General features: G+C 41.0%; 4 protein-coding genes across 6 annotated transcripts; 2 read left to right on the forward strand and 2 right to left on the reverse strand.

Annotated features, from left to right (window-relative positions):
* The first annotated feature begins 576 nt into the window (after window positions 1-576).
* UNKL (unk like zinc finger) lies at window positions 577-120,781 on the forward strand. The gene is given in 17 exon segments (XM_021006800.1): window positions 577-638; window positions 640-672; window positions 1,820-2,029; window positions 35,073-35,249; window positions 35,784-35,917; window positions 43,346-43,481; window positions 54,122-54,239; window positions 57,959-58,043; window positions 60,461-60,618; window positions 65,429-65,617; window positions 70,225-70,287; window positions 76,452-76,629; window positions 103,883-103,927; window positions 113,289-113,519; window positions 114,756-114,958; window positions 115,200-115,457; window positions 116,482-120,781. Coding segments are annotated over 17 exon segments (2,421 nt in total). The 5' UTR covers window positions 577-591; the 3' UTR covers window positions 116,638-120,781.
* A 120-nt stretch (window positions 120,782-120,901) lies between these two features.
* GNPTG (N-acetylglucosamine-1-phosphate transferase subunit gamma) lies at window positions 120,902-130,816 on the reverse strand. 2 transcript variants are annotated; one of them, XM_021006509.2, is made up of 11 exons: window positions 130,675-130,815; window positions 130,513-130,564; window positions 128,624-128,691; window positions 125,407-125,461; window positions 125,235-125,318; window positions 123,918-124,011; window positions 122,926-123,040; window positions 122,639-122,721; window positions 122,334-122,465; window positions 121,699-121,780; window positions 120,902-121,487 (listed from the first exon to the last, which is right to left on the reverse strand). In XM_021006509.2, exons 2-11 carry the CDS (start codon window positions 130,542-130,544, stop codon window positions 121,330-121,332), a joined length of 903 nt encoding a protein of 300 aa, XP_020862168.2. In that variant the 5' UTR covers window positions 130,545-130,564; window positions 130,675-130,815; the 3' UTR covers window positions 120,902-121,329. The 2 variants fall into 2 exon arrangements, with proteins under 2 accessions (XP_020862168.2, XP_078008716.1); XM_078152590.1 differs by lacking the exon at window positions 130,513-130,564 and having other exon boundaries at window positions 130,675-130,816.
* Window positions 130,817-130,869: 53 nt separating this feature from the next.
* Window positions 130,870-134,754, forward strand: TSR3 (TSR3 ribosome maturation factor). The gene is made up of 6 exons (XM_021006801.2): window positions 130,870-131,078; window positions 132,344-132,560; window positions 132,898-133,091; window positions 133,244-133,417; window positions 134,104-134,167; window positions 134,326-134,754. The coding sequence occupies exons 1-6, from the start codon at window positions 130,943-130,945 to the stop codon at window positions 134,510-134,512; spliced, it is 972 nt and encodes a 323-aa protein (XP_020862460.1). The 5' UTR covers window positions 130,870-130,942; the 3' UTR covers window positions 134,513-134,754.
* On the reverse strand, window positions 134,510-217,210 carry BAIAP3 (BAI1 associated protein 3). Of its 2 annotated transcripts, none has more exons than XM_021006799.2 (34): window positions 216,919-217,210; window positions 169,710-169,881; window positions 163,446-163,533; window positions 162,614-162,700; window positions 162,246-162,353; window positions 156,647-156,706; window positions 155,723-155,789; window positions 154,790-155,003; window positions 153,925-153,969; window positions 153,763-153,840; window positions 153,262-153,364; window positions 148,911-149,018; window positions 148,038-148,130; window positions 147,055-147,158; window positions 146,554-146,677; window positions 146,081-146,205; window positions 145,380-145,470; window positions 144,589-144,645; window positions 144,292-144,389; window positions 143,374-143,425; window positions 142,444-142,574; window positions 141,657-141,780; window positions 140,983-141,126; window positions 140,698-140,790; window positions 140,316-140,507; window positions 140,106-140,174; window positions 139,379-139,458; window positions 138,529-138,637; window positions 137,779-137,850; window positions 137,424-137,504; window positions 137,184-137,328; window positions 136,964-137,087; window positions 136,451-136,656; window positions 134,510-136,291 (listed from the first exon to the last, which is right to left on the reverse strand). In XM_021006799.2, the coding sequence occupies exons 2-34, from the start codon at window positions 169,862-169,864 to the stop codon at window positions 136,191-136,193; spliced, it is 3,528 nt and encodes a 1,175-aa protein (XP_020862458.1). In that variant the 5' UTR covers window positions 169,865-169,881; window positions 216,919-217,210; the 3' UTR covers window positions 134,510-136,190. The 2 variants fall into 2 exon arrangements, with proteins under 2 accessions (XP_020862458.1, XP_020862457.1); XM_021006798.2 differs by lacking the exon at window positions 216,919-217,210 and adding an exon at window positions 214,818-215,221.
* Between the last annotated feature and the right edge of the window lie 17,579 nt (window positions 217,211-234,789).

A 234,789-nucleotide genomic window follows, 5' to 3' on the forward strand; every position in this document is an offset into this window, starting at 1 on the left:
CGGGCCTTTTGCTTCTTTCTCACTGATGGGTCTGTCTGCTTAGCTTGCTAGCGTTCTCACGCTCTCCTTGGTGGGGGGGATTTGATGGCCGCGAGCTGGGGGTCCCCTGAGGCTGTGGCGCGCGACGCCCTGGCACCAGCGCAGAGGGCCAGCCCGGCACCGGCAAAGACGGTCACTCAAGAGGGGGCTCCGGCCCTCGGGCGCGGGTCCAGATATGGGCCGACCCGAGGGCGTGGCCTCCGATCTCAGCCTCCAGGCCTTTGGGCGGTGTCATTCATGGTGGGGGTGTGGTCTCTGCGGGCTGTTGGGCTGGGAGACGTGGGGGGCCTCAAGGTAGTGGGTGTGGCCACTGGGTGTGGCCGTTCCAGGCGGGGGCGTGGCCTCCGGGGCGGGAGGGGGCCTACGGGCCTTCCAGGACGGGGGCGGGGTCCAGCCTCCGAGTGGGCTGGCGGGCGCGTGGGTGGGCGGGAGGGGGTGGGGGGCCCGGTGGGCTTGGCGAAGACTGTAGGGGTAGGGGAGGTGGGGGGGAGATCCGGAGGGGGCGGGGGCGGGTCCGACCGGCGCATGCGCGCTGCATTGTTTTGACTGAAAATGCCGTCGGTTTCGAAAGCAGCGGCGGCGGCGTCGGCGCTGAGCGGATCCCCCCCAGACAGAGAAACCGACTCATTACAGGTCAGTGTCCCGTGCCGCCCCCTACCGCCCGGGGCTGTCGCCGTCGTAGCCGCAGCTGCCTCCGCCACGGCGGGCGGGAAGCGGCCTCGCGCGCCCCCGCCCCCGCCGCCGAGCGCTTCGGCCCGCGCTCCCGCGTTCCCCGCCCTCCTTCCCCCAGCTCCCGGTCCTCCTCGCGTCTCGGCCTCGCGGGCTCCGGGGCTTCCCCGCTCTGAGCCGGAGGCGGTGGCGCGGCGCGGGGCGGGGCGGCTGGAGCGCTCCTGCGGCCTGCGAGCAGCCGCCGCCGCCGCCTCCGTCCTCCCCTCCCTCCCCTCCCTCCCCTCCCCCCGCCCGCGGAGCCGCCTCCCAGCCTGCCCCTCCCCCAGGCCTCTCCGCCTGCTGGACGCCTGGGCTCCGGGCCGGGCCGGGCCGCCCCACTCCTCACCGGATACCCTGAACTTCCTGCCTAGTGTCCCTTACACGGCCTCCCGGGCTTCCCCCAGCCCACCTGGGCCCGTGGCGTCCAGCCCTTCTCCTTCCCGCGTCCCGGGTCTCCGGGGTCTCCCCTTATACTCCGCCTGCCCGCTCTCCCTTCTCGTGGCTGCCACCCTGCTATTTCCCTGTCCCCTTCCTCTGCGGGGGCCCCAGATGCCAGGCCTAAAGTGCCAACCTTTGCCTTCACCCACACCCCTCACACACCCCCTCTTTCCTTCTTCATTTAAAAAGTGCTGAAGCTACATTGGTGTTAAGCAAAATTTTGCAAAATCTGCCTTCGGGACAGTTTAGGAGCTGGTTTCATAGTTGAATTCTGTATATTCTGAAGGAATCGGGTGTGGATGGATGGGAGGGGTGTGCTCCCCCCCCCCCGCTGCATTTAATGCAGACCTATGCCTGGGGGGATTCTCTTTTCCCCTCCATCCTGCGCGGTGTAATTGAAGATAGATGGCACTTAGGTATTTTACGTAGGGATTCCCTTTCTAAGTTTGGCGGTGGTCATTAAAAAACCATTAAGCAATTAACGTTAAGTTGCTGGGTCCTAATAAAGTTACATTGTTTTACACGCAGTTTAGCCTGACAATGAGAACTCTTTAAGTTATCAAGTAAACACTGCATCAAATGTATAGTACTTCCCTCCAGCTGAAACGACTTGTAATACCATTTATCTTTTTAGGTATCTAAAGGAATTTAGGACAGAACAGTGCCCTCTGTTTTTGCAGCACAAGTGTACACAACACAGACCATTTACCTGTTTTCATTGGCATTTCCTAAATCAGCGTCGCCGTAGACCCATCCGAAGGCGTGATGGAACTTTTAATTATAGTCCTGATGTGTATTGTACAAAATATGATGAGACTACAGGAATTTGTCCGGATGGTGATGAGTAAGTGTATAACTTTCTTTTTGTACTTTTAGTACGTTATGGTGATTATCAAAGTGATTTTAATAATAGTTTGCATCTTACCTGGACAAAGTCATCACATTGTACGTGAAGAAAGAAGCTTTAAAGATTTTAAGTAAAATTAATGACTTACCAGAAAGTATTTATCTAGTGTATGAAACTCTGCATTTTTAAGGTTTTAAAAGTACAGCAAGAATTCCCTCTTGTCACTCTGTTATTACTCATATTGCTTATACAGTTGATAATAGGTCAGCATGTGTTGGTGGTGCACTTTAAAACTTTTAGCAATTTAAAAGAATTGGGTTTCTTCTCCATATCTGTAGTAATGAAATTAAAATTGTCATCTCAAAAATGTCATAAAGTGATTTCTTTTGTAATTAGTAAAGTACAAATTAACATGAATTTAAAAATAGAAAACAAAACTGAAAACTGCTCACCCACAAAAAGTTTGCTGCGTTAGAGTAACTGAGTTGGAGTGGAAGTGACTGTTAGTGTCACTGACTTTCAGAGTGAATTGAAAAGTAATGATTTTATGGAAAAACAAACAACTTTGTATTGAACCAAGTCACAGTTCTTCTGTATTGTTTTGACACTTAATAAGTACCTTTGGTATGCTTTTCAAAATGTGCAACCTGTGAAAGGGAGTTACGTAAACTCTTGCTTTCTGCTGGGAAGGTCTTTTTCAGGGACCAATTACTAAAAAAAATCTTGAGCTATGGTTGTTAGTCTGGTAAGGATAAACTTTATATATTATTATTTTAAAAAATTTTAATCATTTTTTTGTGGACCTTTAATGAATATAATAATATCATTGTAGTCTGTAAGAGATGCGTTTGGCATTTCTGTTTTTCTGCATTTGTTCTTGAAATTTTTATGCCCTCATATGTAGTTAGTTTTTGTAGAAGTGGCATGCACAGCTGAGAAATCCTTTCTATTTCCATTCAGTAATATCTGGAGGTCTGTCATATCTAACTTTTCTAAAACCCTGTTCTGGTCCTTCATTTTTTTTTGTTTATTTTTTGGTTAAATTTATCTATATCTGAGAGAGTTAATAAAGTATTCCATTATTACAGCTTTCCTGTCTTTTTCCCTGTAACTCATTTAACTTTTCCCTTAAGTATTTAAATACTATTCCATTTGGTGCTTATGTTTAGTACTGATATTCATTGTCTATGGTACTTTTCAGCAAAATGTAGTTTCCCTTTTATTTTTTAAAATTAGGTCTTTTTTAAAAAAACTGTTGCTTTTTCTGAGATCATGGTTATAATCCCTACTTTTTTTTAATGGTAGCTGAAGCATAATCTTTTTTGCTTCAGCCTCTTATTTTAACTCTTGTGTTCATTTTTCTGTTTTAAGTATGTTTCATGTAAACAATACATTGGATTCTTCTTTCTAATCTGTTTTTTATCTTTTATGGGTGAGTTCATCCCATTCACAGTTATGATGTTTGATTTTATATTTCACTTCATTCTGTTCTCTTATACTTTTCCTTCTCTTTGGTTCCTGTTCCCTTTTTATGAAGAAGAGAGCGATGAGAGACAAGGAGTAAGCTCAGAACCAGTGCTCTAGTTTTGGTGTAATGTGCTTCTGTTTTTCTTCCCCTCTTCTGTTTCCCTTACCTATAACCTAATAACAGGTTCTTGTCTTTTTTTTCTTTCTTTTAAGCCCCTTTTTGAAATCCACCCTTCTAAGTAAAAGTTTGTTTTGCTTATGACTAAACCCTCCCTTTATTTTCTCTCTTATTTTCCCTTTCTTTTCTCCACCTTTCTTCCTTTTTTCCTCTTGAGTGAAATCTTTTTCTGTACTCAGTTTTCTTCTTTGACCAATTCAGATGAGACTGAGGTTCAAGTGTCTGCTGTTCCCCTTCACCCTCCCTAATTGTTTGTATAAACTTCTACTTGCACACCTCAATTATGTGAGGTAATTTTCCCTATTTTTCCTACCTTTTTCTTCCCCTGCACCAATATATTCCTCTTCCCTAGCCTTCCCATGCTTTTAAGATCATCAGAATATAACAGAACCATTCCTAGGCTCTCTAATCAGATGCTCTCTATGACCTCTGATGATGATAGGATTTGGAGGGGACAAGAATCTTATCTCCCTATAGTAGGATACAAACAGTTTATTCTTACTTACTCATGTTTATCTTTTTTTCTTTGTCTTGACTCTTGTGTTTTCATTTCAAAGTTTTTATGTAGCTCAGATCTTTTAGGAATGTTTAAAAGTTCATTCTTTCATTGAAGGTCTATTTTTTTCCTTTAGAATTATGCTCAGTTTTTCTGGATAAGTTATTGGTTGTAAGCCTATGTATCTTTTCTCTTCTGCAATATCATATTTCAAGTTCTCTACTCTTTTATACTGGTGGCTATGGAGTTTACCTGACTATGGCTCTTTGGTACTTTAATTCTTTCTTTCTTGCTGTTTGTAGTATTTTTTCTTTGATTTGGAACCTCTGGATTTTAGCTGTAATTTTCCTAGGAGTTTTTATTTTGTGTTTTCTTTTAGGTGACTAGTAGATGCTTTCACTTTCTGTTGTGCCCTCTGACTGAGTTATCTGAATAGTTTTCTTTTAAGATTTCTTGAAATGTTATGGTGGGATTCTTTTTTTGGTCAAAGCTTTCAGGTAGTCCAGTGATGCAATGAGTTGCCTTACATTTTCTTCTAATTGTTTTCATTCTTTTGAATTTGAATGTTTCTTGACTCATTGAAACTTCTCTTGTCTTATGGAGACATTAGCTTCTATTTTGGTGTATATTCTAATTTTCAGCTAGTTTTTTTCCCCCTTGAGTAAGATTTTATATCCCTTGTTCCAAGCTGTTAATTATATTTCCAAATATTTGTTCCAGGGCAGCTAAGTTGCAAGTGGATAGAACGCTGGCCCTGGGGTCAGGAGGACCTGAGTTCAAATGTGGCCTCAGGCACTTAACACTTAGTAGCTGTGTGACTTAACCCCATTGCCTAGCCAAAAAAAAAATTGATGCCATAACACCAATTTCTTTTCCCAGTTTTTTCCTCTGTTGCTCTCATTTGGTTTTCAAAAAATATTTTGTAGCTTTTTTTTTTTTAAAGTCTTGCTTCATCTTCTTCAGGAATTATAGTTGAATTTGTTCCCAAGCTATGTTTTACTTTTGAAGTTAGTTTTCTTCTTTTAGGTTTGTGACTTGAGTGTCCTTGTCATCATAATAGTCTATATGGTGGGATTCTTTTTTTGTTTTGTTTTGTTGATGTTAGGACTAGACTATGGGTACTTCTGGGAGGGTAATGTCTGGGCTGAACTTTTGTCCTCTTGGGTCCCGTCACTGGTTTCTTGAGGTTTTATTGAGTGTTAGGTTAGAGTTCTTAAGGACAGCTCAGACTGGGGACCTGCAGGGTTTTAGTGCTCCCAAAGTGATCTGGTCCTGGGCAAAGTCTGATCATTGCCTTTCTGTTCTGAGCTCTGTTAAGTTCCTCACTTGGGTGTGGGTCTGCATAATACTCCTATTGGCTTGCCCCTGATTGGAAGTTCTAGGAGACATCTACTGGACTAAGTGTTGATCAGCCAGCTGGAAAGCTCTGCTGCTTTGGAGTGACGGAACTATAGGTTCTTCCTTGGTCTAGGATTCTTTCCCTGGCCATTACACTGGGGACTTTAGCATAGGCTGGAGGCTGGAACTGAGACCTTACTCTTTTCCTGGGGTCTGAGGCACACAGCTGTTGTTTACTTCTGAACTTGTTCCTTGCTCAGTGCATAGCATAAGAGTTGGTAATAGCTTCTCAACTTTGGAAGCTCATCCTGGGTGCAGATCCCCACTTCACTGTACCCTGGATCTGTGACCCAGAACTGGGTAATGAATGACAGAGCTTCCCAGTTGACACCTGTTCCTGCATCCTACATAAGATCGGGGTTCTCTATGTATGTTTGGGACCTCTTCTTGCCTTGGTGCATAGTTTAGATCCTAATTTCTGTACACCATGGCATCCCTGGCCAGACTGCTTCCTCTCTGTCAACAATATCTACAGACCTCTCTATCTCTCTTGCTGACCTTGGCTTGGAAATATAGGTCACTGTGATTTTTTTTTCCCCGTGGGTTTCCCAGTCAGGGGCAAGAAAATGAGCATTTATATAGCACCTACTATATACCAGGCACTGTTAAACACTTGACAGATATCTCATTTGATCCTAGTGACTTGCCCAGAGTTACAGCTAGTCAGTGTCTGAAGACAGATTTGAGAGAGAAAATAATCCCTACCTATAAGGAGTTTTACATTTTTACGGGGGGCATAAAGCATGTAGATAGATAAATAGAGTAGAAGGTAATTTGAAGAAAGACAACGGTAACAATTGATGGCTTACATAAAGCTTTATGGAAGAGGTGGCAGGAAGCAGAGCGGTAAGAAGGGAGAGCATCCCAGGCATGGGGAACAGCCAGTGGAAAGGCATGGGATTGGGAGTTGGGGTGTCTTTTTATGAGGAACAGTAAGAAGGGAAATTGTTCCTAAGTTGTAAGTAGAGGGGAGTAATTTCTAAGACCTAGGTTTAAATCTTGCCACTGATTTATATTGGGTGTGTGACCTTGGGCAAGTTACTTAACCTCAGTGCTCTAGGTAACTCTCAGAAACTATTCATAGAAAAAAAAAGTACTGTCATGAATTGGTAGCGGGAGTTTCCTCATCTAGGTGTTCCCCATACTAATGAAATCACAAGTTCATTCATTGTTTTCAAATCATTGATTTGATAGTCATCCACTTAAACCTTTTTGGACCTAAGGAAGCAAATGAGGTCAAAAGGATGAAATTAGAGGAAGAAGAGGTCCTGGGACAGAGCCAGGGGGAGCACTAATACTAAGGAGGTGGGAGATGGATAATGAGCTATTGAGGTCTGATTCTGATTGTAGGCATTGGGGATGGACTTAGTAATTAAAGAGAGGTTGAAGATGTGTGAGAGGGAATAATAAATAATAATAATAATTCTATTTGGAGGGAATAGAGGGCACAAGTGAAGGTTTGATCTTGGCAAGAAGGGCCACTTCTTTCTCAGAAATCAGGATAAAGGAGGACAGTTTAGATGAAGATATTGAATGATTTTGAGGTGTGGAATAAGGAGATGAGGGAGATCATGACAGACGACTTTGATAAAAATACCATAGTTGGTAAAGGACATTAGAGAGATGAAGAGGTGAGTTGACCGCTTGAGTACCCTAGAATACCTGCTAAAGGGAGTGAAAGAGAGCCAGTCTGGGAAGAATAAAAGGATTGCTATGCAACATTGAGAACCCAGTTGAGATTAGATGAATTGCATTTATAATGGCCCCAGTCTGTATAGTGGTGTGAAGGAGGATGGGGGAGGGAATGGTCTGGGGTTGAGGATTTGACAGGGCATGAATGAAGGCCAGGAGGCAAGAGAGTGGAAGGTGGAGATCAGTGTTGTAGTTGAATTGGTTAATCATAAATAGGGTCAAGATTAAAGGGTGGGAGTGAGACCAGATTAAGCACTGGACTGGGAGAATAGGGAGAGAAGGAGAAACTGGAGATTAGTGAAGAAAAAGTTAGGGAGGAATGAATAGATGGCAGACCCAATAATTATTAGAGAAGTGAATTTCAGCCATCATGAAAGTGGCACTCTTATGAGTGATGGTGAGATTTTAGGCTGTGGTAGCTCAGGTGATTTAAAATGTAGGTCGTGGGAATTGAGGTTGATGAACTGACTGTTATTTGAAAACATGGGTTTGTATGGAGAAGAAGAGCCAAGTATTGAATTCTTTGAGAAAGAATGAAGAGTCCTAGCAGTAAGGATCTGGATGGGGTAATATAGGCAGATAGAAAGGTATTGTGATACAGTGGAAAGAGTATTGGCTTTGGAGTGAAAGGAACTCTTTTCAAATCCTGCTACTTGTGTGACTTAGACAAGTCTCTGAACCTCACTGAGTTTCAGTTTTTTACCTGTAAAATTAAAGGAGTTGGACTAGATAGCTTTTAAAGTTATTCTTTGCTTTTAATTTTTGATTATTTCATTCTCAAGGGAGAAGTTGAGTGGTGGCAGAAGGATGATCTAGAAGTGGCATTGAGGAGCATGAAGTTTGCTACCTTATGCTGGGCTGCTGTGTCAGGGCATCAGAGAGAAGGTGCAACCAGAACTGGAGAGGGTGACGAGGGATGCAGTTTCTTTTGGAGAAAACCAGGTTTCTACAAATGTCAGAAAAGAAAATGTTTTGGAGGAAGGGAAATAGGTTAATAATAAGTGAACAGGAGTTCTGGGTGGGGTAGTACTCAGTTGGCTTTTGAACCAACAGTTTTGAAGATGTGAGGAAGTTATCTAAATTCAAAAGTAGCTTCTCAGCTACAGCTCAGAAATAGTGGTGTTTGGGGCAGCTAAGTGACGCAGTGGATAGAGCACCGGCCCTGGATTCAGGAGGGCCTGAATTCAAATTCGCCTCAGACACATAACACTTAACTAGCTATGTGCCCCTGGGCAAGTCACTTAACCCACTGCCTAGCCAAAACAAAACAAAACAAAGAAATAGTGATGTTTAAGAATTTCTTCATCTAAGATATGATATAGACTATTTGAGTTCTCTTTAATGCAGTTTCAGTTACTTTTTGTGCTTTTTATATTTTGATATTGCTTGAACTGTTTTGAAGTTAATAAGTAAAGCACTCATTCTTGCCAGATATATATGTATATAGCTTTTTACAGTTTTAAGTAATTGGGTTTTTAAATTTATTTTGACAAATTTTCTAGTACTAAAATAAACAGGTGTATTTCTAAATGCATATCATCAGTACACACAAAAATTAGTAATTGTAAGTAGATGTAATGCATGGAAATTCACAGTGTAAGATTTCCTTTTCAAAGTGAATCTTTGAGTATATTGGAAGAAGTAGAATTTTCCATTCTTACACAAAGAATTGGGTGCTATTATTTTTTTATTTTAGGCAGTTGGGGTTAAGTGACTTGCCAGGGTCACACAGCTAGTACTTGTCAAGTGTTTGGTCTGAGGCTGCATTTGAACTCAGGTCATCCTGACTTCAGGGTCAGTGCTCTATCCACTGCGCCACCTAGCTGCCCCAAGGTGCTATGATTTTAAAGAACAGTACTGTGGGGGAAAATAATTCTGTAGAGAACAGTTACAAATTGCTTTATTAATGATTTGTTAAGGATGGAGTTTACATTGGATGGGATCTCATTAGATCAGAACATACATGAAAGTGAGTTTATATATTTACCTTTGTTGATAACAGTAGTAGCCTTCATTTGTTAGAGATGTTCTAGTTAAAGGATAAAATTTTGCTTAGTGACAATCTTATAGTAAATTCTAAAGATATGTATATTTGAAATATTTTCAGTGGTTTCTGGAAAATTGGATCGTTTTTAGTTAAGGTGTTTGTAGCAAGAATATGGTGCTTGAACTTTGGTGGAGACACTAACATTTTCATAAACTTGAAAGTAACCTTTTGCAAAAAAAGAAAAAGGTAACATTGCTTTGAAAATTGGTTTTAAAAATGTTATTCCATTGGTTATTAGTCTAGTGTTTTGCCCCAAAGTTTTTGAATACAGGGTAAAGGTGTTTAATTGAAACCTCTGTTTTAGAATTTGTTTTGCAATTTCTTTTGTGTCCTTGGTCAAGTCATTCAGTGCTTTTGTTTCAGTTTTTATCAGATGAGGCCAACAATGTTTATTTAGCAGAAATGACATAGTTCACCTTCCTGTAATGCTTTTTAAGATTTACAGAGTATTTTCCCTACAGCAGCTTTCATAGTGGTGGCTTTGAGGCAGTAAAAGCATTATTGCCCCCATTTTACAGATGAGGAAACTGAGGCTCCTATGGATTGACATAGGGTTCTGACCATCATTCTTTCCATTAAACCAGGCTGATTGGGTCTAATGGAATGAGTTTACAGTCATTTTTTATATTTTACAAATACATGTTATTAGCATAATATGTATTAGTATAATTAGTATAATAGGGTAAATTAGTATTGATTGTAAAGAAAATAGCTTTGTTTAATGTTAACCATTCTTTTCCATGATAAATATTGTCAAGTGAATTTGGTCCTTTGGAAGATATCATAAGCTTATGAATTTGTTTCATAAAAATATCTTGATAACAAAACTATATTTTAAATACTGCATAATTTAAGGAACTCAGTAATTGGTGGGTTTGCTCTCATTTCCTTTTCTTCTGTTGATTCAATGTGTATAAATCTACACTTAGTAAGAACCCAAGCTGACATTCTGGTTTTTACCAAAGAATTTACATGTTTGTAATTTTTAATTAGAGTATGAAGTTCCTTGTTTTGATAGTTTATAGTGGTGTTTTAAATTTCTTTGCTGTCTTTCACCCAGGGATTTCAAAGTACTTCGTAATTAGTGCTTATTCCACTGAGAGAGGAAATTCCCTTCATCCCTCCCCCCCACCTACATTCTAAAAAAGACTGGAGAGTTGCATAGTTTTTCAAGCCTACCCTCTAGTTAGTGGCAAAAGGTAAAATTATAATTCTAAATTCTAGATATCTTCTTGGACCAGATTTCTGAACTGTAAAGACCTGACCCTTATTTAGCTATACTATTTCTTAAAATGATTTAAAAAAATTAACAGATAAGAATAGATTTTTAATTATAGATTTATTATTCTAGTAGATATTATATCTACTAATATGCATTGTTTGGCATCTCAGAATATAGTTTAATTTGAACTGCTCTGCTTTAGTGATGTCTAGAGTAATTATGAAGGTGCAGAACTTTGGAAGTTGAATGATAATAGAATCATACAGTTTTAGAGTTGGAAGTGACTGAGTCCAACTTATTTTATAGAAACTCAGTTCCAAATTGATAAAGTAATAATTTTTTAAAGTTTACATTTATAACTTGCTTTAAGATTTTCAAAGCTCTTTGTGTATTTCCTCAGTTGTTTAATGTTACACACCTTATACAGTGGCAGAGCAGGGATTAAAATCCAGGTTTTCTAACTCCTCTTTGTCCAGTGTTCTTTCCACTGTGCCATGCTTTTATGAAACTTGATTGTGACTTTTGTGAAGCTTGCTTGTGTTAGGTAATGGGAATAGATACAGGTTAATTCCATGAACAAACTTATGCATGTAATGAAGAAAAACAGAGACACTGACCTATTTACATAAATATTTCCCTACAGTAATAAATGTGTTCATCTCTGTTCCATTTGTGCACTATATTACAGTGGTAACATAAAGGGAAAGTGGTGAGAAACTATGGATCAAACCTGAAGATGGTGGATATATTGAAGAAAGGTGGTTAGAAATGTAGTTGGATCAAGTAAAGCTCTCTCGAACTATTTCCTAATCTTTTTTTGTCTGTGAACTTGCCAGGGTATACCTGGGAGGTGGTCCTTTTGTTTAAATAAATCTATTCAGTCAGGACACATGATGTTTTGTGTTTGTATGTATATGTATGTATATGTATATACACATCAGCCATTATCCTTTCTTTCATGGTTACAACTACCTTTACTCTATTGAGTAAAAGGGAAGTGTGGACACCTGTATCTCAATACATAGATACATATGTTATTGTTCAGTCATTTCACTCATGTCTGACTCATCATGACCCTATTTGGGGTTTTCTTGGCAAAGATACTCTTTGCTATTTCCTTCTGCAGATATTTAATAGATGAGGAAACTGAGGCAAACTGGATTAAGTGACTTGCCCAGGGTCACACAGCTAGCAAGTATGTGAGGCCAGATTTGAACTCAGGAAGATGAGTCTTCCTGGCTCTAGGCCTGGCACTCTATCCACTGAGCCACCTAGCTGCCCCACATACACATGTACATATACATATATGTGTGTATATGTGTATGTGTGTGTACGTGTATACACACACACACACACACACACACACATATATTAGAGTTTATCTCTACAGTGAACCTGAATATACTGATAAAAGTAGTTGGCAGTAATCTGTATAATGTATAGATTTGATAATACCACTCTTCTTAGAAATCTTCAATTGCTCTTACTGCCTGTAAGATTAAATACAAACTCCCTAACTTGACATTTAAAGCCCTTCAAATTTGGCCCCAACTTAGCTTCCCAATAATCTAGTAGATCTGTGACTTCATCTGTATAGGTATTGCCTCTAACAATGCAGATCAGAAGCCTTCCATGTCTTTCCATCTTGTGCAACTCTTACTCGTGTCCTCCTATAAATTTGCCAGAGAGAGACCACACAATGTGCTAGGGGCTTTCTTTTTTTATTGTTGTTGACATTTTGGAACACTGGTAGAACAGTTAGGCTGTCTTTCACTTTATCAACCTTTTACTCAATAAGTGACTCATCCTCTTTTCCACTTTTGTTTTTCTGATAGCATTCTTTATAATGTTTCTCAGACACAATTCCTCATCTCTAATGCCTTGCATTCATTCATTCAGCAGCCAGGCCTCTCTTGAATGCTTTTTAGTCCACCCTCAGCTTCAGTTCTTCAGAGACTTTAGTTTTCTATGATTTGTAGTCATAAGATATGACCCAAAGAAAATTGATGTAAAAAAGATGAGTCTTTGTTTCAGTGAGAACCTTAGGATTATTTTTTAGTTTCCCAAAGGCTATCCAGCCTGCACTTTCACCTCTTTGCTTCTTGTCCCAACTTAGCTCTTCTGCATATGTCTTTGTTTTTTAGATATGTTTCTTGTAAGCAGAAGAGTTTGTGTTCTTATGCAGTCTGTTATTCATTTTATTGTTTAATTCATTCATATTTAAGTTACGATAACTAGATTAGAATTTTAGAAATTTATGTCTCTGATACTATTTTTTTTTCTGAATGAGGGTTTTTTAAAAATTCCTTTTCTTTTAAGATAGTACTTTGTCACTACAGTTATTTTTGCTTAATCTACTTTAAGGCAACCCTATTTCCCACACACTTTTTCCCCTCAATCTCAATGCCCCTCCCACGCTTGTTTGTCAACCCTTTCCTTAGTTTAGAAGTTTTCCTTAACTTATTGATTCCTTTCTCATTCTTTCCTTTGATTATCTTAATTCTTTTCCTCTTCCCTCCTTTTTCCCCATCTGTTAAGTAGTTAAAAATCCTCCCCCTTTTTTTCCCTTTTCAATTTCTTTTGTTTATTAGAGGTCTCCCCCCATTTTCTCTGTCTTTTTCTTTAACAAAAAAAAGGATATTTTTACTTTATTTTTTTCATTAACTTTATTCTAAACTTTTGTTCACTTCATGGTCTTTACTTTTTTATTCTTTTTTCTAAAATCTCTTTGTGCTCTCTATGAAATTAAAGTTTCTAAAGTATCAAGTTTGAGTTCTTCTAAACAATTTCTATATTTTGCCTTGTTTTTATTGTCCTTTTCTTTCTTTTCGCTCTTGTTCCTCATTCTTAGAAGTGTCAGTTTCTGCAGGAGGTAGGTACCATATTCTCTCTTATCTGAATTCTCCCCTGCCTCAGTGTTGTCCACCTCAGGTTTTCCTTAGAGCCACTTTATCTGTCTATCTCTTTTGCCCCAAACAATTTGTACCTTGTATTGTGCTTATATATGCCTTCTCCCCACTTTCCCACCCCCTAAACAATGATCTTCTTGAGGTAGGGACTATGACAATTTTTTTAAACTTTGTATCCCTAATACTTATCAGAGTGTCTTGCACATAGTAAAATATAAAAGATCACTTGTGTATCTTCCATGGAGTCATGCTTGGTTATTATTTATCCCATTGGTGTTTCTATTTCCTTTCCCCATCCTCATATCCCGCTGCGTTCGTGCTACTGCCCCCCTCCCCTTCCCGTTTCGAGATAACATTCTGAAAGCAAATGCTATATGTGATTTTTGGCTTATTGTCACTTTTGCTACCTTCCAGTGGAAATGTTTGTATACATTTTAAAAGCCTTACCCCCCAAGATAAATACTGTGTTTACTCCCCCCCCCGCTCATTTTACTGTGTCTCTAAATGTACTAAATAAGTGATCTTATAAGAAATGAACATAACTGGGACATCATTTTCTTTGCATATGATAGTGTTATAGTAGAAAGAACACGAAACTTGGAATTGGGGGACTTGCAAAGTCCTGGTTCAGTGGTACTGCTTTTGTGAGTTTTTTAACATCTCTGAGCCTGGATTTTTGCATCTTAAAAATGACAGTACTCTCTTTCCCAGGGTTCTTAGTAAGGATTAAGTAAGATTCTATCTATAAAGCATTTTGTAATCTGTAAAGCACTGTATAGATACTGTTGGTGTTAGATGTAATATTTTGTATTAAGTATTTTATCCATTTTAAGAAATATTAATATAACTAAATACTTAAAGGATTTGCACCTTTGTTACTGAGCATTCCCCCTACCAATATAGATAGTAACCCCTTTATAACTTAGTAAATGGTTTTCTAGAATTACTATGGCCAAATAATTCATTACCCCATAGCCAACCTGATGATAAGCCTCTCTAAACTTTACTAGGCTGGTCCTCAGACATATATAGTTCGTTATGGGGCCCGTCTGTGTTTTACACCTTTCTGGTTTGGTAGGATCTGCCAGACATTGCTCTCTGGTAGTACATGCTCAAGGTTAGCTCCTTGCCATGAAGATGCATCAGAGGACAACTTAAATAATCATATTATCATTTTCTTGGAGAGGAGAAGTCCTGGGCCTGTGATTCCATCATATAAGGAGCTTCTGATGTGAAAGTCCTTCTGCTGTTGCAGATCAGTAACCCAACTGTAGCTTATTAGCATATAGTTTGCAGTCCAGAGCAGGGATTCTTTTTTTTTTTGGTGAGGTATTTGGGGTTAAGTGACTTGCCCAGAGTCACACAGCTAGTGAGTATTATGTGTCTGAGGCCAGATTCGAACTCAGGTCCTTCTGACTCTGGGGCTGGTGCTCTATCTTGTGTGCCACCTAGCTGCCCCCAGAGCAGGGATTCTTTACTTGGGATCTATGAACTTTAAAAATATATTTTTTTAATGATTGTATTTCAAAGTCATTGGTTTCTTTTTTAATTCTGTGAATTTTATTCATTTAAAATATTATTCTGAAAAGGGGTCCATGGCCTTCCTTAGACTGCCAAAGATATTCTTTTTTTTTTTTCTTGGTTAGGCAATGGGGGTTAAGTGACTTGCCCAGGGTCACACAGCTAGTAAGTGTTCTGTGTCTGAGGCCGGATTTGAACTCAGGTCCTCCAGAATCCAGGGCTGGTGCTCTGTCCACTGCCCCACCTAGCTGCCCCCCTGCCAAAGATATTCTTGACACAAAAAAAAAGTTTACAGACCCTGATCTGGAGAGTTGCGCCTTGGTATCGCTGAGAGGTTAAGTGCCTTGCCCATGGTTTTGCAGCTAGGCTTCAGTGCTCTTTCCCTCTAGCATGTTTTATTGCTTTCAAGTTGGTGGTGGTGGTGGTGGTGGTGGTGGCGGCGGCGGCGGCGGTCGGCAGGGGCGGTGGTGGGTGGGTGAGTGTTGGGGGGCATTTATGAGGGAGTCTAGTTTTTTTGTTGTTTTTGTTCTCATTACATCTCAAAGTTCTCCTTTCAGCAATCTTTCCTTGATCTTTCAGCCTTCTGGTCGATTACCAATTTCTCTAGTTGTCAATGACCACACTTCCACTTAAAGTATTTATTTGAGTGTCTCTTTCATCATGTTTCTGTTTCATCTCTGCCATTACATTGGAAACTCCTTGAGACCAAAGATTGACCATGTCTATAATGTGTAAATATCATTGTTCTCTGTCAGAATTCCATGATTTTTTTTCCGAGATTGGGAAATTTGGAGGTACGAGTTCCCTTTGCAACTCCAAGATCGTTTTATTAGATATGTCTAGCCTAGGGAGATTTTAGATTTGAAAAAGAATTTCTTTTAAGTCTGTTGGCAAGGTTCTGTTCATTGATTTTATTCTTAACTTTGAATAGCAGACCAAATTTAAGTGTAGAACTTTGAAGGAACATACTACAGTGGAAAAAAGTGGTACAGACATTTCAGGATTTAGAGGCATTGATATAATCCTAAATGATAAGGCAATTCTAAGTTAGTTTCTAGGACTTATTCATTTGGATGAATAAGTTATTGGTGTTATGTAATTTTAAAAATACTTATGTGTTCTGTGTAAACCTCTCTTCCTTTGAAAGTGACTAACAAGATTTTAAAGGGAGAAGAATTTTTTTGGCTTTTTTTCTGTTTTAAAAGAAAAATCTCCTTTATCCCTACTTGCCTTTTTCCCAAGATTGGAATACCACTTTTAAGATAGTCTCAAGTTTGGAAGTTTGCGTTTACTTTTCATGAAGTCTGTGCCTTACGTGATTGTCATTGTCTCTGGAATGGGTATTGGGGTGATTGTTTTCATTAGTTTAATATTCTGCCTAATTGAGTTTCCAAATATGAATTACTGGCATTTAAGTAATTAGACACAAGTAATAGGACACAATTAAAACTGACTAGATCGAACATAAATGTTAAATTAAGAAGACCCTTTAGTATCAATGACTGTTATTCTATGAGTGTTAAGTGCTAGTTAATTGTATGTTCTAGATAGTAGAACACCAGAGTTTAGTATTAGATTATTAAGATGTAAATTAAAGCTATTGGAATTTATGAAGTGCTTATTTTGTGCCAGGCTGTGTGTAAGCATTGAGGGATACAAAGAAAGGCAAAAAATAACTGCTGTCAGGGAGCTCACTGTTCTAGTGGAGGAAACCACTTGCAGGCAACTATGTACATACAAGATATATACAGTATAAATGAAAAGTAACATTGTGCTGGTAAGTGTTTAACAATTGACTGGAAAGAAAAATCCAAACATAACACATTTACAAGTGTAATCTCTATTATTAACATTTTATCTATCATTTTCTAAAGTTTAGACAGTCAACAAAACATAGCCCTGATTTGTAGTGCTTGCCAGGTTTTTTAAATTTTATTTTATTTTTGGTTAGGCAGTGGGGTTAAGTGACTTGCCCAGGGTCACACATCTAGTAAGTGTTATATGTCTGAGGCCAGATTTGAACTCAGGTCCTCCTGAATCCAGAGCTGGTGCCCTGTCCACTTTGATACCTAGCTGCCCCCAGATTCACTTTAACAAGGGTGGGGGTGGGGGTGGGATGGGGCTCTGAATCTTTTTTTTGTTTGTTTATTTTTATTTAAAAAAATTTTTTTTTCCATATGCTTTTGAGTTGAAAATTTTTTCTCCCTTTTTCTCCCCCCCACCCTCCCCAAGACGGCACACAATCTGACATAGGCTTTACATTTACATACCCATTACACATATTTTCACATTAGTGAAGTTGTAAATAAAAATTAAAACCAATAGGAGGAACCATCAGAAAGATGGAACGAAATTCAACTTAAGGTAAAATTAAGTGAGAGCGATTCGACTTCCATAGTTCTTTCTTTGGATGTGGACAGCATTTTCCATCCCGAGGCCTCTGGAGATGTCTTAGATCCTTGTAATGCTGAGAAGGGTTCAGTTTAACATTCTTAGTCATTGCATAATGTGGCTGCTGTTGTATACAAAGTCCTCTGGGTTCTGCTCACTTCACTCAGCATCAGACCATATAAGTCTTTCCAGGTTTTTCTGAAGACAGCCTGTTCATCAGTTCTTATAGCACAATAGTATTCCATTACATTCATATACCACAACTTGCTCAGCCATTCCCCAATTGATGGGCATCCTCTCAATTTCCAATTCTTTGTGGGGCTCTGAATCTTGAGAGGGGGGAATTCAGAAAGGTCTCTTGCACTTTTGAACTGATTTTAATTTTGAACTGAGCCTTGAAGGTGACCCAGGAAACCAAGAGACAGTGGTGAAGGAGAGTAGTGTAGGTATGTGAACAGTCAGTGAAAAGGCATGGAGTCAAAAGCTGGATTCAGGAAAAGAAAGAAGACAAATGTTGCTGAATTATAAAGAAGACTGCACAAAGACTGGAAAGATAGAAAGGTTTTGAGGGTTTTAAAAGCCAGACAGGATTTTATATTTGATCCTAGGGGTAGTAATAGGGAGCCATTGGAGTTTGTGTAGAGGATGACATGGCCAGATAGGCTTTAGGAAAAATGCTTTGGCAGTCTGTTGAGTAGAGGATGAACTCCAGTAGGGAGAGATTTGAGCCAGGGAGACCAACTAGCAGGATGATGAAATATGAGGGAGGTGAGGAAAACCTGCATCAGGGCAGTGGCTGTGTGAGTGGAGAAAAGGACCTAAGAGACATATTCTAAAGGTAGAGACAAGATTTAGCAACAGATTGTATACGGGGAGTAAATGTGAATTTACTTTTATTTTTAACTTTTTAAGGATGATTGAGGATGATGCTGAGGTTGCCAGCCTAGGGCACTAAAATAAATCTGGTATGGTGGGAAGGGCAGATATAAGCACCTAGTTAAACTTCTTAATCTGTTGATTGTCTTTCCAAAATTAGGGCAAAGTGCCTTGATTTTATTTGAGTTAGTTTATTGTTTGAAAATACCTTTTGGATGTGTATAATCATTAGTCTTCTGCTTATTTAAAATAGCTATGAGTTTTGGATCCCTCAGCAAATTATAGTCATAGAATGATCCTGTAGTTGAACTGCTTTGTATATACATAGTATATTTGTGCTAGTGCACAGGAATTAGTAAATAGCATGACTTCTACTGTTGACTGCTGCTCTGCAGCAACAGGAATACCTCCTTTAGCCATGCTGGGTTTGCACAGTATGCTCATTGATGCTAGCTCTTAAATAGAAAGTTTCCTTTTAAGAATTTCTGTTTCCTTTCTAAGATAGTAAATCTTACTGTAGAAATGAAATCTCTGGACACTTTATTGGCTGTTTTTCACCCATTTAAAATGTCCTTTGTTCTGAAAAGGCACACACCCCTTTTCTCAGCCAGGGCAGTGATTGGTTCTTATTGGTCACATGCATTTGTGACTGCTTTGGACTACTACTGTTAGCCAGCTAGCTAGCTGCCTGAGGAGTTTTGACTGTTGCCTCTTTTGTGATTAGAATTTTAGTTGCTTTTTATGAGAATGTTGATAACCTTTTTTATTTTGAATGACCTTTTAAAAAATGTGCATGTGTTTCTTTTGTTTGCAAAATTAAGCAAATTAGAAAAATATTGGCTTAAAAAAACAGCCATTAGGATAAGGTTGAGCCCTATTACTTTGGGGGGAAATAAAATACAAAGCTTTATATGTTGAATCATTTTTTTCTTGTCTCCTTTTCCCTTTCCTTATTAATACCAAATTTTTTTAAACATTTGATTTCTAGGGCTTAGATTTTTATCTTATCTCCCCCCACTGAGAAAGGGTTATATCAGTATGTAGTGTGTTAATGTAGATAATTATTATTTGAACTTTTAAAAAAAATAAACTTTATTCAAAATATTTTGGGGGGGGTTAGGCAGTGGGATTAAGTGACTTGCCTGGGTGTCTGAGGCCAGATTTGAACTCAGGTTGTCCTGAATCCAGGGCCAGTGCTCTATCCACTGTGCCACCTAGCTGCCCCAATTCATAATATTATGTGTGGGGGTTTTTTTAGGCAGTTGGGGTTAAGTGACTTGCCCAGGGTCACACAGCTAGTAAGTGTCAAGTGTTTGGTCTGAGGCCAAATTTGAACTGGGGTCCTCCTCACTTCAGGGCCAGTGCTCTATCCACTGCCCAACCTAGCTGCCCATAATTCATAATATTATGGAACAGGGAAAAAACCCTTCATAATAATGGTTCTAATTCTAAGTAACTTTTAGAATACTTGACAAACCTTCCCCCATTATAATTCTGTTGTTACATTAGTTAAACAAGATTCATTGGAATGTATCTTGTTCAAGATATTTTTCATGGCTCTGTGGAGGATACTGAGATTAGGTGCCATAGAGATAAAGATAACAAAATTTGTTGTAGGTTTTCTGTGTTTCGTAATAATGCTTTACATTTATAGGCTGTATTATAATTTACATTATGCTTTCACATGTTATCTCATTCTGTCTTTACCATATTCTTCTAAAGTAGGTAGGACTTTTGAGGAAGTAAATTTCCATAGACCACTTAAGTTATAAGATAAAGAGCTGATATTAGAATCCAGGTCTTTGGTATTCTTTTTGCTATATCATGCTGTTTATAAGAAAAATGTACTCTGTAGCATCCCAAGTTTGAAACATGACTTTATCCATAGTATAGGCAGTTTGTAGAATGGGGAAATTATTTTGTAATAGACTTTTATTATATTTATTATAGTAGTCATCGCCTTGGATACTTTTGATGCTAATTCAGGAGAAATAATAGGTTACTGGTAGAGAAAATGAAATCTATCATGAGTCTTCTTTACCATCTTCATTTGCTAATTGTCTCTGTTTAGCAAATTTTTGTTTCCATTGATTGAATGAAGTTCTTGTGCTTTGTTGATTTGCTTCATAAACATTCTTCTTTTTTTTTTTTGGCTAGGCAGTGGGGTTAAGTGACTTGCCCAGGATCACACAGCTAGTAAGTGTTATGTGTCTGAGGCCCTATTTGAACTTGGGGCCTCCTGAATCCAGGGCCCGGTGCTCTATCCACTGCTCCACCTAGCTGCCCCGCTCCAAAAACATTCTTGAGATTGGATTTTTGAAATTAGGAAAGGACATTCTAAAAATGGCCCCTAACAGCATGGGGAGAGGAAAACCTAATGTATTGAGTCTAACATGAGTTTCATTGAAGTCTAAAGAGAGGTATGATGTAATCTTTGCATGTGTACTAGGTAGGATGGGTTCAGTGTTTGTTTGGGGCTAGTTGTCTTTATAATGTATTACTTATGAAGTGCTACTTTGAAACTTTTCCATGCTTCATTGTCAAGCTTTCTGTAGTCAGGCATTTGAAATCATTTCTTATTCTGTATGTTCCTCAGTGAGAGTAGATGTATTTACAGTATCTCAGAACAAATCAATCAATATTTACAGAGGCTATTATTATTGTTCATTTTTTTCCTTTATAGCCTTAGTGCCTGGCACATAGTAGGTGTTTTAATAAATGCTTGTTGATTGATACAGTTTACAAATAGCTAGCTGGCTTGATTATTTTGTATAGATTAGAAGGAGAATGTTTATGGGAGTTTGTTGATACACAAGATAAAATGTCCACCTGGAGTCCTGTTCTAAATACTAAAAGATAAGATAACATCTTGAGTCTGGTTTTTGTTGTTGTTATTGTTGAAAGATTTGCTTGAAATATACTTTGATATTTTAATACTGCAGTTGCTCTCTGACTTCAGTGGTGTGGATCAGTCACTAGTTAATAAACATTTATTAAGCTCCTACTATATGCCAGGCATTGTGCTAAAGCCTTTGGAATATAAAAGCAAAAGACATGTGTAATGAGATATGTGTAAAACACTTTGGAAAATCTTAAAGCCCATTTTAAATGCTAGCTATTATCAAAACAGATTTTATTTCAATGTAAGAACTATGTATAACTGCAATCCTGTTTACCAAGGGGGATTTGGAGAAGTCAAGTTGGGCAGCATAAAGTAATTGTGTTTAAAAATCAAACTAAATGATAGTGGATGGAGTGGGCATTCCAACATCTTCGCCAACGAAGATCATCTTTGACTTCTTCAGAAACAAACAGCTCCATGGTATGCTGGGTTTAGGCCAGTGTATTTTGCTCTCTGGTTTAGATAAGAACTTTTATTCTTTGAGCTTTTTGGGTACTTATCACTACTACATTGTAACTTAATTATGCTGAGGAGAATGCTAAAATTTATCTACTTACTTTTTAGTCATTATTTTCCTAGTCTGCCATTCTGACCTCTTTTTCTCATTTGTAGGCTGTTTTGTAGGGGTCAAGTATGGTACTAAATCTAACTTGTGGAACAACTTTGATATATACAGGTGAGACTTTTCTGGGATAGTTCATAAGCATCTTAGGGAAATTAAGGAAATTAATTAGTTAACTTACTTTGTAATGAGTTTTTTCTTCTGGTCCTTCTGTTTAAGTCCACCAGACTTCAAAAGGAAAGAAAACCAAAAGAATTGATCAGTAGACTAGAGATTCTAGAAATGGATTTAAGTAGTATATAAACTTGTGTGAATGTATGACAAAACATGAGTAACTCAATAGTTAAGAACCATTTTTAAAATGACAGAGGGATAGTCTAAAAAGTTGATAGAGGATCAGATCCTGTTTTTTTTTTACTGTCTAAACTAAGAATGGATTGTAGTTTGCTGACACCTGGACTAGATGATCTGAGGTCCCTTTCATGTCAACATTATATTAGTTTGTGAAGGGCCATTGGACTTGGCAAAAAGGAGCTCATTGTGAAGCTGTTTGAGAGCAAAGACAATGGAAAAAGCTAAAATGTAGTGGGTTGACAAGGAAATCATTACTAAGGAAATAGAGACAGCCTATGTACTTCTTAGGCTGATGTGAAATTCTTTAGAGTAGAAACACAGTATTTCCTAGAGCTTCTCTTGATAGGAATTTTTTAGGCATTTAAGGACTTAGTATTATCAACTGCTGCTTTAAGGGCTTTTCTAAAAGGTGTTTCCATGCAGCATTCATGTCTCTCACATAATTAGTATGGAGATAACTTTGTTCAGTGATCTCATGAGTATTTTCATCAAATGAAGTTTAAAAATGAGATACATGCTTACCTAAAGCAGAATTTTCCAAACTCTGAGGGACATCCAATTGGGATGTGAAACACTAATACCCTCTGGTATAATTACTGCAGAAATACACCTACTTTTTCCAATAAAAACAAAGTCTAAGTCAGAGTTAAAAAAAAAAACAACATACAAATACCCAGAATATGGTGTAATCAGTTCTGTTTTCAGGTGAATGAAGCATATAGTCATTTAATATGGTATGCATAAGTGAGATTAAATTTCTCTTGGTGCATTGCCTTTAGTCTGCATGGGCCCATGACACAGATGGGTTGCTACTTACTGCATTTGAAATACGTAAACTTGAAGTTAACCAGTCTTTTTATGGAAGTCACAATATTGTATGTCAAACTTTTCACAGAGTTTGTTCTAAGAAAGAGGCAAATGATTTAGGTTGTGTGTCTACATTCAGTTTCTCTCATAAGCTGGTGACATGCATTGCATGGAAGTTACAGTCCAGAACTGGTTCTATTTGGGAGGCGGGTTGCCCAGTTTATATACCTTTTCAACAGGGGCTGATATCACCCCACCTCGCAACTGAGGAAATACCTCTTCTATCAGATTCCCTCCCCCACCCCGAACCATACCAGACCACTCCCAACCTTGGGCTATCTAGGCAGAAGAATCTGTCTCTACCCAAGCCAGGGCAGCTTCCAATACAACCTCATTATCAGTAATGTTCTTCTGAAGAACTTTGAAGAAGGGGGCTGGGGTGGGGTGGAGCTCTGAGTCCTCAAGATTTTTTTTACACATATTCTTTATGTTTCCTAATACCATTATGTTGGCAGGTTAAATTAATAAGCTGGTTTCCACACCACTCTATAACTTAAAAAAAATTGAAATAACTGAGTTATCAATATTAATTTGAAATTTTAAGCAGTTTTAGTTGTCTTACTTTTTTTATCCACTAATTTTAAAATAAGTAAAATAATATTCTTTCATGATGGATAAGTGCATAGTTTGAAGAAAAAAACCCACCAAAGCAGCTGCAGCTAGTATAAGCAAAGGCAATGGAAATAATTTAAGAAATGGAAATACAGAAAAGTAACAAATCCAAATACAAAAAAACCACTATCCATTGTATTATTCAGATATTCACAAACATAGTTATTGAAACAATGGAAAGACTTTTTGTTTTTTGTTTCCTTGTATGAATGCCTTAATTGCAGTTAGCAAGAAATCTAATAAATTGAAATATCTTAAAAGTCTATATATACAATATGTTGACAGAACTAAAGAATTTTTCCAGAGAAAATTAGATGTTTTAATAAGCAGAAAAACCCCTTTTTCAATAGCTGTTTCTTTCATATCAAAAGGTTTGTATAAAGTTGCTTACAGAATTAAGTATTAAAATTCTCATTTGATCCCCTCAGTAGTATCCTATGTATCTTTTCCTGTTTTAACTATACCTATGAAACACTGTCTACATTCACTGCCTTCATTTCTTCTCCTCTTACTCCTCAAACCCTATTATTTTGTATTAATCAATCAAGCATTTAGCAAGTGCAGGTTAGTGCCAGGCACTATGCTAGGTGCTGGAGATATATAAGTACAAAGAGTGAAACAATCCCTACTCCTAAGGAGTTTTACATTCCAATGGAGGAGAGACAGTTTATATATATGAAGTGAGTAAACACAAGTGTACAAAGTAATTAAAAAGAAGGTAGTTTGAGTGAGAGGGCTCTGAGTCTGGCAGGGTGAGGTTCAAAAAAGATTTCATGTAGAAGATGGGGCTGGAGCCATAGAGTATTTGAAGTCACTTTTTTTTTTTTTGTAATTGAGGTTAAGTGACTTGCCCAGGTCACACAGCTGGTATCAGGTGTTTGGTCTGAGGTCGGATTTGAACTCAGGTCCTCCTGACTTCAGGGTCAGTACTCTATCCACTGCACCACCTAGCTGCCCCTTGAAGTCGCTCTTAAAGAGTGGTAGTCTGTGGGGCAGAGGTAAGCAGGAAATAGGAATTAAGTGTAAAAAGCCTCATTTGTTTGCTTTAAAATTTCATCCTATGCATGATATTTCTCCTTTTTTAACCATATTCCTAGAAAAAGTTATCTCCATTTACTCCCTTCACTAAGTAAGGAGTACATTCTAGGTATGTGGGATGGTCAGTGCAAAGGTGGGGAGACAGGAGAGGGACTATTGTGTGTCATGTAAAGAGAAAGCCAGCTGGCCTGGTTTGAAGAGTAAAGGAGGAGGAATAATGAATGATGAAGCTGGAAGATAGGTTGGGGACTGGTTGTGACTTTTAAAACTAAGAGACATTGGGCATTTTATTATAGAGGTGATAGAGTTGATTGAATTGGAGAGTCAACCACTTGGTCAGATATGCACTCAAGATCACACTCTGCTTCCAACCAAAATGAAAAAAGAAGAAAACCAAAATCATTTAATAAATATTCACAGTCAAAGCAAATTCTCCAAACTGACCATATTCCAAAATTTATTTCTCATTTGAATCTTCAGTCTATCATTTCTGGGGTCAGTGGGAGGTTTTTAATTCAATCTTAGGTTTTAAATCTTGGTGTCATCCTGGATTTGTCACTGTCCCTTTGACTTATGCCTTATTTCCATGTAGTTGCCAAGTCTTGTTGATACTTCCCCTACAATCTCTCCCATCCATCTCCTTCCATCTACTCACATGTCCACTACTCCAGTTCAGTCTCATCTGAACTCTCATCTGAACTGCTGCATTAACCATTGCCTCTAGCTTCCCCTCTGCAGTCTATCCTCTCCACAGTTTTCAGATCCATATTGCTAAAGCACAGCTCTGACCCTGTCACTCTCCTGCTTAAAAAGCTTCAGTGCTGGCTTCTTGGCCTCAAGACAAGATGCATAGTCTCTCTTTTTCTTTGGTCTTTTAAAGCCCATCAGTCTGTCTCTAGCTTACTTTACAGGGGCTCTACATTCCATTAAGTTAAACTGTCCTCCTTGCGGTTCTCCATACATGACATTTCATTTCCCCCCTCTGTGTCCTTGCCTGGGCATTCCTGAATGCCTGTGATGTACTACTCCTTACTTCTGCTTCATAGCATACATAGCTTCTTCAAAACTCATCTCAAGTGCCACCTCATACAGAAGCCATTCCCCCTGCTGCTAATACCCTCCCTGTGGAATTACTTTGTATCAGTTTTGTATTTGATTTCCTGAGTAGATGTTGTTTTCTTTTAATAGAACTCAAATGCAATCTTTCTGCTGACCTCCAAACTTGCTTCTCCAGCTGCTTTTCAAATATTTCCTACTGGATGTCCAGTAGACCTCTTAACTCAATATGACCATAACAGGACTCATTATCTCTCTTCCTAAACTCTGCCCCCTCTAACTTTCCCTATTACTGTAGAAGAGTACCATCATCCTGGCTTGTAGGTATTATGTGTCTGAGGCCGGATTTGAACTCTGGTCCTCCTGAATCCAAGGCCAGCGCTCTATCTACTGTGCCAGGTAGCTGCCCCTCATCTCTCATATCTAAGCTGTCGCCAAGGCTTGTCAATTTCACCTTTTTTTTCCTTCTTTTTTTTTTTAAGTGAGGCAATTGGGATTAAGTGACTTGCCCAGAGTCAGACAGCTAGGCTGTATTATGTGTCTGAGGCTGGATTTGAACTCAGATCCTCCTGACTCCAGGGCCAGTGTTCTATCCACTGCGCCACCTCGCTGCCCCCAATTTCACCTTTGCAGAATCTCTCAAAAATGCCCCACTCTTTCCTCTGACACTGCCACTGGTCTAGTACAAGTTCTCATCACCTCATAGCTTGGTTACCGCAGTAGCCTGCTGGTGGGTCTGCTTGCTTCAAGTCTTTCCCCATTCCAGTCCATTCTCCATTCAGCCACTGATCATGTCACCTGCCCACCCCACCCCCCACTCAGTAAATTCCAGTGGCTGCCTATTACCTCCAGGAGCAGATACAAAATTCTGTGTTTGGCATTCATCGCACTTAGTAACCTAGCCTCCTCCTACCTTTCCTGTTTTCTTATACCTTACTCCTCAACAAATACTCTTCAGTCCAATCACACTGGCTTCCTGGCTGTTCCCAAACAAGACACTCTTTCTTTCCCCACTGCCTGGAACTCTCCTTCATAAATTCTGCCTGCTGACTACCCTGGCTTCCTTTAAGTCACAACTAAAAATCCCACCTTCTACAGGAAGTCGTCTTCAGCCTCCCTTAATTCTGGTGCCTTTCCTCTGTTAATTTTTTCCTCTTTATCCTAGGAGTACATAGCCTACTTTGTATATATTTGTTTGCATTAGATTTGAGGCTCTTTGAGGGCAGGGACTGTCTTTTGCCTCTTTTTGTATCTCCAGTACTTAGCACAGTGTCTGGCACATTGTTGTTGTTGAGTAGTTTCAGTGATCTCTTCAGTTGTGACTCTTCGTGACCCCATTTGGGGTTTTCTTGGCAAAGACACGGGAGTGATTTCCTTCTCCGGCTCAACTGAGGCAAATAAGGTTAAATGACTTGCTCAGGGTCACACTACTAGTAAGTGTTGGAGGCTGGATTTGAACTCGGGTCCTCCTGACTCCAGGCCCAGTGCTCTATGCACTGTGCCACCTAGCTGCCCCGAGTAGGTACTTTCATAACTACTTGTTGAGTAAATATTATGTTTTCTATATATTTCTTTACATCACCTTTTTTTAAACCTATAGATCATTATTGGTTGTATGTCAGTGGGTATATTCTGACTTTTTGGTGAAATGAACAATATACTTTGAATTTAACTGAGTTAAGAAATCTGTCCTTTCCCACATTTTTGTATTAATTAAGTAGTCCTGGGTCAAATGATTTTTAAAGATTGATTCTTTGCCTCAGTTCAGACAGTTGTAGGACTTAGAGGTTTTCAGAAAGGCCTAAAATAATTCAAATTAGTGTACCTTTTTTTAGAAAAGAGTTTTTAAGGGGCAGCTAGGTGGCACGGTGGATAGAGCACCGGCCCTGGATTCAGGAGGACCTGAGTTCAAATGCGGCCTCAGACACATAACACTTACTAGCTGTGTGACCCTGGGCAAGTCACTTAACCCCATTGCCTAGCAAAAAAAAACAAACAAAAACCCAAAAAACCAAAAACAAGAAAAGAGTTTTTATTCATATCTTCTTACATCAACATAGCTATCGCAAGTATCCTTCCCCCTTCCCTTCCCAGAGAACCATACCATATAACCATCAGTATTTTTTAGAGAAGAAAAAAGAAAATCAGCACAACTGATCAACACATTGGAAAAGCCCCAAAATATGTGCAATGTGTTGCACCTGTGGACCTCCCACCTCCCCAAAGGGATGGGTTGGGAGTGCCCTGTCATATCTCTCATTTGAATCCTGTCTGATCTTTGTAATTTTGTTACATTTACTTTTGCTTTTTTGATATGTTATTCTTTACATTTACATTATTGTAGTTACTGTGTATATTGTATTTTTGGCGCTGCTTACTTCACTTAGCATCAGTTCATATAGATCTTTACATACTTCTCTGTATTGATCACACACATAATTTCTTACAGCACAGTAATATTTAGTTTCATTCATGTACCTCAGTTTGTTTAGCCATTCCCCACTTTATGTGCATCTACTTTGTTTCCAATTCTTAGCTGTCACAAAAAGTGTTGCTATAAATATTTTGGAGTATATAGGGAATTTTTTTTTAAATCAGTGACTTCCTTGAAGTATAAACCCAGTAATGAACTCTCTGGTTCAAAGGGTCTGGACTTTTTAGTGTCTTTATTTGCATGATTCCAAATTGCTTTTCACAGTGGTTGTAATGTGTCACCGATCCACCACTATTATGTATTAGTGTGCCTGTCTTTCCACAATCCCTCTTACCATTTAATTTTTTTTGTTTTGCCAATTTACAGCATATAAGATGAAATCTCACGGTCGTTTTGGTTTTCTTTTCTCTTAGTGATAGAAGCATTTTTTCATGTGATTGTGAATACTTTGCAATTCTTCTTTTGAGAACTGTTAGTTTATATCCTTTGACCATTTATACATTGCGGAATGGCTACTGGTCATATATTTATTATTTCTGTATCTTAGATGCCAAACCCTTATCAGAGAAATTTGATGGAAAAGTCCTGGTTTCTGCTTAGACAAATCAGACCAGCTCCTCATCTTTAATGTCAATCAAGGATACGCTAAGGACTGACCAGCAAATCACACAGGGAAAGCAAATAGAGAGCAGAAAAGTTTCCAGAAAAGTTTAGAAGAGAAGCAGAGAGGAAAGGCAAATGATGCAACTGAACCTTTTGGGTCTCTAGAGGTTCCAAACAATTCAGAGAGGCCTTTTGTACTGTAACACTACTTGAACAAGATAAGTTTCACATAATTGCATTTTAAATAAACTGTCACATGTGGAGTAATTGAGAATTTACAACACGTGAAGTTTCTTGTTGAGTCCCTTCTCTCCTTTCTGCCCCAATAGACTAAGCAGATACAACTATAAGTTTTGATGCTTCTATGTAGTTTTTTAATTTTCTTAGGATTGTAGTAATATTTTCTTAGCTATATGGTATGTTGTTGATTCCAGCTGAGAAAGGACAAATAGAGAGCTAGACAGACAACCTGAGGTTTTAGTAAACTGAAATTCTTTGACTCATAATTAAGTTGGCAAATTTTTTTTGAGCATGATTTGAAATTCTTGGTTGAATTTTCATTTTAATACACACCTGTATGTGTGCATATTGTTTTAATATCTTGTATGTTTCCCAATATTTCCCTCTTTTATATCCCAAAGAATGGCTTCCTAAAATAATTTTTAAAAAGAGAGGAAAATAGATACCCAGTTCAGCAAAACTAACACTCATAGCACTTAACTTTGCATAGTCCTTTACTTCTGCAAAGAAGCTTCTTTGAGGCTAAGCTTAGTTATTATAATTTTGCAGTGTTCTCTTTAAATTGTTTTTTCTTCTTTGTTACATTTATGTTGTTGTCATTTGTATGTTGTTTTCCTGGTTCTGTTTATTTCCTTTTATATCAATTCATATGTCTTCCTGTGTATTCACGTTCACTGTTTCTTGAAGCACCGTAATTTTCCATACATTCGTGTGCTACAACTTGTTTAGCCATTTTCGCGAATGATCAGCATCTACTAAGTTTTCAGTTTTTTGCTACTGCAAAAAATGTTGCTATAAATATTTTGGTATACATGTGCCTTTCTTTTTGTCCTTGACTTCCTTAGTGTATAATTAGCATTGAAATTTCATCATCAGAAGGTAAGGCCATTTCATTATCTTTCTTTAGCTTAGTTCCCATTGTTTCCAAAAAGGGCTCTACTAAGAATGCATTAGTGTTTCTATCTTTCCAGAACCCTTGCAATATTAATTATTCCCATCTTTTGTTGCCTTTGTCAATTTGCTGGGTGTTAGGTGCAATCTAACTTATTTTGATTTTATGATTATTAGTGATTTGTAGCATTCCTTCATAGTTTGCAGTTCTTCTTTTGAGAGCTGTTTGTTAGTATTTGACCTACTGGGGAATGGCTTTTATCTATATTTCTTTTAGTTGTCTATATATCTGTGACATCAGAACCTCATCAGAGACATTTGATACAAAGATTTTGCCCTCGATTTCTTCCATTCTTTTTCTAATTGTACTAATTCATTCAAAAGCTTTTCAGTTTCATTAGATCCATTTTATCTTTTGTATTCATGTACACTTAATTGACTTGATTAACATGTGACTTGCACTGGGTCACTTTATAAGTAAATAATAACTTGAAGCTGCATTATATTTTTCTGAAGTAATTTTTTATGAATAAAAGTTAATAGATCTAGATGCATTATTGGGGAAAATCATGTAACCAGGTATCATTTAGCTAATCAGCTAACTAAAACTTTATAATTTTGCGTGTAACTAAGAGTCAGAGTAGATGGGGGTAGACTTAACTTTGATGGTAAAAGAAAAGCCACAGGGCTTGTTACTCGTAAGATGGAATGTTGAAAAAGACCTGAATCCAGTATTGGACATTTATAAATGCCTCAATTTTCTCATATTTAAAATCTGGGAGTTAGATTTAATTTCAGTTTCATTTCTGTGCTCCTACTTTGAGGTTTTGCTACAAATAAGGTCACCAAATTTATACCCTAGTGTCTGAATGGTATAGAAAGTGTTGGTGAAGGACAAGACTTGATCTACCCTTCACGGCCTATCTGCTATATAAGCCTAGTGCATCTGCTGCAATTTATATCATGCTTTGACTTTCCTCTTGGGTTTAATTATGTAGATTTTCTGATAAAGGGAGGAGGAACTTCTTTGTACAGGAAGAAAACCTAGGTGTTGTTGAGGCCAGGATCACAAATTTTATTCCTTGTCCAGACTAGTTAGCTGCATAGACATAGAGCTCCCGCTCTACTGTCATAGACTGCCCCGATCCAATCATCTCATAGCTGTATCCTATGGGTGCTGAGTCAAAAGATACCTCTGGTGCCCTGTACTCGGTCAGAGTATATAGTAAAGTTATTCAAAGCTGCTGTTTTAATGGTTGTTTATTAGCAGCATTGAATGAGCTTACAAAGAAGGAAATTAAATTAGATCGAGCTCCTTGAGACCATAAACTGTTTTTTGTCTTTCTTTGTGTGCCCAGTACATAGCCCAGTACCTGGCACATGGTAGGCACTTAATAAATGCTTGTTGAATTGATTTCTTGTTAATAATAGCTGACATTTACTTTGTACTTAAGTTATAAAATTTTTACGTACATTTATCTCATGATCTTCACAAGTCTAAGAGATGGGTAGTATGGGTTTTGTTATCCCTGTCTTACAAATGATAAAATTGGGGCCCAGTTGCCTCAATGAAATGACTGTCCCATGGTGACATGACTAGTAAATGCCAGAGTTAGAATTCAAACCCAGGTCTTCTGGACTCTTAACTCTAGCACTCTATCCACTAATCCCACTTGCCTCTCTTTTTTCAAAGGTTTGATATTGGAGATGCTAACATGATGGTCAAATGGGACCAAGAAATGTTGTTAGGCTCGTATTGTCAGAGTGACAAAGTCCAAAAAATAGTAGAGGGAATTTGAACTGCTGCATCCATCAGAGCACTGACATTAAATATATCTTGTCTCTTTTTGGTTGCTATACAGTCCCTCTTTCCTTCGCCCTCATACTCACATAGTTTCTCTTTTGCTGTTTACTCTCCTGTCTCAGCTTCTTCTGGTAAATCATACCCTGCTTCTTAATTCAAAATGAAATGAATAGAAGAAGAACAGAGGAGCAAAGGCTTTATTTAAATAACTGGGCATTAAGCCTCTGAGGTGTTTTGGAATAGAAGTTCCTTAAAGCCATGTATTCTGTGTTTTTATTTTATTTTGGGGGTTTTATATACAACACGTAATACTTAATGTAAATAATAACAGCTAAGAATCTCTGATAATAATCTGGGATTGAGAAGAGGAATTGAATACTGTTATAAAAAGATTTAATGCAGAATACCTTTTAAATAACAAACATTTCTGCTGTATTTAAAATGTTCATTTTACATAGCTTTTACTTGTATGGAGTACAAGAATAGCTCTCTGAACCAAAGCAAAGTATATTTTTACCTGTCAGGTTATAAGTTGTCTAGTCCAACCCCTCATTTTTGAGATGAGGAAACTAAGGGCAAGGTAGGTGAAGTAAGTCGCCCAGGACCATACAGCTAGTTAAATTACTAAGGCACGATTTGAGCCCAACTTATCCATACTTCAAGTCTGGTATTCTTTCTATCACAGAGAAAAAAAAATAGTATAGAAAAGTTCAGAATATATCAGTTCACTCATTACTGAGCTAGGACTTTGTGGTCATTCCAAATAAATAGGTAGTGGCAGCAGCACCAGTAACTTTAGGAAATAACATTGGATAGAAATTACAGTCAGAGAACAGCCACCTTTGTATTAAACAATAGCTCTGAGACTTTTTATTGTTGTTGTTTTTTTAAATGGGGCAGTGGGGTTAAGTGACTTGCCCAGGGCCACACAGCTAGTGAGTGTTATGTGTCTGAGGTTGAATTTGAACTCAGGTCCTCCTGACTCCAAGTCTGGAGCTCTATCCACTGTGCCACCTAGCTGCCCTCCTCCTTTTTTTAAAAGGCAGTTGGGGTTAAGTGACTTACCCAGGGTCACAGAGCTAGTAAGTGTCAAGTGTTTGGTAGGAGGCCGGATTTGAACTCAGGTTTTCCTGACTTCAGGGCTGGTGCTCTATCCACTGCGCCACCTACCTGCTCTCTGAGACTTTTTAGAAGGAACTGAGTGTCCTGTTTTGTCAGAGTGTGGTCACTATTCTGCCTGCTCTTTTTTATGGAGTTTAAAACTTATTGTTGATGCAAAAAGTTTTCTTAGCCATTTTTAGTAAAGTGTACTTCTGTGAAGAAGATTAACTATGTGAGGTACTTTTTAAAATCAGTCACTAGGCTGTGTTTATTTGGGCCAAATAATTTCTAAATAGAGCCTTGCTCTGTTGGCATGAGCTTGTCTGCTCTGAATTTTTTTTTAACTAGCAAATTGTTGTAACTTCACATTTGCTCAACTTCTGAAGGTTTAATGAGATAATCAGTTCTTTGGAAGTAAAAAGATAGAATGGTATAAACATAAGTACAGTTAAATTCTTTGAAAGATTTTGTTTTGTCATTGAAGTCATATTTTCAGGATCAAATTGGAGTTCTAACATCTCTTTCCTCATTGTGCACTCATTTTCTTCCCTGTTCTGATTCCCAAGTCTCTGTTGTTATTTTCCTTCCCATCTCTGTGTTTCTTAAATCTGGTTCTCTTTGTCCATAAGTTACTTATTTTTTATTCTCCCTCCCAATCCAGCAATACCATATATCATGGATTCAGTTCTTTTCTATATGTATGGCTCCCAAATTTATATATGTATCCCTAATTTCTTTCTTGAAATCTAGTCTCATTCACACTTTCTGCCTGTATGCTGGACATACCCTCCTGCAGCACGTACAAAATGGAAACTCATTTCCATGAAAAACCTCCCCTCTTCTAAATGGCCCAGTTGCCAATGATAAAGGTACCATCTTTCTACCAGTTTCTCAATGTCAGGATTGTCCTCGACATTCTCTGTCCCTTAACCTCCGTATCTAATCACTTACCAGATTGTCTTGATTGTGTCTCCACATCCATCCCCTTCACTGTATTCACATAGCTTCTCCCCAAGTTTAGGCCCTTATCACTTTTCACCTGCACTGTTATAATACTTTTCTAATTTGCCTCTTCCTTTCCACCATCCCCCATCTTTATTGAGTTAACATTGCTGCAAGGAAAAAATATAAAATCCTCAGTGTGGCATTTAATACCCTCCATTATTTGTATCGTCCTTAGCTTTCCAGTGTTATTTCATATTACTTTTCTTGAGATGCTCTCCATTCTAGTCACATTGGCCTGCTAGCCTTTTCTAGCTCATTATATTCCATCTTCATCCTCTCATGCTTCTGTACAAGTACCCCTGCGCTCCATCCATTCTCACTTCAGCCTTGTGGGATCCCTAGCTTTGTTGAAAATACAGATTGAGTCTATGAATCAGCCAATTAATTAATAGCAAGTCCTCACTCCTTCTTTAAATGACTTTGTACACTTTGCCTTTTGTTTTTACTAACCTGTAAGTGTGTCACCCTGGTAGAATGTAAGCTGCTTAAGAGCAAATTCTTTTTGTCTTTGTATCTCTGGTTCCTAGCATTAATACCTTGAATATGGTAGGAGCTTAGAAAATGTCTATTGAATTAAATCATAAATTTTAGTATATTTTATAACATGTGAAGTTTATTTTAAAAATATAATGTAGCCTTTTCATTTAAAATTACCTTATATGCCCCCTATTTTAAACCTAAAGTACCTGAGATCCTCATATTTTTAATTTAAGAGATGCTTTATTTGAGGGAAAGGACTGGTTTGAAATCTTTCAGGGCAGGTGCCCAATTAGTACTTGTTCAGGTTGTAGATATTCCATTTTGCCTGTTTTAAAGATGCTCTTGAGGCATTTTTTGATCTCATTGAAGTTAATCACTCTATCCAGTGTTAGTCTAGGTGAGAGATTTTTCCCCTTGGCCAGAGAAGACAAATTGTGCTATTCCATACAAATTGACATAGTAGTAATATAAAAAAGATGGTTACCCTACTGTGTTTTCATTAACTTTTATTCTTTGAATGCTAATAAATGTAAACCTCTTAAATGTTCTTAAATGTAATGTAAAAAGTGATTTAGTTTGACTAGCTTTCAGATGGATAAGAAGTATTATAGAAATTATTTAATATGAAAGTAACTGATTTCTGTTTTAATATTATCTAACTTTTATCAGTGATATGTTTGTAATGTGTGTTAGATAATTTTACACTGAGCTAAGTGATTAAGTAACTGCTTTAATTATCAGAAGTACCCATAGGTGGAAGAATTCCTTTTCAGCTTCCATAGTGAAGAAAATTAGAGTTGACTAAGGACCAAATATGTGAATGAAGCTAAATTAGAACTGATACTTTGTAAGATTCTTAAGAACTGGATATAATTTTGTTTTCCTATTTTGCAGATGTCCTTATTTACATCGGACCACTGGGGACACTGAAAGAAAGTATCATCTCAGATATTACAAGACTGGTACATGTATACATGAAACAGATGCTCGTGGCCATTGTGTGAAGAATGGACTCCATTGTGCCTTTGCTCATGGCCCTCTTGATCTTAGACCACCAGTATATGATATAAGGTGAATTAATCTTTTTTCAACCAAGTGTTGTAACCAAGCTCCTCATTTGTATAACTGTTCTATAGTGGTTTCTACAGTACAGCCAGCTTAGGTACCACCTTTTTTGATGATCATTTGCCTAAACAGTCAAACTTTTGGGCAGTTATTTTATTTTTTATAGGAATATTATGTTTTACTAATTGTGTTGTACTAATACTGCTGGCCTATTAAGTATACAAGGTTATGAGATAACATCCCTAAAAGAAGCTAATAATTCAAAATGCATTCTGACACTTATTTAGAAAATAAAGTCCTTAATAAAACCTCTGGGAGTCAGGTCATATCTGGGATCCCAGGAGTGGTGGGGGGGTGTCCTTGGTTTCCTGCTACTGACATCACTATTCAGGATCCACTAGATAGCAGCTGTCTTTTGTGGATCTTAGGGCTCCAAAGAGTGACATCATAAAATGAATTTAAACATTTTATTTAAAGACTTTTAAAGGAAAAGAGTCTGAAGATTTAATATCTGTAAACTGACTTGTTGCTTGATTTTAGGGAACTTCAGGCACAAGAAGCCTTACAAAATGGCCAGCTTGGCAGTGGCGACAGCATTCCTGATTTACAACCTGGAGTCTTAGCTAGCCAGGCAATGATAGAAAAAATCCTTGGGGAAGATCCCAGGTGGCAAGGTAACATTCTATCATTCAGCCTCCTTACCTCTTGCTACATATGTCCTGGTGTTGGTTTTACTTCATCATAAAGGTGAATTGAAATACACTGTACTATCCCCAAAATAAACTCTTCCTGTGTTTTGGACGTATATGTTTGCACTAATTCAATATTATCTTTTTAGACCATTTTGAGGAGTTTTTAGAATTAAAGGGACATTTTTATACCCTTAATATTGTTAATAATCTTTGTTTTCATCTGTGTGGTACTCCTTCCACTTTACTGCATCCTACATTGTCTCATTTGATCTTCACGACAACCTTATAAAGTAGGTGCTTTTTTTATCCCCATTTTACAGATGAGGAAACAGGCTGAGAGTTAAGTGACTTGCCCACAGGGTCACACAAGTAATGATTGAGTTAGGATTTGAATTCGGGTCTTCCTGAATCCTTTATCTAATTCTACTTTCTTTCTCAACTCCAACACCCTATCTACTATACCATCCAGCTGCCTAACGCATCAAAAATGTTTCAGTTGAATTAACATGAGTTCCTCATATTTAAATAAGCTTGAATACCAAATCCTCCACCAGAAGTCTTTATCATGGTTTGGGAATTACTCTGGATTTTTGAAGACCAATTCTGATAGAATATAAGCTCTGGCAATTACTGTCAAGTTAGAAAGACTTTGAGTACATTCCCTCTTAGCAGATTTAATGTCTTTCATCTGTTGGCTAGCCTTGCTAAATGTGGAGAGGGTTAGGGTTGTCAGGAGTAATTTGGCTGTCAGGTGATGCAGTTTCTTAGCAATGGTAGCTTATGAAGGCAGTCTCCTGAGGTACAGAGGAGTTGTCATCTTCTTTGGTAGAGGTTCTAATACCCATCCTGATGGAATCATGGCATAAGCTAAATACCGTATAATTTAGAAAAACTGAATAAAACCTTACACATTTTCATTTCATTTCACTCCAGTTTTCATTATTTGTCTTATGAAGTAGTGTGCTGTAGCAAAAAGAATGTTGGGTTTGGAATAGGATCTGCATTCTGATTTTGGCTATGCCGTTAATTAGCTGAATTATCTTGGGCAGGTCACTTGACCTCATTGAACCTTGATTTTCTTAGAAAAGGTTTGCATTACTTCTCTACCCTCATCTTTTTATTAGAGCAGTTGTCATTGTACTACTCTTTCTTGTTGTGAGGAGATGGGATAAAAATACTTTGTGGCTGTAAAGCAGTATGTAAATGTTATCTCTTTTTAAAATGATAATTATTTTTAGCAAAACAGATGTTAAAAAAAAACCACCTTAAAACCCTTAAACAAAATAGCACAGAAAATTCATTGAGATTGATTATGCATGAATCCATATGCTTCTCATGTCTTTTTGTCTAGACCTGTGGTTTCATTGGTGTAGTGAAGTACCTGTGAGGATTCTCTCTCCACTGATCAAATCAGTTATTTTGCAACTTACTGTCTTAGGGAATTATTTGTTTTTATTCTCCTTTATTCTTCTCTATATTCTCTCTTATTTACCATTTGTTAAAATTAATGTTATCTTTACCATTTGTTAAAATGAATGTTATCTTTTTAGTTCATTAATGTTGATTGGATTTAACCTTAGTGTCTTTGCTGTTAAGTGCTGTCTTCAGTTATGTAGTTGAAGTCAGTGTGTTTATACTTCTTTTGGTTCTCCTCATTTCTTTTTTCCATGTTTTTTTAAATTCCTACCACTCTTTCTTGTGGCACGATCCCTATTTCATTACATTCTTTTTTTTTTTCCTTTTTCTCTGGACCCATGATTTAATTGATTTGAGGGAACTCTAATGTAAGAAGCCTCCTCCCTACCCCCAGTTGATACAGATAGACATTTCCAGCTCATCTGTAGTATAGACTTGCCTTTGGCCACCAGGAGGTTTACCATCCTGCTCATGGTCTCATACTAGCATGGGTTACAGGCAGGTCTTGAATATATGGAGAGTCCACACTGCCTCTGGTTCTTGCTTCTCCAGTCCATCTGGCCATGTCACTCTCCTTTCAAAAAGTCCATTGGGTCGGTATTATCTCTGAGATGAAAAATATTTAGTATTTCAGGAAAGAATCAAAGAATTTGAGATGTGGAAGGAAACTCAGGTCATTTAGTCCGACCCAAAGGAAAACTATGCCACTGCATTCCTGGCAAGTGGTTGTTTAGCCTCTGTTTTGATTCTTCAAGAAGAAACCTGCTACCTCTCCATGCAGCTCATTCTACTTCTGCACAGCTCTCATTGTCTCTATGTAGCTTCTACTCATTGCTTCTGGTTTGACTCTCTGAGACCAAACAGAACAAATTTAATTTCTCCAGAGGAGATACTTGAAGACAGCTGTCATGAACTTCTTCTAAAAGTACCTAATTCTTTTAACCAGTTCTTACATAACATGGACTCAGTCCCTTTACCATTCTTTTTGTCCTTTTCTGAATGCTCTCTAGCTTGTCAGTATCCTTCTTATACTGTTGCCAAGATCTAAACACACTATGTCACACAAGAGCAGGGTCCGGGGAGGGCATTAACTCTCTCTTTTTGGAAGGTGTGCCCCCTTTAATGCAGCCCAACATGTTTTGTGTTTTTTTGCATGTTTGGGTTGGGGTTTTTGGGGGGGTTTTTTGGCTGCCACATTACATGCTGGCTCATATTGACCGAGCATTCCACTAAAACTCTCAGATCTTTTTTAGAACTGCTGTCTAACCATGACTTCTCCATCTTATAGAGTTAATTTTTTATCATAACCAAGTACAAGATTTTACATATATCCATGTTAATTTCATCTTCGTAGACACAACCCAGTGTTTTATCCTGTTAAGATTCTTTTGGATAGTGCTTGATCCAATGTGTTAGCTATCCCTGCTAGCTTTCTGTCATTTGCAAAGTTGTTGAGTAAACTATCTGTTTCTTTTTCTAAGGCAGTTGATAAAAATGTTAAATAGCACAGGGGCAAGTATAGATCCCTGGAGTATGCTGCACCATAATAGCTACAAATTGACAAATCCAACTAGTTCAAATTTGTCTAATTATATTGTCTAATCTGCACCTTCTCTTTAAGTGTAGTTTTGAAAGCTTTGTTAAAATCTAGGTAAACTATATGCATAGCATTGCTATTTTCTACTAGTTTAGTAATCTTTTTTTTTAAATATAAATTTATTTATTTTTAGTTTTCAGTATTCACTTCCACAAGTTTTTGAGTTCCAAATTTCTCACCCCTTCCCCCACCCCAAGATGGCATGCATTCTGAATACCCCTTCCCCTGGTCTGCCTTCTCTTCTATCTCTCCCCCCTCCCTTCTCTTATCCCCTTCCCCTTCTAGAGCAGGATAGACTTCTGTACCCCATTTCCTGTATTTCTTATTTCCCAGTTGCATGTGAAAACATTTTTTTAAAAACATGTGTTTTTAAAACTTTGAGTTCCAAATTTTCTCCCTTCCTCCCTCCCCACCCACCCTCATTGAAAAGGCAAGTGACTCAATATAGGTTGTACATGTGCAGTTATGCAAAACACTTCCTTAGTAGACATGTTGTGAAAAACTAACTCTATTTCCCTTAATCCTATCCTGCCCTCCCACTTATTCTGTTCTTTCTTTTGACCCTGTCCCTCCTCAGAAGTATTTACTTCTGATTACCCTCTTTCCCATTCTGCCTTCCTCTCTATCACCCCCCTGCTCTCTTGTCCCCTTCTCCCCCTATTTTCCTGTAGGGTAAGACAGATTTCCATACCCAATTGAATGTGTATGTTATTCTCTCCTTAAGCCAAATCCTATGAGAATAAGATTCCCTCATTCCCTCTCACCTTCCCCTGTTTCCCCTCCACTGTGAGAGACTTTTCTGTTTTTTTTTGAGATAATTTACCGCATTCTACCTCTCCCTTTCTTCTCCGAGTATCATCCTCGATCTCATCCCTTAATTTTATTCTCCAGATATGACCCCTTCATTTTCAATTCACCCTGTGCCCTCTATCTATATATACATCTAGTTTAGTAATCTTATAAAAAATGTAAGTGAAGTTAAAGTGGCTTGACCTATTCTTCAGTTAATCCATACTGGTTCTTTGTAAATCATTTCTCTTCTAGATCTAGTTCACTAACCATCTCTTTAATATCCAATCTAGAATTTTCCCAGGAATTGTCTGGGAAGTAGTCTGGGAAGTCAGACTCACTAGCCTATAATTTTTAGGCTATTCTATACCCTTAAAAAATGGTACAGCAGGGACAGCTAGGTGGCGCAGTGGATAGAGCACCGGCCCTGATGTCAGGAGGATCTGAGTTCAAATCCGGTCTCAGACTAAACACTTGACACTTACTAGCTGTGTGACCTTGGGCAAGTCACTTAACCCCAATTGCCTAAAAAGCAAAAAAAAAAAAAGGTACAACATTTGATCTTCTCCCACATCTTGCGGTACTTAATAATTCTATTTTCCACGTTCTTTTGGTACCCAAGGATGTGGTTCATCTGGGCCAGGTGACTTATACTCTCTTACTATCTCCTGATATTCAGTGTCAACCCCCTATTAGCCATTTTTGTTTTTTCATTTCCAAGATAAAAGTCATTATCTTTGGCAGGGAATACAGAAACAAAATTAGAACTGAACTGCTCAGCCAGTTGTAATTATCCCCATAACCTCAAGCAAAGATTCTGCCCCTTCTTTTTCCCCCAGTAGAGCTAAAAATCTTTTTTTGTTCTTAGGTTCCATCTTCAACCCAAGTTAGTTTTAAGTTTTAGCATTTCTGACACTATTTTTATGACATTGCCATGCTTTTATATTAGTTCTCTATTACCTGAGCTTGCTTGTTTCAGTTTTTTCAACATTTCTTTTAAAAGTCCAGTCTGTCTGATGAGTTCCCTCTGTAGATGTCAATACCAATCTCTTCAGACAGATACTTTTTTTCCTTCTCACTGGTATTTCTCTCTGTGTGTCTTCAGAATTTTATTCTTGAACATCTCTTCTCCCTTCTGGGCTGACTTCCTCTGAAGCATTTTAGCCCATGGGATCCCACCTCTCTCTTTCCTCTGAACTCTTTGAAACCTGCTTTCTCAAATATGCCTAAACTTTCTCTCCTCTATCACAAACTCTAGGAGGGAGTAGTTAGTTCCCTTTAGGGTTACCAATTATTTCCTCTCCAGCATCACTTCTTTCCTGTTAGTGAGAGTAAAATCCAGCATAGAATTTCCCCTTGCCGGTTTGTAGCTTTAAGGTTTCTTGTAGACAATTCCTGTCTCGCATTTAAGCAATATTTATTAAATCTGTACATTTCACAGTATCTCAGGTTTAGCAATCACAAAAATATTTGTTAAATGAATGTTTTGTTTTTTAGATTTTTTCGCTTTTAAGTCTTTTTTAGTCACAGAGCCATTCTTCTCCATGCCCTGTTATGTGGTTACTGGACATGTTTTTCTTAATAAAATTGAATTTGTCCTTGGTAGAGAATTTTATGTACTTGAATTTCAACTAAGAAGACATTTAAAGTGCTTGAAAGTAGTCATTGCTTTATTTCCCACTGAGGTTTATTATGTACTACTCACAGCTGCAAATCATGACAGGTTACCTTCTTTTCCTTTTTCCCAATATCCTTCTTCTATGAAAAAGCTATCCAGCCTCATCAAACATATTATGGCATCTTTTAAAAAAATTCAACAATATTTATAAAACATTGGATATTCCTTCAATCCTGAGACAGTGGTACCTTTTTGTTTTGGCTAGGCAGTGGGGTTAAGTGACTTGCCCAGGGTCACACAGCTAGTAAGTGTTATATGTCTGAGGTCAGATTTGAACTCAGGTCCGCTTGGCTCCAGGGCCAGTGCTCCATTCACTGTGCCACCTAGCTGCCCCCCGACAGTGGTACTTTCTTTTTTTAAAAAAATATATAAATTTATTTATTTTTCGTTTTCAACATTCACTTCTACAAGTTTTTGAGTTCCAAATTTTCACCTCATCTCCCCTCTCCCCCCACCCCAAGATGTCATGCATTCTGAATATCCCTTCCCCTACTCTGTCCTCTCTTCTGTCTCTCTCCCCTTCTCTTATCCCCTTCCCCTTCTATTTTCCTGTAGGGCAGGATAGACTTCTGTACCCCATTTCCTATATTTATTTCCCAGTAGCATGTGAAAACATTTTTTTAAACATATATTTTTAAAACTTTAGGTTTCAAATTTTCTCTCTTCCTCCCTCCCCACCCACCCTCATTGAAAAGGCAAGCAACTCAATATAAGTTGTACATGTGCAGTTATGCAAAACACGTTCATAGTAGACATGTTGTGAAAAACTGTTTCCCTTAATCCTATCCTGCCCTCCCATTTATTCTGTTCTTTCTTTTGACCCTGTCCCTCCTCAGAAGTATTTACTTCTGATTACCCCCTTTCCCAATCTGCCCTCCTCTCTATCATCCCCTGCTCTCTTGTCCCCTTCTCCCCCTATTTTCCTGTAGGGTAAGACAGATTTCCATACCCAATTGAATGTGTATGTTATTCCTTTGTTAAGCCAAATCCTATGAGAATAAGATTCACTCATTCCCTCTCACCTTCCCCCGTTTCCCTTCCACTGTAAGAGACTTTTCTTTTCTGTTTTTTTTGTGAGATAATTTACCCCATTCTACCTCTCCCTTTCTTCTTCTCCGAGTATAATCCTCTCTTATACCTTAATTTTATTCTCCAGATATGACCCCTTAATCTTCAGCTCACCCTATGCCCTCTGATACTGACAAAGGTCTCATGAGTTATAAATATCATCTTTCCATGCAGGAATGTAAACAGTTCAATCTTAGTAAGTCTCTTATGATTTCTCTTTCCTGTTTACCTCTTCATGTTCCACTTGAGTCCTGTATTTGAAAGTCAAATTTTCTATTCAGCTCTGGTCTTTTCATCAAGAATGCTTGAAAGTCCTCTATTTCACTGAATGACCATTTTTTCCCCTGAAGAATTATACTCAGTTTTGCTGGGTAGGTGATTCTTGGTTGTAATCCTATCTCCTTTGCCCTCCGGAATATTATGTTCCATGCCCCGCAGTCCTTTAACGTAGAAGCTGCTAAATCTTGTGTTATCCTGATTGTGTTCCCACAGTACTTGAACTATTTCCTTCTGGCAGCTTGTAATATTTTCTCCTTGACCTGGGAACTCTGGAATTTGGTACTTTCTAATTAGGTAGTAGAATGGAAGCTTCGTGATCATAGGGTTTGCCTTTTTCTATTTGTATCCATAGTCCTGGGCGAATAAGATTGTAGATTTAGAACTGGAGGGGACTTTAGCGGCCAGCTAATCCAATCCCCTTATTTTAGAGGTGAGAAAATTGGAGCCCAGAGGGGTTAAGTAATTTGTTCAAGGTCATATAGTAGTAGTAAGTGACAGGAGCTTTATAAATGCATTTGAATTTGATTAAGTGAATATTAATTAATTGGTTGCTGTTTGCAAATGAAGCATTTATTTTTTTCAGATACCAATTTTGTCTTAGGTGGCTACAAGACTGAACAGTGTCCAAAGCCACCTCGTCTCTGTCGTCAGGGCTACGCTTGTCCGCATTATCACAATAGTAGAGATCGAAGACGAAATCCCAGGAAATTTAAGTACAGGTGAGCTATTTTATACAGTAGTATAACAAAATAACTTGGCATTTATCGGTATCCTTTCCTTCTAAAGAGCTTGGAGCAAATTCAAATAAATTCATTTTTCTTCAGAGATATTTTTATACACAGTTCTTGCTTTATGTAAATTCTCATCATGCAAATTCAACTGTATTTAAAGAATTCTGAAAGAAATATGCATTCCAAAAAACCTATGTTAACTATAGTGCACGTTAATATGCTCTCTCTCTCTGTTCTTGCCCCTTGGCTCAGCACTCTGTGACCTCTCAGGGTGGTGCTCCCCCCCAAAAAAAACCCAAAACCAAACCAAAACAAAACCTCAACTCTCCAAGTGAAAGTAGAAGAGTAGATGGTAGGAGAGACCCTGCCAACATTGGATAGGGGGGCTTTGCTTGAGACCTGCAATGCATAGAAAGGAGAACTTTGCCCTGCTCTGCCAGCCCATCTGTGTGTCTGACCCCAAAGTGTTTGTGTTCCATCTGTCTGTTCTCCAGTACTGTGTGTCTGGCCCTGACACCATGTACCACACTGTACATCACTCATCTTTTCCTGCCTGCATCTGTGTCCAGCCCCCACATTTCTGCTCCCCACATGTTCTTCCTCTTGGTTCTGGCCAGGCCCCCATGTGGCTGGCCTTGGCCCCTTCATGTTCCTCCTCCTGCTCTTGCTTCTCTGTCCCCAGTTTCCATGTGTCCTTGAACTGTGTGCCAGCCCCCTTCCTCTATGAGCATGGGGCTCCCTTCTTTCCTCCCTTTCTCCCTTCCCCATGTCTGCTGGCAAATTTGCATTATGTAAAAGTCATTTTAAGTAGAAATCTGTGGAACAGTCCACTTACATAAAGCGAGAACTGTCTGTATTATAAGAAAGTCTATAGCAGCATGTATTTGTTTTTAATTAGCTGTGCCCATCTTCTGTGTCTCTATGCTTCAACTTATGTAATTTCCTTCTAGGATTATCTTATTGCTCTCCTTAATAATTTTATAAATTGTCCTTTCATACCTGGTATGTTGTTTTGCTCATAGTTGACCCTCAAGAAATATTTGTTGATAGTTTTAATATATATATTTTTTAGGCATTTGGGGTTAAGTGACTTACCCAGGGTCACATAGCTACTAAGTGTCAAGTGTTTGGTCTAAGGTCAGATTTGAACTCAGGTCCTCCTGACTACAGGGCTGGTACTCTAGCTACCCCCAGTATTTCTTTTTAAACATTCTTTATTGTAACTTGACTCATAGTTCCTTAATTTTTCATGTCATGGTCATAGAACCACTGGATCTGTGATTTCCTTGGTTTAAGAGGAAGCCTTATGAAGAAACTCGCTGGACATCTGCTTTACAACTTGTGGTCTTAGAGAATTGCTTGGGGCCCTGAGACATTAAGTGACTCACTCAAAGTCATACATCCAGTATGTGCCAAAGGCAGGGTTCTTCCTGATTCCAAGGTTATGATAGAATTTAAACTGGTCTCCCTGTCTCTAGTTCCATTTTTTTCCAATCCCTCCTTCACATTTCTGTGAAAATAATTTTCTTAATTCATATTATTTACTTGTCCTGATTGCAAAGGACTTTCACTGCTAAACCAAGAATTTTTCATTTTCTTCTGGAGGCAGTAGAGAGTGACATGCTAAGACCTAGTCTTAAGGAATATTAGTGTGGCAGCTGTGTAAAGAATGGATTGGAGAGGAGAGAGATTGGATAGCAGGGAAACCAATTAGGAGGCTGTTATAACAGTCTAGGTGAGAGAGTTCGAAAGATCTGCATCATCTAGTACAGTGGGAGGATATGCATGTGTCCCGAATGAAGAATATTCAAATAATTTAAGAATTTGATTCATGGAGAAAAACATCCTCAAAGCCCAATTTCTCTTCCACTATAATTTGCAATAAATCCACCAAATGAATAATAATAAAAGATCATGCTGGATTCCTTGGATGGACAGAGTTTCTTATCTTGATTTATGAGTTTAGTTTTCCCTACAGTGCAACAAATTTTGGTAATGAGGAATCTTTTTCTTCTCTCTTTTTTTTCCTACTTGCCTAACTGGTCAGGCTGGAGAACATGGGGGGAAAAATCTGTTAAATTCTGACTCTGGTCATAAACAGCTCATTTTAGAAGTTTCTTGCTCCCTTATCTTTTTTTTTTTCTGACTCCATTTTTAGCAGTGATTAATTCTCTTTTTCACTGACATGTACTGACAGACAAGAAAATTAAACTTAGAGTTATGTGTTGATATACTCATAGAATCAAAGGGAAGAAAAATTAGAATGTTATGAGCTGACTTTATCAAGTTCATACCTTAGCTTATAATTTCCTTTGCTTCTTTTTCCATTCTCCAGAAGTTAAATGATGGGGAAAGGTTTGGGTGACAGGTAGCTCTGATCTTGGAATTAATTTATTACTCTGTTTTATTTTATTAAATTTTCACCACAAACTTGATGGTTGTCTGTTCTGTCACTGAAATGGTGGCATTGTAGAAAGAGCACAGTAGTTGAAGTCAGGAAGACCTGAGATCAAATCTTTCTACAGATACTCACTAGCTATGTGATCCTGGGCAAGTCACTTAACCTCTCTGTGCATCAGTGTGTAATCTGTAAAATGGGGATAATAATAGTACCTACTTCACAGAGTTGTTTTGAAGATCAAATGAAACAACATTATGTAAAGCACTTTGCAAACCTTAAAATGCTATATAAATGCTGTTGTTGTGGGGCAGCTAGGTGGTGCAGTGGATAGAGCACTAGCTTTGGATTCAGGAGGACCTGAGTTCAAATGCAGCCTCAGACACATAACATTTGCTAGTTGTGTGACCTTGGGCAAGTCACTTAACCCCATTGCCTAGACAAAAAACAAAAACAATAAATGCTGTTGGTGTTAAGCAGCATCTTCATTATCCTCTCCCTCTGCCCGTAGTACACACTCTTGTTTTTCCCAGACTCGAAGTCTGAGTATGGTAATTTTTTTTCTTCTCAGCTTTTGCTAAAACTGCTTGCATATTTTCTTAGCAAGTTGAGTGAGAGCTCCCAGTTCATTAGAAGAGCAGGTGTAGGGCTTGGGTGGGGAAAGTACCACAGTTCCATAATGAAGTGGTTAGTAACAATTTAAATGAATTATAGGGGTCAGTGCTGTCCTGCCCAGGCATGATCAGTGCTTTTTTTCTCTTTCTTAACTTCTTTTTCTATCCATTACTGGATAGCCTTAGGAGTTGAAGGGCACTCATAATTCCGCCGCACTGTTGCATTCTCTAGACTGTGCCCCCATGCCTTCAGTAGCAGGCCAGATTGGCATTCTTTCCTCTAATTTATTTCTGTTCTTTCTTTGCAAGCCTTTAAATAGTGTCACAGTAGATAGACAGAAAGTTCCACTTGTAATACTAGTTGTCTTGGTCTTGGGTTGAATGTATTTCCTGTCATCTGGATTTCTCTTTTGCTGCCTTTTCATATTCTGCCTTACATATATCATATTGTACTTATATGTGTACATGTTATGTGCCCTCTTAGTGGATTGGGAGTTCCTTGAAAGAGCAATCATTTTTTCATCTTTGTGTCCCAGCAACTAATAATATCTTTATAAGTATATGTTTAATACATGTTTGTTGAGTTATTAAGGGATCTGTCTAAAATCATATTGACAGTGGAGAAGCAATAATTAAAAGTCTCCTCATTTTACATATGATAATTATTTTCTGGATGCTTTGCTCATATCTTTAAGTGACTTCCTAACTATCTCTCAAGTAGTCCCTTTTAATTGGGCATATGTTGGCACGTTAATTTTATTCAGAGAAATTTGAATGGTACATTTAGCTGACTATAATTTGATACCCTGGCAACTTAGTAACACTTACTAGAAATTTATATTTAGAAAGGATCCAGCCACCTTCAAAAGACTATATTTTCTTCCTGCTATGGAAAAATTCCTTTCCTATTCTTCCATGAACCCTCTAAAGATTTAGTTCAGTATCAATTTAGTTCAATAGTTGGTTTTCCGTTATGACAGTTTTCCTTAAAGGTTCATACATTACAAATAGGGGCAACAAACATGTTGTACCAAGAAAATTATTGGAGGAGTAAGCTTAACACTTAATTTTCAGTAGTGGGAGAGATCAAGAGATCATATGTTAGTGACAATATCCAGTGCCTCCGAATTTTAATCCACATTGAACAGCCCCTAGAGGAGTACTACTGTTATTTAGGCATGGTTAGAGAAATTAAATGGCAACTTTTAAATAGATGTAATGTTCAGAAAAACCTGGAAAGACTCATATGAACTGATCATGAGTGAAATGAGCAGAACCAGGAGAACATTGTACACAATAACAGCCACATTGTGTGATGACTGACTTTGATAGACTTGGCTTTTCACAGCAATGCAAGAATCTAAGACACCTCCAAAAGGCTCACACGATAGAAAATGCTATCCACATCTAGAGGAAGAACTTAGGAGTCTGAATGTAAATGGAAGCATACTATTTGCTCGCCTTTGCTTTTGTTGTTTTGTTTTGTTTTGTTTCTTCTTTCTTGTGGTTCCTCTTTACATCATGACTAGTGTGAAAATATGTTTAATATGAAATGTGGAATTAGAGCCTATATCAGATTGTAGGCCGTCTTGGGGAGGGGGGAGAAAAGGGAGGGAAAGAAAATTTAAAACTCAATCTTCTGGAAGTGAATGTTGAAAACTAAAAATAAATTAATTTTTTAAAAAAATAAATGAATAGATGTAATGATCATGTAATTTTTACTATATTTAAGGCTACATATAAGAACTGAATTAGTTCAGATTTCCTTTCTTTTTAAAATAATAAGTTTTCATTGATATCTTTTGTTTTTATATTGCCTAAATTTTCCCCTATATCTCTTCCCTTCTCTCCTCCCCAAAAGCTTTCCCTTGTGAGACAAATATTTTTAAAAAATAAAAAGGAAAAAAGAGGAAACTAAAGAAGAAAAAAATAAAACTGATCAATATGTTTGGGAAAACCTGATATAATATGCAATGTTCTACCCTTTCCTCCTTCTCCTCAAAGCTTTTGTTTGGGGCCAGACTTGTTCTTTATAGTTTTACAGTGCTGATTTTTAAAAAACTGTTTTGTGGATGTTATTTTTTCTGTGAACATTGTCATGATATTGTGTATATTGTTTTCCTGACTGTGTAATTTTTAGTGTAATTTTTTCCATACTTTTCTTAATTCCTCATGTTTAGCATTTCTTCAGCATAGTAATATTTCATTATATTCTTGTAGCACAATTTGTTTAGCCATTCCCTAGTTGATCAGCATCTTCTTTGTTCCCTGTTCTTTGCTATCATAAAGAATGCGGCTATAAATACTTTGGTGTTTGAACCCTTTCTTTTTGTCATTGACTTTTTGAGGTATATGGCTAGCAGTAGAATCTCTTCATCAGATGATAAGGATGGGCATTCATGCCATTTTATTGTTGTTCAGTCTTTGTAGTCAAATCGGACTCTTCATGAACCCATTTGGGTTTTGTTTTGTTTTTTTTTAAGGCATTTGGGGTTAAGTGACTTGCCCAGAGTCACACAGCTAGTAAGTGTCATGTGTCTGGTCTGAGGTCAGATTTGAACTCGGGTCCTCCTGACTCCAAGGCCAGAGCTCTATCCACTGTGCCACCTAGCTGCCCCCCATTTGGGGTTTTTTTGGCAAAGAAATTGGAGTGATTTGCTGTTTCCTTCCCCAGCTCATTTTACGGATGAGGAAACTGAGGCAAACAGGGTTAGGTGACTTGCCCAGGGGTCACACAACTAGTAAGTGTCTGAGGCCAGATTGGAACTCAGAAAGATGAATCTCCTAACTGGTGATCTATCCACTGTGCTGCCTAACTCCCTTCAGCTTTATTTGCATAATTCCAAGTTTCTTTCCAGAATGGTTGGACTTATTTTACAGCTCCTTCAACAGTAATTAGTATGCCTGTCTTCCACAGCCCTTTCATCACTGATTCTCTTTTGTTAGTTTACTGGTTATGATGTGAAACCTCAATATTGTTTAAATTTACATTCTCTCATTTGGAGCACTTTTTCTTGTGGTTATCGGTAGTTTCAGGTTTTTCATTTGAGAACAATCTATTCGTTTAAGTAACAGCAGAGAAAGTCACCACTACTAGATTGTAGGGTATGTGAAGGGGAGTAAAGGGTAAGAAGACTGGAAAGGTAAGAAAGGGCCAGATTGGTAAGGTCACCAGGTTTACCAGGTTGGTAAATGCCAAACTGAGGATGTTACATTTGATACTGGAGGTAACAAGGAGCCACTGGAGTTTATTAAATGGGGATGGTGTGAGGGATGGGTTGATATGGTCAGACTTTAACTTTATAGGAAGCTTACTTTGACAAATGAGTGGAAAAAGGACTGGAATGAACAGACATTTGAAACTGGGAGACTCAGCATGAGGCCCTTACAATCATTCGGATGTTAAGTGATGAGTGCCTGCACCAGGATGGCAGTGTCAGAGGAGAGAAGTGGATGAATGTGAGATGTTATGAAAGGAAAATTGATAGGGCTTGACTATAAATTGGATATGGAAGGATAGGGTGAGAGAAAGTAAGGATTTGGAGATGATATATAGATCTTGAGCTTGGTTACCTAGGAATATGGTAGTGTTAATCTTCTTATACTTTTTTTACTCCTCTCCACATACCCCACAATTCTTGATAGTAATAAGGGCAGTTAAATGGTGTGGTGGATAAAGCAAGGGCCTGGAGTCAGAAAGACTCCTCTTCCTAAGTTCATAACTGGCCTCAGACTAGCCGTGTGACCCTAGGCAATCACTTAACCCTGTTTGCTTCAGTTTCCTCATCTGTAAATGAGCTGGAGAAGGAAATGGCAAACCATTGTGGTATCTCTGCCAAGAAGACCCCAAATGGGATCACAAAGAGTTGGATGGGGCTGAAATGACTGAACAACAACAACAATTTGATATTAATACAGAAATTAGGAATAAGGGAAGGTTTGGGGAGAAAGAGAAGGAATTCAGTTTGGATTATGTTGATTTAGGGTATCTATGAGACATCCAGTTCAAGATGTTTAATAGGCAGTTTTAGATGTAGGTCTAGAGATCAAGAAAGATCTTGGGGTAAAATCTGAGATCTGATATTAATCAGCACAGAGGTGATTATTGAATCCATAGGAGCTGATATGATAATCAAGTAAGATAGTATAGAGGAGGAAGAGAAAAGGGTCCACCCTAGAGCCCTGGGGGATACTCATCATTAGTGGGTAGAGATCTAGGAAAAGAGACTGAGAAGGAGAGGTCCAACAGGTCAGAGGAGCACCAAGAGAGCAGTGTCATGAAAGCTTATATAAGAGTTTATCAAGGAGAAGAGAGTGATCAGTAGTGTCAAAGGCTACAGAAAGATGAGGTTCAGAAAAGACCATCAGATTTTGCAATTAAAAGATCATTGGTAACATTGGAGAGTACAATGTCAGGTGAATGATGAGGTCAGAAGCCAGACTGCAGAGAGTTTAGAAGAGAATGAGGGGAAAGGAGGTGGAGGTACTGGTTAAGAATTTATCTCTTGCCCACACCCATAAAAAGTATATGATCTGCTTCTCTTCTAATTTTTTACAGCGTGATCTTTAATATTCATACTGTGTATCCATTTTGAATTGTGGTATATGCAGTAAAATGTTGGTCCAAATTATCTTTCTAAAAGTTTTTTTTAATGAACCTAATACATGAAAAATATACAATAACCATATCATTATTACTTTATAAAAAACTACAGACTTTTTTCTTTATTTTATAATTATTTCAATATCTTCATGCTTCAAGATTGAACATTTTCTTATAGCAAAGAAAAATAATTAAGCAAAAACATTCCATACAGTGATAATTTTTTTTGTTGTTTGTTTTTGGTTTTTTAGGTAATTGGGGTTAAGTGACTTGCCCAGGGTCACACAGCTAGTGTCTGAGTTCAAATTTGAGCTCAGGTCCTCCTGACTCTAGGACTGGTGCTGTATCCACTGTGCCACCTAGCTGCCCCTACAGTGATCATTTTTGACAGTGTATATAATACTATGTTCTCATAGTCCTCTGCCTCTTTATTGTGAGTAGTGAGGTGTGTTAGTCATTGTGTATATTATTTTGATTTTGTTATTTCTTCCTGTATCATACAGATACTTCCATATTTCTCTGAATTTCTCATTTCTCATTTCTTATACTTCTGTACAATAATATTCCATTACATTCACACACCATAGTGTTTCCATCCAGTTCTTAGCTATTGGGAACCCACATTGTTTATAGTTCTTTACTACCACCAAGAATATAGCCAGGAATATCTTGGTGTATATTATACAGGTCCACCTATGTTACCTCCTACAGTACACTCCAGTGACTCCCTTTCATGTCCAGGATCAAACAGAAAATCATTTGACATTTAAAGCCCTTTATAACCTATCTCCTACTTTTCTACTCTTCTTGCACCTTATTCCCTGTTATTTACTCTTCAAACCAATGACACTGGCTTTATTGCTGTTTCACAAACAACACGCTCCATTTCTTGGCTCCAGGCATTTTCTCTGGCTGTCTTCCATTCTTGGAATGCTCTCCCTCCTCAACTCCTTGGCTTCCTTTAAGTCCCAGCTAAAATCCCATATTTTACCTTTCCCTTTCCCATTCTCTTTGCATCACCCCCTTTTAATTATGGTGCTTTCCTTCTTTTATTATTTCCTATTTATCTTGTATAAAACTTGCTTTTTTAAATATTTGTTTGCATGGTGTCTCGCCAATTCAACTATAAGCTCCTTGAATGCAGGAGCTGTCTTTTGTCTCTTTTTGTATCCCTAGAGCTTTGCCCAGTGCTTAGCACATAATAGGCACTTAATAAATGTTTATTGACTGACTGTGTTGGACCTTTGTTTCTATTTTTGTTTTCCTTGGCGTTATCCCCAGTAATGGGATCCCTGGGTCAAAGGGGGTATGGAGAATTTGTCTCTCCTCTTGTATAATTCTAAATTGAAATCTAGAACATTGAGTCACTATCTTCCCCAGCATTAATTTTTCCTATATTTTGTCATTTTGTAGTTTGCCTAGTATGAGATCAAATTCCAGAGTTGCTTAAACTTGCGTTTCTCTTATTCTCAGTGATTTGGAGCATGTTTTCTTGTGGCAGTTCATCTTTTGAGAACCTTTCCTTATTATTTCCTTATTTACATATTGGGAATGTCTTTACATATTTATATTAATTCCCTATTTATTTTAGACATCAGCTTTGTCATTCTACTTTTATGAGCTTCCTTCTTGTTCTTTCGATTCACCTTTTAAACATCACCACCACTATCCCCCTCCTCATTCTTTGTTATAGTTTTTGTCCAAATGATCCTCATCTTGAATACCCCTGGAAATGAATTGTTTTACAAGATTGAAGTATTTCTTTTTTAATCTTTTTCTTTCCCACTAGTTCCAAAATATCCTTTCCTCTTCATTAGTTGAAATACTCTTTCTCTTTACCCTGGCTTTTTCTTTTTATTATTTGTCTTCTTTTAAGATCTACAATGTTTATTGATTGTGTCAGCCACTCAGCTGGCCTCTTTAGGACATGCCTTCCTTTAGATTTTTCTTAAACATAGCAGCAGCTTTATTCTGCTTAAGTACTTCATTCTTCCCTCTTTGCTCCTGGAGTTGTTGCCTAGTAATAAAAGACAATTGGCTTCTCCTTCCGAGCTCTAGATAGGAATAAAGTGTAGCCTTTTTCATTAGTTGTAGTTTATTTCCCTGCTACTCTGTCTTATATGTTGGAGGGGGAAACCCCTTTATGTTACAGCGCTATAGACATACAAAATATATTTATTTCTTCTTTTTTTTATTTATAGGACCTGAAGTGATATGCTTGAATTAGTACAGACCAGATAGGCTCAAATTAGCAATTCAGAAATTTTAGACATTAGAGAATATCTTGAGACAAACTGACTTTGTTGAATCAAAGGAAAGAAATTTGATTTTTTGTATAGAAAACTGTTGGAAAGAACTTAATTTTGTTTCCCAAAGGTGGTAATTTTTAAGAAATCCAGATAAATAATATTAAAGTTGCCAGGAAGGCCAAGAAAGAAATATACTTTTTTTTCCTTTCTAGAAACTTTAGTTTTACTAAAAAAAAAATTCAGATTGTAGGCTTGAAAGCTTCAAATTTAAGCTTTAAAAATCTTTTGAATTTCAGAATTGAAGAAGTACCCAATCCCTCACTAGTAACAAGTCTAGAGAGATAGTATAGACATTTCTTCCAACTCCAGGCTCCTAAAGATGTTTTTAACCAACCCTAGAAAACGTTTCCTATTTGATTGCTCAGCAAAGACACAGATTAGAATATACTGAGTTTATGAGAAATTTGTGTTTTGTTAGACTGGCATTTGACCATTTAATTTTATTTTTCGTCTCAATGAGAGAAATGGTATTTTAAAAGAACTTGTAATGAAAAGTTCTAAGAATCCTTAAAGCTAACTCTTCTTTGCTTATTCCACTGATTTGATGGTATCCCATTAGTCTAGCGTTAATCTACTGATAACATGGGTGGGTCATGCCCCCAAATGTTTGTATCTGTGTATTTATAGACTTTAATACAGCAAATTATATGAATGAGTGACGTTTTCCTTTCTTGTTTTTCAGTAATTTTTTTTCCTCCTTCCAGGTCCACTCCATGCCCTAGTGTAAAACATGGAGATGAATGGGGAGAACCTTCAAAATGTGAAAGTGGGGATAACTGTCAGTATTGTCATTCTCGTACTGAACAACAATTTCACCCCGAGGTAAGAGTTGTGCTATTTCAATCTGATGTTAAAAAATTGGAGAAGTAATGTGATGTACTATCTCCCAGTTTTTCTTCAAAAACTCTTAAAGTTGTTTTTTTTTTGAGGCAATTGGGGTTAAGTGACTTGCCTAGGGTAGGGTCACACAGCTAATGTCAAGTGTCTGAGGTCGGATTTGAATTCAGGACCTCCTGACTCCAGGGCCGGTGCTCTAACCACTGTGCCACCTAGCTACCTCAAACTCATTAATGTTTTGAGGAAAAATGAATTTGCCTCTGCTACTTTTGCTGTTTTATGAGCCAGTAATGCTCATAATCTTCTGCCATGTTACTTTGTAAGTTTTTTGCAAATGATTTTATATTCTAATTTAGTATTGATCTTTGTTTTCATTTATATCTGGCAAAAAGTTGTTGAATTTCTAGGTAAATTTTTAGGGTTTTTTTACTTCCTTGATGTCATAATTGCTTTACATCTGAAGTCATAGGAATATTCCATATTGATGTCTGCACATTTATTCATTTCCCTTTTTTCCCCCATGTCAGTAGCTTCTTTAATTAGGTCAGGATGGTGGCACATGTTTGAACTCTTTGCTCAGGGGAGACTTTAGCTGTCAGATCTCTTGAGCTCTGAGTTCTGAGTTGTAGTAGGCTAAAGCCAATCAGGTGCCTATACTAAGTTTGGTATTAACTCCCTAGAGTAGGGGGTTCTTGTATGGATCAGAGTGTGACCATGCCTGTAAGTGGCCACTTCATTTCCAGTGTGGATAAGTTAGGGAGACCCAGTCTTAGAAATAATTAACTAAAAATAGGTCAGATTGGGACTACTTTAATTGCATGGCATATTTTCTCATCTTTGCCCTTTTTTCTAATTTGGTGTAGATTTTGATGTTGGCTCAAACAAATAAATGGTCTGAGTATACATAAATAGGTGAATTGGAAATGACTTCTACATAGGAAACTAGTTGTTTCTTATCTGTTAAGATATAGTAATTTTTTTTTTGTAATAGTATTTCATATTCTCCTTGACTAGTGCCTTCCTACTGTCCTCTTGAAGAAAGTAGGCCTGATGTATAGGTGTGAAACTTCTGTGTATTCTATATCCCTTTGCCCTCTTTTGTTCCTTAATCTTAAATTTTTTGACTGCCTTTCTAATGCCTACCCTTGCATTGATGTCACCAAGGTTAAAAAATATATGTAGATTTAGTTTGGAAAGGCTTATTAAGTTCTTTGTAGAATTTTTTTACTCTTTTGTAAAAATGAGAAGAAATTTAGCATGGTGGCTTGAAGAGATAGTAGGATCAGATGAAGGAAGGCAGCAGGGAGGATGTTAGAGGATGAGCAAGAGAAGGGATGATTAAAGGCACAAGCTGCTAGAGGAAAGATAGGAAGAGATTGGATTAAAGGAACAAGTAGTTGGGTTGACCCTAGCAAGGAAGAAGGAAGGCCTTTTCTGCCTTGGAGACTGATGCAAAGAAGAAGAAAATAAGGGACAACAATGTTGAACCATGGTATAGGGAAGAAGGAGTTTATGGCACTTGGCCTTGATTTTCTCAATAAAGTAGAAGATAAGTCCTTTGTGTAAAGAGAGACAGCATTAGACACTTGAAGAAGAGAATGTTTAGAAGGTTTATTGTAAGGAAGGTGGTTGTCAGGGAAGAATAAAAAGATTTCCATTTAACAGTCAGATTAGGTAAAACAAATTTGTAGTGGATCCAGTTGGCGTGGTTGTCTGACTCTTTAATATTCTTAAGATGAGAATTGGAACAGAAAAGCCAAGTGATGATTTTAACCTAGGTTTGGAATCTGTCGAGGCATGAGGAGCCATAGAACATAATGACAAGAGTGAAAGACCACATATTGGTTGCACTGGTTAGTTATGGCCTCCAGCGTCCCTTCCAGCCCAGACTTTTGATCCTGTGACTATGAAGAAGGGAAGGTGAAGCCAGAGCAAACTTCCAAAGACTATTCAGCAAGATATTGAAAACCATACCTGTTTCACCATAAACAAAAATAATTGTATTTCAGCATTGCTTAATAATGACTCAGTGCTAGTTGTCTGTACTTGGGGATAGAGATGAAACAATTATGCTGATAGATGAGGAATTCCTTGCTATCATGTTGCATATGGCAGAAGACAACAGGCAGGCCAGGACCGGAAGCCTAATGAAGGAAGATAGGTTTTATAGAAGCCACACCTCCAATCAGAAAAGGGGTTAAGTCCAGTATTTCAGTTAGTAAGGAGAGAAAAAAGTGAGCATTATAAATTTTGGAGAATAGAATGTAAGATCTAGTTGGTCAGCAAAAACAAGAAGGAGTAAGTTAATCAGTGAATGGTGCTAACAGAATTATGACTTCTGGTCCTATAGTACAGGCTGTTTGCTCTCTACTTTGATTTTATGTTTTTTGCTAGGGATAAATATTTTGAGGAGATGGAGGGTGAGGATTTCTTTGTATCCCTACTACCATGTTTAACATGTAGTAAGTGATAAGTAAAGGATTGTTCATTGATTGATTGACTCTGGTCCGTGAATGTTGATTATGGGCAGAAAACAACCTTGCAAGTGAATCTTACTGTGTATGACGGAACCAGAAGAGTTAGACTTATTGTGCAAGTACTTGAGAAGTTGGAAAAGTACAATGAGAAGCGTAATGGATTTGGAATTATGGCCTGGAATTATGACATTTCACCTTTTCCCTTGCTATATGGGTGACTTTGGCAATCCACTTGACAACTCCAAGACTCAGCTTCCTCTTGGTAGAGGGAGGAAGAGTTGGAATAGATGAACTAAAGATCCCTTGCAGCTTTAAAGATGTAAGTTTTTGAGACCATACTACAGAGAGTATTTAAAGGTGGAATGGATGTTAAAATCTGACCAGGTATTGAGAAACTTGGCTTGTCAAGTTTGCTGCATAACCTGTAGCAGCATTCATTTGGCAGTGAGAAAGGCTACATATTGTTATAATTTAATATTTATCATGAGAGAATTTATGGTTGAAATCTTTTTACCAAATGAGAGTTTTACCATTATATCATATATTGCTATAAAAAAGCCCAAGGATTATAGCTTAAATAAAAGCTATGGATCATTCACTGGACTTCACAACACAGTAGATTGTTGAGCCAAAAATAATACTGCTATTAGAATTGTGGTTACCTTTTCCTTTGACTTATCTATATTTCAGATATGTTAATAAGCAATTTTCATCTTAAAGGTCATTAATCTGACAAAAATATTTAAGTGAATATTTATTCTTGCTAAGCAGAATAGTTTGATATAGATCTTGAGTTGCAAATATATGGAAGACATTTGACTAAGCAGATGATATTTGCATATGTTGTTGGGGAGAAACTGAAGGCAGCAAAATTAAAATTATTTTTTAAAAAAGAAAATAAAACTGTGGTACTATGAAGAAGAGAATTTCAGAAGCATAGTAATAACATAATATAGACCAGGGGTGGGGAACCTGCAGCCTCAAGGCCACATGTGGCCTTCTAGGTCTTTGTGTGCATCCTTTTGACTGAGTCCAAGTTGGATTCAGTTAAAGGGCTGCACTTGAGAACCAAGAGGGCCACTTGTGGCCTTGAGGCTACAGGTTCCCCACCCCTGATGTAGACTATATTGCATTTAAAGATTGTTTTTCATAAAATTATTTCTAAGAAATGTTATTCTGTACTTTATTTAGTGAACTGATCAAATGTATTCAATTTTTTTCCCCTAGATTTATAAATCTACAAAGTGCAATGATATGCGACAAACTGGGTACTGCCCTCGGGGTCCATTTTGTGCTTTTGCACATGTTGAAAGTAAGTAAGCAAAAACTAGAATTTTTAATCTTAATCAAGATTATGCAATTTTTGCCCAGTGGTTTCAAATATAGCAGGAATAATACCTCTCAAATTTTAGTGGAAAAATTAATGTTAACTTCCCCTTGACTTTAAAAGATGTTTTATCTCTTTGTTAGTTGAAGAGCAGCCTGGCAAAGCTGATAACTGGCTTGGCATAAAGAAGACATAGGTTAGAGGCCAATAGCTGACCCATACTGGCTGTGTGACCTCAGGCAGCTCACTTAATCTCTCAGTGCCGAATACAGCTCTCTGTCAGACTGTGTAGAACGCAGTGCCTTATCTGTATTGGTGGAAGAAATTTTCTCATCAGGGAGTTCCCTATACTTATAAAATCATAAGCCAGTATTTTAAAATTAACTATATATAACTTTTATTTTCTTAGTTCCAAACTATTTTGAGAAAGTTCTCTTTGCCATTTATTTTTTATAAAGTACATCCCATGAGAGCCATAGCAAAGAAGGTTGTTGAAAATGCATCTCTAGTCATTCTGAGGAAATACAATAAGATTGTTAAGATTCAGTCAGATAACTTGGTTCATTCCGAAAGGCATATGCTGGTCTTAGGAGAGTGAAGCTGTGGCCCGACTTTGTCACATATATGTGATTTGAGTTGGTTACCACCCCTATATTCTACACTCAAAAATGGATCAGTTCTAGGATAATCTTTAGAGTTAAGTGTAGTTCCCACAGCAGTATGAGAATGAACTCCCTGACACACACAGCTACTTGGAAATCCTCCAGATCACTCCCAGGGCTCGTCTGAGCCTCTTTGGTTTGGGTGGGCCCCTTTCATCCATCATCTATCTACCCTCATTCCTACTGTGCTATCTCCTACTCCCTTGGATATAGGGCTAGGTTTCTGGATAACCTTCACTTTGTCTCTTTTGTGTGGTGACCATTGTGTGCTGCCTGGATGATTTACTCTATAACCATCTTTTTGCCCTTTGCAGATAATAAAATAAAAAGGACTCCTTAAGCCGATAAAGAGATTGCTTAAAACCCCAGGTTGACTTACTGAGCTAGAGAGTGAAGACAATTTTTGATTCACCTTTTTATGGGGAGGACTTAATGGCAATCTAATAAACATTTGCATTCTCAGAAAACTTTTCAGTAATGTTGTCACATTTGATACCAGAGTCCACAAAAATCTATAAATAACAAAAAAGCTACTGAATTTAAGTTTGAGGGATTTTTTCATTTGGGAGTAAAGAATTTCTTATTCCTTATGGTTCTAATATTTCAGTAACAGTATAAGATCAGTAAAAGATCAATATAACTGTAGGCTAGAGCTTGCCAAATAATAAAAGTTGTAACTTAGAACGTCTCATTTTGTTTGCTGCAGCTGCTAAATTATGATGGTGTTATCATCATGAAACCATAGTAAGCCAGAATGCTTTTGTTTGTTTGTTTTTTTTAAATTATTATTATTGTTGGGGTTTTTTTTTTTTGAGGTTGAGTCTCCTTATCTCACTCAGGCTGGAAGTGCAGCAACCACTTATGGGCACTATCCCAGTACTAATCAGCATGGCACTTGGGCTAGTTCACCCTTGGCTTAGGCAGATTGGTGGCTCTTTACTACTGTGGATTCAGTATATTGGTGCTGAACTTAGTGCAGATACTTGGTTGGCATTAACCCTGCTGCAGCATGGAACTCTCCATCTCAAGATAACCTGCCTCAGAAGAGGGACTGCAGGCATGTGTGCACTACTACCATGTGCTGCCAGCATGCTTTTAGCAAATGTTATAATTAGCTTCCTCTTAGCTTAATTATGTAAGACTTTAAATCATCCTAATTACCCAAATAAGTAGAAAAAAAAATAATTGTATGTTATTTTAATATGTGATACACACACATTGATGCTAGCACTTGGCCATCTGCATTGTATAGAAATAATGAATAGACTTTTTTTCCCCTCAGATGTTGCTGTTGAAAACAGATGAGTTTATTAGACTGTTGCTAGCATTGAAAACAGATTAGTTCTATAGACCAATGCTAGCATGAAGGTTAGCATGGCCATTATGGTGGTAGGAATTTTCTTTTCTTTTTAGTCCTAGTTTTGGAGGAGCTGTAATTTTGAAATTTCAGAATCAGACCCAACATTGTCCTGTTTTCATCTTAGCAGAAAGTATGCTTATATTTTTAGATATACTGTATGTTGTAATTAAAGACCGTGAATCTACAGAAATCATGGATTCTGGTTCTTAAATATTTTTGTTACCTTTTTTAATAGGAAAAAGATAAAAATATTCTTGAAGAGGTTGTTTATCTGTGCTAGATATTTTTGTTCCCTGTCTGTGGCATTGTTTAGAAAAATGTTGTTTAAATGGTGAGACATACTATCTTACTACTTGATTTATTGGAATTTCCTTCAACAGAGGATACCATGAATGTGGTTATGATACAGAACAGTGGTCAGTCAAAGCCTGGTGCTCACATGTTCACAGCAGAGAGTATAGGAATCACAAATGACTGGAACTGCCATGATCCAAATGCCACGAACAACATTACAAGTAATAATGGGCAGCCTGGAAATGTAAGTACTTCTGGATGTGTTTTCTGCAACTAGTAGAATTTCAACTGACTTGATCTTTTGTTTTAATATGTGAAAAATAGAGAAGAACATATATTTATGTGTTTGTCTATACATATACATGACACGGGTGTGCTTGCATACATACAAACATACATGTACGTATATGCTATGTGCATGGCTTGGTATGATCCTAGGAAAATATCTTCCTGGTACAAACCATTCTTCTTTAGTCTCATCCCAGTTTATATACATGTATTTGGCCTTGGACCTAGCAGTTGGGCAGCCTCAAAAAACAGATGCTTAGAAGTCTCCTTGTACTTCCCTCTTAAGTGGTCATAAGGAACCAGGGAGTGGAAGAATTGTTGCAACTGGATTGTCTCTAACCTGCATCCTACCCTCTCACAACTCTGGTCCTGGTTACCAGAAGAGGGAAGAAGTCTTAGACAGAACTAGTTGTTGGTACATGATAAAGGAACAGTTTTTTCAGCTTCCAATATCCTACCCAACCTACTGAGCCTACTCAATCTTAATTGTTCTATTTTCTAATTATCATTATTAGCCAGACTTAGTCTGCTCACCTCTCTCTCTCTCTCTCTCTTTCATGCACACTTTCCAGGCTCTGCTTTGTAAATCAGCTCGCGCCCAATTCATGTATGATCATTACATACTCCTTATAGGAAAGATATATGTATATATACTGATTGTCAGAGGTAACTATTTTGTTTTTTTATGCATACACATAGCTGAGAGGGCTAAGTTTGGTTAACAAATGAAATGAGGTGATAGAAATACATATGTATGTAGATAGATACATACATATATAATATGTATGAACAGAACAATCTATCAATTGTTTCAGCTATTGAGTAGAGGATGATGATGGTCACATCCTATCCTTAGTGACTAAAAATTCAGAGCACCTATTTTCATTTCATGCAGGCACAATTGAAACAGCAGGTATCTTGTTCTTCAGGTATTCTCAGGTGTTTCTATGTACCTTAACTAGGTCCTAAATGTTTTCAAAGATGATGGATAATATTTGCTGTCTGTATTTGGTGGGAAGGAGTGAGAGGAGAGTATAAGAAAAATTTGTGCATGGTGCTTTTCTGTATTATTTAATTTTGATTTTACTTATTTATGTCTAGTTTCACTCACAGATTTCATTTGTGAAAATCAATTTTAATAATGAATTAAATTGTTTGTATGTTGGAGGTTGACTTTAAAATGTGGGCAAAAATCCATACCCCAAACAAAATAGTTATCCTCTTTCAATGTGTCATTCTTTTAAAGTAGCTGTAATAATCATCTACGAAGTGAACATCAGCTGATATATAGTAAAGGAGAGTCTGCAGTAATATGTAGATCATTTGGGTTTGGGAGGGATCTGGATAGATTGAAATCTTTTAGGTTTCTCTTTTAGCTTTTGCCTTCACTTCTACTTTGGCTGAAAGTTCTAGGACTTCTTTCCCTCACTCTCCTAATTCAGAGCTCATCATGTCAGCATGTATCTTATGCATGCCATCTTTGCCTCTGTGTCAGTTCTGTTACCCATCTATTGGCTTTCCTTCCAGTCTTCAGAATAATTCCAGTCATTTTGAGATCCTTATGTGGCAGGGTTCAGATATGCAAAATTCCACAATATTTCAGCAAGAAAAGGTTGTTGGCCAGTTAATTCATGAATCAGCTCAATAAATTAAATTCAAAAAATACTTATTAAGTGCTTGATATATGCCAAGGTAGTAGGATCAACATTGAATCCCTTTCATCATAACTTAAATTTTCTGAGGGGAAAGTAACTTAAAATTGCAATGGATTTTCTTAACACTAACTGAAAGTAATTTGAAGAACTAATCATAGTTATGCCACTTGCTGATATAAATACTAATTTCTTTTCAACTTAAAATTAGTCTCTTTCAAAATTAATAAAAAAAATTGATTAAAAACACACCCCTTGCTTTTTATCATCTTCAGTTCAGCTGTATGGTGGGTAACACTTGAAATGGATTTGATAGTCTGTCTTTATAAGAAAAGAAATAGGGTATTAGCAACTGTCTTTACCAGCATAATTAAACTTGACTATGCTACATGAGAAGTCCAAAAAGATATTAAACTTCAAAAGTTAATACTATTTTATAGTTGCTATATAAAAGAAGATCTAAACAGTCCTGGTTTATTTTCCCTCATTTTTGACTTTTTAAATGCTTTTTTCTTAAGTGAGGGTGAAGTTGTTTTAAGATAAATAAAATCTATCATTAATTTTTTTGATTAGCTGAAGTTCAGTTAGTCAGAACCTCCAATTAATTTATTTCCTGTCATTTGTGAAAAGCAAAAGTGCCATGTGATGGTTTTTTAATCTTAAAAATCAACATCTAATCTGTAGTTAATGCAGTTATTTCTAACCTGGTCTAACCTCCTATATATGCAGTGTTACAGTGGATATTGAGAGTTGTAATTATAATATTTCATTTTTGTTACTAATTTATTTTTACAAATTATTTGTAAACATCAGAAGCAAGACCAATCTAATGTCTTCAGAATTGTTTAACTTTTTAAAAAGAATTGCAGTAGACAAAAATATTTATAACAACTTTCCAATTGCTTCTTCTCTTCCCCCTTCTAGTTTGTTTGTCCATTCACTTTTATATTTGTTTATATATTTTTCTTTTTACATTGTTATAATGAATATATTATTTTAGTTATTCTTTGCTGAACATTTTCACCATTTTCTTTATTTCTACATGTTCTGTATATTCACAATTTTCTAGCTCACCTGAAATTTTAACTTACTGTCTTAAAGATTCAGTGCCTATCACAGCATTATGATGCACAGCAAACCCTTAACAAATGCTTGTTAAATTTATTAAGTCAGTTGGAAATTCAGTACACTAAATTTGTATATCATTTTTGTGCTTTCTCATTTCCAGTCCTTAGACATTGTAAGGTCATTTGCCATCAAAGGAAGATTCAGTTGGATTTAGTATACTGTGGCAATAACTAAGGCAGTAAGATACACTATTAGGACTGAAAAATCTTTTTAAAATGCCTGAATTGAAACAAAAAGTGTCCTCTGCTTGACTCTTTTAGCCAGAAAATTCAGTAAACTAGAATCCATTTCTCTTTGTATCCTCATGAATCAATATTATATCCACATTTATTTTACTGCTTTAATTTTAGGTCTACTATTGGAAACATAGACTCTTATAGTTAGAAAAAAGACTGAAGGAATCTATTCTAATTTTCCTTCTACCTAGTACAAGAATCACTTCAGTAACATTCCTGTCTTAATTACTATTAGCATAGTAATACATAACTGTACTTATGTAATTGATTTTTTTGGAACCTGATTTTAGAACTTTACCACTTGCCCCTTCAAGAATTTCATGTTACTGTTTTTAGCCCATCTTTTCAACCTACTGCACTAATTATTAATCTTGATTCTGTCACCTATCCTATTAGTTGTCCGTCTCAGCTTTGTTTCACTGGCATACCCTTTGTGTCTTCATGCATATAGTTAATAAAAATGTTGAATAGGACAGGCTTGAGTATAGAGTCCTCACAAGTTGACAAGGATCTGTTAACTAGATCTAGTTTTTCCACTTCTTATAAATTAATGTAACCATATTCTCAGCCAGCCCATGAGAGCTCATGAGAGATTTCAGTTTTCAGTAAGGCACGCCGCAGATATACTATACCTTTGGCATTCTCATAATCTATTATTCTAGTAACTACCAAAAAATACTATGTGATTAGTTGCTGTGATTTCTTATTGAAAAGATCTTATAATTTTTATATGAGGCAGATCTTGTAGGGCCTGAAAGGGTAATGAAAACTTAGTTTTGAAGTCTTAAGTTGCAGAAAAATAATCTTTATGCTTAGAATGCTAAATTTCTATTTGATTTAGAGTTGTGTTACTGTTCTGATGATGCTAGAGTGTAATAACCCTACATTTATGGTATTTAAGAGTTTTAAGTTTTATTTTATCCTTTAAATATCCCATTTTAAAAATTGCATTGAAAATGTAAATGTAGCCTGTTCATTTTCTCTCTCTCCTATTTTTTTCTTATCTCCCAGCTAGCCGAACTGAGACTTCTTACAACTCAAGACAATTTTAAAAACAGAAGTTATCCATTCAGTATTAAGTGTTTTGAATAGTCCTCTAAAATGTCTAAGTAATTACAGTTTCTTTTTTAAAAAAGGGAATATGTATGGCCCATGATTATTAGAAATAATTAACTTCCACACTTTTTAAACGTGCGCTCTTCAGTTGGGATTACAGTCCTTCAGGCATACACTTTTGAGAAATATTTTTATAGAGAACGTGATCTTTTGGAATAGCAGTTATGTTCCTTGTTCTGCCGTGTTACAAATAAAGCACAAGGTATTACATTATTCTGAGGAGGGTTAAGGGAAGAGCAGTAAGTAGAGTTTTGAGATGAAAATGTGAATGGTTTAACTTTTTTCTTGAAACAAGTCTTAAGTGATGAAAATATTGACAGAAACCCCCCGAAAAGGAATTAATTTGTGCTATTATTCTCATCTATATAACCAGACAGAAAAACTCTGAATAGATATTAATTGCATAAGAAAATTAAATTATATAATAGAAAACAATTTGGCCACATTTGTAAGGCACTTTTCCTGTATGTTGTGAGAACCTTGCCTCTTGAGTTCATGTCTTGTACATATAAAACCTAACCTATGCATGACATTTTTTTTTTAAATTTACAGTGAGCGCCATGTTTTACAGAACTTTAGTTGAGTGGGGAAGGCCTGGGCAGATACATTATGTGTTTTTTGTATTCTTCCTTAGATCTCCTGTTCCAATAGTCCAACAGTAACATCAAGCTCTGGTAGCAGTAGTTCCTTGTCTCCTATTGGACCCCTTTGTAGGCAAAGATCATTAGCAAATGGTGGTTTATGTTCAGAATCTACCACATCAGGCGTTTCTTCACCAACTTCTAACTATCCAAAAGCACCAGGTTTTGAACGAGAGGATCAGGTATGTCAATAAAAAGAACGCTGACAATAAGTGCAGAAGACATGTTTGCTACTTTTTATTTTTTACTTATAATAATGGCTTCCATTGATAACTTTCAAAGTAATCAAACTTGATTTCAGTCTGTTGGTGTTCAAGTAAGTCTTGGTGGTGGTGATAAAAAAGTTTAGCCTTGGGACCCTACACAGCTTTTCAAAATAAAAATTGAAATTTGCTTTTAGAAACAGTTTCATATATAAGTACTGAAATGTCCCTTAAATTAATACAATAAACTCATTTATATCAGTGATAAACTTGAAAAGATAATGGTATAGATGAGCATTTGACCTCAGGTCAGATAACCTGTCTTTGTATAGTTTTGAGTTGTGGTCCTCTATAATTGGGTCCCTGAGAGACACTAGGATTGCGTGCTGTTCTTCATAGAAGTTACTCTGCTTATTTCCAAGGTCTATTTTATGTTACTGAGCAAGGGATTTATTATAGTATCCTGAGGTTCTTAATTTTTTATATTATGGACTCCTTTGGCAGTCTGATGAGGCCTCTAAACCCCCTCTCAGAATAATGTTCTCAAGTGTATAAAATAAAATGCAGAGGGTTACAAAGAAAACCAGTTAAATTAAAATACAGTTATCAAAATATTTTTTAAGAAAGAAAGAAAAAGTTTATGGACTTCAAGTCAAGAACCCCCATACTAAGACTCTTGGTTTTATTGCACATTTACATCCTTGTATTGTCTCTATACAATAGCTATTTACTCTCAACCCATCTGTTAACAGTCTTTTCTTCCAGTCCTCAGAATGGTCTCAGTCATTTAGAGATCTATCTAAGTAACAGGGTCCAGATGTTCAAGATTCTACTCTATATCTGCATTCTCCTGCAAAATGTATAATTAGTATTTTCCTATAGTACTACTATTAAGGAAAAAATGTACAAAGTCTTGAAAAATAGTTAAGGCTGCACATATAATAAAAACAAAATTTTACTCATGTTACCACAGTACATGTATGATTTAGCTTTGGAAAATATTGCTTGTGACATGAGTCATACAAGCAGCTGAAAGTTAGTAAATTTTAGTTGACCTTTTTTTTTTTTGGAAGAGGGGAGAGGAGATATTCTGTTATATGAAAAGTTTCATACCTGAATTCCTATTTTTTTCCTATTTAAAAGGAGAGAAATAGATATAATATCTGCTGCGTAATGGTTTTTGAGATACCTGCATGTCACAGTGTATGCAGTGGTGATGCTTGTTAGAAACAGTGTAAGACTATTCTCATAGAACTAATGTTAATTAAACATGTACAATTGTCTCACCTAAACAGTAACACAACTGTAAACTTTAATTATAAATCCTATTCAGAGCTGCTTCACTGAGCACTTAAGAGTGTGAGTATTTTTATAGCTTATTTCAGATTAGTTTATTTACTATTTGTGATTTAGGGCAAATGTTAATGATCTTTTTCAATCATAGAAGACAGAACTACCATTTAAATGACTGAAAAAGATTACTAAGTGTACCCAACTAAAAGTCCATTGAAGATTTTAAAGTATTACTTTTTATGATTGGAAGTAACTTGGAAATTCTATCCTAGCCCATTTGTTCAGCAAGGTTAAATGTATTTTCCTACTTTCTCAATTCTCCAAAGTCAGAGAGATTTGGTGAGGAAATAGGTATAGTACTAATTAGTTACTATTGCTAGCTAGTTACTATTGCTAGCTAGTTAGCCTTACCTTAGGTAGAGTTAAGAAATTTAAATCTAGTGTGCTGATAATAAAAGATATGGCCAATAGTCATGATATTAAAAGCCGTGAAAATAAGAATAAGGGTCTTTTTAGGTAGTGCCTGAAGAAATATTTTGGTTTAATGTAGCTAAAACATCATTTTGGTGATAAAATTTTATATCATTTTTGAGGTCATTTTTAGAGGATAGTAGAAGTAAATTTATAATAGCTACTTACTATAAGAATAATGTTGTAGGGGCAGCTAGGTGGTACAGTGGATAGAGCACTGGCCCTGGATTCAGGAGGACCTGAGTTTAAATCCGGCCTCAAACACATAACACTTACTAGCTGTGTGACCCCTGGGTGAGTGATTTAACCCCATTGCCTAACCAAAAAAAAACAAAAACAAAAAAAAACAAAGAATGATGTTCTAAGTGACATCCAGTCCCAGTCATTTTGAGATGAGTTCTACCTGCCATCTTGGAAAAAAATTGTAGCTAAAATTGTTTTTCTTACATTCTTGAAAACCTTTGCTACTCAAGAATACTCCGATGAAAACTGGAGTTTCAGAATTTCCATAAAAATTAATTCAGTTTTTAAAGAACCAACAGTTACAGTTTTGCCATGTAATGATAAGATTTAAGGGAATAGAACCTCATGATGACCCCTCACTGTCCCTTGTTTTGTTTCTGTTCAATTAATGTCAACTTTTCCCACAGAAGAGAAATTAAAACATATAGTTTGCTATCAGTTACAAAGATGAGCTCTGCTTTTTCTTTAGCTAGGAGATTTTAGGAACATGTGTGGAAAGAGTATAATTTAGAATACTCTTAGCTATTCTTAGTCACTTAGATAATCATTATTAAAAAAAAGAATAATCATTAATTAGTTCATAATTTGGCATATGATGGGAGAATCAGATTAATAGATTTGAGAAAGAATTTTCAGCTGTTCGAATTGGTCACCATCTTTATTTAAACCTGAATAGTAGGAGTCAGTGGCACTATTGGACTTTATTTCTGACTATTGCACAAGTACAACTGCACAAATTCCTGAATCTTTGGAAACCCCATCCTCTCTACCAACACATTGTTTTTTCCCCTGACTATATGTCCTACATGAACGTGTGTGTGCATGTATCTATCTGTGTGTCCATGTGTGTCCATGAGTGTCTGTGTCCTTCAATGTTTAGTGTGGTGCTTTCAAATCAGTTCAGTCAATATTTATTTACTATGTATAAGTTACAATGCTAGGTATTGGGGGTACAAAGATAAATATTTCACAGACTCTGCCATATATATTTGACATTTATATAGATAGATACTAAAGGTGTTATCTCCATTTTATAGATGATGGAACAGAGGCCTAGAGACATTTTATGACATTCCAAGCATTACACAGCTATTAAATATTAGCAGTGGGATTCAAAGAATTATTGATCTGGAGCTGGAAGGGACTTGAGAGGTCATCTAGGTCAACTTCCTCATTTTACATATGAGGAAACTTAGACCCTAGAAGTAAAGTAGCTTGCTCAGGTCACATAAGGTAGCTAGTGTCAGGGCAGGAATCCATACTCAGATCCCATGACTCCAACTGCACTATGTAGTCCCTTCCAGTACTGAGGCCTGACTCATTCCAAGTCCAGCACTTAGTTACTCCTCTCTGCCACCTCTCATGTACTGCCTTATAGATTGTAAGCATTTTATAATGAATGAATAAATACAAGAAGCTTAAGTAGAATGACTTCATTGCTCTATACACAGTACTCATGAGAGGTTGATGCAGAAATAGATTTTAAAAAAAATCAACCCAGGATATTTTCTCCATGTTGATGAAGGGAATGAATGATAATGTTAACAAAATTGTTAGTACGGCTATTGAATCATCTTCCAATGAATACACTATTGTGTGCTTATAGAGGATGTAGAGCTTGTTTAGTAATAAAAACTAGCATGATCTGAATCTGCTTCTTATTTTTTTTCAAGTCAGTTTATAAATCCAACTGTACAGAAAGACCAAAGGTCTCACCAAGCCCAATCCACTTTTCCACCTACTCCACCACTATCCTGAGTGGATGGAGGTAGACGAGGAACATACACCTTTGCATACATCCATTTTACAAAACTAGGAAAGGAAGAAGCAAATGGGGAGGGGGGTGGAATGCACAAAAATAACATTAGTTAACAGGGAGAGACACTAGAAGCAAACCAAAACACAGCACAAAATTTAATGATATGGCTGCTCATCAGTTACTATTCATGCTTTTTTCTTGGGTTTGAGGAGGAAGGAGAATACAGGTCTGCTCTTCAGGCATACCAGACCAGATAAAAGATAAAAAATAGGATGGCAGAATTCTCTGTAAAGTACTGTTCCACTTAAATGTTCATTTTTATGGCAAAACACTTGGTTCTAGGCATATAATTTTATGCATGAGTACTATATTTTTATAGACTCTATAGTTTCAATATTGATATTTTCCTTCATAAAATGAGCAAGATGGTGGCTAGATCTCTACTTGGAGTAACTGCTAACTAGTATGTCTTTTAGAACACCTCTCTTACTATCTTGCCAAATTTTAATTCTTTTGAAATTGTTTTTACAGAACTTCACAGATATAGGTTGTTCATTCTCTCTTTCCTAGCTATCTCTCTAACTTAACCATCCAGCATCGTTCTGTGGGGGTTAAATTATGGTATATATCCATGTGATAGTGAAGTGGAAATATTTGAATTTAAGAAGACTGATGCATAGGCCTAAGTAATTTTCCTGTTTTAGGTGTTTATTATTATTTTATACATTCAAAACTCAACTTGGGTCAAGAGTTATTATAAATATGCTTGAAGTCAATATCCTTAATTCTCTTTTACAACTTAAATATTTCTGTGTTTTAGGCGAAACAGAGAAATTTGCCTACTGAAAATAACCAGAAAATAAGTGAACAAGACAATAAACAGGTACAGTCAATGAGACCAGTATTTTGAATTTGTTATCTTTGTGAGTAAAGTAAGCTACTTTTATTTTCCTAAAAGTATTGAAGATGCTATAGATTTTCCTTCATTATTCATCCTGCAACTTTGTAAACACTATCAGTTTGTCGTGTAGTGCTTTTGTTGTTGTAGTCTTCCTACAAGAGACTTTTTGGTGTTGAGTAGGGTTTTCATGTTTCGATAAGGTTTATACTTTGGAAGTAGTAAAAACAGACTTTAAACACAAAGAAAAACATCTCCTGTGAAATGAAGCATTCTATAGAAATCTGTCAACTTTCCTAGCCAATCTCAAATGGTTGCACATTGTATTTCTTTATCTCTGACTACTTCAGCAGTGTGCAGGCTCTCATAACTTATTTCCCTCTGTCAAGTCAATGGGACAAAATATAAATCACAAGTGGATTTTTTTCAGAATTATTCTAAATTCCATAAATACCCTTTGTCATACTTTTCCTTAGTATTCTAGTGTCTTAGTGAGCCTCTTTTTCTTAGTAACTATAAAGAAACATGTGTATACTTTAGGATTTCTGTGGTAGGTTCTTGTAGAACTGATACCTGTCAGAGACATTGGCATTTAGACACAATGTATTTTCTGCCTCTTGGCTATGGAGGTCAGTGAATGATTTTATTATTCTTTGTTAATGGAAAAAGCCAACAGAAAACCACCTCAACCAGCCAGCTCTGGAGACCCAGATGTAGCTTGTTGTAGATGCCTCAGGTTCTTCTTTCCCGACCTTGCTCCTCATTCTTCCTGTCATCAAACCTATGAGGATAGCCACTTAGGACTTTTCCTTTAAACAGGTGTCTGGAAATTTTTTCTGTTCAGGGACGTTGACTCAGAAAAAATTAGCAAAGGGGATGTAAGAGAAGAAAACTAAACTACAAATCAGGTTAGTTATATAGGAGTGGGCTTTTTTTAAAGAGACATATAAAATATTAAAATCCAGTTTTTAAAATTAAGAGCAAGGAACAGTGGCTTAAATACAACATAGGTAATAATGTTTGTCAGGTCTACATATTGATAGAGGAAGGAGAAAGGGGGGAGAGTGAAAAAATGTGTAAAAGGAGGAGATTTACAGAAGTAGAGAGAAGTTCTAAAGTATTTAAATTAGTTTTGTCACATCTTGCTTTTCACTTGGGTTGATGATTATGAGAATTATTGCCTAGTTATTGTGTTTTGGAATGTCAGTTAGAGGATTAGCTTAATCCCTCTTTACAACTCTGTAGCTGGTATTTATCCTTAGAGGTTTAGGAGCACTGTTTTGAATGGGCTAGTCATAGTAGGACCTGAGGAAATTTATTTCCTGGCACAGTTGTAGTGGCCCAGGTAAAAGCACACCCCTGGACTGGATGAAACTGAACTGAAGACTGGATCTAGCCTGTGAATCAGAGGTTCTCCATTCCTCTCCTAAGGGAAGAAGCACAGGGAACATTAAAGAACACTAAATTTCTGGATGGCAGAGACAGAAAGACTTGCTGAATGGTTTTTGATGGTTTGATTGGCCTTATTTTAGTCCAGCTATTGGAGACTTTCAGCTCATTTTTTTCTATCATCTTTTTCCTGCCCTGAAAATAAGTGATAATGGATTCTCATATAGGCCTCTATCTGAGATCCTGGGTATTATCAAGGGCATATTGGTTCACTTTAAAATTTCTGCTTTCTGGAAGCCTCAGCCAGATGGCTTTGTTTTAGAGGAGCCTTAAGAGAACTTCTCTTCAGACCCTTCTACTTCTGAGATCATTAGGTAGTTTGTTTACCTGTTACGAAAAGAAAGATTGAGGCTTCTTGGAAGAAATAGCCGTTCTTTTATAGCTGATCCTTTAGTAGGTAGTAATTGCTCCATTTTATTGTTGTTATGTTGTAGGCTAGGATTTTCTGAATGGCTTCCTCCAGAGTGGCTTTTGTTTTCATTCTAGGGCAAGTTAGTTTCAGTTACATTTGTTAAAGCTGGGACTGCAGAAGACAGGGCTCTGAATGATCAAATGATAATAAACAGTAATTCTGTTAGTAATTAATGTGGTGGTTCCTCTGTACTTCTCCATAGTTGAAGTTTGGTTGTGTGACTGCATTGGGACAAAAAGATAGATATTCACTGCAATGTGGCCCAAATCTGAGATTCCTTTTCATTCATCCCTGTATTTTCACCTTTGAACTTGTAATGAGCATTCGATACCTTTTAAAATTGGTGAGCTTGTTTAAGTGAAAAAAGAAGTAAGGTATTGTTTGGGGCTGCTTTCAGTTTAGTTCTTAACTCTTTTCTTCTTTATAGCTGAAAGGAGGCTTCTTTCTAGTGTGAGGCAATACTAGGTGGAATACATAAATTCTTCAATGAGAGAAGTATTTTTAGCACACTCAGGCTGTGCGACTGAATTATTGCTGTGATCACCTTTGACAAGAAATTACTTAGAACATTTATTCTAATAAGTTTTTGTACCTTTGTTGAATTATCACAAATTTTTCTAGGATTCCCACCATATTCTTAGAATGAAGTCAATCTCCCCTCTTATTAGTTGTGAAGAAACCAATCAGTTAAGAATTGAACAGTTTTTCTATGAAACAAAACAGACACAAACATAAATCTCCTGATAATACAAAAAAGAAGTTTAGTCACATGTCTTAGGGTATTAGGCCTGTGTTTCCTTTGCAGGTTAGCATCTATAACTTGTCATATGCTGAGATTGTCCAGATTTTGTAGAAGTGAATAGGGAGACCCCATATTTAATTAAATTAGTAGCGATATAGTAAAATGTATCTTCAGTAACAAAGGCCTGCACTGAATACTATTGTTTACTTGTAAGGTAAGGTACCACTTTAGTGCCTTGGAGAGGGGCATCTCTTTTGCCCAGTAATACTTGTATGCTTGAAGGTGAACTCTCTGGCACTATACCATGCAATCAGAGTCTTTCCACATTTCTATATAGATGTAACAACAGTATTAGATAGAAGTAGATGATTTATAATTGGAGAGGAGGCATCATTGTTTGCTGTTGAAGGCATAAGGAGCAATATGTTAGAAGGATTTGAAGGACTATAGCTTGGGCAAGAAAACACACTTGAATTCTACCATATCAAATACTCTTTATTAATGGGACTAGACCAGGTAATGGTTGGCTTAGTGAGTCTAAGTTGGCTCAATTTACTAACTTACTTGGGGTTTTGTCTTTTTTTTTCCTCACTGGGAGGGATTCCACAATTTCTCTATAGACCATTCTTTGGAGGGGAGATTTGGTATCATTATGTTAATTAAATGAGGATGAGGTAAACTTGAGGAAGTCATTAAGAAATGAGATGGGTAGTTGAGCTCTTACTGAGAATAAGAAATATTAGTTGACCAGGAAAATGTACCTTTTGAAACTTAGAGCGGTAAAATGTGGAGTTTAAGACATTTGTTGATAGTCTCCTTTGAAGGAAAGTTAATGAATTGTATCTAATTGGGCAACCTGCCCATTGGTCAATTTCCTGAAAGGTCATATCCTACTCTAACTTACATAGTCTTTCTAAGCCAGTAATGATTCATTGTAATTCATAGGTATTCGTACCACTTCTCTACAATTTGTTCACTTTAATTCTTGGTTAAGCTTGCCTCCCTCATTTTCAGTTGGGGTATGCCCCCTCCTCTACTCCTGCCTTAGTATGCTTATTCAGTAAACTTTTATTGAACACCTGCAGTGTGCAAAGCCCTCTGCTAGGCACTAAGTACTTGGTTATTTTTTATTATTTAGTATTATGTGCAGGTTCTAACTTACAGAAATCTCTCTGACACAAGAGCAAACATGGGAAGTGACTGCAGGTACTTCCTACTTATACCTTAAGTCTGCTTTATATAGTGACCCTGAACTTCCAGCTCTCCAGACCTTTGGACCAGCCTTAGTCAAAATCTAACCACTTTGAGTAATCAGGAGTCAGCCTAGAATCAGGGAACACTGTGACTCGGGTCAAAAGCACATCTTCTCCTTTAGAAAGACAAATAGTATGCATGCGTAAAATGAGAGAGTGGAACTAGATAACCTCAAAGACCTCTTACAAATCTGGCATTCTAGGATTCTTTGAGCATTGAGAAGATATTCTGCCTAGTTGTAAAGCCCATAATTAAAGATAATGTTTTTAAGGCAAGAAAGTTGTTTCCTAAATTATTAGCAATTAGAAAATGGTTATACACCTCCAGCAATCTCATGTTTTTGGCCTTGTGAGGAAGTCTTCACAATGGTGGTGCTTTCATTTTATATAGCCTCTCTCTGCTTTAAAGTGGAAGCCTTCACTTAGCCATCTTCTTGGAACAGAATGATAAATAATCAGGAAACAACTGTTGAGCATTAGCCATTTAACTGAGTAGTAGTTGTAAGTTCTGGGTAGTGAGATATGTAAATAAAGCTCTCCCAGTTTTTTGCATTTCTTTCTAGAGTTTAAGATTTTGGGAAGATAACTTAGTCATAGTATTAGAGCGGTTCTTAATATTCTAAGAAGAGTCATACACTTTCTGATTTGTTAAGCATTTACATAATGTCTGTTGTAGGTACTTCACATTATGACATGGAATTACTTATCCTGCACTTGCGTGAACGTGCACACACACATACACACAAACATATACATATACACAAAAATACCTTTGTCACAGTTCAGAGTTAACAAGTTAAAGAGTTGATATGTAAGCTGTAGTGTCAGTATTAGAATGTCTTCTGTCTTTTTAGTCCATGCCATGGATTTTCATGGGACTTGGGTATTGGAGGCAGGGAGAAGAGTGATGAAACATCTCTCCCCTGCGCCCCACCTGAGTCCTATGTATCTCATGGTCTGAAAGGAAAGACAGGAAAGGGATAAGTATTGAGTTTTAGAAAATGTTACTAATTTACCTAGCTGGAATCTTTTCATTTCACCCTTCCCATCCATGTTTGGTATGACTTTTTTTTAGCTTCAGCTAATTATTTTAGATTTGACAGATATTTAGTTTATTTAAAATTAGTGTTTGTTTTTTCCTTTCATAGACTGTTAGTGATATCAACAACAAAATTATTACCTTAGAGAACTATTTTGATCAAGTGAATAAATTGAAAGTGACACAGGGAAAGTAATTTTTATTTAAATATTTACTGATAGAGAGCCATATGGTAATAGACATGTTGTTTTAGAGACAGAAACTGTATTCTTTGCTTTACAGAGAACTATTTTTGATTTAATAAAAATCTAGTTCTTTTATAGGCATACATTTTCTATTACTACTTTCCAGAGTAGTACTTTTTTAGTTTTCAAAGTTTCCTTCTCTTTTCAGCTATGTGTGGAGAAGCTCCATTTTTTAATCCCCATGTTCTTTTAATTGAAATTGTGCCGGTACATACCCATTATTAGGTAGTATGGTTTGCCTTGGCCCTTTCGCACTCGTTAATGATAATTGAACTTGTCCCGATTTTCACTTTCCTCAGGTAGTTGAAGAATGAACTTTTCTTAATTCCCTTTGGGAAAAAGAGGAAAATAATATAATAATTCTCAGAAGTTATAGATGTTTTACTATACACTCATATATACACACAACAGAAGTAGCCATCCAAATACAAATTTCCAAGAGGTTGGATAGAACTTTGGATCTTTTTTCCTTTTTTTTTTTGGTCAGGAAGGGATGAAGCTATGATGGGGAGCATTATCTTTTGTGTCTTAAGATATATGTAGACAGGCATACAGGAAAATACTTGAAAGCGTGTTCAGTCTTCCCAACCTGGCTGCCACATCTTTCTTCACCAGCTAAATCCACTGTGTTTGTTTATGCTGGTATGTTCCTGTTTCTTAAAAGGAATTTTTTATGGAAAATCAGATTGTGTCTGTCAAATCTGGAAGGTCACACTTTCTAGATGTATTTGGTAATGCATTTTAGCAATAAGTAGCTTCTGATTTTGGTTGTCATATTTGTCATAATTGAATTGGACTTTTTAAAATATAATTTGGAACAATTGGAAAAGTTAACTTTCCTTGGTCCTTTGGTTTGGAACAGAATACACACAAACACATGAAATCCATAATACATCCAACATTTGCTTAATTATCCCACATCCTCTCCCAATTAATTGTATTTAATGTCACTTTAATATTTTTCTGTCAAAAATACATTTGCTTATTTTATTTATATATTTTTAAACAGAACCACCTCAGTGTGTTTGCAGTGGTTAACCCACTTGCTTCAAGTATAACCTCCAGTATAACTTCTAGTCTGGCTTCCAGTATTGGATCAGGTAGTTCATCCCCTACAACTCTATCAGCTATCAATGCCAAAGCTCTCCCGTTCTACCCTCCGAGTAATACAGTTGAATCAGTAATAGGTAAGTCTAAGTGTTTCCTCTTTTTTTTCTTTTTGCATTTATGTTACAGCTTTTCAGGATTATTCTCTTTTGATAAATATTCTGGAAATGCTCACTGAAAAATAATTTGCATTTTTTTTTCACATCTGTCGATTTTGATCACATGAAGTTAAAAGCAGTACCTGGCTTAACCTCACCATAAGGTTAAAAAATGTATTTCTACCACCATTTAGTCCTTTTTAAATCTTCCCTCTAATATAATCCCCTCCTAACTATAAGGGCCATATTAGACAATAAATGAGAAAACTCATAACTGCTAAATGTATATGATTTCAGTGTAGTTCATTTGTGATCATCAGTCTCAAACTGACCTGTATAAGATCAGCTGAAGGTGATCTCTTTTGGCCTTTTGGAGAGGGATTCAGTGTATAGTAAGGAGTATTTTGTCATTTCTAGCACTGGCGAGTTCTCTGGTCCCACATTTTCACTGGGGTAGGGAAAGATGGTAGTAGGATAGGAAAAGAAGTGAGAGTGGCTAAACATCAGATTAAATTCCCGGAGTTAACCTAACGGAGACTGGTCTTGACGCTCCCTTGGCAGCACAGACACAGCTCGTCTGTGCTGAAAACAATGTTTAGCTTGTCTTATTCCTCTTTAACTTGTCCTGAATATTTTCTTGTCTAAGATTTGAAAAATAGAATTACCACCCTGCATCTCTATGAACAGGTCTAGCAGTAGAACTGAGCCTGGTGGCAGGTAGGTTTTTGTTTTTGTTTTTTTACAAGGAAGAAACTGTAATTTAGACATTTACTGTCCACAGGTATAGAATGAAAAGTGGAACCTTTTCACACCTTGGAGATGTAGAAACTGAACAGTTCTATCTAGTAGTAGTATGCCCTGTTATTTGTATACCACTTTACAATTTAAAGAGCCCTTCGGCTCATGCAGTCCTAACAACAGTCTGATATTACCTTGAATTTTACAAAGGAGGAAACTGAACATCAGAGAGATTAGGTGATATGCCCACTAAGTGGCAGAGCCAGAGCTAGGACCAAATTCTCTTTGGTCCCAGCTTAGTTCTTTGTACTGTAAAATTACATTTCCCTGCTTAAACCAGTCTTATCTAGATTAGAAGATATCTTGGTGAACCATTAATTCAGCTAACACATTTTTAGGTACCTACTCAGTGCAAAGCATTGTTCTGGTTGCTAGAAGTATAAGGAGAATTAAGACAAAATAGTTATACTGTTTTCTAGAGTATTCTGATTGGTTTAAAATGGCCTTGAAAATTATAGAATAATTACCAGCTCACAGAAATTATCATAAACTTTTCCCTTCTGAAGTATGCAGATAATAGACTATTTTAAAATAGCTCTTTCATTGAATATATTTTTCACACTGTGGATTGGTGACATTTTGAAAGACTGGTTGAATAGAATGTCAGAAATGTGTCTACAGTATTTAGTTTTTTCATCATTGCTTACTCTTAGATGGGAGAGGACATTCACATTCTAATAACATGCTTTCTTCTAATGTAGTCAGTTTGTCTAGAACATATTTTTATGTTTGTTTTGTAAGTTCTTTATGAAGTACTTCACCACGCGTTACTCTTGAGTTTTTGATGAAATGTTTGGGCATAATTAGTCTAAAATAAGTATTTTTCTTGACTTATTCTGGTTTTATTTTTAAAATATGTATTATCGAGAAATACAAGTTTTATTTGGGGAGGGATCATGGAGAGATGTCTTTAAATATTTGTCTCTGTTTCCATGGTCACCTGACTCTTTGCTAGTTAAGTCTTTGTATGGAAAATTGTACTCAAACTATTCCTATTTCCTTTTGGCCTTCCATTGTTAAGGGAAATCTAAGATGTAACTACTTGTGAAAATTCCTCTGAGAAGAATATAATAGCACATTGAATTTCTCTTTTAAGACTTAGAACCTTCTTACATATACTATTCACATTCTCATAGGAAAGTTGAAAATTCCATGTTTTTCAATAAGAATTGTTGCTTAAAGCCAAAATTTTAAGCAAATGAAGGACAGTTTATCTTTGTCATTTGTACTTGAAATTTAGAAGGAGAGGACAGTACTTATTAAAGAACCTTATTGGCCTCTTTATATGAAGATTCACTCTTTACAGAAGATGGGAATCTTAAATGGGGGACTGTCATGTGAAAATCTTTGATCTTAATAATTCTGTCCCATCTTGAGGACTCTTTGTAGGACAGAGCATTTGCATAGAGTACATCTAAAAAGAAGCAGATCACTGCCCTGGGAAAACTTGCATTTGTGGCTTGGAATTGTTGACTTTGTTCTCTAGAAGTCAGGACAAAACCGTGTCTGGGAATGTATTAACACTTGTGTTTTCAATAGTCCATATTTCATTTACATAAACATCTTGCATAGAGTTTCCTTTGACAGCTAATTTAATTGCAAAATAGAACTAGAGTTGTACAAGTTTTACAGCTTATGTGAAGTAAAAATTCATTTCATACTTCATAATATAACTGGTTTGTTATTTGAAATTGTCTACATTTTCCCTTTTTCAATAAGGTTTTCATTCAAAAGTACAAGAATGATTCACCACCCCTCATACATATGCATACACACAAACTAATCCTGTACATTGACTAGTTGAGTTCATAGGATTTTAAATATGTGATTATAGGTTTAGAGCTGGAAGGGGCCATCAAGTCCAACCTCCTCAGTTTATAGATTTCAGTTAGTGAGGCTCCAAGGGGTTATATGACTTGTCCATGGCAGTTCTCATCCTTCCTCTTATAATCCTTCAAGGCTCGGCTGAAACTTCCTCTGTGAAACTGTTGAGGTTTAGAGAGTTAGGGGTACTGGGACCCCAAAATCACAATAAATTCAACCCAAGCCTTCTTTCAGCCAAAGACAAGGTTTATTGAAAATTAGCCATATTGGCCAGACTCTTCAGTCATCTAAAGATGACTCTCGTAAAGACAAGTGGGCATGAGGAAGTCTCAGCCCCTAAATGGCAGCCAGGTTGGATCTTATATACAGAAAGACTGTGGGAGAGATCTAGGAGTGGCCAAGTAGTTTGGGGTGACTGGAGGAGGGGTCTGGGAGAAGGGGTATCTTGATGGGAGTGGCTAGTAAACTGGAGTGACTGGAAGAATGGTCTAGGGAGGATCTTGATGGGAGTGACTGGGAAGTTGAATAGGATCTAGATAGGATGTAGGATGGGAAGTGACTGGGGGCCTGGCAGATGAGACAATAGAGGGCTAGGCTCAATTAGGGTAACAGAGAATTGGGAGATTGGGTATTGGCTATAAGGAAAGGCCAATTGATAGGACTATAGCTTCAGGCAACCACTGGAGTGTTCGAGGAAAGTTCAAGGAGGGATTTTTGGGGCCCATCTTGGGCCGTACCCCATCATTCCCCCCTCAAACAAATCGGACCCAAATTCTTTTGGGGTAAGGGGTACAGGTCTCAATTTAGGCCTGTACCCTGTCAAAACCTTCCTTTATCCCTTCTGAAAGTTCATTCTCCTTTGAACTCCTATAGCACTACATCCCCTTGATGATGAGGATCATATCTTTTATTTTGTATATCCTCAACATCCAGTGCACCTTTGTACATAGCGGCAGCTGAAAAATTGGAATTGGCTCCACTTTATCTTTTTCTTTGCTAATCATTACTTGGTTTTAAAGCCAATTCTAGCTCAAACAATTTTACTCGATCACTTTGAGTTTTATCTTTTAATAGGCTTAGCTAAATAGACATTCTTATAAAAACTTATAGGTAAATTTTGCTTAGGAACTAGTGTTGTCTTAGAAAAATAACCTTTTTCCTCCTTCGTCTTCCCAAGAATGGTAAATTTAGCAATTCTATATAGTCTGTGTTTTTGTTAGAATATTTCCATTTAAGTTCAAACAATGCTTCTATGTAGTTGTATCCAGAAAAGACTAATGGCAGTTTATGAAGAGCTAACAAGTGTATAGCTAATAAACTTTTCCTCATATTTTATGTACCACAAAAATATAGTCTAGAAAGTATAGAATAGAGGCATTTCTAGAATTAGTCTGCATTTCTTTGGATAGATACTTTTTTTTTAAGGCAGTTGGGGTTAAGTGACTTGCTCAGGGTCACACAGCTAATAAGTGTCAAGTGTTTGGTCTGAGGCCAGATTTGAACTTGGGTACTTTTGACTTCAGGGCCAGTGCTCTATCCACCGCGCCACCTAGCTGCCCCCTGGATAGATGAAATTGAGGATCACTTGATAAATTTATTTTCTTGTGCTATATATTTCAAACAAATCACTGAATAAAATAGCAGTATAATAATATGCAAAGTTCATTAACAAGGAAGAAAACTAGAACCCTGAAGCTTTCAGTCTATTTCTAACCTGTAGTTACTGTTTAAAAGTGCCAAACTAATGTACAAAATGTATTGGTAAAGGAATCGGATTTTGAGGTGGCATGAAAAGTACCATAAATGATTCACCAGAGGCCTGATCTGTGATGAATGTGGAGTTGGGAAGAGGAGAGAGCCAATGGAAAGGATGATGGTAGAGACAGCCCCATTAATAATAACATCTGCATTGATCATTCATTGGCAGTTAGTAGAATGGGATAGAGTTCAAATTGTTGCTTAGAAAATAGATATGAGGGGCAGCTAGGTGACGCAGTATATAGAGCTCTGGCCCTGAAGTCAGGAGGACCTGAGTTCAAATTCGGCCTCAGACCAAACACTTTGACACTTACTAGCTGTGTGACCCTGGGCAAGTCACTTAACCCCAATTGCCTTTAAAAAAAAAAGGTATGGGGGCAGCTAGGTGGCACAGTGGATAGAGCTCTGGCCTTGCAGTCAGGAGGATCTGAGTTTAAATCAGGCCTCAGACACTTGACTGACACTTACTAGCTGTGTGACCCTGGGCAAGTCACTTAACCCCAACTGCCTCACCAAAAAGCAAAAGGAGAGAGAAAAGAAAATAAGTGTAGAGGAATATACATTGTTGACAAGGGACCCGAAGTTGGGCTTGGAGAAAGATTTGTGAGGTAATTCTTCATATGGAAAAAAAACAAGACAGCAACACTGACTTATGGTTGGTAGTAAGATTCTCCAAAGGAAAAAGTACTTGGGAAACCAGCTTGAGACTATTCTCCCTGAAAGAGATGAAGTTTTTGTAAGACTTGCTAAGGAAGATGTTGAACAAAGGGAAAAGGTAAGTTTAAAAGCAGGCAAGGCTAGGTGGCACAATGCATAGAGTGCTGGTCCTGGAGTCAGGAAGACCAAGTTCACATCTAGCCTCAGACACTTACTAGCTGTGTGACCCTAGGCAAGTCACTAACCCCTGTTAGCCTTAGTTTCCTCACCTGTGAAATGAGCTGGAGAAGGAAATGACAAACCACTCCAGAATCTCTGCCAATAAAACCCCAAATGGAGTCACAAAGAGTCAGACAAAGCCGAAATGCCAGTTTTGGGTGAGACCCCACCCAATTAGGAGACCTAATTTCACTTTAGAATATTAACAAAATCCAGTTTGGGGGAGCCCTTACTCTAAGGGGAGGAACCTTCATTAGAGTTTAGAGTGACCCAGCTTATGAAGGAGAAAACTAACCAGATTGCTGAAGGCTGCTGAGGCTCATGATGAGCTGGAGGAGCTGAAGACTTAGGCCACTTCCTCATTAAATGTCCCCCAATCAAGGTGGAGTTTCACTTGTCAGGGGAATTCCCTTTCAGAAGGTATTTAAGGCATCTCGGGGTCTCCCTTGATTGCTGGTTAGCCTCATTAATAAATTGATTATTAATTACCCAGAAACTCTGTGTCTAGGAGTTTTTCCTTCGTCCCAATGGTTGAACCTTTAGATTAATTGGCAGAATAGTCATTTATTACATATGCAAGGCACTGTGGATATAAAGGCAAAAATGGAATTGTCCCTGCCTTTTAAGAGCTTGCTTCTATTTTGCTTGGGGCTGTGAGTGGCATACAGCTTAAATACAGATAAGTAAGTGGGTAATTTGAGGAGGGAAAGGGCAATTAACAATTAGGTAAGTTAGGAAAAGCTTCATAGAGGAGATTGACACCTAAGTGAAAACATGGAACACTTCATGAATTTGTTTTTCTTTTTTTTCCCCTTAGATAACAAACTTCTCTTTATTTTAACCTTTTACTTCTTTTTTTAAAATTAATTTATTTTGATTTACCAACAATCACTTCCATATGCTTTTCAGTTTAAAATTTTTCTCCCCCTTCTTTCTTCCCCACCACCCTCCCTAAGACGGTGCACAATCTGATATAGGCTATACATATACATTCCTATTAAACATATTTTCATATCAGTGATGTTGTGAGTAAGAATTAGAACCAATAGGAGGAACCACCAGAAAGAGGAAACAAAACTCAGAAGAAAAGAAAAATAGAAAATGGTATGCTTCAATCTGCAATGAATTTGATTTTCATTGAAAACAGTAGTGGCATCTAGGAATTCAGGCCACAATCTCAGGTGTAGAGGAAGAAGCTTACTTGCTCCCTGGAATGATTGTATTCATGTTTGGGTAACCCTTTGGGTAATTGCAAGAGTCCTAAACTGAGGAAGTGAAATATTGTTCTAGCTCTTATGAAAGTGAGACTGGCAAAAATTCCCAAATTTTGAAAAGACTGAAGTTCAGTTCCCTTTGTGACCCTTATAAGCTGTATGATCAGGTAAAGTCACCTCACCTTTCTGAGCCTCCGTTTTCTCATATGTAAAATAGGGATAATAGTACTCTTACTATCTACCTCACAGAGATGTTGTAGGGCTTAATGCATGTAAAGTGCTTCACAGACTTTAAAAAGTGTTATATAAATATGCACATGAAACAACTAGAGGGTAATGTAAGGTAACAGAATATATGCTAACTAATGTGCTAGTACAATAGAAATTCAAAGAAAAATATCGGTGTGGCCTTGAATGGTTTGGAAAGACTACTTTTAAGATTTGGGACTTGACCTAGGTTTTTAAAGTAATATAGAATTTGAATTGGTAGAGGGGAGGATTTGGATTGGCAGATAAGGTCCAGTAGATGGGGCCAATTGCTGGTGGCACTTAACCAGGTTGAGGAATGTAGAGTTGATAGGGGACTTTTATAAATTTATGAGGAAGAGATGATATAAGATAAGTTTTAGGAAGAGCAGTGGTACATAAGGTATATCCTTCTTTTCTTCCTTTTGTTATATTATTTTCTGTCTCATCATATTTATTCCCTTTGAGAGGTCATCCATTTCATGACCATCAACCACTTCTTCTGTGTTAATGACTTTTACATCCAGAGGTTTAATGGTGCGTAAATCACTTCCCTTCTCTCGGCCTCAGTTGTCTGACCTATAAAATAAGGGCTTTGGACTATGATGTCTAGGACTCTTTATAGCACTAACATTTGGTTTTCATTGTATTAGTGACAGAGACATCCAAGTAGAAAAGTCCTTTAGGCAATTGAAAATATGGAATTGGAACTTAGTTGATAAGTTGGAGATAGCAGTTATTTAAAATATCAGTTCAGAGGATGTGGTTGAAGTTACAATGGTGGGTGAGCAGCACTTCAGTAACAGAAGGCCACATAGTTGGAAGGAAAAGCCAGAGAAGGTGCTATCAGAGGAATAGAAGATCTCAGGAAAGTAAAATCTCATAAAAACCAAAGGAACACAGTCTGGAGAAGCCTCCGCAGTTGTCACCAGTGTCATAGGCAGTAGTGGCAATCAAACGTAAGGATTTAAATGAGAATTTTTAGTTTTGTCTAGAAAAGAGTTACTCATCTTGGAGAGAACACTGTCAATGGAGTGGAAGAGTTAGGAATCAAAACCATAAGGAATCTAGGAGAGAATAAATAGTTAGGAATTGCAAAGAAGATATATAAACCATTTGAAGAATGGGAAAAAGGAATAGGGGTAGTAGGTGACATACGTAAAGGGAAGGGCAGAAGGTATCAGTTGAAGAATTTTTTAGGGTTCTAGAGACTCAAGATTACCTGAAGACTGAACAGAAGGAGTCAGTGGAGTAGAGATTTTTGTTCTTCTGGATAATCTTCAGTTTAGAGTAGCTCATGGTTTTCTTATGAAAATGTGGCTTGCACATATTTGATAAGCATTTGAATTGAATGCTGTAATACTGCTTTAGTACTTGAAGGATTTATAATTTTATAAATGTGGATATGCTGTCTCTTGACACATTGTGACCCCTCCACAATTCAGTAGCTGAAAACTTTAATGATTGCCTAGTGCTTCCTATAAACTATGTCTCTTGAGCCTCACAAAAGCTCTATGAGGTAAATGCTATTATTATAACCATTTTATAGATCAGAAAACAGGCTGAGAGAGGGTGAGGGACCAGAGTCACAAAGCCAATAAGTATCTGAGGTAGAATTCAAACCTGGTTCTTATAGAATCTGAGTTTAACATTTTTTCTAGACCTTTTGTACTTGTTGACTGACTATTCCAAGAGTTACTGTGGCCAGGGATTCATCACCCTTATGCCAGCATGGTGATGAACCTCTCTGAACTTGCTAGCTTTGGACAATTGGCACAGTCTCTCACTGGGCCTTTTCTTGAAGATTTTCCAGCTCAGTAGAATCTGCCTGAGTCTGCACTCTTCTGGCATAGCCTTCTAGAACTTGGGGTATTAAAAGATGACTTTAGTGGAAAGTATTAATACTACCAGAAATAAAATGGTAGCTGATTATTTTCAAAATCACAAGAATCGACATTTGCAATTGAGTCTATTAAAATATCTCCCAAAGCTGTTATTCACTTTTGCATGTATTTGTCTGCCTAACATAAGTCATGTAGTTTTGTTTGAATATTGGTCTTATTGCTTTGTATTATGTTGTTATGTCTCAGAGTTAATATGGTAGATTCTCTCAGCATGAGCCATGTATAAAAGTTCCATGATGCAACCAGTGTATTTGAATTCATTGGCAGAGGGCTGTGCCTCCAGTCATGTGATCGGGGGTTGCTGTGATTAGCTGGTACGTTTGCAGGATTCTATGTTTAAATTGGTGTGTAGAGGAGGAGGAGAGGCTGCAGACAGTGAGTCAGCAGTTAGGGCTGGTAAGCTTTCTTAATTTCTTTTAACAAACTAATTCAAAGATTTTATCAAGTAAATGTTTTTTAATGTAATTTGCCCTTCAGTAATCTGCTGTGTTGATTTCTAATATGCTATAGAATATCACATTGATTTTAAAATATACTTAGAAGGTGGATTTTTTTTCTATGTTCAGAGCTTTTTTTAAAAAAAAATTTGTAATTGAAACCTTGTGAAAGATCTGACTTGGTGATTTTAATTGTGATTTAAATGTATAAAGAAGGCAAACCTTAACTGGATATGCTCCATTGCAGTCTATGGATTGGAGCATTGCTATGATGTTAGCAAACAATTATACTCAAGCTGTACATCTCAGTATTAGCTTAATAAGATGGTTAAGTCTGAAGATAACATTTTAGATACCAGAGTAACAAAGCAATGTTTAAATAGCTTTGGGTCTGTATGAAACCTTTTTCAATTTTATTTAGAGGCAAAAGTCACACTGTATGAAAACACTTATTTTAAAAATAAACTATTAATTTGTCCCTAATAGGAAGTTGCCTGATTTCTGTGGTGCCATGAACAGAATTGCTGTAGACTAGGCAGCTATAAGGTTTTGTTCCTTTCTGCTGCCATGACAGCATTTACATTAACTGACAAAGGTCTTACTCCTTGCTTGTCAGAATTATGTTGTCAGTTGTTTAGAGCAGTACTTAGCCTGGGTGTATTAGTGCTGTGGAGACAAAGGGCTGCATGTATACTGTTTAAGGTCAGTAAATTTCTGGGGCATAAGACACTGTACTTACTTACAGGGTTTGGGGACTAGATATAGCACAGTTCCAGACTGACCATTGATATGCACGGTTTTGTTCATAGGCTAAAAAAAAAATCTCATAGTTAATATATTTTAAATAGGTAAATGCTTCTTCCTCCCCATAAGGTATTAGAGATTGGAGCTCTTCTCCCTCTTGTGTTGATTCAGAAGTTACTTTTTTTTTTTTAAGTGTCTGTTTCAGGCGATTATGAACTCTTATACAATTTAAACAAGTTTGAATAGCCAAGTTGTTAACCTTTGACAACTCTGATGACCTATGTTTAGCATTAAGGCTTGAAGTTTGTATCCATGTTATATAATGATATGAAAGGTCTCCATGAGGCTGACTTAGATATGAAGTGCTTGGAACACGACTTGATAAATTGCAACTTCATTTTCATTTATAAGCTTATTTATCTAAAGAGAGTAGATTACTGTTTGTGTTCTTTATGCGTAAAATACTTGCTCATCAGTACCAGTCTTTTCCCCCTTCAAATATTGTCAGCTTCACCTGTTTGTATTGAGTGTGTGTTCTCCAGAGTGCCCCCCATGGATTACAGTGGGATTTAAGGTTGTTGAAGAGCCAGCCATGCGCCTCCAGGCAACAGTGTGTGCCAGCTGTATTACTCAGCACTTCCTGGCTGGTTTTCATTCATGTTGAAAAGGGTTTCTTGGTTGTTTTTTAAGATTTTTATAGTTTTAATGTCATTTTGACTCCTGAGACTTTCTCTTCGGCATGGTTTCACCTGTTCTGAAAGATTGCGTTTTTAAAATTGAGCGGACCTACCATTTACATTTAATAAAATATTTGAAACAATTTGGGTTCTGGCCATAAAAAAAAATGAAGCCTAATAAAAATTCAGTTCAATTCAACAGCAATTTATTAACTGTCTACAGTGTACTAGGAAGTATTCAGGGCACTAGGAACATACATACAAAAATGGAAACAGCCCCTGTTCTCAAGAAGCTTGCATTCTACTGGTAGAGAAGTAACATGAACAAAGAAATGTAAATTTAAAGTGTGCATGTAAAGTAATTTGGGGGAGAAATGTTCCCCTAACAATTAGCCATGTCTAAGAAGACCTGGAAGGTCCTTTTTTAGGATGTGACACTTGAGCTGAGCCTTGGCAGGAGCTAGGGATTCTAAGAGGTGGAAGGAAGGGAAGGAGGGAGGGAAATAGGGAAGGATTAAAAACTAAATAATATGAATGAGGAGAATGACACTTTCTAGGATAAGCAGTAAATTAAACATTTCCGGATTAGCATTCATTATGCTTAGTTAGGCATGGTACAATATTTCTTCCATGGCAGTGGGCCAGTAGTGCCTCAGCAGTCCTGTGGTTTATCTAAGAAAGTATGTGCATTTCCTGAAGTGATAACTCTAGAATGAGTAGGCTTAGTTTACTCATAGTGAGATGCTTTCTTCTGCTATAGCAATTCAGTTTCCTCTGGAGGTAAAATGTAAAAATTGGTCATTTGGGTGTGGGAGTCCTAATTTAATGTGCTTCTGAAAGCCTCTCCCCTGTTCAGGTTGACCTCCGGATAACCCAGTGAACTTCAGAGGGAAAACTGGTTGATCTGTCTAGCTTAGGTTGAATGAAAAGATTCAGAGATTGCTACCCCAAGTAATTTTAAGATAAAAGTGTTTATTCAGTTTGTCTACTGAAAGATAATTGGAAACATAAAATTTTCATCACCTATATTTATTAAATGGCCAACATTTTTGGAAAAGTGTTATACCTAGAAGAAACAGCCAAGGCCTTAGATCTTTTTAAGTTTTCTTGATGCTTTTTTCTTTCCTACGCCACTGCCATTTCCCAGTGACTCCTCTGCCCTTCACCAATACAACCCTACCTTCTAACAAAGAAGTACAGCTAAGTAAAACAAACTGAAATATTGAGCTTTCTATTTTAAAAGATTTGTGCACATTCTTTCTGCTGTCAGTTCTGGATTTTTGTGTATTGATTTAATGAATGTCATAGATAAAGCAAACAATTATAAAGCATTTAACTACTAGCAATGAATAAAGTGTATATGATTAGCCTTTCCCTAGCCAGAAGCCTGGTGAGTTGAAACAAATTCAAGGCACTAACACGTGCCTCATTGCCAGGTTTTACTTCCTGTTCCAATTCCTTTTATAACTCCAGAGTTTTCATTAAATTCCTCATTCAGCTTGACACATAGACCAACCATCAAATAAGATTCACTATTACAATGGAGTCTAAATAGAAATTGGAATGATAAGCAATCCAAACTGGAGGCTGCACAATGCAGAGTAAATGTCTCACCTTGGGAAGTTGGACAAATAGTATCTGCTTGTACACAAGAAAACACGAATTTGTGTGTGTCTATTTCAGAAGCTAGTGTTGCTATGTTGTTCAGTCGCAGCTAAAAACCCAAATGGGAGACCTTAAATTTCTTACTTCATTGTCATCTGTTAGAAGCACTTCTTCCTGATTCGCCGCTGTGACCCTGCCTCGGGTGGGTAGATGAGGTCAATAGACCTGGTTCCAGTATGGCTTTCTTGTGTTGTTGAAATGTTTAGCCAGAACTCAGCCAGCTTGTTGCAGCATGCCAGCATTTCCTCTTCCTGCCTGCCAGACCTCAATGACTGTGTTATATATACAAAATTAGTCTTTTACTTTTTCCCTGAAGGCATTGTTCTGTCTACTTTGATTATGATTTCTGTGTCCTCTTTCTGTTTTAAGCTAATCATGTAGCAATTACATTGGTAATCTTTTGATTTTCTACCCTCAAATGAACAGCCCTGTGAAATGGTGGGCATGGCTTCAATCTTGATTACTGTATTTCATTGCTACTCAACCTAGCTTGCCTTTTGGTGTCAAGTTAAGTGTACAAGTCTCTCTAAAGCTGTTGATTAAGAAGGTGAAAGTGATTATTTGACACTCTTGACCTATTTTACATGCTGGACTATAGCATTGTGTTTTAAGGGCATCTTTAGAAGTATGAAGTATTTAGGCAAAAGTCAAAGCACATAGTCACATTTAGTATTAGCTTATCTTTTTTTTCCTCACGCAATTGGGGTTAAGTGACTTGCCTATGGTCACACAGCTAGTAAGTATCAAATGTTTGGTCTGAGGTTGAATTTGAACTCAGGTCCTCCTGACTTCAGGACCAGTGCTCTATCCACTGTGCCACCTAGCCTGCCCCCTAGCTTATCTTTATTATCCAGTCTATATGTAACCATTCAGTTATGAATTGTTTAAGTAGAACAAAGTCTTAATTTTTCCTTATTCGCTAAAGTACTTGAAAATGTCTAAACAGCCTTCTAATTGTTGAATCACCAAATATGAAATATGTCAAAGTTCCCTACTTCAAAAAAAGAAACAAAAACAAAACCCATACATTCAAAGAAATTTATCTTGATGAGTCAGTGGAAACTAGGAGGTTGAAAAGTCGATTGTAATCTAGAATTATCAGGAAATAAGTTTGAAAAATATATTCTTAGAAAACTGAAAAATTTTTATATTTTCTCCTCTGAAAAGATGAACTGTGTATGACTCATCATTTTAACACAGCATTTGAAAAGCATGTAAATAGATCGTTGTAACAGACCACAACATATTCTAGGATACCTGAAAAACAAGACAAAAATAGAAGTGTTACCTACCCTCTTGGAATTCAGTCAATCAACAGATACTTACTGAGTATCCATTCAGTTTGTAAATCTAGTCTGTCTGTCCCTCTCATTGTCTTATCTTTCCCTCTCTTTTCTCTCTCATTCTGTCTTCTCCCTCTCATTCTCTTTTTTCTCCTCATTCTGTCATAGATCTGGTAAATCTAGACTGGATTAATAAAGATAAGCTAATATTAAATATGGCTGTGTTGCTTTGACTTTTGCCTAAATACTTCACACTTCTAAAGATTCAGTTTGTGACATTGTTTTAGGTGGTATGGGAAATAAAGATGAAAGGTTCCTCATCTGGAAATGGAAGGGTTAGACGAATTGGCCTCTGGAGTCCTTTCCAACACTTAATCTGTGGTCCTATGTATATGGTCTTTATCCTCAAAGGGCTTACACAGTCTGTTTGGGAAAATAAAACTCATGCATAGGAAATAAGATGAATAACTAGAAGACATCATATAAGTTTATTAAATAGTACAAATTATCATTGCTGTACGAGTTCAGAGGAACTGAATAAATGCTTGTTGATTGAAGGGAAGATAAATAACTACTGAAATAGTTAAGGAAGACTTCTGAAAGAGATGGAACTTGAAGAACTAGCAGAATTTAGCCACAGAATATTCCAGGTGATGGGAACATCATCAGCAACTTCTCATGGGACAGAGAGAATACTGGCCTTTCTGTAATAGAGTACTCTGCAGGATATTGAGAGGAAAATAAAAACCAAAGTGAAACTGATTCGTGGAGATCATTACACACCAGGTAGAGGAATGTAAGACTCAATGTGCTAAGTAGTGAGGGGTTACTATAGTTTCTTAAGTAGGAGAGTTACGCAGTGAAAACTGTGTTTAAGGAAGATTTGTCTAGTGTTGGCATACAGGATGGATTGGAAAAAGGAAGAGGCTGCTATGGGGTGGCATCCTTAGAAGTTGTATTATTAATCCATGTACAAAGTTATGAGAACCTGAACAGGAGTGACAGCAATAGGAATGGAGAGAAAGGAACATGCAGGAAATAATATGAAAGAAAAATTGCTAGAACTCTAACATTGGTATTAGAGAAAGGTCAAGAGGGCTGAGTCAGGGATGATATATAGTTACCTAGCTGATGCGATTGGGACAATGGTAGTGCCAGTAACAGAGATGGGTTATTGAGAACTAATTTGGCAGGAAGATAACTTCAGAGTGTACGATTTTGTTTTGTTTTGTTTTAGGTAGTTGGGGTTAAGTGACTTGCCCAGGGTCACACAGCTAGTAAGTGTCAAGTGTTTGGTCTGAGGCCAGATTTGAACTCAGATCCTCCTGACGTCAGGGCCGGTGCTCTATCCGCTGCGCCACCTAGATGCCCCTTAAAGTGTACAGTTTCAATTGACAATGGAACATTCAGGTATCCATATCCAATATATCATTGTAAATATAAGACTGGAATTTGGATTCATGAGTGCTTGCTATGTGTAGCTTGCTACATTAGGCACTATGGATAAAGACAAAAATGAAATAGTCTCTTCCCTCAGGCAACTTGTGGTGAGATGATAAAACATCTATACAGATAAATTAATATAAATTAATGAAGGGAAGAAAGGAGGGAGAGGGAGAGAGAGAGAATAAGAGGGGGGAGATGACATAAAAAGACAGAATGAGGAGAAAAAAGAGAATAAGAGAAAGAATGTGGTAGAGGGAGAAGACAGAATGAGAGAGAAAGGAGAGGGAAAGATAAGACCGAATGAGAGGGAGAGAGAGACCGTTTGCTTCTTGTCAGTCTAGTGAAATAGCTTTTTCACAAAATTCTTCTGTTGATGATTGTGTAAGATAATAACACTGCATTCTAATGGACTCTATTTTAAAAGTATTCTATTTAGGAAATACTAAGTACGGTTCTCTCTGTTATAAGCAGGTAATGATTAGCTATATGCTGAATATTTTTTAGTATCACGTAGGTGGAGTCTTTGGTTGATATCTAGTCATTTTCTCCCCTGCAATAGTCTTCTGACATTGGTGGTTACCTACTGTCCTTTATTTTTGTTTCCCTCTACAAGTCATGATGTAATGATTCATCATGCCATGGAAGTGACCCTGGGTTTTCAAAGGCAAACACAACCTCTGGAAGGCATTAGAAAGATGGAAAGACTTTTGAGTATAGCCTGCTAACAGATTGTATTGTCCAAAAAGCAGCTAGCTAAGTATGAAGAAGATCGTCATCATCAGAGTGTTGGCCACCAGGATGTTGAATGATTTTTGGTTAGTGGCCCGTGAAATAAAAGAACCCTTCGTTCTGTCTTGCATCTGCATTGATGGTGACAAAGTGGCAGAAAAAACACACAAGGATATTGAGTGACCATTTTAGACTGTCTAAAAACCACTTAATTTTGGTATGCTTGCTATTCATTTATTCAGCAATCATTTATTGAAAAATAATTGTGTTTCAGCCATTGTGCTAGGTATGGTTGATTGAAAAAATTTTTTTTTTAAAAATGTCCCCGCCCTTGAGGAACTTAGATTGTTTTATGCTTTTTGAATTGCTGTCTCTCATTTTTACATCACCTCCATCTCTCAGTATGTTTATACTCTACCTAGAGACCCATCCCTTTTGACAAAGAATAGAAAGACAAAAACAAAGTTCAGTGAAACTAACCCCACAACCGGTCTCACTGTGGTCCTCACCTACAGAGCCCATCCTCTACAAAGATATGAGGAAATGTCTTTGTCTTCTTTCTTTCTTCCTTCCTTTCTTTCAGTTGGGATTAAATGACTTGCCCAGGGTCACACAGCTAGGAAGTGTTTGAGGCTGGGTTTGAATTCAGGTCCTTCTGACTCTAGGACTGGCACTCTATCCAGTGTGCCACCCAACTGCCTCTATATATCTTCTTTCATACCAGGCGTGTCATTATAATTACATAGCATTCAGTTTTGATTTTTGAATTGTTTTTGTCCATTTATATTGTAGTCCTTATGTACATTGTTTTCCTGGTTCTATTTCATTTGGGATGACTTCATATAAATTTTTTTCCTCATTTGTCCGTATTCTTCATATTCATTGTTTCTTCCAGTGCAGTAAACCATTATTCATGTATCACTATTTTTTAACCATTCCCCAACTACTGGGCATCTACTTCTAGTTTTTTGGCCACTACTAAAAATACTACTATAAATATTTTGGTATATGTGAGAACTTTCTCTCTTTGACCTCCTTGGGATATATACCTAGCAATTGAATATCTGAGTAAAAGGGTATACATTTTAGTCACTTTTTTTTTTTCCTGGTGAGGCAGTTGGGGTTAAGTGACTTACTTAGCATCACACAGCTAGTGTCAGATGTCTGAGACTGGATTTGAACTCAGGTCCTCCTGACTAAAGGGCCGGTGCTCTATCCACTGCGCCATCTGGCTGCCTCTTTAGTCACTTTCTTAGCATAGTTTCCAGTTGCTTTCCATAATAGTAGGAGCAATTTGGCAGCTCCACCAACAATGTATTAGACCTTCTCTCTTTCCTAAGCCCTTGTAACATAAACTGTTTTCATCTCATGTCATTTTTGTTAATTTGCTCTATGTAAGGTAAAATATGAATTCTTTTTATTTTTATTTCCCTCATTTGAAACAAAGGAATATACTCCATATTAAATATGAGGGTTTTAGAGGATTTCAAACTTAATGTACAACATTAGTGTGTTATGGCAGCCCAAAAAAACCCAATCTTGTCTTCAGTAGCTTTAAATTGAACAGTTCCTAGAGGAGGACAGCTAGGGTGGCAAAGGACCTTACATCCATGGTGTATGAGGATTTGCCTAAATTTAGACTGGAGAAGTAATGTCCATCTTTAGATATTTGAATGGTTGTCAGGTGGAAAAAGAATTAAATTTGATCTTTCTCTGCCTAGTTCTGTACTCTGGGAACAATGGATGGTAGTTGTGAGGAGGCAGGTAGATATAGGCTTGAGGTCAGGAAAAACTTCCTAACAATTAGAGCTATCCATAAATGGACTAGGCTACCTCAAGAAATGAGTTCTCTCATTGCAAGCCTTTAAGCATAGGCTGAGTGACTGCTTCAGAGGCATGTTGTAAGAATTCATTTTGGTTTGTGGATTAGGCCAGCTGACTGCCAAGATCTTTTCTAACTCTAAAATTCAGTGATTGTGTGAAAGTTTCTGGAATATACTTGGGAAGATGGATTTCTCAGTTTGTGCCCCCATAAACGTGTCCCTTTGTGTTCCTAGAGAAGTTTTTTTGTGGCTTAAGTCTTCTTGTTCATAACATTCATAGGTTTCCCAACCATAAGCTTTCCCTCCAGCATGGATCTCTGGCCTTTATCATATTACTTATGCATTTGAGATTACTTTAAAAATTTTTTCTATTAATTTATTTTGTTTTTCAACAGTCACTTCCATAAGCTTTTGAGTTTAAAATTTTTCTCTCCTTCCCTTCCCCCACCTCCCTCCCCAATCTGATATAGCCTATACATATACATTCCTGTTAAACATATTTTCCCATTAGTCATGTTGTAAGGGAGAATTAGAACCAATAGGAGGAACCACAAGAAAGAAAAAACAAAACAGAAGGGAAAAAAAAGCAAATAGTAGCTTCAATCTACATTCAAACTCCATAGTTCTTTCTTTGGATGTGGATAGCATTTTCCATCATGAGACTTCTGGAGATGTCTTAGATCCTTGCATTGCTGAGAAGGACTAAGTCTATCAAAGTTAGTCATCGTACAACATAGCTGTTACTGTGTACAATGTTGTCCTGGTTCTGCTCACTTCACTCAGCATCAGTCCCTACAAGTCTTTCCAGGTTTTTCTGAAGTCTGCCTGGAAGTGCTATTGCTGGATCAAAGGGTATGCACATTTTTATAGCCCTTTGGGCATAGTTGGGGATTACCTTTAACTATGAATTCTCTGCTGTTCAGAGTTAAAGTTTTTGTTCTAGTCAGAGGCCTTCCCTGCAATCATTGCATTTATGGGATTTCTCATCTACATAAATTTTGTGATGGAAAGCTAAGGATTACCTTCTATTGAAGACTTTCCCTCATACATTACTTTCATCTAGTTCTTCTCCAGTATGAATGACCTGATATTTCGTAAATTATAAACTTTGTCAAAAGCCTTACAACACATACATTACATTCATAGACTATATACTTTTCAGTATGGATGATCTGATACTAATTAAGTCATATTTTCAGTTCAAAGACCTTTCCGTTTTCAAAATTTCTTTTCTAAAATTTCTTTCCAGTATAAATTGTATGTTGAAAAAGTTCCCATGTCTAGGGAAAGGTAAAATTTCTCACATTTACCTTCATGAGGCATCTGGTTTGAATTCTCAAGTGTACCAAGTTTGCTGGTTGAAGAGCTTTGCACATTGATTATTGTAATGTGATCTTTGCCCAAATACCAGCCATTAAATATAGCCCTGGAAGAATTAAGCTACATGTGTCTTGACATTCTTACTGTAAATGAAACTAGAAGACATAAAGCAGTTGTAACTAAAATGAAGTGATGACTCATGGTCTCTCCTCAGAGAGATGAATTAAGGAGTTGCGTTTCTTATGTGCCCAAAGTTAGCAAAGACATTTCATAGGGCATTTGGTTAGCTCTCCTTGTAGTGCTTGTGATAAGCAAAAGCAAACAGACCACCATTAAGGTAATTGCAGCTTATGTCCCAACATTCGTCAACAATGAACAAAACAGTAGGGGAAGGTCTGTGAGGAACTTGATAAGATTCTCCCATCTGAGTCAACATATATCTTGATAATGATTTCAGTATAAATATGGGCACAGGAGAAGTCAGGAAAAGTTACATTGGAAAATATGATTTGGGATGAAGAAATAAAAGGGGCTTGTTGACCATTCAGAAGCTACATTTTTGTACATCAAGAAGGCTTTCCTGGAGAAGAGGTTGAAGAGACTGAATATGACAGGAACCAAATTACATAATTTAAAAAAATTAAATTGACTATAACTTGACACCCTGAAAATATGCCTGACTAGTTACAGATATAATAGTCATTTCAGAACTGGTCATATACAGTTAATTCAGCTGGTTAGAGTGGAAGATGAATTTGTTCCCAAATTAGAAGAGAAGATAAAATGGGAGCACATTGTGTGAGATTGATTATAGAGCTCTGATTCTAGTTGTTTAAATAAACTGTGGACTCTGAGAAAGTAGAAATGGACAAAAATAGACATTGATTATTAATAAATGTTAGAGAAATATTATTATTTTTTTTTCTGTGTGAGGCAATCGGGGTTAAGTGAATTGCCCAGGGTCACACACAGCTAGTGAGTGTCATGTGTCTGATGTCAGATTTGAACTCAGATCCTCCTGGGCCTGTGCTGTATCCACTGTGCCATCCAACTGCCCTGGAGAAATGTTATTGATGCAAATCGTTACCATAGTGGAAAGGCCAGTAGAACTCTGTAATTGCCTCAGCCATAAAACACTTACTCTCCGCTAGGGAAGCATGAAAAGTCTTAGTACAGTTTTAAGCGTTAATTTCAGAAGTATAAAAACTACAAACTTACAAAAAAGAGCATATTAAAATTTTTTTAAGTACTGATTTTTGAAATTAAAATTTGGCATAGCCATCGTCTTGTGTTCTATATTGCTGTAGTCATTTTTGAACTATTCATAAAACTTTCGTCGACTGCTGCTCTGAGTTAAAGGAATTCCTTTGTTAGCCTTAAGATCATCCAGAGAATGAGGTTTTTAGTTCATCCATAACAGTTTTGATGTGATCCCACAAGGAAAAGTTTGATGGAGACTGATCAGGTGACCAAGATGGCCAAGCAAGAGGACCTCCTCTCCCATCCGCTGGTCTGAGAAAGTGGCATCTGGAACCATGCACTTATTGGACTCCCCCTTTGTGATGACAGAGTGCCTCTGCTTGTCAAAATTTAAAATGTATTATTCAAATTTCACAAAACTAAATAAGTTTAAAAGAAATTCAAATAGTTAAACTTTCAAATTATATTTCTGAAGTTATTAAAAATTTAAATATACACTAAGACTTTTGGGACATCCTGTTCAAGCTCATTTGTAAAATGTATAGAAGTGGATGGCAAAAGTATATGAATAGTCTACTTGAAGTGTCTGTGATTTTTGTCAGAGTGAGTGATCCAACTCGCCTAAATCACCAACCCACTCTGCTTTTTTTTTTTTTTTGGTTAAGGCAGTTGGGGTTAAGTGGCTTGCCCAGGGTCACACAGCTAGTAAGTGGCATGTGTTTGGTTTGAGGCCGGATCCACTCTGCTTCTTAAAAGACGTTTTTCATGAATAGCCAAAAAGTCATCACTCTGTGGCCATATTGGTGTTAAGCCTCAAAAAATAATAGTTGGGAAAAAAAATACATGCAGAGAGAACATATTGACAGAGAGCTTCATGTGAGTTGTTCAAGCAGACCACTCTGAGAGAATCTGTAGATGAAACTGAAGGGAAGACTGTAGCTACAAAATGGAGTGGGCTTGCTAGTATTTTTTTAAATGATCTATTTTCATCAGTTTTCAGTCATCACAATTGGCTTCTGTCACTTCAGTACCCAGTGTACTTGGCTGCCCTGTTGTATAATGGAAAGAGCAGATTCAGGTTACCTTAAAATCCTGGCTTTAGAACTTAGCTATATAAACATGGTTAGTTCACTTAACTTCTCTCAGTGGTTGTTTTTATCTGCAAAGGAGAATAATAATATTTATATTACCTATTTCATAGGATTGTGAACATTAAAACTCATATAATTTTAAGTGGTGGTTATTATTGCCATTAATATCAATAATACTCACATGTTTAAATGGATCCATGATTTCAGCATTATGAATATTCCCTCTAGTGAGGGAATTGTAATTCATACTTGCCTGCCCATCTTTTGCCATTTTTGTCCATGTCTTCCCGTGATTTTACCACAGGGAGAATCCACCCAGTGTTCTGGGAGATTTCCTTTAACATCATTCAGAGCACATGTCCATCCACCACTCATCCTTCACTCTTGTTATATGATTAGCTGATCTGCTTGTTTGCCCTCGCACCTTGATGATAACCTTTTACTCCTTTACTGTGTAGTTCCTTGTTTGTAATGTGTTGCTGCCTACTCACTCCCACTGTGCACCTTTCTCTTGCTGTCTGGGTGATACACATTTTTCATTCTTCAGAGAGTAGTATTTTACTAGTAGCCATAAAGAGCCCATTCTGGAAGAATGTTAATATTAAAACGAGTGGCCTTTGCTTCAGGATGAAGTTTGATGTCATTAAAAGAACTTTTTAGCTTTTCTGAAGTTCAACCCACTCAAATATTCCATTGAACTGATGGGCTTGACTTATCCATTTACTGTGTCTGTCCATTCTGTCTATATCTTTACATGTACATATATAAACACATGTACACAGGCATATCCTGATAAATGGGCCCTTTCTTTGGGTTGTTTATCAAACTTCATCTCATGGTCTAGGCAGTAGGCATTCTTTATTCAGTTTGTTTTTTCTTTGTGAATAATTAGGACAGATTCTTTTGAGTGATTCTATATATCATTCAGAAGGCTCTACAGCAGGCCTCCACAACCTGTAGCCCACTGGTAGCTTGCCCACCAGTGGCTTTCCTGCAGCCCTCAAAAAATGTAGAGGAAAACATCCTTTGGCATCCTGCAAGTGGCCTGTAGACCATAAGTGGCCCAAGGGCCACAGATTGTGCAGGCCTGCTTTACAGTGTTTTAAAGCTTAATGAAATCAACACAATATCATCTCCAAACACCATTTTGAGGATTTCATATTATTGCTAATATATCAGGAAGTTGCCAGGGAGATTTAACAAGATGAAGGCCTGACAAAATATATGTGGAAGAAATATGTGATGAAGACAATACCATTTTAAAGACATTGAAGGACTGATTGTCAAAATGTTTGAGAGGAAGACATATCAAAATTATGTAGACAGTGAAAAATGTGACTATATATAACTTTGACATCAAATTAGGTATAAAAAGAAGAGAAACTTAAATTGTTCTCCAGTGACATGGAAGATGTCCTGAGTAAAGTCAAGTCAAAGGGAGGGTCACCTATTAGTGTTGAGGTTATCCACAGGCTTCTGTTCACAGACTATATGGTGCCCCAAAACACTACGAAGTTTCTTCAGTAAAATTCATAGCAGTAAATTTTTAAAAAGGAAGTGGATGAAAAATGCATATCGATGACAAGTCCAGAAATGAGTTAGATGAGATCAGAATAGAAGGCATTTAATAAGTTTCAGAGTGCTTGCTTATGATTCCAGGAAGCTCCCTTTTCACAAAACTGGTATATGATAGCAGATGATTGAACATCAAAATTGTAAGTAACCTGAAAGGTACATGGTAGGCAAAAGTTAGTTTTAATGTATTATCAATTATAACTTACATATGAGGAATGGCATAAATGACTTGATTGAGGTTATATGTGAAAAGGGAATTAAACTACTAATATACTTTTGGTGAGTGTCTGAATTGGACCAGCCATTCTAGACAGTACTTGCAGCTATACCCAAAAGTCACAAAACTGTGTATAGCTTTTGAATACATGTTCACATTGATAAAACAAACCCACTAAATATTTTTGTTCCAGTTTTGATAAGTGGAAGTTGTATTTAAAAATCATACCATTATGGTCTGCTAATCTGAATCCTATCCAGTCTTTGAAATTCAGTTTAAGACTTGCCTTCTATGTGAAAAATCTCATCTCTCCTATTCTTAATATAAATATATTCTTTTGTTTGTTTGTTTTGGTTTTTTGCTAGGCAGTGGGGTTAAGTGACATGCCCAGAGTCACACAGCTAGAAAGTGTTATGTGTCTAGGGTTGGATTTGAACTCATCTTCCTGACTCCAAGGCCAGTGCTCTATCCGCTGCGCCACCTAGCTGCCCCTAAATAAATTCTTAGTATAAAATAAGGCAATATAAATTCTGTCTTTTGTTGTGTTATTTTATATAATTTTCATATAGTATTTTAAGATTTAAAATTAATTTATAATAATATTAATAACTAACATATAGGCCTTGAAGATTGCAAGATACTTTATGTATTTTTTCATTTGAGTCTCACCACAGTCCTGTGAAGTAAGTGCTATAGCTGTTATCCTCATTTCTTTTTTTTAAATTTTGGAAGTAATGGGGGTTAGGGGACTTGCCCAGGGTCACACAGCTAGCTAAGTAAGTGTCTCAGGCTGAATTTGAACTCAGGTCCTCCTGACTCTAGGGCCAGTGCTCTCTCCACTGCGCCACCTAGGTGCCTCCCTGTTATTCTCAATTTGCAGATGAGGACTTTGAGGCTGAGATTGGCCAGTAGTCACATAGCTGATAAATTTCAAAGACAGGATTCTATAGCTCAGGTCCTCTGAATTCTACATTTTATATTCTCTCCACAATACCAGATAGCCTCTTATATACATTATCTCAGGAAGCATTGTCTCACATACTTCTTTTATATTTTTCTTTAGTAATGCTAGATACATTATAAGTGTTCAATGCTTATCATTTTTAAAAAATAATTGACTAGAAAAAAACAATTTGTGGACACTAAAGAAAAAATAAAATTAGTCCTTAATGTTAAAACCTGGATGGAAAGCCTTGCTCTGTAATTGAATACTTTCGCAGAAGCTGTGTCATGTCCTTCCTATAAGAAAACCTTACTTAGACTTGATTATAGAATAGAGTGAGATAATTTCCTACCGAGAGACTTCTGGATATGCTATTTGAAGTCAGTCTTAACATGGAGGCGTGCCCCTCCCCCCCTTTTCCTTGTTTTGACCTTGTTCTCCCCATTCTTTATTCTCATTTTGTTTTAGTAATTTTCTCCAACATACAAGATCTTAAAGGGTTGAAAAAAGTGGATAACAGTATATGTATCATGGTAAATCCACACTATATTTGCAGAAAAGATATGTCTCTGTTTTAATCTTCTGGATTTCTGTCAAACTAATAAACATTCTCATAAGCCATTCCAAACTAATTGTCAAAAAAAAAAAGGTCTAGTAAAATAATTAGCCTCTGTCTTTGAGGAAAAGTTGGAGCAGGAGATTAGAAATTATCAAGAGTGAGTTGACTCAGGGATGCGATGTGCTATAAATAATGACAATTGTGGAGGCATCTTCTCTGGAGATGATTAGAAAAGGAGGAGGAAAGGGGACATCACTTGTTCTGGTTTGGTTTGAATACCATCTTATAGAAAAAATGCTCTATGCTTTCTCAGGGTCTGTTCTAGCCATGTGATTTTAATAGATAATTTGAAAGTACTTTATTTCCAGATATTATCTCTAGACCAGGAGTTCTTAAACTGGAATCCATGTACTTGTCTTTTAAACATTTTGCAAACTGTATTTCATTATAGTTGGTTTCCTTTATAATCTTATGCATTTTATTTTATAGATTTTAAAGCATTATTTTGTAAAGAGCTACATAAGGTTCACAGTGCCAGAGAAGGCCCATCATGCAAAAGAAGGTTAAAAACCCCTGCTCTAGAGGGAACAATCCATTCCTTAGGTTAGGAATATTGTTATCTTCCTCTGTTTTTATTTCCTAGCCCAGGAAAAATAGATGTCATTGTCACTTTACAGGGTGGGTGTTCTAAGGTAAATAAAAGTAGGAAATCTGTAATTCTGTTCTGTAAAGTCTCATTCACGTATATGGTGAAATAAAATCAGAGATGTTTTCCACAGAAAATAAAACATCTTCTAGTAGACTGGGTTGGACATTTTTGGTCAGGAGAGGGTAACCAGCCAAAGCAATGCTAAAAGTTGGCGTAATGTGTGCTTTTGTAGCACTTTGAGTATTTCCCTGCTCCCTTTCTCTCCTCATATACTGGACTAACCCTTTAATTCTATACCCACGGATTCTAGGATTTTACTTTTCTCTTTTGGGGAATTTACAACATCTAAAAGACCAGGCTACAGTGTTCCACTTTGTGCCAGTATCTGCGGTCTGAATTATTTTATGTCCTTGGCTACACCAAACAATATTGGTTCTAGCTTGGTCAATTTTTAAGTAGAAAATTTTGTAAAACAAGTTTTTAAAAAATTGATTTTTAAAAAAACATTGTCTTTTGTTTCAGAATCTCTCTCTCACCTATCCCTTATCCAGCAAGTCATTACATAGGCTGTTAACATAGCCATTACACATTGAACAAGCTATAACAAGGAATTTTTTTTAAAAGTTCAGAAAAACTAAGCCACCATATCAGCTGAATCTGACAGTATAAAAGCAAGTTTGTTTTAAATGGAGAATGCTCCAACTCGAGGCTGCTGCTAATTACAGGCTTCCTGGCTGGCTAGCCCTGGGATAGATATCAGTACTCCAAGTGATATAAGAGAATTCTTGGTTCCTAATTGCAGGAACCTTATGGTTTTATTGGGAAAACCCAACAGAACTGAATGAGAAACCTAAAGAGTAGTTTAAGGCTATGTGTGATTATGTTACATTGTGTAGTATAAACTGCCATTGCTCTAAGAATTCATAGATAAGCAAAGGTCACAGTGATCTTAGAGTAGTCAGAAAAGACTACTTCATGGAAGGAGGGGGAATGAATCTTGGAGAATGGGAGACCATGAAGTAAGCATAAGATTTGGATTGGTGGAAAAGAAGGGATTCTGGGTTAAGGATAAAAGGATGAACAAAAGCACAAAAGTAGGAATGAGCACGATTTTTGTGGTGAACAGTATAGAGACCATTCTGATTAGAGGGGAAGGTTCATGGTGAAGAGCATAAGGAAATAACACCAGGTAGAGAGACTGAAATTGATGTGGTAGGCAATGGGGGGACTATTTTCGGTTGGAGGACAATAATGTGGTAACAGATTTTAGAAAGAATAATCTTAGTCTGTGCAGAATGAATTTAAGTGGAGAGAAGCTGCAGGAGCTAACTATGCTTACTATAATGCAAACTTTGTTGATGGGAGCCCAGAAGACATTGGTAACCCTGAGAATGGAAAAGGAAGGTAAGAATTCCAAAGAAGACATTTTGCAGGAAGAGTTAGTAACAAGATAGCTGTATTTCTTTTTAATATGAAACAATGTTTGATTTCATTTTTAGGCACTTTCAGGAATTTTTAAGTTAATGGTTAACAAGGTAGCAATGTTTTAACTTTTTTTTTGCATGAGTAACGCTACTACTTATGTTTTATGCAGATGTGATGGAAAATGTATTAGATTGAAATCACGTACTAGAAATAACATTCAATTTTGGAACACATTAAATGGTCAGCATTTCAGCAAATGATGAGAAATGTGAAATGTTAGGTGGATCATATCCTCAGTGAGATGAATATATTGACAGATCTGTCACGATAAGTGCTTGGCTTCACTGTCTTTCTTGGTTGGGGAGAGGAAAATGCTGAATTTCTAATGGAACTGAAAGCTGATTAAAGAAAAATTATGGGCCCGTTTTTACATTGCCTAAGTTCAGTTGTTCAGATATATTAGATAAGCTGGGTTTTGGTAAGATTTTCTCAAGATCAGTTTGAGAGAGATGGTTTTAAATCAATTATCAAGTAACAGAGTTTTGTTTTTTTCTTCGAGTTTTCCCCATATTCTCTAATTCCATAATTTTTAGACTAATGGCTTTTCACCATCTTAAAAACCTTAAAAACAAACTTCTATCTGGGACACAAGGAGTTTATTTTTGTGTGACATTTGATTGCTACAGAGTAATCTTCCTATAAATCCTTTGAAGAATAGAGTAAACACAGCCTTTTAATAAATGGCTTAGATGTGTTGTAGGTAATGTGATATTTTGTTTAACAGGTTCTGCTTTAGATCTACATTTTAGTGATATAAATGTTGCATCCCTAGATAAAGAACTAGAAGATCAAGAAACCAGTGACCTTGGATTAACAAGTAAGAATTGTTGTTTTTAAGAATTGTTCTTATCATATGATTGTATCCTATCATATGATAGGTTTTTCAATGTTGTCTTTTTTTTTCCTCTGGATGGAGCGCTCATATTTTTTCCCAACATTGATGGGTTATGTATGTTTGTTGTGCATGGAAAATCAGATTCTTCCTATCCCTCCCCCCCTTTTTTTCCTTTCAGTTATCACTTTTTTTTTTTACCTTCTGCCTCCTCTACTCCCTTATTTTTCTCAACATCTTGGCGTCTTCTGTACTCTTGCTTCCTCCAGACTTTCTACCCTTCCCTTTTGTTGCATTGTTTCTAACCAAATACGTATCATTTTCCTCACTCAATTCTGTAGTCACTTGTTGCCACCCTTTCCATTAAAGGAATAAGGCTGCTTGGGATGCCAAGCCATACTTACAAAGGGCCAAAATTCTAGCTTTTACTAGCACCAGCTGTAAAGGTATACTCCTTCTATTTCAACGTTAGTATGATAGGGCAGCTAGCTGGTGTGACGGATAGAGTGCAGGGCCTGGAGTCAGGAAGACCTGAGTTTAAATGTGGCCTTAGTCACTTAGTAGCTGTGTAACACTGGGCAAGTCACTTAACCTTTTGCTTCAGTTCCTCATCTGTAAAATGAGCAGGAGAAGGAAATGTTAAACCACTCCATCATTTTTGCCAGGAAAACTCCAAACAGGGATCACAGAAAGTAAGACATGACTGAAATGACTGAACAGCAAAAACAAAAAACATTGAGGCACATGGAGTTTATAATTTCCCAGCAGCTTTTTTCAGGGTATGTGGGATGGTAAAGCTGGGGGCAAACAGGAATCATGAGAAATGAAAGCCCATAAAAATTATAGTTTTCGGACCAAATAGAAATAGCGGAAAGTAGACTTTGTTTTATATCCTGTTACAGTCAGCTCTGGTCTCCATTCGGTTAATCAAGAAGCACAGCAAGGAAAGTCACAGAGCTGTAGCCAGAGAGATCTTCATTTTTCTATCAGCAGCAGAATTATAATGTTGAGAGTATACTGGCCTGTGAGACAGCGACAATTTCCAGAGCCTGTGAAGCATCTGACAAAACCAGCAGTTCTGCAAGAAGTAAAACTTGTCTCCCTAAGCCTTCCAGTTCCTAGAAAAATAGCAACTCCAGGCTTATAGGCTAACCTGGAGATTAAGTTCTGCTCCATAATTGCAGAATAGAATCTCAGGTCCTCTGTTATCTGATCTTGGCACTCACAAATGCAGGTGTCTTTTTAAATCTGGGCCAGTAGATGAGGAAGCTTTGTTTTTCTGTCCAGTTAATAACAAAGTTGACAATAAGGAGAGAAAGAATTGCAGAGTTGAATTGGAAGAAGGAGTAGCCGTTTAAGGATGATAAAATGAAGGAAAAAAAGAGTGAGTTTTTGTCCTAGATAATAGTCAGTTAAGTGAACTAATTCATATCGCTGACTGATATTTTAATATAAATAACTAAAATTCCATAGGCCTTTCAGTTTGACAGTGATACAATTTGACAATCATTTATTAAGCCCCTACCGTGTATAAGACACACTGTGTTAGTTGCCAGGGACACAAATTAAAAATGAAAAAATAGGCCATACTCTCAAAGAGCTTATATTTTATTGGAGAGTTAAAATATATACACAGATAAATACATACAAGGTAGTTTTGAGGAATCAGCAAGCCTTAACAAAGAGAATGATGAAAGACTTTTATTACCATAGGAGATAACACCTGAGTAGAGCTTTGAACAAAATTATGAATCCCTAGAACTAGTGGAGAGGAAGTGAATACATTCTAGGCTTGAGGGACAGTGTACAAAGTCACAAAGGTAGAAATCAGATGTTGAGTTTGGCAAATAATAAGTAGACCAGATTTGGTTAGAGTATTAAAGGAGTGTAATCTGGATTCAGTCATAAAACATTGGCTGGGACCAACTTATGGAAGACTTTAATTCTAGGCTGAAGAGCTTATATTTCATCCCAGAGGCAGTAAAGAACCATTCGAGATGATTAAGCAGGAAAGGGACATAGTTACACCTTTCTAATAAGTACCAAATTGTTTTGATTAATGACTGCTTTGTAGCAGTTTGAGATCTGGCACTACTATGCCCCTTTCCTTGCCCTTTTTTTCCATTATTTCCCTTGAGATTCTTAACCTTTTGTTCCTCCAGCTGAATTGTGTTATTTTGCATAGTTCTATAAAGTAACTCTTTGGTGGTCTGATTGTTACGTAAATTATTTTCTGTACTATTGCCATTTTTATTACTTTGTCGTAGCCTCATTAAACAGTTGATCTCTACAGTTATTTAAATATATCTTTATTTCTGTAAAGACTATTTTGTATTTGTACCAGAATAATTTGTATGTATGTCTTGGTAGGTGGACTCCCAATTATTTTATATGTCCTATAATTATTTTGAATGGAATTTCTTTTTCTGCTGGGTTTTGTTAATTATATACAGAAAGGCCAGTGCTTTTGTGGGCTTATTTTATATTCCACTATTTTGTAAAGTTATTATTTCAGTTAATTTTTAGTTGAATCTCTAGGGCTCTCTGAGTAAGCCATCATATAATTTACCAAAAGCTATAATTTTGTTTTCATTTTGCCTATTTTCATCATATCATTTTCCACAATTCCGATCATATCATTCCTTTTTCTTGTCTTATTACCATTGCTAGCACTTCTACAAATATAAATATAAATAACAGTCGTGACAATGGACCATCTTGCTTTACTTCTGATCTCACTAGAAAGGCTTCTTTTATCATTTCTCCATTAAAGACATCAGCTGCCACTTCTAAAAAGATACTCTTAAGCTTACTGATATAGCAAATTACAGGATCAGGAAAGGAGTTTTCCCAGCAATAGTTGAGGGGCGGGGATTTTTGCAGTTAGAATTAGAAGGGAAACAATTAACTGAGGAAAATCTTTGTAGCATAGTTCTCTGTTAAAGGTGTGATATCCAAGATATACAGGGATTGTATATATTCAGTTATATTATCATTCAAATATATTATGAATATAAGAATAAGAAAGAGGCAGTTAGGTAATACAGTGACTAGAGTGCTGGACCTAGAGTCAGGAAGACCTGAATTCCAGTATGGCCTCAGATACTGAGTGCCTGTGTGACCTTGTGCAAGTCATTTCATATCTGTTTGCCACAGTTTCCTCAACTGCAAAGTGAGGATAGAAGCACATAACTTCCAGTCTTGTTATGAGAATCAAATAATATTTGTAAAGTACTTAGCATAGTCCCTGGAACGTAGTGGACACTATATAAATGGTTAATTGCCCCCCCCCGGCCGCCATTTTTCAATAGATAAATGATCAAATCCTATAAATAGTTCTCAAAAGAAGAAAGACAAGCCAACAACTACTATGTGAAAAAAATGCTCCAAATCATTAATTGTAAGAGAAGTATAAATTAAAACAAGTCTGAAGTTTTATACACAGGTGGACAAAGCTGACACAGTTTTTGGAGGCCATGTGGGAAGACTGGCACAATAATGCATTGGAGCAGTGAATTGATCCACTCATTCTGGAATGCAACTTGTATCTGCAATATAAGTCACCAAATTGTGCATGACCTTTGTCACAGTGGTTTCACTACGAGGCATATACTCTCAAAAGATCAAAGAAAGGAGGAACCGTATATGCACGGATATTTACAGCAGCACTTTTTTTTATAGGAAAAAAACTGGAAACTAAGGGGGCACATATTAACTGGGGAATGAATGGCCAAACAAATTATGATCTTTGAATGTAATCAAATATTATTGTACCATAAGAAATTATGAAAGAGATGGATTTAGAGAAATCTGTATAAACCTGTGCAGAATGAAATAAACACCACCAGGAAACAATTTATACAGTACCACAACACTTTATAAAGGACTGCAACTCTGGAAGATTTAAAAACTATGATCAATGCAGAGAGCAACATGACCGCAGAAGACCAGTGATGAATCTTGTTTCCCACTTCTTGACAGAGAAGTGATGGGACATATAGACATAGCCACAAAAAAGGGCTTTTTCTTTTCTTTTAAATAAAAGGAGCAGTAGTAAAGAGGTTCTAGAGAGAAGAAGGAAGTTCTAGAAAAAAAAAGATGAACAGAACAGTTTTGGAACTACTGGATTAAATTTATTGCATATTTTTATGGCAGCTAAGAAAGGCAATGAGATCTTAGTCTGTATTTAGAGAGGCATAGCTTCTAAGAAGCTACCACATCTGGTATTGTGTTCAGTTCTGGGCACTGGATTTAAGGGAGTAAAATTGATAAGCTGAAGAATGTTCAGAAGAGTGTCCAAGCTGGTGAAAGAGACTGAGTTCATACTGTGTAAGGAACAATCAGTTGAAGAAACTAAGTATGTTTAACATGAAGAATGAAGTCTCAAAGAAATATAATGGGAATACAATGGCTATCATTTGGAAGATATGTTAGCCTTGTTCTTTTCAGTTCCAGAAAGCGTAACTAGGAGTAATGTGTGGAAAAGGCAGAGGAAATTTAGGCACGATGTGAAGAAAAACCTCCCAATAATGAATTCTATCCAGAAGTGGGATGGGCTGCCTTGGGAGACAGTGGGGTCCCCCTCAGTATAGTTCTTTGGGAAAAGGCTGGATAGCGTTGTAGAGGAATTCTTTTCCGTGTATATGTTCTAAGAGTCTCTTCTAACTCTGAAATTCAGTGATTCTATAAAATGCCTACTTGAGTTTTCTTACTTTGCTATTGTAGAATATATGTGTGCTTTCTGATTGAGAGCTTATCCACAAGTTCTTTGTTTTCGACACAACAGACATTTCTTTTGCTATGAATTATCCACTGGGTTTTCTGTTTCTTATATGTGAAGTTATGCTTTTCATCAATTCTTCTACTTTGTTCTATGACCTTTATTTTTCTAGAAGCATATTTAATTCAGCAGTTAATATTGTACCTCCCCCACATAATTAAGAACAAAAAAATTCCTTGATTGCTACAACAAAGATAATTTTTACTATCCTCTAATTATTAATAAATACCAAGTAAAGCATAAAACAGGACATGTATGCTTACCAAAGGTGATCACCACTGTCATAAAGGATGGCCAGCATAAAATGCAAAATGATTCTCTATAAATTCTCCAAGTTCTCCTGTTTATAGATGACATTATGCTGATTGCATCAAGCCTTAGACCGTTGCAAAGCCTCCTAAATAAAATTCATAATCATTGAAAAGAGTTCAACTAATCATCCACTCAAGAAGAACCAGGTAGAAGAAGAATGCCTCTTGTCCAGACTATAATATGTAGTTGGACGACCTTTAGATCTGGCTCATCAGTATATACATCTTGAATAGAAACTACATATGAATAATGTTCTAGCATCTTGAATAGGAGGGATAGAGAGGGCTGGATTGCATTTAAGAAATTGCACTGCATTTTCAGTGACCCCAAGCTTTTCCCTAAAAAAAAAACAAGGTGATCTTTCTAAGTATTCTTCTTGTAATGCTTTATGGCTTCAAATGATGGAATACCAAAATCTCTGTTAATTAAAATTATAGGTCACTTAAAGGGCAAAAGACATGTGCATGGTAAATGTAAATAGATTGTAACATTAACAATAATTATGTGCAAAAGTAGTATGAAATGTGTCATAAAAGAGATCTTTGACTAGAAAAGCAGGTGGTTAATCATGTCATGAGGGTGAGGAATAACAGACAGACAATTCACATGCAACATTAGGGTCCAGATAATGTCCTCATAATCCCTTGTGCTCTGAGTAGACTTCCTGGAGGGTTTTTAAGAAGACATGAATAAGAACACTGGCAAGATCCCAGGGTTTGCAGTTAGAGGACTTAATTCCAACCCTATCTATTCCATTTAGCCTATGTGGACTTGGGCAAGTCAACCTAACCTCTTTGGGCTTCAGTTTCCTCAACTTCAAAATGAAGGGTTAGACTTTAGACTATATGACCTCAAACATCCTTCGTATCTCTTATTATTATTATTTTCAATTCCATGTGTTGAGAAGGTGTACATAGGTTTCATTCTGATAGCTATTATACTCTTAATGCTATCACAATTCCATCAGAGTATGTGTAGGCTCAAGGTTAGGTGTGGGGGGTACTAAGGCAAAAATGAAATTGTCTTTGCCAAGGAGATTCTATTCTGCTGGCATCCATCCTGAGGTAGGCACTATCCAGATGTATAAACATCTTTACAATTGGGAAGGATGCCTTGGGTACTTAAGTGGAATTGCTATCCTATGTAAAATACAGACTGATGGGAGTAGGAGGATGGACAGACATGGTACAGTGGAAATAGCATTGAGTTTGGGGGAGTCAGAGAGTTGAGTTTGAATATTGGCTATGCTGTTTATCTTTGTAACGTTGGACAAATTACTTAACCTATCTGGACCTCATTTTCCAGATTTGTAAAATGGAAGAGGTTGAACTTTATGATTTCTTAAGTTCCTTTCAACTGTAGAGTTCCAATATATAGTAGACTAACACACTAGTATCTTCCCGTGAGATCCACAAGCCCAAGGTAAAAGACTTGGTCCCCATAGAGTGGATAGAACAATTTGCTCCCTTTATAGGTCAGCTAAGTGGCTCAGTGGATAGAGCATCAGGCCCAGAATCAAGAAGACCTGAGTTCAAATGTGGCCTCAGACACTTGCTAGCTGTGTGACTCTGGGCAAGTCACTTAACCCTGTTTGCCTCAGTTCTTCATCTGTAAAATGAGCTGGAGAAGGAAATGGCAAACCACTCCAGTATCGTTGCCAAGAAAACCTCAAACAGGGTCACAAAGAGTCGGACATGGCTGAAAACCACTAAACAATAACAACAAAAGATTCCTTGTATAAGGGAGTGATCTGTATTGGCCAGAGTGCATGACAGTGTTGTTTAATAAAGTTATGTGGTGTGTTACTCCACATTTTTACTTGATGGATAATTTTTTTTTCTTTCTTAGAAAGGAAAATTATTTTTAGGACCTGGATTTAAAACTCTGCTTCTTACTTGTCTGGATAACCTTGGGCAAGTTACTTAACCCCTCCCAATCTCCATTTTCTTATCTATAAAATGAAGAGGTTGGACTAAATTAGAGTTTTTATGCCATGGACCCCTTTGGCAGTCTAGTGAAACCTATGGACCCCTTCTGAGAGTAGGTTTTTAAATGCATAAAATAAAATACAAAAGATTATAAATTAATTCTATCGAAATAAAGTCAATTTTTAAAATAAATTTCACAATTCCCTGGTTAAAAATCCCCGGACTAAATCTCTATGGTCCTTTCCAACTTTTAAGTCCTATGATGCTATTATTTCTCTCTAATTCTAGAGATAGAGTTTTGTTTTGTTTTGTTTTGTTTTTCCAGTGTATTTTGTTTTGTTAAACACCAGATTTCTGATAGGACTCAAATCCGAAAGAATAGTTCTTGCAATCTGTCTCGTGATACTCTTTTCATCTTTCTACCTTTAGAATACTATCATCCCTAAATAAGAGGGGACATTCTTTTTCATTTTCTGTTGATTCAAGCCCCTTCAAAAGAATTAAATCCAGTGAATGGAAGACTATTTAAAAAGATCTCTTTTGACACCTACTGGTTTCTTGGCATTTGTTTCTTGACCAAAATTTCTACAGGCCTCTTCAGCATCTTTTTATAGAGGGATTTGATTATTTCTCCATGAAAAGTGGGGAAAGGATATAACAATACCTTGCTTCAGGCAGGACCCTTTCTATATGCCATTTATTAGAGTATTCTTAGTTATCACACCACTGGAACATCACAGGTGGTCAGCTAGGCATGTGCTGTCCTCATTAGAGCAAACCTCCGCATGACCTCTGTAGAGGTCACCATGATTTTTCTGTTTTCATCTAAAAGACTAACAATGTCAGATCCAAGAGAGAAAGTAGCTGCTGCCCAGATTGGAGAATGTCAGAACTAAATGAGATCTTATAGTCCATGCAGTCTAACCTCTTCATTTTAATAAAGAGGAAATTGAGAGAGAGATAGTGAATTGCCCATGATCACAGAGTAAATTACTGGCAGAACCAGGATTAGAACCCAGGATTCCTGACTCCCAGTCCAGATCTTTTTCTACGGTGCTTCCTTTCCATTTGACAAGGAAGAAGAGAAGGCAGGAAGATTAGGGAACCTCTCATAGACTGCAGAAACTGTAGTTAGAATTGTTTGTAAGTTAAAAACGTATATGTGACTTAACAGAATTCATTATTCTAACTGTCTGTTAGTATGTAGACTTTTTTTTTTGTGGCTAGGCAGTGAAGTTAAGTGACTTGCCTAGACCCACACAGCTAGTAACTGACAAGTGTCTGAGGCCGGATTTGAACTCAGGTCCCTCCTGACTCCAGGGCCGGTGCTCTATACACTGTGCCACCTAGCTGCCCCCCCCCTTTAAGTATATAGACTTTTTAGCCACTTATTATTGACCAATCAGTATATCTTGGATATTGGCTTCATGATGATTGAATTGCTAATAGCCTCTAAAAGCCTCTAGCTTTATTACTTTCCAAAATAGCATTCTGGCAAAGGAAGATATAACTTTTTTTTCCCTCTCTACCTACTTGACCTATATTTAATGAATGATCAGCAAAGCCAGATAACCTGGAAAAATCAAAACTTAATGCTTTTAAAGCAGTGTGGCTAAAAACTTTATTTCCTTCTTAACCACAATTGTATTTGAGTTCTGTAACTAAGAAGTCATTTGCTATCACTGAGTGGCTTGGGTGCTTTAGCTACTAAGAGAGTTGTGCTGCAAATAGAATCTAAGGAAGCAGTTAGCATTAATTTCAGAGATTGATTAGTTTCTTTTCAGTTGTTTTTGGTGCACTGGCTCCATGCATATTTCCTAAATGTTTATGAAGTTTTGTATTGACAGATGTGCTTCATACATTATTAAATGAGATAATGTACATAGTGCTCTGCAAAATATGAAGTGCTGTATAATTATTGTTCCTAGTCCATCCCAAGCACTACTTCCTTATGGCTGCCACATACCAAAGTTGGAGATGTTAGGACTTGATACATTCAGTGGTAAGGAAAAGGAATCTAGAAGAGGACTCTTGATCTTGGAGGCTACCTCCCCAGATCTATTTGGGAGAGCCTGAAGTCTGGGAATTAAGGGTTGTCACTACTTGACATGGAATCCATATTTATCCTGGGTTACTTGACGCAGTATATACCCTACCTAACCTTCAAAAGTTAGACACCATTAGTGAGTGCAGTAGTATGTACATTTTTAATCATAACCACCAAAAACTTGTTCATCTTCCACAGAAGAGTCATGTGTTAGTGCTCTAATGATTCTATGTTACATGCCTAGTGTGATTTAACTTTTTTCCTTTTCCTTTCCTCTAGGTCAAAGGTTACTGGGAAGTTCAGCTCCTGTCAATATTCCAGGTTCTCTTCCTCGTTCACCATCTTTGCATTCATCATCATCTCTCTCAACCTCCCCACTTAGTTCCTTATCTCAGTCATTGTCTCAGCCTCTTATTCCATCCACTATGACTCCTCACCAACAGCAGCCTCAGCATTTGAAATCAGAACATAATGTTTTAGGCACGTCAGCCTCTTCCCATAATTCTTAAGGTAAGTCATTCAAAGATTAACTTCTTGTGTATAGTGAAAAGGGAGGTGATCAGTGGATGCTCAAAAGACATAATTCGGTGTGGGTTAGAGAAAAGTTCTTCTATAATGGGTTATACATTTTCTCTCATACTAGGAAGGTTTTTCAGGGCTATAAAATTCAGGTCAGTATCACCGAACTTCCCTGGGTGTGGGGTGTTTGGTCAAAGTACATAGTCAGCACTGGCTCTTTTCTCATCACGTTATCTTTCTAAGAGCTGCTCATAAATGAATTTCCTGTGGGCTCATGACAGAATTATTTCCAGGTGTCTTATTAACCTAGACTCTTGTGACAAATTGATGTTAAGCTAAAAGATATAGTTTTTGTATGTATGGTCACAAGTGTTCTTGTGTTTTGTATGATACAGCAGATACTACCCAGTTAACAATGCCTGTGGAAACTTGGCTTTAAAGGACAGTTAAGCTTAAATGGGTTTTCAGCATATGTGTACAATATGAAATTCCTATCAACCTACCTTTGATGGTGCAGCATTTTCCAGACTTGGCTCTGACATTTCTCCAGCATGACATATTATTTCCCTACACACACACTGTTTTGTCTTTCTGTACCTGTTCAGAATATATTTACTTGTCTGTTTGCACAGTGGAGAAAGACATATCATTTTCATGTTTTCTAGTTTAAATTCCCTTTGATTTGAGATATAAAGGTGAACACATTCAAAAGCCCCTCAATTCTTATCATCAAGTTGGTGAGCAACTGGGAAGTGGCTCTAGGTATCTACTTGATATACAAATTAGTGGTTTCATATTTTAAAGATTAATTAGCTCTGGGTTTCTGCTTTGAATATCAGACAGTGGGGTTACAAATTCTCTCAGCAGTTAGACAAGGTGCAGCAGAAATTGTACTTTAAGATATTTTAGGGGGGCAGCTAGGTGGTTCAGTGGATAAAGTACCAGCCCTGGATTCAGGAGGACCTGAGTTCAAATTCGGCCTCAGACACATATCACTTACTAATTGTGTGACCTTGGGCAAGTCACTTAACCCCCATTGCCCAACCAAAAACAAAATAAAACCAAAAAAAAAAGATATTTTATCAAATTCTTTCTCTGTAAACACATAATTTAATCTTCATATTAAATCTTTATATTGTTGACTGAGATCTAAATTAACTTTCTACACAAATTTGTATTTACTTACAAAAGTATGTTTACTTCCATTTCCTTCTTAAATACTGACAGGTTTAAATGGTGTCAATGGTGGCATCTGGGATTTCGTAACTGGGAGTTTCTCTCCTAGTCCTTCCCCTATATTGAGCACTGGAACTGGCCCTTCAGCAAACTCAAGTGCTCATGGCAGCGAATTAGCTCGAGTCAGGCGGGAACTTGATGAGGCCAAGAGAAAAATCAAACAGTGGGAAGATTCTTGGCAACAAGTAAAACAGGTAATGAACAAAGGAGAAACAAAGTTTGGAATTTTGAGAGTTACCTTAATATTGAAAAGTAATAGGGGTTTGTTCTTGGCTGACATGATAACTAGTCTTTTATTCTTCTGTGAGGGTCACATAAGTTGTATACTCATGTGTTTTCTGTCTGTTATAAATATCCATTAAAGATGCAGTATTTTTCTTTCTTTTCAGTCTGTGTTCAGACATTCTGGATAAATTTTCTGTATGTTTATTTCAGGCTTGTGATGCATGGCAGAGAGAGGCCCATGAAGCAAAGGAACGTGCTAAAGTAGCAGATACTGACAAACAGCTAGCTTTACAGAAGAAGGAAGAAGTTGAAAATAAATTTAAACGGCTACAGGAAGAGTTTGAAAGGCTTGGTTTATCCTCTAAATTTCCTGTTCTAAGAAGCTATGGAGACATAGAAACCATCCCTTTACCAAAGCTGCATTCATTACAGAGTCAGCTACGTTTAGATTTAGAAACTGTGGATGGAGTAAGTATCTGCCCTCTTCCCTTTTGTTTCAGCAGAGCAGGGGGGTCAGTGTCTGTGGAGGCTTTAGAGGTAGCAGTATGCTGGCAGTGAATTCACAGGACTGGCTTTGGCAAGACTGGACTCTCCCAGGAGTGTATCCTGCAGAGTTTGTGCCAAAGGTGAGGCAGCAGGCAACAGGCACAAAAGTGGGGGAGGAGGATCAGCCTGAAGGCATCTCGGGTGACTGGCAAGAGGGAACAGTCAAGAATCTTTGGGATTTGAAGGGGAGATTCAGAGTGTTTAGTGAGACTAGAAATTATAGGAGACTTAGAGTCAAGGACTTCCCCCAAGGCCTAGCTGATTGTCAGGCATGAAGCTGGAGCTCTGGAAAGGAGTGCTTTGATCACTTCTGTCCCTGGTATGGAACCAAAGAGTGCTATGTGGTCTATTTTTAACATGCTGCTTATCAGTAGAAAAGATTGTCCTCATATTGTTTTCAGCCAATTCAGCAGAGTAGTTTTTTTCCCCATTATGATTTCTGTTCTCTGACCATATGGATTTCTCAATTTCCCTTCCTTCCCTAACCGCACCATATTTATTCATCATTATGTCCATGCCCTGGCTGGACTTCTGCCTGGCCAAACTTTACCAGTTGTGCAGCACCTCCTTCAGGAAGTCTTTCCTGACTGTTACAATTCACGGATGACCTCTCCTTATGAACTACTTCATCATGTACTTTGTTTACCACTAATCCTATACTGTCTTGAATCATTACTTAAATGTTTCACATGCCTTGTCCTTTTAGCACAACCTTATTTTAAGTACCCTGAAAACAGGAACTGTGATTTAAGCTTATTTGTATTTTACCCAGTCCCCAGCATGGGGATCTATAACATAGTTGACCTTCAGGTAATGCTTATCAAATGTAGTGAATAAATACTCTGAGAGGCTGCCTGTGCATTGGATTCTGAAATTATTAGTATGATTGATGAGAGACATACTATATTCTAAAATCTCTTCTGGAAAATCATTCTTGTTACTACAGGTAATCTTCCAACTTCATTCAAAAAAATGTGTCGTGTGCCATGAACATGATCGTAGCATTGTCCTGCAGCCGTGTCAGCATTATGTCCTCTGTGAGCACTGTGTATCTAGCCAGCCTGAATGTCCTTACTGCAAGGCCCAGCCGATCAAGTGGTGACCCCCAGCCCTGGTACTCATGGCTGTAGCTCTGTATGAAATGACATCTGCTATATCATGGTAACTAATTAAGGACATTATTTTATGTTTCTAGTATTTTATATAAAGACAGATGTAGTAGTTCATTTATTAGTGACAGACTGATGATCACAATCTGGACCTCTAAGGAGATAGAAAATGGTAGTTTTTTTTTAATGACTATTATGTGACTGCCTTTACATATTGACTTCTTTTTTACCAACCATGTCCAATGTTTCATGGCTACTTTGATCTTCAGAACCCTTAAAAATACACACACAGAACCAGTTCAACTGCTCAGTCCATTCAGGTTCTCCCTCTGAGCTAAGCATAGACAAGGTGTCTATTCCGAATGTTGTTCAGTGGGAAATAAGAATATCTCTCTGTTACGTGAATAGGCAACCTCATTGAAAAATGTCCCTTGGAGCATTCTAATCCATGACCTGTTGGTGTGTGTGTTATAAATCATGCCAGTATTTTGGAATCAGTCTAACACTACTGTTTACTAGGTTATTAGAAGAAGTTTGATTCTTGTGAAAGCACTTTGTTAACCAGGGGGTTTAGTTAGAGGTTATGATGTTGTTTTAAATTGCTTTAAGCTGCTTTCTAGGTTTCATGTTTTTTTAATATACGATAATATGAAGCTTTATATGTGTACTGTGAACTTAAAATATTTCATATCAGTTTATTATTGTTAAATCATAGTATGGTAAATATATTGTTAGATTTCATATTCTGAAATTAGTACTTATTAAATGAACATTTATCTAGTAGTGAAAAACTTGCCTAGGATTTTTACAGTTTTCAAATTAAGTGCAAACAGATAGTATTTATAAGCAAAGAGAGTGATTATTGAAAGGCACATATACTTAAGCATTTAGATAGGTTTTTAATTTTATGAAAGGAACTAATTTTCCTAAACATGTGCATTTGCACATATTCCAATTGGAGTTTTGTAATCCTGATGAAATGATTTTAAGAGAGATCTATCATGCATTTATATGATCCATGGCCACTTTTTCCAAGTGCCTATATGCCTTGCAAAAGAATTGAAGGAAACAGCTTATATTTTTGTTTTGTTCTTTTATCCCTTAAAAATGTGCAAGACAATTTGATACTAACAAAAACCCTTACCTTTCTGTAATGATAGCAACTCAATATAATATCTTGTAAGGGATGTGACACTAGAATTTTTAAAATTAAATTAAACTACACAGCTATGTTCTGGTGATCAAATTATTTAGGTCTTTAATCAGGCAATGGTGCTTTGTAATTTTTTTAGAGATGTTGATAGTCATTCATATTTAACACTGACCATTGGGAGTATGCAATTCAGGAGAAATCATTTACTGTATGTTAACACTGTATTTTGTTACTTTCATAGAATTAGCATTTGGTATAGGAAAATGTTAACAATGGTGGTTTTATTCTACAAATATGAGTGTGACACAGGTACAGCTGACATTGAAAAGACCTTCTACTGTGTTACCTAATTTGTATGTTCAATTATTGTTCTCAACCTAAGAAGTTCATTCATATGACCAGCAAAGTTTATTTTAATCTCTGCAAAAAAAATGTCTTGAAAATGAACAAATCCAGACTAACCACACCCTTTTGACTTTGGCGTCTGGCTGTGTGAATCAGAACATTTCCAAGAGCTGGGACCCTGGACAGCAGGTTGGCCTAGAGTGTAGGCCTAAGAACATGGTTGACCAGAGTCTAGACCCAGCACCTTTTTGGTCAGGACGCCCTGGACGTTTATGTGGTGGATGGAAGGAAGGGGTTCAGTGACAGAGGAGGCAGGCTTGTGCCCGGACTTTTTCTCCCTCACCAGTAAGTCTTTTCAGCACAAAAAGCTACAGCAAGGTCAGTTATAAGCCAGGGAGAAGATACAAACTCCTGTGGCAATAAGTTGAGGAGGGTGCAGATTGAGGAACAAAACCAGAAGCCTTTATACATTAAGATCTGGACAAAATGTTAGACTGTTTTCTGATGAAACTCTCATTGTTCCTGGTCTGGATTTGGACATTTCCCCTACATATTAAACTTTTGAGAAAAATTACCCAGACTAACTTTATTCTCAGCAGAGCAGGTTGCTGCCTCCGGACAGTTAGGTCTAGGTGCTTATAGTTAGAGAATTTTTTTGGATTCACCAAGTAGAGAGACTGGATTGGGGAGATAAGGTGGGGAAGGCCAGGAGAGATGAAGTGGTACTTGAATAACCAAGCTTTGCTGTGAATATCAATGGACTTCTATATTTGTGTGGGCTTTGCCAAAGACTTTTATTAAACATTAATAGCATTTTTAAAAAGTGCAGAGTGACTAGGTAAGAATTTTTAACAGTGACCAAATTAGAATGTATTGTAAGGTAGTATATGTTTTGATTTTTTAAAATGTTTTAAAACATACAACTGATTTTAGACAATGGTTTTATTATTATCTCAATATAGAAGAATGTGGCACCACAACATTCTGCACCTATTGTGCTAACAAAGGTAACTATGTACTTAAGTTTTTAGTGAAGGTTTTTTGTTTTTAATTGTAGTGAGATGATTCCAATTTATATTAAAAAGTGGTCATAGGCTGCAATGCTTTTAGTTCAGTACTTAAACATTAAGTATATTTTTGTGCTGTTATCACTGTTTAAAATTCTTTATTTTTATTAATATTTATGCACTTGTTTCTCATTTTAGGCCTTTTATTTGGCCTTTTTGGAGTAACAGGACAGTGTTTTATTATCTGTAATTGACTTTTCAAATTATGAACGAGTTAGAACAATTAAGCTTTAGATCTTCATAAGCTAATGTGGTCAGTTCTTTTTGTTGAATTTGGCTAATTCTCAGGAGATGACTTATCTCCAGGGCTAACATTCCCATGGTATCTCCTTCACACAGTGAGGAGAAGATAGGGGCTGGGCTGTTCTCAAAGGCCCACCATATTAAGAAGCACATTTGGCATAGGGCCTGGATTTTCTGGTAGTAAACACCTGTGTTGGCTCTCTGTGTAGGATAATCACTGATAGTTTTTCAGTGTGAGAAGAGTTGCAGGTGTGTGTCCATATGTTTCTGTAGTGCTCATCATAGACTGAAATTTGAGTTTTTAAAAGACTGGGAGGAAAAAGGAGAGACCAAAGAAATGTACCTATGAGTGAAATTCCCAGAGTAAGCGGCCTGGTCCTCTGTTACATGCTATTATTCTGGCAAGTTCCTTGGGTGTGCTGAATGAACCATTTACATAAAAAAGAAAGATGCTTTCTCTGTGCCACTTTAAGTCTATATTCGTGTTTCAGTTCCTTAGAAATAATGGGACCTCCACAAGAGCAATTTCCAGTCTTTTCCAAAGTGATATTTTTAATACTGGAAAGTACATTTGTTACATTTAGTAGAAATATGCTCAGAAGGGAATGTTACAGGTTTCATTGGCCTGAGTAAGCCTGCTAAAGAGAAACTGTTTTAACAGATGTAAGTTACAACAATATTAAATACAGTCTGCTCATTGTTCCCAGTTCTATAAAGTTGAATCACCCAGTGCATGGAGGGAAGAACAACTCACAAAATGACCATGTGGCAAAGAACAGTTGAGAGTTTTAGAATGCTATTCAGGTCCCCCGTGTTCTCTGTGGATTGAAGTAGCCAGAGAGTAGAGAGATGACAGTGTCTCAGGGTGGGTTTCACAGTAAAGAACTCTTGTTTTATAAGTGGAGTGCTGATTTCAAAAGGAGCTTGAGCCGTGTGTTTATAGATATGTTCAAATTATTCCATCAGCATTTTTGTTGCCTATTGTCTTTTTCAACTATCTAGTGTTAAATATTGGTAGTAATATTGTCACAATATATTTGTGTAACTGTGGTCAGCATAAGACCTTAATTCAATATGGACTTTTCATATGTATTAATTTATGAAAGCCGCTAATATGGTTTGAGTGTTTAGATGAGAATGTTATTGTGAATGGAATTTCCTTAACCCAGAAGGTAGTATTTATAATGCATAATCATTTACTTGTAATGAATTGTTTAAAATTGTTAACACTTGTTAAATTTTTTTACACTATAGCATTTATGCAATGGTTTACAGAATTCATGGAATTATTTTTATTATCAGTATGGGAATTAAAATTTTGAATCTTTATTTTGTCCTATGTCTCATTGAGAAAAGTCAACCAGATTCAGGAAAGAGAGAGCCCTCCTTTCTGAGCTGAGGTGGTTACACAGGTAAGTTACTGAAAACTAGTCCAGGAACCAGCTCGTCCTCCATTAATAAGTCACTTTATTCATTCATTTGTTCCTTTATTTATTTATGGGATATTCCATACTTCAAATAGTGCCTTTATTATACAGAATATTTATTTTTTCCCTGTAGTGTTCTTATTCTTTGCCTTAGACTTTCATTAGCACCAGAGAGCTTCAGCCTTGCCCTATGTACCTGTCGCTCCTCTTCCTGGTTTCACTGTTTGATTTTTCTCTCCATCACCAGTGCACAGGGAAGCTTGCTTGGTCTCCTAGGTCCTCTTCTTTTACATCGTGGTTTCTCAGGATGGAACAATGGGGTGTCCATGAAAGAGAGGAAATGGTTTTCTAGAACTAGGTCTAGGGGTTCAGTCCCCTGGGAGCACCAAAGGAACCTTAAAGCTTACTTCCTTCCCTCCCATACAAAGATGTGTATCATGTCTGTATGAATCAATGTAGAATCTTTAGGCCTTTTGCCTGTGAACAGTCACAAGAGGTCATTTTGAAGGCCAGCATCTCCTCGAAGATGCTCCGGGGGCCTGATACTACTCCAGACCGGGAGCTGGTTGCAGGTGTCTTATAATCCAAATGTTCAGCCCTGGTGCTTTCTGCCAAGATACCAAATAGTAGGCACAGTTCATTTTCCTCTGCAGAATATGTTTCCTACTACCTCCCAGAAGTAATGGAGGGATAGCAGAACACAGAGAATTGGAAGTGATTCATGTTTGTTAAATTTGTATGTAATATGCATATTAGGATCAAACCTGTTCTACAACAAGAGTTATACAGGGAATGCTCGAAGAGCACACACAAACTTACCTCTCTGCTTTGTGTATGCAATGTGATTCTGAGTTAGCAAGTCTTTCAGTCTTTTTAACTCCTTGGAAAGTTCCTCATATTCCTAAAATGAAAATTACATAAAGATCATAGATTAAGATCTGGAAAGGATTTTATGGTTCATACTCTCAAAACATCTTCATTTTAAAGATTAGGAAAATGAAGCCCCCAAAAGGTTTAAGTGATTTGCCCAAAGTCTCACAGACAGTAAATGGAGAAGCTGGAATTCAAATATAGAGGTTCTGTTTTCAAACTTAAGCTCCTCACTCTGCCATCACTAGATTGGGATTAGTGGTCACCTCAAAGGCTAACTAGTTAGGCAGAGCAGAGGGACGGAAAAGGAAGAAGCATTTATTAAGCACTTAATATATGACAAGCACTGTGCCAAGCACTTTACAAATATGATCTCATTTGGTCCTGATAACAATCCTAACAGGATTGTTATCCCCATTTTACAGCTGACGAAACTGAGGCAAACAGGGTTAAGTGACTTGCTCAGGGTAAGCTAAGTGTCTGAGGCTAAATTTGAATCAGGAAGAAGAGTCTTTCTGACTCCAGGCCCTGTGCTCTATCCACTGTGCCACCTGGCTGCCCCACCCATCTCTGTATCTACGTACCTTATTACATTTCTCCAGGGTTTCAAACTCAGGACTCTTGACCTCTCCCTGTGGATTTGTAGCCTCCTTTTCAGTTGAGGCTTTTAAATAGCCTGCTTCTTCAAATATCTCTTTCAGCAATTTGTCATATCCCTGTGTTTAGAGGAACAGGAAACATAAAGTGCAAAGAATAATCCCCAGAGTCTGCTCAATTTAGTGATAGTTACAAAGTTCAAATAAATAACAAAAGAAATTTAATAAACCCAGGAGTTGATATGGAACACATCTGACACCACTTGTGCCACCACTCAAGTGCTTCCTCTTACCTGTGGGGTAATTAATTCATCAGCAAGAGACTGCTCTGTTTTATCCCACTTCTGCTGTAAATTCTCCGGTAAGGTTGGATACACTGGAGGGAAAAGCACTAGGCTTACAGTTGTATCCAGTAATTACCCAACTACTGCAGTAGATGAGAGCTATTGAAAGGGAAACAGTGATCACGAAAGCTTACAAGAATCCATCTCAGAATATGGCTTTCTGACAAAGATCTAGTCTTAGCCATTAAGCTTAGGAGTCCCCAGTCTCCTTTTGCATCCCACCTAACACCAGTTACCTAACAAAGCATGTGGGTGGCAAACCAGAGGTGTCTCAAAGGTTAGAGAATAAACACAAGTACTTGGTTCAGACACTTGGGCCAGTTTATGACTTTTTCCACAGGCAAGGTCCACCTAGAGAGAGGATATAAAATAGAAAACATTACCCACAAGGCCTTTATTTATTGGCTTTTGAAATGTGTATATAGATTCAATGAGGCCTTTTCTTCAGGTGAGGAGGAGGGAAAGAAGATAACAGGGAATGACAGCTAATGTGACTGAATAGCCATGATTTCAGCCCCTGGCTTCAAAAGAATTCCACTGAAGTTTGTGTTTAGCCCTATCTGACCTCCTCTAAGATCCGGTGCATTTGTCTAACTCGGTATAAAATCTATAGCCTCTATCTAGAATTTGTGAGCCAGACAGCCTCCTTTCTGGATGTACTGCCTAGTTTTCCCAAGGCCGAAAAAGATGGGGACTCAATAGTTAATGGTGAAGACACTCAAGTTTTCTACTTTCCCCACATAAAAATATCCATATGATTTGTATATTATTCCATAAACCTTACAGTTAGCTTAAGGTGGATGTGTTTGTATCTGTTCTTTGATATCTTGAACTTATTAGCAAAGGACTGTCTTTTGCTAGATAGGGATGCACAATGTAGAGTGAATCTCTCCTGCTGTATCTATCATTTGCAGTTGTATATACCCCAGTTTTCTTCCAAAACTCTTTAACTGGTTTTGTAAACAACATTCCTTAGTTAGCTGGAGCTAAAATAAACCAAAAGAGGGAGGAGGGTGTCTCTCCCTTCAAAACACTCCTTCACATGAAGAGTTCAGCAATGCCTGTGGTTGGTGCTGCCCTGTGGAATCCCAGAAGCAGAGGAATTCGAGCCCTTTTAGGACACTGTCCCAAAAGAAAGAAAGAAAAAAAAAAGGACCCGGGAAGGACAAAGACCTCATCAAATCCTGCCTCATTTAGCATATACTGTTCTGGGCACCAAAGTAAGTACCTTTGTCTGCCTGTTCTTAGACCCACAGGAATCTCCATCTCTCATCCACATGCCAGTAAATGTATTGTTGAAAATTTCCCATTCATCCCAAATCCTGGGAAAGAACAAATATAACCCATTACTATTCAAGAAGCAATACTTACACCAATCCATGAAAAAACGAAGAGTCTGGGGCAGCTAGGGGGCACAGTGGATAGAGCATCGACCCTGGAGTCAGGAGGACCTGAGTTCAAATGTGACCTCAGACACTTGACAGTTACTAGCTGTGTGACCTTGGGCAAGTCACTTAACCCCAACTGCCTCACCAAGCACCCCCCCCAAAAAAAACCCCCAACAACAACAAAAAGAAAACTAAGAGTCACCAAAATGAGTTATGTCTAACATAAGCTACCACAATGAATGACTCAGCCAAAACATAACTACTAAAAATTTACCCAGAAATGGTGATGCTTAAATTCCTTTTAGGGGCAGCTAGGTAACTCTGTGGATAGAGCACCACCCCTGCAGTTAGGAGGACCTGAGTTCAAATCCGGCTTTGGACACATAACACTCACTAGCTGTGTGACCCTGGGCAAGTCACTTAACCCCAGTTGCCTAAAGAAAATAATAATAAATTCCTTTTAACACATCTCAAGAGGCCTGTATCTAGGATCATACCAAAAAGACAGTATGGTAGAACACTGCAGTCTTGGACAAATCAGTTTTCTTCTGAGACTCACAGTCTTTCTCTAAGTGAAGAGATTAGCCTTGTTCAAGCATGTTCAAGCATGTCCAACTCACGGGGTCTTCCTGGCAAAGACACTGGAATGGTTTACCATTTTCTTCTCCAGTGGGTTAAGAAAAGAGAGGTTAAATGACTTGCTCAAGGTCACTGAGCTAGTAAACATCTGAGACCAGATTTTAACTCAGGTCTTCCTGACTCCAGGCCTAGTATTCTATCTGTTGAGCCATCTAGCTACCCAGAGAATTAGCTGAATTGACTCTGACATCTTTTTTGGCGCCCACTGGTTTCCCTCAGTAACAATGGACATGCATAATACAATGTGTGCAAAACGTTTTACGTATATTATCTCATCTGAGCAGCCTCATGAAGTAAGCACTATGACACTGTTATTCCCACTTTACAGATAAAAAAGTTTCTCATTTTCCTTCTACAAAATGGTTGGGGGGTAAGGGAAAGGGGGCAACGGGCGGTTTCTTACTGTGGGAAGTTAGTCTGTAGGATCACCCCACCATTTATGCTGAACAAGAATCTACCGAGTTCTAGAAACGGTGGAGGCTCTTTCAAAAAAGAAGACTAAAAGTCAGTGAGCTCACCCCAGAATTCCACTGTAGGCATTCCAACGGAAAGTCTGTTCGTGCTGTGTGACATTGTGGAAGGGACAGAATTCATACTTGTACCTGGAAGGAGACGTAAGGGCCTTGGGTCATAATACATCCATGTCTGTAAATGTTCTGAACTTCCCCCCGTCACATTCCCTGTACTCACATGGATTCCACTAAACTGAAGCACTTGCCAGAAAGTCTAAAGAGATGTGCAGGACCTGAGGGGAGGGGAAGGGAGAAAGAGAGATCCTGACTTCAAACCTTCATCCTGAAGACATACTGTGCTGATTAAAAAGTATTTCTAAAAAATGTTAGCTTCTACTCCATTTACACCTCCCATTATAAGACTGGAAGAAAAGTTTCTTTTGTCCAAAACAAGTGGGTGGGCTCCCCAGACTCACCTCTAGAGAAGGCCAAGTATCAGGCCTCATTGGCCCAATGACACGGGGATGTGGAGAGAGTGTGTCGTTTTAATGTAACCGAATCTGGCTTAAGTAGGAGGTGGGGAGAAGAGAATGTAATTTAACTTTCACTTCAACTCCTAGATCTAGCTTATCTTCTGGGAACAGAGGTGGAGGTGGGAAGGTGGTGAGCTTTCCCACGTGTGACCATTTACTGAGCGTCAACTAAAAACAGATTCTGAGGGATTCAGTACAGTGAACAAGCAGACATCTATCTAATGCAGATTGAATAATGTTTCACATATATGTAATAATTTTTTAACTGCATGTGATGCTGTTGTGATTAATAAAATAGAAATTCATTTAAGAGGATTTCTAAATTCATAGAAACTTTTTTTTGTCATGTATTTTCTATGGCAGGGTGGGAAGGAGTGATGTCTTAAATTTTTTGATGTTAAAAAGGAGTCTTTTAGGTCTCCCCAGTCTTAAAAATTCTTTTGCCAGCCCTGATGTCTCCATTTTTTCCCCACTGTCAAACGGATCAGCCTACATTCACTACCTACATTTTCCTAATACCTGTCTGCTCAACCCCCTAAAATCTGGTTTCTATCCCACCACTCTACAGAAACCTAGAGTCACTAAAGACCTCCTAGCTGACGAATTCAATGGTCTCCCCTTAGTTTTCATCTTTATTCTCTCTGCAACACGTGAAACCAGTGAATAAACCATCTACTTACATGCTCTCCTCCCTAGGCTTCCAATAACACTGCACTAATTGGTTACCCTCCTGTCTTAACTGTTCCCTTCTCTACATTCTCCTTCAGCTTGAACCAAATGGGTATCCTTTAGGGTTTAGTTCTCACTTCTCCTTTGGAGACCTATCAACACGTTTATATAAATGACTCCCAAAGCTCCAATCTTGCCCTCTCCCCTATGTTTCTTCCTGGACATTTCCACTCTGATTTACTGTCGTCATCTTAAACTCAACATTTAAAAAACTAAACCTATTAACTAACCCATACCCAACCTGCTTCACTTCCTAAATTCCCTATCTCTTATCCATTTACCCAGACTCAAGATCTCATTTTGTACTTTTCCCTTTCATTTCCAATCCGTTTCCAGGACAAGCTGATTATACCACCACCACATCTCACATTCCTGTACTCTATTGCTACTCTAGTACTAGGTCTCATTCTCATCCACTTACTGCAATAGTCTGGTCTCCACCTCTGTTATCCAGCCTACAAAACTTATCCGATTAATATTCTGAATACACAACTTTGATACGTCTCTCCTTACTCAAAAATCAACATCTCCTCAACGCCACAGGACAAGGACTAAATATTCCGTGACGCTCTCCAGACTCCTTTTTTCATTTCTCTCCTGTGTGAACCCTCTGTCGTAGGCAGACTGGACTGCTTGATGTTCCCTGCACAGGCTCTACCTGTCTGTCCACACACACGCTTATATAGCGCTGTGCTAAGGATCTTGTTTGATTCTCACAACAACACTGGGAGGGAGACTGAGGCAAACAGATTAAGTGACCTACCCAGGGTCTCACAGCTAGTAAGTTTCTGAGGTCAGATTTGAAGTCAGGTGTTCCTGACGTCATGCCTGGCACTCTATTCATTGTGGTGCCCAGCTGCCCTGTGTTCCTCCCTACATCACTTAACTTATGCCGTTCCTTCTAGTTGTAAGTCTACCTATCTTTCACAGCTCAGGTCAAAAGCCTATAGTACTTACTGTCCATACTACGCATTTAATTCAGCATAAGCTACCCAGTACTATGATTTGTCTTTTTAACATATGTGCTCTGTATCGACACATATTCAGGTCAGATAGTCTAGGGAAGGAGCTAGTCTCATTTCTGTTTGTATACCCAATAGTAACTAGCACAGCAACCTCCACGTACGAGGTGTGTCAGTAAAAGCTTTTTGAGAGGCAGCTAGGTGGTGTAGTGGATAAAGCACTGGCCCTGGAGTCAGGAGGACTTGAGTTCAAATCCAGCCTCAGACACACAACACTCATCAGCTGTGTAACCCTGGGCAAGTCACTTTAACCTCACCGTCTAGACGCGCCCCCCCCCAAAAGAAAGCTTTTTGACAGCGGTGATGGTAAAGGCAAGATAAACTGGCTAATGGTTTAAATTTGCCACAAATAACCCAGGAAGATTTTCCTAAAAGCAAGCACTGGAATCAAACTTTTGGAGACGGAAGGATCATTACTGTATGAGGTCATCCAGTTTGACCCTTCTCATTTTACAGAAGAGGAAAGTAAATGTTGGAGAGTAGAGAAGATGTGATCGTTTTGAATAATACAAGTTTGTATCAGAATTCAAATTAGAACCCAAATCTAGGTCTCCTACCTCCTAGACCAGGACTTGTCTATTTTCATATGCTGCATCTGAATTTATTGCCAACCTATTTCAAAGAACTCACCTCAGGATTCCTTTAAATACCAAATTCTAAACATGCATATAAAATACAAACTGATTAGAAAAAACCCAAACAGCTTTTTCCAGATGTCTTCTATAAAGTGAAACACATGCCAAACAATGAAAATTAACAATAAATACAGTAGTTCTTCCATGCCAAGCCACGTCAGTTACAGGACATCTTTCCTAAAGTCAGGAGGACTGAAAGAGATGGTTTCCAGTGCCCAAAGTCTAGATGTCCCACACATCAAATGAAACACCTCCTCCCTCCCCCTGACGTTTCCTTACTAGGCCAACTACAACTAAAGATTGGTGCCAGGATATCATATTGGACCTCTCAGGTCAACATCCCAGGCCTAGCCATATCTAGTTGGAAGGAGGAATGCTTGGCTCACAGCTGGTCTGAGCTGAAGAGAAGCTGGAATGAAATGTGTATTATATTCCCTTTACTTTGACCTTTCCAGAGGTCCTCTTAAGAGTAAAGAGAAAGATAGGGGAAGTTCCTGACCAGGCTGGGGAAATCTGGGAGCCAGGTCATAACTCACCTGAGGCTGCTGATGGGTCTCTCTTGGCCTGTAACCGACTGGTCTGAGGTAAGAAGGGGTTATTCAATCTGTCAGGGAAAATAAACAAAGCTGGCCAGCAAGCTAAGAAAACTGATCTGCTCACTGACTTGATAACTCTCCTCCTTGGAATCCACCACCACCTCCCAGCTCTTCAGATCCTGCTTGTAGTTCAAGGCCTAGCTGAAGTTTCACTTCCTCCAGGAAAGCTTTTCCAGAATATATTATTCCTGCCCAGTCGATTCTCCCTCCTCAGAGCACTCGTGGTGCACACACATATTTACCAAACATTTACTGAGGCAGAGATATGATACAGATGAGTAACACAAGGCCAAATAAGGATGACAGTGGTAGCAGTGGCTTAAATGTCACAGAAAATCTAGTCTGTTGAAGCAAGTCCACCATGGCAGATTGATGATAGTAAGGAGTTTGGGAGCCAGACTTGCATTTCAAGATCATCTAGTATAACTCATCCTATAAAGGAAGTTGAGCAAAGGAGAAGCGATAATTTGTTGCTTAGCATGCACACATCTGCAATAATAGTGATGGCAGCAGTAACTCACTTTTCTCTAGTAAGCAGTTTACGGAACAGTTTTCACAACTATTCTGCAAATGAGTGTCTTCTTACTTTCATAAACCGCAATCTTAACCTTATGCGTGCCCCCTCCAAAAGTAAAGCTACATCACAACCTACCCAAGTCCTCTCATCAAGGATGATTCTTGGATGTGTGTTTTGTTTTTTCCTTTTTTTTTTTAAGTCAATTGGGGTTAAGTGACCTGCCCAGGGTCACACAGCTAGTAAGTGGATGTGTTTTTTGATAAATCTTCCAGTGCCTAGCACAATATAAGTACAAATAAATAAAACAATGATGTCTGTTGTATTCAAGAAATGATCTATCCAATATATTGAAGGCCCTCCTTTGGGTCTTCAACAATGCATGTCCATAACTTTTTGCACAAAAGACCTGTTGGCAATATCCTGCAAAGTAATTACACTTGCAATATAGCTTCCCAATTCTCTTTAGGTTCCTTGATATTTTGCTGCTTCTAAGATAAGGGTATTCCATAATTCACAAATCAAGAGTCTTATTTGTAGGTGTTAAAAAGATGGACCAAATCTTCTTCTACTACTACTACTACTACTACTACTACTACCACCACCACTAAATTCTAGGTCCATCTGTCATGAGTAGTGTCTCCTCAGGGAGTGCTAAAAATAATCTCTCTTAAGTGGCTTTGGATTTCTCTGAAGAAGCCCTAGAGAACTCCAGGGCTTAACTCGATAAACACAAGGTCATCTACGAATACAGATCTGGAAAACCTCACCATCTTATAATCTCTCGTTTGGATTCTAAGCAGAATGTTATCCGCTGTGATGGATGTGCTGGTGTAGCCCTACGCTGACAAACATTTAATAAGCAAATCTCTTTGTTTTATACCTAACTTGATACTGATAATCATAGCACTGGACAATCATCTCGGGGGCTTGTTTCTGTAGAGGAATCCTGAAAGATCTTACTATATGTGCAGGAGACAGTGGAAGACAGTCTTTAAAGACTCTTCCCTCTATGGAGTCAAATGTTCTTGGGGTTTTTTTTTGCAATCGACAAGCTCAGAATCTCGTATTCTCTTCGCCTGCTGGGGCTTTATATTTTCCGGACTGCTGTATGGTGTTACAGAAAACACCCTGGACTTGAGAAGCCGAAGACTGGGTTTCGAGCTCTGATCTGCCCCTGCTCGAGGGACTTCACACCTGTCACTTCCCTCTCCAGCAATGACAAAGCCTTCATCCCCCTGAAGCACTGAAAACTCCTCGTGACGTGTCCAGCCCCGGGCGGTCCCAGAGCGGGGCACACACGCCGGTCCCTTACCCGAAGGTGTTTGGTTCCTCCACGATCTTCATTTTCCCTGCTCTGGTGAGGGCTGGGGAAGGAGGAAATAAAGTGAGCTTGGGTCCCTGGGGGCGGCGGAGTGGGGGGAAGCTGCGAAGGCCAGAGGAGCTCAGGGCTCCCCGGGGTGTGAAGGTTACTTACGGTGCGGCCCCAACCAGAGCAGCAGCAGCGGCAGCAGCCGCACGGGCCCCGGTCCCGGTCCCGGCCCCGACCCCAGGCCGGGGGCGCAGGTCCATGGTCCTCTGCACTGGCGCTACTGAGATAGTCATCACGTGGTGACAGAGGCGTCGGTCACGTGAGGCCACGGAGCCGGAAACTGCGCCCTGGCGCGCATGCGCACGCCTGCTCCGGGGTTGTGGGGTCCGGTGCGAAGCGCTTCTCTCCCTAACCACGCCTCCGCCGTCCCGCAATGGGCCGGAGGAAGGCTGCGCGGGGCTCGGGTGCCGAGGGGGCCAAAGGGGGTGCACGGTGGCGGTCTCACGGCTGTTCTCGGGCCGCTCGCTCCTTAGACAGCTTCACAGAGGAGGTCGAGGCGGCGCTTCTCGGTGAGCCGGGGCCGATGGTGACGGAGGGTCTCAGGGATGGGACGGCGCGTGGAGCTGCCCCGGGGACAGGGCGGGGGGTGCCCTAAGGATGCCCCGAGGGGGTGGGGAGGCCTGGGGTTCCCGGGACCGTAGGGCTGCACCCAGGGACTGAGGTGGGAGGGGGAGAGGAGGGTGTCTGGGGTCTCAGGTATGGGATGGCCCTCTCAGAAACGGCCGAAGGGGATGGGGGAGGGTCCCGAAGCTCCAAAAGGGGGTGTGGGGGGGTGGGAACGAGGTGAACTTGGAGTCAGAAAGCTGCAGCGATGGACCACAAGGTTAGGGGTCGTGGGCAGGTCCCTTCTCCTCCCCCCATCTGCGAGTTATATGAGGACTGTCCTTTATTCAAGTTTCTGGTCTGCTCCATAGCCTGCACACTTTAGGTGCTTAATATTTGTTATAATGCTTGTTAAATGATTTGTCATGGCTGAAAGGATAACTCTGGGGTGGTGTGGCACAAAACCATTCCACTTGATTTCTCCATTGGGTTTGTTTTGGAATGTTTTTAATGGTGTGGTGGAAAAAGCTCTGGATCTGAAGTCAGGAGACCTGAATTTGAATCTCATCTTTGCCACTTATTACCCCTTGCAAATCACTTAACCTCCCTGGGCCTTCATTTTTTTATTTGTTAAATAAAAAAGTTGGACTACAGCAGTTTTTAACCTGGGGTCTCTGAACTTTTTAAAAAATATAATTGGTTTCCTTTGTAATCCTGTGTTTAAAAACATTCTGAGAAGAGGCTTTACCAGCCTACCAAAAAGGACACGAAAAAGGTTAAGAATCCTGGACTACCAGCTCTGAATCTATGATCCTATGAATGCATGTAGGATTGAGAGGGAGTGGAGAACTGATTATGATCCTGTTCAAAGGGTTTGAGAGGCTCAGAGTTATAGGAAGCAGAGAAGCAGAGATCTGGGTCAGCAATAGGATCATAAATTTAGAACTGAAAGGGGCCTTAAAGAACACTTAGTCCTTCCCCTCCACCCTATTTTGTATATGACAAAATCGACTTGCCCAGAGCCACACTACTAGTGTTAAAGGTGGGAACTGAACCCAGTTCCTCCTGATTCCAAATCTAAAGTCCTATCCATTAAGCCATGCTGTTTCTTGGATGGGAAGGGGACAGAGGGAGGCTCCAGAGCTTTCCCTTCATCTTTCTTTTCCAAAAATATCCTTCTGTGGCACTACTGAAGGGGCAGGTATCTGAGCTCTGTTTTGTGTGTGTGCAGCCTCTGTAGAAAAAGATGCTTCAGCTGAAGGTGCTTCATCCAAGCTGGAAATGCCTTGCCCCCTGGCCATGTGGGAACTGGGCCACTGTGACCCCCGGAAATGCACTGGCAGGAAGCTGGCCCGACAAGGTCTTGTTCGAACTCTCCGACTGAATCAGAGGTTCAACGGCCTTATTCTCAGCCCCATGGGCACCCACTACGTATCTCCGGCAGATAAGTATGGCTATGAATTTGTCTGGGACAGGGTCCCCTCCAATAGGGTCAGCTACTTGATCGATAGCAGACAGCTTTTAAGGCTGTGATTTGTTGATTCTACTAAGGGTTAGCATTGTAGACTGAAGCAACAGCTGTTGCTCTGGAATTACCTGATTAGACTAGAGCCATTGAGTAACAAGCGGTAGCCCCACATCATGTCCCATGGAGGGAGGGGTCAGATGTTGGACAGGAAACCTCCCTCATTGAAAGACTTTAGCTTGTTGGGGAGACTGGGAGGGTGGGGAGGCTGTCTGTTATACCCCAGGGATGAGTCAGCCCCTGTTGTGGTTGTCTTGTAGACAGCTGGTAGCTCAGTGTGGAGTTGCAGTCATTGACTGCTCCTGGGCCAAACTAGAAGAAACTCCATTTGGGAAGATGCGAGGGACTCACCTTCGTTTGCTGCCCTACCTGGTGGCTGCTAACCCTGTCAACTATGGGCGGCCCTGCAAGCTGTCCTGTGTGGAGGCTTTTGCTGCCACTTTTTGCATTCTGGGTGAGTTTTAAAATGAAGAACTGTCCCTGTCTGATTGGTGAAGAGGAGGGCTGCTGTGGTCATTGCTGGGCCCCCATTTCAGTAGGGTTGTTTCAGGGTACTTGGGGTAGGGTGATTGGTGTTTGGAGATTTCCTCTTTTCTTAAATGGCAGGCTTTTCTGATCTTGCCATCATCTTGCTACGAAAATTCAAATGGGGGAAGGGATTTTTGGACCTGAATGGTCAGCTCCTAGACAAGTATGCAGCCTGCAGTGGCCCTGAGGACGTGCTACAGGTCGAAAAGGAGTTTCTGGCTGGTGCTACCGAGAAACCTGAGCAGGAAATAGGTGAGCTCTATCAGGCTACACTGATTCCTTTGCCTCCACGGGGCCTGACCATCTTGGATACAGTAGTGTAGCCTCTTACCAGACAATTTCCAAACACCTTCATCTGAACCTGTTCTTTTGGGGCTTGACATTCTCCTTATTAAAGTATCACCTTGCTATAGGAAACAATGCAAACTAATTGGTCTGGCATTTCAGGCCTTCCTGGCTCCCACCCACATTTCTGTCCTGCTATTCCTGTTGTTTTATTTTACTTTCCAAACCAACTGAACTGCTAGCAGTTCCCTGAACTCTGCATTCCATCTTCTGCTTGTGTATTTATACAAGTCATCACCCACACTGGGAATGTACTGCTTCTGTTGCCACCTCTCAGAATCCCTATCTTCCCCTTCTTGGAGGCTTTCCCCAATTTGATCATCTCTGCGACTCCAGCAGTTAGTGGGACAAAAGGTCCTTGTCTACTTTCCTTGTAATATCCTTCTGTGTGTATGTGTCCTATCCCCTCTCCTCCAACAGAAGGAAACATTTCCAACCATTTTTGTTTTTATATCTCCATTGTCTAGCATACCTTGTATATAGTAGGCACTTAACATTGCTGTGTTGAATTGAACAAAGGTGTTGGAACTTCTTACTTTTGACTGTGGGGTAGAGATTTTTGACTACCTGCTCACTCTCCTTTGACATTTCAGATCCATTTGATGTGGACTCAGGTCAAGAATTCTCAAATCCTAATAGGCTTGTGGTCCCTGCCAGGTAGGTTTTCCTTCTTTGGTTTTGTTCTTACCCCTGAAAGGCTCAAAGGGTTGTGTGGTGTGTGGCTGACCTCAGCCTGGACTCTTTAAGCTCTTCCAGGGATTTAGCTGCTAATTTTGCTTTTCTGCATATCTACCATTCACCTTCCTTGTTTCCAGAATGGCTAACGACAGCAGTGAAGAATCAGAGAATGAAAGCGATTATGAAAAAGAGGAGGAGGAAGAGGAGGAGGAACAGGAAGGCAGCAGTGATGATGGAAGCCTTGATGAGAAGAATGGAAAGGGATTGTCTGCCACAGTGAACACAGATATTTGGAAAGGAATCAAGAAAAGACAAAGAGACTGACTAGTGCTCAATACAGCTGTATTTTCCAAACCTGGTTGACAAACCTAGAAATGGATTAACTGGACCCATAGATACCCATTTGTCAGAACTTAGAATTGGTGAACTGTGCTAGCCCTACTCAGTAACTGCAGAACTGGACATTTTCATCTATTTCAATGTTTTCCCCATCCTTTAACTCAGCTGAACTGATGGAAATTTTTAGGTGGAGTGAAGGATCTGCCTTTGAGCTATTTGAACTCAGAGGGCCTGGTGTGAGTCTGATTTTATGGGCGTTTCCATCCTAGGAGCCTTTGTTATAGGATAATAGCGTGGTGCTGCTTCCTCGTGGCACGGCAGTCCTCCAGAAGGGAGCAGGCCTGGATCCTGGAGCTTTAGTTTCTGCCTGGGGACCGGAAGCTGGGCAGCCATAAGAGGGGCAGGGGAAGATGAGGCTTGAGTGGGAATTCTGCAGTCCAGACTGGTAACTGTGAGGGCTTGGAACTGGAAGGGAAGATGGGCCTTTGCTCTTGAATCTGTAAGTGCTGCAGACAAGCTCTTTAGGCTACGAGCAGAGAGGCAAGCGGTCTTCTGTGGCCTGAAGGCTAGAGCCCTCTTTAGACCAGGCATATTTTCACGGGATTGCAAAATACAGCTAGAGGTTGTAGAGGAAAAACACAGCACTGGTGCTGAGTGCCCAGTGAGATAGTGAGGAACCTTTCTCAGGGGGCCCATCCTCCATAGGAAATCAGTTTTCCACAAAGGAAAATTACTCTTCTCTGCACTAGGATGAGAGATTTGGTGAGAGGACCAGTCGCCTACAAGTACATATCCCATCTCTTTCTTTTACTAGCTGTGTAACTTGAGGCAGATCTAAATACTTGTTTCCTCATCTGTGAAATGATGGGGCTGTACTAAATGATCTCTAAGAGCCCTTCCAGCTCTGACCTGTGACCTTCCAGGGCCATTAAACTTGGTGTTGTCCCTGGCATTTCCCAGCAGAGCGTCCTAGATAAGATCACAGCCTCCCTCTGCTGTATTAGCCGACTTGGAGGTCGGATAACTGTCTTCTGGCCCCTGTGATAGAAGCTGGCTACTGAATTGAATTTCCTTGAAGAGTCTCTTCTGTGATTGGGGTGGAGATTGTCTGGAGCTGGGGGATAAGTGGGCAGTGGGCGCTGTCCTTCACACTCATCAGATTGCTGCAGAGCTGGGTGAAGCAGGCTTAGAGAATTTGGTAGCTCTGTTCCACCCCCTGTACCACCTGCTTACCTTGACACCTCCCCAGTCATGCCCTAAATGCTCTAACAATTGCTTGAATGGGTCATTTGGGTGGCACTTTTGGGTCTCCAAGCAAATGGGAAGGGAAGGGCAGTCGCTGTCACTGACAGGTGGAGACTTGGGCCCCAGTGGCCCCAGGGTAGGGGGTGTTCACAGCAAAGGCATCAAACCAAAATTGAACTAGGAGCGGGTAAAGCTGTTGGGCCTGGCTGAGGCGCACACAACACTGAACAAGGAGAAACATCACAGACTGACCCACCACTGAGGTTACACCAGAAGGAACTGAACAGGAGTTTCTGATGAAAGACCAAACGGACCCTGATGCTTTGATGTAGATAATTGCAGCCAGAGGTGGAGATAGGGGGTGGGGAGGAGAGGAGGAAAGGGGAGCGTGAGTGTGGCACCACCCAGAGAAAGCTGCTTAATCGTCTCCCATGCTCTTCTCCATCTCTTTGAGTTTCTTCACAAACTCTTGTGCTTCTCTGTCCATCCTTCCCTCCAGCATCCTCAGTGCTGATTTCACTAGGGGAGATTATCCAGCTCAGGTTAACCAAATTCAGGCAGGGTTCCCCCTTTCCCCCCATGTCTTCCCAAAGGGCTAGGACTTCCTTCCCTTAAGGTAAGCCCAGCAATCTTCATAGGGATGAGCCAGGGCCAGGGTTTGAGGAAAGTAGTCATTACCATTGGCTTTGGGCCTGCGGAGGTGAAGAGTGGTTGGCTGCATGCTCCTCACACTGCTTCCCACTTGGGGCCTGCTAAGCCCACTGATGCTGCTCAGGGCCAAGGCAGCCTCTCCAGCGAAGTCATTGGTGGACAGCCAGTCATGGTCCATTACAGTGAAGACTACGCAGGCCGCCCGATGGCGGCACAGCTCTGCAGGGACTGAGCTGGGGAGCCAGAGAGAGAAAAATCAGTGGAGGCAAGTGGCTGGGTTAGGGCTTCATGTTGGGGAACTAGCCATACCAGAACCCCAAATGGGGTTCAATCCCAAGAATGATTTAACCAGACCACTAGAGTCTCACTGTGGCTGGGCAGACCCTGAAACAAACAAGGACAAATTTTGAGGGGCTCCAAAGGGTCTGATTGGCCAGAACATATGCAACCATCCAACCCGATTCCCTTCAACTAATACTGGGGAAGGAGAAAGCTCGAATAACTTGCAGAGAGAAACCCAGCCCTTTCCTCGGGACTCACAAGTGGAACAGCTCATCATACACAGGGTGTAGGGTCTTGGTCTTGACCTGGGTCCTCTGGCTTCGGGCCAGTGGGAAAATGTGGTGGGGACAGAGTTCAACAATGACAAAGGGGTCACTTAGGCCTGCAGAGGGAAGAGGAGGAAGCTGAGCTCAGCTGGTCTGTTGGGATCCACCTTCATTCCCAACCCATCTGCCCCCGGCTCCTCTCCCCTCCTCACCGTTGGCATCCAGGGCAATTAAGTCTGCAGCATGCAGCACCTCCACAGCCAGCCGCTGTTCTGCCGCCTCATAGTAACACCTGACACTCAGCCGTCCATACTTATTCTGCTCCATCGATCTCTGGGAGAGAGTTGTCCCCCCGCCCTACCCCAGTGCCAACAGTCAGCTGGGCTTGGGGCAGCCACACTGGGCCAGATGAACAGGTGTGCAGGGGCTGCGGTCAGCGGTGGGGACCCTACCTGTTTGAGCTTGTCCAGGTAATACTGCTCAATGCACTCATTGGTGGAGCACTTGTTGAGGCGTAATTCCTCCTCCAAGGTCTGCCAATAGCAAGTCCCTCAGGCTAGAAGGGCGACTGGGAGGTGGCCCCCAGGCTGCCCAGCACCCAGAGGGTCTAGTCTGTTCTCTGGGAAAAGAGCTTTCAGGTGGTTTGGGGGGAGGCGGGCTAGGCTAGAGAGGATAGGAAGACCAGGGACTGCTCCCAATGACACAAGGTCCCAGGGTAAATAAAGGTTCCCACCCTCACCCCGCTCTGCTCCAACCCTTTCTCCCTCCTCCAAATCCAGGCCTCTGGTCCCTTTGTCTAGGGCTCACCTTGTAGTGTCCGTCCCTCAGGCTCTCCAAGGGTAACCCTTGCCCTTCTGCATGGAAAAAATCCACTAAGGCCTGAGGAAAGGGGAGGTATAAATTGGAGAGGGCATTACTCCCGGGTGCTACACCCAAGTGCACAGAACATCCTCCCCAGCCTTCCAGCTGGTGTGTATGCCAAAGGACCCAGACATTCAGCCCAGGGCCATGGCAAGGAGAATGTTGAACAGGACTCTTCCACAGCTATGTCTGTCCCCATTACCATGGATGGAGGAGGCTCGGGCTTCACTTTGGGCAGGCAGACAGTGCCTCTCTGAAGAGGCAACTGCACCATCACATATGCCCCCCAGTGGGCCACTGCCCCAGCGATTTCCATGTGCTCCAGAAGCCAGTCATAAAGAAGCCTGCTTTACTTCATATAGCTCGGGGAATCTTTCTCGCTTTAGTTACAACTCAGTAGTCCTCACTTAGGAGTCTTGAGCCACCTTTGACATATTCAAATCAGTTCTTAGTTACAATTTAGGATGAATCCTTCAACTGTTCCCCTGTGACACCCTCAAATCCCCAAGGACCAAATCCAGTCTATGGCTCGTTAAAGGCATGCCAGAGTCAATACTGAATTGAACCATTCCCTACCATCTGGCACATCTTTTACCCTGGGACATGTCCTCCTGCTTCAGGCCAGCTCCCCAGAACGTCTCCAGCTCCTGCTTGAGCTGGGCCCCTTCCCCTCAATTCCAGCCCTATATCACTCACCTCCAATGTATAGTAAAACCTTCTGTAGAACTCAGCAGAGACATCTCTGTTGGCCCCAAGAGCCTGAAGAATGACCTGAAGCAGCAGATCCCAGAGAGCTTCCAGCACCCTGGTCAGGAGAGTATGTTTATGTATTGAGGTGGATGGTGGAAGGGGGCTGGGGGCTGAGGAAACAGACATTCCCATTGGAGCTGGCCTCTCCTTTCTTTATCTGCCCTGGGCTGAAACTAGCAGACAGAGCTCCCCTGAAGAGAAGTGTAGCCACTTCGAGGACAAGGACAATGACCATGGCTAACTCCCAAGCTGGGAAGAACAGCAGGGTAAAGGGAGGTCCTTTATCTGAACTAGGGAACAAGGAACTGGGATCTTCTGTTTCATTAACCTGTCAAACTCCCTATTTGCAGCCCTTGGAAGTCCCTCAAATCATTGGCCTTCCTTGACAAGACCTCGTAACACCTTCCCACCCCCACCCTCCAACACATATTGTGCCTGGGATAGCCACAATTATACACACCCCCAAAAATATCTCATTTTTCAGTCCAGAATACCCTATCTCCTGCATCAAAGCCTTGCCAAGGGTGAGAAGGCCCCTCTCCCTGGGATCTGGAAAATTAGGGGGTGGGACTAAATCATAGATCATACATTAGGGCTAGAAGGAACCTTAGGAACCATCCCATCGGTCAAATGAAACATTTATTAAGCACCTACTGTGTGCTTAAAGACAGGCAAAAGGTAGTCCCTGATCTCAAGGAGCTCCGAGTCTCATGTTCAACAGAGAATCCCTAAAGGCTCTTCCAGCTCTAGACCTGCAGCCCTCCACAGCCCCCCAACCCTAAAGCCCTGGAAGTACCGGCAGAGGTTTTCCTTCACTAGTGAGTCACTGAGAAGAATCAGCTTGTCATCCAGATATTTCATGAGAGGGGCTATGGCCTGAAGAGAGGGATGGAGGGAAGACCCAGTGAACAGGAATCCCATCTTTGTGTGTGTAGGGGGGTATTTTCTGCCTCCCCGTCCTAGCAGACCGTAGGCTCGGCATGATTCTCCCCTCCAGCCCAGACCCATCTCCAACCCTTATTATCTGTGTGAACATAAGCAAGTCAGTCCCCTCTTGGAACTCCAGTTTTCCCATCTGCAAAAGGGGGATGATATTCTCACTATCTGCCCCCACAGGCTTCTTGTACAGAAAGATGATTTGAGTCACAAGGCACCATAGACACATGAGTGATTATTTTTCTATTATCCCCTATTAGAGGCAGCTAGGTGGTACAGGGGATAGAGCATGGAATCACGAAGACCCGAGTTCAAATCTTGCCTCAAACACGTCCTAGCTATATAACCCTGGGCAAGTCACAACTTTTATCTGCCTTAGTTTTCTCAACTATAAAATGGGGATAATAACAGCAACTCCCTCAAAGGGTTGATGTGAGGATCAAATGAGACCATATTTATAAAGCACTTTAGCACAGTGCCTAGCACAAAGTAGGCACTTCATCAATGCTTATTCCATTCCATCTCCCAGGGCCATGGAATGGAGTACAATTCATCTTAGAGAGCCTTGGCCCTGTGCAGGGACTCACCTCTTCATTCTGGATCGAGTCTGGTGATAGGCTGATATGTTGAACATACTTCTTAATGTCTCCTACCATCTAGGGGGAAGGGAGATGGGGGAGAATGAGGAAGTAAGTGACTGGGAGGGAGAGAAGTGTCCCAAAGGGGAGGAAATGAAGGCATCCTAGAGATGGGAGCATCTTGTGAGCACAGCATGCCCCAGCCCCAGCCTGCCCCACCTTGGCCGTCAGGTGTGCAATCATGTTCCGGGCCTCCCTCTGAAGGTCCTCATCCATAGCCAGCAGTCGGTTCTTCAGGGCTCTGGGGAGGCCCCCTGGGGACCCACCACCTGGCTCTGGCCATTCCAGCCCCCGAAGTACCTGTCCTGTGGCTTTTCGTACATGTTCCACATTGTTCAGGGCAATGCAAAGCTGGGAGAGGAGAGAAGGGAACGGGACACATGACCAGTACTATCCCCAGGATCTGGTTAGGAGAGACCACTCCAAAGGAGCCAAACCAATCCCTGAAACCCTAAGGGCTTTGTCTTGTGACTCCACCTCCCCTATGCCATGCCCCCCCCCACCCATTCTCTTCACCCAGCCCCCACCCCAACAGACTCACCGGCTCACTCACTGCTTCACCCAGGGCCAGGGGCCGTGTGTCCACTTTCCTCCGAACCAGTTCTGGGTAGTATAGAGCAGCCTCACAGATATCCTTAGGGAGAGAAGAAATAAGCCTTCCACGTCTCCTTCTCACCCAGAGCTCCCCACAGATAACACTTTTCTCCCCACCAAGTATGGCATGTTTCCCTCTCCCTGCCCCTTGCTCTCCTAAGGCAGGGCCCCTCAAACTGGAGGCTCTCCAGGGCAAGCCTTTGTCTCTCCATCCCCTCATTCCGGGCTTCACCTCGGTGAGCTGAGTCACTAGGTCCAGGGCCTCTGCTGATTCTGGCCAGGCCAGCTGGGCCCATAGCTCCTGGGTCTGGGAGAAGCAGAGGGTGGCATCTGCTGCTGAGCTGCTGTGTTTGGAGGTGGCGTCCATGGGCTCCAGCTGGGTTGGGGGGGGGAGAGATAGAAACAGACCGTGCATCAGGCACTGGTGCTTCTCCTGTGGGGCAGACCCTCCCAAGGGCATTCATGGGACCGAAGATTGAGAACCTGAAGGGGCCACTAGTCCAATCTCCACATTTTGTAGCTCAGGAAACTGAGATTTAAATCAGTTAAGTGACTTGCCCAAGTTCAGGGCCAGAATTTGAATCTCACCCTTCTAGCTCAATATCCAGTGTCTTTCACTTGAACCACACTGCTTCTCAATTTCCCCCAAACCTAACACCCCCACCCCTCCCCACCAAATCATCCTTGGGTAGGAGCAACTGAACTTCTTCCCCACATACCTCCTAGGGCCTCAGTTCCTCTGCTATGGGAGGATAGAGGAACCAATTATACTTCCCTCTTTACCTAGAAGGGATCTCCTGGATTGGAGACAAGGCGGGGGAGTTGATAGGTAAAAATCTGTCCCTCTCCCACCCAAGCCAAGGGATAATGCACCTGGACTACAGAGATCCCAGCCTCACCACCCACCTTGTCCACATCTACAGCCCTCTGGAGTCGTTGACGAGTCTTGTCCCGAAGAGTTTGCAGCCACAGGCGAATGGCTGGAAGGAACTGAGTGTGGAATCCTGGCAAGGCCAAGGCAGAGCTGTCCCTAGGCAGGAAGGAGAAGAGGCTAAAGGGTTAGGGTCTTGAATCCCTTCTCCTTCCCTACTTCAATCTCCCCCAAGGAAGTTGTGAAGTGATGAGGAGACTCCCTCTTTTTTTTTCTCATTGTTCAGGGTGGAACTTGGGAGCTGGAATGGAGGGAGGGATGGGAGAGGTTATTTGTGATGGTCTAAAATAATCAAGGAAGACTTCCTGGAAGAGGAAGGCATACAGGTGTTTGTTCTAGGTTGAAGGTTGGGGGTGCATTAAGGGTATGGTCTAAGAGACTCAACCAAGAAGAGGAAGAGGAGGGATCTGGAAGTTGGCAAGGATCTAGGCTTGGTCATAGAGGGAGAGAGAACCATGGGGGGGGGCGGGGCTGGGACATGAGAAACATAGGCCTGGGGGTGGTAGAGCACCAGTAGGCTATCTTGTCTTCCAGAAATAACTCCTACCCCCAAACCTTCTCCCCCCCCCCCCGGAGGCATATGACAGATCATTAGAATTGGAAGAAACCTTACTCTATCAGGGGAAAGGAAAATAAAAGCTTACTTTTCCATACCACTGTTTAATGTCTACCGAACACTTTCCTTACAATAACCTATGAGGTAGGAGGTGCAAGGGTTAGGACCGTAGAATGCTAGAACAGCAGAGATAGGAATTCACTTACTTGGTAGGGAGGTAGGCTCTTAAGCGCTGGATCTCTGCCAGGGTGATGTAGAGCTCAAAGAGGCCTGAGGCGCTACCCAACTCCAGCCCAGTGCTCAACTCCTCCACTGGAGCCTGGATCTCTTCAGCTACCTGCTCCACAGAGGCCACCCACTGAGCCTGGCTTCGGCCAGGCCCATATGGGAGCTTCATAACTACTGCCTTGCTTCAGGCAGCTCAGTACCATGGAGAGCGGAGCAAAGACAAGTTGGGGAGAAGGAGAGGGACAGAAGAGAAAGGAAAGGAAAAGAAATAGAAAGGAGGAGAAAAGAAAGAAGAGGAGAAGGAGAGGGAAGAAGGAGGAAGGGAGAAAAGATGGAGATGGAGAAGAGATGGAGAAAAAGAAAAGAAAGGAAAGAGGAGAGGTAAGAAAAAGAAGGAAAGAATACAGGAAAAGAAGAAGGAGAGAAAGAGAGAACAGAGGAAGGGAGAGGAGGAGGCAGAGCAGAGGATAAGAAGAGAGAAGGTGGGAGACAGGATGGGCAAACCTACTTTGTGAAAATTCAAATTCACCTACAAGATAAATTAACAAGTACCATACTGCACACTACCCTAGTGTTTACAACAGGGCTTTTAAATGGCCGACCATCCCCCTCTATGTGTTTACAATCAGATTCAATTTCCATGCAGCTTTCTCAGGATCCTGCTTACTATGGCCCACCTGTTGGGGAAGATGGATTCCTTGTTCCCAGTAAGCTAAGATAGAACAAGGAACCCTCATGCTCTCCTCATCCCCTTTCTCTTCAGGCGTAGGACTAAGGAAGACAGGAAGAAACAAAGGACCCTTGTTTCTCCCTCCCTCATCAGGTCAGAATTGGGGATCCAAATTCCTTTCTGAGGTGCCCCCAAAGTCTGGGTCTTGGAATGAGGCATTCCCCAGGGGGCCCCTCACCAGCTTCTCCAACTGCCGATAGGTGATGCCAAATAAATCAACCTTCACAATGCTGTGGAAGGAAAGATGGACCTAGCTGAAGCAGGAAGAAAGAGCCTGGGGATCCTCCTCCTCCTCAGCCTTGTTGTACCCTGATGCAAGGTGGTGGTGGTAGTGACAGAGGCACAGTATTTTGTCCTTCCTCATGCAAGAGACACAATTGAAGAGACCTTCTACTATTTTCCCTGCACTCTGGAGATGAATTCTCTCGGACTCCCCAGCTTCAGCAGTACAGGGACCTTAAATATTCCAGCATTGGTTTTGCCACCAACTGTTTTGTGACCTTGAAAGTCGTGGAATCATAGGATCTTAGAGATCATCTGGCCCAACCCCAACCTTTGACAGGGAGTAGTGTCAGACATTTATATAGCACATTATTAAGGTTCTCTAAGAACAGCTCCATACATTCTCTCATTTGAGCCTCACAATAACCCTATGAATTAGCTACTTCAAGAATTATTAGCCCCATTTAACAGATGAGAAAACAGAGGCTCAGAGAGATGTGGTGACTTGCCCAAAGTCCCACCTGTAGGAAGTGGCAAAGCCAGGATTTGAAGATGGGTGGGTCTTTCCACTAGAAAGCATGGTTACTGCCTAACATAGTTTATGTTGCTTCAGTTGGCTGGGATTCAGTGTCTTCCCCTATAAAAGAAATAATTTCTACCCCATCTCTCCCAGGGATGGGGGTCTATGAGGATCTAATGAGAGTGGAGGGAAAAAAGATTTGTAAAGTGAGGTTTTGTGTGTTTGAGAGGTGATGAGTTACATTTTGAAGAGGGGTCTTTGGTGAGTGTGTGTGTGTGTATATACCCTCTCTGCTTATTCCTTCTCTGTCTATCCTGCTCTCCCACTCCCACCCCACCTTGTCTCTTTCCTCACCTGACAAAGAGCCTTCCATAGACGCTGTGGCTGGCCTGTAAGTCGTCATACACGGCATCTGCCAGGCTGATAAGTCCAGGGAGACATTCTAGCCCAGGCTGCAGTAAGAGGTCATTCTCATTGCCCTGGGCTGAGCCCAGGACACAGGTGCACGTGCACATACATACACACTCACACCCACACATGCAGTATGCAGAAATATGTCCATATCTGTCTATGAGCACAGGCTTTTATAAACCTATGGAGAGGAACATAACCCATGACCCTCCAACCCCAGCCCCACACTGTGGGCTCTACCTTTCCCAGGGGCCTCCGGCTTCTCTGGAGTCTTTCATACCAGTCCTGAGTTCCTTTCTGAAACAGAAACCAGGATGTACCTTCAAAGTGTGTGGCTATTCTCTCAAAGTACATAGAGGGAGGTCATTTAGGTTGGCTAGACCCAGTTCAATAGACTCCTCCAAGTGTATGAGTTGGGAGAATGAGAGGCTTGTGGAAAAACTCCCATCCCTTTTTAGCTTAAGGAAGTTGTGTATGCAGAACTAGGGTGGAGTTACAGGGGCTTTGTCTCAAGGCACTAACCTGTAGGGTCGACAAAAATGTAACATGCTCCTCTGGCAAAATAGAAGCCACTATAGGAAACAATTTTTCCTCCCACTCAACTGAATTTCATTACCTTTTATTTGTTTTTTTCACATCAGGAATTACATAGTTTTCAAGCTGAAGGTGGTTTCATGCTGCTTGCCCTGAGATTTGAGTTTTGCTAATTGTCCCAAGTGTGAAAATGGTTTGTTGTAGTACTGGGTGTACAAAGAAACATGAAGGAGGCTAGGGGGTCTGGGCTAAAGCATCCCCTGAGACATAGTAAGGACACATTAGAGAAATGGAGGATCTGAGAAACTGAGCTGGATACTGGCCCTGATTCAGGTGGCCAGGCTACATGGGGAGAGGGGAAGACCACCCCGAGGCCCTTTTGAGGTTGGGAGGAGCAAGGACTCTGGTGGGATCAGGGAATACGGGAGAGAGAAAGGATGAGAAGATGGGAGGAGAGAGGAGGACTGTCACCGATGGGGCCTAAGAGTTATATCTACCTTCAGGGCTGTGGCAATGTCCACGTGTAGCTCATTCTGGAATGGGCAGACCATACGGAAGGGCTGCAGGCTGTAAATCTGACTAAGACACCTGGGGTTGGGGGAAGACATAAGGAGAAAGCCTTACCATGATGAAAAATCAAGTTTTTCAAACTCAAAAAAACATTTTCCCCACATATCCAAAAAGGGCTCAGCGGAACTCCTAAAACTGGGATAATCAGTGTGGATTGTGCCAGAACCCTCCCACTCTGTCCCCATCCCCCAACCCTTTACTGAGACCTCATCAGCACAGTGAGCCCCCCTCATCCCCTTCCAGACCTTAAATCCTTCAATTAGCCTCCATCCTTCTCATCATGCTCCCTTCCTCCTCACTGAGCCCCCACCCATCTCTCACTGATTATTTCACTGAGGCCCTACCCCAGTCACTAATCCTTCATCCCTCTCACTCAGTTTTTTTCTTCTTTTTTGGAAACTGGAGCTCCCTATTCTTGCCCAGGCTGGAAGTTCATAGCCGCCACTCCTTGCCCTGATCTCACTACTGACCGACACAGGGGTTGTAATCTGCTTTGTTTCCAACCTGAGCTTGCTCTTCCCTCCTTAGACAGCCTGGTGGGACCCCTCCGCCTATGGGGCTCACCACATTGGTGCTGGACTTAGTGAGGATGCTCCCCACCCCTGCCGGCCAGCCCTGAATAGCCCACCTCAGGAGGAACTCAAGGCGGCTGACAGCATTGCTGTTGGTGACGGGGAACAGCTCCCGGAGCTGTCTCAGCAGCAGGAGGGCATGCTCCACAAAGGAGATGAAGCTGTTGGCCAAACTCTCCTCCTGAGAAGAGACAAGCTATTCTCTCCAGGGTCCTGGCCAGGACATGCAGTCCCTCCCCCTGCAGTCATTTCCAAAGTACTTGTGTAACAAGGAAAGCAAGAGGCTCGGGGCAAGAGCCCCTAACTCTTGGCTCATAGATGAGGCCAAATGATGTTGGCCCAGCCCCCAGCATGTACAGTGAATACATGCATATTATCCCCCCTCCCTCAGACCTGGGCCTCAGGGTGGTGATGTTCAGCCCACCCCCCTCTCCGCTCACCCGGAAGCTGCCTGTGGTCCCTGATGAAGCCCCTCCTTGGCTTTCCCACAAACCTTGTCCCCACCCTGACCCATGCGGGTCCCACTCACCTGTTGTCTAGGTAGAGCAGCTGCTGCTTCTCCCCACTGCTCCTGAATGGTTCCAAGTAGCTCCAGAAGGTAGCAATAGTCCAAGCCACAAGCCTGGTGGTGCTGGCTGCTGACCTGCCAGTGTCTATGGGGCCCCCAACCCAGGAAGCCTATCAGCACCGGCCTTTCCCCTGCTTCCTTCTGTGTGCCTGGCTCTCCACATGTGTCCTCACCCCTCTGCCCTGCTCCCTCCACGTCTACAGCCTCAGCTTCCTTCTCCCCCCTCCTCAGTCCTATGATCTGCCTTTTCCTATCTGGCCATCTCCATCCGTCTCTGCTCTCTGGCCCGATGTTTGTGCCCCCACCCTTGTCCTTCCTTGCTATCTGCCCCCACCCATCTCCCTCCACTGTTTGCCATTGGGTCCTAAGGGCCGGGTCTGGGGTTGCTTCGTCCATTTAGCAGTAGCTGGAAAACATCTCAGAGTCTCTAACCTCACTCCAAGAAGACTGCACCATACTCACATCATGGCTAGCTGCAGAGATGAGAGATCCGTCTGGGTGCCATGGTGAGAAAGAATAGTGAGCGCAGATCCGCTCAGTTCTCCTTTCCAGCTGTAGGCTTCTGGCTGCCAAAGCAAGGGTAGAATATTGTGACAAGGATGGCAGGAAAGGGGCAGAGATGAGAAGGCCCTCGCATGGTCCGTAAAGCCTTCTAGGACTAATCTGCCTCCTCTAACCTCTGGCAGCTCAAGAGTTGGGCTGCTGGCTTCAGATCCTAACTCCAGCATTTACTAGTACCCACGCACTAGTGGGCAAGTCATTAATTGCTCTGAGCCTCTATTCCCTCATCTGTAAAATACAAATAATAATGCTTACATTTGCAGCTTCAGAGAATAGTTGTGAGCAAAGTTGTTTGTGAACATTAATGCCCTATAGAAACAGGAGTTATTGTTGTTATTGTCTAAACTAGAATCAGGACAAGGGATCTTTGCTCCCTTGGCAAAGTTTGAAAATCATGCCACTGTAACTTGTTTGACTTAATTGATCACAGAATGAGTACGTCTGATCCATTGAGTATCATGCTCTGGGATAAAAAGATGTGCATTTAGAAAATGTCACATTAAAAAGTGTGTGCTGTCCCTACCTGGGTAGCTGCCTACCTTTCCTGGCCCTGGTAGCTTTTGGCCTGGGCACACCTGGATACACTCTCCTGTGGTGCTTTCTATCCCATTCATGTGATCCCACTTCCCCCACCAGACTGAGTTTCCCAAGGGGCAAGGACTGTGCCTCTCTCCTCCTGCCACACACAGTAGGCACCCAAGTTGCTTATTACAGATATATTCCTTGACCTCATTGTTCCCCAGCTGCAGGACGCAGGGCAAGAGGTGGGGAACAGGAGGAGGTGAGACCTCAAGTCGTAGGGTGAAGACTTTACTTCCCTTGTTCTATCACCCTCCACCCATTCCAGCCACCTGCTGAGAGAAGCGGCAGGCCCTGAGCCTCACCTGGTCCTGGCCATGCTCAAACTTAAGCAGTTGGCTGAGGAGCAGTCCATGCACCTGGAAGCCTGACATCCTCCGACTCATGCTGGTGTGTCTCTGAAACAGAAGTCCACATCATACCTCACTGGCCTGTCACCCAAAGCTGCCCTTAGCGAGCCAGTACCCCTCTCTCAGCATTCCTGCTAGCCCAAGCATTGTCCACGATACCCCCGCACCAACATCTAGACCCTTTTCCTCATAGCCCTACCCCCTTACTGGTTCCCTAGCTGCGGGCATGGGTGCTCGTGTGAGCACGCACGTGCACGCGCGCACACCACACACACACACACACACACACACACCACACACACACACCCAACTCAAATAATGCCACAGGGAGAACCTGGATTGTGGCACAATACCCAGTAATCCCAGGTAGGAAATGCATTCTCCCTTTGACCTCATGGCCCACAGGATATTTCCCAGAGGGGAGAAAACAGGAAAGGGAAAAGGTGCGATTAAAAAAAGGAGGAGAAAGGCAGAATGGGAAAGAGATGGAGTAAGAATAAAGGAGAAAGTGGGAGAGGAGATAGAAGAGGGGGAAGGAAAGAGAAAGGCAAGAGGGAAAAGTGGAGGAGAGAGATATAGGAGGAGGGAGGTGGAGTGAGGAGAGGGAAGAGAAAGGAGAAAGATGAGGAAGGAGGAGATAGAGAGGCAGCCAAGAAAGCAAGTGGCAGGAAAAGAGAATTCACAAAATCCTAGTAGAGCAGCTGTGAACCTTGAGAAATTTGTTTTCCAACAGCTGTGGATGCCACAGTGGGGACTTTCTGGATCCCAGCCCAGGAGCAGGGCTCCCTGCCTGATCTGAGGGGGTGAGTAGAAAGGAAAGGCCACTACCTGCGTGGTGATCAGCTTGAGGATGAGATGGCAATCTCCCTGGACACGAGAAGAGCTGGATCGAGGCTCTAACTTGAACCATTTGTCTAAGCCGGTCACGGGAATCTCCTGCAGAAAGAAATAAGTCTGCCTCATCCCTACTGCCTGCTGGCATTGGTCTCCCAGGAAAAACCCTGTTCACTTCTCTGCAAACACAGAGCTACCTTGCCTCTCATAACAGACATGCCCAGAATCCTAGACTATATTAGAGCTACGAGGACCTTTAGGGGTGCTCCAGGTTGACCCCTCATGTGAGAGATAAGGACTTTCAACATTTTGGCAAAGGCAGAAAGACTTGCTTATCCAATTTGTAGATGACACAAGGCTAGAAAAGATAGCTAGATTTAGACAGGCTAGAAAGATGGGCTGAAGAATCTAATAAAATAAAATAATATTTATATTTTATAATTTGTTATATATTTATATATTATTTTATTATATTATTTATATTTATATTATAAAGTTGTATATAAAATAATACAATAAAATGATATGTTATGGATAAATATACACTTCTGATGAAGCTAGATACCTCAGTGGATAGGGCAACGGGTTAGGAGTCCAGAAGACCTGAGTTCAAATCCAGCCTCAGACACTTACTAACTGTGTGATCCTGGGCAAGTCACTGAACCTCTGTTTGTCTTAATCCACTGGAGAAGGAAATGGCAAACCACTCCAGCATCTTTGCCAAGAAAACTCCACTGGCAGTATTAGCATGCTATAGTCCACAGGGTTACGAAGAGTCAAACATAACTAAACAATGACTGAACAACAATAACAATGCAGGTCTAAACTTGAGCCCCCAAAGTGAACTGAACAAATGTATGATGGGGGAGCCATGATTAGACAGCAGTTCATGTGAAAAATAATAAAGGCTCTAGGAGAGAGAAGGTTCCGTGGACAGCCTTCTCAATATGAGTCCACACTGTAACATGGCCACTGAAATAGCGAATTCTATTTTAGTCTGTATTAGTGGAAGCTCAGGGTTGAGAATAAAGAAGGTGGCAGTCCCACGGAGCTCTGCCCTGGACACTCTACCTCTAAAGAAACGTGTTCAGTTCTGGGGAGCAAGAACATTGACAAACTGAGACACGCCCAAAGGAAGATGAACAGAGTAGTAGAATGGCTAATGACTGCCAAACAAGGAACAGGGAAGCTTAGCCTGGAGAAGAGAAGACTGGAGGTGCTAAATGAGCCCCATGTTCTGGAATCTGAAAAGCTGTTATGTGGAAGAGAGATTTGCTTTGTTCTGCTTGGCCCCAGAGGGCAGAACAAGGAACAGGCAGGAGAAGTTGCAAAGAGGAAGATTTTGGCTTGATTTATAAGGGGAAACTTCCTAACAATTAGAGTTATCTAAAAGTACAAGAGGCTGTCTCATTTGGGAAAGAATGGGATGAGATGGAAGGAAGGAATTCACCATCACTGGAGGTCTTCAACCAGAGGCTGGATGACTCCATCTCCAGAATGTCATAGAGGAGATTTCTATTCGGGTACAGTCTGAACCTCTTGGGTTTCTTCCAACTCTGAGAGTATATGGCATCCATGGAAGGGGAGGGATGTGTCCAAAGTCATACTTCAATACGTGAAAGATCTGTAATGTTGTTAGTATGAGGGAATCCTAGCATGGTAACCTTACCCATTGAAGATTATAGTCCCTCTATGATATGATACATAAGTCCCAGCAAGTTGTCTGAGTCAACTCGGTAAAGCAGCCTTCAGCAGGGGCAGGAGGCAGCATGTGCTGGGCAAACCAAGCCACCACCACCACCTTGACTACCATCTTCCCTCACACTCTGATGGAGACAGCCGAGGACCCTGAACCCAAGAGCTTGGGGAGGAGCTATGCTTCCAGCCCAGTGGCCTCGGCCATCAACCTGGGAAGCAGCCCCCGTGGAGATGCAGCCCAGTAAATGCTCCTGCAGGGGCTGCAGCCACAGCTACTAAAGATCCAGTAAAAAAAAAAAAGTTCCTGTCACCAACGTCCTTGGATCTGTCAAATGGTTCAACATCACAAACTGATATGGTTTATTGATGGAAATGGCATTAAGGTAGAGGCATCACCATCTGCTTTGTTGCTGTACCCCGGGTTAGTTCCAATCATATCCCAAGCAGGAACCTCAAACTGGGGGATCAGAATCTGGGAAGCCAGACACCCAGTTCCTGCTCCTGAGAGGTGGGGCCTCACATCTGCTTCAGATGTGATTAGGCCTGGGCAGCAGTTAACGGCTCTTTAGGTTTTTCCTTTTTCTGGCTGGGAGCAGGAGCAGAGAGGGGAGAGGGGGTGTCTGGGATCTGCTCCCCTCCAAGACTCTCCGAGATGGAAGGGACCTTAGCAGTTATTTAGTCAAACACTCGATCCCCTTTGCAATCTAAGTGCCAAGCCTCTTCTTGGAGAACTTCAGTAACAAGTCAACAAACATTTCTTAATCGCTTACCATGTGACAGGAACTCACTACCTGTCCAGGCAGCACATGAAGTTTGGGAGAGTTCTAAGTGCTAAGATGTTTATCCTTATACTTAAAACAATACACTCCATCTCCCAAGTCCAGGCATTTTCTCTAGAACTCTTTCCTTTATCTCCACCGCCTGATTCCCCTGGCTTTCTTCAAGTCCTACCTTCTGCAAGAAGTTTTTCCCAATCCCTCTTAATGTGAGTTCAAATAATGCCCAAAGCGTTCTAATTAAGTGCTGATAATTCTGTTGATTAGTTCTAATTTATCCTGGATACATCTTTGATCTGTACATCGTTGTTTGCATGTTGTCTCCTCAACTAGACCGTGAGCTCCTGGAGAAAATGGACTTTGGATATCTTGATGGACAAGCAAGATGGACATCTTGGTTTGTATCCCCAGGGCTTAGCATAGTGCCGTGCACACAGTAGGAACTTAATCAATGCTTGTTGACTAAAATTGTCTCTCTGCAATTTTCATTCATTGTTCCTAATTCTGTCTCCTGGGGCCAAACATAATGAATTTCATCCTTCTTCCCCCTCGACCTTGAAGACCACAATTACGCTCCTCCTAAGCGTTCTGTTCTCTAGCTAGACATTCTCAGATGCTTCCACCTATGTGTGTCCAGCGTGGTCTCTGGGCTCCGTACCATTCTGATTGCCCTCTACTGGATGAACTCCACCCTGTCTGTGTCCTTCCAAAGGTAGAGCCCAGAATAGAACACTTATTAGCTGTGTGACCCTGGACAAATCACTTAACCCTGTTTGGCTCAATTCTTCATCTGCAAAATGAGCCAGAGAAGGAAATAACAAACCACTCCAATATCTCTGCCAAGAAAACCCCAATGGGGTCACAGAGTTGGACATGACTGAACAATAATAACAACATGGAGCTTATGACGCAGGATGGGTATGACAACACAAATAACTACCGTATAAAATATAGTGACCTTACAGGGTTAGTGACCTCCATACACGTCTTCTCTATTACAATTAACCTTTTTTTAACCGCTGATTTTCCCACCATCCCTTGTCACGTAGTTAGTACTATCCACAAGTCTCTCAATTAACAGGCCATCCCTTTAATTAACCACTATGAGGCATTTCAGTCCCAAACTACCTTGTATTTAACTACCAAAGTCTTAGTGCAGCCTTGAACCCATTAGATGACCACTCTGTGTTTGTCTGTATTTATTCACTTGAAATGTATGTATTTCTATGTGCACTTGTTATCCTCCTTACCAGAATGTAAGATCTCTTACCTTCTAGAAGTAGTGATGGTTTCATTCTTTGGACTTGTATCCCTGGTACCTAGCGGTGACTAGTATACAGTAGGCTCTAAATAAATGCTCGTGGTGATTGATTGACTGCCACATCATACAGATGACTCACATACTGGGCTTCTAGTGTGCTAGGAAACCTCCCTCTCCCTCAGGTCCTTTTCCTATGAACCACTGTCTCCTTAGATTTCCTCCAGCCCGACAGATACATGTAGTTGATGTTTTAAATCCACAATTTCTGACTTGGTGGGGTTTTTGTTTTTATTGGACCTGTGATTTTATAAACCTTATGCCACGTTCATATCTTTTTGCTTCTTGCTTCTGTGATCCTTCGTCTTCACTATCTCTCCCAACTTCGTGTCCTTCTCTAACTTGGATAATTATTATCTAGGCCCTCGGCCAAGTCATTTATAAAATGTTCAATAGCCTAGGGCTCAGCACAGAGGGCCGCAGTCATCGCTAGAGACGCCTTCCCCCTCTCCCCAGCTGATATCTGGTAATACCCTCTGCCAGCTCCCCTTTCCTCATGAGGGGAGTCACTGAGAGCAGCTGGAGGAATGGAAATGGCCTTCTCTTTACTCACTCGAATGGGAATGTTGAGGCAGCCCAGGAAGTCGTCAGCATTGTCTTCTGAGGCTCCTGCTATCCCATTAGCCCGGGCTGATTTGACAATCTGTTTGAAATACCTGTGGGAAGAAGAGAATGGAAGAATCCTGAAATTCTCACATTTCCAAGTAATCATCCTTACCTCCATCTTGCTACTATTTAGGTTTTTTTTTTAAACTTTTTTTTTGTCTCCCTGCTATTTAGAAGAAGGCTATCATTAGCTAATTCCTCGGTGCTTTCCCCAGGGGCCCTATGCTGTCTGTGGCCCAAAACAAGAGGAGGGTTTGGCAAAGAATCAGGAAGCTGAGGCCCACAGCCTCTGTGGACCATACTATCATCCAGAAGTGTGGCTATTTCTCATATTTGGCTCGATGCTGGAAACCCTTTGATGGTCTTCCTTCCCCCTCCACTTTCCCTCATCTCGTCCCTGTCCCACCGTTTTTCTCTGGCTACAGTGTTGTGCATCTGCTGTCCATACCTGCCCATTCCTTTGAAGCCAATCACTTCGTTAAGTTTTTTGCAGGCTTCAGCCACAGAGACATCATCGTCATGGTCCCTGAAAGACACAGGCGACCCACTTGTGGGCCATGGACCTCACCAGCCAGCCCTAAGCCCAGCCAGAAGATTTTGCCCCACCTACCATATGTCCAGGTGCAGCTGGTCATTGGAAGCATCATCTATTTCACTGCCAGAGAGGAAAAGACCACCCTCTGCTCAGGCATGGCCAGGAGAAGGATAGTTTTCCCCAGCCCATCCCTGAAGCCAATTTCCAGGGATAGCCCTGAACCTTGAACTGTCCCATGCTGTGTCTCTCCTCACCTACTGTGGTGCAGTGGAGTGACCACAGGTTGGGAGTAAGGAGGGTAGGCTGATAGAATGAAAAGAATGCTAGATTTGGGATCAGAGATCCTGGGTTCAAATCCTGAATCTGCCACTGTGTGACCTTGGACGAGTCACTTAACTTTTTAGGAAGGAGGTTTCCTTATCTGTGAAAGGGAAGGGTTGGGCTAGATGCCCATCTACCATCCACCAACTCTCTGTGCGGCCTTGGGCAAATCATTTCCCTTCTCTGGGCCTCATTTCTAAAACAGGGATAACAGTTCCCTCCCTGCTTTGCTGACTGGGCTATTGTGAGAAGCACAAGAGATAATGGATGAGAAAGTTCTGTACAAATCTGAGATTGCTAACAGGAGTCCAGGACAGTTAGGAGTCAGGAGACCCAAGCCTTTGCCACTAAATCACTGGGTGATAAAACACAGTTGTTGCCCTGTGTGAGCTCCTACTTTCCTGATCTGTAAAATGGGGATAACTGCTAGGGCCTGGGTGTTCTAGCCATTGGGGTCCCTCCTTTTCCTCTCATTTCCATGCTCTTTGCAGAGCTGGGTGAATAGTCCTAAGGTGGTCAACTGTCCAGCTACCCCAGATCCAAGGCCAGGGCCCTGTTTCTGGCCACAGGGGCTGAGCTGCACCCCGTCCCACAGTTGGCCAGAGCCCCGTGTCCTTACAATAGGAAATGCTCATTCCAGACAGGGTTCAAGGTGCTGTTCTTGACTTCGGTGACCTGGATGTACTTGGCTGGGAGCACATCTCGAGCACTGTTGCGTTTCTCTACCTTCTCTTTTCGCTTTCGAAAGCTGAATTTCCGCTCTTTCTTTTCCCCCTGCTCTCGGGGACTCTGGCCGATCAGAATGCCCAGCATGCAGTAAGGGTCACTGAACCCTGGGTAGAGGAGGCACAGTTATCCACTGCCTGCTACCCACCCCAACCTCTGCAATCAGGCCTCAGGCCAGCCCGGTGGCCTTTAAGGTCTGCTGGAGAACGTCAAACTACTTTTAGGCATCAACACAGGAATCCCCAGAAGGAAAAATATCCCCCCAAGCTAAGAAGCAAAGGCCATGGCCAGAAACCCATTACAGGACCTAGGTCTGCCCCTAATCCTTACAATACACTCTTGCTTTCTGCTCCTAATTTCCTCCTCCCCACTCACGTCCATAGAAATTGGGAGACAAAGAAACCAGTCTCCCCAACTTTGGTGAACACCTTCCAGAGGTCAGCCCATCTAATCTCCTGCCGCTGGGTAGGATTCTTTCCCACCAAGTCCCTACCATCCCAGTTGCTAGATGACAATCTACCAGTCCCACTTCAGTCACTTTTGTCTGAGAACAAGGTAGCAGTTTCTTAGAACTACTAATTAACTAGGTCCAATCCCACTAGGGACTTGGACCCTGGCCTCAACAGCAGGTCAGGGGAAATATGTCTATGATTAGCAGCCCCACTCCCCCCCCCATATCAGAGGAAGGAGTTGGTAACTCCAGGGCCAGGCAGGCCTATTTCTCTTTCTCTCCCCAGGAGAAATACAAGGCATACAAGGAGGGAGAAGTCCAGGGATCCAGTGATCACCCTGGAGGGTTGAGATCTAAAGGACAGAACTCACTCACCATTGGCATCCTTGGCCAGGAGGTTCTTAGCCCGCACAACTGTGACTTTCAAAGAATACGCCGGAGGCTGAGAGAATAGAAAGGGGCCAGTGACTGGGGAGTCCTGAAGCCCCCAGCTTGGGCTTAGGTACCCAAGAGAAGGCATCTCCAGTACCTGCCCACAGTGAAGGTCTGGAAGGCTTGGGAAGATGACAGTCTAGCTAGTGGGAGCTCCTGGGAGGGTTTGGAAGCCCCATTATTGAGAGGGAGAGTGGGAAGCCAATCTTAGTAGGTGATTACTAAGCTCCCCCTACCTTCCATCCTGCTATCAACCCTTCACTGATCCTCATGGGCCTTTCTTGACAAAAGGGACTCCAGAACATCAGGAGGGAAAAGAAAAAGGAGCTAGGATTGGGGGGAGATTGTCGTTAGCAGAGCAGGGAGCGAGAAAAGCCTTGAAAATGAATGGGTAATGTTGTGCGATGACTAATATTGATAAACTTCACCCTTCCCAGCAATACAAGGATCTAAGACATCTCCAAAGGCCTCGTGATAGAAAATGCTATCCACATCCAAAGAAAGAACTATGGAGTTTGAATGCAGATCGAAGCATACTAGTTGCTATTTTTTTTTCTTCCATTGGGTTTTGTTTCCTCTTTCTGATGGTTCCTCCTATTGGTGCTAATTCTTCCTTACAACATCACTAATGTGAAAATATGTTTAATAGGAATGTATAAGTATAGCCTATATCAGATTGTGCACAGTCTTAGGGAGGGTAGTGGGGAGGAAGGGGGAGAAAAATTTTAAACTCAAAAGCTCATGGAAGTGACTGTTGATAAATCAAAATAAATTAATTAAATTTAAAAAAAAAGAAAATGAATGGGCCACAAGAATAACGGGCATGGGACCCCACAATATCCTCCCCTACCCAATATCCTCGATTACCTTGGCCTCCTTCACTCGATGCAGGGCTGCCTCCAGCTCAGAAGAGCTCATACCGAACACCTGGGCATGCGGGGCAGAGAACAGAAGAGCTCACTAGTCTACCTCAGGTGACAGGTATGCCACACAGGGACCCAAGGGGCCATTCAGCTAACAGACTGACTGGCCACTGTGTGTCAGATCCATCTCTCGATGAATCTGGTTTCCTCCCCCCTCCCCCAAGATGAAACCTTTAGAGATATGGAGGAGGAACAGTGACGACCTGATGCCTCATTCAGGCCCACAAAGGGGATTTCTCCCAAATTGTGAGGCCACACACAGCCCCATATCCTGGGGAAACGGCAGAGGACAGACTTCACGAGCATGCTCAGCCCCTTGGCCCAGAGAGGAGGACTAACCCCCTTATTTCTCCTGTTCTTCCCAACAACTGCAACGCTGGCGTTTCTGCAGAACTCAGAACAGAGGATGCAAAGGGGCTGCTCGAGTTTCAGGAGTTCCATGCTTAGTAATAATAATAATACCAGCTCACATGTTTATGGCACCTTAAGGTACGCAAAGCGCTTTCCTCACAACAACCCTGTGAGGTAGGTCGTGCAAGTATTATTATCTCCATTTTACAGATGAAGAAACTGAGGCCCAGAAAGATAAGGTGATTTGCATGAGGTCACATAGCGGGGAAATGTCAGAGACAGGATTTGAACCCTGGTTTTCTTAGCCCACATCATATCTACATCTACATCCAAAATATCATTATAAAAGAACTGAGTGTGTTTTATATAATGACTCCCTCCTGGATTTCAAATCCAGTGCTCTTTACACAACACCACAGCCTCAAACTCCAGAAGTGTCACAGATGTTTGATAAATAATGTAACTTTTAAAAATAAATGAATGAATTTAGATTTGGAAAAGGAGGGCTGTTCTCCTGGACTAGTATGTGTCCTGGCCTACCCGAAAGCAAGGGGATGGCCCAGATGGTACCCCAGGGGCAGTTCCAACCTGGAGAGTCTGTAACAATCCCATACCAATGGGGCTACAGCCATGGGAGGTAAGTGACAAAGACATCCTTCAGAGGCACTCAGCTCCCACACCCAACAAGCAGGCATGCCTTACCTTGCCAGAGCTCCCCCCCCCCACCGGCAACAGAGTACCTGTTCCTCTTGAGCTATATAAAGTCTCTCAAAGGCTAGGCTCCTCAACTTACCCTTCCAACTTCATGCTATGGGGCTTCAGGAGAAATACCATAACCAAACCTCAGGCTCCAATGGGCTAGATTCTCCCAGAAGGGAAGAAATTTATAGATACGTCACTTTTAATTTCCACAGAATTTTTGTCCCCTCCACCTCTCTCAGCTGTGCCTCCCAAATCCCAATCTCTAACTGACTTTGACTAAGGAGATTATTGAGGGCTTCCGTGGATGAAGAACTAGGTTCACACTCCCCCCCCTAGAACTTACTCCCCCTAAAGAATTCTGAGTTTTTTCCATTGGGTCCCAGGTAGAGAATCTGTCCAAGTGGGTTGTGGGATATGTGGGTCCCAATCCAGGCACCTGAATTCTCATCCCAGTTAACTACCTCAGTAATCTTGGGTAAGATAGTAGTTTCTATCTCTCTTCCCTTTCCAGCCAGACTCCTACACTCATTCTTCTTTCCCTCTCTTCTGAACCTTTGGTCAGCTGGCTCCTGATTTTGTCATTCAACTGAAACTGCCTTCTCCAGAGTCACCAGTAACCTTTTAATTGCCAAATCTAACGACCTTTCCTCAATCCCCACCCTTTTCCATCTGTCTGTAGCATTTAACACTATGGATCATTCTCTCCTTCTGGATACTCTCTTGGCTTGGGGTTTTCATGTCACTGCTATCTCTTTTGGCCTTCCTCTCACTTATCTGACTGATGCTTCTCATTCTCTTCTGCTAGATCATTGTCCATGTCATTCCCCTAACTGTAAGAACATTACAAGACTCTGTCCTGGGCCCTTTTCTCTTTTCTCTCACTTGCTGATCTCATCAGCTTCCATGGGATCAATTGTCATCTCTATGCAGATAACTCATAGCTATATATCTAGACCTAGTTTATCTCCTGAGCTCCAGTACCATGTTACTATCTGTTTATTTGCATTATATTTCACATAAGCAAAATAGAATTCATAATCTCTCCCTCCTCAAAACCAATACCTCTGCCTTTCATTTCCCCTATCGGGGCACCTCTAACCATCCAATCACAAAGGTTCACAACCTTGGTATCATTCTTACCTCTTTGCCCTACCTCACCCCATATATCTAATGAGTTGTCGGGATCTTGTCATTTCCACTTCTCTGACCTCTATTATATCCATTTGTTTCTCTCTGATCACAGACACCACCCTGGTACCGCCACTCTCATCACCCCTCACCAGGACTCAGCCTCCTGAGCTCCGTCTCGTCCCTCTTTACTCCAAACAATCCTCCACTGAGTCACCAAAGAGAGGGTCCTAAAACACAATTTAACCAGGTCACCTCTCTACCCAATAAACTTCAGTGGCTCTCTGTCACCTCTAAGATCAAATATAAATGCCTCTGTTTGAGGCATTTCAAGTTCTTCACACCATCATCCCTTCCTACCTTCTACACATTACTCCCCTCCCAGCACCCAACATCCCACTCATACTAGCCATCTGGATGTTCCTCACACACCTACTTATTCATTCATTCATTCATTCATTCATTTTTGGCTAGGCAATGGGGTTAAGTGACTTGCCCAGGGTCACACAGCTAGTAAGTGTCATGTGTCTGAGGTTGGATTTGAACTCAGGTCCTCCTGAATTCAGGGTCAGTGCTCTGTCCACTTCGCCACCTAGCTACCCTCACATGCCTACTCTATCACATTTTATACTGCCCTTCCTCCCTGCCCCATGCTAGGAATGCTGTGTCCCGTTTCAAGTCCACGTTTTAGAATGATGGATTTCCTTCAAAACTCAGCCACCTTTTGCATGACACCTTTTCTAGTCCCTCTCCCTTTTTCCCCAACAAGGTTGCCTTGTATCAAGGTTGTTGTTTTTTTTTTTCCCAGTGGGGATGGGGGAGGTGGAAGGGAGAGAAAAACAAATACTTGCTAAACTGGAGGGAAAAAAGTTACCTTGTATGTGTTCTGTGTTGTGTATCTACCTCCTATCTGTGTGCATTGTCTCTCCAGTTAGACTGTAAGCTTCCAGAGGGCAGGGAGTGTTTTACTTTTGTCTTTGAATCCCCAGCACTTAGCATAGTATCTAATATATAGTATATACTAAGCACATAGTATATGCTTAATAGATAACTGTTGATTGGAAGGAGTAACTAAGTGGAGCCTTCTGTATGAAACCTTTCTTTATCCCCTGTTTCCACTGAATTTCCCCAACAACAAATCCCTGTATATTTGTTTGGCCTACATCCTACCTGTATGTGATACAGGTAGAATGCTTCCCCTGATAAAATGTAAGGTCCCTGAGGGCAGAGGCTGTCTTGCTTTTGTATTTGTAGCCCCAGCACCTGGCCAAATGCCTGCACATAGTAGGTGCTTATCACATGCATGTGTGATTGATTCAAGTCATAACCTCTCCAGGCCTGAGTCTGGGTCATCTTTGAAGACCCTTCCAGTTCTCACTTCCTATAGCTTCTATAACCGGGCAAAGAAAGTGAACAACATTTTTGGTCCCCCAAAACTGGCTCCCTCCAGTAGGGGTAAGAGGCATTTGTGGTGCAGTGAGAGAAAAAAAAGAGCACTGAACTAGGGACCCTGAGACCTCAGTTCTAATCCTAAACTCTGACACTATGCTTTGTGTCCCTGGGCAAGTCACTTTTCTGCCCAGGGCTTCATTTTTTTCACCTGACCAATGGAGGGGCTGAGGCTACATGATGTCTAAAGTCCCTTCCAGCTCTTATGACTCTATAGCATGAAGTGGGAAGGAAACTTTTGGCATGAACTGGTTAGCCTCAACTCCACTGTCCCATCCATCCTCCAAGGGGCCTTTGGGCCCAATTTCTGAAACAAACAGGGAAATCAGGATGGAGATGGGAATGTGTGTCTAGGCTCCTTGGAGGCTGCTCCTGCTGATTTAGGGGAAGGATGGACAGCTTCTTGGAGCAGGCTCCCCAGGGCCCGGGTAACCAGTTTTAGGGGCTAAGCCCACTATTGTCACACACCTTAAGCACTTGGATAGGGAAGTGGGGAGAGGGGCTTTACTTACCCTGACAGATCCCGCTGTAGAGCAAGAGTTCAAACAGAAAACAGCAAAAGAAGACAGCAGACAGTTTAAAAAAAAATACACATTTACAACAAGACTCCCAAGCTCAACACATAGACGTAACATAGACAGTGGGAGCACAGAAAAGCAGTGTGTCTGTGGGGTGGGGGAGAGGGGCCTGAGCCTGGACTAGGCTGGTATGTAAGGACTCGGGAGACTGTGGTCTGCTGCATTTGCCTCTCCTGTTCCCTGTCCACTGCCCTGGGAAAGGAGGTTCAGAAAACAGGTCTTTGTCTATACTTGGCAGTGCACTGTGAGGGACCTTGGGGGAAGCACGGGGGAGGTAGGGTTGGGCAGCCAGCCAGCCTTAAGGACCAGTGACCGTGGATGTTTGTACAACCACAGCCATCACCATCACCTAGTAAACAGCAAACACAGCAGATATGAGGACAAACAGGACAGGTGACTGGATTCCGGAGACAGAGGCTCATCACGGGATGACTTGGACCATTCTCATTCTCATTCTCTCCCTCTCTCTCTCTCCCCTCTCCCCTCTCTCTCCCCCAATCTCTCTCTCCCCCTTCTCTCTCTCTTTCCTTCCTTCCCTCTCTCTCTCTCTATCCCCTCTCTCTCTTTCCTTCCTTCTTTTCCTTCCTCTTCCTCTCTCTATCCCTTCTCTCTCTTTCTTTCCCTCTCTCTCTACCCCTCCCTTTCTTTCCTTCCTTCCCTCTCTCTCTTTTCTTCCTTCCCTCTCTCTCTCTATCCCCTCTCTTTCCTTCCCTCTTTTCCTTCCTCTTCCTCTCTCTATCCCTTCTCTTTCTTTCCCTCTCTCTCTCTCTCTTTCCTTCCTTCCCTCCCTCTCTCTCTACCCCTCCCTTTCTTTCCTTCCTTCCCTCTCTCTTTCCTTCCTTCCCTCCCTCTCTCTCTCCGCCCCCCTCTCTCCCTCCCTCTTTCTCTCCCCCTCATGCTGGCCTGGTATCTTGGCTGTCCATCAGTCTACTTTAATGGGCAGGGACTAGTGCCAATCTCAAGGGAAGGTACTTATGAACCACTAGCTCCTATCCTTCCTGGAGGAGCCTCCAGGACAGGCATCCTAAATGAGACTGGGATTTCTGATATTTGCTGGTTGAATACAAGGCCAACTAAAATCTAAGGAAACTCCCCAAAGGGCAGACAAATCTATCACCACCCTACCCAAGCTAGAGCCCCTCTGACATCCCGCTCTGGAGGGTACCCTGAGGACCAGGATAGACTCACTCTTCTTCTATCACCCTTTTGGGGGTAGGGAAATGGGATCAACACTTAAGTAAGCCCCTCCCTCATGGGCTTTCCCTTTTTCAAGAGGTTCCCTGGGTCAGGACTGGAGGGAAGGTGGTATCCAGGGGATCTCTCTTCTCCACTTACCTTCTGAAGATAGTCAAAAAGTTCATCTTCACTGGCCACATGCTCTGGGGATGCCACCCCTGATCTGTAGCATACAGTGTACAGGGCTTCCTCGAAGAGCATTTCCATCTGTTATGGATGTGGGGAATGGGTGAGGCCAGGTGGGATGAGACATTGTACGATCTCTTGTCCACAGGCCCCCAGCCAGCAGGATGCACCTAGGCTTGGAACACCAGACACCCAGCCCACCAAGGCCAGGGGACTAAAGCCCCCCGACCTCCCAAAGTAGAACCCCTGTGCTGTGGAGAGCAGACCTGGCCCTCCTCCCCACATCCCAGTATATTCAGGGAAGAGTTAAAGAGTAGGACACGATGTGCTCCTTCCATTACCTCCTTCTTGGTTGGCACCAGGCTTTCAGCATCATGGCCAGGGCCCAGGGGCTCCCTAGGAGGAGGGGCACTGCTGTGTAAGACACCCTGCAAGGAAGATGGGGATCAGTGGAGCATGGGTTCCTCCAAAGAAGAGGCTAGGAGAGCTGGGATAGGGAAGGGGAAAGGAGGCAGAGCTGTCTCAGTTCCCAGTCCCTTAGCTCACTGAGTACATGGGGAGTGGGGCTATAGTACTGCCTTCTTGCTATTTCCATCACTAACCTCTTTTTCCAACTGTTGCTTCCAAAACAGGGAGAGGGAGGTGGAGGTAGGAAGGTGTTAGTGGGGCAAAAGGATTTCCCTTCATCTAACCTCCCCTCCTAGAAAAGGAAGCAGCTGGCTCCCCAGACTCTAAGTGGCCACCCCCTGGCATATAGGGATAGGGGTACTTTCGGCAGCCAAGTCACACCAGAGCAGGAATTCTCAACCTCTTTTGTGTCTGGTGATGCCTACGAACCTTTTCTCAGAACAGGTTTTTAAATGCATGAAACAAAATACATAGGATTTTAAAGGAAACCAATAAAATAAAATAAAAAAGTTTAGGACCCTGAGCTAAGAATCCCTACATTAGAGGACCTGTAATGTCAGAGCTGGACATGTGGGTTACATCTCTATGAGCAGCTGGATTACGGAGCCTCAGGCTCCCACCACTGGAAACCATCCTCCCTGCCCAGTGCAAGCCGTGCAGATGCCAGCTCCCCACAGGGAAATAGCTTTGCGGAGCTATCTAGAGAATGCCAGGGGAGACAGGCACTGGAGAGGCCAAACCCTCTGGCCCAACTGCCCTTCTCACCTCCAACCGCCCCAAACGCTGCCTGGTTTCCTTCTTCTTCAGAATCAATTTCATCTTCGAAAAGAAGTCACCATCGTCTCCTTCCTCCCTGGAGGATGACACAGGTAGGGAGTTTCAGGGTGAGCCACTGAATCTTCCCCCAAGACAGTAGGTCTGGGGTCTGGGTCAGCAAATCCCAGCAGGTACATATCTGTCCCCAGCCCTAGCCATCAGCCTCCAGCAATAATAATCCCGAGAATAACCGTTTCAACAATAGCTACACATTTCTATGGTATCTTGAAGTTTACAAAGCTCTTTCCTGACAACAGCCTGTGAAGAAGGTAGCACAATTATTATCACCCCTTTTTAAAGTTTCAGAAAACTGAGGCTCCAAAAAGTTAAATGACTCACCCAGGGTCACACAGCCAGAAAACAGAAGAACCAAGATTCAGCCCCATGCTTTCCAACTCCAGATCTAACCCTTTCCATTATGCCACGCTGCCTGGGAGATGGGCCTCCATTTCCTCATGAGCCATATGGAGATATTGAAGCTGCCCTGACTGCCTCCCAAAGCTGCTATGAGGACGCCATGAGATGACGGACATAAAGGAAATACATACATGATTTTTGTCACATATGTTGGCTGATGCAAGGACCAAGTGGTCCCCAGCTCCAAGCTCAGATTCAGCAGCCTGGGTGTTTGCCTTCTAGAAGATCACAGTATTATAATACTAAGAGCTCGACAGGATCACAGAAGGGATTTAAGGAAGGAAGAGAGGGAGTTCCTTTTGGCCCACAGGTCAATTAACTTGTCCAGAGTCTGTGGGATTTGAACTCAGATGTCTTGACTTCAAAACTAGTGCTCTTCCCATTACGTCACAACGTGTCTTACAAAGTGCTGTTTCCAGGAATAAACAGCCTTTCCAGTCGTTGAGGCCTTCCTGAGGTTTCCAATTATCCCTCTTACTTTTCTCTCTATCTGGATTTGCATGGATTTGCTACCTTCACCCCCATCTTGCCTACCTCATTTCTAGGTGGATAGATTGAGTCCCAGAAAAGTCCAGTGATTTGTCCAGAGTCACACAGGAACCAGCAACCAGGCCAGGGGGAGAATTTAGGTGCCTTGACCCCTTTGCATTCATTCTGTTTATCTGTGACCAACCCAGTAAAACGATGGGAGAACAGAGGTCCCAGGTTGATGGGGCTCAATCAGCAAGGCAGGCTAGTAGAATACATCCTCAGCAAACTGCCACCTCCACTATTTCTAGGAGATGACAATTTTACCTGGGCATAGATGGTGTCCTGCCCTGCCACGCTGGGGTAAAGAGACATTAGGCAGGACTAGCTAGCTTTCAGAGCAGATATCTAAAAATGTAAATGACTTCTCCTTCTGAGGCCTCTGTCCTCCAACTGAATGAGAGGAAAGGTATTCGTGGAGAGGAATGGGGCTTGGAGGGGGGCAGGTATAAAGAGGAAAAGAGGACTCTGGGAAGGGGATGGGAGAGGAGCTCAATGCCAGTTCGGTGACCTTCTCTTGCAGCCAGCCCATGACTCCCACCCCTTCCTTCTGTTTATGGAAAAAATAAAAAGCCAGTGAAGAAAACAGGACATGCGGCGGGAGGGAAGGAGGGGAGAAGAAAATGTGTGACCTCAACCCCTCTTTTCTATCGGGCTCCTTCTCAACAATGCTCAAACCTTTTGAAGTGGGCTTCTTATGAAACAGAGCTGATTTGAATTCCCTGATTGGATTTCAGGAAGGCCGAACATCTCTCATCAGTGAGTAGCCCGGAGAGGTCAGTCAGCCTCTTTTGTGCTCCCCAGACACAAAAGAAGAAATGGGAAAAGGTGAAAGGAACAAAAATGATTTCTGCCTGAAGAGTAGAGGCAGGTGGCAGGGGAAGAGAGTCAGAATGGGCCTCAAGGCTGTGAAAACTCCTCATAGAGGAGAATGGTGAATAGTTGTTTAGCCTGCCTGAGAAAAAAATCAAAGGGAAAATGGGCTTGAAACTGCAGCAGCTCCTTTGCTACAGCAAAAAACTGAAAACTAAGAGGATGTCCATCTATTGGGGAATGGATGGATGAGATTATGACCTATGAGTGTAATGGAATACGATTCTGCTAGAAGAATTGATGAAGGGGATGGTTTCAGGGAAACTTGGGATAACTTGTACAAACTGATGCACAGGAAAGTAGGCAGAACCAGGAGGATAATGTATACAGCGACAACAGCATTGTATTCTTATAAATTTGACTCAGTTCTCTATATAGTTTAGAAATGAGGTTTTATGGGAGAGACTGATTATAAAAATTCTTTCCCAGTTTTCTGCTTTCCTCCCAATCATGCTTGCATTGGCTTTGTTTGTGCAAAACCTTTTTAATTTAATGTAATCAAAATTATGCATTTTGCATTTCACAATGTTCTCTGTCTCTTGTTTGGTCATAAATTCTTCTGTTCTTCATATATCTGACAGATAAACTATTCCTTGCTCTCCCAGTTTGCTTATAGTATCAGCCTTTATATCTAAATTATATACCCATTTTGACTTTATTTTGGTATATGGTGTAAGATTTTGGCCTATGCCTAATTTCTACCATGCTCTTTTCCAGTCTTCCCAGTAGTTTTTGTCAAAAAGTGAGTTCTTATCCCAGAACCTGGGGTCTTTGGGTTTATAAACAGTAGATGACTATAGTCATTGACTACTATGTCTTGTGCGTCTAACCTATTCCACTGATCCACTACTCTATTTCTTAGTCAGTACCAGACAACAGCATCATAAAGGAAAACAAACTTTGAAAGACTTAAAAATTCTGATCAATGCAATGACAGCTACAATCCCAGAAGACAGAGAGGATAGAGTCTGCCACCCTCAGACATGGGAAACACAAAAGATGAAGAATGAGATGTTTTTATTTCCAATTTGGGAACTTGCTTTGTTTGACTATGTATATTTGTCATGAGGGTTTTCATTTTCTTTTCCCATGGTGGGGAGGGAAGGTTGGAGAGAGAAAATGAATGCTTGGTTATTTGAAAAAAATTTTTTTAATTTCAGAAAAACTGTAACAGGAGAGATTTAGGGTAAATGTAAGGGGAGAACTTCCTTTTAGTGAAAGTTGGAGTTTGCAGTGGGTGAGCTGCAGAGGGAGGAGGCTCAGTCTTTGGACATTCCCAGAGATGGCATTAATTCCCATCCTACAATAAGGAAGGTATAGCCTGGAGGAGAGGATTTAGTACAATCCTACATCTGTCTGCTGTGGACGGAGCCTCAGAGGGAATCCAGACCAGCTTCTCCATTTTTGTAGAGAAGAAAACTGAAGACAGAGAGCGAAGGGATCTGACTCTTCTTTCTTTACATTGTAGAACCGACAGGTGTTACAGCTCTTGTTGAGGCAGACTCATAACCTAGGCACACTGTGTCTACAAAGCCTTGGAGGTTATAAAAATAGCTCCCCAGAAGGAAGAGATGCCAGGGCCACAGAACACTACAGATCTGACATTTCATCTTCCTTCTAAAAAGGGCAGGTTGGCTTCACTAATCTGCCGTGGAACAGTTGTTGCTGTCAAAGCCTGAGTCAGACAAACCAAGCCTTCTCCCCAGGATCCTATCCCTCCTGCTGCAGCTGAGGGGGAATGTAGGGAAGCCTGAGGGATGCAGAGGAGACTGAGGTCCTCTAAGGAAATGGGTCTAGGACAGGCACAATCCTCAAGACTTCCAGTCCACACCCTAAATAATAAAACTAGCAACATTTATATATCATTTTAAGGTTTCCAAAGCTCACCTACACAATCTCATTTGATTTGATCCTCAGAACAACCCTATGAGGTGAGTGGTATTATTATCACTATTTTACACATGAAGAAACTGAGACAGAGTTAAGTGACATGTCCATGGTCACAAAGCTAGTGTCACTAGTAAGTACACCAGGAAATGTAAGAGGCAAGATTTAAGTCTTCCTGACTCCAAGCTCAACGCTCCATTCACTGCACCATTGAACTTAGCTCCTTCTATACCCGGGCAGGCCATGGAGACAACATGGGGTAGTGGAGAGAGCCCTAGATTTGGAGGCAGGAAAACCTGAGGTTGAATTCTGCTTTGGATACTTAGTGTGTGACCCTAGCCATGTCACTTACTACTGCTATGCCTCATTTCTCTCACCTGTAAAATGGGGATAATAACAGCACCTTCCTCACAGGATTATTGTGAGGATGAAATGAGAAACATCTATAAAACACTTTGCAAACGTCTAAGTGCTCTATAAACGCTCACCAGCTGTGGGTAGCACTTGTAGCATTAGTAGAGAGAGTCCCGGACCTGAAGATCAAGAGATCTGAGTTCAGACTCTATGTCAGATTTACTAGCTGTGTGACTCTGGGTAAATCACTTAATCTCTCTGTGCCTCATTTTTCTCCTCTTCAAAAGAGGGGAATTGGATTCGAAGGCCTTTTTAAAGACCCCCTTCTATCTCTAACTCTATCATCTTCGATAAATCTAAATCTCTGTGCAGGAGGGGAATGAGTATAATTGTCACCTGGACAAGACTAACTAGGAAAGCAGGGAGAAAGAACAGAGCTGCCTCCCGTAACCTTGTAGGGACAGCCTTCTGGGAGGGAACATTTCTAATCTTCAGTGAGGTTCAATTCATGCAAATGTCACATGAGATTTTGCGATGCCTTGTCCTGGTTGGGGCAGGCTGTAGTTTGTTGAAGGACATTTAGGCAGAGCATAAGGGTGAGGTCTGGTAAAAGTGTCCCGTATCTATTGCCTAGAATTCATCCCTTATAAACCTATTAAGAAGCCACATCAGAATGATCAGATGAGATCTAGAGGCCACCTGATCCTGCTAAAGCATCCTGGGAGAATAAAATTGTTTTGGTTGCAGACTGAATGGGAAGCTCATAAAAAATCAAGATGGCGGACTTATATAGTGAGGCAAGGACCTTTCCCTAGCTGGGGAGTAGGCTGAGGGCTTCCTAGTTAGTAGGTTTCCTACTTATCAATCTTATTGGCCAGTTACATTAAGAGGGACCAGCTAGGACTAGACTTTTAGCTGATCTTGCCCTCAAGTCTCCCTTCTCCCATTCATCCTACATGTAGCTGGGTGACAGTGTCGATCATGTCACACCTCACAAACCTTCACTGGCTCTAGGTGGTGCCACAGTGTACAGAGGACTGGGTTTGTGACCCTGGAAAAGTCATTTCACCCTGTTTGCCTCAGTTTCCTCATCTGTAAAATGAGCTCTTCTCCCCCCACTTTGACCAGGTTAAATATGCTCTCCTTCCTCCGGTTTCTTGTACATTTTGCCAAGACCTCTCCTTTGTACTTCTCACTCTCTACTGTATCACAGTTTTTGGTCTTTTTTCAAAATGGCAGAATGTAAGCTCTTGAGGGCAGGGGCCATTTCATTTTTGTCTCTGTAGCTCTCATGTAGCACCTGGTACAGTGCCTGGCACATTTGTTGTTGTTTAGTTGTTTCAGTTGTGTCCAACTCTCTGTGATCCCATTCGGGGTTTTCTTGGCAAAGATACTAGAGTGGTTTGCCATTTCCTTCTCCAGCTCATTTTACAGATGAGGAAACTGAGGCAAACAGGGTGAGGTGACTTGCTCAGGGTCACACAGCTAGTAAGTGTCTGACGCTGGATTTGAACTCAGGTCTTCCTGACTCCAGGCCTGGTGCTCTATCCACTGTGCCACTTGGCTGCCCCTGGCACACAGCAGGTGTCTAATAAATGCTTGTTGATTGATTGGCTGGTCTGTGTGTTGATCCTCCTTCACTACCTATTAGATCGTAGACAGCTGGAGAACAAGCCCCACAATGTACCTATCATTGCATCCCCAGTGCCTAGCACAGTGCCTTCTCCATAATAACTGGCACTTAATAAATCTTAACCAAAGTCAAGTAGGACTCCTCCTGGCTCTTCCCTCTTGCTTAGGATAAATGCTAAACCTTCTTAATACCTCCCATTGCCACCTGCTCATGTATCTGTAGACCACTCCCTATATGAATTGTCAACTCTTACAGGATTCTCATTTGGCTTGGGATCCAGATAGCAGCATTTTAGAAAACAGCAACAGTTTGGGTGATGTCAAGAGAGGGAAGCAAGCTTAGTCCTAAAAGTGTTGGAGGTGTAAATGGCTTTTGCCGATTGAAACTGGTAAGATTAGTACTGTTATACAAGAAACTATAACATTCGCCCATCCCCCCAGCCAATCGAGGGCTGATTGGAAGAAGATCTGTTCCACCTGGGCACTGTAGACTCAGCAGGTCCCTGCCTTTATAGGGCTCACCTGGCCATGCTTGTCTCAGGCCCACCTTCTTGCTGGGAGGAGCTGGGTCCTGCTGCTGCTCCAGATGCGGCTGCCTCATCGGCTCTTCTTCGAAAAGACTGGCTTCTCTGGACCTGCCTCAGCACACTGCTTTTGATATCCAATAGGGTCGACATGACTGCTCTCCAGAGGGCTGGAGGGAGGAAAGGAGAGAGGAGGTCAAGGGTGCTCAGCCCAGGAGGTCCACAAAACTCAAGTTCGATTCAACAGGCATCTATTAAGTGCACTATGTAAGATACAATGCTGGATGCTGGGAATAAAAAAGACAAAACAGCAATCAGTCCCTGCTTTCAAGCGGCTTACATTTTACTGGAGAAAACAATATGTACACAGGTTAGTAAATTATAAGATAATAAGAAGAGGGAGAACGCTAATGTCTCCGATGTCGGGAAAGGCTTTCCACAGCAAGAATCACCTGAGCTGAGCTTTGAGGGAAGCTAAGGATTCTAAAGAGTCCCAGGTGAGGAGGGCACGCATTTCAAACATGGAGGAATAATGGAATGTTGAGTTCAGGGAATACCAAATAGGTTGGCTTAGCTGGAAAGTACAACAATGATCTCCAAAGTAGGGGCTGTGTAGGGCTTCCCAGAGGAACGATGCCCTGGCCCCAGAGTGGTCATCAATCTGAAGGTCAGAAAATAAATTGTGTCCACTCTCTCCGCAATAGCCAATAATGAGGCATGTCTTCAACAGGAAAACCTTCACTCTTTCCTCTCCCTCCTCTCTATCTCTCCCTGCTTCCAACCCATTCCCTTCAAGGGGATAGTATAACCTAACACCTATCCATCCATCCAAGCAGCAGCTGTATAAGCTCCGTTGGGAAAAATCCCCCAAATCCTCATACCCACCTTCTGTCCCCCACATTGCAGCAGAGGGCAGTGATTGATGACTACCAGCCCCACTCAGCTTATTTTTATAAATTATGCATGTGTATATGTATTAGTATACTAATAATTATCTGCATTATATGTGGAAATATGTTTAATATGATTGTACATGTATAGCTTATATCAGATTGCTTGCTGTCTTGGGGAGGGTGGAGGGCAGGGAGAAGAGAATTTGGAATTCAAAATCTTATAAAAGTGAATGCTGAATGCTGAAAACTAAAATTAATTAACTAACTAATTAGTCAAAATGATTATATCCATTATAAATTACAAAACACAGAAATGTAAAAAGGATGAGATAAAAATGTTTGTTTTGGGTGAGGCAAAGGGAGTGGACTAGAATGAACAGGTGTGGATGGGTTGTGCTCTTCACCACAGACATTCTTCCCCTCCCAAACCACCTCTTCCACATTTTCCTCTTACTTTCAGACATCAGCATCTCTCCATTCACCTGCCTGCTCACTCTCCCTCAGCCCACATCACCCACCAGGTGCTAAATCTCATCCTTTCCACCTCTTCTACATCTCTACTGTCTAACCCCCTTTCTATTCTCACACAGCCCCACCCTCATTAAGGGCCTCTTCACCTCTCACCTTCTTTCCTGCCTCTAGTCTGCTTCCTTTTCAATCTATCCCCCACACAGACACATACGGATTTGGCTAAAGGGTGGGTATGACTATGGTGCTCCCCTACTCATGAAATGACAATGGGCTCCCGACTGACTCTAGAATCAAATATTATTACATCTTTATCTCATCCTTTTTACATTACTGTGTTTTGTATTTTACAATGTGCATAATCATTTTAACTAATTACTGAATTAATTTTAGTTTTCGGAATTCACTTTTATAAGATTTTGAATTCCAAATTCTTTTCTCCCTCCCCTCCCCCTTCCCCAAGACAGCAAGCAATCTGAATCATATTAAACATATTTCCACATATAATGCATACAATTATTAGTATAGTAATACATATATACATGCATAATTTATAAAAATAAGCAAAATGTACATACTCTAAATTTTATGCTGATGCGAGTATATGAACATAAAAATTGAGAGACTACTGAAGTAGAACATGTGAAGGGCAGAATTGTGAACTGAGTATGGAGAGGTAGCTGGGAGCCAGACTAGAAAAGAATCTTCAATACCAAGATGAAGAATTTGTATTTTATCCTAGAGGCATAGGAAAGTCATAGAATATTCTTTAGCTTGGAAGTGGCATGGTCTCACCTGTGCTTTTAGGAAAAATATTTTGGCAGCCATGTGGAAGATGGATCAGAGAAGGAAGAGGCTAGAAACAGGTTGTTGCAATAGTCCAATTGAAATATGAGAGTCTGTGCAAGAGTGGTAGGTAGCCATGTGAGGGAAGAAAGTGGAACTGATGAGAAAGATACTGAGGAGAGCGAATCAGCAAGACTTGGGAGGGAGAGGTGAGGTGGGGGAGTGGGGCTGGTTGGAAAGGTAATGGTGGAAGTGGCTAACTCATCTGACTCACCTCCATCTGGAAAACTGTCTGGTCACCAGGGCAGGGTGTGGATATCTGCCAAGCCTAAAGGGCCCCTACTCTTTGCACTAGGGTCTTTTTACACCTGCTAGGTGACCAGGAAGTTACCTCAATATAGCCTGAGGTCACAGGATTCAACCAGGAAGTTGAATCAAGAGCTAGGTGGCTTGAGCCCTAGCCTCAGCCAATCAAATCTTGGGGACAATTTCCTCGATTTTTAGGAAAATAACTAACCAGGGTGCGAAACCTGCAGCCTTGAGACCACATGTAGCCTTCTAGGTCCTTGGGTATGGCCTTTTGAATGAGTGAAGTTTGGATTCAGTCAAAAAACCGAACCCAAGGACCTACAAGGCCACATGTGACCTTGAGGCTGCAGGTTCCCCATCCCTGAACTAACCTAATCTACTCAGGGAAAGGGTGGGTGGGGTCCCCCCCCCTTTTTTTTTTTTTTTGCTTTTGGTGAGACTCCAAGACCGGAGCTCTATCCACTGCACCACCTGGCTGCCCCAAGGTGGGGACCCCTTCTATCACATCCCTTTTCATAGCCTTCTGTCTCATACTACTGTGATGCACTCGTGTATTATAACTACCTGTGTGTATTATTAGATCGTAAACTCAATGAGTGCAGGAGCTATATCTGCTTGGAGCAGGAAAGGCTGGGGCCTCAGCTAAATGCATCATGTTACCCTGACTTGATGCCTCAGACCTAAGTGAATGACAAAAAGACAAGGCCCTGCCCAGAGCTGAGGGCATGTTGCATTTATTTCAGGAGTGTAATCCCATTCCCTACCATTTTGGGGTAGATCTACTAAGTTGGAACCATGCAGGGGTTCAGTTCAGTTTTGGACACCTAGGCCTCTAGCTTGAATTCCCTACTTTCTCTGGCTTGTCACCCCACTTCCAACTATCTTGTGTTTGGAAAGGGAACATCAGGTCAAGGCCACCACCACCTTCCATTTTCACATAACCTTGGAAGTGAGAGACCTCAAACAATTGCTACCTTTGGTCAGCAGATTTGTACCTCCTTGCCACCTACCTGTACATGGCTAGAAAAATCATTCCTTCAGTCAAAAGGATTCTAAGTTAATGTCTCTTGGGGCAAAATGCTCCTTTTTTCTCTGTATTCTCATGGCCACAAACTCAAGCTTACCACTCCCCAGTCTCTTACCATTCTGCACTCTAAACCTCCCACTCAGTAGTTAACAATTGCCATTTATCCTCAGTCTCTTCTTATAGTCTCCATTTTCTTGCTTTCGTGGAAACCCTAGCTCTTTGGAAGATAATCGGTCACTGGCCCCCCTCTTCTGGGCTGGTTGCCTTTTCCCCTCACTCACTGACACACTGAACCATGAGGACAAATGGACGTGCTCATTGTTCCTCACTTATTACTTCCGTGTTATCTCTTAGCCCTCATTACTCAGCATGAACGTTGAGTTTCCTTAGTCTCATCCTTGTTCATCATCCCAGACATCTGATGGCTTCCAGCTCATTCTCTCCCCTTTCTAAAGGAATTCAGTAGTGGAATGGCCTTGTTTTCATTCTTTTAAAAATGTTTTTATTGATGCTCCTTTCAACATATTGTCAAGTGTGGGAAATGGCATTAAAGAAAAAGCATTACTATCTGCTTTGCCATTGAGCCCCAAGGACCATGGAACTTTTCCATCTGATTTATGTTATGGGATAATCAAAAGTTGCAGGAGGGATGGCCTTGAGCCCCAAATAATAAAAATTAATAAAAGGAAATAAAAAAAATTCCCATCACACTTGCAACTGAAACCTTTCATTGGTACGGCCTATGCCCCTTTGTTGTGCCACCATTCATGCCCGACCAGTCCTTGACTCTGAGTCACCACACACACACACACACACACACACACACACACACACACACACACATACACATGCACGATTTGCCTGGTGTGCTCATACTCCCACATTGCTATCTCAATAGTTTCTGTTTTTCCTTGATAGATTTTTTTACCCCGTTCTTCTCAGTGATTCTTCCATACATCAGCTCTCTCTTAATACCTTCTCAAACACCACCTTGCCCTCAACAGAGGTTCTTATCTCCTTCCTTACTGAAAAATAGAGGCCATATTCGGTGAGTTCCTTTTCAACTTCATACATCAAAATCCCTCTTCCCTCACTTTCTCCTTTATTCCTGTCTTTGAGAAAGAGGTGGTTTTCTTTGCCCAAGGATTGCCCTATAGTTTACCCCAGGACCTTGTCTCCTTAATCATTCCTGATCTCTCAACTTTAATCTCTTCATCTTCTGACTCTATCCTTCTTTCCTCTCCTCCCCCTACTCCCACGCTCATCTGTTTTCTCCAGGCCCCACATCCCAACCCATATTTGGGTTTACTCCACCCTCACTGGTCTAGCCATCCTCTTAAGCTATCCACCTTGATCTCTCTCCTCTCTTTCACTGACAAACTCCTACAAATAATTGTCTACACTTCACAGCTGGCTCCAAGTGAACTCCTACTTCCTGACTACCCTACTTACTTCTCAGGCTCTTACAATCGGGCTTCAAACCTAAACTTCTCTCCCTAAGAGGCTACCATGGATCTCTTAATCAATCCAGGGCTCTTTTTTTTTCCAGTTCTCATCTTCCTTGATGTCTCTAAAGTTGTTTAGTCTATGGACTCCTCCATCTTCTCCTCCCATATCTTTTAGGACACAAGAAAGATGAGGAAGATCACTCCTTTCAAGGTGATCTCTCCAACTTCTTTATAGCTCACCCTCTACTGGAGCCCAAATAACCTCCATTTTGTCTGTGCCTGTATTCCTGACTTGATTTTGTATTCTCATTCTCTGCTTGAAATGACCTTCCTTCAAATTCTAACCAAATTTTAGGGCTCTGTTTGAGTCATGGCCACTCCAGGGAGCCTTCGCAGAGGACTCCAGGCCACTGTGATTTCCTTTCCCACACCACCCTTCTGAGCCTTTTGGTGCCTAATGGTATAGCAGGAAAAGAAAATCAGAGAATTTGAGTTGGAAGTTTTGAGAAAGAAGGGCCAGCAAACACGATCTTTCTCTCCAGGGGTTCATGGTCCAGGAAGCATAGAGAAAAACACTTGTTTCCCAGCAAGAAGTTTTGCTAAGTACATCCCAGATGAAGCCCAGCAGGAGAACTGCCATCAGCACCTGAAAATGCTAGTGAAATGGACTGCCATTAGCAGAGAAGCTTGTTTGGGGACTAAGATTGGAGCTGTTGATGAATGTTTCCATGTCACTTATCTTTTACTAGCTGTCCCCAGGAGGGAAATAGGCCTCTTACTTCCACTAATGGGCCCTATTCTTCACTTTTTCTACACTCCCTCCTCCCTTCTCTTTTTAATCAAAACTCAAGAGAGGGGGGCTTTGGGGAATGAGATCTCAAGATGCTGTTTCTTCAGATGTCTAGCAGCTTTGGCTCCTGGAGGAGTTCAGCAGTGTCCTTCAAAGGGCTCAGTGTTACATGTGTTGAATTTAGTCTGCATTTAGTTTAGGGAGATTTGGGATAAGGGAAAAGCAGCCCCTTGTGGAGCAGGAATGGGGAAAGTCTAGCACAAGATAATGCCATTAAAAGCAACATATGTTTGTATGGTACAGCACATTACTGGTCCTCATATACCACCCTCTCTCCTTAGTGGTAACAATTACCTGCCAAGGCCTAGGTGGTTCTCCTAACTTTTTCAAAGCCTTTAGTTCTTGGCTCGACGTTGTCTTCTCTATCCCATACCTGACATTATTTTTGAGGACTTCAAGATTAGTATTGACAACCGGACCACATAAGTCCTTAGCCTCCTCAACTCAATCACCTTCTCCCTCCAGCTTCACTTCAACCACAAAACTTAGCCCACTCCATCTCCAAGAAATGTATTGTTGGGGGAGGAGAGGGGAAAGGGGGAAGAAGGGAAGGAAAAAAAATTGGAACTCAAAATCTTTCAACGTATGAATGTTGAAAATTGTCTTTACATGTAATTTGAAAAAATAAAATACTATTAAATTTTAAAAAAGAAAGCAGGGAATTAGAAAAAAAAAAAAAGAAATGTATCGTTAATATCTAAGTTTTGACCACAGCTTTGAATTCTTCCACTTCTTCCAACCTCTCACTCACATTAAACCTCCTCTTTGAGTGTTTGTAGTAAGATACAAGGAAGCAGAGACCCTGGTTACAATTCCAGTGCAAAGAGGAGTGGCCAAGTATCACACTTGTAGTTGTAGGAGATTAGGGGCCTTTCCTGGGCAAAGACCAGAATGCAGACCAGGAGAGCAGTGGCCACATCTGTCCCTTCATCCTATCACCTTGGAAGCAACAAAAAGTTGCAGACCCCCAGAACTAGTGTCAAATGCTGGAGGAAATGAGGAAGAATAGGTACACTAATAAACTGTTGGTAGAGAACAGTCTGACCATTCCGAACAACAATTTAGAAGTATGCCCAAAGGGCATTGTGCATACCCTTTGATTCAGCAATACCACTACTAGCTCTGTACCCCAAAGAGACAAAAGGAAAAGGAAAAAGACATATATGTACAAAATATTTAGAGCAGCTCTTTTTACGGTCGCAAAGAATTGGAAATTGAGGAAAATGGTTATCATTTGGGGAATGGCAGAACAAATTGTGACATATGATTGTGATGGAGTACTCTTTTCCTATAAAAAATGATGAGGAGGGTAATTTCAGAAAAAGAAATAGCAAGACCTCTATGAACTGATACAAAGTGAATCGAGAAGAACCAGGAGACTGTGTGCACAGTAGCAGCAACATTATAATGATGATCAACTGTGAAAGACTTAGCTACTTGGATCAACACAACCATCTGAGACAGTTTCAAATGACTTATGGTTGGGGCAGCTAGGTGGTGCAGTGGATAGAGCACCAGCCCTGAAGTCAGGAGTACCTGAGTTCAAATCTGGCCTCAGACCAAACATTTGTCATGTTACTAGCTGTGTGACCCTGGGCAAGTCACTTAACCCCAGTTGCCTAAGAAAAACAAAGACAAAAAAACCCAAATGACTCATGCTAAAAAAAAATGCTATCCAGAGACAGAAATGAACTCTGACGGCAACCTGAAATATAATTTTCTCTATTTTTTTTCTTTTTTGTGAAATGGCCAATAAGAATATATTTTGCATGATTTCACATGTAGGATTAATTGATATCATTTTACTTGACTTCTCAGTGGGTGGGAGAAGGGGTAGGAGGGAGGGAGAGAATTTGGAACTCAAAATCCCAAAAGAAAAGAATCTTAAAAATAAATAAATAATGAATTACAAAAACACACACACCCTTACACCTCTTTCCCCCTTATCCTAACCTTTGGTCCCTTGACCCATGGCTATTTATCTAGTCCATCTCTTTCTGCTCTGGCTTCATTTGCTCCCAGGTCTGGTTTTTGTACCCCTTTAATACTTCACTAGTTACTTACTACCTGAGAATCCCTCTCTGCCCAAGCCCAATCCTACCACTTCCTATCAGACCAACAAGTTCTTATTCCTGACTAACTCCTGCCATCCAATTTCTCTCCTCCTGTTCCAGCACCACTTAGTGTTGATGGAGGAAGTCACAAAATCAAGCTGGTTTTACAAACTACGAATGCATGGGTGCTTTACAATCCTTCTTCTCTGTCCCCATCAACTCCTTTTCTCAATTCCCACTGAGACTTTTTGTAAGAAGTTCAAGTCAAGTCAACAAGTATTTATTAAGCTCCTACTATGTGCCAGGCACTGTGATAAACACTGGGGATACAAAGAAAGACAAAATACAGTCCTGGTCTCAAGGTACTCACAGTCTAATGGGAGACACAACATGAAAACAACTACATGCAAACAAGATAATTTAAACAGGATGATTTGGAAGTAATCAACAGAGAGAAGACGCTAGCATTGAGGGGTATAGGGAAAAGCTTCTTGTCGAAGATGGAATTTTATTTGGGACTTGAAGGAATCCAGGGAAGCCAGGAACTGGAAATGAGGAGGGAGAGAATTACAGACATTATGAAAATGGCCAGTCTAGAGATGGAGTGTTTTGTGCAAGGAGGCCAGTGTTACTGGATCAAAGAGCATGTAGCGAAAGTTAGATTTCCAAACTTTGTCATTTCTACTCCTTAGGAATGAGGCAAGTTTCTTCTACCAATTCTCTTCCCCTTCCCCCCCCCCCACTATCCCTTCCCACTTCCCTAAGAAGACAAAGGCAGTCTTATAGGAATTCCCTCAAAATCTTTCAGCATCATTACACTCTCTCCCCTCCTTTCCTTTTGCCATAAAAGAAGATATATCCCTTACTAGACTGGTACGCTGGAAAGACCATAGGTCTTAGAGTCGGAGGATCTGAATTTGAATGCCAGCCATGCTACCTATAACATGAATGACCTTGGGCAGGTCATTTCACCACTCTCTGGGCTGAGGTCACTTATATCTCTTTCTCCAAAGCCCCCCCCCTTGACTTTTGATTAAAAAGAGAAGGAAAGGGAGGAGACAGGGTAGAAAAAGTGAAGAATAGGGCCCATTAGTAGAAGCAAAAGGCCTATTTCCTTCCTGGGGACAGCCAGGTAAAAAAAATAAGTGATACTCATCTGTAAAAGTTAGGGGTTGGGCTAGATCACCCCTAACCACATGATTCCTCCAATGGCCAACCTAGCTCTAAACCTAGGGTTCTATGATCTATGTTTAGGCCTCCTTCTCTCTCTACACTCCCTTGGCCATCTCATTCACTTTCTCTATGCAGGTGCCTCAATTTCTAACCCTTACTTCCCTTGGAGCTTTCCCACTCATGTCTCCCTCTACCTTTAGTACAGGTGTACCCAGGTGGTCCGTCAATACCTCCAAGTCAACACATCCAAAACCCAGCTTATTTCCTTTCTCCTTGAATCTATTCCTTCTTCTACCTCCTTCATTGGTACCATCCCTCATCTAGTCTCCCTTGTTCATCTGTAAATCGGGGAGAATAAGAACACTACATAAATCTTTGCTATTAATATTATTATTATTATTATAGCCTCCCCCACCCCTTATAAAATGCTCCTTGAGGACAGGGATTGCTGTTATTTTGTCTAAATATCCCCAGCTTTATCATAATGCCTTGCACTCATTATGCATGTAATAAATGTCTGTTGAATTGACACCTCTCTACCACCCCTCCTCCCACCAAAGGCAGGCATTTGTTTCCAATAGGTGGAATAAGCTATTCCCACCTTTCTCCCAAGTAAGGCAGGGTCTTAGCAAAATGTGCAGAACAAGGTGCTTCAGGGGCTCCCACTTCCAGATGACATTGTTCCAATTGCATCTAGTCCTGGAACACTACAAGGACTCTTTAATGATATCTATAACCTCACCATCCACACTGGAAGAACCAAGTGGATGAAGACTACCTGTGGACCAGATTATGACATGCAGTTGGATGGGCAAGCTCAGTGAGTTGCTCCATCATTTCTCAGATAGGTACTGCCTGTGGGCAATTGGCCAGGCCCAGGACTGAACAAGAAGAAGAGAATGAGCAGTCACATATGGGAGAATGCTTAACACTTTCAGGAATCCCAAGCTGCTCTCTAACCGAAGAGTTCAATCACAGGAAGGCGCCCAAGGTATCGGGGAGATTCCTCCACGAGGAATATAGAGGAGGATGTGGGCAAGAACGGAAGGATAAGAATGTGTGGCTGAGTCATGGTCTATACTGGAGGAGGTGAAGGGGGCATCCTTGATGACAAAATATTGTCTAGCAAACCCTTGTGATGCTGAAGGCATAGGCTATACAGAGCTACTCCCTCTAATGGAAGTGAGCAACTGCAGGGATAATCCCCAAACAGCAGGCAGTATATAAATCACAGAGACACAGAACTGCAGGGCTGGAAGGGCTCTGGCCTAAGCCTTTTATTTGGCAATATAGGAAAAATGAAGAAACTGAGGCGCAGAGCAGGGAACAGACTTGCCCAAGCTCACATAGTGACTGGGCGGCAGTCTCCTATTTCTAGTGCTGTATTTACATTTGGCTTGAGGATAAATCACAGTGTTTAGTACAGTGCTTAGCACATATGCTTAATAAGTATTTACTGTTTGATCATACAATCTCCTCCTTATAACAGCACCAAGGAGATCATTCCCATTTCACAGATGGGTCTGGAGAGGTGAAGGTCGAACAGCTGTACCTGATTCCTCCAGCAAACACCTCTCACAGACAAGTAGTGGAAATGAAATGAATAGAATTGCAGATTTAGAGCTGAAGGGGAACACGGAGGCTTTCTGGTTGAACCCCCTCACGCTGGGAGGGCTCAGAGACCGTAGCATCTTGCTGTCTCAATTTTTACAAGTTTTTTGTCAGGTACCTACTATGTACAAGGTACCATACGAGGCACTAGGGATACCAAGAGAGAGAAAAATGGACCCTATCCTCATGTTTATATTTGAAAAATTCTCTTTTTTATAGATCTCTTTTGTTTTGACATTCTATTTATCTTTCATATAGCCCTCTCTACCCAGAGAGCCATTGCTTGGTGACAAAGATTAAAGGGTGGGGGCACAATTTTGCAAAATTAACCCACACGTCAATAGTGTATGACAGCATATCCAATAATTCATACCCAAAGGCCCCTAATTCTGCAAAGAAGGGAAAGAGATACATTTTCTCATCTTTTCCAAGGCCAAGCCTGAAACTCATGTTTTAATGTAAAACCCTTGAAACGTGGAATTAAAGCAAGTGGGACCAAATTCTAGTTCTGACACTTGGGCAAAGCATTTAATTTCTCTGTCAAATAAGGCAATAGCTATACGTAGCACTTTAAGGTTTGTAAAGCACATCCCCATACGCTATCCCATTTGATTCTTGCAAAGAACCTGTGCATCAATTACCACTCTCATTTTTACTGATGAGGAAACTGAGGTTCAGAGATTAAGTGGCTTGCCGAGGCTCACACCTCTAGTAACCATCTGAGCAGGATTCCAACTCAAGTGTTTCTGGCTCTGAGCCTAACGATTGCTCATCCATCTGCTCTACCAACCTGCCTCTCGTTGTACCCAGCTGACGTAGGTGGTCCCTTGGGGGTCCACCCTTCAAGCTTTAAATCTGAGGAGCTGAAGCCAGCCCAGACCGGGTTCTGCCAACCTTCGCAGTCAAGCAGGATTCGGCAAAGGCTCTGACTATCTGAGAAGCCGACAGCCCCTCGGGATTTGAGAAGCTGCTTACTCATCTCAGACTGCAATTACCGCAAGAAGCCCTCGCCTCTGCCTGCTGTGAGGGGGCAGGGAGTGTTTCAACAACTTTTTAGGCTGTCTTGGCACCACATCCTCTTAACTGCATTTCGAGCAACAATTAAGTATTTAAATAACAGCAGACCCTTGCTGATTTTCTCGGAGGAGCTAGGAATTGGGGGAGCTAAAGAGGGCTATTACTGAATTAACACAGGATTAATTGGCATATGCTTTCTGTAGACACATTACTCCTTCCAGCAAGGCACCCTGATTGCTGTGAATAGCATCTTAATTTGAAATTACTTCCTGGGGGGGGTGAGCCAGTCTTTGTTTGCTTTATCAGGGTTAGCAGCAGCAGCAGCAGCTGCAGCAGCAGCAGCCGCCTCCAAGAAAGGGGAAGAAAGAAGGAAGGAGGGAGGGAAGGAAGCCATTCAGTCACAGATCGGAAGAATATTAACTCTTTCAGGGAGTCAGTTAGAAGAAAACCTTGTCTTAGGTACCTGAAGACAGTCAGTCAGTCGGTCAACAAACATTTAATTAAGTACATACTACGTGCCAGGCTCGATACAAAGAAAGGCAAAAAAAAAGTCTTTGTCCTTGAGAAACTCACATTCTAATAGCAAGCTATTACCTTCTCATGCATACCTGTAAGGTGAGCCTAGCTTTTAAAATAATTTATTAATTTTAATGTTTTTTTAAATTTTTAATCTAATTTTTAAATCTTTAAATTTTAAATTTAATTTTAAATTTTAAAATTTTAAAAATTAAAAAATTTTTAATTTAATTTTAAAAATATTTAAAATAATTGCCTTGGATGTGCTGAAGGCAGCTGGAGTAAGCAGATGAATTGGGGACAGGTCTTCTAGTCACCAGTGTCTCCTCATTTTTTATCATACAATGATAATTCTAGGTCTGAAAGAGACCGAAGAGACCATCAAGTCTAATACCCTTCATTTTATGGGTGGAGAAATTAAGGCCTAGAGAGGCTAGGTGACTTGCCCAGGGTCACACAACTAGTGAAGGTCTCAGGCAGGCAGTATTTGAACTCTATCTTCCTGACTAGCTCCAACACTCTATCTACCAAGCTGCCTGTCTCTGTCCCCAAACTCTCGGAAACTCTGTTCTGACCTCTCTTAATCACATTTCATTTTGTATCATGCTCATTTGTGCTATATTCTCCTGCCAATAGGACAAAAATATCACAAAGGAGAAACTGAGGCTCAGGAGAAAATGAAGTGATTTTTACCTATGGTCACACAGCTAAAATCATCACATGCCTGGCACAATCTCCTCAATGTTGAAGGCACACTCAAGTTATATTTGTGGAAATGAGCTGAATGGATTGAGAAGATGGGAGTGAATAGTCTGACTAGCATCAGACCCCAGCTTAACAACAGACTGAATAGAAGAGAAAGTAGACTTCTTGGAGATCCAAGGAGGAAAGGCGGCCTGCTGGGAATGCAGGCTTCTAGGCAGTCTGTGGACTCTCCTAAGCTGGACATGTTGGGACCTGGCACCTCCTCTCCCTCCCCAAGAATCCTGATTGGTCTTTGGTGTTTGTTCTCATCCATCCTTCTCCTAGAAATAGAGTGGCGACTTTACATGGGAGAATGGCAAACCTTTCATCAAGGAGAAAGACTCTTAAGATCTCCCCTCTGGGGGGGGGGAATCTGGTTCCATTTCCCTTTCCTTACCCTACCCCAAGAATTATTTCACCTCTTCTGTTTTCTTGTTGTTGTTGTTAATTAATTTATTTTTAGTTTTCAACAATCACTACACCAAGCTTTTGAGTTTTAAATTTTTCTCCACCTCCCTCCCCAAGACGGTGTGCAATCTCATATAGGCTCTCCATATACATTCCCATTACACATTTTTATTTCACCTCTTCTTGAACACTTCCGGTCTTGGGTGCGTACTACCTCATGAAGCAGCCGAGGTCCTTGTTGGACAGTTCTGATCGTTAGGACATGCTTCTTCATACTGAATTAAAATCTGCTCTGCCCTAAGAAGGAGGTGGGGGTTGCGTCCCCCAGACCAGGGCAGATCCTGTGTGAGGGCAGGAGACAAACAATCCAGGCCCTTCATCAAAGGGTCCCTTTCAGCAGTGATATCTATAGCCGCCCCGTTTGGTTTCCCTGACCCAAGTCTCCCCACTGCAATCCATCCTCTCCTCAGCTGACAAAGTGATGTTTCTAAAGCTCAGGGTTGACCATATCGCCCTGACCCCCTATTTAATAAACTCCAGTGACTCCCTATTACCTCCAGGATCATATAGAAAACCCTCAGATAGGCTTTTAAAGCTCTTTACAACTTGGCCTCTTCCTGGTCTTCTGGTCTTCTCATTCTTTACTCCCTACTAAATACTCTCTGTTCCAGTGACCCTGGACTTCTCGCAGGTCCTCACACATGACACTTCATCCCCTATCTCTTGACATGTCCCCCATGTCTGGAATGCTCTTCCTCCTCACCTCTGCCTCCTGTCTCCTCAGGCTTCCTTCACTCTCAGCTCAAATCCTATCTTCTGCCAGAAGCCTTTCTTGGGACTCACTTCTCCCTTCTCCCCCACCCAGTGGTAGGCTAGCATCTCCTTTGAGATAGCTTCCCGCTTGTTCTTGTACGTACATAGTTGTTTGCATGTTGTCTGTTTCATTAGAAGGTGAGCTCCTTGAGGGCAGGGACTGCGTTTTTGCCTTTCTTTGTATCCCAGCACTTAGCACAATGCCTGGCACAGACTAAACACTTAATACAGGCTTGTTGATGATGGATAATGCTATCCTATTCCTCAAGGGAACTGGGCTCTGGATACAGGCTCCTCCCTACTTCTCCAGTTCTTTCTCTCCTATCCCTGGATTTTATGACTGCCCTAGGAAAAGTGAGGAAAGCCAAGAAACGATGTAGATGTGGGGAGTCATGAGAACTGCCACTGGAAAAGAGTGTGTGAGTGAGAGAGGGGTGAGGGACAGGGAAAGGTGGGTAAGAGCTCCCCGAAACTCTGGTCCTCAGTGGACAGCTACACTTCCCAGATTGCCAACCACCCCCTCCTGTGATCCCACAATGGGCTTGAGTCTCTCTGATCCCTGGGAGCCTAATGATAATCTGGCCCAGGATGTTCCCATTTTAAAATGTCAAGGCTTTCCAGGAAAACAAGGTATGAGGTCAGGTGGGTGCTGGTCTCCACACCACAGGTACCGGTGGTATGCTCACTGTGCCCACTCACTCTTTCTTAGAAATAGAAACCTGACCTTTCTGATCAGCTGAAGTATTCTGTGCTGAGGAGTGTCACCCGTGGGAGCAGAACAGAGCCTTCACTACAGGGGAGGGTCTCTCGCACCTGAGAGAGCTCCCTTCTACCAAAACTCTTACAGCCTCATTGTATCCACTTTACACAGTCTTTCACAGGTATGAATCTTGTGTCTCTAACGGAGGGCAGGGAATGACAGCTGGGAATCGTAGGGTTTTAGAGCTGTAAGGGACTTCAGAAATCACTCCCCATTTTGCAAATAAGGAAACTGAGGTTCCCAAAAGTTAAGTAAATCATCCAAGGTCACATAGGTAGCAAGTAGTAGAGCTGGGTTTCAAACCTAATTGACTCCAAATCTAATACTCCTCCACTCCATCATGCTGCCCGACATTTTGCTTTCGTTGTCAACACAGCCCTTTCACTGGATGGTCACAACAGTCCTAGCAGGGAGGTAGGAGCAGTGGAAAGAGTCTCAGATTTGAAATGGGAGGAACTGGGTTTGAATCCTGGCTCTGCTGACCAGTGCCCTGGCAATTAATAAATAAGTCTCTTGACTTCTTTGGGCCTCAGTTTCCTCACTTGTAAAGTGAAGACTTAGATAAGATGGCCTTCAAGGTCTCTTCTGGTTCTCTTATCCTATGAACATCTGCCTGTCACAAGTGAGCTCCTCTGCCCTTTCCTTTGCTGGGGACACTTCCATCATACCTTCCATCTCAAAGGAGAAAAAAAGATGGCCACTTCCTCATTTGCCCTCAGACTTAACTCTCTGACCCTATAATCTTCACCCATCAGTTACTTCCCCATCTCTGTCCACGCCCTCTTCCATATCTGCTGAGTATCCATCCATCTATATTCCTTGGAGACAGCTAGGACTGGGCTTGGAGTCAGGAACACCTGAGTTCAAATGTGACCTCAGACACGTATTAGCTGTGTGACCTTGGGAAAGTCACTTAACCCTGTTTGTTTCAGTTTCCTATCTGTAAAAATGAGCTGCAGAAGGAAACGGCAAATCACTCCAGTATCTTTGCCAAGAAAACCCCAAATGGGGTCACAAAGAGTTGGACATGACTGAAACTGCTGAGCAAACCTATTCTTTGGCCCAGGTCAGAGGCTGTGGCAGTGAATGATACGGCCACTAGATGGCAGAACTGAAGTTTTGGGGTGTTGCTGGTAAAAATAAGATGGGAATGCATACCCTTTGACCCAGCAATACCATTGCTAGCTAGACCTGTATCCCAATCTATAAGTACAAAAACTTTTTTTTTAAACGTGCATATCCTATTTCTTTTCATAGTGGCAAAGAACAAGAAACAAAAGCCATACCCATCAATTGGGGAAATGGCTGTACAAATTACTGTATATGAATGAAATGGAACATTACTGTGCCCTAAGAAATGACAAAAGGGGGGGCAGCTAGGTGGCACAGTGGATAGAGCACCGGCCCTGAAGTCAGGAGGACCTGAGTTCAAATCTGGCCTCAGACCAAACACTTGACACTTACTAGCTGTGTGATCCTGGGCAAGTCACTTAACCCCAATTGCCTAAAACAAAAAAAGTTAGAAAAAAATAGAAATGACAAAAGGGAGGATGTCACAGACACCTGTGAAGATTGTATGATTGGAAGCAGTGATATAAGCAGAACGAGGAGAACAACTTATACAATCACAACAATATCATAAAGATATACAATTTGGAACTCTGACCAACCATGGTGCGAGAAGAGCTATGAAGATTTCTACTACCCAAGTCTTGAAAGAGAGATAATAGACCCAAAATGAAGAATGAGACATGGCAAGTGGGGGAACTTGTTTTCCAGAGAGAGGGGAGAACAAGTGCTTGTTAATTTAAAAAAACTGCAGGCCCCTGTGTGGTTTCTGTTTTTTGTTTTTGTGAGGCAATTGGTTGAAGTGACTTGCCCAGGGTCACACAGCTAGTAGGTGTCAAGTGTCTGAGGCCACACTTGAACTCAGGTCTTCCTGAATGCAGGACTGGTGCTCTATCCACCGAGCCATCTAGCTGCCCCCAGGTCCCTGGTTTTTAAAGCTCTTTTAGGTTTATAAAGTGCTTTTCTCACAATTCTGTGAAGCAGGTTGTACAGGTACTATTAGGCTCATTTATAGAAGAGGCTCAGACAGATGAAGGAACATACAGTCATACGGTATAGCTAATACTAAATATATAATATAACATGTAATAATATATGATAACAAAGTATAATAAAATATAATAAAATAATATAATAAATGTCAAAGTTAGGATTCCAACCCAAAACTTTAGGTTCAGTACTTTTTCTACTACAGTGACCAGAATGGGAAATACATTACAGTGGACAAGCTGGCAAGAGGTGGCTTGTGTTGTGAAATAGGCCCTCTGTGTCCTGGCAGGATGCTCTCATCAGTCTTCCACTGGGGTTGAATAGTGATAAGAATAACTGCCATTCACTTCCCATACTGGATTAGTCACTTTTATAGCAAATGCTGTCAAAAAGTTTGATTGGATATGTATGTAGCCCCTGGATATGTGTATCTGTAGTATGACCCCACCACCGTCCTAGACTATGTATATTTAAATTACCTTTCTATCTAATTGACTATACAGGTATCCATTTTTGACATTATACAGGGTCCTTTTAGATCACACGAAGTCTGATTTGCAGAAATTGCAATAGATTAACTTGTATATGTGGTTATCTCCTTAATAAACAGCCTGACCACAGGGGGAAGAAAAACAACAATGTGGCATTTAGATGGATTTAAGATTGGCAAAGAACTTTACATACATTATCTCATTTGAGCCTCACAATAATCCCATCAGGCAGATGCTATAGCGATTTATTATTATTCCCATTTTAAAGATGAGGGAATTGAGACTCAGAGAAATTAACTAGCACATGGTCACACAGTTGAGAGATTCATAGAAGCATAGAATGGTAGAGTTGAAAGGGCCATCAGGGATCAAACACACCTAATTTTGCAGGGAGGGAAACTGAGACCCAGAGGGTTTTTGAAGAAAGGGTCACACAGCCTACTGGGCAGCTAGGTGATACAGTGGATAGAGTGCGAGGCTGGAGTCAAAAAGACCTGAGTTCAAATCCAGCCTCATGTATGACCTTGGGCAAGTCACTTAACTCTGCCTCATTTTTCTCATCTGTAAAATGAGTTGGAGAAGGAAATGAAGGGCAAACCACTCCAGTATCTTTGCCAAGAAAACCCCAAATTGGGGTTATGAAGAATGACTGAACAACGCGGCCTATTTACTACCTAGTATACTGCGGATGAGGTATTTTTTTCCTCTATTAAATGAAATATAGGTGTGGTTTAAAGACTCTTTCAAGGTTTGATTTCATTTCAAACTAGTTCACTAGCTTATTAAAAATAAATTTTGGTGTAGTTTCTGGTTCACTGAAAAGCTTGCTACTTGAATTTTGAGCTTAAAGAATTAAGCCCAGTTTCTGCTTTTTCAGTCCATCCTTTGGTTTGGTCCCAGTAAAGCCTCCTGCCTGTGCGCCCAAAGGGATGAGGCTGGGGACAGCAGCCCTGAACCCAACAGGGAGGCAGTGGCCTATTTGAAACTAGACCTGGGGTCTTCAGACTCCTGGTCTTAGCAAGGAGATGTGAGTAGAGTCAGTTATGAAGTGTCCAAATCATCCCCCAACCCCACAGTGCAAACATCTCCCTGTCGATTCTTGCCTACTCTGCCATCCCACCATAGCATAACCTCTCATGTCTTGGCTTCATGTTTCCATGGGGTGTAGTGGAAAGAGGACTGTCCTGGGCATCAGGACACCTGGGTTTGAATGACTATCTATGTGATCCTGGAGGCATGTGCTGTAACATCTCTGAGCCTCTGTTGCTTTAGTTCTAAAATGGGAAATCAATATTTGCTCTACCCACCCCATAGGCTCTTCATGAGGAAAATTTTTTAAAACTTAAATTGCCCTGGGAATGGAAGCTGTTATTAAGATGACTACTTCTATGAGTCCTGTATTTTGCATCTTGCTTAAACTGTGAGGCTCCAAGGCCTCTCTGGTTCTCTGGGTACAATGCCTAGTCTATCACCACACTGGTAGAGGTGGAATATATTGTCTTTGTGTTAATGGTCCTTTAGGAAGCCTCTCCTCCAGACATTGATTAATCAACAGATATTGCCTGACAAGCACTCTGACCCGGGGCTGATTTGGACCCCAGTAGACTTCTCCCAGCTCTCCCCTCCCAAATCACAGAGACCTGGATTCCAGTGTTGGCCCAGAATGGTACTTGGCCAGCAGGGATGGTGGAGGAAGTCATGGGCAACCTATCCACAGATTCACCTCTCCACTGACAAAGCTTAGGAGGAAGCCACAGAAAACTGGAGCAAATGGGGGGAATCTAACTCTTCCTTTCCAGGACCCTCCCCCCCACATCACCTCCCATATCCACAGCTGGTCCAGTCAGGACTAAGAGTTAGGAGATTCCAAGTCAACTCCCTTTTTGAATCTCAACGTCCTCATCTGTACAATGGGAACATGATCTCTCTCCCTTCATGTTCCTGCCCTACCTATCTCATAAAGCTGTAGCGAAAATCAAGGAAGCAAATGAATATGGACATACTTTGTAAACTGTAAGTGAGAAATTACCAAGGTATCAAGCAAATACCTGCTTCCCCAGGAAATCCAAGTTACCTCTCCTTGCCTCTACTTCTCTCTCATCTTCCCAGCCTCTGTCCTCTCTTCTCCATTATCCAAATGCTGAGATAACACATCCCTTTGGTACGGCTGAACTCAGCCCCAAAGGCAGGCCTGCCCTGAAAGAGCTTCTCCAGCTGGGATGAGTCTTTCGACTCTGCAGCAAGGGCTCTGCTCGCTCTCTCTGACCCAACGTTGCTCTCTGTTTCTATCTGATGTGGCAGTATCATTCATCAAAAACCTTTCATTTGCTTCTATAGCTTCAGGTCAATGATCTTCATTGCAGAGAGAGGGGAGGAAAGAGAGATGACCAGAGAGGTACCAGAGAATAGGCCCGTAGCACTGAGAAAGGAACCCGGCCCCCTCTCTTCTGCCCAAAAACCCACACAGGGCGCCATGCTCTCCCCCAGGCTCCCTGAACCCTCCCGCCCCAGGAAACCCCGCTAAAAAAGCAAATTCTCCCCACTGCCTCTCCTTTAGCCTCAGGAGGGAGAAGTTCCTTCCCATCTTGGAGAGAGACAATTCTGTTCTCCAGAAGTACAAGAAAATAGACATAGGGTCGGAGGAAAGTGGAGAACATGAAAAAAGTGGGGGAAGGGGAAGGGAGACAGTAGCTTGGCATAGTCAAATACAGCACTCACTGAACTTGGAATCCAATGACTTGGAACCTGAGTTCCAGCTCTGCCACTCACCAGACCTGGGACTCTGAGTAAGTTACTTCTCTGCTCCAGACCTCAGTTTCCTCATCTGAAAAATGGGAGTCATTATACTTGCACTGTACTCCTCATAAGAAAGTTATGAGGTGAGCCCTTGCAAATTGGAAAGATCGAGGCAATACAAACCAATTTTATTAAAGGAGGAGAAAATGGAGGGGGGGGAGGAGAGGCTGGGTACCTCTATCCCCTGGGCCAAGGGCTGCCAGCAGACACTACTGCCCTCCCCAAGCTGAGGCAGGATCACAAATTGATCTGGCTCTCCCTCTCCTGGTTCTAGAGCCTCTCTGGAGCTCGTTAATCATTAAAGGATGAAACCATAAATGGGGATCATGCCCTGAAAATAAACATCAACCACCAGAGACCTAATCCACTGCAAGGTGGCCAAGTCCATCCCCCCCACCCCAGTAATATCTATGGCTCTTATATTTGGGAAGCTGTCAGTACTCAACTAGTTACCAACACCTCCATAGCAACCCCAGGTAAATATTGCCATTCTCATTAGCACCCTGTACCAGCAGGCTTACATCTTCCTATCTGAACAAGGTGTTAAATAATATGGATGGTATCTGCCTCCTGGTTGGAAATTGAGAGAGATCCTATTTGTCTGTGAGGGGGTAGGGAGCCAGAGACAGTGAAGTGGAAGTCAGGGGAGGGAGATGGTGAGGGTCTCCCCAAGGAAAGAAGGGTCTCTGAGATAGCCAACCTTGGGATATTTCTTGAACTTTGATCTTTGCTTATTCTGCTCTGTACAAGTCTAAGTGAGGGAGCTTTGCTGCACACTACCCTCATAACACACAGAATCATTCCCCTGCAGAGTAAGCCGAGAGCCAGAGAACACACCTCTTTGTATTTTATCAAGCTTAATTCATCCACAACCCTCCATCATATACAGAACAGGGCATCTATAAAGAAATCCTCCATTAGTTTCGCCAGACACAAGATGCTTTGGGTGGAAGCTTTCTTTGCAAAGCAGCCCCTCTCTCAATGCTCTTCCAGTTCTTCACATCATACTTCAGTTAGGTTTTAGTCTGGGTTTAAGACCTCTTTCTTTAAACAAGGGAGATCATGGCACTACACAAGTAGTTAGCTCCATTGGGAGCCAGGAAAGGAGGAGGGAGTCTGCAGCAGAACCAAGGAGAAAGAACCAACAGGGTCCATGATGGGCTGTTGGAGCCCCCAGTATTTGAAACCTTCAGTCTAGAAGGTTTCCTGTAGATCGGGGAGTTCTCAACATTTTTTGGTGTGATGGACCCCCTCAGGAGGCTGGTGAAGTCTACAAGTCCCTTGTCAGAATAATGCTTTGTTGCTTACATTCGTAATTGAAGGAAGGAAAAGCAAAAGTTCAGTTACAATACAGATGTAATTTTTTTTCCCATTCAAGCTCATGGGGTCCATGTTAAGAACCTCTGCTGTAAAGCAGTAATGAGAACAGTTAATGAAGTCCTCCCATCTACCATTTAGACTGTACCACAGAGTTAAGCACATAATTATATGCTTTCTTAGACTGTTTTCTTCATAGACCATGGTGAGTCCTGTCTCCCCAGTCAGACATTATGTTCCTGAGAAGAGCGTCAGCCCCTCCTCCATTCCACCATGCATGTAGTCCTCCTCCTCTTCTCAGCATAATCTCAGTAAATGCTGGCTGAATTGAACTGAATTGGGGTCCTGGTGCTAGGTAGATATCAGATATAGTGGGTCCTACATAACCATGTGGATAAGGATATCCAGTCTTCCAGGGGCCCATTCAATCTTTTCCTTTCATCCTTTCTCCTTAACCAATCAGGGATTTTCCATGATGGGAGAGTCAAATGATGGAGGTGGGGATTGTGCCTCAAACTGTATGGCCACATTTGTAACCTGAGCTAGGCTGTAAGGGGGAATCTGGTGTGCCAGGACCTGGGGCAATTCACAGAGACCTGGGTTCCAGAGTCCCTAATGTCCTGTGTGATCTTGGCAATTCCACTTGCCCTCCTTAGGGGTTGATATTTTCCAGTGTTGACCCTTCTTAATGAGGAGATATAAGGAGAGTCAATGAAACTGATAAATGGAGCCACTCCAGAAGGAAAATGAAAGTGTTAGGGATGAAGAATGGGAAGTGATTGCCATTCTCACAGGCCAATGGTAGGAGATAGCCTGGTCGTTGAAGACAAAAAAAGGAAAATGACAAATGCTGAAGGGGCTATGGGAAAACAGGTATGTTAATGCACTGTTGGTGGATTTGTGAACTAGCCAAACCATTATGGAAAGTGAAACTATGAACCATGCCCAAAAAAACAACTAAATTGTGCACAGCCTTTGATTTAGTGATGCTACTACTAGGTCTATACCTCAAAGAGATCAAAGAAAGAGGAAAAGAACCCATATGCACAAATATTTATATCAATCTTTTTATGATAGCAAAGAATTGGAAATTGAGGGAAAGCCCATCAATTGGGGAATGGCTGAACAACTTATAGTATATGAATGTGATGGAATACTATAGTTCTATAAGAAATGATGGAGGAAGTTTCAGGGAAACCTAGTAAGACTTATATGAATTGATGCAACGAAGTGAGCAAAATCAGAACAATTTATATAATAATAATAATCACATTGTAAAGACAAACAACTTTAAAAGACTGAAGAACTCTGATTAACTCAATGACTAACCATGAGTCCAGAGGACTCGATGAATTGAAACATGCTGATCAAGACATTTTTTTTGACATGGCCAATGTCCCAAATTTCTTTTGCTTAACTCTAAAGGTGTGAAATAGGGTTTTGTTTTTCTTGCTTCCTTAACTGGAGTTGGGGGGATGGGGGGAAAAGTAAGAGGTAGAAATGACAGATCTTCATTTGAAAATGAAAACATTTTAAAACAAAAAATTTTAAAAGATAACATGGTGTTTTGGAATTAGCAGTGATCCCAGAGAAAGGTGAGCTAAAGTTCTGTCTTCCACCCTTATTAATCCTTATTAATTGTATCAGCCAGTTAGCATCTACATCTAGGTTTAAATTCACAGGAAATAATAAATTCCCCTGAAGTTGTCATATGTGTTTAAATTTACACAGGTTCCCTCCCAATGGAAATATACAGTGTGAATGAAATACCAATTATGGGCTAAACAGTGTTCTAGGTAGACGTGGACAAAAATGAAATTATTCTTGTCCTCAAGGAGTTTTCAATCTATCAAGGGAGACAATGAAATAAATAAGTAAATACAAAAGGCCCTAAACAAGATCCTTCATCTCTTAAAATGTTTCCTCCTCAGTAAAAATAGAGCTATAACATACTTCCTACCTCTCAGAATTACTCTGAGTAAAAGTTTTCTATGAATTCAACCTAGGATTATTTTGGTTGCCTGGAAATCTCTTTTCTATCAGGGGTGGTGTCTTTGCCAAGGTCAACCCCAAGTGGGGCTGTTCTGAAACTGGTTCCTTAGGTGCAAGGGGAAACTAGAAAATAAAGCCTATTTTCAGATTCACTTGAATATATGTGTGCTCTGCATTCCTCCAAATAATAATCTGTGTGACCCTAGGAAGATTTTATTCTTCCTGGTCCTCTCTCTCTCTCTCTCTAAAATGGGAAGAATTGTTCTGGCTCCTTTGCTCTCTGCTGTGTGATATGGAGGGACAGTGATAGGGTAAATGGTCTAGCATTGAACTGAGAGTCAGGAGACCTGCATTTCCTCACACACATGCACATGTAGTCACATACATAGTAGCTTTCCTCTATGGGGTGCAAGAGGGTGGGAGGAGGAAGCAGAGTGGGTCACATTAAATTTCACTCGACCAAAATCAGAGCTGAGAATGGTGGAGAGGGTAAAGAAGGGGATGGTAATGTCACCACAAAGGCTAGGATGAAACTTGTCTCCTCATCCTCCTCAGCCCCAGACTGACCTGCCCACCCCTCCTCACCCCCATCAGAGGGAGCTGGGTTGCCCTGCCCATCACGGCCTCTCATTCCCCTCTCCCCTGACAGCTTTGCTCTGAGCTGCGGTGAGCACAGCAGTGTGGATGCAACAGCTGCTGAAGCTGTTGCCAGGGCAACTGACATCCTGCCAGTGGAGCGGCTGAAAGGGGGCTGGACCATGTCCCAAGGGGCCTGGAGCTGTGACCCTCGAAGAGAAAATAGCTAGAGGATAGACAGGGCTTGGAATGCAGGGGCATTGATGGGAGAGGAGGGGGTACCAGCCTCCTAAGGGCAGGGGAAAGGGCTTTCCTCTAATAAATGGGAGGAAGGAAAACAGAAAACCTCTGGACAATTCCCCCTGCAACCACCAAAATGAACCACACATACCCTAGTCTTTAACCCCTTTCTCTGTGCCTCACCTAGCCCCAATTCTAGAACACAGAATGTCAATTTCCTCATTTTATGGAAGACGAAACTGAGGCCTAAGGGCACACTATGAATTAGTGGCAGAGCCTGGATATAAACCCACATTTTCTGACTCATTTCCCTTTCTTCAAAATCTTCAATTAGGTGATTTAGCAGATAGAGTGCTAGATGGCATCAGGAAGAGCTGAGTTCTAACGCTACTTTAGATGCTTACCTGTGAGCATGTCATTTAACCTCAGTTTTCCCCATCTGTAAGTTGGGGATAATAACTGCACCTACTTCACAGGATTGTTGTAAGAATCAAATGAGATAAAAATATATAAAATACTCTGCAAAACTAAAGTGTTATATAAAAAATATTTATTATTATTATCATTCTTATTCCTATCCTATCACATAGCAAGAAAGAAAGGAACAGGAATAATTCTTCCCATTTTGCAGAAAGAGACACTGAGGACCAGAAAGCAAAAAGGTTTGCCTAGTGTCACAGTGATTATTATTTTATGGAAGCCAGAGCACCTGCATGATCCAATGTTTCCAAAAATGTCTTTCCTTCTGTTTCCTCCTCCTTCCCTCTTGCCTGGCTCCCCATATTGGGCTGTCAAATACATGAAGAGATTGAGATGAGGATCAAGGTGCAGTCACAGAGGGCATCACAGACCACAGGAGAAGATCCCTGGACTGGGTGACCAGGATTCTATTTGTCACTCTGTCACTGACTAGTTGTGTAACCTTGGCTAAGTCCCTTCCCCATTCCGAACCTTTCTTCCTTGGCTGTTAAAGAGAGATGATACATCCAGAGAAAAAACTGATGGAGTCTGAACGCAGATCAAAGCCTACTATTTTAACCTTCTTTGTTTTTTTTTATGGGTTTTTTTCCTTTTGTTCTGTTTCTTCTTTCACAACATGACTAATGTGGAAATATGATTTACATGATTGCCCATGTATAACCTCTAGCAGATTGCTTGCCGTCTTGGGGAGAGGGCAGGGGAGGGAGGGAGAGAAAAATTTGGAACTCAAATCTTATAAAAAATGAATGTTGAGGATTATCTTTACATGTAATTGGAAAAAATAAAATACTATTTACATTTGATAGAGACAGAGATGATAGTTCCTGTCCTGCCCATCTGTCTGGGCTTCGATGACTAGAACTGAGAAAATGGAGATGAGTGTCTTGTCAACCCTAAGGTATCTGACAAATTGTGAGGGATGATTTGCTATACTATTAACAGAGGTATGGAAAGATGAGTTACAGGCTTAAGGATTTCCCATGTAAGAGGCACAGCTAGAGAGGAAACAATCTTCTTCCCCCCACCCTGCCTCCTCCCCATTGCTAGAAGCTTCCTTCCAGAGTGTGGCCTCTCATGGTATTCCTAACTCCTTCACCTTCCAGCCCCTGGTGGCTCAGAGAGAACAGATGTCCAATGTGGGTGGTTGCTAGAAAAAGGCAACAGATGTGCCCCAGGGCAGAAAGCTAGCTCTTGGTTACCAGGAGAGAGTTAATTCTGTCACTTCCTGATGTGAGGAGTTTTCAGTTTGCCCCTTCTAACTCACGTTCCCCATTAGCCCCTATCCTGGGTCTCTTGCTGGGGTGTGGAGTGAGGGGTCACGGGAGTTAAATTTCCATGAAGTTGGATGACTGCTGTCTAAGTGTGCCTGGTTCGGTGCGCCATCGGCAGCAGGATGTAAACCTATCTTGTAACGCGTGATGTGGCCTGTTTCAGCCTTTCAGAGATGATGCCAGAAACATAGAAGACATCCTAGTACTCTATTTCCAGGATCAAAAGCACATGTGGATGATGGGTCTCTGGGAGGGGAGGGGAGGGGCTAGCTAGACTCTGATTTCCATTCAGAGCTCAGTGAGTACCCAGCTGGCCTGCAATCACTTCAGAGCTGCAAGAGGTCCTCGACCCCAGTCCTTTCACCCAGTGCTTTGCCACTTTGCTCTCCTCCATCGACTCCCAGAAAGAAATCGATGATTAAAATGCTTCAGAGACAGTTCCAGCCCAGACAGTGCTGCAGCTTTCGAATTCCATTATTATCAAGGGATATCAAGCCTCAGGAAGACCGAAGATCCCCGTTTCTGTTGATTCTTCTTGAAAAATATGCCTCTGGGGTTCAAGAGGATCATTTCTGAGACGGAGCCCCTCCCTTGCTTTTTGACAACACACACTGGTTAAAAGAGATACAGAGAAGGACCCAGACCAGAGATTCAGAGAGCAGATTGACGAAATGGTCTCAATCACGCTTGACTAGGATGCAAAACTATTCATCCTAAATAGGACAAGTACCCTCCTAGGTCAGAGTCATGGTCTATTCCTCCCTCTGTCCCAGGATTATAAATCAGATAGGGACACCAGGAGGCATTATATTAGAAATCATCAGAAGTAGCTATGTGGAAACATAAGGATGAACTCCAAAAAACAACCCTGGTTTCCCTTAAATGAGACATTGTGTATCCATCACTCATGAATTAGAACTGGGCAGTGCGGTGTAGACCCACTTGACCTTAAACTGTGGCTCTGGCACTCACAAGCCATGAGTTGAGCAAGTCACTTAACCTCTTCTGGATCTGTCTTCTTATCTGTCAAAGGAGGATAATGATAGGCAGACAGACAGACAGATAGATAGGTAGATGATGGATAGCTAGATGATAGATAGACAGATAGATGAATGATAGATAGATGATAGATGATAGATAGCTGATAGATGGATGATAGATAGAAATAGACAAATAGATGATAAATAGATGAATGATAGATGATAGATGATAGGTAGCTGATAGATGATAGACAGACAGGTGATAGATAGATAGATAGCTGATAGATGATAGACAGATAGATGATAGATATAGATACATACACGTGGGGAATGTGTATACTTGTGAGGATTGAATGAAATGATATATGGAAAGCATGTTTTAAGCCTAAAAGCTCCATAAAAATGTCAGCTATTCTGATTTCAACCCTACCATCACCCTCTCCCCCACCCCCACACATACAAGATTACGGGGAGGCTTTAACAAGATGATGGGTATGGTGAGGGGGAGAGTTATTGTTGTCCCTGGTTTCTTCTGTTATGTCTGGAACTAGCAGCTCATGAGAAACAGTATCTTCTAGAAAAAGTGACCCTTCTAGGAGGGTCTTGCTGATTTTGTTTCCTTGCCAATCTACATATTCTCAGGAGGACTTTGAGTGGGTGGAAGGTGTGGAGGAGTATAGGGTGGGAGGCTACATATGGACAGAGAGAAAAAGAGGAGATAGCTCTGGTGGAAGGACAAAACGGAAGATGGTCTGCTAAGAAGCATCATCCTTCCGGACTTGGACGTGATTCTATGCTTATTTCTTTTATTCTGGCTGTCCCTCCCTGGCTTTCTGTCTTCTAAAAATATTTCAGAGTCATCAGCATTGCAGCACTGAGCCAAGGGCTGATGGGGACCAAGAGCTCTGTGAGCTGTTGACATGCCAACATCTCACAGAAGAGGCCTGGCTCATCACACCATTCTTTGGTGTTGATATGATCAATTATGCTGATAGTTTTCCCAATATTGAACCAACCCTGCATTCCTGGTATAAATCCTACCTGGTCATAGTGTATTATTCTTGTGTTCATCACACCATTCTTAAAACACTCCTGGCACTGCTTTCCTCAGGCTAGTGGGCAACTCTCAGAGGATGGGGATGGGAATAGAGAAGGGCTTCCCACTTACTAGCTCTGTGACTTTGAGCAAATCAGATCTCTCTGAGCCTCAGCCTTTTCATCTGTAAAATGGAGAGCATAAACCCTCCCTCATAAGGCTTTTGTGAGGGTCAAATGAAGTGATATATGTGAAAGCATTCTGGAAACTGTAGGGTGACTAGAAACTAAGGGGGTGCCTATTCATTGGGGGATGGTTGAAAAAATTTTGGTAAATGAACATTATGGAATGCTAGTGTGCTGTAAGAAATAATGAAAGAGATGGTTTTAGAGAAACCTAGGAAGACTTGTCTAAACTGATGCAATGTGAAGTGAGCAGAACCAAGAAAACAACTTATTCAATAACAACATTGTAAAGACAAACAATTGAGAGAGACTCAGAACTCTGATCAATGTGGTGACCAACTGCTTCTCCAGATCAGTACTGAAGCGTACAGGCCTGGAGTCAGGAAGACCCGAATTCAAATCCAGCCTCAGAGACTTAATAGCTATGCGACCCTGGGCAAGTCACTTCACCCTGTTTGCCTCAGTTTCCTCCTCTGTAAAATGAGCCGGAGAAGGAAATGGCCAACCACTTCAGTACCTTTGCCAAGAAAACCCCAAATGGTGTCATGGAGAGTCAGACATGACTGAAAAATGACTGAACAACAACAATATTGAAGCATGCCACACACTTCCTGAAAGAAAGGTGAGGGATTCAATATGCAGAATTATGCGTGCATTTTTTTCTGTACATGACCAATGCTGGAATTTGTTTGGATTGACTGTGCATATTTGTAACAAGGGTTTGGTTTTGGGTTGGTTTTTTTCAATGGGAAAACAGCTTGGAGGAAGAGGGGGATTCGGGATAGGGTAAAAAAAATTTATAGGACACTAAATACATTGAGATAGATTCATAAGCTCATCAGTATGGGTCCACACCTGTGGACTCCAGCCCCTCTTTTCATCCTACGAAATTCTGTTCTACCTTTTTCATGTAATTTCTCTTTCTGTAGGTCTCCTACGCAACATGCCTGAGATCTCCCCTGGCCCTTTTAATATCTCAAGGTTACCTCAAGGTGTCTCCTGTTTTTCCTAAATGGCTGGCCCACCTTCTTTTCATAGACCAAGAGGCCGCTGAGTCCAGAACCCTCATTTTGCAGATGAAGAAACAGAGGCACAAAGAAGTTGCCTAGGGTGGCATGTATCTGAGGTGGGATTTGAACTCAGGCCTTTCTGACTCCAAACCCAGTGATCTCTTTTATGCCATTTCTTGACACACATTACCAATGGTAATATGCTACAGTCTGAAAGTTAATTCATCAGGCCTACAATATGTCTTTCCTTATAAGTATGAGGGATTATCATTGTTGTTTTTATTATTGTGGGATCATTAGAAGGATCTTCCTGGACATTTCACTTTCAGGGTCAAGTCTGAAAGATGGGACCTGCTCCCTTCCCAACACTGGGGCCACTGCTGAGAAAAAGATGTAGTGGGAAAGGGAAAGGAGGGTAAGGAAGGGAGTAAACACTTATATAACATCTACTATGTTCCAGGCATCATGCTAATCACTTTACAAATCTAATCTCATTTGATCCCCACACCAATCCTTCGAGGTTGAAGGAGCCTAAGTCATTTATCCAGGGTCACACAGCTAGAAAGTGTCTGAGGCCAGATTTGAAGGCAGGTCTTCCTGACTGCAGGCCCAGGGCTTCACCCAGGGCACCACCAGCTGCCTCAACATAAGACTGCCCTTATGTACTTAGTACACTGCCTGGCACAATAGTATGTACTTAACAAATGCTTGTTTTCTTCCTTCCTTCATAAAAGGTAAGCTTCTTGAGGGCAAGAACTATTTTTTGTTTGTACAGTCTCAGGGCTTATGTAACATAGGCAGTTACAATGTTTGTAGATTTGTCGATTTAAATTTGTCTACCCTTCACACAAGGGGATAGTCACAGTCTAGGATTAGCCAACTCGGCATAAGAATGGGGGGAGGCCTGAAGGGAGGAACCCCTAGATGAGGGAAGAACTGGGTCCACATTTGACTTCATTTGACCAAGATGCTGGCAGCGCAGGTCCTACCTGGAGACAAGAGCAATGGATAAGATGACAAGATTACCTGTGGCCCTGCGGCAAGATTCAGAGAGGTGGCCAGAACCGAACCAACACCGAGAATATAGTGGGTGCTTAATCAGTGCCTGGTGAATTGTACTAATTAGTCTTCCATATCCCATTAATAGCCCCTACAATCAGACCTAGAAACTGCCAAGTCTGATTTATTTCCAGATTTATTTTATAATTGTCTTTCCTTCTCTCTCTAGTCCACAAGGATTAAATAGAAGAGACTGAAGGAATTCCCCATAGTCCTGGGGACCAACTCCCTTGGCTAAAATTCCACCCAGGTTGAATTGCAATCAAGGTAGCACAGGGCCTGCTATCTGTCCAATAAATATTTGTTGACTAAATGGATGAATGAATGAAGCTAAAAATCTGGCCAACGGGAGACAAGTGGCTTTCCTTGGTTTATAACAAAACAAACTGCATAAAGATGAAAATAAGAAACTATGGTATCCTTGTCTGGAGACTAGCAGGTTGGGAGGCAAGAAAAACATACGTTTCTAAGTTGTTACCATAGAGTTAGGTACACTCTCATTCTCTTCTTCATAATACCATTAATATTAACAAGACTAACAATGATGACACTATTCATATTTCCCAAACCCAGGGAGTGGGGCCAATTTGAGTTAACAGTTTCTGGTGGCTAGGTAGTGCAGTGGATGAAGCACTGGGCCTGTAGTTTAGGAAGACCTACATTCAAATCTGGCCTTGGATGCTTCCTAGGTGTGTGACCCTGGGCAAGTCACTTAACCTCTGTTTACCTCAGTTTTCTCAACTGTAAAATGAGGAAAAAAGTAGTACCTACCTCTCAAGGTTGTTGTGAAGATCAAATAAAGTAATATTTGTAATGCTTAGCACAGTACCTGACATAAATAGGTGCTACATAAATTCAAGCTATTATTATTATTGGCAATTTTAGCTAATTGGCTATCTCAGACAAATCAATTCAAAGCATTGATTAAGCACTGACTATTTACAAGTCATTGTGCTAAGTACACACCTATCAGTATGTCTCCAGGTAGGACTTCTGTTCTCACCATCCCTTGATTTAGTTCTTCCCTTGTACAGGGACCAGGCAGGGTAAGACCCTCCCTTCTGATCTCCCCAACTTCTCAGTCTGCTCCATCTAGAGCCTGGTTGTTCTAGAAACCCTCTGAAAATGGGTTCCCCAGTTTCTCTCCACTTCTACACCTTAATAATCTTCATACTTCTGTCCATGTATCTGCCCATACAGCCTACATCCTTCAATGCTCTGGATAACACCTGTTGAATTGTTCTTTCCTGTTTCAATGGATCTGTGACACTCCTTCCAATGGAACTGATCTCAACCCAATCATACTGCTTATCCTGGGTGACTCTCAACTATACCCTCCCATAAATGCACCACAGGGGCTCATCTCTAGATCACTTAATATTACATGTGTTTCAGTGGAGAACACAGGATGTCCATCTATTATCCTCCATACCAGACTGGTCTCCCATCTTTCCAACAATGAATGAATGAAAAAACGCTTAAGCACTTAACTATGTGCCGGTCATTGTACTATGCCTTGGGGACACAAATAAAAGTAAGCAGAATGGTCCTTGAACTCAAGGAGCTACATTCAAATGGAGAAAGGCAATACATGAAGGAGAGCTAGAAAGAAAAAGAAAAGCAAAAGTTCTCCTATTAGAGAACTGGGTGCCAGTGGCAGAGTCCAAGTGGTTATAGTAGTAGGAGGTGTAAGAGGATGGCTCGAATGAAGGAGGCATGGTCAAGATGTGATCAGGAAATGACATTCGGGCCTGATTCCAGACAAGATAGGGCAAGGCAAGGTGAGACAACAAGCATTTATTAAGCACTTACTGTGTGCCAGGAACTGTACTAAGCACTAACTAACACAGTCAAAAAGAAATCAGTACCTGCCCTTAAGAGGTGTATATTCTAATAGGGGAAGACAAAACACAGAAGGGAGTCGGGGCTGGGGAGAGGCACCAACATGGGAGCAAAGTACTGAAGTCTACAATGTCCTAAGCATGGCTGGGAAGGTAATGAAGGCTGGCTGGCCTAGGCTACTCCCCAGAATGGAGGTCCTAAGAGTAACTTACAAATGGGAGAAGAGGGCTGGCATGGCGGAGGGATGGTCCAGGGTAAGCAGACCGCAGGGGTTAGACGGCTGTTCCAGGGTCAGTCAGTCAACTAGTATTTATTAAGGGCATACTGTGTGTCAAGGCACTCTCCTAAATGATGGGGAAACAAAGAAAGGCAAAAACTAGTGCCTGCCCTCAAGGAGCTCACAGTCTAATAGGGAGATAGCATGTAAGCAACTATGTACACACAAGATGTATACAGGATAAGTGGAGGGGTAGTCCTAGAGTGAAGATTAAGGAGGACTAGGAAACGCTTCTTGTAGAAGGTGGGACTTGGGCTGAGGTTTGAAGGAATCTATGGAAAACAGGAGGTAGAGAAGTTCTGGGCTTGAAGGACAGCCAGTGAAAACGCAAGAAACAAGGAAGAACCAAAGAGACCGGTGTCACTAGACACAACGTTATAGAGTACGTGGAGGGGAGAAAGGTATGAGGACGCTGGAAAGGTAGAGAAGGGCCGTGAGAGCCAAACAAAAGACTTCAGTTTAATCCTAGACTTAATAAGGAACCACTGGAATTTATTGAATAGGGGGTGATGTAGTCAGACCTGGACTTTAGGAAGATCAATTTGAAAGCTGAGTGGAGAATGAACTATAGTGGGGGGCCTTGAGGCAGGGAGACCAACCTCCAGGCTATTGCAGAAGTCGAGATGTGAGGTAAGGAGGGACTGAACCAAGGCAGTGGCAGTGTTAGAGGAGAGAAGGGAAGGTATATAAGAGATGTTACAAAGGTAGAAACCATAAGATTTGGCAACAAATTGGGCATGTGAAGTGAGTGCAAGTGAGGAGCCAAGGATGATACCCAGGTTTTGAGCTTTGGTGGTTGGTAGGAAGGTGATATCCTCAAGAGTAAGAGAAAAAGAAGGAAGGAAGGAAGGAAGGAAGGAAGGAAGGAAGGAAGAAAGAAAGAAAGAAAGAAAGAAAGAAAGAGAAGAAGAAGGGAAAGAAAGAAGGAAGGAAGGAAGGAAGGAAGGAAGAGAGGAAGGAAAGAAGAAAGGAAGAGAGGAAGGAAAGAAGAAAAGAAGGAAAGGAGAAAGGAAGAGAGAAATGAAGAAAAAAGAAGGAAGGAAGGAAGGAAGGAAGGAAGGAAGGAAGGAAGGAAGAGAGGAAGGAAAGGAGAAAGGAAGAGAGAAAGGAAGAAAAAAGAAGGGAGAAGGAAGGAAGAAGGAAGGAAGGAAGGAAGAAGAAAGAAAGAAAGAAAGAAAGAAAGAAAGGGAAAGAAGGAAGGAAGGAAGGAAGGAAGGAAGGAAGGAAGGAAGGAAGGAAGGAAAAAGTAATAATAACATTAGGAAGAGGGGAAGCTTTGGGGGGGAAGATAATGAGTTTAATGTGTCTACAGGAAATCTAGTTCTCTATGTCTGTAGGCAGTGGGAGATGGGGTGAGAGGTTAGGGATGGACAAGTAGATCTGACTCATCTGCAAAGAGATAATACTTAAAATCATGGGGAGCTGATGAGGTTATCAAGTGAAATAATACAGAGGGGGTAGAGAAGAGGGCGCAAGACAGAATCCTGGGAGACACCCATGGTCAGCAGGCATGACCTGGATGAAGACCCAACAAAGGAGACAGAGGTAGAGTAGTCAGACAGGTAGGTGGAGAACAAAGAGAGAACAGTGTCACACAAACTAGAGAGAAGAAAGTATCAAGGAAGATGACTGACAATACCAAAGGCTGCAAAGAGGTAAAAAAAAGAAAGATGAGGATTGAGAAAAGGCCATTAGATCTAGCAAAGAGATCATTAGTAAGGTTGGAGAGAGCAATTTTAGTGGAATGAGGTGAAAGACTCAGACAGTCTTAAGCTCTAAAGAGTTTAACTCTTTACTTTAATCCTTAAAGAGTTAAGCCACAAAAAAGAGGAGAGATATAGGACAACAGCTAGAAGGGACAGACAGATCAAATGAAGATTGTTTTGAGGATGGGGAATACATAGACTTGGGAAGCAGCTAGAAGTCAGGGAGAAATTGGAGATTAGTGAAAGAGCAGGGATGATAGAAGGGACAATCTGGTGGAGCAGATGGGACAGAATAGGATGATTTGTGCACGTAGGTGAGTTTGCTTTGGTAAGGGGAAGGGCCAGGTCTTCATATGAAATAGGTATGGAGGATCAATCTAGTGATAGAAGACACTTGAGCAATGTGAGATGAGTGCCGGGAGCACCTGCTTTTCCGGCTGTGGTCTGATGCCAGCAGACTGTGAAGAGAGAAAGAATCACGGGCCAGGTGGAAGATGTGAAGAACAAACTTGTTTATTGATCTGAGGGCTCAGGCTTATATAGTACTGGATCAAGCAACAGTAACATTATTTTTCATGAAAAGTACAAATCTAATTAAGTGATTTCCTTACTTCCTTGTACCTTGTCTGTTACATTCTTTCCTGCATCCTGTCCTGTACCCTGTTTCCTCCCTTCCTGCATCCTGTTCTCAAGAGACGGAACAGGGGGGTGGTGAGCCACATCCTGAGTTTCACAGCTGTCAGGCTTAGTACAAGCTACAGGTAAGACCCGGGCTGGCCTAAGCCCTCCAACTCCCCAAAGCCAGCCCTCTACAGATGAGGAACATAGGATAAGAGGGAGCTTTCAGTGAATAGCCTCAGTTTTGTCAGTAAAATATGAAGCCAAGTTCTCAACTGAGAGGGTGAGGATAGGGGGACTTGTGAGAGACTGGAGAAAAGATGAAAAGGTTTGGGAAAGATGCTGTGGTGAGTAAGTCAATTAGGGAGGTCTTGGTGTAATGAAGGCCCAGTTGAAATTATGTAATGGAAATCCATAGTAGACCCAGTGAGCACTCTTGTGATCTTCTCAAACTTCATTTGGAGTGAAGAGGCCCTAGGTGCTGAGGGAGTTTCCAGGATGAGACTGTGGTAAGATATGGTATTAAAATCTGAAAAGTCAGAAGCATAGCCAGGAGGGCAATGACAATTTGAAAGCAAAAGCTTACCTGAGAGTCCAGGGATCCAGGGGCAAAGTCTCAGATGTCTTTCTTAATGCCATTTCTGGTGTGAAATTCTTTGTGGCTAACAGGCTACAGTCTATTTGTACTCACCATGTTTCTTCACTGCTCTTTGGATGACCCTCCCTTTAAATTTCCCCATTAGATTATGAGCTCCTTGAGGTCAGGGATTGCTTTTTGCCTTTCTTTGTATCCCCACTGCTTAGCACAGTGCCTCCTCATCTCTTCCTCCTGTATTCCTTGGATTCCTTCAAACCTCAGCCCAAGTCCCACCATTTGCAAGAAGCCTTTTCTAGTCCTCCTTAATCTTACTGCCTTACCTCTAGGGCTACTCTCCCCCACCCCACCCCAATTTATATCCCATATATATCTTGTTTCTACATAGTTGCTTGTATGTTATCTCTCCATCAGACTGGATAATTCTTTGGACACTGTGATATGTCATGATCTATAACCCCATATCATCATCAGGAGAAATCTGTTTGTGCTCAGAGGGAAAAAAAAAAAGCACTTCCCATTTCCCCTAATGCAACCCAATCATTTTCTTCCTTTTACTTTACTTTTAGCTCACTGTCCATCCATAGTACCTAAAATATCATACTATGGGGCAGCTAGGTGGCGCAGTAGATAGAGCTCTAGCCTTGGGATCAAGAGGACCTAAGTTCAAATCTGGCCTCAGACACTTGAAACTTACTACCTGTGTGACCCTGGGCAAGTTACTTAACTTTGATTGCCCCACTAAAAAAAAAAAGCAAAAATAAAATATCATACTAAAGGGTCAGCTATATGGGCTGTCCATCCCACTGCATAGCAATCATTTTTCATCCACTTGGTTTTCCCTTGGTGGAGATTTAGGGTTAAATCTTTTGATTTGGGCAGCTTTTCCTTTTTTTTTTTCATTTAGGCAACTCAGCAATGTCCAGAGAAGTGACATAATCAATGCAGTTAGCCGCAAATAAGAACAGCTAGGGAACCTGACAATCTACTGAGGTTTTTTATCATTTGGATTCGGTGCTGGATTTCCTCCATGACACTGACAAACAACTTTGGTGAGAATACATTTCCCTGTTTTATGTCTTAACTTGATATTAATAGGTCATAAAAAGAAGTCCTCTCTTTTAGCTTTCAAGAAATTTGGCATGATTTTTAGCCTATGCATAGAAGACTTTTTCCTCTGGAAGGGCTTTTAAGATAGTATTTTATTCTGTAATGAATGATCATTTTTTTTTTTACAGTTGCTAAGCAGTAAGTATAGTAGGATTTTGAATTCTCTATACCTTTCAGTCAGTTGTATGACTATCGGGGCAGTGAGGTGGCGCAGTAGATAGAGCACCGGCCCTGGATTCAGGAGGACCTCAGTTCAAATCCAGCCTCAGACACATAATAACACTTACTAGCTGTGTGACCCTGGGCAAGTCACTTAACCCCATTGCCTAACCAAAAAGAAAAAGTTGTACGACTATCAAGATGTAGTCTATTATAGGATACCATCTATAGAAGCCTCCCTTTTCATGCCTTCATCGATAATATTCTCCCCCGCAAAATAGAGAATTTTATAAAGATATTTTAGGGATAAGAAAGTAAACATATGGGGTCAGTAGTTATTGATATTTTTAATCACTTTTTTTTTCTGGTAGTCACACTATCTTTGATTTTTCCCAAGTATTTTTTTGGTTATCTTTTCTTCAGATTCCTGTAGAACTGATCCTCCCCTAAAGTACACCCCTCCAATATGAACTTCCTCTGGCTACACTTGATCTAGTCCTACTGCTCTTTGTACTTATGTCACCTCCAGCACTACTTATCCTTAGGCCTCATACATAACGTCAGGGACAGCCACGTTAGAGTTGAAACGCGGCAATTCCATTCTCATTGATGGAGAAAATGACTTGACATAGAGATCTTGGCAAACTTCTCTGTTTCTTGCCCTCCTTCCAATGTCATTTTTAAATCCTCTCACAATATTTGGTTTCATTGGGCCTCTCACCTTGCTTTCAACAAATCTGTTTTTTCCCTCCACCACCTCTGTCTTGTGAAGTGATACTGTTCATAATCTTTCACCAGCCTTCTCTAAATAATTTTACAAATGATTTTATTTTCAAAACTGGTGTTACTCTTGGTTACCACATCTCTGCACTTGGAAAGGAGAGCTAGGATATTCTGGCTGAGGTAGTTTCCAAGCTCTTTGGGCCTCCTTGTTGTAGCAATTGATTTACATCAGTTAAATATCCTTAGGAAAGGGTGTTAGTCTGTGCTGATGTCTTTTCTGTTGTCCATTTCACAATTTTTGGAATCAAGAGCACTTTCAAATAGATCAGATTGAACTTCTTTAATTGTGTGACATTTCTTCTCATTTTTCACTTTTTCCCTAATTTGGATCTTTGCTCTAACAAGTTGATCACCTGACTACACAAGGATGGTTGATTTGGAAATGGCTCTAATATAGAAATCCAGTTGTTAAGATATAGCCAATTTCATTTTCTGGTGTTATTCAGTACTCATCATATATAGTGCCTCCTAAATCTTGTCTTGAAGAAAATATTCATTATATATAAGTATGGGTCTTCCACATAATGTATTAACTTTTGGTCTTTTTTCTTTTCATCAGAGGATCTGGTTTCAAATCCCACCTCAGATTCCTACTAATTATGTGACTTCACCTCCCTAGGACTCATTGTCCTCAATTGTAAAACGAAGGGATTGGAGTGCATGGCTTCTGAGATACCTTTCAATTCTAGATCTATGACCTTATGAGTATATGAGCCAAATTTTTCACTGTCCTTCCCTATAGATAGATAGATAGATAGATAGATAGATAGATAGATAGATAGATAGATAGATAGACGGACAGACGGACAGACAGATAGACAGATAGACAGATAGATAGATAGATAGATAGATAGACAGACAGACAGATAGATTTAACTTACAGGGGATGGGGAATAGGGGGTAAAGACTACACCTGGGATTTCATTGATATCAGGGATTCCCCAAGATGAAATTTCCTCTATCAATGCAGGTCCACACCTTCTCTGCAACTTATAACATTAGAGAGTTCCTAGAGCACTGAAAGGTTAATTAACTTGCCCAGGGTCAAAAGCCAGTATGTGCCAAAGAGAGGACTTGAACCCAAGTCTTTCTGGTTTTATCACATACTTTGTAGAATTTTTCTACATCTTTATCCTTTGCAGCAGACTGTTAAGTCCATTGTCTTCGTGGTGGGATTTTTTTTATTGTTTCTTTCAAATGCTCATCTTGAGCACTGAAAATCATAATGGCCAAGTGTCCCATAAAAAAAGAGATTTCCTGTTGCCCTTGGATACATGATAAAACCAACTCTGTCAAATTTTTTATTTGTCTCTCAAGGAGAGCCTGTGAGCCATCCCTCCATTTATCTGCAACTTTCTTTTGTCTTCTTATTTCATTTATAGCAAGAATAACAAGGTTGACAGGATTCAGTTCCCAGAACACACCAATTTCTTGAGCATTCAACAAAGATGTCTTATTTATAAAGTACCAACAATTAATGTTTGTAAATGGTCTAAGAGCTGTGTGACCCTTTGCACCTTCTGCCCCATTTCTCAGCACACTGCCACTGTCACCGTCAATGCAGAGGTGGGAGGGACCCCTCACGACTGAGAACCATTTGTAATTTTCCTTGTACCATGAGTTGCCATAGCAAAAGAATTCATCACCTAACCACCAGGCTTGTGATGATGAGCCTTTTTGTATACAGCTAGCCTAGGAACACCGGTACTGTAGTCAAAGCTTTTCCAGCATGGTAGAACCTGGAATTTTTCACTCTGCTGGTATAGACTTCAAAAACTCAGAATTACCTTCACACCACGATGAGGTCTTCAGAATACATAGGACCAGGGTTCAAATCCTAGTTCAGCTACTTATTACCTGTAGCTCTGCGACCTTGGGTCCCTTCTATTCTCATCCATAAATTTAACGGAGTTGGACTGAGTGATCTCCTTGGTCTTTTCCAAATAGTTTATATAGTATTAGAGTGGTTCTTTAAATGTTTGGTAGAATTCACTTTTGAATCCATCTGTTCCTGGGGATTTTTTCTTAAAGAGCTCATTGATGGCTGGTTCAATTTCTCTTTCTAAGATAGTGATTTAAGTATCCTCTTTCCTTTTCTGTTAACCTGGGCAATTTATATTTTTGTAAATATTCATCCATTTCTCTACATTCGTTTCTCTTTTCCTTCTCAAAATCCTAGGATTTTATAAGTAAACACTTATATAGCTATAACTCACATTTCTAAAGCATTTTCTCCTTAATAACCTTGTACGGTACCTCATTTTACAAATGAGGAGACTGAGGTTTAGCAAGACTAAGCATCTACCCAAGTTCACACAGTTATGAAGTGATGGTGCTAGGGTCTGAACCTGGGAGACTTCTAACTCCAAGTTTGGTGTTCTTTCTATTACATCATGATGCATAAACTCACACAATTGTTATTGTTGTGGGGCAGCTAGGTAGCGCAGTGGATAGAGCACTGGCCCTGAATTCAGGAGTATCCGAGTTCAAATATGGCCTCAGACACATAACACTAGCTGTGTGACCCTGGGCAAGTCACTTAACCCCATTGCCTAGCAAAACAAAACAAACCAAAACAAAAACAAAAAAAAATTGTTATTGTTGTTATATCCTGGGTTCTGATCTAACTCGTCCTCTTGCAAGATCTTATGGCCCTACTCATACCTGAAAAAAATCTGCAGTTTGCTTGGTGTGGTTTTTATTCTGCTGCTGGGAAGCACAACCTCGTCATGAGTCTTAGAAGGAACTGCTATAACTCTTCCTTGAGAGTGAATTATTTTGTGACCAGCCTTTTGGTGATGGGCCTCTGTGGACTTAGCTAGGCTGGTCCTTGGATAATTCTACTCTACTAAGCCTTTCCACCTTGTTAGAACCTATTAGACAGCTTGTGTTCTGCTGGCACAGCCTTCAAGAACCCAGGGTCACACCCATGCTATGATGAGGCATCAGAGAAAGACTGTCAGATTCAAGTCTGTTTTTAAGATAAAATATTAGTCATTCTGACTGCACTGCCTGTAGATATTTCTACAGCACCTTTCCTACAAAGGTGCTAAGGCATATGAATGAGTAAATGAATGAATGAATGAAAAAGCATTTATTAAGGGCTTTCTATATGCCAAGCAATGCACTTAGCACTAACAATACAAATATAAAAATGAGACAGTCCCTGCCCTCAAGGAGCTTACAATCTATTCTAATAGGGAAGATAGCACATACAAGGGAGTGGTGGCTAGGAAGGAGTGCGTTAGTTTTCAAAGCCAAATGGAGGGTGAGTGGACCCAAAAGGGAATTGTCTCTCCCACCTATTCCAGCAGCAATGCCTACCAATTTATGTTAATTCTTGGCTTTAATTTTTTTTTTTGAGGCTCACAATGGAGAAGAGACTTCCTCAAGGTCACACGGCTTAGCCCGAGACACTTTCTAGCTGTGTGACCCTGAGCAAGTTACTTAACCCCCATTTTATAGCTTGGGCAGACAGGGCCCCAGAGAAGAGAAATAATTGCTAAGAGGATACATTCTGAGTCAGGACAGGACCAGGTAGGGCTAGGAGACCTCAGTCCAATGCTCTGTCTGTCAAAGGTGCTAGCCAACTGCTTTCTCAAAGTCTTGCGTGCTAAATGTCATAGTACATAATTCCAAGGGTTCTGAAAGTTACCCTCCCCTCCCCCAAGTCCCAAGAACAGCAGACAGGCAGGGACCCTCCCTTAAGAAACTATCTTCTCCAGAACCTGACAAAGAAAGGAAAATGGGCTAACAGCCTTTTGAGCAGCTCCAAATGGACCAACCAATTGCCTGAAGCTTCTGGGCAGCTTAGCTTAGGCAGAAAACCAGATTTATCTGTTGCTAATTAGTTCTCTTTCTCTCTCTCTCTCCCACATTAGTTAGTGAAACACGACAGCTTTGGGCTTGCCAACTTCAGACCATGGCTGAAATGGAAGAGAGAACCTACTTTAAAGAGAACCAATGGCATCTTCAATCTGATATCAGGAATGAAAAAGCCCCTACTTCATTACTTAAGCAGGAATGGAGAAAAAAGAATTGGTGGGAGCTGGGTGGGGCAGGGTGGGTAGGGTTTGGGAAAAGGCCTTCTTTTAGTTGTGCTAAGTAGATAAGAGTATGGGTCTTAAGAGTCTGGAAAGTCTAAGTTCAAATGCTGCCTCAGATACTAGCTGTATGACCCTGGGCAAGTCGCTTAACCATCCTCTGCCTCAGTTTCTTCAACTGTAAAATGGGGATAATAACAGCACCTACCTCACGAGGTGGTTGTAAGGATCAAATGATTTACACATGTAAAGCCCTTTGTAAACCTTTAAGGGAAATATAAATGCTAGCTATTATTGCTCTACGGCCTTAGACTCAACCTTCAAGTTTTTGGGACAAAAGGGCTTTAGAGATGGAAAATTGTCTATTCCTCACATTTGAGAGAGGAGAACTTGGGAAGGCTTAGAGCAGGGAAAAAGATTTACCCATTACAGTAAGTGGAAGAGCTAAGATTCAAATTCAGGTCCTCCAACTCCAAATCTACCCACTTTGTTCCCCAAGAGCAAATTCAATCAACAGTGTTCACTGGACCAGGCGAGTCTGGGTTAGGAAGATGCCCTCCAAGAGAGCTACTTTCAAATTACTACTCCCAGTTCAGAAGTGTCGGGGAACTAGAACCACACCAGCTGCCTCCAGGGAGTGTCCGAAATACTTGGGAGGCAAAGGGACCCCACGGAGTTGAAAACTGAAGGAATACAAGCCATAGACTCTAACGCCCCAGCTATGTGTGTCTATGCCAGAGGACCACTGAATGATAGAGCTGTAAAGATTTGGGATATTGTCTAGCTAACTCATTTCCTGGAGGAGAAAGCGAAGGCCCAGAAAGGAGAAGGACCTTGGCCAAGATCATAATGCTAAGAAGGGGCAGAGCCAAGTCTTCCTCCTCCAAATGTTGAGCTCTCTCCATTCCACCAACTGCAGATACCTTGTAATTCTCCCAGGAGGATGTGAACTCCATGAGAGCAGAGATTAAGTCTTATTCTCTTTTACGTCGCTCACTGCCTAGCCAGGCCCTTGCACAGAGCCAGCATTCAGTAAACACTGGTGGAATTGATTAGAAGAAGGCTGGGTAGGAAGGCATTGGTAGAAGAAAATCTAAGGATAGAGTCCTATGCCCAAACTATGTCACTAATCATTATGTGATTCTAGGTACCACCCCAAGGCTAGGTGACTCAGTGGCTAGAGTGCTGGGCCTGGAGTCAGGAAGACCTGAGTTCAAATTTGACCTCAGACACTTTCTAGCTGTGTGACCCTGGACAAGTCACTTAACTTCTGTATGCCCTAATCCTGAAGAAGGAAATGGCAAACTACTCCAGTATCTTTGCCAAGAACCTCATGGACAGTACAATCCACCAGGTCATGAAGAGTTGGACACAACTGAACAAAAACAAAGGCACCACCCCACCCCCCAAACTTTTCTGAGCCTTAATTTTCCCACCCAGTAGCTGGTGGCGTAGTGGATAGAACTCAGAGGCCTTGGAATCAGGAAGACCCGAATTCAAATATAGCCTCAGACACTGTGTGACCCTGGGCAGGTCACTTAACTTCTGTTTGCCTTAGTTTCCTCTACTGTAAAATGTGGGGAAATAGCAGTATCTACTATATGAGATAGAGATAACATTTGCTTAAAAAAAAAAGGAAAAAAAGAAAGAAAAAAAGCACTTAGCACAGTGTGTAGCACATTACATAAATGCTTATTCTCTCTTCATTTATAGTGTGAAGGGGGTTAACTAGATGATATGAGGTCCCTTGCCATTCCAATGCTCTATGATTCTCTGGAAACCTATCTTTAAACTCTTGATTGTGGAGGCCACGGAATAGAATACTTTAGCTCTATGTAGATTCAGACAAGACTGAGGGATACAGAAGAACTTAATTAAGGAAAGGCACCAGAAGTCCACAGTGTCAAGGAAAATGCAATGATGAGGCTAAGGGGATGAACTGCAGTGTATCCAGGATGGTGCCACCTCCAGTCCAAACAAGTGTCCACTAGGAAAACCCTAGGTCCAAAGTCAGCCTAGCATTCAAGGCCCTCCCAATCTGGCCCCACCCTCCCTTGGGAATTTCAAAAAGGGGAGAAAGTTCCACTGATCAGCCTCATTTTGGGGGGCAGTCTTTCCTAGAAATGAGACAGGGGAGGGTCCAGGTGGTTTTTCCAGTCCTGAGCTTCCCAGGAAACCCCACATTCTGTTTTTCTGTGGGTCCAGCTTCCTCCCACCCCACCATATTCCTGATACTCTGCTTTCCCTCTTTGAGTCTCCTACCAGAGGTCTTTGGGAGCAGAGGGTGGGTGGTGGGCAGTGAACTGAGAGTGATGGAGGGGCTTACTTCCTTCTGGAAGCAGTGAGAGGGATATTGATGGTTTAACTAAGGAAGCTGCGGGGATTGGGGAGTTGGAACCAAGCCATGAATTTTAAATCTCGAGTGGGTGCCTTCCCTCCCCAATCATCTCCTGCTATATAGTATATAGTTAGCCTATTGCTTCACTGGCGCTCTCCACTACCCCACCCCACCCCAATCTATTGGAAAATATTCCTTTCAGTTCCCTCTTCTCTCAAGCCCCTGAGACCTCCTTCTGAGCCTGGGCCACCTGTCCCAAAGAATAAGCTTCCTTGGGGCAGCTAGGTGGCACAGTGGATAGAGCACTGCCCTTGGATTCAGGAGGACCTGAGTTCAAATCTGACCTCAGACACATAACACTTACTAGCTGTGTGACCCTGAGTAAGTCACTTAACCCCATTGCCTAGCCCCCCAAAAAAATGTAGTTAAAAAAAAAAAGAAGAAGCTTCCTCTTGCTAGGCTCTGGTGGCCTCAAGGTTTCTTCCTCCTAGCAGGGGTTTGCATTTTAACAAGAAGAGCCAGGAGTGGGCAGTACCTAGGACAAAGGGATGCTGCATTTATAGGAGAATTTCAGGTACCTGGTTAGGATGAAGTGAGGGTGTGATTTTTGGTCGAGGTGTTCTTCCTCTAAGCCTTAAATTGGGGGGAGGGGGAGGTAGGAGGTAGGGAGGAGAGAGAAGGGGACTGGAAGCCTTGGTCCTAGTTACTGTCATATCATGGTCTGGATTCCCATCCCCTTCCTTTAGGGCCAGAAGAATCTCTGGGCATGGGATACCTGCTCCCCTCCCTGATGAGACAGGAGGTGAGAATCCCACCTTCAACTGTGGGTTCTCTGTGGCTGCACCCAACCAAAGATCCTAGGACCCTAGAATTTTGAGCTAGACGAGGCTTTGGAAACCATCCAGCTCAACACTGTCATTTCACGGATGAGGCAACTGGGAATCAGAGAGGGGATGTGACTTGCCTTGGGTAACAGAGCAAGTAGCAGAGGCAAGATTAGAACTCTGGTCCTCTGACTCCACAAGCGAGAGGGAAGAAGAGTCTTAGCCCTAGGTCCTCTCCCACCTTCCCCTAACTACCGAGGGAGGGCGAAGGGCAGCAGAGGCTTTAGCACTTTCAGATCTATGCCGCCACCGTTTCTTCGCCTCAGGTGGCCTCCCTGTACTCTGGGTCAAAGAGAAGGGACCCAGAGCCCCAAGCTGAGATTTCGGAACTTGCTCCTGTCCCAGGTAGCCCCTCACCAGCTCCTGCAGTCAGCCCCACTCACCAGACAGAGTCGCGGTCCCCTACAGCCTTGGCACTGAACCACCACCGCTGCCGCTGCCTCTGATGCTGTTGCTGCCGCTACCACCACTGCAGCCTCTCTAGCTCTGGAGCCCAGAATTGCCTTAGCTCCAGCTCCCTCTGCCTGGTAAGGGAGGAGGAGAAAGCAGCAAGGAGGGGCGCCCTCCTCTTCTTTAGCCCTAGAAGGGGCGGTGCTGGTAAGGGCGGGGTCTCGTCCAGGATCTGGGGGCGGGGAAGGAACGTCAAGTGGAGTAAGCTGAGGTCTGCCGACGCACCACCTCCCTGAGGTGGTCCTGTGCCCTGACGAGGTGAGGATAAGTTGGGGCTTAGATAATACAGTGGGCCTCAGTTTCCCCTCTGTAGCTGGAAAGGACGGAGGAGACATTTTTGCTACATTTTATTGACCCTCGTAGCCCCCCCTACCCCCTCACAGCCCTCAGTTTCTCCATCAATATGAAGGGGTAAAGGCAATATCCTTCCCTCTTTCCCCAGCCCTCCCCCGTCCTCCAAATCCGCAAGGAATGGACTCCTGGTCCTGCTCTGTGCACTTTCAGGTGTTATGTGGGTACTTGGGTGCTGCTGCGACAGGTCCTGTGATGATCTGTGAGTTTGAGGGGTAAGAGAGACTCCCCACCCTTTTCCCTTCCAATCCAGGTCATTGGCCCATTATACAGACTCCTCCAGCGATTGTCCCAGGAACTTGCACATAGTAGGTTTTCAGTAAATGTTTGTTGGATTTGGACTGCAATGCATTGCATCGTATTGAATCGAATTGAAGCAGCTGTGTTTTAGTGATGAGCACTGGATTTGACATCAGACATTTACCAGTTGTATAACCTCAGGCAAGGCACTCTCTCCTCCCTTTAGGGCCTCAGTTTCCTCATATGTAAATGAGAGCTGGACTGAAGAATCTCTAAGGCTCCTTCCAGCTCCAAGTCCCATGATGCTATGAATTATCTTCCCTGCACATAGATGTCTAACCTGGAAACTGTTTTCTGCCTGCATTAGAACTGGTATTCTCTTCCTGACTCCTCCACTCCCACCCTCCATTATCTAATAACTCTTTGTGCCAAATGGGGAAGGGGGGAAAAGAGGTTTCCAGGGGTTAGACCTCTAGTTGACCATTTGGGCACGGGTGTGGTGGATCTATTCTCCCATTGCTTTTAAGGAGACCTGCATCTCTGGATCACCTGGGTGGGGCTGCCCATACAAAAATGACAATAACTCTTGACCGGGAGTGCATCTGCCTCCCAGGCCCAGGTGGCCTCTGGAGAGGAGTGGAAAATAGTGAAAAGGAGGACTAGAAAGTGCCTCCAGTTGGCACAGGTTGGAGAGGACATCTGACACCTATTTACTGTGAAAATCCAGCATTTAGAGGTTGGAAATTACCCCCAAAGGACTGCTCCCCTCCCCTCCTGCCCCCCCCCCAACTCTCAAGCCTGGCCTGGGTCACTAGGGGCTGGGGACAGCTGACCAGATCAAGAACTAGCAGGAGTTATCAGGCAGGCCACTAGACAAACTGGATGGATTACTGGTCCCTCTAGCCAGGCCCCAGGACACCATTCAGGGACAAATCCCATCAATGTTAATGTCTCATTGGTTGGGATTGTTCTCTCTCTGGGACTCATTTCCTAGAATTATCCCAGTGGATTCTGCCCCAGTAATGAAGGGAAACACCTATTTTTAGATCTGGGATGGCTGTCCAAGCCCTTAACCCCAAAGCAGGCTAGGCTTCGTTTCCCCAAAGGACAGAGATGTCCAGACCTATGATCCCCATTCCCATCACTTATGCTCATCCTGGTGGAACCTCTGTTAGAATGAAATGCTGGCTACCTGTTTCCTCACTGCCAGCTAGATACATTTGCCCACCATCTATCTACCTTCTGAAGCCTAGGATAGGACCTGGAATGAGTGCCCAGGTCTTCTTGACCAGGCTAGAAAGGAGAGCCACGAATGTAGGGACTCTAATGCTGTTTGGGGGGGAGTCAGGGTGGAGTAGCAGCATTCCTGCCCTCCCTCCCCACCACCCCAAGGGGAGGCTGAGGCTGAACTGAGCTCAGTCCCGTGAATGTCTGCACACTTACCCTTGTGCCAGCTGCTGTCCCTCTCCTGGCCTCAGTCTCCTGGACTCTAAAGTGGGTCTGCTGCTGATCTTCCTTAAAGGGCTGTGATGCCCAGTCGATCCAAGCAGTGATAGGCTTCAGGCAAATGCCAAGTCTATAAAGTGAGTCTAGGGAAGGGGGAGGGCTCTCTGAGCAGAGAGACACGCACTTCAGGGTAATGAATTACTGCAGAGATGTCGGCAGCCAGAGGCCAGCCAGCCAGTTGCCAAGAATCCTTCCTTCTGAGATGACTTTTCGCCACTCCTCAGCGCACAGGGAAAACACAGCGGGGTGTCTAGCCTTGGGGCGGGTGGGTGGGCTGGATGCAGAGGCTGCCAGCTGTGCCTAGTGCCGGCTCAGCTCCTCTCCCCTCCTTTTCTCTCTTCTCCTCTCCTTTTCTCTCCTCTCCCCTCCTTTTCTCTTTTCTCTTTTCTCCCTTCCTCTTCTCTCTCCTTCTTGGCTCTCCTCTCCCCTCTGCCTGCTGCAGTCTGGCTCCCTGGGGGCTGAGGACTGGCACCTGTTGCAGATTGTGGAGGTCCTTGGATGAGAGGCAGGTTTATACCACAGGGAGACAGAGCTGCCCAATCCTAGCTTCTCTCTCAGGGGGAGGGGAGGCAGAGACAGACAGGATTCCCAAAGCCCTCATTTGCCTAGCCTGTCAGTCTGGTCTGGATATGCCATCTGTGCCTTCAGGTGGAACCAACAGTCCCCAGGGTCCTGAGTGGCCCCAGACACTTGAGCTATGTGGCCCCAAAGGCTGGAAGGGCAGGACCCAATGATTGCCTGTTTAAACATGTTCCTCTGGGGGGTGGGGGGTAGGGGGAATGGCGCTCTATGATTTAGTGTCTCATAACACTGAATCACCAGATGGCAAGTAGCTGTAGCTATTGAAGAATGTGTAATCTCAGACTCCCCCTCCCACCATCCCCTCACCCACAATTCCCTGGCCCTCATCCCCTCTCTTCTGAGGCTACCTTCCCTTGGACCCTCAGCTGTCAGGGTTGACCTTGGGGGAGGTGTCCTACTCTCCCCACATGGTGCATGAGCACTCATTCATCGAATCTGGTTGTCCATCAAGAAATGCTGAAGGATAGAATGTAAACAAACAGATTTTGAAGATTCGTTCTCTATTGAAGAGGTTACTTGGTGGCTAGAAGCTGGCTCCCACTCCCACAAGCAGCCTAACCCTAGTGATAGGGAAGGGGAGACCACAGAGCAGCATAGTAGAAAGGGCATTAGACTCAAGAATCAAGAAACCTGGGTTTTAATCCCAGCTTTGTCAGTGACTTGCTGTGTGACTTTAGGTAAGCTGTGTTCCCTCTCTGAGTCTCAGTTGTAAAATGAAAGTGTTGGACCAGGTGATCTCTAAGTTCCCTTTCAGTACTAACAATCTGTAAATTTAAACCAGGGTTGTTCACCTGTGAAAGGGAAACGGGGTGAAAGGGGAGAAATTCTCTATCCCTCCGGCCCTCATGGGGATACCAGAATGAGAGACAGGAGAATGCCAATCGGGTAACTAACACACCTTGATGAACCACTTCTGTGTCCAGACCTGGGCTCTGAGGGGCTGGAGAAAGGGATGGTCGGGGGGAGACAGAAAAGGAGCTCACAGTGTCCAGGGAGCCAGGAAGACTAGCCCCAGGTTTCACCCTTGGAGAGTTCCCAGTGTGGAGGAGCTGGAGGAAGAGCAAACCTAGGGGAGCTGATAGTCTGGCTAGGAGAGAGCACACGCATACAAAATTGTTGCAGAAAAAAAACAAGCCAGCAAGTGTGAGATTGTGCAGTTGCAATAAAGGGCTTTAATTTTTTGAAGAAGGAAGGAAGGAAGGAAGGAAGGAAGGAAGGAAGGAAGGAAGGAAGGAAGGAAGGAAGGAAGGAAGGAAGGAAGGAAGGAAGGAAGGAAGGAAGGAAGAGGGTCCTGCAGACTGGGGGTGGTTGGGGCAGGCTTTCTGCAGGAGGAGACGTGTGTTAGGCCTCGACACAAGGGTGGGATTTGGACTGATGGGAGCCAGGGAAACACTGAGTAGGGAAGTATCCTTGAGGAAAATAGAGTGCTTCCCCACAGAGGACCAGCAGGGTTATGTCTCTGGGCTTAAGAGCGCCCAGCAAAATGTGGCCCTGTCCTAGAGGGACCCAGATCCTCAGGAAACAGAATCAAGCCTGATTGATGGGGACACTCAAGTGGGAGTGTGAGCAGAGCCTAACTAGGGTGTCTGGGGATTTACTGCCCAGGCCACCAAAAAGCCAAAAAGCACTTATCCTTCATTCCTTTGTTCTTTTGTTCCTTCCTTCTTTCTCTCCCTCTGTGCACATAGGGAATCATACCTTTTACCTGTGAATGCTCTACCCAAAGAAATAAATTCTGATGGCTGAAACCTTGAAAAATATCTTGGGATTTTCGGGCTAGATTTTTTTTTAAGGACCTTGCTTTAAACCCAAATCACTGTAGCTCTCACTGATTGACCAACAATAGGTCTCAAGCCACATTTGGTCATTGTTTGGGCTCTGACATTTCAGAATGAGTGTAAATAGCAATTGTTTCTGTTTTGCCCAAAAACCCTGAGGTCTTCCCCTCCCAAACTGATCTTTTTTTTTTTTGACTAGGTAAAAAAGGTCATTCTTTGTCTAATTTTTTACCTAGGCTTAATCACTGAATGGGTGCTGCCTCAAACAAACTGAGACCTAGAAAAGACCCTAGCTTAAAAAAGCCAAGGTCTCCAACTGCATCCAGGGCCATCTCCAATAGTCCTGATCTGTATCTGGCCACTGGAACCAGATGGCTCTGGAGGAAAAAGTGAGGCTGGTGACTCTACACAGCCCTCCCTCACTTAAATCCAGTTCACTTGCAAGTCATGACATCACCTTCAAGAATAAAGAACAAACAATTGTAGAAATTGTGGAACATAGCACTTAATTAGCAAGGATAACGAGTTAAAATAGCAAACTTCCAGGTCATGATGGGTGAGCTCCTCTCCTAGCTTTGTCCAGTTCCCCAATCCAGAACTGGCTGGCTAATGTATCCCCGGGTTTCTGGTAATACTGCCCACCCCCAACTAAACCGAAGATAAGCTTCATGTTGCTCTCCTTGGATACAAAAATTGCCTGTTGGGTTTGAGGATCCAAACCTTCCAGGACCTAGAAATGAGAAGCAAGGGAGCTAGGAAAAGCCTTCTAGGGTCTAAACTCCAGTGCACATCATGAGATCATAGACTCAGAGCCAAAAGGGGCCTTAGAGATTATCTGGTTCAATCTTTAGACCATCTAGTCCCATTTTATAGATGAGGAAACTGAGACCCAGAGAATTGAAGCAATTTGCCTGAATTCACACGAGCAGGTAGCAGCCAGACAAGGATTCCAACTAATTCCATATTCAGCGCTCTTGCTGCCCGTACCATGTTACTTCCCCCTTCAGCTGTGTCTTTCATTACTGGTCCTGAGGTTGTCATTTTTTTTCCAATCATGTCTGACTTTGTCAACCCCATTTAGGGTTTTCTTGGCAAAGATACTGGAGTGGTTTGCCATTTCCTTCTTCAGCTCATTTTACAGATAAGGAAACTGAGTCAAGTAACTTGCCCAGGGTCACACAGCTAGTATGTGTCTGAGGCCAGATTTGAACTCAGGAAGATGTCTTCCTGGCTCCAGTCCATCATTCTATGAACTACGGCGCCACCTAGCTGCCCATCACATGTCAAACTGGAGTACTCACTACACCCCCTAGTTTCCAATCTCCACTCTATGCCTGGAATGCCTTCTCTCCCCTCTCTTCCATTTTGGCCTGTAAAAATCCTATCTATCTTACTATATTGTGAACCAACAGTAGTAATCCTGCCTTATTTGTTTTTGTATTTTACCTGGGTAAGTGCTCTGCTCAGAGCAGATGCTTAACAAGCAGTTATTAAACAAATGAATGAATTCTTCAGGTCCCAATTCAAGTGTCACCTCCTCTTTGAAGCCTTCCTTGATTCTAAACTACTGAAGCACCCTTATTGTCCCTCTTATTCACTCGTCTTCCGTTGGGTGTTTAAAGTCCTCCCTAGTCTGGCTCCAACCTACCTTTCCTGATTTATTGCATATTAGTTCCTCTCATAAACTACCTTCCAGTCCAACTTACCTGCTTGCTGTTCACTAACCACTGGACAGTCCATCTTCTAGCCCTGTGTTTTCGCCTGGAATGTGCTCCCTCTCTCAGAATCCTTGCCTTCCTTCAAGGCTTAGCTCAGACAGCACCTCCTACTGAAGCCCTCCCTGATACTCCGACTTGTTAGTTGATACTTGATACTTCTCAGATTATCTTGGATTTACATACAGATTTATACGTTGTATCCTCCAATAAAGCATAAGCTCCTTCAGGACAAGAATGGCTTTTTTTTTAGACAATTGGGGTTAAATGACTTGCCCAGGGTCACACAGATAGCAAGTGTCTGAGGATGGATTTGAACTCAGGTACTCCTGACTCCAGGGCTAGCGCTCTATCTACTGTGCCACCTAGCTGCCCCCAAGAACTGCTTTTCATTTTTGGTTTTCATTCCTTAGGATTCAGTAGAGTTCCCATCAAAAAAGGAGGCAATTAAAACTGAACTGAACAAAAAACTGAATTGTTCTAATTTGTCCTCTCTAAAAGCTTGTATCTCCCTTAGGGTCTGGAACAATGCTGTGCACACAGTAGGTGCTTAATCAGTGTTTGATGTGTGCAGGAAAGTGGGGCCCTTTCTGTGGAGTTAGGTGTTGAGGGCCGATCTTAAGAGTCTGATAAGGGCTCGCTGATTAAGTGGTATGGCTCCCCACTTCCTTCCTAATTTTGAGGTCTCTGAGATATTCCTTCTCTCTCTTTGAATCTTAGATTTACATATTTACTCCTCTATGCAGGTGCCTTGGAATCTACAGCCCAATCTAGGAACCCGGATAAGGAGGAAATTCATGATTGTTACATACTCAGCAGATGTTCTGGGGAGTATCTCACAGGGAGGACTCTTTGAAGTTAGGTTAGATCTTCCCTATATATTCTGTGCCCTCAGATGAATAAACTGAGTCAGTAATTCTACTCCGCCTGGCCCATGTCATAAGTTATTTCACGCCTCTCCGTTCGGTGTACAATCTGGTTGCGGGCAACAGTTAGGCAGCACTTGCTGGGGAAACTGAGGGACCAAACCTCAGGTCCTTGGCTGTACTGTTCTGTCTTCTTGAATGCAAATGTCTGACCAGCAACCAGTAATCCTGGGAGATGGATATTTCTTGTAAATTGGAGAGTTTCTGGGATTGTGAGTCCCACTTCCTACAGGCTCCTGGCTGCCTAGTGGGAGCTCCTTCCTCCAACTACACTTCTTATCAGAGAAGAAAGTGAGGATAGATAGGATCATCCTAAACCCAAAAGGACTAAGGAGCCATGCCTGGATGGCCAGGAGGTATGGGCCTTGTGAGATGTTCAGGCGGTGCAGGTCTGACAGAAGAAAATGAAATATGTACTCAGCAGTTGTATTAAGTGCCTTCACAAGCACCAGCCCTGGAGTCAGGAGGACCTGAGTTCAAATTCAGCCTCCAACATGTAACACTCACTAGCTATGTGACTCTGGGCAAGTCACTTAACCCCAATTGCCTCACCAAAAAAAAAAATAAATAAAATAAAGTGCCTTCATCTTTGGGGGACATTATAATGATAATGATGGGCTATTCTTTCACGTTTTAAGCATTTCTTTCATGGTGGTGGGGAAAAAATAGCTATCCTATACCTGCTACATATTTTGTACATTAATTTTTTTGAGAAGGGAACCTTTTCAATCCTTTTTGGTGAGAATCACACCCTAGTTTTTGTTCTAGAGATTTTCTCTGGAGTTCTACTCTGGGGTGGGAACATAATGAGACAGAGAAAAGTCTTGGTCTATTTCTAGAAATCATAAAACATAGATCTAGAGCTGAGGTTCCTTCCAGATCTAAATCTATAATCCCATGCCCTTAAGACATTATCTCATTTGTACCTAACAAGTGGCCTGCATTGTATGCCTGACAGGTCTTAATTATTAGATGAGAAAATTGAGATTGTGAGATGGCGAAGTAATATTTCCCCTGGTCACATGGCTAATAAAAGTCTGAGGAGGCCTTTGAACACAGGTTTTCCTGACTCCAGATTCAGCTCCCTAGTCACATCTCGCCTTGAGTTGTAGAGCAGGGATTCTAATTCTGGTTCCCATGGCCAGTGCTTTTCCCATTATTGTATATTGCCTCCCTAAGTCAATGAGAGGAGGTGGATAAGGAGGAACAATATTAATCACAAACATATGTGTGTGTGTATACACATATAAACATATACACACATAAATACATATATACACATACGTGTATATGTGTGTGTATAGATAGACACATACATATACGTGTGTGTGTATGTATGTGTGTGTGTGTGGTCTTCCTGCCTCAAGTCTACTCCATCCCCCATTTAGCCACCACAATGATCTTAAAACGCAGTTCTGATCATGTCACCCCGTCCCACCTCAATAAACTCCAGTGGCTCCCTATTGCCTCCAGAAGTAAATACAAAATGCTGTTTGGCATTTGGCAAATGGCCCTTCATAACCTAGCCACTTCCTAGACCTTAATCCCTGTACTTCTGATCCAGTGACACTGGTGTCCTGGCTGTTCCACAAACACAACCCTCCATCTCTCAGCTCCAGGCATTTCCTCTGGCAGTCGCCCATGCTTGGAACGCTCTCCCTCCTCTGGTCCAACTATTGACCTCCTTGACTTCCTTTAAGTCCCAGCCGAAATCCCTTCTTTTACTGGGAGCCTTCGCCAAACCGTCGTAATTCTAGTATCCTCCCTCTATTAATTATTTCCTACTTATCCTGCACATAGCTTGCTTTGCATATATTTGTTTGACTATCGTCTTCCCCGTTAGATTGTAAGCTCCTTGAGGGCTGGGACTGCTTTGTGCCTCCTTTTGTGCCCCTAGTAATTAGCACAGTGTATGGCATGTAGTAGGCATTTAATAAATGTTTATTGATTGAGTGACTGATATATATTGTACATACAACACACACTCACATATGGTTTTAACTTTCCAAAACTCCTTTCACATCCATTATTTCACCTGATCCTCACAATAGCCTGGCAGCTTGGTGTACTGGATGCTGTGCTAGACTTGGGAGTCCAGATGATCTGAGTTCAAATTCCACTTCAGACGCTTACTTGCTATGTGACTCATGGGCAAATGTCACTTATAATGTCTTTTGGCCTCAGTTTCCTCATCTGTAAAATAGGGATAATAAAAGTGCCTATCTCTCAGGGTTGTGAGATAAATGAGATATCATGTAAAGTGATTTGTAAACCTTAAAACACAATATAAATGCTGTTATTGTTGTTAATAAAATCCCTCTAAAGGAGGGAGGAGAGGACAGTGCTCAAACCTAGGTCTGTGTGGCCTTTGACAAGTCCCTCTTTCTCTCATGAAGAGAATGTGAGCTCCTGAGACCAGGGACTATTTCATCTTCTGTCTGAACCCCTAGCACCTAGCCTGACAGACAGTAGGCCCTTTACAAATGCTCCTTGATTAAATTGACCTCAGTTTTCTCATTTGTAAAATGAGGATTTTTTTCTAGATGGTCTCAGGTTTTTTTCCAACTATGAATCTATGATTCTGAGATTCATCTTGCAGACTAGGAAAATGAGGCAGAAGTGAGCTGCTCACGGTCATAAAATGACTCACTGTCCCGTCTAAGACCAGAAACTAAGTCTCCTGAGTCTGATGTTTTCACTCTCTTAGAGAAAAGTCTGGAGAGGTCCTATGGTTTTCATCTCCTTGGGAAGTGGCTCCCAGTATGGGTCATAATGGGTTTGCTGGGAAGCTCTGTTGCTGTTCCTCTAATCTGGTTGTTACCACAATGCTGGTCCTGGAGGGTGTTGGACCTAATCAATCCATTAAGGGGCTGAGGAGGAGATAAGAGAGGGCGGAAAGATTATAGGTAGCTGATACCGTCCACACTGTCCATCATCAATACCGCCAAGGATGGGTGCTCAGGCTGACCTATAAGCTTCATGTTAGAAAGTATAGGGGCAGCTAGGTGGCGCAGTGGATAGAGCACCGGCCCTGAAGTCAGTAGGACCTGAGTTCAAATCCGGTCTCAGACCAAACACTTGACACTTACTAGCTGTGTGACCCTGGGCAAGTCACTTAACCCCATTGCCTAACCAAAAAAAAAAAAGTATAGAGGAGGTGTGGCCCCTGCACTCAAGGAGATACATACCTGGGACACCAGTAGGAGAATCCTTGCAAAACAGTCTACAAATAAATACATATCAACATGGTGCCAAAGATCATAGGATTATGGATCTAGAGCTAGAAGGGACCTTAGAGGTCATTAGTCTAACTCTCCCTTTTTTACAGATGAAGAAACTGAGGCCAAGAGAGCTGAAGTGATTTGCCCAAAGTATACAGGTCCTTAGTGACAACAGCCAGAATTCGGACTCAGGTCTCAGGACTTGATGTCAGTGCTCTTTGTACAGGAGGTGAGCTGGAAGCCACTGAGGCAAAGAGTCAACAGCTGGGATCCCTTCCTGTGGTAAGACTTCCTGGCAGGGGTGGTTTTTGAATCTGGGTTTGGAAGGAGGTGATGGACATAGATGGACAGGAGGAGATGACTTCTTGCAAAGGCATAGAGGAAATGCAAAGGCGTCACGTAGCTCTGGTATTGGTGTAGGGATGGGAAGCACATCATTCAATCCAACAAACCTGTATAAAATAACTGCTGTGCACAGAACACTGGGCTAGGCCATGTGCTTGACTGCACTATTTCCTTTCAAACACTCTACAATCCAATTAAACTGGCTTTCTTACTATCACTTACACACCACAATAACTCTCTCATCTCAGCCTTTTCCCTGGCTGCCCCACTGGCTGGAACACTCATTTCCCCAGCTCAGACTCACCCTTTACATGAAGCTCTTCTTGAACCACCCCAGATGCCTTCTCTTCCTCCCAATTACCATGCATTTATTTTCTATATATTTACACGTGCGCACGTTATCTCCTCTAACAGAAAGTGAGCTCCTTGAAGGCAAGCATTCTTTTTGCCTTTGTCCTTGTACCCCTAGAACCTGGCACATTAATAAATAGGCTCTTAATAAGTGTTTGTTGATTGACTGACTGATTGATTTATGGGTAAATAAAAAGTTCAAACAAGACAGATTTCTTGCCTTCATGAAGCTTACAGCCTAGAAGGAAGATACAGACAATAGTACAAATAACTCTTATAGAAAATAGTATATTATTTTGTGCATAAAAGATATAGATAATGAGTAAGGTCAGGGGAAAGGGAAGGGGAAGGCAGAATACAGGAGAAAGAACAAGGATTGAAAACAGTTTGAGCAAAGATAAGGAGGACGGGAATTAAATTGCATGGTAGGTTTGCTGAATAATGAGCAGTCCTGGACTGAAGTTTGGCTGAAGTTTATAGTTCATAAGAGTGAACGATATCCCAGTTTGGTATAACTCCCATGGTTTGTTGTGGCATAGGTGGAGGGGAGTACAACAAGGCTAGAAAGGTAAGATGTGGGGGTGGGGGGGTCTCAGGCTGTGGAAGGCTTTGTGTGCCAGGCTACTGAGTGAACTTTACTCAAAAGGTAATGGTGGTTGTTCTTCATTCTCAAAGAGGACCAAAATGACCTCACTATGCTAGAGTCAAGTTTCAGCGTGTCCGACTGTGGCTGATCAGACCAACACAAGCTCGGAATGTTCTACCACAGGTTGGGCACAAATAGTCCACGTGAACATTTGGGGTGGAATCTCTAAATCTGCGCATCTTTCATTTCTTTTGAGCTACTTCAATTCTGCTTTGCTCATAGATGACAGCACCTTCTCTGATGTGGGCACGCCATGCTGAGCAGTCCTGTGCCAGTGTCTCCCGTGTCACACAATGAATTCCAAAGATTTTAAGAGAGACCTTGAGAGTGTTCTTGTATCACTTCTGACCACCATGTGAACAATTTGCCCTGTGTGAGTTCTCCATAAAATACTCTTTTTGGCAAGCATACCTTTTGCATTCAAACAACGTGGCCAGCCCATCAGAGTCGAGTTCTCTGAAGTAGAGTTTCAATACTTGGCAGTTTAGTCCAAGAAAGGCCCTCAGTGTCTGGTATCTTATCCTGCCAGGTGATCTTCAGAATCTTCCTAAGATAATTCAAATAGAAATGATTGAGCTTCCTGGCATGGCGCTGGTATACTCTCCAGGTTTCACAGGCATACAACAATGAGTCAGTACAAGGGCTCTGTAGACCTTCAGTTTGGTGGTCAGTCCAATGCCTCTTCTCTCCCATACTTTCCCTCACAGCCTCCCAAACACTGAGCTAGCTCTGGCAATGTGTGAATCAACCTCATTATCAATGTGTATATCCCTGAAAGGTACTCTACCAAGGTAAGTGAACTTATCCACAGCATTCAAAACTTCTCCATTTGTTGTAATGGATGGTTCCATGTATGGATGTGATGGTGGTTGATGGGACACCTGTGTTTTCTTGGTGTTAATTGTTAGGCCAAAATTAGCACAAGTAGCAGAGAATCGATCCACACTTGGTTGTGTCTCAGCTTCAGAGGCTGCATTGAGTGCACAGTTATCTGCAAACAGAAAATTATACACCAAGACTCCCTCCACTTTGGTCTTGGCTTGTAGCCTTTTCAAGTTGAAGAATTTATCATCAGTGCGGTAGCTGACCTTGATGCCATGTTCATCCTCATCGAAAGTAGTTGACAACATGGCTGAAAACATCATGCTAAAAAGCATGGGAGCAAGCACACATCCTTGTTTCACTCCATTAGTGACTGGGAAAGCACAAGAGCACAGTCTATTATCCAGAACCTGAGCAAGAATACCATCATGAAACTGATGTACAATGCTGATGAACTTCTCCAGGCAACCAAATTTTGACATAATTTTCCATAAGCCCTCATGACTGACAGTATCAAAGGTCTTGCTCAGATCTACAAATGTTACATACTGACCTCTATTCTATCCTGTCATTTCTCCTGGAGGTGTTGGGCAGCAAACACCATATCGACCACTCCTCAGCCCTTTCTGAAGCCACACTGGCTCTCAGATAGGTGACCATCACCCATACTCAAAAGGCAACAGGCAGCCATTGAAGGGTACTGAATGGAGAAGACCTGGAGATGTCTAAGGATGAAAAGTATATTAGTAATATGAAGGATGGTTCAGAAAGGTGAAGACTGGATGTAATAAGATTTGCTAGAAAGCTCTTAAGACGGTTCAGATGGGTGAGAAAAAGGGCTGATATTGGGGTGGTAACAATGGGACTAGAGGACAGATTCAAGAGATATTAGAAAGGTGAAATATGTGGGGCATGGTAGAATATGACAGTTGAGGGAAAGAGAAGAGTTAAAAAATATGATTAAAGGAGACGGGATAAGGAGTGAAGTCACTTATAGAGAGTGAATTTAGAAGGAGAAGCAGGTTTTGGGGGAATTAAACTTGCCAAAGTGATGAATGAGACCATGTTTAGAAGTATGAATGAGTGAATGAATGAATGAATGAATGAATGAATGAATGAAAAAGCATTTATTAAGCACTTACTATAAACCAAATGCTGTGCTAAACCCTGAGATACAGACAGGAAAAAGGAACAATTTCTCTTCTCAAGGAGCTCACATTCTAATAATGGGAAATAATACATAGAGGAGAGGACTCGGCCTCAAGTTGGATGAAAAGGCCTCAGTGGTTCTTTTCCCTCCAGTCTTTAGTAGCTGTGGCTGCTGAGGTGGTGAAGCTAATGCTGGCAGAGACAGCTGTCCAGTCTACAATGGTTATTTTCATTTTTATTATTATAATCATTTGTGTACATAGCTTTCTTGATTCTGCTTTCTTTGCTCTGTATCTGTCCTCCCTGTAAATTTTTCCATGTTTCTCCAAATTCCTTTCATCTGCTCCATGTCTTATGGAATATTACATTGACATTAATATGCCACCAATTGTTATCAGTGGGATTGATGGACATCTACATTGTTTTCAATTTTTTACTACCACTAAAGTGCAGCTATGACTATTTTGAGCTATGATTTTTTTTATCTCTAGCAGCATTATTTCAATTCAGTCCTTTCCCTAACTCACTCCCCCAGCTCATTATCCATTTATCAATTACTATTAGTAAAGCAAGTAAAAGTAAAGTAAAGTAAAAGTAAAAGCAGTTCTGTATAGTAGAAAAGACTACTGGATTTGAAGCCACAGGACAGGGTTCTTGTCTCAGCTCTGTCACTCTCTAGCTATGTGTCCTTGGGTCAGGTACTTGACCTAAAGTGATTGGGCTTCAATCTGTAATTGAGATGTTTCGTGTGGTTCTCTGAACAGATGTACCAATGGATGTAAAAGTGAGATGTTGGATTATAACTCTAAGCTTTCTATGACCTCATGATTGAATAAAAATGCTGTACATTTTTCTTGTAAAGGAAGAAAAAATAGATGACCAACTTAAGATTATAAGTAGCAGAGTGGCCAATGGGCATCAATGGAAGAAGCCCCCATACCAGGATTTTCCTAGTATCCACTAAAAGAAAACACTAAAAAACATTTTTTTCCAAAAGAAGGAGGGTGGGATGAAGTGGTGTCCAGAGACTGAGATCCACAATAGCACAGTATAGATTGGGGACAGATGGGAGAAAAAAGGGCAACACATAGTTTTGTTTCGGAAGAGCATCTAGCAAAGCTAAATAGGGTCTTATGTGCTGATTATCATGGCAGGTTAAAAAAACAAAGGATTACCATTATACAACTGTAGCAATTTTTAAAAACTCTCATAAAGAAGTGTGTCTCTACTCAATTCTCAGGATATCCTAAAAACTGAGGCCCGGAGAAGGGCAAAGATTTGTTTAAGGTTATATATCCAGTTAGAGGAAGAGTTGAAACTTTTCTGAATCCCACCCTAGGACCCTTTACATACAACATGCTAGTACCAGATTAGTATGCTGGCACTCTGCTCATAAGGGGCGCCCTGCCCTACCCCCAACATTTGTATTTCAATACTTTAACCTAAATTAATGTCCACATAATCAGTGAATTGTGAGATGGAGGTCATTGGTGGTGGAGCTCTACACCACGCAGGGGATGGAATAGGATGGGCATAGGATACCCTACCAAGGCCCTGATCAGTAATTTCCTCTCTTCTGAGCTAAGAAGGTGTCTCTTCCCTTTTCATAAATCCATGAAGGACAAAGCTCTTGTAGAGAGAGCAAGGGTGGTGGGAGCCAGTGGACGAGGGCCAGGAGGGAAGGGGAAGAACAGGTTTCTCTGGTGTGGAAATAGGTCTGTTCCATGCTACATGAGAACAATAATGCCTTTCATCTATTTTTACCACTTTTGCCACTGTTATCTCATTACCCAGGAAGAAGCTTGGAGGCCCAAAGAGAAGTAGCTTTTCCAAGGTTACACAGCTGGTTGTGGCAGAGGAAGGACTAGAATTCAGGACATATCAGAGGTCACCAGACCAACCCCCTCATTTTACAGACAAGGTAAATGACTTACCTAGGGTCATACCAGCTGTAAGCAGCAGGATCAGGATTTGAAACCAGGTCTTTTGATTCTCATGCCCTATGTTCTTCCCTAGTTCTTCAAGAACCAGGCCTAGAACTCAAGTCTCCTGACTTTCAGTCTAGTCCTCATCAGTCTCCCAATCTAAGGAGAGACTTCTTAGATATTTCTGCCTTGTGTTTCCACAAACCTGCCACTGCTTCCCCTTCAAATTTAACATCTAATAATAATGGCTAACATTTATATTGCACTTTAAGGTTTCCAAAGCACTTTACAAACGTTACCTCATTTTTATCTTCACAACTACTCTGGGAGACAGATACTATTATTCTTCTTCCCCTTTTACAGATGAGGAAACTAAGGCAGGAGGAGGTTAAGTGACTTGCCCAGGTTCACACACTTGGTAAGTCTCTGAGGTGGGATTTGAACTCAGGTCTTCCTGAGTCCAGGTCCAGAATTCTATCCACACCTTGCTGCCTACCTTTAATGCAGGGGTAGGGAAGGGGATGTGTGGGAGGGATAAAGGGGCAGATGAGTGACAAATGCCTGGACATCAAGATGAGAGGTGCAGAAAAAGATACAAAATATGTGTCTACTATCCCAAACTGTCATGCCATCAGGGCAGGGCTTCTCAATTTTGTATTCTAACCTCCAGAGCAAAATTAGCTGGTCCCTTGACTTACTCAGGACAAAGAGTTCAAAGTCCAAAAAGCAGAGATTCAGTGCCCATCCTAATCATATATACTAACTCCAATCTATACAGACTTTGAAGGTCTTCCTCCCAACAATTCTGTGAAGGAGGTAGCTCAGGAATAATCACCCCCATTTCAAAATCACACAGTGATTTACCCATGATCACAAAGCTGGGAAATATCAGAGATCTTCCAGCTCTCAACGGGTTCCCCAAGAGGACTGACTACCATGTCAGACAGGAAGCCAGGGGGAGGGTCCTCTTCTGAGTTTCCGCCTTACCTCAGCTTTTTGGAATCATCTTCCTTCAAAGCTGAGCTCAAATACCATCTCCTTCACATACAGATTTTCCTGATCTCCCTCTCCCCAGCTTCTATCGCCTCCCCCATCGAATTACTTTGTTCATATTTTGCATTTACTAATCAGAGACTTCAGCCATGCTCACTTTATCCCCAGCTCAGCTCATTCAATGGATTTCCTCACCTTCTTAGCAGCAGCTTGCCCTTAGAAGGGCACCCCCTTCCCTTGTTCCCACTCGTTTTTCAGTTCCCCTTTATACACTGTTTTCCCCGATTAGAATGGAAGCTCCTTAAAGGCAGGGATCATCTTGTTTGCTTGTATTTGTAACCCCAACATTTAGCACAGTGCCTAGCACATAGTAGTTAAAAGTGATTTATTATTTATGTACCTGCTGATTTCCCTGATAGAATGTAAGCTCCCTGAGGGCAAGGACTGTTTCATTTTTATCTTAGTATCCCTAATGCCTGGAAAGGTGCCTAGCACCTAGCAATCAATTAATCAATTATTGCTGATTGACTCTGAAACCAATACAGTGCTTGTCAAGAAATCAGTCTTAACTGAGTGGCTACTAAGGTGTGTCCAGTTTACTTTGGGGAAGACCGGAGAAGGAGGAAGAGGAAAAGAAGAAGTGGAGGAAAAGTCAGGTCCCTGCCATAACAGAGTTCAGTCTCATCAGGAAGCCGAGTCACTCACTTTTCAGAATCTTTTCTATCCTTGAAGCCTCCGCCCTTAGGCCTTCCCCCTTCCAAAACTTGCACTGATCACCTGGACCAACAGTGTTGCTCCTTTTTCTATGGTTTAGCAGTCCTTAGAGTCTGGTTCACTTTAACAAACATTGACCCGGCATCTATGAGCTGATGGTCCCCACTAAGCAGGGAAGATAGAGAAGTGAATAAGGCATAGTCACTGTTTTCATGATGGTCACAGTCTGGCAGCAGGGTGTAAATACATCCCAGCACAAAACAGGTTTCAATTCCTTGAGGACAGCATGTTTGTGGCATCCGATCCTTGTCTCCACAGGGCTAGCATAGTTCCTTCTACATGATAAATGTCCTTAATAAATGTTTGCTGAAATAAATTGTATATGAGGGCCCAAGGGAGTCTGAAGTGTAATGTTGAGCCCCCAGGAAAGATAGGCATTACTATGCTTCTTGGCCTTATCTTTCTTATTATCTTATGAAAGGCAGCTTTCACGGCGGCCAGGAGAGATTGGACCTTGGAACTAAGAAATATCTGGCCTCTGACTTAACATATTGGCTGTAACTGTGGGGAAGTTGTTTAATCTTTTTAGGCCAGATTAAAATGTAATCGGAAAATATGGAAAATAAAAATATAATAGAACATAGATAATGTTAATATGTCATTTTCTAAGTCAATATGTGGCCTGCAGGGATCCTTATGTATGGTTTGGTTGCCTCCCTTCTATTTGAGTTTGACATCACTGACCTTGGCTGCTCTAAGACTATATGGTGGTAACCCACACTGGTAGAGGGAGCTTCCTCTTCAGGGAGTTCCTTATGCCAGTGAGATCACAGTTCTGGTCCCCATCTCTTGGTATCTTTCCATAAGTGCCTCCCTTTCAATTAGACTGTGAATCTCTTCAGGGCAGGGACTAAATCCATCTTTCCCACACCACCACAAAGCCTAGGAGATAATAGATATTCGATAAATGTTTCTTAGTTGTTGACCAAAAAGGTTTTCTTTTTGACCGACTTGCAATTTCATTAGTGTCCTGAGTTCTCAATGAGGCATCTTTTCAACTTAGTCTTAGAGCAGAGGTTCTTAACCTGGGGTCTGTGACCCGAAAAGAAATGGGGAAAAATAACAGTTTTATTTCAGTATAATTGGGTTTCCTTTGTGATCTTATCTATTTTATTTTTTTTCACTATTGTTCTGAGAAGTCCAAAGACATCATCAGAGTGCCAGAGAGGTTCACAACATAAAAAAGTCAAGGCCCTGTCCTAGGGAGATGCCTCAGGCACTTCAAGGTTTAGTGAGCATCTAGAGGATTACATATCCAGTATGTTGGAGAAGAGACTGGAACCCAAGTTTTCCTGGCTCCGAAGTGGGTTCTCTATCCACTCCATCACTGCAAAGATAACTAACAATAACATGCCTGGGCCATGACATTTGAGATCTTAGGTTATGGATATGTTTAACCATGACCCCCTATATTGTGGGGCTTCCTTGAAGGTTCGAATTGGCACCTATCCTTACTGACCTCCTCCTCAAGTGAAAGGATATCTCCTCCCCATGGCAATGGTTAAGGGGCAGGGAAGAGGAACAAATAATCTTTGCCTCTGCCTCTTTCGACCTTGGAGGATGGAGTGAGTCTTCTGCACCTCCTCCTGTCTGCCTTTCTCCCAAACACCAGCCCTGTGCAGCAAGCAGGTTCTACTAACCTGCTTAAACAAACAAGTCCCCGGTTGCCATGGTGAAGGGAATGGCGTTGGGGGGAACGAGATGAGGAGATTATGCAGAGGCCTAAAATAGGCCTGAGGCTGGAGGAGGAGGGGAAGGAGAACTCCTGGGGGACATTGCAGACCTAGACTGAGCTGGGGGAGATGGGGGGAGGGGATGGAGAAGGGGGAAGCCCAGGAGACCACATCAGACACAGAACACAGGAAGGCATCAACCTCAAAGATATAGGACACAATGTCAGAATTAGAATGGCCCTTAGACACTAGCTTGTCCAGCACCCTCATTACAGAGATGGGGAAACTGAGTCTGAACACAGGCAAGCGATTTCTTCAAGGTTATACAATAAATTCAGGACAGTAACCAGGACTCTTGCCGGTTCATCAGTCTTCATGGCATCGAACCTCACACCTTAAAGACACCAGTTACTGAGATGGAATGCCCAGTGCCACGCCCTGGAAGGAAATAGGAAGGTGCAGGGAGGGAGAGGGTGGGCTCAGGGGAACCATAGGTACACTGTAATAACTCCTATATTTCCTTCACACATTAAGGTTTACTAAGTGCTTCCTCCACTACAGGTTACTGGAAGGTATTATTTCCCCATTTTACAGCTGAAGAAACTGAGGCTTAAGAGTGAAATGACCACCAGGGTCACACATCCAGGAGTGTCAGAGCGGGTTTCTGAACCCACCAGGGGCCTCTCTCTGATTCCAAGCCCAGCAGAAATTGTTGTCTCGAAGAATAGCATGGAAAGAATACTGTGTTCAAAAAACCCAGTCTTGCCTTTTACTGGCCTTGTTGCTATGGGCAAATGAAGTCCAAGTCTCAGTTTTCTTATCTATACAATGGGATAATAATACTTTATATCATCTACTTCCTAGGGCTTTTGGAAAGTTCTTTGTAATCTGTAAGGTGTATAGATATG

The sequence above is a fragment of the Phascolarctos cinereus genome, unplaced genomic scaffold, assembly GCF_003287225.1.
Source record: "Phascolarctos cinereus isolate Bilbo 61053 unplaced genomic scaffold, phaCin_HiC Scaffold_4;HRSCAF=312, whole genome shotgun sequence".
NCBI lineage: Eukaryota > Metazoa > Chordata > Mammalia > Diprotodontia > Phascolarctidae > Phascolarctos > Phascolarctos cinereus.

Excerpts from the sequence above, each read along its gene's own strand:
- TSR3 (XM_021006801.2), top strand. The coding sequence starts at position 130,943 with ATGGGCCGGAGGAAGGCTGCGCGGGGCTCGGGTGCCGAGGGGGCCAAA. Across the intron at positions 131,079-132,343 it reads GGTCGAGGCGGCGCTTCTCG|CCTCTGTAGAAAAAGATGCT; the intron begins GTGAGCCGGGGC and ends GTGTGTGTGCAG. Across the intron at positions 133,418-134,103 it reads GAAACCTGAGCAGGAAATAG|ATCCATTTGATGTGGACTCA; the intron begins GTGAGCTCTATC and ends TTGACATTTCAG.
- BAIAP3 (XM_021006799.2), bottom strand. The coding sequence starts at position 169,864 with ATGTCGACCCTATTGGATATCAAAAGCAGTGTGCTGAGGCAGGTCCAG. Across the intron at positions 141,127-141,656 it reads GGGCTGTAGATGTGGACAAG|CTGGAGCCCATGGACGCCAC; the intron begins GTGGGTGGTGAG and ends CCCCCAACCCAG. Across the intron at positions 140,791-140,982 it reads TAGTGACTCAGCTCACCGAG|GATATCTGTGAGGCTGCTCT; the intron begins GTGAAGCCCGGA and ends TCTCTCCCTAAG.
- GNPTG (XM_078152590.1), bottom strand. The coding sequence starts at position 130,802 with ATGACTATCTCAGTAGCGCCAGTGCAGAGGACCATGGACCTGCGCCCC. Across the intron at positions 128,692-130,674 it reads GCTCTGGTTGGGGCCGCACC|ATTGAATAACCCCTTCTTAC; the intron begins GTAAGTAACCTT and ends TTTCCCTGACAG. Across the intron at positions 121,781-122,333 it reads CCCTGGAGAAATGTAATAAG|GAATATGAGGAACTTTCCAA; the intron begins GTACGTAGATAC and ends TTTTCATTTTAG.